This window comes from Castor canadensis, chromosome X, assembly GCF_047511655.1.
Source record: "Castor canadensis chromosome X, mCasCan1.hap1v2, whole genome shotgun sequence".
NCBI classification, from domain to species: Eukaryota; Metazoa; Chordata; class Mammalia; order Rodentia; family Castoridae; genus Castor; species Castor canadensis.
In genome coordinates this window covers 31,146,619-31,422,216 of record NC_133405.1, presented here as the reverse complement: position 1 = coordinate 31,422,216, position 275,598 = coordinate 31,146,619, and the positions used below count along the sequence as shown (strand labels likewise).

Below are 275,598 nucleotides of genomic sequence, written 5' to 3'. Positions count from 1 at the left end.
TCTGCAAACAGGGATATTATGACAGTTTCTTTACCTATTTGTATTCCTTTTATTCCTTCTTCTTGCCTAATTGCCCTGGCTAGGAATTCCAGCACTATGTTGAATAGGAGTGGAGATAGTGGTCATCCTTGTCTGGTTCCTGATTTTAGAGGGAATGGTTTCAGTTTTTCTCCGTTAAGTATAATGCTGGCTGTAGGTTTGTCATATATAGCTTTTATAATGTTGAGGTACTTTCCTTCTATTCCTAGTTTTCTTAGAGCTTTTCTCATGAAATGGTGTTGTATCTTATCAATGACTTTTTCTGCATCAATTGAGATGATCAGGTGGTTTTTGTCTTTGCTTCTGTTAATGTGGTTTATTACGTTTATTGATTTTCGTATGTTGAACCACCCCTGCATCCCTGGGATGAAGCCTACTTGGTCGTGGTGAATGACCTTTTTGATGTGTTGTTGAATTCTGTTTGCCATTATTTTGTTGAGGATTCTTGTGTCAATGTTCAATAATGAGATTGGCCAATAGTTCTCCTTTTTGGAGGTGTCTTTGCCTGGTTTTGGGATAAGTGTAATACTGGCTTCATAAAATGTGTTTGGCAGTTTTCCTTCCCTTTCTATTTCATGGAACAGTTTAAGGAGGGTTGGTATCAGTTCTTCTTTAAAGATCTGATAGAATTCAGCAGAGAATCCATCAGGTCCTGGACTTTTCTTTTTGGGGAGATTCTTGATTGCTGCTTCAATTTCATTTTTTGTTATACATCTATTCAGGTGATTAATTTCCTCTTGGTTCAGTTTTGGATGATCATATGTATCTAGAAATCTGTCCATTTCTTTAAGATTTTCAAATTTATTTGAATATAGCTTCTCAAAGTAGTCTCTGATGATTTCCTGGACTTCCACGGTGTTTGTTGTTATCTCCCCTTTTGCATTCCTGATTCTACTAATTTGGGTTTTTTCTCTCCTCATTTTAGTCAGATTTGCCAAGGGTCTATTGATCTTGTTTATTTTTTCAAAGAACCAACTTTTTGTTTCATTAATTCTTTGTATGGTTTTTTTGGTTTCTAGTTCGTTGATTTCAGCTCTTATTTTTATTATTTCTCTCCTTCTATTTGTTTTTGGATTTGCTTGTTCTTGTTTTTCTAGGAGTTTGAGATGCATCATTAGGTTATTGACTTGGGATCTTTCAGTCTTTTTAATATATGCACTCATGGCTATAAACTTTCCTCTCAGGACTGCCTTAGCTGTGTCTCATAGGTTCCAGTAGGTTGTGTTTTCATTTTCATTGACTTCCAGGAACTTCTTAATTTCCTATTTTATTTCATCAATGATCCATTCTTCATTAAGTAATGAATTATTTAGTTTCCAGTTGTTTGAATGTTTTTTGTCTTTACTTTTGTTGTTGAGTTCTACTTTTACTGCATTGTGATCAGATAGTATGCATGGTATAATTTCAATTTTCTTATATTTGCTGAGGCTTGCTTTGTGCCCTAGGATATGATCTATTTTGGAGAAGGTTCCATGGGCTGCTGAGAAGAATGTATATTGTGTAGAAGTTGGATGAAATGTTCTGTAGACATCAACTAGGTCCATTTGATCTATTGCATATTTTAGATCTTGGATTTCTTTATTGATTTTTTGTTTGGATGACCTATCTATTGATGATAATGGGGTGTTAAAATCTCCCACAACCACTGTGTTGGCGTTAATATATGCTTTTAGGTCTTTCAGGGTATGTTTGATGAAATTGGGTGCGTTGACATTGGGTGCCTACAGGTTGATGATTATTATTTCCTTTTGGTCTATTTCCACTTTTATTAATATGGAATGTTCTTCTTTATCTCGTTTGATCAATGTAGGTTTGAAGTCTACTTTGTCAGAGATAAGTATTGCTACTCCTGCCTGTTTTCGGGGGCTATTGGCTTGGTAAATCTTCTTCCAGCCTTTCATTCTAAGCCTATACTTATTTCTGTCAGTGAGATGGGTCTCCTGTAAGCAACAAATTGTTGGATCTTCCTTTTTAATCCATTTTGTCAAGCGGTGCCTTTTGATGGGTGAATTAAGTCCGTTAACATTAAGTGTTAGTACTGATAGGTATGTGGTGATTCCTGTCATTTAGTTGTCTTAGTTGTTTGAAGGTTGATTGTGTGTGCCTATGTTGAAGTTACTCTCTATTGTCTTGCTTTTTTTTTTCCTGTAGTTTGGTGGTGCCTGTCTTTTCATGGTTAAGTTGGGTTTCACTTTCTGTGTGCAGAATCCCTTGAAGAATCTTTTGTAGTGGTGGCTTTGTGGTCACATATTGTTTTAGTTTCTGCTTATCATGGGAGACTTTTATTGCTCTGTCTATTTTGAATGATAGTTTTGCTGGGTAGAGTATCCTGGGGTTGAAGTTATTTTCATTCAGAGCCTGGAAGATCTCATCCCATGCTCTTCTTGCTTTTAATGTTTCTGTTGAGAAGTCTGCTGTGATTTTGGTGGGTTTACCTTTGTATGTTATTTGTTTTTTCTCTCTTACAGCCTTCAATATTCTTTCCTTAGTTTCTGAACTTGTTGTTTTAATGATGATATGTCGTGGGGTAGTTCTATTTTGATCTGGTCTGTTTGGTGTCCTGGAGGCCTCTTGCATCTGTACAGGAATATCTTTCTCTACATTTGGGAAATTTTCCATTATTATTTTGTTGAATATATTACGCATTCTCTTCGCTTGCACCTCTTCTCCTTCTTCGATGCCCATTATTCTCAAATTTGGTCTTTTGGTGGAGTCGGTGAGTTCTTGCACTTTCTTTTCACAGGTCTTGAGTTGTTTAATTAATAGTTCTTCAGTTTTTCCTTTAATTGCCATTTCATCTTCAGGTTCTGAGATTCTGTCTTCTGTTTGTTCTATTCTGCTGGATTGGCCTTCTGTTTTGTTTTGCAGTTCTGTTTCATTCTTTTTTCTGAGGTTTTCCATATCCTGGGTGGTTTCCTCTTTAATGTTGTCTATTTTTGTCCTGAGTACATTTATCTGTTTATTCTTGTGTTCTCTGTTTCACTTTGGTGTTTATACAGTGCTTCTGTGGTTTCCTTTATTTCTTCTTTTGCTTTTTCAAATTCTCTATTTTTGTTGTCTTGGTATTTCTTGAGTGTCTCCTGTACATTTTGGTTGACCCTGTCCAGTATCAGCTCTATAAAATTCTCATTGAGTACCTGTAGTATGTCTTCTTTTAAATTATTCTTGTGGGCTTCATTGGGTCCTTTGGCATGGTTTATCTTCATTTTGTTGGAGTCTGGATCTGAGTTTCTGTTTTTTTCATTCCCCTCTTGTTCGTGTACTAATTTTTTGCTGTGGGGAAACTGGTTTCCCTGTTTTTTCTGTCTTCCCGTCATTGTCTTTGGTGTTGTTACTGTCCCTGTACTGTGTGCAATTAAGTATTTTCTAGCTTGTAATAATAACAATGGTAATATTTAGAATGGAAGGGTGAGCTGAGATGGAAAGCAAGAAGTTAAAGAAAAGGGAAAAGCAAATACACAGACAAGAAGGAGAAAACAGAACAAGGTATCAGACAAGAAGGTTTCAAAGGTATAAACAGGGAGCATTAGTGTACTAATCGACAGTAAGCTGAACAGACATTAGAGAGACAGAGAGAGGATTGAAAATCAAAAATAAAAAAATAAAGATAAGGATAAAAATAAAAAATAAGTAAATGAAAGAAATATCTATATATAAAAATGAATTAAAATAAAATAAAATATAGAAAATTTTTAAAAAAAACAAAAAACCAAAAACCCTCCAAGTTCAAATGCAATGAAGTTTCAGTCTTAATAATTTGAGTGTCTGTCTCAGTCTCCAATCCTGGAGATGGTGCCTCAGATGTTGTTCTGTAGTTGGCTAATCAAAGGAGACGCATAAAGTAGAACAAAACTACACAAAACCCCACCAAGTGTCCCAAGTTCAAATGCAATACAGTTTCATTAAGTTTTTCAGCATGCAGGTGTAATTCGGTTGTTCTCTCATCAAAGGTAGGGAGAAAAAGAAAAAAAAGAGTCTGGAGACAGTTCTGAGAATGGTATCTGCAGCTGTGGCTTGCCTGCCCACTGCTGTCAGCCTGCTGTTGCTGGAGGCGTTATTTATGCGGATCTCTGGGGTGAGCTTAGCACTCACCTGGCCCCGCAGGCTTTGTTTGCTCAGAGTTCTCCTGTGCGGGAGCCTCTGCTACAAGCTTTCCCCTTTCCAAGCACACTGGGAAAGGTGACACTGCACCCGCGTTGTCAGGCCTGCATGTTTATTTACAGTTCATGTGGGAGGTGGGTCTTCTTCCCTCTCCTGTGGAGTTTTCCTCCCACAGCCACTTTCACAAACTTTCCTGCTCCTGATTACTGGGTGATGCTGCTGCTCCTGCCAGCTGCCATGTTTGTTTACAGTTCACGTGAGAAGTGGGTCTTCCCTCCTCTCCTGTGGAGTTTTCCTCCCTCCACCACTCTCACAAGCTTTCCCGCTCCTGGTTGCTGGGCATGTGCCCCCGCTCCCACCAGAGCTTCTCCGGCCTGCCTGGCTTGTTTATTTACAGTCCCGGGAAGGATTCCCTTCCCCCAATCTTTGGCACTCAGTGCGCCCCACCCTCTTTCCTACGTGTCTTTATTGTTCTTATTGCTTATTAGTCAGTTTCTCTTTTTTCCCCGGGTGGAGGTCAGTCTGTCCAGAGGGGTATGCTGCTCTGGTCCAGGCTTGTCTGTGGGAATACCGTGATACCGTGAAGCTCACCTGGTCCACGTCTTCCCAAGCCATCTGGGTGCGGGCAACTGGCAGCCTGGGGGCCCTCCTGGTTTCTCTGTTTAACGTGAAGTGGAGATTCTCTGCACTGGCGGGAGGTGTGGAGGGGTCAAAGTTATGCCTCTTCTCAGTGATTATGCCTGCAAAGTGTTTCTCCAGTGTCTCTCCAAGATTTCACTACAGAAGGCTCGCTTTCTGCTTCCTCCCTCTAGCTGCCAGGTTCACTAATGTCTGCTCCCTCCTTAAGTGCCCTAACAATGTTCTCAAACTCCAGGGTATATCACAGGCTCTACAATGAAAAAAGAAACCAAAAAGCAGGTATGGAACAGTTTTCCAAAAGCTGTAAGTAGGGTTCCAAAATGTTAATCATGTAAAATGTAGGGTCACAGGATTGCAAAGTAAACAATATGATCTTTTCAAGTTGATTCCTACTATCTCAAAAAGCACAAAAATAAGGATCCATTATACTTACTGTACCCCGGATGCTGTAGTTTAGATCTGGAGAGTCCTCCAGAGGTTCATGTGTTTAGGGCTTGGTCCTCAAGGTGGTGCTACTGGGAGGTAGTGGAATCTTTAGGAGATGGGGCCTAGTGGGAGGTCCTTAAGTCATTGGGGTTGTACTTTCCAAGGGGATCATGGGACTCTAATCTCTTCCTCGCCCTTTCTTTGTTTCCTGGCTGATGAGGTAAGCAATTTGCTCTGCTGTGTGCTCCTGCCATGATATTGTTGCCTTACCAGAAGCTTAAAACAGTGGAACAACTTGATCATGAGCCAAAATAAACCTTTTTTCTTTTTTTACATTTTTATTAGCATATATTCATTGTATATACTAATACACATATACAATGTAAGGGGGTTCTTTTTGACAATTCCAAATAGCCTTACATTGTACATTAAACCTTTTTTCTTAATGTTAATTGTTTCAGGTGTTTCATTATAGTTATGGAATGCTGACTAATACACAGGTAGTCTTACACTGAACTGATAAATTCCCTGATGATCATGAGATCGTCATTCCTAATCCCATCTCTTCCCTACCCACCTCACCTCTGAAGAAAATAAAGGGCCTTAGCCTTCCCCTATTTGAGAACCAAAGATGGGTAAATAACAGGCACTAAATGAAAATGTGTGTTGTCAGAATTAGCATCATCATGAGGTTTTATTGTAATTTCAAATTTAGATGGTACCTGGTGGCAGGCCCAGTACAAGGGGAATCTTGAGAGACTTCACCTAAAAATATGTAAAGGTAATGCCTTAGTCAGTTTGGGCTGCTCTAACAAAACATCATAGACTGAGTGGCTTAAACAACAGTCTAAGAACTGAACAGTCCAAAATCAAGGCACAGGCAGATTTTGTCTGTTGAGGGCCCGCCTTCTGCTTTACAAATAGCTATCTTCTAATTATATCTTTACATGGTAGAAAGAGAGTTAGGTGGTTCTCTGGCTTCTTCTTTAAGGGCACTTATCCTATTTGTGAGAGCTCCACCCCATGACCTAACAACGTTCCAAAGACCCCACCTCAAAATACCATCACATTAGAATTAGTTTCAATAAATGAATCTAGGGGACACAAACAGGGAATTAATGGATTGGTCCACTAATCTTTTCTTATTTCCTTCTGGTATGTATTCTGTGCTGTAAACACTGGAACACTGAAAAGTAGCTTTTCAGATTCTTTTATAGCTAGAATTCTGGGTGTAAAAAACTTCCGCCAATTAAAGTGTGACTTGAAAGGCAGAAACAAAGCCAAGACCACCTTCCTTAAATTTGGGGGCTCTTTTACTCTGGCATTTGAGATCATGCAGATGTGAGAATGTTCTGCCTTGGTGTACTGGCGTCTACTCTCCAGTTTCCTGTGTCTAGTGGCAGTAACATTTTCTGATTCCAATTCTGTGCCTTAGGCTGGTGGTATGGCTCAAGAGGTAGAGTGTCTGTCTAGCAAGTGCAAGACCCTGAGTTCAAACTCCTGTAACACCAAAAAAGCTTAACATCAATTTCTGTGCCTTGGGCCAAAATCATGGTGTTATGTTCAAGAACTCAAGCATACCAGTTAACAGTTAGTAGCTATCTGATACATCAGTTTCAGAAGATTCTAGGAGCCATTCTTTCAGGCCCAGTCTTCCAATCTTGCCAAGGATCATTTTTTAAATTCATTAATAATTTCCCTTATTAAATCTCTTTGTACTTAAAATATATAAGATGATTTCTGCTTCCCATACTGAATATTGATAGATACAGATAGCCTAGAGTCAGGTTTAGAATCTTTTATTAATTCCCTGGAAGACCTAAATCTGGAACACTATGGATTACAGACAGGAGTACTTCCAGTAACAGCTGGATAATAAGCAGGAAAAAAAATCACTGGTCTGAGTCACAGATACTGGCATCCTGCCCTTGGTTGAGACCAACACTAATGTATATACTTAAGTGGTAGAAAAAGTAGAGAAGAAAAAAGCCAAGAAGGTACTATCCTACACACTTGTACATGTTCTCATTTATGTTTTTGTCTTTTCATTTTTTTTTGAGACAAGTTCTCACTAATATTGCCCAGGCTGGTTCAGAATTTGCTACATAGTTCAGGATGACCTCAAAGTGACAATCCTCTTGCCTCAGTCTCCCAAGTGCTAAGATTACAGGAGTAAATTACCACTCCCCACCTCATTTAATTCTTATAACAGCTCTGGAAAGTAAGTACATGTTTCCCCCAATTAACCCAACTCTGCATATGCACATCTATAGATATAATGTGTCCATTTCACTTGGGCTTAGGTCACTATTAAAATAAAGCACCTTATCTAGCATGGGTATCCAGACAGTGAATGGGTCTAGATATTAAGCCATACTAAGGACCTCAGTTGGGGCAATACCTAAGTGACCTTCTGTCAAATGATTTGTGACAAATGTGACTTGACTCCAGTCTCTGGGTCTATTTCTGTAGTACTACCAATTGACAAATTCCCTTTCTGTCAAGAATCAAACTTTCTGAGGAAATAATCTGTCCCTGTTCACTTTAAGGCTTGGTCAGGAATCAGTTGCTAGCCAGTGATGCCACAGGAAGCATCACTCGAAGACTGTCTATCCATGGTCCAATCAGCTCTGATGGACAGGAAGGGTCCTAGGTCCTGGTACTTAATCAGCAGAAGGATGAAGAGGGAAGACCAGATTTGGGCATCACTTGAAAAATCATAATACTTGGAAGCTGGCACCAGTGGCTCACATCTGTAATTCCAGTGACTTGGGAGACTGAGATCGGGAGAACCAAAGTTCCAGGCCAACACAGGCAAATAGTTCAAGAGACCCCCATCTCCAAAATAATCAGAGCAAAATGGACTGGAGGTGTGGCTCAAGTGTTAGAGCATCTGCTTTGCAAGTGTGAAGCCCTGAGTTCAAACCCCAGTCCCACCAAAAAAAAAGAAAGAAAAATCGGAATACTTAGAAACATTGAGTCTATACTTCAACATGAAACAGGGGAAAGTAACACCTTTTGATTGCACTTTGCTGCTTTTCACTTATTTATGTTAATTGCCTGGTCTTTTTAAACATTTGAGTTTGAGAACTCCTAAGTTCTTTCCAGCTCTAACAATCTTTAATTTTAAGATTCTATATTCTTCTGGATTCCCTTACACTGAAAACATTGCACATTGGCATGGGCCTCATTGGAGAGATAATTTGGAAACAAGCTGGGAATGCATTTCATTTAGCCACCAATTTGATTTCCTAAATAGAGACTCTACATTTCCACACTATAAAACCATTACTCTCCTCTACTGGAATTGTGGTAATTCTCAATGGGCCATGTACTATTATCATCCTGTCAAAATGAAACTCTTACAGAGAGCCTGCAAAGGCCTTACCAAATCAAGTGGAAGTGATTAAGGACAGTAAAAAAAATTTGAACAATTATACATACAGTATTAAATAATGCAAAGGACAGGGATCCAACTAATCTTCAGATTTACAGAAGTAAGTTTTGCAATTTGGTATTTTGTTGACTCAATAGCAAATTATCAATTCATTAAATGATTAAACCATTTATCAAAACTGTGAATGACAAAGCAATCAGAGTCTGCGATAATCAGACTTTGAGTCTGTTTTATGAAATTCAAATGCACCCAGCACAATACAATTTTGTACTTAATGTCATTCATCTAATCAACATATTTTTGCTTCAATATGAGATCTTTGTTTAAACGTGAGATGCAACTGATATGGAAGCCACAAAAACCTCATTTTTATAATCATAGCAAGTATGTTATCATGGTTGTCAAAATTAATTAAACTTAATTCGTTCTATTTTCTAAACTTAAAGTGACACAAAACATTTTTGTGCATTGACAAAAATACTAAAGAATTACATAAATAGGTATAGAAGTGAATTTTTTAATGTTTGCATTTTGTTTAGGCTAGAAAGCTAACTAACATTGAGTATAACAAGCTAGAGTCCATCCTCCCCCAAAAAAAGTTTTAAAAGATCAGTTGAATGTGAACATTCACTGTTTGAAAGTCTTGACCTTTGGCTTATTTTAAGTAATAATGAGTTTCACTGGCACAATAACAATAAAAGAAAATTTTGAAAACCTCTTAACAATATCTTCTCTGGAAGGCATTCTATCCTGGGGCAGATTACACTGTCATCTCAATCATCTTCCAGTTATAACCAGGGTTCTGCCTATACCACTGAAACTTCAGTGAGTATCAAAACAGCCTATTAAACATGCAGAGTTAGAGGCCTCTCCATGATATTGATTATGAAAGATCTCAAAGAGGCCACAAGACTCCGTATATGTTACAAGTACAATAGGAGGTTTTACTGTAGGTGTTCCAAGGACCACACCTTGAGAAACACTGCCCTATGCAATGTTTTCTTTCTTCCATTGCATTATGTTGTTTTGAATCCTTACATTATGAATCTTCCTAGTCTCTCCTGGAGCGCTTTCTGAATGCCCTAATTAACCTCCACTAATATTTCCTGGTCTTACCCCATCTCATTAGCCTGAAGTGGAAAAGGTTACAACCACTGCATTTTCTTTCTCTAAATTTATATCTCTCTGATCCTCACAAGTGCATCTTCATTTGAAAGTGCCAAATAGCAGCACCCTTCCAGATAGCTTCCAGTCTTCCTTAAGCCAATCATATTCCCAAGTATTTGGGCTCAAACTGGTCCATTTAACGTCTTATTCGCAGCTAAAAGAACAAAAGATGTTAGTGAAGAGCTAGAATTGTCTTTTCCTAAAAATTCACAATTACCTGCTTGTGTGAATTATCCAAGTTATCACTATTAAATTGCACCACATAATCCTGGATTCATCCACCTCTTTCTTCAGTCTCAGCAACCTTCTACTTTTGATGGCTATTTCTCATACACCAGATTTCCCTGAAATAGTAAACTATCACCTGGGAACTCATTTGAGAGAATTTCCTGTTGACCTGCCTGGGCCCAGCCCTAGACCAGAGTTTCCCAGCAGTATTATAATTCTTTTTGCATAATTCTTTTTTCATAAGAAGCTATCCTGTGTGATTTGAATATTTAGAACCATAACTAGGTTCTACTCACCATGTATCAGTATCCAAACTTCCCTTCTCAGTTAGTACAACCAGAAATGTCTCTAGACATTGTCAAATATCCCCCAAGAGAAGGAAAGCAAAACTTGCACGCAGTTGAGGGCTATGATTCTAAACCAATTAAATCAGAACTTCTATGAGTAGAGTTTAACTGATAATTAAACAGACTCCCCCAGATAATTACAATGTATAGCCAGAGTTGAAAGCCACTACTCTATGTAGATGTCCAAAGCTTAGTTTCCTCAGCTGTAAAATGGGGATGATAAGAATATTTGCTTCATAAAATTGTTCTAAATGTCAAATGAGATAATATGTCTGAAAATGTTTTATGCATTGCTAAATAAATGTAATGTGATACTTCACCCATCTATTTTTGAGACCCTAACACAGAGTCTGTCAAACTGCAGCATACAGGCCAAATTCAGCTCATTACTGTTTTTCTATGACCTGTGAACTCAGAGTAGTTTGTACATTTAAAAAAGGTTGAGCAAAAAACAAAAAAAATTGACTCATAAAAATTATATGAAATTCAAATTTTGGTATCTACATGCAACAGTTTGGATATAGCTTGAGTGTGTCTCCCAAGCATTCATGTGTCGGGGTGTGAGGACAGTGGCTATGTGAGGAAAGCCCCACAGGAGAGGGGAGAAGGGACACTTCCCACATGAACTGTAAATAAACATGCCGGCTGGAGAAGGCGGGTGTAGTGCCACCTCCTCCAGTGTGCAAGGAGAGGGGAAAACTTGTAGCAGTGGCGATCATGCCCAGGAGAAAACTAAATAAACAAAGCCTGCAGGGCTAGGTGAGTGTTAAGCTCACTCCTGAAATCTGCAATCAATAAAGCCTCCAGCAATAGCTGGCTGACAGTAGTGGGCAGGTGAGCTGCAGCCTCAGATAGACATTCACAGAACTGTCCCCAGACCCCTTTTTTTTTTCACTTCCTTTGATGAGACAATGACTGAACTACAACCTCATGCTGAAGACTTACTGAAACTATACTGCATTTGAACTTGGGATATTCTGTTGTGTTTTATTTTTTTGGTTTTTTTCCCCTTTGAGGAGACAATGACAGAACTACCTGGGAATTTTTTTTAATCCTCTCCCTGTCTCTCTAATGCCTGTTTAGCTTACTGTTGATTAGTACACTATTTATCCCTGTTTATTTATTTGACATTTGTTTTTTGTTGTTGTTTGTTTTGTTTTTTACTTGTTTTCCATTTTTCTTTAACTTCTTTGCTTTCTCTCTCCTTTCACCCTTCCATTCTAGATATCACCATTGTTATTATTACAAGCTAGAAAATACTTAATTGCACACAGTACAGGGACATAACAATACCAAGGGCAAAAATGGGAAAACAGAAAAAAACAGGGAAACCAGTTTCCCCACAGCAAAAAATTAGTACAGGAACCAGAATGAAATGAAGAAAACAGATACTCAGATCCAGACTCCAACAAAATGAAGATAAACCATGCCAAACTACCCAATGAAGCCCACAAGAACAATCTAAAAGAAGAAATCCTACAGGTAATCAATGAGAATTTTATAGAGATGATACTGGATATGGTCAAACAAAATGAACAAGAGACACTCAAGAAATTCCAAGACAACAAAAATAGAGAGTTTGAGAAAGCACAAGAACAAATAAAAGAAACAATAGAAGCACTGTATAAACACCAAAGTGAAACAAAGAACATGATTAATAAAGAGATAAATGAACTCAGGATGAAAACAGACAATATTAAAGAGGAAGGGACTAAAGATATGGAAAACCTTAGAAAAAAGAATGAAACAGAAATGCAAAACAGAATGGAAGGCCAATCCAGCAGAACAGAACAAACAGAAGACAGAATCTCAGAACTCAAGGTGAAATGGTAATTAAAGGAACAACTGAAGAACTATTAAACAACTCAAGACCTGTGAAAAGAAAATGCAAGAACTCACCAACTACATCAAAAGACCAAGAAGAAGGAGAAGAGGTGCGAGCAAAGGGAATGCGCAATATATTCAATGAAATAATTACAGAAAATTTCCCAAATCTAGAGAAATCTATGCCCATACATGTGCACAAGTCCTCCAGAACACCAAACAGACCTGACCAAAATAGAACTACCTCGTGACATATTATCATTAAAACAAGTACAGAGACTCGAGAAAGAATAATTGAAGGCTGTAAGAGAGAAAAAAAAATAACATACAAAAGTAAACCCATCAAAATCACAGCAGACTTCTCAACAGAAACATTAAAAGCAAGAAGAGCATGGGGTGAGATCTTCTGGACAATGAATGAAAATAACTTCAACCCCAGGATACTCTACCCAGCAAAACTATCATGCAAAATAGATGGAGCAATAAAAGTCTTCCATAATAAGCAGAAACGAAAACAATTTGTGACCACAAAGCCACCACTACAAAAGATTCTTCAAGGGATTCTGCATGCAGAAAGTGAAACCCAACTTAACCATGAAAGGGCAGGCAACACCAAACTATAGGAAAAGAAAAAGCAAGAAAGTAGAGAGTAACCTCAACTTAGGTACACACAATCAAACCTTCAAACAACTAACACAACTAAATGACAGGAATCACCACATACCTATCAGTACTAACACTTAATGTAACGGACTTAATTCACCCATCAAAAGGCACCGCTTGACGAAATGGATTAAAAAGGAAGATCCAACAATTTGTTGGTTACAGGAGACACATCTCACCGACAGAAATAAGCATAGGCTTAGGATGAAAGGTTGAAAGAAGATTTACCAAGTCAATGGCCCCTGAAAACAGGCAGGAGTAGCAATACTTATCTCTGACAAAGTAGACTTCAAACCTACATTGACCAAACGAGATAAAGAAGGACATTCCATACTAATAAAAGGGGAAATAGACTAAAAGGAAATAACAATTATCAACCTATATGCACCCAATGTCAACGCACTCAATTTCATCAAACATACCCTGAAAGACCTAAAAGCATATATAAATGCCAACACAGTGGTTGTGGGAGACTTTAACACCCCATTATCATCAATAGATAGGTCATCCAAACAAAAAATCAATAAAGAAATCCTAGATCTAAAATACACCATAGATCGAATGGACCTAGTTGATGTCTACAGGACATTTCATCCAACTTCTACACAATATACATTCTTCTCAGCAGCCCATGGAACCTTCTCCAAAATAGATCATATCCTAGGGCACAAAGCAAGACTCAGCAAATATAAGATAATAGAAATTATACCATACATTCTATCTAATCACAATACAATAAAACAATAACTAAACAACAAAAATAAAGACAAAAACCATGCAAACAGTGGGAAACTGAATAACTCAATGCTTAATGAACAATGGGTCATTGATGAAATAAAAGAGGAAATTAAAAAGTTCTTGGAAGTTAATGAAAATGAAAACACAACTTACTGAAACCTATGGGACACAGCAAAGGCAGTCCCGAGAGGAAAGTTTATAGCCTTTCCTCTCAGGAAAGTGCGTATATTAAAAAGACTGAAAGATGTCAAATCAATGACCTGATGATACATCTCAAACTCCTAGACAAACAAGAACAAACAAATCCCAAAACAAATAGAAGGAGAGAAATAATAAGACTAAGAGCTGAAAACAATGAAATAGAAACCAAAAAAACCATACAAAGAATTAATGAAACAAAAAGCTGGCTCTTTCAAAAAATGAACAAGATCAACAGACCCCTGGCAAACTTGTCTAAAATGAGAAGAGAAAAAACCCAAATTAGTAGAATCAGGAATTCAAAAGGGGAGATAACAACAAACACCGTGGAAGTCCAGGAAATCATTAGAGATGACTTTGAGAACATATATTCAAATAAATTCAAACATCTTAAAGAAATGGACAGATTTCTAGATACTTATGATCATCCAAAACTGAACCAAGAGGACATTAATCACCTGAGTAGATTTATAACACAAAATGAAATTGAACCAGCAATAAAGAGTCTCCCAAACAGAAAAGCCCAGGACCTGATGGATTCTCTGCTGAATTCTATCAGACCTTTAAAGAAGAACTAACACCAACCCTCCTTAAACTGTTCCACGAAATAGAAAGGGAAGGAAAACTGCCAAACACATTTTATGAAGCCAGTATTACACTTATCCCAAAACCAGGCAAAGACACCTCCAAAAAGGAGAACTATAGGCCAATCTCCTTAATGAACATTGATGAAAAATCCTCAACAAAATAATGGCAAACCGAATTCAACAACACATCAAAAAGATCATTCACCACGATCAAGTAGGCTTCATCCCAGGAATGCAGAGATGGTTCAACATACACAAGTAAATAAATGTAATACAGCACATTAATAGAAGCAAAGACAAAAATCACTTGATCATCTCAATAGATGCAGAAAAAGTCATTGATAAGATACAACACCATTTCATGAGAAAAGCTCTAAGAAAACTAGGAATAGAAGGAAAGTACCTCAACATTATAAAAACTATATATGACAAACCTACAGCCAACTTTATACTTAACAGAGAAAAACTGAAACCATTCCCTCTAAAATCAGGAACCAGACAAGGATGACCACTATCTCCACTCCTATTCAACATAGTACTGGAATTCCTAGCCAGAGCAATTAGGCAAGAAGAAGGAATAAAAGGAATACAAATAGGTAAAGAAACTGTCAAAATATCCCTATTTGCAGATGACATGATCCTATACCTTAAAGACCCAAAAAACTCTACTCAGAAGCTTCTAGACATCATCAATAGCTACAGCAAGGTAGCAGGATATAAAATCAATATAGAAAAATCATTAGCATTTCTATACACTAACAATGAGCAAACTGAAAAAGAATGTATGAAAACAATTCCATTTACAATAGCCTCAAAAAAAATCAAATACCTAGGTGTAAACCTAACAAAAGATGTGAAAGACCTCTACAAGGAAAACTATACACTTCTGAAGAGAGATTGAGGAAGACTATAGAAAGTGAAGAGATCTCCCATGCTCATGGATTGGTAGAATCAACATAGTAAAAATGTCGATACTCCCAAAAGTAATCTACATGTTTAATGCAATTCCCATCAAAATTCCAATGACATTCATTAAAGAGATTGAAAAATCTACTGTTAAATTTATATGGAAACACAAGAGGCCACGAATAGCCAAGGCAATACTCAGTCAAAAGAACAATGCAGGAGGTATCACAATACCTGACTTCAAACTATATTACAAAGCAATAACAATAAAAACAGCATGGTACTGGCACAAAAACAGACATGAAGACCAGTGGAACAGAATAGAGGACCCAGATATGAAGCCAAACAGCTATAACCAACTTGTCTTTGACAAAGGAGCTAAAAATATACGATGGAGAAATAGCAGCCTCTTCAACAAAAACTGCTGGGAAAACTGGTTAGCAGTCTGCAAAAAACTGAAACTAGATCCATGTATATCACCCTATACCAATATTAACTCAAAATGGATCAAGGATCTTAATATCAGACCCCAAACTCTTAAGTTGATACAAGAAAGAGTAGGAAATACTCTGGAGTTAGTAGGTATAGGTAAGAGCTTTCTCAATGAAACCCCAGCAGCACAGCAACTAAGAGATAGCATAGATAAATGGGACCTCATAAAACTAAAAAGCTTCTGTTCATCAAAAGAAATGGTCTCTAAACTGAAGAGAACACCCACAGAGTGGGAGAAAATATTTGCCAACTATACATCAGACAAAGGACTGATAACCAGAATACACAGGGAACTTAAAAAACTAACTTCTCCCAAAACTAATGAACCAATAAAGAAATGGGCAAGTGAACTAAACAGAACTTTCTCAAAAGAAGAAATTCAAATGGCCAAAAAGCACATGAAAAAATGCTTACCATCTCTAGCAATAAAGGAAATGCAAATTAAAACCACGCTAAGATTCCACCTCACCCCTGTTAGAATAGCCATCATCAGCAACACGACCAACAACAGGTGTTGGCGAGGATGCGGGGAAAAAGGAACCCTCTTACACTGTTGGTGGGAATGTAGACTAGTACAACCACTCTGGAAAAAAATTTGGAGGCTACTTAAAAAGCTGGACATTGATCTACCATTTGATCCAGCAGTACCACTCTTGGGGATATACCCAAAAGACTGTTACTCCAGAGGCACCTGCACATCCATGTTTATTGCGGCACTATTCACAATAGCCAAGTTAGGGAAACAGCCAAGATGCCCCAGCACTGACGAATGGATTAAGAAAATGTGGTATCTATACACAATGGAATTTTATGCAGCCATGTAGAAGAACGAAATGTTATCAATCGCTGGTAAATGGATGGAATTGGAGAACATCATTCTGAGTGAGGTTAGCCTGGCCCAAAAGACCAAAAATCGTATGTTCTCCCTCATATGTGGACATTAGATCAAGGGCAAACACAACAAGGGGATTGGACTATGAGCACATGATAAAAGCGAGAGCACACAAGGAAGGGGTGAGGATAGGTAAGACACCTAAAAAACTAGCTAGCATTTGTTGCCCTTAACGCAGAGAAACTAAAGCAGATACCTTAAAGCAACTGAGGCCAATAGGAAAAGGGGAACAGGTACTAGAGAAAAGGTTAGATCAAAAAGAATTAACCTAGAAGGTAACACCCACGCACAGGAAATCAATGTGAGTCAATGCCCTGTATAGCTATCCTTATCTCAACCAGCAAAAACCCTTGTTCCTTCCTATTATTGCTTATACTCTCTCTACAACAAAATTAGAAATAAGGGCAAAATAGTTTCTGCTGGGTATTGAGGGGGTGAGGGGAGAGGGAGGGGCGGAGTGGGTGGTAAGGGAGGGGGTGGGGGTAGGGGGGAGAAATGAACCAAGCCTTGTATGCACATATGAATAATAAAAGAAAAATGAAAAAAAAAAAGATCCAACACCATTTCATGATAAAAGCTCTAAGAAAACTAGGAATAGAAGGAAAGTACCTCAACATTATAAAAGCTATATATGACAAACCTACAGCCAACTTTATACTTAACAGAGAAAAACTGAAACCATTCCCTCTAAAATCAGGAACCAGACAAGGATGTTCACTATCTCCACTCCTATTCAACATAGTACTGGAATTCCTAACCAGAGCAATTAGGCAAGAAGGAGGAATAAAAGGAATACAAATAGGTAAAGAAACTGTCAAAATATCCCTATTTCCAGACGATATGATCCTATACCTTAAAGACCCAAAAAACTCTACTCAGAAGCTTCTAGACATCATCAATAGCTATACAAGGTAGCAGGATATAAAATCAACATAGAAAAATCATTAGCATTTCTATACACTAATAATGAACAAACTGAGAAAAAATATATGAAAACAATTCCATTTACAATGGCCTCAAAAAAAAGTCAAATACCTAGGTGTAAACTTAACAAAGGATGTGAAAAACCTCTACAAGGAAAACTATAAACTTCTGAAGAAAGAGATTGAGGATGAGTATAGAAAGTGGAGAGATCTCCCATGCTCATGGATTGGTAGAATCAACATAGTAAAAATGTCTATGCTCCCAAAAGTAATCTACATGTTTAGTGCAATTCCCATCAAAATCCCTATGACATTTATCACAGACATTGAAAAAAATCTACCTTAAAGTTCATTTGGAAATATAAGAGGCCACGAATAGCCAAGGCAATATTCAGGAAAAAGAACAACTTGGAGGTATCACAATACCCAACTTCAAACTACATTACAAAGCAATAATGATAAAAACAGCATGGTACTGGCACAAAAACAGACATGAAGACCAGTGGAACAGAACAGAGGACCCAGATATGAAGCCACACAACTATAACCAACTTATCTTTGACAAAGGTGCTAAAAATATATGATGGAGAAAAGACAGCCTCTTCAACAAAAACTGCTGGGAAAATTGGTTAGCAGTCTGCAAAAACCTGAAACTAGATCAATGTTTATCACGCTTCACCAATATTAACTCAAAATGGATCAAAGACCTAAATATCAGACCACAAACTCTAAGTTGGTACAGGAAAAAGTAGGAAATACCTCTGAATTAATATGTAATGGCAAGAACTTTCCCAATGGAACCCCAGCAGCTCAGCAACTAAGAGAGAGCATAGATAAATGGGACTTCATAACGCTAAAAAGCTTCTGCCCAACAAAAGAAATGGTCTCTAAACTGAAGAGAACACCCACAGAGTGGGAGAAAATATTTGACAGCTACTCATCAGACAAAGGACTGATAACCACAATATATAGGGAACTTAAAAAACTAAATTCTCCCAAAACTAATGAACCAATAAAGAAATGGGCAAGTGAACTAAACAGAACTTTCTCAAAAGAAAAAATTCAAGTGGCCAAAAAACACATGAAAAAATGCTCACCATCCCTAGCAATAAACCACACTAAGATTCCACCTCACCACTGTTAGAATAGCCATCATTAGCAACACCACTAACAACAGGTGTTGGCGAGGATGCTGGGAAAAAGGAACCCTCTTACACTGTTGGTGGGAATGTAAACTAGTACAACCACTCTGGAAAAAATTTGGAGGCTTCTTAAAAATCTAAACATTGATCTACCATTTGATCCAGCAATACCACTCTTGGGGATATACCAAAAGACTGTGACACAGGTTACTCCAGAGGCACCTGACCACCCATATTTATTGCAGCACTATTCACAATAGCCAAGTTATGGAAACAGCCAATATGCCCTACCACTGATGAATGGATTAAGAAAATGTGGAATTTATACAAAATGGAGTTTTATGCAGCCATGAAAAAGAATGAAATGTTATCATTCGCAGATAAATGGATGGAACTTGAGAACATCATTCTGAGTGAGGTTAGGCTGGCCCAAAAGACCAAAAATTGTATGTTCTCCCTCATATGTGGACATTAGATCAAGGGCAAACACAACAAGGGGATTGGACTTTGATCACATGATAAAGTGACAGCACACTAGGGAGGTATGAGGATAGGTAAGACACCCAAAAAACTAGATAGCATTTGTTGCCCTCAACATGTAGAAACTAAAGCAGATACTTTAAAGCAACTGAGGCCAATAGGGCAAGGGCACCAGAAACTAGACAAAAGGTTAGTTTGAGAAGAATTAACTTAGAAAGTAACACACATGTACAGGAAAGCAATGCGAGTCAACTCCTTGTATAGCTATCCTTATCTCAACTAGCAAAGACCCTTGTTCCTTCCTATTATTGCTTATACTCTCTCTTCAACAAAATTAGAGATAAGGGCAAAATAGTTTCTGCTGGGTAGCAAGGGGTAAAGGGGGGGGTAAGGGAGGGAGTGGGGGAGGAAGGGAGGAGGGGAAGAGGGGAGAAATGACCCAAACATTGTATGCACATATGAATAAAATAAAAATTAAAAAAATTACTGGATTACACTATGGAAACACAGGCACAGCTTTATTTGTTTGCAGATTGGATGTTTTTGCATAATAAGTTCAGTAGTTGGGATAGGTATCTTTTGGCCCACAAAGCCCAAAATATTTACTATGTAGCCCTTTTACACTAAAAGTTTGATGACTTCCTGGAGTGGATGAATTCACCAACTGAATGAGAAAGTATGTTTTGTGTTTTTAGGGAGCATGGAGGAAGGGGGGAAAGACAATAGTGAGACCATGAACTTCTATTCTTTGCTTTAAATCATTTAAATAATATTGAGATAGCACACGCATCATAATCCACTGAAAGACACAATACAATTTCTTCCTCTGAATTCAACTCTGTTTTGGAAAAATATTCTATGTCCATTCCATTGGCAACTCCCTATTGACACTTGTCATTGAAACTAAAATGCTTCATGTTTGTTCAAGTTTACAGGAATTCTGTTTTCCCAGAAATCATCAAATGCTCTAAAGTTTGATTCTTCTATCTTAGCTACTACAGAGCCATCTTTTAGAAATAAAAGGCTTATTAGTAGCTGATATTCCTAAAGCTATCCCAATTTTCCTAATGTGGAAGATTGTGCCTACTGCATGGAAACAGAGGCTAGGAATCAGTGTCATTCATTAGGTTATGTGGGGCCAATCAGGACAACTGCTTCTATATACTGAAATAGTTGCACATGAAATAATATGATGTCTTGGAGTTGCTACATAGTATGGAGAATTGTAGGCAGTGATGTAAATGAAGCAAGAATGACTATGTTCTAATAGTTAAAGATGAACATCCATTACATTACATGTGTGTTCATTACATTATTCCCCCTTGTTATTAATCTGAGAATTTCAACCATAAATGGTTTTTAAATTAAGAAGAAAAAAAATTGCTTCAAGTGCCAGATGATGCCACAAACACTTCCAAAGTCAAAAATAAAAGATTCCCAATTTTCTTCTGAAACAGCATTTACAATGATTTGATTTGTTGGAAGCTGGGCCAAGAGGAGACAGCTCTCCCAAACTCTTTAATTCTTTACCAAAATGCCTGACATGATATAGGTACATAATGAATATTTATTGAATGTCTGAACAAACTTAAGATCTTTTATGCTGCAAAATATTCCAGAAGAATAATAATAGCCATGATAGCAGCAACAGCTAACATTTATTGAAGATTTACCAGGTACTATACTGGAAATTCATCATTATTTCATTTGATCCTCTCTAAACATTGTGAATATAAACTCCATGTGGCATGTATTTTAACTGTTTTAATCACTAATATGGCTCCCGTGCTTAAAATATAACTGGCTCAATAAACATTTATTTGTTGAATGAATGAATTTAAAGTAGGTACCTCTATTATCCTCTTATACAAGTAAGGAATCTTAGCCTCAAAATGGTTAAGTGATTTTCCCAGTTAGTAAATGACAAAGTTAGATTCAAATCATTGTAAATCAGAAGCCTCTCTTTAATCAATAATTCATGCTTTAAAGTCATTGTAAGCCAATAACCTCTTAGGAAACTAAAATATAATATGTGATAGAGATATTTTGGTAGAGAGTGTATTGGAACTAAATGTACCTAAACTATGGGGGACATCTGGGAGCAGGAATAGAACAGAACTTTAAAAAATGACAAAGGATTCCCAAATATCTATACTTAAGATCATTGTGAAATTTTAGAAGCATTTCTATTAAAGTTAGAAAGAATAACCTTGCCAAAAATACCTTTTTTACCACCATTTATTATTATATTGAAAGTAATAAATAAAGCAATAAGACAGGAAAGTAGCATCTGTTAGAATTGGAAAAAGGAGAGCTAATATCATTAATTTTCAGAAAAACTAATGACCTATTATAAAATCTACATAAAGCTAAAAAGTATTAAAATTAAGAGAGTTAGGAGAAGGGGAAGGTAAAAGAAGGAGTTTAAAAAGATGAATATCATTGATGTACTTCCTATACAAAAATGAATATAGAATTTTTAAACCTGTTGAAATCATCAAAAGAAGGGGACTAAAGTGGAAAGGGGAAAAATAGAGGGTATGAACCAATTTGGAATATAATGCATATACTCATGGAAATGCCACAATGAGTGGAAGGGGGAGAATATAAGAAAAGGGCGTGGAAGGGTGAATATAGTGGAAATTTTATGTACATATGTATGAAAATGAAAAAATGATACCTGCTGAAACTATACCAAGAATGGAGGGAGGGCAGTAAAGGAGAATGATGCAGGGGGTGAATTCAACTATGATATATTGTAAAAACTTTTGTAAATATCACAATGTACCCCAGTACAACAATAATAAAATTTTATTAAAGTAGCATTACTGGTAGATCAAATAAATCATTTTCAGATAAAATATGAAGTGGCTGGGGAGGTGAAAAATACATTTAATTGCACTAAATAGTTTAAAAAGCATTCCACTGCGAGTAAACTCCCTGTATAGCTATCCTTAACTAGCAAAAACCCTAGGTCCTTAATATTATTACTTATACTCTCTCTTCAACAAAATTAGAGATAAGGGCAAAATAGTTTCTGCCTGGTAGAGAGGGGATGGGGGGAGAGGGAGGGGGAGGGGGAAAGGGAGGGGGTGGGGGTAAGTGAGGAGAAATGACCCAAACATTGTATGCACATATGAACAAAAGAAATTTTTAAAAAGCATTCCATGTGTAATAAGCTTAACAATGATACTTTTACTGTAGTGTGGTAGTAAAAGGAAAAATACGTATTAGTTTGTGAGTTCTATTTTACTTTCACTTTCAGAAAACTTGTCTAATCTAAAATTCACTTCATTCACCCAAAATTGATGCAAACTTATGAAAATTAATTTGATGCCTAACTCTAAATAAGACAGTCAGGCAAGATTGTTGGATACAATATAGCGCTCTTATACATTAGTAAAAAACAACTAGAAAATGAAAATTTATTTTTAAAATTTGAAGTCATTTACCATAATTTTCAAAAGCCTATGGTATCTCTATAAATATATGAAATAGAATAATAAAACCTTTTGCAACCGTTTTAACCAGGGAGAGGATGGTGAGGGAGAGAGATGGTTGGAGTGAACCTATGTACAATGTAAGCAAGTGCAAGGCCCTAGTCAGGTGCCAGTAATCCTAGCTACTCAGGAGGCAGAGATCAGGATTGTAGTTCAAAGCCAGCCCCAGGCAAATAGTTCGTAAGACCCTATCTCAAAAAACCCAACACAAAAAAGGGATAGTGGAGTGACAAGGTGTAGACCCTGAGTTCAAGTCCCAGTACCTCAAAAAAAAAAAAAAGGAAAGGAATTCTCCCTGTACAACTAATGTATGCTAATAAAAATGCTTTGAGAAGAATAAATAAATAAATATGAAAAGATATGTTAGGAATTTATGAAGCAAATGATAAATCACTATTGAAAGATACAAAAAAGACTAGATAAATGGATAAACATTGTCATAGATAGAAATTATAATGCAAGTTAATGCTGTTTTGGTTGATTTTCTAATTCATGATAGTTCCTCCTGTCCTCTTTTTTTTTTCAGAACTGGGGTTTGAACTCAGGCACTCTACCACATGAGCCACTCTGCCAGCCCACATTATAGTTCCAATCAAAATTCTGACTGCAGGGCTAGGGGTTTAGCACAGTAGATCATTAGCCTAGCATGTGTGAGGCCATGGGTTTGGTTCCCAGCACTACAAATAACTGGACTACAGCACTACAGCACTACACTAACTAGAATAAATTATTTTGGACACAAACAAGAAATCTTGTCCTACCATATTTTAAGATTTATAAGAAAGAGTATTTTTCAAATGTTGTGTTGTTATAGCAATATACAAGCAGACAAATTAACATATTTAAAAAACCAAGAAACAATGTCATGTATACAAAAAATTTGATATATGACAGAGATGAAATTGCAATTCAGGGGTTTAAAAGTCTTATTATTCAAAACGTTATTTGAGGACAAATATCTTTCCAGATTGAAATGAGAAAATTGGAAGACTGTACTTCACATTATATATGCAAAATAAATTCTAGATGTCTTAAAAATCTGAATATAGAGTGTGGGACTCTAAAACTTTTGGGAAAATATAAGTGACATGGAAGAGGATTTATTAAACTCAACATTAAAAGCACAAACCAAATCATAGAGAGAAAAATTAATGTTTGACTAAAATTTAAAGTTTCCAAATGACAAATACCACTATTAAAAAGTTACAAATAGGAGCCAAAAATAGGAGAAAACATTTGTATCATAATGTGTATTTATTGTATTCATATATTAGGAGTTAGGATATATAAAGAGTTCATTGAAACACCAAGTAAACAATAACAAGTGCACCTGCTTAGCAAGCGTGTGGCCCTGAGTTCAAACCCCAGTACCACAAAAAAAAGAAACAAGAAAAGGATACAAAAACAGAAAAAGAGGCAGAGAATATGTGAGGCAATTTATAAAAAAACCAAACTGATAAAAAAAAAACATGAAAAGATGTGGGTAATATCACTTGAAATCAGAAAAATATAAAGTAAAATAAGATTTGTGTTATATCCATCATGTGGGAAAAAAGCAAAATACAGTAATGCCAGGTGTTAGTGAGAAAATGATAAAACAGAAATTTGGATACCTTGAGGATAGGAAAGTGAATTGTTATAACCATTAAGGAGAACAATAAGCAATATCAAGTTGAAGATATATATGACAGCAATTCAGCAATTCACTTCCTCCTACATATCCTTGACCTGCAGTTTTCAAAGTACAGCCTTGGACCCATGATGGTCCATGAGCCCTTTTTAAGGTATCCATTACACTCATTTTCATAATACATTATTTATCTTTTTCATTATGTTGAGATTTACACTAATGTTGCAAAATCAGTGATGGGGTGAATTTGATAAAGTACATTATATGCATGTATGTAACTATCAGAATGAAATCCCTTTGTAAAATTAATATAAACTAATTTTAAAAAGAGGGAAAAAAGTGAAGCATTAAAAAAAAAATCAGTAGTGGGTTAAGGTAGGCTGAACAATGGCTGTCAAAGGCATCCAGGTCCTAATCACTTAGAACCTTTTCAATGTTATATGGAAAAAAGAGCTTTGCTGGTGTGATTAAATTATAAGTATTGAGATGAAAAGATTATCCTGGATCATTTACATGGTACTTACAAGCATCTTTATAAGAGGGAAGCTATAAGAAGGTTGACATAATTTTCTGATGGCATTTTCTAAAGCTGAGGGCCTTTTCACCTTCCACCCATGATTCATGCAAAGTGATAAGAAATTCTAGGTGCTCCCTCCTTTGGCACTGGTGGGAGATTCAAACTAGCTAAGCCCCTGCCTATGCCTGGGAACTCTCACACTGGCCCCCACCTCCTAATCATTTAAAAAAAAAACACAAGCTAGTCTCCTTTCCCAACTCTCAAGTTATTTTCAGACCTCTTTGGAAGGCTGACTGTACTCTCTCCAGAAAAGCCCCAATTATGTAGGCAACAAGTCCTTTCATACCCTATTCATCAGTATGGGCATCCAAAAACATTTTCAAAAGGTTATCTGTTCTGCTTCTTCAGCATGATCACCACAAAGAGAGGGAGAATTGAACAGAAGAAGGCAACAACAAACATTATGGGTAAAGTAAGTTGCTATGCTGCTGGCTTTGAAGGGTGGAAGAAGCAACCATAAGCCAAGTGCAGTTCCAGAAACTGGAAAAGGCAAAGCTGCAGATTCTGTCCTAAAAAACCTCTGAAGCAAGAATGGCTCTGTTTACACCTTGGTTCTGGTGCAGTGAAACTTATTTCAGACTTCTGACCTCCAAAAAATAAAAGAATACTGACTACTTGTAGTCAGTATTCCATACACCAAATGCACTTTTATTAAAAATGCCAGTTGTCATGGAACTTTCTCTAAAATAGATCATATCTTAGGGCACAAAGCAAGTCTCAGTAAATATAAGAAAATCAAAATAACCCCCTTCATTCTATCTGAACACAATGTATTAACACTATAACTCAAAACAAAAACAACAGAAGAAAACATGCAAATTGGTGGCTGAATAACATATTGCTCAATGATCAGTGGTTCATACTAGAAATAAGAGAGGAAATCAAAAGTTTCCTGGAAGCTAACAAAAATCAAAACACAGCCTACAAGAACTTATGGGACACAGCAAAGGCAGTCCTAAGAGGAAAGTTTATAGCCATGAGCACATATATTAAAAGTACAGAAAGATCTCAAATAAATGACCTAATGCTACATCTCAAACTCCTGGAAAAATCAGAACAAGCAAAGCCCAAAACAAGCAGGAGAGAAGTAATAAAAATAAGAGCTGAAATTAATGAAATAGAGACCCTCCCAAAAAATAAAAACAATCAATGAAACAAATAGTTGCTTGTTTGAAAAAATAAACAAGATTGACAATCCCCACCCCTGGCAAATCTGACTAAAATGAGGAAGAAAAGATCCAAATTAGTAAAATCAGAAATGAAAGAGGGGTGATAACAACAAACACTATGGAAATCCAGGAAATCATCAGAGACTACTTGGAGAACCTACATTCCAATAAATAAGAAAATCTTGAAGAAATAAACAAATTTCTAAATACTTGTGACAATCCAAAACTAAACCAAGTGGATATTAACCACCTAAACAGATCTGTAACATGTAATTAAATTGAAGCAGCAACAGTCTCCCAAAAAAGAAAAGTCCAGGTCCTGACAGATTCTCAGGTGAATTCTGACCTTCAAAGAAGAAATAATACCTACACTCAAACTTTTCCATGAAATAGAAAGGGAAGGAACACTGCCAAACTCATTCTATGAAGCCACTATTACACTCCTCCCAAAACCAGACAAGGACACCTCCAAAAAGGAGAACTACAGGCCAATCTCCTTAATGAACATCGATACACAAAACCTCAACAAAATAATGGCAAACCAAATCCAACAACATATCAGAAAGATCATTCACCATGACAAAGTTGGCTTCATCCCAGGAACACAAGGATGGTTCAACATATGCAAGTCAATAAGTGTAATACAGCACATTAACAGAAGCAAAGACAAAAACCACATAATCATCTCAGTAGATGCAGAAAAAGCCTTTGATAAGATTCAAGACCAATTCTTCTTCCAACAAGCAGAACACAGAGCATCAATCAGAATCAAACCCTGAGACATCCTGGACCCCTAGCCCATGGAAAGCCTCTCTATGCCACATGGAATGCCATTCTCCCTGACAGCTGGTTCCAAACCTGCCTGTGTGAAACTGCAGAAGATACAGGTGAGCATCATGCACCACACACGGCTCCCCGACCCATGCCCCCACCCCAGGAAAATAATCCAGCACAGGCCCTGGGCATACTGAACCACCCCACCCCCAACAAAACTGAAAGCCATAAACAGTGAACTGTAACATAACACAGACATAGGGGAGAGGGACACTGAACCCACCCTAGAAATGGGGGGAGGGGCAAAGAGCCGAACTCTCACTGCTGAACTGTCAGGGGTGTGGCAAGGAACTGAGTTCCAGCATTAAACTCTCAATGATGTGCCATAAAGCAGCAAAGGCTGAGAGCCAAGGCAGGCTGACAAACCAACCACCTAGGGGAGCAGCTGGCACCCAGCAGAGACCAGGAGAGGCATAAAGGCTAAGAGAGGGAGTGATGCAACAAACTAACATCCCAAAGTGGGGCAGGAGGTGGATGCCAGTGCCAAACTCCAGGACAGAGGGCAGCATTCAAAACTGAATTGTCCCACCTTGCTGGGGGAGGAGGTGACCAAACAGAGCTGCAGCTAAAGAACAGCACAGCTGTCACCTGCTCAAAACAGCTCTGATCACCCTACATGAGCTGGCAATCTTACCTCACCTCACAACTCCAACTAACCTTGTGGACAGAAGGTTCAAATACCACTCACAAGCCAGTCACCTGGTGAGACCACATCAGAGGTTCTCCTTGAACACCAATAACAGGATTGGACACCTAAGGAATAACTACAGAACTTGTATTAATAGACTGAACTACTGAACCAAGTTCCTGAACCTGGTGGTTTTCTTTTTATAATTGTATTTCTGTTTTCTATTCTTTCTTTCTTTTTTCTTTTATTCCTGTATTATTAACTCCATCATCACTATTCTCTTATACCTATTCTCATCCTCTTCATTCTCTCTCCATCTCCTATACTGCAACCCATTGTTCTCCCTCCCAATTACTCTTTCTGCCCCTTCTCTTCCATTCTTTCTCCTGTTTTCACCTCCCCCTCCCAACCTCCACCAACTTGTCACCACTACCCTTCCCTCTTACACAGTCACCACCTGCTGACTAGCCTACTCTACCAACTGCACACAACCCCAGCCCCCTGTAATCCCTGACACAAACACCCTCCACTACAACAACAGAAATACACCCAAACACACACAAGGACCACAAAATTAAGCAACCCCCATAACTCTTAACCCATTCACCCACTCCTTTTCCCATCCCCCTTCTTTTTAGTGCCACCTTTACCAATTCCCCATAATCTATAACTAGCCTAATAACTATTACCCACCCCCAACACCAACTGTTTATAGATATTACCATCCAGGGGCTTTCTATAGAATATGTTAACAACTGGTCTGGCATTGAACCTGTGAATTTGTTAATGCTAAATTACACCCCTAGACCATGGTCAGATAGAGCACATAAACCTAGCTAACACCCAAGTCAGCCAGAACACACAAATTAAATCAGGGAAAGAAATCAGGCAATCAAATCCACCAACTAGCCTAGCAAAAATATAGTGGCACAGCACCAAGTGGAGCAATGGGAAAAAGAAAAAGGGATGGAAACCACTCTCTTCAAAAAAAATTCAATACAGGATTCAGTGGGAAATGAGGAAAGTGGATACCCAGTTCCTGACCTCAACAAAACAAAGACAAATGTAACTAAGGAACTCAGCAATGCCCACAAAAAAAAAAAACCCTCAAAGAAGAAATCTGGGAAGTACTCTCTGAGAAATTCTTGGAGAAGATATTAGACATGGTCAACCAGAATGTACAAGATGAACTCAAGAAATTTTAAAATACTAAAAACAAAGAACTTGAGATGACACAGAAACAAATAAAGGAACTCAGGGAGGGCCTTAACAAACACCAAAATGAAACAAAAGATACTATAAAAAAAGAGATACATGAATTGAAGAGGACAACAAAAATTATAAAAGAGTTGAACAACAATTTGGAAAACCTCAGAAGGAAGAATCAAACAAATCTTGGAAATAAAAAGTCCCTATAGTCTAACAAAAAAACACAGTGGAAAGCCACTCCAGCAGACTAGATCAAATGGAAGACAGAATTTCAGAGCTCAAAGATAAAATAGAAATTAAAGAAAAAAATCTTAGTCAAACAACTCAAGAGCTGTGAAAGGAATATGCAAGAACTCAGCAACTCATCAAAAAACCAAACCAGAGACTCATGGGCATTGAAGAAGGAGAAGAGGTATAGACCAAAGAGATACATAACATAGTCAATAAAATAATAACAGAAAATTTCCCAAATCTCAAGAAAGTTTTGCCCATTCACATACAGGAAGCCTCCAGGACATCAAATAAACTTGACCAAAATAGAACCTCCCAACAGCATATTATCATCAAAACAATAAAGCACAGAGAACAGAGAAAGAATATTGAAGTCTGTAAGACAGAAAGAACAAATAACATATAAAGGAAAGCCCATCAGAATAACAGCAGATTTTTCAATGGAAACCTTAAAAGCAAGAAGGGCATGACATGAGGTACTTCAGGCACTGAATGAAAATAACTTCAATGCCAGGATACTCTACCCAGCAAAACTATCATTCAAAATTGATGGAGCAATAAAAGTCTTCCATGATAAGCAAAAACTAAAACAATATGTGACCACAAAGCCACCACTACAAAAGATTCTACAAGGAATTCTGTACACAGAAGATGAAAACAAACAAAACCAGGAGAGGATGGGAAGTATCAAACCACAGGAGAAGAAAAGACAAGCAATCAGAGAGTAGCATCCATTCAACTGCACACTATCAATCAAACGCTTAAACAACAAAAACAACTAAATGACAGGAATCACCACAGACCTCTGAATATTAACACTGAATGTCAATGGACTCAACTCATCAAAAGATACCATTTGGCAAAATGGATTACAAAGGAAGATCTGACAATCTGTTGTTTCTAAGAGGCCCATCTTATTGACAAAAGAAAACACTGGCTTAGGGTGAAAGGCTGGAAGAAGATTTACCAAGCCAATGGCCGCTGAAAACAAGCAGGAGTAGCAATACTTATATCAGACAAAGTAGACTTCAAAGTTTCATTGGTCAAATGAGATAAATAAGGACACTTCGTACTAATAGAAGGTACAATACATCAAAAGGAAATAACAATTATCAACTTATATGCACCCAATTATATCAAACATACACTAAAGGACTTAAAAGCACATATAGACTACAAAACAGTGGTAGTGGGAGAGTTTAATACCCCTCTATCACCAACAGACAGGTCATCCAAACAAAAAGTAAATAAAGAAATCTGAGAACTAAATGACACCATAAAACAAATGGACCTAATTGATGTCTACAGAATATTTCATCCAACATCTGCACAATATACAATCTTCTCAGCAGCCCATGGAACTTTCCCCAAAATAGATGATATCTTAGGACACAAAGCAAGCCTCAGCAAATATAAGAAAATAGAAATAACCTCCTGCATTCTATTTGATCACAATGCATGCATATAATTGGAGGCTGAATAATACATTGCTCAATGATCAGTGGGTCATAGCAAAAATAAGAGCAGAAGTCAAAAGTTTCCTGGAAGCTAATAAAAATCAAAACACAACCTACCAGAGCCTATTAGACACAGCAAAGGCAGTCCTAAGAGGAAAGTTTATAGCCACAAGTCCATGTATAAAAAGGATAGAAAGAACTTAAATAAATAACCTAATGCTATATCTCAAACTTCTAGAAAAGCAAGAGCAAGCAAAACCCAAAACAAGCAGAAGGAGAGAAAAAATAAAAATAAGGGCCGAAATCAACGAAACAGAGACCAAAAAAAGAAAAAAAAAAAACACACAAAGAGTCAACGAAACAAAGAGCCAGTTCTATAAAAAAAAAACAAAGAATATTGACAAACCCCTGGAAATCTGACTAAAATGAGGAGGGAAAAGACCCAAATTAGCAAAATGAGAAATGAAAAAGGAGAGATAACAACAAACACCGTGGAAATCCAAGGAATCATCAGAGACTACTTTGAGAACCTATATTCCTATAAATTGGGAAATCTTGAAGAAATGGACAAATTTCTAAATACTTATGACCATCCAAAACTGAAACAAGAGGGTATTAACCACCTAAACAGATCTATAACATGTAATTAAATTGAAGCAGGAATAAAGAGTCTCCCAAAAAAGAAAAGTCCAGAACCTGACAGATTCTCAGGTGAATTCTGACCTTCAAAGAAGAATTAATACCTACACTCCTTAAACTTTTCCACCAAACAGAAAGGGAAGGAGCACTTCCCAACTCATTCTATGACACCAGTATTACACTCCTCCCAAAACCAGACAAGGACACCTCCAAAAAAGGAGAAGTACAGGTCAATCTCCTTAATGAACATCAATGCAAAAAACCTCAATAAAATAATGGCAAACCAACTCCAACAACATATCAGAAAGATCATTCACCATGACCAAGTCAGCTTCATCACAGGGATGCAGGGGTGGTTCAACATAGGCAAATCTATAAATGTAATACAGCACATTAATAGAAGCAAAGATAAAACCGATCATCTCAATAGATGCAGCAAAAACCCTTTGATAAGATTCAACACCACTTCGTGATAAAAGCACTAAGAAAACTAGGAAAACTAGGAGTAGAAGGAATGTACCTCAACATTACAAAGGCTATATATGACAAACCTATAGCCAACATCATACTTAATGGGGAAAAACTGAAACAACTCCTCCTAAACTCAGGAATGAGACAAGGGTGCCCACTATCCTCACTCCTATTCAACATAGTCCTGGAATTCTTAGCCAGAGCAATAAGGTAAGAAGAAATAAAAAGAATACAAATAGGTAAAGAAACTGTCAAAATATCCCTATTTGCAAATGACATCATCCTATATCTCAAAGACCCAAAAAACTCCACCCAAAAATTTCTAGACACCATAAATAGCAATGTAGCAGGATACAAAATCAACTTACAAAAATAAGTATCCTTTATATACGCCAACAATGAACAAATTGAGACAGAATGCAGGAAACTAATTCCATTTAAAATAGCCTCAAATAAAACATCAAATACCTAGGAGTAAACTTAACCAAGGATGTAAATGACATCTACAAGGAGAACTACAAACCCCTGAAGAAAGAGATCAAGAAAGACTATACAAGGTGGAAAGATCTCCCATGCTCATGGATTGGCAGACTCAACATAGTAAAAATGGCTATACTACCAAAAGCAATCTACATGTTTAATGCAATTCCCATCAAAATCCCAATGACATTCATCACAGAGATTGAAAAATCTACCCTAAAGTTCATTTGGAAACACAAAAGACCACAAATAGCCAAGGCAATACTGGACAAAAAGAGCAATGCTGGAGGTATCACGATACCTGGCTTCAAACTATATTACAAAGCAATAGCAATAAAAACAGCATGGTACTGTCACAAAAACAGACCTGAAGACCAGTGGAACAGAATAGAGGACCTGGATATGAAGCCACACAACTATGCCCACCTTATTTTTGACAAAGGTGCCAAAAGCATACTATGAAGAAATGACAACAAATGGTGTGGGAAAAGTGTCTATCTGCCTGCAGAAAACTGAAACTAGATCCATGCTTGCCACCCTATACTCGTATCAACTCAAAGTGGATTAAGGACCTTAATATCAGACCAGAAACCTTGCAGCTAGTACACGAAAGAGCAGGAAATACCCTGGAGACAATAGTACTAGGCAAGAACTTCCTCAGTAGAACTCCAGCAGTCCAGCAACTAAGAGAAAGGTGGACAAATGGGACTACAAGAAATTAAAAATCTTCTCCACAACAAAAGAAATGGTTTGTAAATTGAAGAGCCCACCTACAGAGTGGGAGAAAATATTTGGTAGCTAAACTTCAACAAAGGACTGATAACAAGAATATACAGGGAGCTGAAAAAACTAAACTCCCCCAAAATCAATGAACCAATAAAGAAGTGGGCAACTGAAGTAAACAGAACTGTTTACTTTCTTACTTTCTAAGGAAGAAATCCAAATGGCCAAGAAAAACACATGAAAAAAATGCTCACCATCCCTCAGCATAAAGGAAATGCAAATCAAAACCACACTAAGATTCCACCTCACTCCTGTTAGAAAAGCTATCAAGAACACCAACAACAACGAATGCTGGTGAGGATGTGGGGGGAAAGGAACCTTCAGACACTGCTGGTGGGAATGTAAGCTAGTACAAACACTTTGGAAAACATTATGGAGGCTACTTAAAAAACTAAACATAGATCTGCCATGTGATCCAGCAATCCCACTCCTAGGGGTATACCCAAAGGAATACGACACAGGTTACTCCAGAGGCACCTGCACACCCATGTTTATTACAGAGGTATTCACAATAGCCAAGTTATGGAAACAACCAAGATGCCCCACTACTGATGAATGGATTAAGAAAATGTGGTATTTATACACAATGGAATTTTATTCAGCCACAAAGAAGAATGAAATTTTGTCATTCACAAGTAGATGGATGGAACTGGAGAACATCATCTTAAGTTAGCCAGGTTCAGAAGGCCAAAAATTGCATGTTCTTCCCTTGTATGCAGATTATAGACCTAAAACAAATGCAGTAATATTATTGGACATGGGTCACACACTAAGAGGAGAATGCACACAAGAGGAATAGGGAAAGGGAAGGAAACCTAAAACTTGAATGTGCTTGATGTGTTCACTGTAGAGGAGTGAATATAGTAATTTTAAACTGACAGAGGCCACTATAGGAAGGAGACTGTGAAGAGGTCTGGTAGAGATGAACCAATGTGGGTTGTAATATACATGTGCATGGAAGCAATGCTAGGAATCTCTCTGTATAGCTATCCTATCTCAACTAGCAAAAACCTCTATGTCTTTCTTATTATCGCCTATGTTTTCTCTTCAACAAAATCAGAGAAGAGGCCGGAACAGGCTCTGCCTGGAAGGTAGGGAGGAGGTGGCACAAACAATGTATTCACATGTAAGTAAATGTAAAAATGATAAAATAAAAGAAAAAATTTAAAATGCCAGTTGTACTGAAGAATGGCTTAGAAGAAGTGAAATTATTAATGTTATAAATATTGACCCTTGAGAACATGATTTTTTAATATTTTGTATAAAATGAGTAGTATACATAAGCACTTCTGCTGCATCCTGGGGTGTAATAATTGCCTCAGAGATAAATATTTGCACAATTTAAAAGAAATATTTTCATGAAACATAATTTTTGTTAAAAGAATTGACATGCTGGGCATGGTGATGCATGCTTGTAATCCCAGCACATGGGAGGCTGAAAAAGGAAGATTGTGAATTTGAGACCAGTGTGGGCTACATAGTGAGACTCTGTCTCAAAAAAAAATACTGGCCGACAAACTTTGGTTATTCAAATTTGGATTTTTGACTGACATTTCTCTAAAATTAACAAAATGAGCTTGTTACTTCAGAGAAAAATAGCTAACATGTTTAACCAATTGTAAATTTCAAGTAAAAATAGAATTTTTGGAAATTTGTATCTGCCACCATGAATGTGACAGCTTTCCTGGTAAAATCAATAATGATATTAATAAGTGTGGTTTTTATATTGTATCATGAAATATGTCAATATTTGGAAGAGCTACCTAATCAAGCCTGAATAAAAACTCCATTCCAGGGGGATGAAGGAGAATGCTGGGAGGGTGAATTCAAGTATGATATATTTGATACATTCTAAGAACTTTTGTAAATGCCACAATGGACTCCCACCCAGAACAACAATAAAAAAAATTTTAAACTCCATTCCAAGTAAGGATAAACTAAAGGATTTTTCATGTGTGAGAACACATTAAGTTCATTGATAACGTCTCCATTTCCATATTGGAACTATCTGCTCAGAAATTTCCACTTGTCTAACTTTGGTATATTATGAAAAAATGTCCACAAATACCTGAAAAGACTGATGAAATTCTGCATTTTCCAACTATATATATGTGTGAGAAAGGATTTTTCACCATATTTCAAGCAAAACAATATGTAGCAGAATGAATATAAAAGTACATTAAGAGCATAGCTCTTTTCTATTTAACTAAACATGAAAGAGCCTTGGAAAGACATAAATCAATGTAATTTCACTAAACATTTCTTTTGTTTTGAATAATAGTTATTTTCATAAAATAAATAATTTGTGCTAACCTGTACTTGAATTCTCTTGAAGTGAATGCATAATTGAATACTTTTAAATTTCTCAGGTTTAATTTCTAATACAATAAGTTCAACTCACATAAAGCTCTTTGGAGTCCTCAATAACTTTTTAAGAGTAAAATCAAAATGTTTGAGAGCTGCTACTATAGAGAAATTCACACATATGCTCAGAAAACATGTTTATTGCAGCTTTGTTTGAAAGAGTGAAAATATGGACAAAAATGAAGCATTCAAAAATCAGTGAATAAGTAAATTGTATGTATTCATACAATGTAATAATATATAAATGTTAAATTAAGGAAAAGCTAAAGTATTAGCACATGGGAGTATCTAAAACATAATATAGCATAGGAAAGTTATAAAATTCTGTGTACAGGATGATAGATTTATGTATATTTTAAAACATTTACATAAAATTAAAAGCACTTATAATGCCACAAGATTTTTTCCAATGTATATACATATGTAGTAAAGTTATATATATGAAAGTTTATATATATGTATATATGAAAAGTTCATATGCAAATGAATGAGATAAATGCCTACTAACTTTAGGATATGGTTTCTCTGGGAATGAAGAAAATGATTAGGAAAAATTACAAATGGATTTGAACTATATCTATAATATTTTATTTCTTTAATAAAATAAAAAAATCCAAAGAGAGTATGACAAACTGTTAGCATATGCAAATTTGAGGTAGTAGACATATGGATCACTCTGTTATTAAATTCTTTTCCATGTCCATTTTCACAGTGCTGCCCTGTCTTAGTTCGTATATCATAGTCATGAAGCCTCAGAGAGATGAGCATTTTTCCCCAGGCAGAGTGGTTCTTAATGGCATCCCTGCCTCTTCATTCTCTTTCATAAGGTTGCAATGAATTGTTGTTCACCTTTGTGAGTCATGAGGAGAATTTCAAATTATATGATATAGTTTTAAATAAGCCAGTCTTTAAAACCTGGATTAGTGACTTGAAAAAATTCTTGCAAAGAAACTAATTCAAAACAATTTTGCAAATTCAAATAACTTCAAATTGAAAATAATTTTAACAATGATACAAGCACAGGTCAATAACAAGAAAATGGAGGGCTAATACCTAGGACAAGGTCTTCACAATCACAATGAACAATCTAGTTGGATCAGATGATGTCAGCTCCAAATTGAAGTAATCAAGAAAAATATTTAAAAATTTGTGAGTCTACACACCACATTATTAATGATGAATATGTCCTCAAATCTTTTATTTTCTTAAAATATAACTCATGATCTTATGAATCAACAAGATACTTTTAAGCATTGTTTATTTCATCTTTATCTCATTCTCTTTATATTTTCTGCATGCTTACATAATATACATATTAGTATAATATTGAATGCAATACAATTCACAAATGAATTAGCCACACACAAAAGCAATTTTGTTTTTTACTGATGGGGTATGCAGTCAGAAAACTTTCAATCTACTGATCTATACTGGTGCTGGATCCAGGCTTTAATTAAAGGAGCCTGAAGCTCAACATTTAAGTGGCCCTCTTTATGAAAAATAAGTAATAAAAAACCCACACAAAGTTAAATGCAAAATTAGACAAGAAGTGAGTATTTAGAATGAGGAAATAAATGGCAACAAATTTTAAATTTTTTAAAGGCTTACAAGTACTACTAGCATCACAAAATCCAGCAAAACAATATAATATTTTTTCATTAACTTCCTGACACTACTACAGAGTCCCAGAATTCTACAGGCAGGAAAAAGCTTAATAAAACTTCTCAGGTGCAAATACATGCTATTCATCATGAAAAAGGAAGGATGGTTCCAAGGGTTGAGCCTTAGACCCAGAGGATTATTCCCAGGTCTTGAGACCTCCTATTGCTTGCCCAGCCAGATTTCAAAGTTGCTCAAATTGGTGACTCCCTTTTCCTCCTATTCTCCCTTCTTTTAAACAAGAAAATCTAATTGGTACCGTATGTCCATCCCACCATTGTATTTTCAGTGAAGATAACTTAATTTCTATTTTTACAGGTTTACAAATGGAAACTTTTGCCCTTAGAAGGATCATACTCAGAAGCTCATATTTACCTAATTTAGATGATTGATAGGACTCTTGGCAGTTTCAAACAAATGAGACTTTACACATACGTTGATGTTGTTAATGGAGTGAGATGTTGTTGATCCTTGGGATGTGATGAATGCATTATACATGTGGAATGTACATTAATCTTTAGGATCAGAAGGCAGACTGTGGTAGTAAATAGTGATCCACCCAAGATGTCCACATCCTAATCCTGGAGCCTATGAATATGTTGTTTCCATGGCAAAATAAACTTTGTAAATATGGTTCAAGATTGATTATCTTGTATTATCTGGGTCATACAAATATAATCACAAGGATCCTTATTGAGAGAGGTAGGAGGGTAAGAGTCAGAAGAAAAAGATGTGATGACAGAAAGTGGGATTGGAGAGAGAGAGATTTGGCAATGCAATGCTGCTGGCTTTGAAGATGGAAGTAGGAGTGATGAGCTAAGGAAAGCAGATGGCCCCTAGAAGCTGAAAAGGCAAGGAAGGAATTCTCCCCTAGACCATCCAGAAGCCTGCCAATACCTTGAATTTAGCTCATGACACTGATTTCAAACATGATCTACAGACCCATAAGATTGTTTGTGTTGTTTTATGCCATGAATTTTGTCATCATTTGTTGTAACAGCAGCAGGAAACTACTAAATACCTAAAAAATACATTTTTATCAGGGTTCACAAAGTTCTCAGTTATTTTACTAAGATATTCCAAAATATCATTCCAAATGGCAGCAAAATGGAATTGTGCTTTATCAACTTTTGTCTTGCTCATACTTCAGTTTCCTTGCAAGTCTTCACAAATATATTAGAGTCCTTAAAAATGCCATTATATTCATGTTGCAAGATTTGAAAGAGCCTTACATTGGACAGATTACCTTATTACACATAGACTCTTAAAAGAAGTACCCAAGTTGACATGTGTATTTGAACTATTACATCTATGAGATAAGCCAGAAAAGAAGACATGTAATTATGACAATATAACAAAGTGTTAAAAAAAAAAAACTTCATGTGTTGCAGAGGCAGCTATTTCTTCAAGTATTAAGAGAACGAGCTGTGCATTTTGCATTCCTCTTAATGGATTTAAAGAGTGCTTGCAAACCTTTGTTGTGACCATTCTTAATAGCTGCATTGTCCTACTAAACGCAAATGTTCTTCAGTGGCAGCTTAAAGCCATCCTAGGCTTTGTTTCAGTGTGTTGAATAAAGTTACTGACAGATGGTTTTCACTTGGTAAAACTGTTAAAATAATAGTAGTGCCCAATAATCACATACAATGTAAAATCTTTAATAATAAGATGGTATTTGGTATCTAGCTAACTAATATAATCCTCATTTTATTTTTAACTGATTCATTAATTCTTTGTAAAACAAGTTGGATAAATAAGTCACACTTGTTTATTAATTCTAATGTCTTATATCATAATAAAATTCAGCAATTTGTATAATGATTCCTATGAAATTTCTGTTTTTTAAAAAATGCCACTTTTGATTGCAACCTCTGAAGGGAAAACCCCTTTCACTTAAAAATTTAATAACTGTTCTTTTTAAAAATCCAAAATAATATTGAATGTCTTCTTATCTTTTCTTCAAGACATTGATTTAGTACATCTTTATTTGTTCCTCGGGTATTCCAAGAAAAACATAGCTTTCTGGTGCTTAGTAGAGTCTTCATGTCTTAATATATTCATCCAGTTTATTTTGTTGAAAATAGTTTATATGCAAAACAATAACCTTGAGTCTTGGGATAAACTAATGAGAATCTTACAATAGCTTAACTGTTCATTATATATGTTCTATATTCTGTTTGATTCTTTACTAGGATACTATTGGGATAAAGATTTGGGGGAAAATCTTTCATTAAACAACATTAGTGGTGGCTCATGCCTGTAATCCTGACTACTCAGGAGGCAGAGATTAGGAGAATCAAGGTTCAAAGCCAGTCCAGGCAAATAATTCATAAGACCCTATCTCAAAAATACCTAACACAAAAAAAAGGGCTGGTGGAGTGCCTCAAGGTGTAGGCCATGAATTCAAGCCCCAGTACCAAAAAAAAATATTATTGAAATTACTGTACATAATAATCATAATTAATTATCACAGTTCTTACTGAAGTTAATGAATTATAATCTTCATTTACAGTTTGTTGACCCTATAAATTATATTTTACTTTATTATTACCTTCATCCTCTGCCTTTTCATTTCCTTTTAAGGTATGCTTGATGCTTATAATCTTTTCTCCTTTCATTGCCTATATTTTCTTAGCTATAATAGTTCTTTTCCCTAATATCATTATTTTTGATCTTCAAGGTGTTTCGTTTCAATTATGTGATAATAAGAATATTTTTAACATGTTGAAGTTTCTGCTGGCCTTTCTTTCCATTTTTGTTTTGGTTTCTATTGAGATACTTTCTTCCTGTCATATTCAAAACCCTATTGGTCATGGTCATTATTTCTGAATAAAAACACACAATTAAAACGCAAATTTAAAATTTTAACATTTCATTTTTCTTTAGGGCTGAGTAATAGTCCATGTGAGATATATATATATATAATTTTCCTTATTCATTTGCTCAGATTCTTGTTAGCCCCTTATTGACACCCCTTTTCTTAACTGATATCACCAGCTCAGGCAACTGTGATATTAAATAATTGTCATTTATTGTTTTCAACAAATGTCCTCAGGATAGGAATGCTTATCGCATTTCAAGCTCTGAGACAGATCAATAACATAAAACATTGAGAAAAGAACTTCCCAGAAAGCATCTGGGCATGGCAAGTACTGATACCTGTCTGAAAATGAATCTATTGTGGGAGCTTCAAGCCCCTTCTTTCTCTGCCATTGGCTTCTAAATTTGATGAACTTTATAGTGATTATAATTTCAAAGGCACAGTGTGTGGGGGGTGATACAAGTGGAAGGGGGGAGTGTGAAAGAGAATTAAGGTGATAGTATATGGTTGATAGACTTCAACTATACATGAAACAGAACTAAAAAACCTCTTACACTTGCTTCAAGTGTGGTGGGGAGGGGGATGAGGGGGAAAGACAATGGGGGCAATGTAAATAATGTACACTGTAAGTCTAATCAGAATTGTCACTATGAATCCCCCCATGTAATGAATATATACTAATAAAAATTTATAATAATAAAAAAGACTTGGTTTTCAAGGGTATCACAGAGATGGGACAAATAGAATAAAATTAGGGCATGTTAAAATGGTATGAAGATCACTGTTCTTACTGGGATTCAGCTGTTTGTCTTGAAAAATTATCTTCAGATTGTTTTAAGCTGTTATGAATATGCAGAGTTCTGAAAAGGTTGATATTGACAATGTTTGCAACTGTAGAGCAAATTTTGAGAGGTTCTTACTTCACCATTTGGGAAATACCTCCCCTAGCATTTGATTTTTGACACTATATTGACCTACCTTTGGTTAAAATATATTTTTAAAGTCTAAGAAATTTTTGTTTATCAAAAGAGAGACAGGATATGAATTTTAACAGACATGACTTTTAACAATCTAGGCACTGAGGGTTTCTAGACGTCTGTGGTGTCTCTAAAAGAATGGATTATTTTTTTCAGTTCATGAATCTGGTGACTCCTCGGGAAATATGACAAATAACTTTTCACAGCATTTTTAATAATCCCTAGGCTTTCTTCCAATGAAAATGTTCTGCTATTCAAAACCAAAATCAAAGAAAATTTCTTTCTTCATTGCTGGTTTCCTACAGCATTTTTCTTAACCAGTTCAAAGTGAAGTTCAGGTCTCCTATCTAATGTCTTGAATTGAAATGTGAAAACTCTGCTTAGCCTTTGTTAGGAAGCTACTGTCTAATGTAACTTATAACTAAATTTTAGCTACTAAGCATCTCATGTTGTGTTTATAAGGCAAGAAGTTCTAACTCTTTTCAAGCCATTTCTCAAGTGATTAATCTTTCTCTAAACTTAAAAGGAATTTCATAAAACTATTTTCTGATTTTGTCTTTGTCATGTTCTCTAAAAGCAAAATAATAATAAATAGCATTAATGTGTGCTTGCTACAACTCAGGCATTGCACTAGGTTCTTTATATACATTGCTACATCTAATGCTTGTAACCATCTGAAGACACAGCCATATAATTTTCTGTTGAAACAAAGACAGAAAATAGATTTTGAATAGAAAAAGAGTGCAAGCAAAAATTACACTTAAGATGGGTACTGGTCGTTCATACCTATAATCCTAAATAGCTAGAGTAGGAGGATCATCATACGATGCCAGCCCAGGCAAAAAGTTAGCAAGACCCCCATCTCAACCAAAAGCTGGGCATGGTGGTGTGCACCTGTCATCCCAAGGATGGCAGAAGGCCCAAAATAGTAGGATCACAGTCCAGACCTGCCTGGGTAAAGAAAAGCAAGAATTTATCTCCAAAATAACCAGAACAAAAAGGGCTTGAGTTGTGGCTCAAGCTATATAGCACCAACACTAAGCCCTAAGTTCAAATCCCAGTACCACAAAAAATAATAATATGCCTGGATAAAAGAGAAACCCTGAACTTTCCTAGGCAACCTGGGTCACAGGGTAACCCTACTTATGAGACAGGTAACATTATCCTTCTCTTTTTTTTCAGTTCTGGAGATTGAACCCAGGGTTTCACATATGCTAGGCAACTGCTCTGCCATTGCACTACATCCCCAGCCCTATGCTTCCCATTTTACAGAAAAGGACACAGAAGCTCATAAATATGACTTCCTAGGATAACATAGCACAGTAGTTGAACTCTGATTCAAGCCCAGATCTGTGTGTTTCCAAAGTTTTGCTCTTTTTGCCTCCATATGCTATAAACATCTGAAGACAATAGGTTCAATAACTAGATATATATAATTCTTGATGCTCCATTGTAGGTCTCTAGTAGGTTCCAGAAAATCTGAAAAGGTGCATAGACAACATTCTGTGATTGTCTTATTGTATTGGCACTGAGTTCAACCCTCAATATTGCCAAAACTACTCAACTGATTTTTTTTCTTTTTGGTACAACTGGGATTTGAACTCAGGGCCTCACACTTGCTAGGCAGGCACTCTTACTACTTGAGCCACTCTGCCAGCCCTACTTGACTGATTTTAAAGGCAGAAAAATGGTCTTTATGTTTCTCTTTTGATCTCGAGCATGAAGATATAAAATGCTGTTATATGTCTTCTTTATTTTCTACCCAAATGGCAAAATTTGTAGGCTTTGTTGTTATTATTGTTGCTGTTGTTAATTTTTTCTCACCCTATCCCAATACAGCCTCTCAAAAAACCCTGTTAACTTCCTTGGTTTTGTGCTGATTTTGCAAACTTTAAAACTTTAAACAAGCTAGGATGTGGTTCAGTGTCAGATCAGGTGCTTAGCATATGCAAGACACTGATTTAAATACCTAACACTGTAAAAAAAAACTGTGGACAATTATAATTAAACAAATAGAATAACACAGGCTTTGAAAGTTATAAAGTAGCCAAAATTATTAATCTTTATGTTACTTTTAGTTATTACAAAGTATCATTTTCCTGATCAGTAACACAGATTATGACCATTTTGTTTCAGTGTGTGTGTGTTTGTGTGTGTGTGTGTGTGTATGTGTGTGTGTTATGTGTACTATTCACTGGAAATTCTTCTTTGACATTCTCTTCTATGAAATGGAGCACAAACTTGAAGATTCAAAGTAGTAACTTCACTGAGAGTTTTTTTTTAATACCTACGTTATTGTTGGCACTTTCTAGAAAGCCACTTGTTTTTACCAAAGACCTGCTCCTTCACTCTGTAACCAATTACAAAGCAGACATGCAAAAAATAATTAGGTATGTTTTTACAAAATTTTAAGGCATTATGCATTCAAATATTTTTCCTGCCCTTATTTTCCTTTCTGGGATATCTGTTACATGTATCAGTTATATGTTGGTCAAGTTGATCTTCTACCAACTATCTCTCAGGTTCTCTTCATTTTTCTTCTTTTTTCTCTATTATTCAAATTTGGTAATATATATATAAGACCAGTTCTACTGATTCTTTTTCTGCCAGCTCCAATCTATTGTTGAACCAATCTAGCAAATATTTCAATTATTTCATTTCTCATCTCTAAGATTTGTATTTCTTACAGTTTCTTTATCTCTGTTGAGATGCTCTGATTCATTGATACATTTTCATTTAATTTTTTGAGTGGATTTATAGTAGATGATTTTATTTCTTTGTCTGCTAAATCTTATATTTGGTCCCACTAGGAATCAGTTCCTATTGATTGTCTTTCCCTCTTTGCCTAGGTCTCACTTTTCTGTTTCATCAAATGTGTAGTAATGTTGGGTTGAAAATGGGACATTATAGACAACATGTCATAACAATCCATTTCTGATGCATTCTTATGGGCTGCCCCTGTTACCATTCTAGCCTAGCTCATCTTCATGGGAAACACATGTGGAGTCTCCCATGTGTCTTTTAATTTGACAGCTAAGAATTTGGGCAAAGATGAGGCTCAGCTTCTCTGTGGTTTCTTTTCTTCTAAGGTTACATTTTTAATTACTAGCTATCCTGCTGGATTTGGGCTCCGTCCTCTGACACTTTGAGCCCATAGGCTTCAACTTTCATCTACTCCATTTAAACATAGATTGGAATGCACTGGTTTTTAAAAATCATTTTATAGTACATACCAAAGTAATTTAAACCAGTTGCTCCAGTACATACATGCACACTCATGTTCACAGTAGCACTATGCACAATCACCAAAAGGTGGCAGTGACCCAAATGTCCTTCAATAGATGATGAACAAATTTTGGTGTGTACATACAATGGAATATCATTTAGATGACAAAAAAGGAATGAAATATTGATAGTTGCTGTAGCCTGGATGAGCTTTCAAAATTTATTCTAAGTGAAAGAAGCCAGACAAAAAAAGTCACATAATATATGTAGCCATTTATATGAAATATATGAAAATGATAAACCTACAGATACAGAATACATGCTGATGATGGCCAGAGACTGGGGAGTAGAGGGTAATGAGGAGAAACTTCTTAATAGATACTTTGCTTAATAGATATTTTGTAAGGTACTTAATAGGGACTTTGAAGTAATGGAAATTATTTGGAACTAGATGGTGGTATCTCAACAATGTGAATGTACTAAATGCTACTTGTTTTTCAGCTTTTTAAAAAATTATTTTATTAGCTCATAGTAGTTGTACAGGGGATATATTGTGATATTTACATATGTACTTACAGTATAACTTGTTAGATTTATCCCCCCTTCATCTTTCTTCCTCTTCCCCCCTCCCTTCTTCTTAGAACAATTTCAACAGATTTCATTCTTCTATTTTCACATATGGATACAAAATAAATCTACCATATTCACCCTCATTCCCTATTTCCTTGTGCCCACCCACCTCCCACTAGTACCCATCCCCCAAAAGACCAATTTTTCCCTCCTGCGCTTCATTTTTTTAAGCATATATAATTTGTTCAAGGGTGTTTCACCTTGCTACTTCAGGCCTGTATGCATCATACTTTGAGCAAATCCACTTCCCCTGTTACTCTTTCCCTATTACCATGCTCCCTAATATTCAACGGCATATAGTACAGTGCATATATTATGTTCACATATAGATGGGTTGTTTCAATATTTTCCATTCTCTAACATTTTCTTTACCTCTCCCACCTCTGGTAGTCCTCTCATACAGCCTCATTAATACAATTTTGTTCTCTCTCTCTCTCTCTCTCTACATATATACATATATATATACACACACACAATCAGATCTAGCTTCCACATATGAGGGAAAACATGAGATCTTTGACTTTTGAGCCTGGCTTACTTCACTTAACATGAAATTCTTCAGTTCCATTCATTCACCAGCAAACAATATAATTTCATTTTTCATTATGGCTGAATAAAACTCCATTGTGTATATAAATATCCATTTCTTAATCCCTTCATCAGTAGTGGGGCATCTTGGCTGTTTCCAAAGCTTGGCTATTGTAAATAGTGCTGCAATAAACATGGGTGTGCAAATGGCTCTATTGTATCCTGGAGCATATTTCTTCAGATATATGCTGAGGAGTGGTATTGCTTGGTCATATGGTAGTTCTGTTTTTAGTTTTTGCTTTCCATAGTGGTTGCACTAACTGACATTCTCACCAACAGTGTATAAGTGTTCTTTTTTCCCCCACATACTCACCAGAATTTGTTGTTGTTTGTGTTATTGATGATAGTCATTCTGACTGGAGTGAGATGGAATCTCATAGCTAAGTGATAGAATGCTTGCCAAGAATATGCAAGGTCTTGGGTTTGATCCCCAGTACCACAAAAAAAAAATCAAAAAATAAAAAATTTTATGTTGTGCCAATTTTATGTCAATGAGTTATTTTTAAACTTATTTTTTGAAGTTAAACCAAATAACAAAAAGAGAAAATGAACAGAACTTACTCCATGTAGCTTCATATTTCAAGTGTAAATTTCTCTTTGGTTTTTACATGCTTTGTATATTAGTTACTTTTTTGTTGCAGTATCAAAATACATGCCAGAAACAATCTAAGGGAGGAAGGACTTACTTTGGCTCATGATTTCAGATATTTCGTTACATAAGCCTTAGCTTCATTGATCCTTGGCCCATAGTAACACAGATCATCATGGTGGTGGGAGAAAGTAAGGGCAGAGGATGTTCACCTCATGGAAGACAGGAAGCAGATAGAGAGAGAGGGAAAGGGACATGGAACCGGAAATAACCTTCAAAGGCATGATCTCAGTCACCTACTTCTTGTAGCTAGGTCCCACCTCCTAGAGTTTCCAGAACAACTCAAAATAGCATCACAAGCCTGGGACTAAACATTGAACACAAGAGCCTTTGGGGGATATTTCATCTTCAAACCAGGCCTCATGAATCCTCTCTTGCACATTCATAACTTAGCTGTCAAAGGGATTCAAACAATTTATATTTAGAATTTGAGTCCCATTCTTTCTACAGTTCTCTTGCTATAAATATTTCTCCTTTACAAGTTGGTAACAGTAGGAGGGGGAAGGACATAAAGAAAGGTTGATTGAGGGTGAATATGGTGGAAATATTATATACTCATATGAAAATGAAGAAATGAGACCTGTTGAAATTATTCCAGGAATGCAGGGATGGGGAATAAAGGAGAATGATGGAGGAAGTGAATTCAACTATGATATATTGTAAGAACTTTTATAAATGTCACAATGTACCCCCAGTACAACTATATGGTAATAAATTAAAATTAAAAAAAGAATTTCTCCTCATTAAATGTTCAATTGATCTTCTAGCCCTAAAAAATACTTATACCTTGAGCCAGTAAGGCTATGTTTTACTACTGCTGTTTCTTTCAGCCATAACCCTGGTGGTCAGGAAATGTCTTCAGACCAGAAAGCCACAAGCTCACAACTTTTACTTCTTTCAGCAGTTATTTTCTTTCTTTTGTTCTCTTTTTGATCAGTATAGTCCCTTTAGCAACTTTAAAAAGTCAAGTTTAAAGCTGGTGAAGTGGCTCAAGCAGTAAGAGTGCCTGCCTAGCAAGCATGAGGCTCTGAGTTCAAACCCCAGTGCCATCAAAAAATAAAATAAAAATAAAAGTTTCATAATTGTTACCTGAAAGATGGTTCTTATGACCACATCATTTTCCCACAATTAACAGAATCTTTGGTATTGTTTAAAAATTATATCATTATTATAAGGGCTCCCTCTCCACCAAATCTACAATGTGAGAAAAGTTTTCAAATGAAAAAGAGAAGCCCTAACTGTTTCAGGTATTTTTTTAATACATCAACTATTCTTAATAGGAATATCTCAACTTACATTTTTCCTAAGGATAGGTAAAATCATAAACAGTATCATTTGTGCTGTCAGAAAACTGACTATATTATTCAAAATCATATATTTAAAATGTATAGTTTTATGATTTTAGTACATTCACAGCATTTTTCTATTACTATAATTATAATATTGTAGAACATTTCAGTGCTAAAATTTCTTACAATAAGAACTTGTATTTCTTTTCATTTTTCTCTTTTTTCTTTTTATATTAGCATATATTAACTGTACAAGAATGATTTTCATTATTAAATTTTCAAACTTGCATTATAACACACTTTGATCATACACTCCCAAATATCCTCCCTTACCCAACTCCTCCCTCTCCTTGATCCCTCCCTTCCACATTCCTAGAAGGCTCCCTTCTAAATCTTTAAGAGCATATATTAATTGTACAAAGGGATTTCTTTTTTATAGTAAAAGTGATAACATTTATTGGGGAAGAAATACACTTCTTTTTTGTGGTACTGTGGTTTGAACTCAGGGCTTTGTGATTTCAAAGCAGGCATACTACTCATACTACTGCTTTAGTGTTCCCTCCAGTCCTTTTTTTGTTGTTGTTTAAGAAATACACTTTCAATTGTCACTATAAATCCCCCTTGTATAATGAATATCCTAGTAAAAGAAAAAATTTTTAATGTATTAAAAAAATAGAAGAAATATACTTCTGCTGGGCACTGGTGGCTCACTCCTGTAATCCTAGCTACTCAGAAGGCAGAGATCAGGAGGATTGCAGTTTGAAGCCAGCCCTGGCAAATAGCTCAGGAGACCCTATCTCAAAAATATATATATAAAAAAGGGCTGGTGGAGTGGGTCAAAGTATAAGGCCCTGAGTTCAAACCCCAGTAGTGAAAAAGAAAGAAAGAAATGCACTCTCAGTAGACTGAAAGCAGTCATCTGTAGAGTGAGAATGAGAAAAACCATACAAGGGATTTCATTGTGATATTTCCATGCATGTATATAGTTTACACTTCTTTGTGTCTGATTAATACTCCTTATGTTTATATATAGTACATTTTCTTCATTTATTACCTTGGGGTAGGGCTAGCAACTATAGCCCCTCCCGATTGGGCTTGCCCTAAAAGGATGTTGCTAATCTTCTGGTTGAAGGTGTCTTGGTATTATGGGGATGGCTCAACCTCACCCAGGCTTGGGGCATCTTAATTCTGCTGATCAAAGCAATTGTTGGGTGTGTCCTAAGACCCTGTATGTGGAGGAGATTAGTCCCCTTCTTAGCCTTACCTCTATTAATAGAAACGTTCCACTTTGAAGTCTTTCAGGAGGAGGCAGAAGATGTCCGCCACATAGACCCACTGGCATTAGGTCTAGTTTCTTACCTAAAAGGACACAGTGCCCTCTGCTTTATTAAACCAAACCACACAAGACAAAAGCCTTAACAGCTCTTGATCCTCATTGACAAGTTTGAAAGTCTCTCCTCAGTTTTCCACACTCCTTGCCAATAGAGTGCGGAGGACATGCCACACACAACCATATCCCTGAACACCCAGGAAGGGGAGTGGTCTGTACCGAGGGTTTTTCTGGGTCATGAGTATTCCTCAAATGGGAAACTCAATACTCGGACTGATTCTATCTTTTGACCTTTGCCTCCTTGATCTGCTTATCCATTTTGTCACCTCCCACCTACAGTCTTTAAACTACAGATGATAATTGGAAGTAAGACCACCTTAGTACCACTGGATGGTCCTCTGGATGGCCCTCTCAAGGCCAGTCCTAATGCTCCGGGGCCCCCTTATCATCAACTCTTCTCAGCAGAAGTAGCTGAGAGAGAGACATCGCCCTGCTCCCTAAAGGCAGTTAGGGCAGCCTCTGAGAAGGGCAGATATGAAAGGGAGATGGGTGGGAGTGCAGCGCTCCAATTGGCAGCTGTGGGAGCTTTACCTCAGGAAACCATAGAAAAGGCAACTGTGGAGCACTGAGCAGGCTGCGCCCCATCCTGTGGCCCGGCTCTGGGGTGGGAAACTGACCAAGGAGCTGGAAATTTTCCCGCCAGGTAACTCTGCTTCCTGGACCTTCATGCATCCAGGAGCAGGGCCAGCAGCTGGGGTGCAGAGTTGGAGGACAGAGTCCTGGTGAAAGCAGAACTGCCAGAGTGGCCGGAGGAGTTGTATTCTTCCAGAAGACACTGAAAGAATGGCAGAGGACACAGGTACTACTCCTCTTGGACCTCTTCAACTCTTCCTTGCTCATGGTTGACACGTGAAATCGATCAACAGGAGCACCTCTTTGTGCTCCTAAAAGGGGGGGGGAGCAATCCAGAGACTACATGACCCACGTGAATGAAACAGGATCTAATCTGAAAGGAAGAGGGAAATAAAAAGGAAATCTCTCAGCACTTCAGTGAACTACAGGTTTCTGGGTCTCCTTCTTGCTTGGCAAAGTCTGTACTTTTGCTTTCAGTCTGTATTTTTGCTTTCAATAAACCCTGTGCTATGGAGTATCTCTCTCTTTGCTTCCTGTCTTTTAATTCTTTAATTGGTGGCAAAAAAGAACCCTCCTCAGTTTTCAGACGGTATCATCTTTGATGAGCATTTAGGCTGACTCCATACTTTGGCTATTGTGGATACTACTGCTATCAACATGGTTGTAGAGGTTATCTCTGTTTGTAGGCTGACTTACATTCCTTTGAATATCCACCCAGCAACGATATAGCAGGATCATATGGTAGTACTATTTTTAGTTTTTGATTAATCTCCATATTGCTTTCAGTTTATTCACACCAAGAGTGTATAATGGTTCCTTTTTCCTCCCACCCTTGCCATCATTTGCTTTTGTTTGTTTCTGTTTAATGATAGCCATCTGACTGGGGTAAGATGGAATCTCAACATAGATTTAATTTGCAGGGCTGGAGGAGTGGCTCAAGTGGTAGAGTTCCTGCCTAGCAAGCAGGAGTCCCTGAGTTCAAACACCAGTACCACCAGTTAAAGATTTAATTTGCATTTGGCTAAGGATGTTGAACACTTCTTGATGTATTTATTGGTCATTTGAATTTCTTTTGAGAACTGTCTGCTCAAGTAATCTGTCCATTCATTGATTGTGTTATTTGTTCTCTCAGTGCTTAACTTTTGGAGCTCTTTATATATTCTGGATATTAATCCTTTGTCACATGAATAGCTGATTTTCCTCCATTATGTAGGATGCCTCTCGATTCGGTAAATTGTTTCCTTTTATGTGAAAAACTTTATGATGTAATCTTATTCATCAGTTCTTAGTCTTATTTCCTGAGCTATTTATTAGAGTCCTATTCAGAAAGTCATTGTTTATGCCTATACCTTCCTATGTTTTCCCATAGTAGTTTCAAAGTTTCAGGTCTTACACTAATGCATTTGATCAATTTGAATTGATTTTTTTGTGTGTACAGAGTGAGAGACAGGGATTTAGTTTTAGTCTACATGTGAATGTTCGGGTTTTCCAACACCATTTGTTGAAGAGGCTGTCTTTTATCCAACTTATGTTTTTGGCACCTTTGCTGAAGATCAGATGACTGTAGTTGTGTGGTTATATTTCTGGATCTTCTATACTATTCCATTGATCTCCATGTCTGTTTTTGTTGCAGTAACATGCTATTTTTATTACATGGCTCTTGATTTGAAATCCGGTATTTTGTTCATCGAAAATTGCTCTTTCTGTTCAGTGTTGCTCTGACTACTTGGGACCTTTTGTGTTTCCCTATGAATTTTAGGATCGGTTTTATTGTTTCTGTGAAGAATGTCATTGACATTTTGAGGATTGCAATGAATCTGCAGATTGCTTTTGGTAATAAAGCCATTTTAACAATACTAATTCTATTAACCCATGAAAATAGAATGTCTTTCCATCTTCTAGTGTCTTCTTTAATTTCTTTCTTCAGCATTATGATTTTCATTGTAGAGATCTTTCACCTCCTTGGTTAGGTTTACTCCTAGATTTTTAAGGCTCTTGCAAATGAGATTATTTTCCTGATTTCTCTCTCAGCATGTTCATTATTATATAGAAATCTACTGATTTTTGTAGGTTGATTTTGTACCCTACTACTGTGCTAAAAGTTTTTAAAATCAGATCTAACAGTCTTCTTGTGGAGTCTTTAGGGCCTTGTAAGTATAGAATCATACCATCTACAATAGGGATGATTTGACTTCTTCCTTCCTGTTTGCTTCCCTTATATTTCTTTCCCTTGCTTCATTGCTCTGGGTAAGATTTGAATCATTATACTGAAGAGGAGTGGATACAGTGGAAACATTTGTCTCATTCCTGATTTTTGAGGCAATGCTTTCTGGCTTTTTCTATTTAGTATAATGTTAGCTATAGGTTTGTCATATATAGCTTTTAATATGCTGAGGTATTCTTTCTATTCCCAGCTTCTATGGACCTTTTATCACAAAGGAATGTTGAATTTTGTCAAAGGTGTTTTCTGTAACTATTTATATGATCATGTAATTTTTGTCCTTTATTCTGTTTATGTGTTGTATGAAGTTTATTGTTTGGCATATGTTGAACCATCCTTGTACCCTTGGAATGAAACCAACTTGATCATGGTGCATGATCTTATTTATTTACTTTTTTTTTATTTTGCAGTACTGGGGTTAGAACTCAGGGCCTCATGCTTGGTAGGCAGGCGCTCTACCACTTGAACCACTCCACCAACCTTATTTTGTGTTCAGTATTTTTGAGATATGGTCTTTCAAACTGTTTGCCTGAGCTGGCTTTGAACCACAGTCCTCCTGATCTCTGCCTCCTGAGTAGCTAGGATTACAGGTGTGAGCCACCAGCACCCCACATTCATGATCTTCTTAATATATTGTTCAATTCAGGTTGCAAGTATTTCATTGAGGAGTTTCGCATTTACATTCATCAAGGAAATTGGTCTAACAATTTCTTTTTGTTGTGTCTTTATCTGGTGCTTTGGTGTCAGGGCAATACTGACTTCATAAAATGAGTCTGGTAGCATTCCTTCCCTTTCTATTTTATGGAATAGTTTGGAAAGCATTGGTATTAGTTCTTCTTTCAAGGGCTGAGAGAATTCAGCAGTAAAATCTGCCTGGTCCTGGGTTTGTCTTTGTTGAGAGACTCTTTATGATACTTTAATCTCAATACTCCATATAGATATTCTTCAAGTTGCTTATATCTGCTTCATTCTATTTTGGTAGGACATATGTGTCTATAAATTTATCCATTCCCTCCAGATTTTCCAGCTTATCGGCATATCAGTTTTCAAAATATTCCCTAATGATCCTCTGAATTTAATTGGTATTTGTTATGATATTCCCTTTTTCATCTCTATTTTTATTAATTTTTTTCTTCTCTTTCTTTTGGTTAGTTTTAATGAGAGTTTGTCAGTCTTGTTTTTTATCTTGTTTATTATTTCTGTTTCATTGTTTGCTTATATTATTTCCTAGTTTCCATTTCATTAATTTCAGTTCCAATATTTATTATTTCTTTCCATCTGCTAATTTGGGGTTTGGTTTACTCCTGTTTTTCTAAGACCTTGAGGTCCATCTTTAGTTTATTTGTGAGCTCTCTGAAATTTTAATGTAGCACATAGCTGTAAACGTACCTCTTTGCACTGCCTTTCTGTGTCCCAAAGGTTGTATTATGTGGTGTTTTCATTTTTATTTGTTCTAAGAATTTTTAAAATTTATTCCCTGATTTGGTCCATTGTAGTTGTTTCAAAAAATAATAAAATAAAATTTCCTCCCTGATTTCTTCAATGACCCACTGATAATTCAAAAGTGTGTGGTTCACCTCGTACACTGCTGGTGGGAATGCAAACTAGTGCAACCACTCTGGAAAAAAATTTGGAAGCTTTTTAAAAATCTAAACATAGATCTGCCATATGATCCAGCAATCCCACTCCTGTGGATATACCCAAAGGAATGTGACACAGGTTACTCCAGAGGCACTTGCACACCCATATTTATTGCAGCACTATTCACAATAGCCAAGTTATGGAAACAGCCAAGATGCCCCACTACTGATGAATGGATTAAGAAAATATGGTATTTATACACAATGGAATTCTACTCAGCCATGAAGAAGAATGAAATCTTATCATTCGCAAGTAAATAGATAGAACTGGAGAACATCATTCTGAGTGAGGTTAGCCAGGCTCAGAAGACCAAAAATTGTATGTTCTCCCTCATATGCAGACTTTAGATCTAGGGCAAATACAGCAATGTGACTGGACTTTGGTCACATGATAAGGCAAGAGCACACATGGGAGGTATGGGGATAGGTAAGAAACCCAAAAAACATGATAGTACTTGATGTCCTCAATGCAGAGGAACTAATGCAGAAACTTTAAAGCAACAGAGGTCAATAGGAGAAGGGTATCAGGAACTAGAGAAAAAGTCAGCTGGAGAAGAATCAATTTAGAATGTAACACATTTGTACATGGAAGCAATGTTAGGAATCTCCCTGTATAGCTATCCTTATCTCAACTAGCAAAAATGCTTTGTCTTTCTTATTATTGTTTATACTCTTTCTTCAACAAAATTGGAGATAAGGGCAGAACAGTTTCTGCCTGGAAGCAAGGGGGTAGAGGGGGAGAGGGAGGAGGCAGGGGGTAGAGGGGAGAGAAATGGCCCTAACATTGTATGCACATATGAATAAACAGGAAAAAGTGTGTGGTTCAATTTCCATATGTTTTATAGCTTCTCTTGTTATAATTCTAATTTTAGTCCATTATGATGTACTAATTATCTTGATTTGCCTGTATGTGTAAACACCTGTTTTATTGCCTAAAATGTGTTGTACTTTTTAGAAAGCTCTGTATGCTGCTGAGAAGAATGTGTATTCTGCTGCTGCTGGATAGAATACTCTACAGATGTCTGTTAAGTCCATTTGGTCTATAGTGTAGTCTATCTCTGAGGCATCTTTGTTGATTTTTGTCTATTGATAAGAGCAGGGTGTTGAAATCGTGCCTCAATCTATTGTTCCTTCATATCCAGTAGTGTTTGTTTTATGAAATTGATTATACCAGCATTTGATGGATATTATATATATAGTCATTGTATTTTCTTGATTGATTGTGCCTTTGCTAGTATGTAGTGGCCTTCTTTATATTTTGGCTTGTAGTATACTTTGCAAGATATAAATGTAGCTACTCCTGCTTGCATTTGCCTTCTGCTTCTTGGTATACCATTTTCCATCCTTTTCATTTTAGTCTGTATTCATCTTTGCCTGTGAGCTGTTTTTTGGAGACAACAAAAAGTTGGATCTTATTTTTTAATCCAATCATACAGTCTATATCTTTTGATTAAATAATTAACACAATTTACATTTAGAGATATTAAGAGCATTTCCTGATATCTGTAATTTTTTTCAGGTTGAGTACTGTTTGTTCTTTTCTTTTGCCCTTATTTTTCTTAGGATTTTGTTACTTTGCTGAACTGAGCATGTTTGATTTTCCTAATTCTCATATGTTGGTCTATTCATCTCTTGACATTTATTCTTCCTGAGTTTTCACATTTGTGACTTTATTCCTCCTCTATGTATAGTATTCCACTAGGTAACTTCTGCCATGCTGGCTCAGATCATGAAATGCTTTACATTATGTTTATCTTGGAAGGTTTTTGTTTCCTCATCAATTTTGGAGGATAACTTTGATGGATATAGTAATCTTTGTTGGTAGTTATTTTCCTTCAGAGCAAGCAATATATCATTCCACACTTTCCTGACTTTTAGGGTTTCTTCGGAGAGGTCTGAGGTAATTCTGATGTGCTTGCCTTTCCAAGTAATTTAGAATTATTCTCTTACAGCTGTGAATATCTTTTCTTTGCTCTCTAGTCTTGATATTTTAACTATAACATAGCTTGGAGAGGTTCTTTTCTGATCATGTCTACTTGGAGTTCTAAATACCTCCTACATGTGAATGTCCACATCTTTCCCCAGATTTGGGAAAGTGTCTGCTATTATTTTACTAAATAGGCTTTTTGTGCCTTCAGTTTGTATCTCAGCAACTTCTTCTACCCCACGGATTCTTAGGTTTGGTTTTCTTTTCTTTTTTATTTCTTTTATTCATATGTGCATACAATGTTTGGGTCATTTTTCCCCCTTTCCCCCCACCCCCCTCCCTTTCCCCTGCCCCCTCCCTCTCCCCCCCACCCCCTCGCTACCAGGCAGAAACTATTTTGCCCTTATGTCTAATTTTGTTGAAGAGAGAGTATAAGCAACAATAGGAAGGACCAAGGGTTTTTGCTAGTTGAGATAAGGATAGCTATACGGGGAGTTGACTCGCAATGCTTTCCTGTACATATGTGTTACATTCTAAATTAATTCTTCTCGAACTAACCTTTTCTCTAGTTCCTGGTCCCCTTCTCCTATTGGCCTCTGTTGCTTTAAAGTTTCTGCATTAGTTCCTTTGCATTGAGGACATCAAATGCTATCTTGTTTTTTTTGAGGGGGGGAGTTCTTGCCTATCCTCATACCTCCCTTCTGTACTCTTGCTTCATCATGTGATCAAAGTCCAATCCCCTTGTTGTGTCTGCCCTTGATCTAATGTCCACATATGAGGGAGAACATATGATTTTTGGTCTTCTGGGCCTGGCTAACCTCGCTCAGGATGATGTTCTCCAAGGTTTGGTTTTCTGATCATGCTCCAGAGTTCTTGAATGTTGTGGTCATGCTTGTTTATATTTTGGTAGGGTTTTGTTGTTGTCTAAGTGTGATATTTCCTTGATCTTATCTTCAATCCCTGATATTCTTCCTTCTGTTTCATCTAGTCTATTTTTGATGCTTTATACTTGTTTTTATTTGATTTATTGGGCATTTCTAACATTTCATTTGATTCTTTTTTATCAGAATCTTAAGTTCCTTGCAGAATTTCTCATCCATGTTCCTGACTTTCTCATCCAGTTCTTAAGTTGATTTCCTTACTCCATTTATCTATTTATCTGAATCCTTTTTGAGGTCATTGATTTTTCAAAGTAAACTTTTGAATTCTTTGGCATTTCAGCTATTTCAGTAATTTTAGATTTGGTTATTTAGCTGCTAGGAACTTTGGGAGGCGCAAATTGCATTGCTTTTTCATATTACTTTTGAGTCCATTTTGCAATTTCTGCATCAATTAAACTGGATATCCTTTTCACTACCATTCAAGTTGAGAAAGGAGACAGCAATAATGAAATCAACAATTCAAAAAGAAATCATATATTTAAATGCAGTAAAAACAACTGCAAACACCAACTACTCTCCCAATAAGGTTATAAAGGCAATGAATTAAGATATTTATAGGATAAACTATGAGTTTAAAATGTTTAACACTATAGTATTAAGTAATAAAAATACAAGAGATGAGAAAAGGAAAAGTGATGAAGTAAGATAGGAAAAAGGGGAGATGTATAAGATAGGAGGAAGGGGAAATGTATATGATATAAAGATATTAGAAATAAAAGTGAGAAAGAATACTGTAAAAAATTTACACAGAAAGACAAAACAGTAAGAAAAGAAGATAAAAACAAACAAAAAATACCAGCTACAAAAACATATGAAGTAAAACCCACACACAAAATCCCCCATAAATCAATCTTTTTTCCTTGTTGAGGAGGAGGGTGAGTTCCCCAGTACCCCAGAGCACTTTTCTTTCTTTAAATCTAAACAGGTGAGATCAGAAAGCATTCTCTGTTTGGGGGGGTGTGGCTCAGGGGCAGATCACCCACCCAGCACTTGCAAGGTCCTGAGTCAAATCCCCTCACAACAAGTACACAGAAAATGTGTTTTGCAATTTGGAAACAATTCCCATCCTAGCTCCCAGTGGGCAGCAGCTCCCTATCTCCCAATTCAATCAAGCTCACTCCTTATTTGTGTCGACTCCACGCTTGCTGCCCACTCAATCATGGAAATTCTCACATAGCTCAGTCTCACATTGACTCTTAGTTTGTTCTCCACTTAACTTGCACATTTCTCACACCACTGAAGTGCATGCTGATTCCCAACTTGCTCCTCACTCAACTTACACCAGATTGTACTCTAGGCTCACAGTAGTGCCACTCTGACAGTCTCTCCCAAAGCATCACCTCTGCCTTGCGACTTGCCCTCTCTACCCAAATACTTCTGGTTCTGTGAATTTGATTCCCATTCCAAACTTGTTTCATGGGTCTACATGGATTCTCAGAGTGCTTTTCTTAGCCAATAGTGGGAAGAGCCCTTAAAAGTTTGGAGATAAAAAACTTCAGGGCCTTCTGCCCTGTCTGGCTGAGGAATCTGTCTTTAAGACTCTTCTTGAAATGAGTGAGTGAGTTGAGACATGTTGAGGGCCCCTTCACTGGCAACTGCTTGTTGCACAGAATGCGGACTTCCCATATTAAAGTTTTTTTTTTCCAGAGTGCCAAGTGTTTGTATCCAGTTTGTGTGCCTGTGGTGTCTCCTAAGGAGGGTTTCCTTTTCTTTCTTTGCCTGCAGCCCCATTCAGTGAATTCTCCCTGTTTGCCATCATTTTGTGTAGCACTTTATGTTAGGGGTCATTTGCTTGTTTTATAAAGTTCAATATTTCTATTTCCTCTGTTCTCTGCTATTTATTATTACCTTCCCTTGCCTTTCCATGCACCAGCCTCTCCCTAAAGCCACATACTTGAGGTTGTGTTTCAGATTTGTGGAGATGCAAGAACTAGGTGTTTCTAATCCAGCATCTTACCCATTTTTCCCTATTTTCCCTTTTCTTTCATATTTGTTTTGGTTTTCCTCTAGATATCACAAACGTGATGCTTATCTTTTTTAGTTTCCACCAGTTTCATCCTGCAAATGACATAATTTCATTTTTTTTTGATTCGGACAGGGTTTGAACTCAGGGCTTTACACTTGCAAAGTAGGTGCTCTACTGCTTGAGTCAAACCTCCAGTCAATTTCATTCTTCTCAATGGATGTGCATTGATTGGTTAATGGACACCTAGGCCAATTCCATAATTTGGTTATTGTGAATAGTGTTGCCATAAACATGAATAGTACTGCCATAAACGTCAGTATACAGATACCTCTATTGAATGCTGACTTTGAGTCCTTCAGGTATAAAACCAGGAATAGTATAAGCCAGGTCATATGAAAGTTCTATTTTTAGGTTTTTAAGCAAAGTCCATATTCATTTCCATAAGGGCTGGACTAATTTACCTTTCCATTAACCATGTATATGTGTTCCTTTTTTAAACCTGCATTCTAACTATCTTTTGTTGTTCATTTTCTTGATGATAGCCATTCTGACTGAGGTGAGATGGAATGTCAGTGTAGCTTTGATTTGCATTTCTGGATGGCTAAAGCAATGGAACATTATTCATGTATTTATTGGCCACTTGTACTTCTTTAGAAAAATGTCTGTGCAATTCATTTGTCCATTAAATTGTTTTGATTATTTGCACTTTATTTTTTATTTCTCTATATATTCTGGATACTAATACTTTATCAGTTGAATAGCTAGCAAAGATTTTTCTCTCATTCTGGAAGCTGTCTCTTCCTTCTTTTGTTTCCTATGATGTCCAGAAGCTCTTTCTTTCCTTTTTTCTTTCCTTTCTTTACCTTCTTTCTATCAAAGTCCTTAATGTAAGACCCAAAACCTTGAAATTACTGATGTTTTCATTTTTCTTCAGCATAATATAATTTTCATTATAGAGGTCTTTCACCTCTTTGGTTGTTTTTATACTTAGGTATTTTTTTTGTATGTGTGGCTGTTGTATATTTGATTGTTTTCCTGATTTCTTTCTCAGCAACTTTCTTACTGGTGTACAGAAAAACTTCTGATTTTTTTTGCATATTGATTATGTATCCTGCTACTTTGATGAAAGTGTTTATAAAATCTCAGAGTCTTCTGGTAGAGTCTTTAGCATCTTTTAAGTAAAGGATCGTATCATCTGCAAATAGGCATGATTTAGTTGCTTCCTTTCCTATTTGCATCCTTTTAATTTTTTAATATTGCCTTATTGTTTTGAATAAGGTTTGAAGCACTATACCAAACAACAATGATAATAGTTGACATCCATAACTGATTCCGGATTTTAAAGGAAGTGCTCTCACTTTTTCCAAATTCAGTATTATGTCAGCTATAGGCTCATTATAAATATCCTTTATTATGTTGAGGTATGAAACTTCTATTTCTTCAGGGCTTTTATCATGAATGGATGTTGAATTTTGTCAAAGGCTTTTCTGCATGTATTGAGAAATTATGTAATTATTGGTTTTGGTTCTATTTATGTGCCTTGCATATCTTGAGCCAACCTTGTATTCCTGTAGTGAAACCAAACTGACCATGGTTGGTTTCTTCCTAATGTATTATTGAGATTGGTTTTCAAATATCATATTGAGGATTTTGCATCTATGTTCATCAACATAATTGATCTGCAGTTTTCTTTTTTGTTGTTCTTGTATCCTTATCTGATTTTGGTATCAAAGTAATACAGGCTTCATATAATCAGTTTGTAAGCATTCCTTCCCTTTCTATTTTCTTAAACAGTTTGAGGAGCATTCGTGTTAGTTCCTCTTTAATGGTCTAATAGGATTAAACAGTGAATTTGTCTGGTCCTGGGATTTTCTTTTTGAGAGACTTTTATTACTGCCTCAATCTTATTGCTTGTTATTCATCCATTTAATTTATTCATTTCTTCTTGATACAAACTTATTAGGTCATATATGCCTAGAAGTTTATCCCTTTCTCCTAAATTTTCCAATTCATTGAAATATACTTTTTAAGAAATATTCCCTAAATAATCATCTGGATCAGTGTTAAAATATGCCCCATTTCTTTTCTTTTTCTTTTTTGTGGTAATGGGGTTTGAAATCAGGGCTTTGTGTCTGCTAAGGCAAGCACTCTACTGCTTGAGCCACACCTCCAGCCCAAATATACCCTTTTTCATCTCTAATTTTATCTATTTATGTCTTCTCTTTCTTTTAGTTTGGCTAAAGGTTTGTCCATCTTATTTGTCCTTTCAAAGAATTAACTGTTTTGTTCATTGACCCTTTATATTGTTCATTTGGTTTCTATTTCATTAACTTAACTCTGATCGTTATTATTTCTTTCTTCTACTAATTTTGGGATTGGCTTGTTCTTATTTTTCTAAAACCTTGAGGTAATTAGATTGAGATCTGATTTTTAATGTAAGCATATATTGTTATAAGCTTCCCTCATAGAACTTCCTTCACTGTATACAATAGGTTCTGGTAAATTGTGGGTTTTTTCATTTTCATTAGATCCTAGGAATTTTTTAATTTCCTCCTGCTTTCATCATTAACCTAATGTTCATTCAAAAGTTTTTTGTTCAATCTCCATGTATTTGTATATTTTCTTAAGTTTCTCTTGCTATTGATTTCTACTTTAATTCTATTATGATCTGACAAGACACAATAAATTATTTTTATGATCCAATAAGATACAAGAAATTATTATTTTTACTTGCTAGAACTTTTTTTGCCATTGAAACTCAGCATTGCCATTTATTAGCTGGGTGACACCTAACATCTCTTTAGCTTTCTTTTTTTTTCTCTATTCATTTATGCATACATTGTTGGGCCATTTCTTCCCCCACCTGCCACCTGCCCCTCCCTCTCCACCTCCCTCACTTCCAGCCAGAACCTATTCAGCCCTTTTCTCCAATTTTGTTGAAGAGTAGACATAAGCAATAAGAAGAAAGACAAAGTGTTTTTGCTAGTTGAGATAAGGATAGCTATACAGAGAGATTCCTAGCATTGCTTCCATGCGCAACCCGAATTGATTCATCTCTACCTGACCTCTTCACTACTTCCTGGTCACCTTCCCACTGCATTTTAAAATACTGTATTAGCTCCTCTGCAGTGGGGACATCAAACACTTTCAAGTTTGGGGTTTCTTACCTATCCCCCTTCCTCCTGTATGTGCGCTCCTCTTAGCATGTGACCCAAGTCCAACAACATTGCTGCCTTTGCCCTAGATCTGAAGTCCACATATGAGGGAGAACATATAATTTTTGGTCTTCTGAGCCTGGCTAACCTTGTTCAAGATGATGTTCTCCAATTCCATCCATTTACTTATGAATGATGACATTTCGTTCTTCATGGCTGAGTAAAATTCCATTGTGTATAAATACCACATTTTCTTTTTTTTAATTCATATGTGCATACAATGTTTGGGTCATTTCTCCCCCCCTGCCCCCACCCCCTACCTCACCCCCACCCTGCCCCCTCCTTCTCCCCCCCACCCCCTTGCTACCTGGCAGAAACTATTTTGCCCTTATCTCTAATTTTGTTGAAGAGAGAGTATAAGCAATAATAGGAAGGACCAAGGGTTTTTGCTAGTTGATATAAGGATAGCTATACAGGGAGTTGACTCACATTGATTTCCTGTGCATGTGTATTACCTTCTAGGTTAATTCTTCTTGATCTAACCTTTTCTCTACTTCCTGGTCCCCTTCTCCTATTGGCCTCAGTTGCTTTAAAGTATCTGCTTTAGTTTCTCTGCATTGAGGGCAAACAAATGCCATCTGGTTATTTTAGGTGTCTTACCTATCCTCATACCTCCCTGTGTGCTCTCGCTTTTATCATGTGCTCAAAGTCCAATCCCCTTTTTGTGTTTTCCCTTGATCTAATGTCTGCATATGAGGGAGAACATAGGATTTTTGGTCTTTTGGGCCAGGCTAACCTCACTCAGAATGATTTTTTCCAATTCCATCCATTTACCAGCGAATGATAACATTTCGTTCTTCTTCATGGCTGCATAAAATTCCATTGTGTATAAATACCACATTTTCTTAATCCATTCGTCAGTAGTGGGGCATCTTGGCTGTTTCCATAACTTGGCTGTTGTGAATAGCGCTGCAATAAACAGGGGTGTGCAGTTGCCTCCGGAGTAACCTGAGTCGCATTCCTTTGGGTATATCCCTAGGAGTGGAATTGCTGGATCATATGGCAGATCTATATTTACCAGAGTGGTTACACAGCTTGCATTCCACCAGTAGCATCCTCGCCAACATCTGTTGTTGGTGGTGTTTTTGATGATAGCTATTCTAACAGGTAAGGTGGAATCTTAGTGTGGTTTTGATTTGCATTTCCTTTATGGCCAGAGATGGTGAGCATTTTTTCATGTGTTTTTTGGCCATTTGAATTTCTTCTTTTGAGAAAGTTCTGCTTAGTTCAGTTGCCCATTTCTTAATTGGTTCATTGATTTTAGGAGAGTTTAGTTTCTTAAGTTCCCTGTATATTCTGGTTATCAGTCCCTTGCCTGATGTATAGCTGGCAAATATTTTCTCCCACTCTGTGGGTGGTCTCTTCAGTTTGGAGACCATTTCTTTTGTTGTGTAGAAGCTTTTTAATTTCGTGTAGTCCCATTTGTCCATGCTTTCTCTTAGTTGCTGGGCTGCTGGGGTTCTATTGAGGAAGTCCTTGCCTATACTTATTGCTTCCAGAGTATCCCCTGCTCTTTCCTGTACTAACTTCAAGTTTCGGGTCTGATATTAAGGTCCTTGATCCATTTTATGTTGGTACTGGTACAGTGTGATAAACATGGATCTAGTTTCATTTTTTTGCAGGCAGATAACCACTTTTCCCAGCAACATTTGTTGACGAGGCTGTCTTTTCTCCATCATATGTCTTTGACGCCTTTGTTAAAAATAAGGTGGGCACAGCTGTGTGGATTCATATCTGGGTCCTCTATTCTGTTCCACTGGTCTTCATGTCTGTTCTTGTGCTAGTACCATGCTGTTTTTATTGCTATTGCTTTGTAATATAGTTTGAAGTTCGGTATTGTGATACCTCCAGCATTGCTCTTTTTGCTGAGTGTTACCTTGGCTCTTTGTGGTCTCTTGGGTTTCCAAATGAACTTTAAGGTAGATTTTTTTCAATCTCTGTGATAAATGTCATTGGGATTTTGATGGGAATTGCATTAAACATGTAGATTGCTTTTGGTAATATAGACATTTTTACTATGTTGATTGTACCAATCCATGAGAACCATGAGAATGGGAGATCTTTCCACCTTCTTTAGTCTTCCTCAATCTCTTTCTTCAGGGGTTTGTAGTTCTCCTTGTAGGGGTCATTCACATCCTTTGGTAAGTTTTCTCCTAGGTATATTTGATTTTTTTGAGGCTATTATAAATGGAATTGTTTCCGTATATTCTTTCTCAATTGTTCGTTGTTGGTGTATAGAAAAGCTAATGATTTTTATAAGTTGATTTTTCTATCCTGCCACCTTGCTGTAGCTGTTTATGGTGTCTAGGAGTTTTTGGGTAGAGTTTTTGGGGTCTTTTAGATATAGGATGATGTTTTCTGCAAATAGGGATATTCTGACAGTTTCTTTACGTATTTGTATTCCTTTTATTTCTTCTTCTTGTCTAATTGCTCTGGCTAGGAATTCCAGGACTATGTTGAATAGGAGTAGGGATAGTGGGCACCCTTGTCTTGTTCCTGAGTTTAGGGGGAGTTGTTTCAGTTTTTCCCCATTAAGTATGACGTTGGCTATAGGTTTGTCATATATAGCCTTTACAATGTTGAGATACATTCCTTCTATTCTTCCTATCCTAAATCATGATCTATTTTAGAGAAACTCTCATGAGCTGGTGAAAAGAATGTGTATTCTACAACTGTTGGAATACTCTGTAGACATCTGGTATGTCCATCTGATCTATAGTGTAGTTTAACTCTGATATTTCTCTCTTGGTTTTTTGTGTGGATGAACCATCTAGTGGTAAGTGTGTGGCATTAAAATCACCCACAATTTATTGAGTACTAGTCCTTTTTGTTCAGTAATGTTTGTTGTATGAAATTGGTACGCCAGTGTTGGGTCCATATGTATTTACAATTGCTATAGCCTCTTGTTAGACTGTTCACATTATCAACATGAAGTGACTTCATTATATTATTGTTCTACTGGGGATACATTGTGACATTTACAAAAGTTCTTATAATATATCACAGTTGAATTCACCCCTTCCATAATTCTCCTTTATTCCTCCTCCCCTCATTCCTGGAATAGTTTCAACAGGTCTCATTTTTCCATTTACATACATTAGTACATAATATTTCCACTCCATTCTGCCTCCTTCACCCTTTTCTTATATTCTCTCCCCTCTCATTGGTACCAACCCCAAGACAGGACCTGTTTTACCTTCCTGTTCTCCATTTTTGAAAAAAGACTTTTTTTTAACATAGCTCTACAGAAGTTTACTTGTGACATTTCCATGTATATAGGTATTATAACTCAAATTGGTTCATGCCTTCTATTTTTCTCCTTTCTATCTTTGTCCCCTTCTTATGGTGATTTCAACGGGTTTTAAAATTCTATATTCATTCTTGAGTAGAAAGTACATCACCTGAATTCAACTTAACTTCCTTCTTTTACTCTCCCTCTCCCGTTAGTGACTTCCTCTTAGCGTAACCTGTTTTTCATAATATTGCTTGTATTTGTATGAGAGAAAACATGCATCCTTTGTCTTTCTGAGCTTGGCTTATGAAATGATATTCTTTATCTCTTCTGATTAATTTTGGCTTGACATTGGCTTTGTTGGAAATAAGGATAGTTATTCTTGCTTGCTTTTCACTTCTACTTGCTTGGAATATCTTTTTTCCATCATTTCACTTTCAGTCTGCATTTGACTCTGGTATTGAGGTGTGTTTCTTGCAAGTAGCAAAGAGTCAGATGTATTTTTTTAACACAATCAACCAGTCTCTGTCTTTTAAATGGAGAATTAAGATCACTTACATTGAGTTATTATTGAAAATTATGTATTTATTCCTAGCATTTTGTTTTTTAAATATTTGATTTTTTCTTAATTCTCATTTGCTTATTTACCTTTCCAGTGAAATTTATTCTTTCCTTTATTCTTAGAGTTATGTTTATCTTTCTCTTTTGTATGTGATTCCTTTAAGTATTTTTTGAATTGCTGGCTTAATGGTCATGAATTCCTTTATGGGCTAGGAGAACTCAATGCTAGAGCACTTGCTTAGTATGCACAAGGCCCTAAGTTTGATCCTTAACACGACATAGAAGTCAATTCCTTTAGTTTTTATGCATTTTGGAAGGTCTTTATTACTTGTTATTCTGGAGGATAAATTTATTGAATATAATAATCAAAGCTGGCAGTTTTTATTTCAGGACTTGAAGTACATCATTTCATACCTGCCTAGATTTTATAACTTCTGCTAAAAAATTTCTATTTTTCTGCATGGTACTTGCACAAAAGACTCATAGATCAAATGAATAGAAGATCCAGAAATAAGCCCACAGAATTACAGCCATCTGATTTTTGACAAAGGTGCAAAAAATACACATTGGAGAAAAAACTTCTTCAACAGTGTTGGAAAAACTGGATATCTGCATGTAGAAGACTAAAACCAGATTCCTATCTCTCACCCTGTGCAAAAAACAATTCAAAATTGATCAAAGATCTTACTGTAAGACCTGAAACTTTGAAAATACTGCAAGAAAACTTAGGAAAAATACTGTAAAATATAGGAATACACAATGTCTTTGTGAATAGGACTCTAATAGCTCCAGAAATAAGAGCAAGAATAACAAAAGTACTTCAAATTAAAAAGCCTCTGCACAGGAATCAAGAGACAACCTACAGAATGGGAGAAAATCTTTCTAGTACAAATAGCAAATAAAACACATAAAGAAATATTCAACATCCTTGGCCATAAAGGAAATGCAAATGAAAACAACAGGGATTCCATCTAATGCTAGTCAGAATGACTATCATTAAGAAAACAATGGAAGCCAGGCACCAGTGGTTCACACCTGCAATATTAGCTATTTGGGAGGCTGAGATCAGGAAGATGGTAGTTCCAACTTGGGCAAAAATTTTGTGAGACTCCATCTCAACAGAAAAAGCTGTCACCCCAGTTATTGTGAAAAGCATTAAATAGGAGGATCACAGTCCTTTCTGCCAGAAGAAGCAAAAAGCAAGACACTGTCTCTAAAGTAGCCAGAGCAAAATAGGCTAGAGGCATGGGTTAAGTGGTAGAGCACCAAAAAATAATAGTGCAGAAGAAGAAAGGAGAAAACAAAGAAAGAAGGTTGGGAGGATTGCAGTTCAAAATGAGCCTGGGAAAAAAGTTAGTTGAGATTCCCATCTCAAGCAGTAAGATGGGTGTGGTGGTACGCATTTATAATCTGAGCTACACAGAAGCCATAAATAAGATGACTATAGTCCAGGCCAGCCTGTGGGAGAATGTGAGGCTCTATTTAAAACATAACTAAAGGAAAAAGGATGGGAGGCATTGCTCAAGTCGTGGGGTGCCTGCCTAACAAGCACAAGGCCCTGAGTTCAAACCTAAGTACTGAAAAAAGAAAGAAAACAAACAAAAACTGCTGGCAAGGATGCAAGAAAATGGGATTCTTATATCCTTTTGGTGGGAATGTAAATTAGTGCAGCATGTATGAAAATCACTATGAAGGTTTCTCAAAAAAAAACTACCATATAATCCTTTATTGTGTTGCTGAATGTAATTCATCATACAGTAAAGATACCTGCACACCCATGTTTATAGTAGCAATATTCAAAGGTGCCCATCAATAGATGAATGGGCAGAGAAACACACACACACACATACACACACACACAGAGTGGAGTAGTATTAAGCCATAAATAAAAAAGAAATCAAACTGGAGACCACCATGTAAAGTCAGATAATACACACTTAGAAAGATAAATATCTCCCATTCTCTCATATATGGAATCTGGACCTTAAAAATAACATGAATTGTTTGGGAAGCAATGAGTGATGGGGGAGGGTGAAAGGAGAGGGTGATGAGTATGTTAATATGATAGAAGTACTCTATATACATACATAAAATAGAATAAATCCACTAAACTATAAAACAAAAAAGGGGGGAGGCATAAGAAAGTAACAGAAGGTATGAATTTGATCAAGGTATATGCACATATGGAAATATCACAATGAACTCCCTTTGTAAAATTCATATATGCTAATAAAAATAGTAACCTTCTGTTTTCCTGATGGGTTTGCCTTTATAGGTGACTTGATATTTCTCAATTGCAACTTTCAATATTCTTTCTTTGTCTCTATACACTTGACATTTTAACTATAATATGACATAATGATCTTTTTTCATCATGTGCATTTGCTGTCCTAAAAGCCTCCTATACCTGAATATCCATCTCTTACCCAAGATTTGGGAAGTTTTGTACTATTACTTTATTGAATATTCTTTCAATGCCTTTAGTCTCTTCTCCTTTAGGATGGGACAATTTAAGGGTGTCTCAGAGATCCATTATCTTCTGTTCATTCTTTTTTATTATCTGAATGTTCTCATTTGTTACCTTGTCTTCAAGCCCTGACAGTTTGTCTTCCACCTGATCCAGTCTACTCGTGGGGCCTTGAACTAAGTGTTTTATTTGACTTATTGAGCTTTTCATTTCCAAGATTTCTATTTGATTTTTTCAGAATTTCTATCTCTATTGAATTTCTGTTTCATGTTACACTCTCTTCCTTATTTCATTCATCTGTTTATTCATATCCACATTGAGTTCACTGATCATACTTATAATCATTCTTTTGATTCTTTTTCTGAAATTTTATCAACTCCACTATCATTGCAATCACTGTGGAATTGTTAACTTTTGGAGGCATCATGTTGCCTTGTTTTTTTCATATTTCTTGTATTTCCACATTGAGATTTACATGACTGAGGCTGAGCCTTTATGTGCAAGTTTTAATCTCCCATAATCTTTCAGTTGAAGTATTCACCAAAGTTTAGGCAGAACTAGCTCATGTCAGGAAAGCTTTTCTCAACTGGTCTGGGAGGTGCAACTCAGTAGCTAAATACCCACCCAATGTGCTGGGTCTGATTCCCAACAGCAGTCAGATAGAATAACATTAACTGCAGCAACAACCAAAGCATATATACAAACCACCTGTAGAAATGCAATAATAACCAACTAAAAACACAACTGCCACCACAATTACTGAAGAAGAAAGAAGCAAAGATAATATTGAACTAAAAAGATATTCATTAATAAAATAGGAATAAAAATAATAGGAAAATTATAGCAAAGAACAATACTAAACAAGGTAAAATAATAGAGAAGAGGAAAAAATAGAAGTGGAAATAAGAATCAGAATGAAGATCCAATTAAAATTTAAAATAACAAAAAAAATGAAAAAACTTTAAAGAGGGGAGAGATATGAAAGAGAGAAATTGATCTAATAAAAGAAAAAAGGGGAAAATAAAAGGAAAGGAAGAACAGATTTAAAAAATTTTAAAACCATGGCATGGTGGCTCTTACCTGCAATCCCTGCACTTGGGAAGCTGAAACAGGAAGACTATGCACCTGAGCCAGCTTGGGCCCCATAGTAAGAACTTATTTCACAAAAAAATTGAAAGAAAAGAAATAAATTACATATTAGAAAGAGAATAAATGAGAGGGAAAGATAAATAGATAAAAATAACTATAAAAAAATAAAATTAAAAATTTGTATGTGAATATTCAAACCAATCATATATGGCCAAAAAAGTCTCAATAGAAAGACAAAGAAAAAAAAAAGACCAGAAGGGTAAAAAAGGACAAGTTTCTTATTCTCCAACAAGGTCAATTTTGCAGGAAGAACTAAAAAAATCTCAATCTATGTGAAATAGATCTTTCTGTGACCAGTTTGGCTATGTGCCATTTGGAAAAAGCAGAGATTTTTCTTCCTTTGTGTGTGTGTGTGTGTGTGTGTGTGTGTGTGTGTGTGTGTGTGTGTGTGTTGTGTTGTGTGTGTGTGTGTGTGTGTGTGTGTGTGTTGCTTGCCTCACAAGCAGAGGGCACAGCTTATAAACAGAGCAGGCTATAATTACTCTGGGCTGCCCTTCTCTTCAGAACAGGGTGGGTACAAAATGCAAGATTTCCACTGGCTAACCTGGGCTCTTCCTGTGTCTGTTCATGAGGCAGGGAGTTTCTGTAGGGTTGAAGGGTGGGCAGGACAAAACACCTGTGTGTTCCACTCTCCAGGACTCTTGTTTTCCATAACTTAGCTCCCCACATAATCACTTGAAATTGCCCCATTTCTGCCTCCTGAAGCTCCTGCAGCTAGTTTCCCAAATTGACAGCCCCAATTAGAAGGGACTTATGCTTCTTTTTATGTCCCAGATTTGCTTCCTATTGCATGAAGTTCTCAGCAGCTCTAATTCAATCTTTTCTTTATAGCTATACTAGCTCTCTAAGACAACATTCACCGGATCAGTATTTGACCTCCACTATGGTTTCCTATGGAGATGGGAAAATGCAGAAATCTTGGCCTCCCAAAACTACAAGCTCAAATATGACCCACTCAAAATGGCTCCACACCACTGCACTGCAACCAAATGTGAGGAAGAAGAGAAAACTTTCCATGTTTGATGTCCCCACTGCACAGGAGTTAATACAGTAACCTTAAGGTGACAAAGGTCAATATGGGAAGGTGACCAGGAAGTAGTAAAGAGGTCAGGTAGACTGACTTCAAACTATATTACAAAGCAATAACAATAAAAACAGCATGGTACTGGCACAAAAACAGACATGAAGACCAGTGGAACAGAATAGAGGATCCAGATATGAAGCCACACAACTATAAGCAACTTATCTTTGACAAAGGAGCTAAAAATATACAATGCAGAAATAGCAGCCTCTTCAACAAAAACTGCTGGGAAAACTGGTTAGCAGTCTGCAAAAAACTGAAACTTGATCCATGTATATCACCCTATACCAAGATTAACTCAAAATGGATCAAGGATCTTAATATCAGACCCCAAACTCTTAAGTTGATACAAGAAAGAGTAGGAAATACTCTGGAGTTAGTAGGTATAGGTAAGAACTTTCTCAATGAAACCCCAGCAGCACAGCAACTAAGAGATAGCATAGATAAATGGGACCTCATAAAACTAAAAAGCTTCTGTTCATCAAAAGAAATGGTCTCTAAACTGAAGAGAACACCCACAGAGTGGGAGAAAATATTTGCCAACTATACATCAGACAAAGGACTGATAACCAGAATATACAGGGAACTTAAAAAACTAAATTCTCCCAAAACTAATGAACCAATAAAGAAATGGGCATGTGAACTAAACAGAACTTTCTCAAAAGAAGAAATTCAAATGGCCAGAAAACACATGAAAAAATGCTCACCATCTCTAGCAATAAAGGAAATGCAAATTAAAACCACGCTAAGATTCCACCTCACCCCTGTTAGAATAGCCATCATCAGCAACACCACCAACAACAGGTGTTGGTGAGGATGTGGGGAAAAAGGAACCCTCTTACACTGTTGGTGGGAATGTAGACTAGTACAACCACTCTGGAAAAAAATTTGGAGGCTACTTAAAAAGCTGGACATCGATCTACCATTTGATCCAGCAATACCACTCTTGGGGATATACCCAAAAGTCTGTTACTCCAGAGGCACCTGCACACCCATGTTTATTGTGGCACTATTCACAATAGCCAAGTTATGGAAACAACCAAGATGCCCCACCACTGATGAATGGATTAAGAAAATGTGGTATCTATACACAATGGAATTTTATGCAGCCATGAAGAAGAACGAAATGTTATTATTCGCTGGTAAATGGATGGAATTGGAGAACATCATTCTGAGTGAGGTTAGCCTGGCTCAAAAGACCAAAAATCGTATGTTCTCCCTCATATGTGGACATTAGATCAAGGGCAAACACAACAAGGGGATTGGACTATGAGCACATGATAAAAGCGAGAGCACACAAGGGAGGGCTGAGGATAGGTAAGACACCTAAAAAACTAGCTAGCATTTGTTGCCCTTAACGCAGAGAAACTAAAGCAGATACCTTAAAGCAACTGAGGCCAATAGGAAAAGGGGAACAGGTACTAGAGAAAAGGTTAGATCAAAAAGAATTAACCTAGAAGGTAACACACATGCACAGGAAATCAATGTGAGTCCAATGCCCTGTATAGCTATCCTTATCTCAACCAGCAAAAACCCTTGTTCCTTCCTATTATTGCTTATACTCTCTCTACAACAAAATTAGAAATAAGGGCAAAATAGTTTCTGCCGGGTATTGGGGGGGGAGAGGGAGGGGGCGGAGTGGGTGGTAAGGGAGGGGGTGGGGGCAGGGGGGAGAAATGAACCAAGCCTTGTATGCACATATGAATAATAAAAGAAAAATGAAAAAAAAAAGAGGTCAGGTAGAGATGAATCAATTCGGGTTGTGATACACTTGTGCATGGAAGCAATGCTAGGACTCTCTCCATATAGCTATCCTTATCTCAACTAGTGAAAACACTTTGTCTTTCTTATTATTGCTTATGTCTACTCTTCAACAAAATTGGAGAAAAGAGCAGAACAGGTTCTGCCTAGAAGAGAGAGGGGAGGAGAGAGAGGGGTAGGGGAGCAGGGGAGAGAAATGACCCAAACAATGTATGCACATATGAATATATGAATAAAGAAAAAAAATAAAAAAGAGAAAACTATCCCAGTGCCAGTATCCTATGTATGGTTAGCCTGCACTTCTGCATAGTGCTAACACCCATGTTTGGTTGACATCTAGTCTTTCTCCCCCAAAAGTAAATCACATCTAAAGGGTTTTCTGCAAATAAGCCTAGTCAAAATTACAAACCTTGAGACAGGCTGGTGACTGACTTATTAGAAAATGTGCTGCCATAATATTTAACAAATCATATAATCATTTTTCCTTACTTTCAAGTTTTGGTACATTGCCCTATAATATAGTCTTCTCTGTAACCTTGGACAATTCCTAAAGAGGTGTCTTAGTCACAAAAAAATGTCAGTCAAATTTTGTGTGGATATTAAAATAATTGAATTTGTTGCTAATAATTTTTCTATAGTTTTTTATGGGACTGGGATTTGAACTTGGGGCTTCACACTCATAGAGCAGGCACTGTCAAAGCAGGTGCTCTACCATTTGAGCCACATCTCCTTTCTCTAATTGTTAGAGGTAGTATAAATTGGACTTACTAGGGTTGATGATATTGTTCTCAGCTACTTAATTCCCACCTTTCCTTTAAGAGGTCTATATAGACCTCATAATGGTACATGCCTTAATCTCAGTACCTGAGAAGTGGAGGCAGAGGGATTGTGACTTACAAGGTCATCCTGGGCTTCATCATGAGCCCCTAATTCAAAAATAAACCAAAAAAAAAGGACGGTTATCTATCTCTGCCTATTGCCAGATGACTTGCTATGTCTTGTTAGGAACAGAGACCCCTTCCTCATTGATTTTTATTTTTTGGTTTCCTGGATATAGGAAAGTTCGGGGATCTTGTCCTCCAAAAGCCACAAGCTCAGACACTACCCATTCAAGATTGTTCCCCACCACTGGACTGCAACAAAATGCTGGGAAAAGAGAGAACTTACTCAGTGCTAGTATCCTATGTTAACTCGGTCCCCTGTCTGGTTAGATTGTGGACACCATAAGACATATGACATATCCAAGTAGAGATTTAAGGTGATTATGTGGTTTAACTAGGCCTCTTGGTTTTTACATTTTTTTCACTTTATTATTTATTACCATTTATTAATTATATAAAACATTGTTTCATAGTTGCATATAGTATATTTGGTTTTAATTTTATTTTTTGACGTTATGGAGGATTGAACTCAGGGCCTTGTGGTTCCTAGGCAAGTGCTCTACTATTTGAGCCATGCCCACACCTATTTTTTTCTTTTTAGTTTGTTTTTCAGATAGGGTCTTGTCTTCTTACCTGATCCAGCCTTGACAGAGATCTTGCCTTACTTTATTGTGGATCCCCTGGGTCAAGTGCAATGCCTGTCACATTGCAGATTGTCAATGTTTGTAGAATGAATGATCGGTAATTGCTGCAAGGTGATGACAAATAAGTGAATCGAAAAAACTTAGTATATGGAATGCAGGAATACTTAGCACAATAGCCATAATAGTTATGACTATTATGGAAAGCCAACAAATGAATTCAAATTTAGAACACAAGAATGTACATTCATTTTCCTAAAGCTTGTTTTCATGAAATAATTTAGTTGAGTGATCTGAAACAACAGCCTCTCTTCTGTTTAAGCAGCTCTAATTAACTACCAAAGTTAGTATTAGAAAATTTGACAAAGATCAGAAATAAAAGTGTGAGACAATGAGAAAACTATTTGATTTGTGTGTGTGCACTCACACGTGAGCATATGTACATGCACATACATTCCAGAGAACTTCTGAGAAACATATTTCTTTCTTTTGCATAAAGTGAACCAGGAGTGCTCAGGATAATGATGAAATTTTGTTTATTCTTGTAAATTGTCCCTGATCTCTAAATGGCTTGGATAATAAGAGGGGGAGAATGACTGCTGTCCTTATAGTTCATTTTAGCACCTAGAAGAATGCTTGTCATCTTACTTCCCTTTCATACTGTCCAGGCAACCTTCTCCCTCCTTAAAAAAAAAAACTGTTCTATACTTCTCAAGAGAAGACATATTCTTTTTTTTTTATTCATATGTGCATACAAGGCTTGGGTCATTTCTCCCACCTGCCCCCACCCCCTCCCTTACCACCCACACCACCTCCTTCCTCTCCTCCCTACCACCTCAATACCCAGCAGAAACTATTTTGCCCTTATCTCTAATTTTGTTGAAGAGAGAATATAAGCAATAATAGGAAGGAACAAGGGTTTTTGCTGGTTGAGATAAGGATAGCCAAACAGGGGGTTGACTCATATTAATTTCCTGTGCGTGTGTGTTAACTTCTAGGATAATTCTTTTTGATCTAACCTTTTCTCTAGTTCCTGGTCCCCTTTTCCTATTGGCCTCAGTTGCTTTTAAGGTATCTGCTTTAGTTTCTCTGCATTAAGGGCAAAAATACTACCTAATTTTTTGGGTGTCTGACCTATCCTCATACCTCCCTTGTGTGCTCTCGCTTTTATCATGTGCTCAAAGTCCAATCCCCTTGTTGTGTTTGCCCTTGATCTAATGTCCACATATGAGGGAGAACATACGATTTTTGGTCTTTTGGGCCAGGCTAACTTCACTCAGAATGATGTTCTCCAATTCCATCCATTTACCAGCGAATGATAACATTTCGTTCTTCTTCATGGCTGCATAAAATTCCATTGTGTATAGATACCACATTTTCTTAATCCATTCATCGGTGGTGGGGCATCTTGGCTGTTTCCATAACTTGGCTATTGTGAATAGTGCCGCAATAAACATGGGTGTGCAGGTGCCTCTGGAGTAACCTGTGTCACAGTCTTTTGGGTATATCCCCAAGAGTGGTATTGCTGGATCAAATGGTAGATCAATGTCTAGCTTTTTAAGTAGCCTCCAAATTTTTTTCCAGAGTGGTTGTACTAGTTTACATTCCCACCAACAGTGTAAGAGGGTTCCTGTTGGTGGTGGTGTTGCTGATGATGGCTATTCTAACAGTGGGGAGGTGGAATCTTAGTGTGGTTTTAATTTGCATTTCCTTTATTGCTAGAGATGGTGAGCATTTTTTCATGTGTGTTTTGGCCATTTGAATTTCTTCTTTTGAGAAAGTTCTGTTTAGTTCACATGCCCATTTCTTTATTGGTTCATTAGTTTTGGGAGAATTTAGATTTTTAAGTTCCCTATATATTCTGGTTATCAGTCCTTTGTCTGATGTATAGCTGGCAAATATATTCTCCCACTCTGTGGGTGATCTCTTCAGTGTAGAGACCATTTCTTTTGATGAACAGAAGCTTTTTAGTTTTATGAGGTCCCATTTATCTATGCTATCTCTTAGTTGCTGTGCTGCTGGGGTTTCATTGAGAAAGTTCTTACCTATACCTACTAACTCCAGAGTAGTTCCTACTCTTTCCTGTATCAACTTTAGAGTTTGTGGTCTGATATTAAGATCCTTGATCCATTTTGAGTTAATCTTGGTATAGGGTGATATACATGGATCAAGTTTCAGTTTTTTGCAGACTGCTAACCAGTTTTCCCAGCAGTTTTTGTTGAAGAGGCTGCTATTTCTGCATCGTATATTTTTAGCTACTTTGTCAAAGACAAGTTGGTTATAGTTGTGTGGCTTCATATCTGGGTCCTCTATTCTGTTCCACTGGTCTTCAAGGACATATTCTTAATGTTAACTTTTATCTAAGCTACATGAATCAGAATTTTCATGGAACATTGTTTATGACTTTAATTTCAGCATGTGTCTCACTTAAGCCACTGTGTTCTCCAAATAGAGCAGATAAATGGAGGTTGCATTAACTGAACAATGCTCATAAAATCTTAAGCTTTCCAACCAAATATAAAAGAAATGATGTATTTCCTACTTCAGCAACTTTCATATCCCACAAAGGTAAAGAATGCATGTTGAGAGATACAAGATGGCTACTAGGGCACAGGAGCAGACAGTGTGAGCTGTGTGCCTCCAAAACCTCACTGAGATGCTGGAGCCACACCTCGTGGAAATAAATAAGCAAGGAGGATCAAAACTTTGACACCCTGAACCCCTAGCCCATGGACAGCTTTTCTACGCCATGTTACACTGAGAAAACAGGAGGGCTCCCAAGCCAGCAGATGCTGGCTCCAAACCTACTTGGAAGATATTCGCTGGACCACTAGGATTCAAAGTGAAATGAGGAAAATGGATACCCAGTTCTGGACTCCAACAGAACAAAGATAAACAACACCAAGGAACCCAGCAATGCTCACAAGAATGTCATAAAAGAAGAAATCCTGCAAGTAATCACTGAGAATTTCATGGAGATGTTACTAGACATGGTTAACCAAAATGTACAAGAGGCACTCAAGAAATTTCAACACACCAAAAATAAAGACACAGATATAAATAAATGAGCTCAGAGGAGCCCTAAATAAACACCAAAGTGAAACAGAGATCACTATAAATAGAGAGATGAATGAATTAATGATGAAAGTAGACAATAGTAAAGAGGAAGTGATGCATGATATGGAAAACCTCAGAAAAAAGAATGAAACAGAAATACAAAACACAATGAAAGGCCACTCCAGCAGAATAGAACAAGCAGAACACAGAATCTCAGAACTTGAAGATAAAATGGAAATTAAAGGAAAAACTGAAGAGCTATTAGTCAAACAACTCAAGACCTGCAAAAAGAAAACGCAAGAACACACCAACTCCATCAAAAGACCAAACCTGAGAATCATGGGCATTGGAGAAGGAAAAGAGGTGCAAGCAAAAGGGATTTGTAATATACTCAACAAAATGATAACAAAAAATTTTCCAAATCTAGAGAAAGCTAAACCCATTCAGGTACGGGAAGCCTCCAGGGCACCAAAAAGACTTGACCAAAATAGAATTACCCCACTAAATATTATCATTAAAACAACAAACACAGAGAATAAAGAATGTTGAAGGCTGTAAGAGAGAAAAAACAAATAACATACAAAGGTAAACCCATCAAAATCACAGATTTCTCAACGGAAACCTTGAAAGCAAGAAGGGCATGGAGTGAGGTATTCCAGGCCCTGAAAGAAAACTTCAACCCTAGGATACTCTACATAGCAAAACTAGCATTCAAAATAGATGGAGCAATAAAAGTCTTCCATGATAAACAGAAACTAAAACAATATATAACCACCAAGCCACCACTACAAAAGATTCTTCAAGGAATTCTGCACACAAAAAATGAAAGCAAACAAAAACCATGAGAGGACAGGCAACATCAAACCACAGTAGATGAAAAGACAAGGAATCAGAGAGTAACATTAATTCACTTACACAAAATCAAACCCTTAAACAACAAAAACAACCAAATTGCAAGAATCACCACATATCTATCAATACTAACACTAAATGTTAATGGACTTAACTCCCCCATGAAAAGACATCTTTTGGCAAACGGGATTAAAAAGGAAGAGCCAACAATCTGTTGTTTACAGGAGACCCATGTCATTGACAGAAACAAGCACTGGCTTAGGGTGAAAGGCTGGAAGAAGATTTACCAAGCCAATAGCCCCTGAAAACAGGCAGGAGTAGCAATACTTATCACAGACAAAGTAGACTTCAAACTTACATTGATCAAATGAGATAAAGAAGGACACTCCATACTAACACAATGGGAAATCCATCAAAAGGAAATAACAATGAACAACCTACATGCACCCAAGGTCAGTGCACCCAATTTCATCAAACTCTGAAGGACCTAAAAGCATATATAGACTCCAACACAGTGGTAGTGGGAGACTTTAATACCTCCCATCACCAATAGATAGGTCATCCAAACAAAAAATCAATAAAAAAATTCTATAACTAAATCACACAATAGATCAAATGGAACTAGCTGATGTCTACAGAATATTTCTTCCAACTTCCACACAATATACATTCTTCTCAGCAGCCCATGGAACTTTCTCCAAAATTGATAATATCTTAGGGCACAAAGCAAGCCTCAGCAAACATAAGAAAATAGAAATAATCCCATGCATTCTATCTGACCACAAAGCATTAATACTAGAACTCAACAACAAAAACAACAGTAGAAAACATGCAAACAATTGGAAGCTGAATAACACATTGCTCAATGATCAGTGGGTTATTGATGAAATAAAAGAGGAAATTAAAAGGTTCCTGGAAGTTAATGAAAATGAAAACACAACCTACCAGAACCTATGGGACACAGCAAAGCCAGTCCTAAGAGGAAAGTTTATAGCCATGAGTGCATATATTGAAAGGACAAAAAGATCTCAAATCAATGACCTAATACTACAGGTCAAATTCCTAGAAAAACAAGAACAAACAAACCCAAAACAAGCAAAAGGAGAGAAATAATAAAAATAAGGGCCAAAATTAATGAAATAGAAACAAACAAAAAAAAATACAAAGAATCAACAAAACAAAAAGCTCGTTTTTTGAAAAAAAAAAAAAAAAAGATTGACAGAACCCTGGCAAACCTGACTAAAATGAGGAGAGAAAAACCCCAAATTGGTAAAATCAGAAATGCAAAACAAACACCATGGAAATCCAGCAATTCATCAGAGACTACTTTGAAAACCTATATTCCAATAAATTGGAAAATCTTGAAGAAATGAACAAATTTTTAAATACTTATGACCATCTAAAACTGAACCAAGAGGGTATTAACCACCTAAACAGAATCTATAACATGTAATTAAATTGAAGCAGCAATAAAGAGTCTCCCAAAAAAGAAAAGTCCAGGACCTGACAGATTCTCAGGTGAATTCTGACCTTCAAAGAAGAATTAATACCTACACTCCTTAAACTTTTCCATGAAATAAAAAGGGAAGGAACACTGCCCAGTCATTCTATGAAGCCATAATTACACTCCTCCCAAAACCAGACAAGGACACATCCAAAAAGGAGAAGTACAGGTCAATCTCCTTAATGAACATCAATGCAAAATACCTCAATAAAATAAAGGCAAACCAACTCCAACAACATATCAGAAAGATCATTCACCACGACCAAATCACTTCATCCCAGGGATGCAGAGATGGTTCAACATATGCAAGTAAATAAATGTAATACAGCACATTAATAGAAGCAAAGACAAAAACCACTTGATTATCTCAATAGATGCAGGAAAAGCCTTTGATAAGATTCAACACCACTTCATGATAAAAGCTATAAGAAAACCAGGAATAGAAGGAATGTACCTCAACATTTTAAAGGCTATATATGACAAACCTATAGCCAACATCATACTTAATGGGGAAAAACTGAAACAACTCCCCCTAAACTCAGGAATGAGACAAGGGTGCCCACTATCCCCATTCCTATTCAACATAGTCCTGGAATTCCTAGCTAGAGCAATTAGACAAGAAGAAGAAATAAAAGGAATACAAATAGGTAAAGAAACTGTCAAAATATCCCTATTTGTAGACATCATCCTATATCTTAGAAATCCAAAAAACTCTACCCCAAAACTCCTAGACACCATAAACAGCTATGGCAAGGTGGCAGGATAGAAAAATCAACTTATAAAAATCATTAGCTTTTCTATACACCAACAACGAACAATTGAGAAAGAATATATGGAAACAATTCCATTTATAATAGCCTCAAAAAAAATCAAATATACCTAGGAGAAAACTTACCAAAGGATGTGAATGACCTCTACAAGGAGAACTACAAACCCCTGAAGAAAGAGATTGAGGAAGACTACAGAAGGTGGAAAGATCGCCCATTCTCATGGATCGGTACAATCAACATAGTAAAAATGTCTATATTACCAAAAGCAATCTACATGTTTAATGCAATTCCCATCAAAATCCCAATGACATTTATCACAAAGATTGAAAAAAATCTACATTAAAGTTCATTTGGAAACCCAAGAGACCACAAAGAGCCAAGGTAACACTCAGCAAAAAGAGCAATGCTGGAGGTATCACAATACTGAACTTCAAACTATATTACAAAGCAATAGCAATAAAAACAGCATGGTACTGGCACAAAAACAGACATGAAGACCAGTGGAACAGAATAGAGGACCCGGATATGAATCCACCCAGCTGTGCCCACCTTATTTTTAACAAAGGCGTCAAAGACATATGATGGAGAAAAGACAGCCTCTTCAACAAATGTTACTGGGAAAGTGGTTATCTGCCTGCAAAAAAATGAAACTAGATCCATGTTTATCACACTGTACCAGTACCAACTCAAAATGGATCAAGGACCTTACTATCAGACCTGAAACTTGAAGTTAGTACAGGAAAGAGCAGGGGATACTCTGGAAGCAATAGGTATAGGCAAGGACTTCCTCAATAGAACCCCAGCAGCCCAGCAACTAAGAGAAAGGATGGACAAATGGAACTTCATAAAATTAAAAAGCTTCTGCACAACAAAAGAAATGGTCTCCAAACTGAAGAGACCACCCACAGAGTGGGAGACAATATTTGCCAACTATACATCAGACAAGGGACTGATAACCAGAATATACAGGGAGCTCAAAAAACTAAACTGTCCCATAATCAATGAACCAATAAAGAAATGGGCAACTAAATCTAAACAAAACTTTTTTCAAAAGAAGAAATTCAAATGGCCAAAAAACACATGAAAAAATGCTCATCATCTCTGGCCATAAAGAAAATGCAAATCAAAACCAAGCTAAGATTCCACCTTACCCGTTAGAATAGCTATCATCAAAAACACCACCACCAACATGTGTTGGTGGGGATGTGGAGAAAAAGAAACCCTCGTACACTGCTGGTGGAATGCAAGCTTGTGTAACCACTCTGGAAAATATGGAGGCTTCTTAAAAATCTAAACATAGATCTGCCATATGATCCAGCAATCCCACTCCTATACCCAAAGGAATGTGACACAGGTTACTCCAGAGGCACCTGCACACCCATCTTTATTGCAGCACTGTTCACAATAGCCAAGTTATGGAAACAGCCAAGATGCCCCATTACTGACCAATGGATTAAGAAAATCTGGTGTTTATACACAATGGAAATTTACTCAGTCATGAAGAAGAACAAAATGTCATCATTCATAAGTAAATGGATGGAACTGGAGAACATCATCTTGAGCGAGGTTAGCCAGGCTCAGAAGACCAACAGTCCTATGTTCTCTCTCATATGCAGACTTTAGACTTAGCGCAAAGGCAGCAATGTTGTTGGACTTGGGTCACACGATAAAAGGAGAACACATATGGGAGGAATGGGGATAGGTAAGAAACCCAAAACAGGAAAGTGTTTGCTGTCCCCACTGCACAGGAGCTAATACAGAAACCTTAAAGCGACAGAAGTCAATATGGGAAGGTGATCTGGAACTAGTGAAAAAGGTCTGGTAGAGATGAATCAACTTGGGTTCTAACACACTTGTGCATGGAAGCAATGCACAAGTATAGCTATCCTTATAGCTATCCTTATCTGTATAGCTATCCTTATCTCAACTAGCAAAAACGCTTTTTCTCATTATTGCTTATGGCTTCTCTTCAACAAAATTGGAGAAAAGGGCAGAACAGGTTCTGCCTGGAAGTGAGGCGGGTGGCGGGGAGTAGGAGGGGGCGGAGTACAGGGGGAAGAAATGACCCAAACAATGTATGCACCTATGAATTTATGAATGAAGAGGAAAAAAATCCTGAAAGAGCTAAAAGAAAAAAAGTTTCTTCAGTATATCAATCTGATCAGCACGGGAGTTTTGACCTGCTCCGTTTCCGACCTGGGCCGGTTCACCCCTCCTTAGGCAACCTGGTGGTCCCCCGCTCCCGGGAGGTCACCATATTGATGCCGAACTTAGTGCAGACACCCAATTGGCATAGCGCACTGCAGCCCAGAACGCCTGACTCAAGTGATCCTCCTGCCTCAGCATCCCGAGTAGCTAGGACTACAGGAGCGCACCACCGCGCCCGGCTTCAATATATCAATCTGTGTGCACTGGAATTTTTAATAAACAGAGCCTTGCTGTGTAAGAAAAAAAAAGAATGTATGTTGAACATTTATCTATTACTTTAAAAAAATTAGACTTCATTTGGACCAGCAAGCAGTAAGAATTTGCCTAGACACATCTCACGGAGGCTAGTGAGATGTGGCCTTTCAAATATTCCTAACACGCTACCTCTAAAACAATTGGAAGAATGACTACACGAAAGGTCCACCTGGTTGATGTCTTTTATTACCCCAAAACATTCTTTCTTCAAATGCTCACATATTCCTGTTTCTAGGACTTAGACATCTATACTTTATATCTGCCAACAGAATCAAACAACTAGACCCTGAATTTGTCATGTAAACTTCCTCAATGTGTGTCATTTTAATTACGAAGTGAAAAGCTTCTTTGAAAAATACTTTTTTCAAATTACTCTAAATAAACATTCTTCCCAATATGATCCCAACTACCATCAAAAGAAATGAGAATTTTCTCATCGTCTTGTCAATAGTAATTATATCAATGTTGAGAAAGTAAAGCTTTCAGTATATTTGACCAGAGTTATAGAAAAGGAGTGATATCCATTATGATACAGAGACCACGCAGGAAATCCATTTATTCAGGCTCCATTTTACACACTCCAGCCCCTGGGACAGGTTTGGACCTAGTGTCTAAGCTTAGGGTTCAATTTTGAGTCTAATGCTCCAAAAAGAATAACTAAAGGACTATAAGACTGGGGAGTAAAACAGGTGGTAATAATTTGTTAAGAGTGAATTTAAGCATATTTTAAGCACTTTTGTAAATGTCACAATGTACCCCCCATAGATTATAATAAATATTTAAATAAAAAGGTCCTGATTCACTTAAAGGAAAAAAATACAGATCATTTAGGTTTATTGAATACCTAAAACATAACATGTACTGTGTTAAGTGCCAACATTGAACAGTCCCTGCTCTCATAGAGCTTATATCCTAGTTCTGTGTAGAAGAGTTCAGGAAGACCAAACAAAACCTCGGTGCAGGGCCAGAAGCGGGAAAAGCACAACTGCTCCCAACCCACTATCACTTAGACTTCAAAATCAGCCACCTCATGTTTTGGAGGCAAGTAAATTGTAAAGCATGACCAAATCAACTATTCAAGAGTCAAACAGATAAATATCAATTGTGACACATTCCTCCTACAATGAAACTAGAGGAAACTAGCAAATACAAAGCCTGGAAATTTAATAAACCAGTCTTTTCACTTTCAAAACATTATCTCTTTACCCACTGTGGCTCCCTCCCAGGATCAGACTGTCTTTTTTCTCACTTTTGTTTAGGTATACTTACCTGCCCAGCCTTTCACTGCTTTCCCAGGAAGTATCAGAGCATGATGATGTATCATTGGAAATCGTTTTTCTCAGAGGTAGTGAGAGAAGTGATTACCCCCTATCATAATACCTTAAGTTAATGGATATGCACATTCCTAGAAGTCCCTATAAAGTACTTAATTGTGACAAGTTCACATACCACAACTAGCTAATACATATTTTCTAACCATAGTCTTTCAGTGCCCACTCAAACCACAATGCTGGAAACTACCTATCCAATCTATGTGCATATTTAACTAGGTCTACAACTCAAACCACTGAACAGTTGATATCTCACCCTCTGACTACAAAATATATTTATGGAGCTCTACATAATTATGTACCAGGCTTCATTCTAAGCATTTTGTATGAATAATGTCACTTAGTCCTTAGGACATCCTTATGAAATGGTTATGAGCCTCATTTTACAAATAAGAAAACTGAGATACAACCCTTCTCAAAGAAGGCAGGAAAAGAAAAAAGAGAAGATGGGACAAACAGAAATAGCAAGATGTCAGATGTTATACCCAACTCTATCAATAATTACATTAAATATATGGTCTAAACACCCCAAGGACAGATCGTAAATTGGATTAAAAAGAACAAATTTTCAATATTAGGCAAAAACACAGAAAACAACATGAAAAGGAAACCCCATGTAGTCATCTTCAATAAAAAAAAATTTTTTTTTCATTTAAAAAATTGGAGAACAGGAGGGCAGAACAGGTCCTGCCTGGGGCAGGGTTGGTACCAATCGGGGGGGATATGGGGAAAAGGTGTGGGAGGGTGAATGTGATATAAATACTATGTACACATGTATGTAAATGGAAAAATGGTATCTGTTGAAACTGTTTCAGGAATGGGGAGAGGGGGAAATAAAGGAGAATGATGGAGGAGGTGAATTCAAGTATGATATATTTGATACACTGTTAAGAACTTTTGTAAATGCCACAATGTACTCCCACCCAGCACAGTAATATTTTAAAAAGCAAGAAACAAAATTTCAATGTTAGGGAAAAAGAAAACAACATGCAAATACAATAAAAAAAGAAAATTGGGTCAGGCATGGTGGCTCCCCACCTCACTCAGGAGGGAGAAATCAGGAGGACGTAGGTTACAGGCTAGCCTGGGCAAAAAGTTAGAGACCCTCTTTCAATCAGTAAGACTGGTGTGATGGTTTGTGCCTGTGGTCCCAACTATGCAGGAGGCTATAGGTAGGAGTAACACCTGAGGCTGGCCTCCTACAAAAACTTGAGACTACCTAAAAAGATCTAAAGCAAAAAAGGGCTGGGGGGGTGTGGCTTAAGTAGCAAGCACAAGGCTCTGAGTTCAAACCCCAGTACTGCCAAAAAAGGAAAGAAAGAGGGGAGGGAGGGAGGGAGGAAAGAAGGAAGTTAGTTGGGCCAGGACACCTGTGGCTGACACCTGTAATCCTAGCTCTTGGAAGGCTGAATTTCGGGAGGATCTAAGTTTGAGGCCAGCCCAGGCAAATATTTTATGAGACCCTATCTCCAATATAACCAAAGCAAAATGGACTTGGAGGTATGGCTAAGCAGTAGAGCACTTGCATTGGAAGCTCAAAGCCCTGAGTTCAAACCTTGGTCCCATTTTTAAAAGAAAAAGAAAATTTTGTGGGAACTAAGGAATTAGTAGCAATTTATCAGTCAACTCCAAGGACATCTTCCTGTCATCTGACAAAAAGAAGATACAGACTAAGCTAGAGGATAAGTACCAAGTCATTTCCTAGCTCCTAGCCCTGAAATGAAGGCTATTTCTGATTTGCAATTGTGGACTCAAGTTTACATGTGCCATGCCCAATCAAAATCTTCTTTCCCTCTCCTTCCTATATTTAGCAATACATTAAAGGAATTATGACTTTTAAATCTGACCTATGTAGAACTGACCACTACACTTTTTAAAAGTATCTAAGAATCAGGAACAAAAATAAAAAATTACTCTTACACTAAGGTGTACCTTTTCAAGTTGTCACACTTTCTGTAGTCACTACTTCCAAAATCTCTTGATCTTAATCATTGTCTACTTGTGTATGTAAATACAAAATCTGTATTCAATTAGCATGAATTAGCATCTTCTAAGCAGTTCCTCTTTTTATACTCTAGACCCAATAAAATCTCATTGGCCCCGACAAAATGTGTCTCTATCCAATACCAACAAAAAAGTGTCTTTAGAAATATTACTTTTAATTTAAAAACTTTAAACCATGTTTTTGATAAAGTGATGAAACAGAATATTAAACAACTGTATTATTATAAGCTTTAGTCTACCTAAGAGGCAGCACTAGGGATAAATATCCATAAAGACAATGATCACATGAGTTCCAGGATCTCTTGAAACATGCTTATAAAAAGTAGGGTTATCATGAATCCCAGTCCACATATCCTATCCCAAATACTCAAAAATGTTTTCTTGGACCAAATTATCAAAAAACTGTATGTCTGTACTATGTTTTACTGTCATAGAAATACCTTTACTAGCATAAATTAAGGTGTCAGCCATCAGCTCAGCTAATGTTCAAGACCATTGTAAGATACTTCATTGTTTATTCACTGAAAAGACGTGATCTTTTTGCTTTATTTTTTAATTATTCATTTATTCACATGTGCATTTATTGTTTGGGTCATATCTTCCCCCCTCCCCTCCCTCACTTCCAGGCAGAACCTGTCTGCCCTTATCTCTAATTTTGTTGAAGAAAAGACATAAGCATAATAAGGAAGACAAAGCGTTTTTGCTAGTTAAGGATAGCTATACAGAAATATTCCTAGAATCACTATCATATACAAATCAACTCAAGTTGATTCATCTCTAACTGATCTTTACACTGGTTCCTGATCCCCTTCTCATGATAACCTCTGTTGCTTTAAGGTTTCTGTATTAGTTCCTCTGGAGTGGGGACATCAAATGCTTTCATGTTTTGGGTTTTCTACCTATTCCTGTATCTCCCGTGTGTGCTCTCCCCTTGTCATGTGATCCATGTCCAACTACATTGCTGCATTTGCCCTAGATCTAAAGTCCGCATATGAGGGAGAACATACGATTTTTGGTCTTCTGAGCCTGGCTAACCTGGCTCAGAATGATGTTCTCCAGTTCCATCCATTTACCTGCAAATGATAAGATTTCATTCTTCTTCATGGGTGAGTAAAATTGACGTGATCTTTTTGTGAATGCAAGCAAGTTTCTTTAAGGCTCCAATGCCAGGAAACACTCTATCGCAACTGGTTTCTTATTTCATGGATACTGTACTTTCTACACTAACCACATTACCTTCTATATGTGGTCTGCCAGTTTCTCAGAGCCAATATAACTTCATTTTGGATTAGTTTCACCCAAAAATCAAATCTTCTCATTTACTTTTAAAATACTGCACTATATTTTGTCATAAATCATTGCTGGAATATACAGGGATAGAAATAAAACAGTTACATAATCATTGAAAATATGAGGCTAGTAGGATTATCACTCATACTTGGTTAAAGTGCTTCCTTGAAATGACCCTAGTTCCATCAACCAGTTAACTTCTCAATAATAAATTGCAATCATTTGTTAAGGCAAGGAAAACTGCTCTATCATTTAACCCAAAGCAGATAGACAAGCAACTGTCTTCCAACTTTTAACCAGTTTCAGACTGATTGAGGGTTAGTTATAAAGTTAAGACTTCTTTGGGGCAAGACCCAGGGGGAAAATAAAAAGAAAAAACCAACTTGCCACCTTCATTCTACCCTGAGAATCAAGTGAAAGCTATGAACCCAGAAAAGTGTACATTGTAACAAATTTATTCATTTGGGGAGGCATAAATATCCCCATGACCATTAACAAGCCTAAGATTAAGAACTTCTTTCTAGAAAATGACAAACCTGTATGCCACTCACTAGAACTTGAGTTCTGCATATTACTTGATTTTCATGTAAAGGTTTCAAAGATGGGTTGGGGATCATGGGTATCTCTTGCTCACATTACTTGGCAATGAGATGTTCATATTGTGATAGCTACCATAAAATGTCCTGTTTTGTTCATCTTTCCTCCATAACTACTCTGTATGTAAAGCAGTAAGCCTTGTCTCACCCAGCCTCTATACCCAGATTTATTTTTCCTCAGAGCATCTCCCTCCACCCAACATTATATACTTGTTTTCTCCCTCCACTCACTTGATGAGGGCAGGAACTTGTTTTGCTCATGGTTGTACCTCTAGCGCATAAGAGACACTTTTTTTAAAATGAATTTTCTAACGCAGACTCTATTGTCTATAGTAGGAGTTGGCAGGCCAAATCCAGGTTTCCACCTCTTTTTGAAAGAAAGATTCTCTGGAACTCAGTCATTAACATTATGATTGTTTTCATGCTACAATTGCAGAGCTGAGAAGCTGCAAGGCTGTGTGAGCCCATGGCCCACAAACTCTCAAATATTTAATATCTGGCATTTTATAGAAAACATTTGATGGCATTCATTTGGCCCTTATTTTCCAAGCTGGATTGGAAACACCCTCGACAGAGGAGCTGGTTCTTACACTCTTTTGTACTTGGAGCATAAGAGATGTACAGAAATAGCTATCACTACACAAAAATACATATGTCCTAATCCCAACATAAATTATTTTTGCATAGTTCAAGCCAAAGCTACTTTTTTCCATTATCAATGTTTTTCATACAAGGCCACCAAAGAATATATGGAATAACTAGGAAACAAGAAGAGATAGCCAGGTATGGTGCTGCATGCTTATGATCCCAGCAGTAAGGAAGCTGAAGCAGGAAGATTGCAAGTTCAAGGCCACCCTGGACTACATGGTGAGACCTGTCTCAAAAAAAAAAAAGGAGATATTGATGTCAGTTACTATCACCGACTTCCTAATTCAAAGTCACAATTGCATAGTCTTTAAAATGTGAATGAAACATAACTTGAAAGCTCTTCCCTAACATTTCAAACAAATGATTTTGAGGTAAACTGTAGTTATCTTCTCAAAGTCAAAAATAACTTTAGCGAAATCTTTCTTTTTATGCCAGGTACATGTGAGTGGTTAACAGTCAATAAAGAGACCACTCTCCTACAAACAATTATTCTGCTCATTATCTGTAAAATACAATTACCTAAAAAGGGCATCAAGATTTATACCCTTTTGTCCTTTCTAAGATAAGCTCAGCATTTCTTAACCTGTTAAAAATTATATCCTTTTTGACAATGAAAATGTTGGTTTGCATAGGTATCACTGTTTACAAGAAATCAAGGACTAAATGGGTAATTCTACACATTTTCAGCTCCCTGCTTACTCCAAGTGCAGAAGTAAACAAGATGTTTTCCATATTTTTGGATGATATATTATTTGACAACAATGTAACCCATGGAGAAGAAAGGGCTAAAAAGCTTATGGAGTTATCTTTGCCAAGCTATTCTAAATAAGCAACAATATACACAATGCTATATAGTCATTTGAGAAAATTACTGTTTATTTAGAAAAAAGGTTACATGGGTAGAATTCAGATTAAAAAATTCTTTTAAAAATGTCACTGTGAAACTTTTCCAGACTTTAAGTTCAGCAATACAAAGCTCCTATAATTGTAGAATTCAAACACAATTAACTTTTTATTTTCCCCCCCCTCCCCCAAGATTTATCTATTTACAAGAAAAAATGGCAAGGGACATGTGGGTGCTGGTATCTTTTCCTTTTTTTAAACAGTTTTTAATGTTGTATGTGTACTATATTAAATGATTCTTAGGCATTGCATCAGAAACTGACCCCATTTTATTTTTAGTGACTCATTAAAAACAGGCTAAATAAGAAATTAAAACTGAGTTCTAAAATGATTCAAAATGGTTCAATAATTGTTTATTTTCAGTTTCAAACAGTAAAAAGGAAGCATTTTAAATTGGTGGGGAAAGGGGTAGGGGGCTAAAGCCAGGGACTATTTAACCAAAAGTGGACTTCTGTACATATGTAACCTTATTTGCTTTTTGGGAAGTGTATGCAGCACATTGTGCTAAAAATATGGAACAATTAACATTTCAGCCATTACTGAAAATAAACATGTAGAAATTAAGGAACAAGTTAAAATACAGTAATGCACAAATCAACAATTTTAAGTTTTCCACATAGAACAAGAAAGCAGATAACTGAATAATTTAAGAAGGTGTAAATGGGCTCTCTTCATTCATGATTCTCCGCAATCTAATCAGGAAAACAAATTTCTTGTTACAGCTGAGTAATTCCATTCCAATCTCACCTGAAAGAAACAAAGTGATTATGTAGACAGATAAGGGAGGGAGGGAGGGAGGGAGATGGGGTTAATGGAGGGAAAGAAGGGAGAAAGAGGACAGAAAGGAAATAAGGAAAATGGAAGGAGGAGAAAGGGAAAGAGGAGAGGGAAGAAAGGAGGAAGGAAACAAATGATAGTTAAGAAAGAAAAGTTAGTGGGTTTCACTGACAGCAAAGGCTTTAGTTAAGTTCCCAGGAAATGATGAAATATTTGTATATTTTTTCATTGTCCATTCTTAGAAACCATTAAGACAGGCACACTATGACTTAAAAAAAAAAAAAAAACACTGAACGAGACGGGGTGTAGGGAAAAAAAAAGTGAAACCACAGCAAGTGAAACATTCCACAGGGACAAGCAATAGCTTATCAAAAATAAGCAGAACATGTACCAAGGAAACTTAACCTATTTTACATGATCAACAACAACAAAAAAAAGAAAAATGACATCACATATTTTCACAAGGACACAATTTTAATAGTGACATATTAAGATGCAATGTCTGCTAAATTATAAAAATTGCTTTAAAAATATATCGACTCAATTATACTCATTTCCTTTCATTATGTATTGACATTTTTCAAATACTGCATAATGAAATAAATTCAAAACATGATCATTACATGTGGCAAATCATTTCACATCTGCCTAACATTATTCCCAAATTTTAATCTAATGCTTAATGCATTAAATTTTATTGATGAAAATACTACATTCACATATTTCATAAAAACAGAGCAAGGGGCCTTAGAAAATAATCACACTTGCATGAAATGCTGACAAATAATTTATGTATCATTTCTACAGAGCATTCTGTTCACACCGTGTATATTCGACATTACCAATTATAATTGCAGATACACTGATGTTGAACTTACAATTTTAATACTTAAAAATCATTGTTCCTGTCCATCGACTAATGAATGGATAAACAAAATATAATACACATTCATACAATGAAATATTATTTAGCCATAAAAAGGAATGGAGTATTGATACATGTTACAACATGGATGAATCTTGAAAACATGATACTAAATGAAAGAATCCAGAAACAAAAGGCCACAATATTGCATGATTCCACATACAAAATGTCCAAAATAGGCAAATCTATAGACAGAAATTATAATAGTAGTTTCCAGGAGCTGAGAGAAGTGACTGCTAATACACCTGGGGCTTCTTTTCAGGAAGAGAGAAATGTTCTGAAATTAGACAGTCGTGATGATTGCACAACTTAACGAATATACTAAAGACCACTGAATTGTACAGCTTAAAACAGTAAATGTATCTTGACTTTTTAAACTGAAAAAAAAGTAATGTTCCAATAAAGACCATCATGGTATCGATATGACCATAACTAATAGAATAAGAAATAGGTTCTCAATCATGAGGATGTCACATTAGGAGAATTACTGGCCAAAGACAATTCTGATGACATATTTAAGGGCACATGAGAGGATAAAATTGCTGTTGCTATTAAAATATGTAAAGTAGATCTTTCCAGGGAACCAAAATTAAAATTTTTACACGAAGCCAAAATCCTCAACATAATTATCCCAATGTATATTATCAAACTTATAGGAGTTCACACACAAAGACAGTCTATCTACATCATTAAAGAACTGGTTCCAGGAGGTGATTTCCTCTCCTTTCTGAGAAAGAAGGATGAACTAAAACTCAGTGAAATTTTCATTAGATCCTGCTTCTGGATGGCATATCTCGAGTAAAAATTGTATGCAGAGGGACCTTGCTGCAAGAAACTGCCTGTAGGTGAAAATAATGTTCTGAAAATCAGTGACTTTGGAATGTCTCATCAAGAGGATGGTGGTGTATATTCATCTTCTGACTTAAAGCAGATTCCCATTAAATGGACAGCACCAGAGGCTCTTAATTACAGGAGATATCATTCTGAGAGCGACGCATGGAGTTTTGGCATCCTCCTCTGGGAGACCTTCAGCTTAGGGGTCTGTCCATACCCTGGAATGACAAATCAGCAAGTACAAGAGCAAGTAGAAAGAGGATACTAGAAGTCAGTCTCTTAACAGTATTCAGACAGTATACAAAATAATGCTGAAGTGTTGGGATTACAAACTTGAAAATGCCCCCAAGTTCAATGAACTTCAAGAAGAGCTAGTTTCTATCGAGAACAAAGTCATATAACGATGAAACAGTGCCAAACTCAGCCTTCTGGACTCTTATCTTCAAGAGAATAATAGTTTTGTTCTCATTAACAGTGAGCATATACCACATTACCTGCAACTTTCTTCAAAATTTACTTTTTAATTAGCTTATTTTAAAATATGTGCCACTTTAACTATGGGAAAGAAGAATGCACAGCTTCTAAATGTAATGTGTCACAGAGATTTATCTTTTTTTACACCTAGAATTGCTGATACAGCCTCAGTTCACTCTGCTGGCCCCCATCTCACTCACACACACACACACACACACCCCTACCTACAGGCGCTATGAACTGTACACATACACATACACACACACCTACCTACTGGTGCTATGAACTGTACTGTTAATACCACATCTGTAGGACACATTCAAACAAAAGGTAGCCTTCCATTCTGTTGAGATAACTACATTTATAAATATCATTTTATATTGGTAATTATCTGGACCTCTTTGGTTTTTCTTTTTGCCTGAAATACGTTCCGTATTAATCAGTGAGGGGTATCATTTCCTTGTTTTCCATAATACCCTCCTCTTTATCAGGGCATCAGAACACCATGCATGAAATGCCCTCAAAGAGCTCTCTAGCAGAGTTGGGGGTGGCTGATTTTAAGTGATATTCTAGACAGTGTAACATCAAGAGGCAAGTTTGAATAGTAAGGTGATCTGAATAAAAGAGCAGCTAGAGTGGTGACCAAAATAGAGAAAAAAAGACAAACATAAAATCAACCTTCTTATTAGAAGTATGCCTTTATAAATATACATACACTTTTAAATTTTATGGTCAAATTCACCAGAGAGGTCTGAACTTATGTTTCAGTAATTCATAGATTTCTTATAAAATAGCCCTTTTGGTGGCAACAAAAAATTTTAAGAGGAACTATAAAATACAAGCCCCCCAAAATAATAACTAACTCATGGGTAAGTGCCTTTCACTGTAAGGAGGCATCCCAAAAATGTGTTCCTTACATTTTACCAACATCTGAATTTGTCAGGATTTCACGATCCTAGTGTTTGGTTCACTTTTTCTCTCTCCAACTGCCCCCCCACCCATACACACCAAGTAGAAGGGCATATAAAGACGAAGTTGATGCTTAAAAAGTCAAATAAATATTTATAAGGAAGAAAGAAGTTATTAGGAAAAAGACACAGGGATGGCCAACCTAATTTTTGCTTTACACCTTCATGTGCCCTTAAACTGCAATCTAGTTAATTCTTATAACGAACATAGTCCCTAAGATGTTCCATGTGGATAAAATGCCAACTATGGTAAGATGAATCTTAACTGTATCCAAGTATGCTTTTCAGAATAAAGTTGTGTATAGGGTATACAAGTGTGGCATGGGAGCCTTTCATAATGGCTCATGTCTACATCCAGATTTTAAACAAAGTAAAACAGAACCTTAGTGAAGAATATTGGGTCTACCTTAAGAGGAAGAGGAAGGAAACAAAATTCCTCCTGCTCTCAATTATTAGGTGCCAAAGTGTATCAGGGCATAGGACTCACACCCAGTACTTTCAAAGAGTACTAAAAGATAATGAAGACAAAAATGGTTTGTATATATCATTTTAATCTCCTAACACAAACTTCCTGTATGTTAAGTAATTACTATGTAAGAACAAAATGAAAGCATAGTAAAAACTGCTCCTTAAAAATATCCTGCAGCATATAAAACTTTCTTAATCAGTATGGTTTCCCTTCCATCAAATAGTGTAAGTAAACTGAACCTTCTTCTGATAGTGGAAAAAAGTCACTGTTGCACTTCAGCAATGTTCAAATTGATCCCCCGAAATACTACCTCTGTGGGAACCAATGACTAGGACAAGCAATGACTATCTAATGAGGAAGAAACTTAATCAAACACTCTCTCCCTAATACCTATCACTACTATTCAGAATATACCTCAAAATGGCAATGCATTCCTAAAATTAGAAATCTGTGAGACCTTAGGTCATTTTCCAAATATAGTCTGAATGGGGGGGGGAGGGGAGGATGCTTAGAGCAGGAATTAAAAACTTAATTATCTACAGGGGTTAGGGATATAATAGAAACAAATGAAGTAAATTTTGTGTAAGGCCAAGAACGTACACCTAAGAACTCACATTTTGCCCCAGGACTGAGAATTTGCAACCTTGGGTTTAGAGGATAAGAATATGAGACTGGAGGTAAGAAATGAACCTACCAAATATATTGGGCCTTGTTGGAAGGAATGAAAGGTTAGAATAGGAATACAGTGAACTAAAAATACAGATGGACAGGATATGAGTTAAGGACCACACATACCAAATTAAAACTGAGAACCCAAAGGATGGTTTATAGTAGAGGAAAAGGTTAAATAAAGGCAAAGAATTAAAAAATGTTCGAGACTAAATCAAAGAGAAGTTAATATGAATTTGGATAAAGGCTTTACAGGTAACAAGATGCAGAAAATAAGCAGAAATAGTTTTAAAACTAAAAACAGGAGAAAGAACAAGAAAATAGACTTTGGAGGGAATTTAATCTAGGTCGCATTTACCAGAATTTTCTTACTTCTATTGTGATCATATTAATGTTGCTAAAATCAGGGTGATAAGTACAAATTAATGTCATTTCTCTACACACTCCCCTAAAAAAAAAACCCTCAAGGGCTAGTGGTATAGCTCAAGTGGTAGAGGACCTGCCTAGCAAGGCCCTGAGGTCAAAACATCCAACAAAAAAAAAAAAGAAAACCAACCAACCTTGAAACCTTAAAATTAGTGACATCTTTGAATCATGGCAATATGACATATGTTAGCAGCTGTCCTTTCTGTAGAATAGAAAATAACTTAAAAGGGTGGCAGAGGCAGCAGATTTAGAAGCAGACTATAGGAAAATGGTACCAATCAGAAAGGATCAGGTTTCTGAAGGAAAAGGAACAAAAATAGAAAGACTTAACCAACCCCAGAATGAATCCAAATAGAAAGAGGCAGCCAGAAAATGTTTTTGAACCTACTCCAAAAAAAGTACAGTACATAGTTGTTGTCAAGACTGAACTTAGGGTAATCATGAAGCTAAATATATCTTCAAAAGGATATTTGAGCTGAGAGCATGATTCAAGCAGTAGAGTTCTTGCCTAGCAAGCCTAAAAGCCTAAGGCCTCAAGTTCAAACCTTAGTACTTGCCCCCACCAAAAAAAGAATATCTGGACAATAAAAAAAATATTGAATCTAGAACCTTTGTTGTAAGACCAACAGCCAAACACATGATAGTCCTGGCCAGTTTTTCATACCTTTGTTCCTGAGGGATTATATAGAGAAATAAAATACAAACTCAAGGCCAGTGTAAGAAAAACTCAAAATCCATAGCAAAACCTTCACATACAAAAGAACAAACTTAGGTACTAAAAAGACAGGAATATAAGTCACAGTGAAAGTTTTCAGTGATGATGGCTGGTCCATTCCTAATGAAAATTTAAGAGGGAGGCTTTTTGTCTCCTCAATTTATCAGATGTGGAAGCAAAATGCCAAATTAAAAGAAAAGATGAAGAATAAAACAAAAAGCATAATAAAGATTAACAGGCTATAGTTCACCAGAGAAGACAGGGGGGTAGGGCAGCTAGAAATCAAGAATCTTCCTAATTAAAAAAAGTTAAACTTTAAATGCTCTTTCATAATTCCTGCTTATCCTACTCTACTACTTAGATAATAGTACAGAATAACAAAGCAGAAAAAGCACATCCTTCACCAGGAGGCCATTTATCTGGCAACCTCAAATCCCTGCTCTGCAGCCAAAATAAGTATGACAAAAACTATACCCTGAAGCCTCTTTAATGAACTGGCTTGCAGACATTTATCGCTCTTTAACAACTGTAAATAGCCTTAATTATCTATCGAGTTTCATAAAAGATTAGAAGCAGTCAATAATATTAGGGGCAATGAATAGACAGCAGGCATATGCTTAATATCACTAAGAAGTGACAGTTAAAATGGAAGCAAGAAAAAATGAAAAATGAAAGCTATAAAAAAGCAGTCAACAACTTCAAATATGTCTACCTAGAACCATTAAACACAGGGGAAAATCATCCTACATTCAGTAATCCTAAAGCATCATCGAAGTAACTATTCAGAAGTTAATTATAAGTGTGCAAAAAAAATATTTGGATCTGAACATTCTGTCCACTAAGATTGACATATAAATTATTTAAGATGGTTAGAATATGTTTTATATTTCACATAAAGTATAATACAGATATTCTTTTGAAAATAAACATGCATATTTAAATTCTAGTACTAAAATCGCAGGCCTAATTTTCTGGCTTTGCAAAACATGGGCAAACAGAGGTATGAAAGCTTAATCTTTGCATAACGTATCTGCATGAGCAGGCAAAAAGAACAGAGAAGACTAAAGAATAAGACTTAGGTTTGAGTATTGGCTCTACTATCTAATATAGTTTCAGTTTCTTTACCACCAATTACAGACCTACAGGTACTTTTTAAAAAGGTAATTAATTATTCAGAAAAGATAAGAATGAGTGGTGAAGAGAAACGCAGAGGTTTTTAAATACATCTTGATGCTTTAAAAAAAAGTGTAGCTAATCAGAAGCTTTGGTCATTGCATTTAGGTAGAAAAATCAAGTAGCTGCATCTTGCAAAATGGATCTAGTTTCTTCAACATCATCAAGCCTCATTTCATATCCTTAAATGAAAAAGAGGTGAGAGGACACTCACCTTGATTGAAAGTCTTCATTATCTGTGCTTATCCGAGGACTTATGAGTAGATGACAAATTAAGGGAAAACAACTTTGAAGCAAGAAAGTATGGTGTCCCACCTTTTAGTATAATCCCTCAACGTGCAGACATAATTGGCTCTGACCAGCTCAGTAGCCTCAAACTCTACCAGCTTTGCTGGTCTGTCAAATCATTTTGTCCTTCTATTCACCATTATCCCAGCCCAATGGACTCACTATTCCTTTTCTTCCTCTTGGTGACAATATAGCCAGAGATTATAAATCCCTTAGTGGCATAAAACATCTCAGTTACCACAGATGTTTTAAAAAAATAAATCAAGATATCTTCCATTTTCATATTTCATACATTTGAGAGGGTTAACTGGAAAGACCATTTTAAAGCTAAAAATCTCTTAAGTATTTAGACTACATACTACAAAGGTGTAATTTTAAACACGAACAGTATAAAAACTTTCCATCATTATGCTGATTGATATTAATATTAAAATGAAAAGGATATTGTTTCTTCTCTTCCTTTCCTCCTGAACTGTCCCGTTTCTCTTTCTTTTCTATCTTTTCTTTATCATGCCTGGACTCCTACAAGTAATGGTGGATTAGTTGGGAAAGGGAAAACCGAATTTTAAAAAAATCAGCTCAAAATCCCCTTTCATACATATCAGACACAATTTTTCTTCAAAAACTTAATTATTAGTAACTTATTAAGAAAAAAACAACTTATTTAATATGACATCAAAAGCACACACAGTGAAAGAAAAAAATAGATACATTAGGCTACACCAAAAATAAAAACTTGCATCTAAGTAAACTATCAAGAAAGTGAAGGGGGCTGCATACAGGTTGGGAGAAAATATTTGCAAATCATGTATAGGAGTCTACTAACCAGAATACATAAAGAACTCTTACAACTGAACAACAAATAGACAAGTCGATTTTAAAATGGTGAAAGCATCTGATACGGGAGTACACAGAAAGATGTTTGACATCATTAATCATTAAGAGAATGCAAATCAAAACCACAATGAGCTACCAGTTCACACCTGCTAGGATGCCTGATTTAAAAAAAGAAACTAACTAGTATTGACAAGGATGTAGAGAAATTTGCACCCTAATACATTACTGGTAGAAATGTAAACTGTATAGCACTGTGAAAAACAGTGGCAGTTCCAGAAAAAGTTGAACATAAAAATATTATATAACCCAGAAATTCTATTCCTGGGTATATATCCAACAGAATCAAAGACACATATGCAAACAACTATTTCATAGCAGCACACAAATGTTCAGAAGAACTAATCACAATAGCCAAAAAGTAGAAACAACCTAAAAATCTATTAACTGAAATGGATAAACAAATAAGGTATATTCACATGACAGATTAGTCATAAAAAGAAATATAATAATGGTAGATACTGTAACATGGAAGAACCTCAAAAACACTCTTCTAGGTGAAGGAAAACAGACACAAAAGGCCTTATTATTGTATAAATCCATTTATAGGAAAGATTAAAAATAGGTAACTATACAGAGAAATAAAGCAGATTTGTAGTTGCCAAGGACTAGGAGAAAGGAATGTGGGGAATGACTGCCTCATGAGTTTAAGGTAGGGTTCCCTTTGGAACAATTAAAATGCTTTGGAACTAGATAGAGATGGCTACATAGTGTTATAAAAATATACTAATTTTTATTAATTAATTGTACGGTTTAGTTAATTTCATGTTATATAAATTTTACCTCAAGTAAAGAATACTGAAAAGAAGCAGCCTATCTTTGAAAGCATATAGAATCAAACCACTCACCTTTCTGCTGAAACCACTTTTATAAACTACAAATATACTGCATATATTTTTAACATATACAATAATACTTTGTAAATACTTTAGACTTTAGTAGTGGCTTATTACTTTATGTAACATGCATGAGACTTAACTTGAGTATCATCTAAAAAGCACCTTATTCTTAATTTTAATGTCAAATACAAGTTTCAAACGAATGAGCATGTTAGAATAAAATATTTCAAAAAGGTTTCAAAATGCATTTCATTAAGATTTTATGACAGTTTGATAGGGTGACTAAATGTTATGATATTTTGATGTCAAAAATAAAGAGAAACTAAAAACAAAGAATTCTGGGTGGAGAAAAAAGAAAATACAAAGAAAAACTAAAACACAAAGAAATAAAATAGGTTGGGGGCGAGGGGGGTGGAGTAGCTCAAGTGGTAGAGTGCATAACTAGCAAGTGTGAGGCCCTGAGTTCAAGACCCAGTACTGCCAGAAAAAAAAAGGTAGATTAAAATAAGTGGGAGTAAAATTGAGAGGAAAGGAACATCAGAGTATACTAACTCTAACCTCCCAGTGATTTAGGATTAATCTGGTTCAAATTCCCCAGATAACCTACCCTCCCCAAATGTCTCCTCTTCGTACTCGCAAATAATTAATAAAATACTTGATTAGAAAAAAATTAAATGTGCTAAATTTTCAAAAGATTAATTTTGTTTTCTTTTAGAAAAGATACATTGTTCCTTCATGCTCCTAATTTACCTTTTTGCCACCGGAGGAGATTTTATCCATCTTCTCAGATTTAAATGAATCACCACCCTTTTCTTTGCCTGAAGATTTTGACTTATTTTTTTCCTTGTCTTTCTCATTTGGGTAAGGAGACTCGCATGGACTTTCACTTTTGTGTCTTGAAACCCCCACTAAAATTACAAAAGAGAATCATGAAAACCTTTCAATTCACATTGATGATTGTTTCCAAGATATTAATATATCTAAATAAATCTACCTACTTGTTCCATTTTCCTCTTTCCGCCTCTTGGTTAGGTCCGGTGGCACTTCCCGGTCATTGTTTGAGTGATCCTAGAATCAAAAATTGTGAACTACATTGATCAAGGGTTTATGTTTTTACTTTAAAGAACTACTTTTATATAAGAAAGACACAGCTAACTAGCATTGGAGAATATTTGCAGTAGCTTCACATACTTGGTAAAATGCAAGAGAGACTGGTAGAAATTCCTAGGCTAAGGATTCTTATTACCGTAGAAGATGCAAAAATACTTTTGTTAAAATGTTAAAACTCCAAACAACACATTGCTAATAATTTTAAAGAAGCAACAAACACACTACTATACATGATAATGAGTTTTCCAAACTAGTTTTAAAAATTACAAACCCTTTTCCGCTCTTTCCTGTCCTTTTCATCTTTTTTCTCTCTTTCTCTGGATCTTTCCCTTGACTTGTCCAGATCTTTCTTGTCCATTTCTCTCTCCTTACTCTTGGACAGTGGTGGAGGAGTATGATTAATGTAGAGCTGTTAAATTAAGGCAATATTACTAAAGATTATTAGTTTTCCAATATTGGTATCATCTGGTTTTTTGTTTAATAAATGAAAGAAGACAGATAAGTCATTGTCAGCTCTCTGTATTATAAGAGATAAAATAAAAAGAGCATTGTACAAAAATTATACAAAGGTTTAATTTTTGGCCTTACAAATTTGCCATTTACACTCAGTCAGTTCACTACAGCCTCAACTGAGACTCCTTAGTAAATTCAGAATCTAGAGCTCTTCTATTCACTGAAATATAAAGACATGTAACCACCATTTCAAGAATCCATAATTGGAAACAGTGACTGAACTTTCTCCACTGTAAAAACAAAAAATACATTTCTATACAATCATGAAACTATTAACTCTTACCATCCACCAACAGGCAGCCAATGGTGACAGTGTGTAAAATTATACAAATAAAACCTAGCTATGACTTTAATAGTAAGTCTTTTTTGCCTTAGTGTAAACCAGGTAGTGATTACCCTAAATTATTTTTTTACAAATGTAAAATCTGCTACATATTTTCTACTTCTGAAAGCATTGCAATTCTATCAAATAATCAGAACTGATTGTAAATTCTGTCTTACTGATTCTAAGTAGCTCAGAAAACTATCATTGTCAGCTGAGGTTGATTAAAATATTCTATTCTTTCTCTGTGAAAAGATCTATATAGGCCAGAAGAAAGCCAAACATCAAGGATATTGTAAACAACTGAAAAATATCACTGTCTATGGAAATCCACTATAAAAGAAAATATTTAAGAAGTAGTCAAGAAATAATCTGATACCTAAGTTTATGGGATTTATAACTGCTACAAGTTCATGCTTAGTTTAATACATTCAAAGTATCAGGCAACAAAAACCTAACTATAATTCTTTACATAACTTCATAATTCTAGGTATACCTTAGGAATGAACAGAATCATGAGTTAAAAGTCAAATGTTTTTACATGAAGGAATCCTTTGGTATTCAAAGGAATACAAGAAAAAAGACCATGAGTTTGAGAATTAAACACTTATTTTTTAACACCAAATATTTTCAATTCAGTTGGTTCAGAAATATTGCCATAGCAATGCAGAAGCAGATTCTTTAAAATTTCAGTTTAAAAGTTGATGATCAACTGAAATAGACAAAATGTTTATTAATAACAAAGAGCAAGAGAATGATAAACAATCATAAAAGTACTTGTCTAAAAGATACTCTTGCTGAGTTTGCCTTAAGTGACACTTCAAGATTTTTGTAATTATGATGTTTATTCACATATTCAGATGTTATTTATGAAACTGATAAGACAAAGTCAATAATATATTACTGCAATACTCAAAGATTTCACTAAAGTAAGTATTGCTTCATTTGTCCCATTAAAATAAAAAAAAATGTTGGGGTGCATGCACATGTGAAGAGCGCACACACCCACAAGAATGACATTTTAATCTGTGACTACATGAATTCTGTACTGCAGGTAATTAACTTTTCTAGGACTTACTTCTGATATTAATATTCAAATACTTCATTCTTGACATAAAGTCAAATAACTGATACATAATCAGAAACTGATTTAGAAATGTACCCAATTCAATTCCTCCTTTCTGCCTTTCCAAGAATAGTTATGATCACATGTTTTTCCACAAAACAGTTTCTCATTGTCCACTGAATAAAATGCACACTGCTTAGCTTAGGCATTCCAAACTCTCCACAATCATTTCACAGTTATATCCTACCACAGCAACCCAATGAGTTGTATGCTGTGGGCATCACTTCTTAATTCTCATTCTTTCCAGGAGTTCTTTACTAGCTTTTAATCTCTTAAAAGCTTCCTTATTCTTCAAAGGCAGTTCAACAGACATTAACACTTAAAATCATCCTTCAACTTTGCAATTCAGTTTTCTGAACTCTTTTTAGTGACATGTATTCCCTATTAATTTCATGCCATTTATTTTTGACCAAAACAATTTCCAGTACAGAAGGAGAATCAGAATGACTTTTCTGTTTCTATATACTTCCCAGAGCATCAGACATACACTGATTATGTAAAACATGGTTGCCAAATAAAGTTAATGATTTGTTAAAATGATCTGTATGCAGCATTGTTAGATTTTGTTCTTGATTTGCTTTTATTCTTGACACTGGGATCATTAACGTCCAAAAAAAAAAATTCTGACTAATTTTCAAACTCTAGGCTTGGTCATGCTTAAAAATTGTTTTTTCATCACATATAGCTGCTAGGATTGCTAGATCAAAACACAACTGATGAAAAGTAGAAATATGCCAGTTGGAAATGAGGATGGAGGATGAGCTGAGAAAGATTTGGATACTAAATTAGATTTTTCTCCTTTTAATCTCATTTGAAATGACAAACCCACTTATATAACTTTTACTATGAATTAGAAATGGAAAATAGCAAATAATATAAAAGAGAACCCCAAAGGCAAAACATAGCTAAAAAGTCAAACTAAAGCAGGGAAATAATTCTATGTGTACAAGTGACAAGATAAACATGAAAAACAGACACATGTGCCCAAACCCTCTGTAACGTAAAAGCTACCCCCAGAAACACTGAAATGAAACATTATCAATTTTAAAGATCCAAGTCCAGGAAAAACCTAAGACATTCAATATTAGTAAACTTTCTAGACACGTAAAAAACCAACATCAGTTACTTTACAAACCAGTACGCTGGATGGTTTGCCAAAGTTCATTTCATATACTTATTGACTGAACACCGAACCTTATTGCCAGGCATTATGTGAAGCACTAAAGATTTGAAAAGTGGTATGAGTCACGTAACTTTTAGAAGCACATTTATATGCCATTTTCAAATTTTTCTGGTTGCATGTGGAACAAGTCTACTGAATTTTAAATGCCCAGAAAGTCATCATTTAAAAAAAAATTAAAAGGTTGGGATTGACTTCAATCATTGTATTTTAAAATACAAGATAAACCCACTAAAACAACTAGAAACCCTTTCAACTATTGCTGAAATAGGTGCAAAGACTTGAAGAACCCTTAAGTTTAGTTCATATTTTGGAACTAACAGGTTGTATGCCACCAGGGAAGGCTTAAGAATTTTTTGTCTCTTATTTGTCAAAAAGACACTACCATCTGCACCTACTTAACCTAACAGCACTATTATGAGCACGAAATAAGACAAATATACATTATCCCACAGTGTTTTAGTTTCAAAAGGCTTTCACAAATGTGAGGAACCATAAACTTCATCACTGATGAGAAAATTCAGTTAATTTTAGCAGCAGGTTTTAAACTGCCTCAAAATATGTTTCAGTAAATAAATACTCACATATTAAGACTACTAACACATGAATATAAAATAGCCTGGCACAAGCCATTGATGGTTAAGGCTGACAATTACAATCCCAAACAGGATTTAGCCAATAAAATTGTTTTACTTTAGAACAAAGTACTCATAGTATAGCTGGTACTCTTTTAATTAATACAGCATAGTCAAAAAAAAACCAATGCCACATTTTTAGGGCACAGGTACATTGCCTAATTTAAACTGTTAAAAATTAGTGCATATTTGCCCTGAATCCACGGACATTTCATCAAAAAGCTATAGATCTTAAAGCAGTTAATAATGTCAAGTGGCTATTTCAACGTTCCATTTGGTCAATCAGTAAATAATCATACTAAGCAGATAAAAGAGGAGACAAAGTAGAGAGTCAAAGTAAAAAGAAGAGTACAAATATTTAATAATAAAACCAAAATGACATGAACAATAGACAATTCAACTATAATACTAAAATGAACTCTGCAATAAGATACACAAACTGCACAGTAATTTTAGTAGCAGAATACCCAGGAAAGTAGAGTAATAGGTAAGAATTAATACTGACATGTTAGCACAACCACCAATTTGAGTACGTTTTTCCAAGAGAATAATAATTTTACATTTGCTATATCTCCTGATATTATGCTACAACTACCAGAAAGATATCTCAGCAGAGGGAGATATAAAGAATTGTACGGATTGAGATGGACTCAGTTTTTAAAACCGTTATGTGAATGCACAAATTACTGTTTTGGTCTTCTGGGTTGCCTAAAAACACAGTCAGAAAGCACTCCTTATTTAATTTCAAAAAACAGGTTTAATTAAATTAAATAAGCCTATTGCCCCAAAACAAAGCATTAACTCTCCCTCCCCCAAACCTTAAGTTTAGTTCATTTTGAAACATAAAAGGAGAATGCCTAACACAGAAACCAAAGACAGATTATAGAAATGTTGCCACATCACACGCATTTTATAACGATCTCTCTAAAAGGGACCACTGTCATCTGTTCTTTTACTTTGTGATAAAGGATACTCTAAAAAATCAGAATACTTCTTCCCACCGATCCTAGCTTACTGAATTTACTAGGGCAAAGGCATCTACTAAATAAAAGAAGTAAAGATTTTTCTTTGGTTTACTTAGGCATGATGATTTTAAAAGACTCAAACCTTTGCTGAAGACTCCTTGAGATCGATGAGACTGTCCTGTAGAAAATGAATGGAGATGACAGGTGAGCTGGCATAGTTCTCAGAACCCAGAGGAACTTTGGGAAGTATGGCTGTAACCTGGAAATAAACCAGCTACTTCTTGTGAGGATAAATTCCGTGATATCATTATCAATATGAGTATCAACAATAAAAATAAAAACAAAACCATATAATGGAATTGTAATGTTAAAAAAACTAAATTAATTGTACTCAATGTAAGAAACAAAAATTATCTTCTTTCTGATCGAAAGTTAAAAATAAATGTCAATGCCACATTTTCCACATCTCTGTACTTAAGCTGTAAGTAATTTAAGAGGCTTAAGAAAGCAAAACATTTTTCTCCACAAAAAGTTTAGAACAGTGGAAGTCATTGTGGAAGAACAACATTGACTCAGGTTTTCATAGTTTTTCTTTAATTGAACATTTTAATTTTTACTTATAACTCTAATATAAACGCACACATTTTTGTTCTCATTGGAAAACTATGGCACTATATTACAAGAAAAAATATATATATTCTATGAGAGTAATCTCTTTTTTTGCAAAATGCCTATGGTGAATTTCATACCTCAAACAAGAAAAAAAAAAGCACAAAAAAGGAAAGAAAGAAAAAAGAAAAAGAAATCAATTAAGGTATTCCACCACAGTGCTCTTGATGAAGAATTAATAACTTACAGTTTTAAAAGTTCAACGTACTGCAAATTCAAAGATTCCATGAAATTAGATGACTTTAGAATTAAAATTAAATATGGAGCAAGGAATGGCTACCCTGAGTCTTCAAGAAGGCTACACCCACGATTTTGTGCTGCAGTTGAATGCCTGGGATTTCTCTTTGCTGGGTGGTAGGATTGGATGCCACATCCGCTTTTATCGTAACGGAAGGTTCAACTTGTTGGGAACCCAATGGGTATAAACAAACCTCCAAGGGAAGATACAACAGAAGCTGCATGCTCACTGAATATACACAACTACAGGAGAACTGATCACCAAGGAGACTTTAAAATGGAACGCCTTTCAAGACTCCTTCTTAGAAGGCACATCAGGTATGATGCTCATCAAGAAGCTTGATGAATTCAGAGGTATCTTGTTTAATCCTGTATCATCCAGGAAGTCTTCAGTACTATATATTCTTCAATATTTATTCCGAAAAATAGCTTCATTCTGCTGAAAATATTCTTTTGCTTGTAGCTACCATTGCACTCCAAAAAAAGACTGCTTAAAGCAGTGAGGCACTTCTGGGTAAAATTTCTCTTGTACTTTGAAACATTATAAAATTAGTGCTAGGTCCTTGAAGTTTTAACATTTTTTATAATAAAAATACTCAATAGGAAAAATATCAGTCCACCAATACAGAAAAAATTCATTTTCTAATGCAATATAAAACCTCCAGTGGCTTCAGTGAATACTTGGCACAAGACTTGAAGGAAGTCAGGACACTGGTATTCCAAACAGGTGAGCCTAATATAGACGCTGCCTTCCTCAGGCTATACTAACCTTTACTGCGGAGGAATGTGATGGAGAAGGATGGGTATCAATTTTGCGGCGCTTCTGTTCTGTTCGGACAAAAGGAAATAAGTCAGAATACCAGTCTTTCCAAACACTTTAAAACGAACATCTTTTAAGATCAAGTATTCAGTGAGCATTTTTAAAGATCAAGAACACTTGATCTTAAAAAACCTAAAAATCTCTAGAAAACTTACCAAAACAAGGAGACAACAAACAACTATACATTAAAACAACAAAAAGTAAACAAATATAAAGAAAAGTACACTTGCCCCTTTCAGGCTCTGCAATATCTGATCGGGGAACAGGTGACTTCAAGGACCCAGAAACTGGTGGTTTTTCTCCTCCTTTAACATTTTCCTTTGATTTCATTTCCTTTGCTATATCTCTTTCTCTGGATGGCTCCTTCTCTCTTTCCCTTTCTTGAGTTGATTTTGATTCTATGTTGGGAACAGTGGTCTTGAATTTCTCATCTTTAGCTTTTTCTTCCTTCTTGAATTTTTCTTTCTCTTTGTCAGACTTAGGTGTTCTTTCCTTGGTCTCTCTTGCTTTTTCATCTTTATTTGGCCGCTCTTCCTTTGGTTTTTCTTTACTATCTTTACCAAGTACCCTGGCCTCTGGAGTAGTAGCTGGAGTCTTTTCTTTTTTCTCTTTTTCTTTCTCTTTCCCTTTTTCTTTGTCATTTTCTTTAACAGCTTTGCTGCTTAAGAATAAAAGCATCGGATTTTAAGACAAATAATCACAAAATATATTCCATATTTAAATCATAAATGGCTTCTTACTAACTTTCAAAAACTCTAAAGCTTATGGGAGCTCTCTGAAAGCTAAAGGTCAACTTTAAGACAAGTAAAATGGAAATATTTCTTTATACAATATATGATAAATTTATAAATAGATGAAAAGAATGATTTTTTTTGTAAACCTTCATAAACTTTCAAGATAACAAGATAATGGTAACAACCAAACCTCTATCCCACAAACCAACTAAGAGTGGTACTACCAGGAAATGGGTTGCTGAGCTGGATGGACCACTACTCTAAATTAGTATAAGCTTTTTTTTTTTAATGTTAACTAGCCTTATTCAGATTGCCCATAGCAATCACTCAAACCTAAAATGTTTTCTTAACTTTACCACCTACATTCCCCTGAATTTACCAGCAGGGAACACAAGGCTATTAAACAAAACATAATTATATAATTATGTAATTATATAAAACATAATTAGGATGGTAGTAAAAGAACACTATCAAAATAGGGTATATATGAAATTTCAAAGTCCAACATAAATGACATCCTTACTGCTGAACTACCATCCCCCTTCCATTCATGGCTAATGAGACCCATTATATAAAAATTAAAAACACATATGACACAATGTTCCTAACCTGTTAGAGCTACTATTTCCATTGCTTGAATTCCCTTTAGGTGTGGTACTAGACGCTTTATTAACAGCTTTCACACCACACTGAGATCTCTCTCTTGATTTATCTGAAACAAAAGTAAGGTTTTTTTTAAACAAGCTCCTAAACACAAATAAACTACAAATTCATAGCAAAATGATTAAAGGATAATTGGAAAGAATCCTCAGGTTGATTACTTTAGTTACATACTCCTACCCAGGGAATAAAAAAGTAATACAAGGCCAGGATTGTACTTGTGTGATACAAAACATTTCAATGTATTATTTATAAATGTATACAAATAAGCATACCAGTCTCCTCAGTACTGCTTTCATCCGATTTAGATGCACTTCCAGTGGATGATGAAGAAGGCCCACCACCAGGCCCATTTTGTACACTGGCAACAGCATTCCTTGGAGGCGGGTCTTTGTGATGAAATTCATTTTCAGGTATCATGTATGACTTTCTACTTTTCAACTGCCCAGAGTAGCTGAAAGTCGCACAAAGTGTTTAAATATACAAAAACAAACCAAAAAGCACAAACATGGGATTTACAAGAATAAAATTAGCAAGTCATTTACTCTCTACTTTGCTTCACAGAATAAGAAATATTAATTTCCAGTAACTTCCTAAAGGTCTTTACAGACAGCACCAGATACTTCCTTAAAAATAAAATTTGCAAACTAAACTAATTCTTCAACATAGTTTTTGTCTTTTTTTTTCTCTTGGAGAGACCTAAAAACTCAACTATAATGATAAAATTACATGCCCTAACATTCAAAACATATTCTACGTGGCTTTTAAAACTATCATCCAGTATAGACCGGAAGTTGATCATCAGAAGCCGACAACTCTCACCAGCCTGTGGGAACATGATCGCATTATCTCCCATAATCTCCTCAAGTAAGGCAGAAGATAAACTTCAACACTGTAAAACATTTTAAAGTCTTCAGAATCCTTCTGTAATCTAGTGTCATAAATTACATTAAAGTATAATTTTGTTACCCCATAGCCAATGCATAAAGATCTGGCCTCTTCTCTTTTTCTTCTTGGCAGATTTTATGTACTCTTCTTTCCAAAGCCTGACCCAGATTCAAAACTTTTGGGTACCAAGGAAGTATTTTTGTTAGCACAATCAAGATATTCCTGATGTGAGTATATTCGCCTGTTTCAAGGCAATGTACAGATGCCTAAAATAAACATTTTAAGATCCATTATTATAAATAAAAAAAGGAGGAGAAAAAAATTACCTTTGAAAATTCTATTTTGTTTACCTTGGTTAGTTTGTAATGCCACTTATGTACAACATGTCGGAAATTTTCATAATCTAACTGATCAGCTTTATTTCCACCATCAAATCCAGTTGCTCGTAATATGGTAAGGAATCCTGGATAGTTTCCACATTCCTAAGAAAAAAGCATTTGTCACTTTTAAAGATCGATTTATGTCCTACAAAATAGCAGAAGCTGAAACTTAAGGAGACTAGATTGATGATTCCAAGTAAAAACATGTGTATGTATTTGGATTCAGAATGGTAACTTTCTCTTTTTTATTTGGGGCTGAGATCGAACCCCGGGCCTCGTGCATGCCAGGCAAGCACTCTACCACTGAGCTACATCCCAGCCCCTCAGAACGGTAACTTTCACAGAATGGTTCAGCTTATTCAATGATACTAGTTTGGAATGTCACACAGAAATAGAATTAAAAGTACACTACTTCTAAATAATGCATTAATTCTACTTTTAAATACCATTTTACAACTGATACTTAGCTTCTCTTTTAAAACTGATTTAGAGATTTCTAGATATGGTCATTATATACATGGATAAAAATTAAGGGTATTTATTACACATACCTTTTCATATGTGGCTCTATCACTATGCCACCTGGTTACAGTCTCTAACATGCAGCAAAGGAATCTTCCATATCGACTAGCTTCATTTTCAGTACAACTTGCAACTGTATAAATTATGTCAGAGAAAACCTAGAGGAAAAAAGAAGTTTGGAAAAAAAAAAAACCAAGGTCAAAACCAGTTGAAAATATCAAAAGGCTGTATTATAGAAAATCATAATAAGCAGGTAAGTTTAGTGAAAACATTTTTTCTCATTTTATATTCACACTTGCAGAGACTTGGAGATTCTGGCTTTTGTAGAGAAATAACACATTCATAAAGCAACTAAAATAGAACTTTTATAAAGAAAGCTAACTTATAATGACAGAAGAAAAAAACTATTATTATTACCAAATAATATCTTCTTAAAGACTTAGTCATACATGACTGGGATTGAGGGGACAATAAGCAAAGGCAAAGCTGATAGAAATTAGAAATAGGCAGCTGACATGCTACGACATACATTACATTTCTAAACCAGAAAATATAGTAATTTAAGAAAAAAGCCAGATGCAAAATCAGTGAATATGACCACACTGAAAAGCTTCCCTGCTTTTATGTATGTGCAAAGATGTAAAGTTTTCGTTGTGTGTGTGTGTTTTTTTGGGGGGTGGTGGGGGGAGGTCTGTTTTAAGGGATGAAGTTTGAAGAAGAGTACTACCTATGGTGACATAACATGTGAACTCAAATGCTGTGTTAATAGCTTAACCTTGAGTGTTTATTGTATTATCAGGCACTATTCAAATATTTTTATGCCTGGTGACTCATTTAATCCTCACAACAATCTCACAAAGCAGGTCCCATTTTGCAGGTAAGAAAACTGAGGCACAGAGAAGTTAAATAACTTGCCAAAGATCATAGCTAGAAAGCAGTAGAGCTAAGATTCAAGTTCAGGCACTTGGCTCTTGAGTTCATGCTTTCAACCACACACACAATACCTCTATAGATTAGAAGTCTACCTATCTTTGTGTGAGACTTTTTGTTAAAGGTTGCAATAAAAAGAACTTACTCGATCATAGCAAAGAAGTGTGGAAAAATTTGGAGTTTTCTGTTGATGTACCAATTCAACAAAACGAGCACAGTAAACAGCATCAATTGCTGAAAAAATACATCGAGGAAATATACACAGCTGTAGAAATTTTGTGATGGTCTCATTTTTGGTAGATTCTAAAAATAAGGGAAGAATATATTAAGTGGTAAACTTCTTCCTCAAGTGCCTCAAGGCCACTAAACATGACAACATATTAACTGTAGTGTAGAGAATGCTGTAAAACCACAAACTATTTATAGTTTGCAACCAAAAGGTCAGGCCTGGGATAAGACTATCAATTTTACTCTGTGGGCATTTTCCTATCTACAATTTCCCCCAGAAATATGATTTTATACAGAAAAACTGAATGATAAGCTGCCACTATTATAGTTAGAACTTAATTAATTTTGTCAGCAAACTACATCATCACTTCCTTCAGTGAACATGTGAAGTTGATTCTGCATTAATGAATAACCAAGAGTGGGATAGTGAACAGAGTTGAAATACAAACACAGTATACTTCAACAACTCCAAAGTTACAAAGGTTTTGCTTTTGCAATTTAGCAGCAGGAATGTAACAATTCCAACAACTTACTTGCTAAAAGCCAGTTGTCCTTTTCCAATTTCAGTCTCTGTAGAACCCTCTGTACATGTTCCATCTGCTTCTTTTCTTCTTCAAGAAGCTTGTCTTGAAGGGCAGTACAACGCTCCTTCTCTTTTTTCTTTTTATTTGGAGGCTACAAAGTAGAAATTACTTTTCTAACTATATGCACATTAACTCACTTCTTATAATTAAATTTTTAGAAAGATAAATACTGGTACTTTAATTATTTCAACATGGATATATAGTAGGTCCACCAGGATGTGCTGCTTTTGCCTCCATGCTACACATCCAAAGTAGTGTCATAGTGCCTTCATATACCATCTTCCTAACCATGGTACTATCTATCTGAGCCATGCATGAAGTCATATTTGATTGGTCCTTCTCCTTCATTCATCCCACTTGTTTACAAGTCTTATGTATTCCTACTGTCTCTACCACAATCTATGCTCTCAGTACCTCACAGGAAATTACCCAACAAAGCCACCTAGCTTATCTCTAGCATAATGTTAGTCTCTTCCCTTATCAAAAGCATCCTTTGTATCGATCTTACTCTAGAGATGACCCACTTTCAGTCTGTTGAAAGTGTACTCCTTTCCTAGTAAACTTTTCCATCACTTTTACTTAAAAAAATCTCTCGTACTAATATTATAAACAACCTTTTTAAAGTATCACTTTTTTACCATTATTAATTCCCTGGATGCTATCTAAATGAGCTCTCAATGTTATCAAATCTACTTTTCTACTGGATTTTCAGTGCCCTACACAATCTGGTACTATCCTAACTATTCAATTTATCTCTAAGCCCAGTAAAAGTGGTCTTCTTAAACTCCATACTAGGCCTTGACTTCTCTGGAACTCTAAAGTAGCTTCCTTATTGCCTCCATATTTTCACACCTCATCTACTTCAAGGCCTGCCCAGCTCTAGCCTCAACTCTTCAAGAACATTTTCTAAAGGGGTCCCCTTTTGGGAACTCCTACTGTCCTAATAATTGTAGTCACACAGAACAATTTAAGCTACCAGCATAGTCTTCAGTAGAAAAGTAAATTCAGATGTTTTTGCTTAGTCATAATTTCCATCTGTTCACCAAGTCCCTGCCCAACCCATTAAGGAGTTACCATTAAACTCACTTAAAATATTATACAGCAACAAAATCAAAGATCAAGGATCTTAAGCTAAAATAATTACAAAGAATGGACACACTGAATTAATAATTACTTGAGCTGCTAGAAAAACCTACCATTTCCTGATTGTCATCAATTGCTTTCATCTGAACTTTAAGTTTATTGACTTCTCGTTCATAGCTGGTATGTGGAACTGCAAGGTCATACATTGTCAATGACCAGAATGTGGCATAGAATTGAGGACTGATGTCATCCCAGACTTTGGAAACGTGTATGGAGACCACTGCTTCATGGACAGGAGCCATCACCATCTCACATGATGTAATGTACTTATGAACTTTATGCTGCTGTTTACTTCCCTTCTCTGATTTTTTAAGTTCATCATACTTTGACTGGAGAGTAAAAAAAAGTACAAATGCATATATACTTATATACATACATATACAACCCAATTTATAGCTTTAATTTTCATGCTATAAAACCTATATTCCCAGCCAGGTGTGCTCTTTCACATCTGTAATCCCAGCTACTCAGGAGGAGCAGGCAGAAGAATCTCGAGTTTTGAGGTCAGCTTGGGCAAATTTTACCAAGGCCCTATTTCAAAATAAAGTTAAAAAAAAAATGGGCTGGGGACACAGCGTAAGTGGCCCTTGGTTCAATTCCGAGTACATTCCCTCTAAAAGAAAGGACTTTTCTGTGGGGGATGTGGTACTGGAATTTAAACTCAGGACTTCACGCTTGCTCTGCCACTTGAGCCACTTCACCAGCCCCAGTATATTTCCTTTGAAAGAATCAAGACAACCATCTCAAAAACCGTCATGGGAATTCCAGTTTCTTACCAAACATTTAAGATAAATCACCAAACATTTAAGATAAATCACCTCTAACTCTCCCAATCTTTAGTTTCATGTCCTGACTAGTTTTTCAGATTATTATCCAATCTGATGCATTAAGTATGAATGAATAGAGCATGTAGGCCCCGTCCATTCTCCCGATTCTACTCCCTCTTATTGCTGTATTAAGAAAGTGAACATGTAGAACTTCAGTTCTGCTTTTGAGATATTCAACAGAACCAAGCAGAGAGCCTTAACATTATTAATGATGTGGCATGGAGATAGCAATTGCTAACCAGGACAGAAGTACATGTAGTACCTACCAGGTGTTATAATTTGTCAATTAATAAGCAGGATCATCCATCACTAAGAAAGGTTATAAGAAAGTTACTGTGAAACTCCTGAGTCAGTGACCAAATGTCCAGGTTTGCGCAAGATTTAGAATTTTTCCAGGATCCAAGACTAGTGCTAAAACTGAAAAAGTCCTGGGGAAACTGGGACTGGCCGGTTAGTCTTCTGCTAATCCAAATAAATTTTTCTGTAAGTACCCTGTGGTACACTGAAATTTAAAGTGGGTGAGAATTGATGCTACAAGCTTCTTTCTCCTAACTTGGGAGAAAGTCAGAGGAAGGTCACACCTCTTAATTATATGAGAAAAAACTCTGTTTAGTACAATGAGATCGACTGCATATTAATTCATAGTCATGTGCCAAATATAGAAAAGAAAATTAATACAATATAGAACTACTGCTACTATCTCATGTCCTTCAGTCTCTTTAGGATAAAAGAATTCTCAGCAAGAAAATTTTGCTTAGGTTAGTCATCATCCTGAAAGCAAATATAAGAGAAGTCCTTAACTAGATGCTACTTTATGTTAGAAAATTACTTAAATCATTCAATTTGTGTTAAACATTAACCTAAAAGCAGATGGTCAGAGGTCAAAGGTGTTGCCCCAGTTCTGCACTGACATACAAGAATCTATGCTCTTTACAGTCCAGCTCCCTTCCTTCTTGACTGCTGCATTTCTCCCAAGCTCATTGTTTGTTACAGATGGTATCTTAAGCAAGACCCAGTAGTGTTACAATTATTCTAGAAGTAGAAGATTTATTTCCGTTATTCCCAAGTTAGAGAATATGCTAATAACTACTGAGACTATAAAAGTGACAAAGCAACAAACCATTAGTTATGAGAGAGTAAGTCCCAATTACATCCAAGAACCCTGGAAGACTAGCAAATGGAGTAACATTGTTTGCTGATTTATGAAGTACATCTTGCTGAAGGTAACTAATATGAATATAAGTGAGCAAAAGGACATCTGCTAAGAATCTAACAATACACGTGAAAAAACAGAGCCGAAACTACCTGTATCTGACAGCCTACCTATCTAATTAGAGAAATATCTAGAATATGAGCTGCAGGAGATAAAGCCTCTCTTTCAGACTGATGTCTCAAAATGGGTCAAAATTAAGTTATAAATATGAGAAGATTATATGATAGCTCCTATCTCCCAAGTTCTCTGGTTCTGAATCTATGGCATTTACTGCTAAGCATCCTCCTGATCTCTAGTTAGAAAAACAAGTTTGATCAGAAAAGATGGTTATACTTCATATTTACCAAAATGCCTAGCTCTCTAACATTAGTTCATTAACACTTCCAAGTTCATACCTTCAGTCAAATGGAGACTCATAAACAGTTTTCTACATTTCAAGTTACATGGGGAGCTAGATATTTTAAATAGAACTGACAGCAAGTTATTGTTCTGCTTCTAATTGTTGTTCAAAAGCTCTTGTTGGCCCAAGAATCTGAGCAGGGTTTGGTGCCTAAGGGGATCTAGGAGTCCATTAATACTCATACACTTCCCCTCTCTAATAAAAGGCCCTTCAAGAGAGGATTTCACCTAAGAAGCAAAAGCCAAGTAACCCCAGTGCAGCTTGGATGCCTATCCAGTACACCCCAGGCTGCTTAAAGAACTACCTTTCCAGAGGAGAATGTAGCCTATATATAACATATTTATCCATGACTGGGCTACAAAGGCACCTCCATACACTTCTCTGCTTGCTTCCTCAACCCTGAGAACAGAATGCCATTTCTTGCACGAAGTTTTGTGTATCTTAAAACACAAAGAAACAATATTTTACACAGGCTAGAAAAAAGTGGTTATAGGTATGAATGACCTACACTATTTTCTTACTGGGAATAGTTCAGTCAACCAAGTGTTCCCATTTGCTAGGGTTCATTGCTACTGACTCCTATATTCACTTCTCAGTATAATACAGGGCAAGCAGGACTTAGTGAGATGAAGCAATTCTTCCACGTCAGTCTTTCAAGAAATCAGGTCCCCTGATGGATTCTCTGCTGAATTCTATCAGACCTTTAAAGAAGAACTGATATCAACCCTCCTTAAACTGTTCCACGAAATCGAAAGGGAAGGAAAACTGCCAAACACATTTTATGAAGCCAGTATTACACTTATCCCAAAACCAGGCAAAGACACCTCCAAAAAGGAGAACTATAGGCCAATCTCCTTATTGAACATTGACGCAAAAATCCTCAACAAAATAATGGCAAACAGAATTCAACAACACATCAAAAAGATTATTCACCACGACCAAGTAGGCTTCATCCCAGGGATGCAGGGGTGGTACAACATATGAAAATCAATAAACGTAATAAACCACATTAACAGAAGCAAAGACAAAAACCACTTGATCATCTCAATAGATGTAGACAAAGCCTTTGATAAGATCCAACATCATTTCATGATAAAAGCTCTAAGAAAACTAGGAATAGAAGGAAAGTACCTCAACATTATAAAAGCTATATATGACAAACCTACAGCCAGCATTATACTTAATGGAGAAAAACTGAAATCATTCCCTCTAAAATCAGGAACCAGACAAGGATGCCCACTATCTCCACTCCTATTCAACATAGTACTGGAATTCCTAGCCAGAGCAATTAGGCAAGAAGAAGGAATAAAGGAATACAAATAGGTAAAGAAACTGCCAAAATATCCCTATTTGCAGACGACATGATCCTATACCTTAAAGACCCAAAAAACTCTACTCAGAAGCTTCTAGACATCACCAATAGCTATAGCAAGGTAGCAGGATATAAAATCAACATAGAAAAATCATTAGCATTTCTATACACTAACAATGAGCAAACGGAAAAAGAATGTATGAAAACAATTCCATTTACAATAGCCTCAAAAAAATCAAATACCTAGGTGTAAACCTAACAAAAGATGTGAAAGACCTCTATAAGGAAAACTATACACTTCTGAAGAAAGAGATTGAGGAAGACTATAGAAAGTGGAGAGATCTCCCATGCTCATGGATTGGTAGAATCAACATAGTAAAAATGTCGATACTCCCAAAAGTAATCTACATGTTTAATGCAATTCCCATCAAAATTCCAATGACATTCATTAAAGAGATTGAAAAATCTACTGTTAAATTTATATGGAAACACAAGAGGCCACGAATAGCCAAGGCAATACTCAGTCAAAAGAACAATGCAGGAGGTATCACAATACCTGACTTCAAACTATATTACAAAGCAATAACAATAAAAACAGCATGGTACTGGCACAAAAACAGACATAAGACCAGTGGAACAGAATAGAGGACCCAGATATGAAGCCACACAACTATAACCAACTTGTCTTTGACAAAGGAGCTAAAAATATACAATGGAGAAATAGCAGCCTCTTCAACAAAAACTGCTGGGAAAACTGGTTAGCAGTCTGCAAAAAACTGAAACTAGATCCATGTATGTCACCCTATACCAATATTAACTCAAAATGGATCAAGGATCTTAATATCAGACCACAAACTCTAAAGTTGATACAGGAAAGAGTAGGAACTACTCTGGAGTTAGTAGGTATAGGTAAGAACTTTCTCAATGAAACCCCAGCAGCACAGCAGCTAAGAGATAGCATAGATAAATGAGATCTCATAAAGCTAAAAAGCTTCTGTTCATCAAAAGAAATGGTCTCTAAACTGAAGAGAACACCCACAGAGTGGGAGAAAATATTTGCCAACTATACATCAGACAAAGGACTGATAACCAGAATATATAGGGAACTTAAAAAACTAAATTCTCCCAAAACTAATGAACCAATAAAGAAATGGGCACGTGAACTAAACAGAACTTTCTCAAAAGAAGAAATTCAAATGGCCAAAAAACACATGAAAAAATGCTCACCATCTCTAGCAATAAAGGAAATGCAAATCAAAACCACACTAAGATTCCACCTCACCCCTGTTAGAATAGCCATCATCAGCAACACCACCACCAACAGGAACCCTCTTACAGTGTTGGTGGGAATGTAAACTAGTACAACCACTCTGGAAAAAAATTTGGAGGCTACTTAAAAAGCTAAACATTGATCTACCATTTGATCCAGCAATACCACTCTTGGGCATATACCCAAAAGACTGTGACACAGGTTACTCCAGAGGCACCTGCACACCCATGTTTATTGCGGCACTATTCACAATAGCCAAGTTATGGAAACAGCCAAGACGCCCCACCACTGACGAATGGATTAAGAAAATGTGGTATCTATACACAATGGAATTTTATGCAGCCATGAAGAAGAACGAAATGTTATCATTCGCTGGTAAATGGATGGAATTGGAGAACATCATTCTGAGTGAGGTTAGCCTGGCCCAAAAGACCAAAAATCGTATGTTCTCCCTCATATGTGGACATTAGATCAAGGGCAAACACAACAAGGGGATTGGACTTTGAGCACATGATAAAAGCTTTAGCACACAAGGGAGGGGTAAGGATAGGTAAGACACCTAAAAAATTAGCTAGCATTTGTTGCCCTTAACGCAGAGAAACTAAAGCAGATACCTTAAAAGCAACTGAGGCCAATAGGAAAAGGGGACCAGGAACTAGAGAAAAGGTTAGATCAAAAAGAATTAACCTAGAAGGTAACACCCACGCACAGGAAATCAATGTGAGTCAATGCCCTGTATAGCTATCCTTATCTCAACCAGCAAAAACCCTTGTTCCTTCCTATTATTGCTTATACTCTCTCTACAACAAAATTAGAAATAAGGGCAAAATAGTTTCTGCTGGGTATTGAGGGGGTGGGGGGAAGAGGGAGGGGGCGGAATGGGTGGCAAGGGAGGGGGTGAGGGCAGGGGGAGAAATGACCCAAGCGTTGTATGCACATATGAATAATAAAAGAAAAAAAAAAGAAATCAGGTCCCTTGTTTCTATAGCTGAGACTGATTTATCATGGAGTAGGGCAACAACACAAGACATAAATATACAAAGACAGCATGTAACCTCTGGACTGCAACATTCTACAAGGGGAAAAGAAGCCTAATTTCTTATCCCTTATCTGTACTTCCCCTAAGAGTATATAAGACAGGAACTGCTACAAATAGTTAATGAAGTGGTAATTAAATCAAGTATCAGTTAGCTGTTAGAGGGATGTGGGAAACTATAGCAGGTAATACATGAACAGTGGATAGTTGATTATATGATTAACTGCAACTCAAATTTCCCAGTACCTTTTTTGTATGCCTTTACTACATAGCTCTGTTTGCCTATCTGGAACAAAGAAAGGATCTTAGTGTAAGAGAAAATATGAAGACCTTTCCCAAAACCTAAAGTAGAAGCCCTGTATAACACCAACTTATAAGTAACAAATAAACCTAACATCCAGCATCCTAAGAAAAAGGAATATATACTGGGCTCCAGGAGTTGCCCATGGCCCTGAAGAGAAAGACAAAGTAAGTTTCCATTAGAGGTCATTGCTTTGCAGGAAACAATTCAGGTGGCAGACGAGGAAGTGCTATCTCCTCTCCTCCTACTTGAATTTCAATACAATCACTACTGGTATGCTATGCTTGGGAAGTTTCCAGTTTACTTTTGAGCAGACTGTTTGTAATGGTTTCATTTAGGTAGAGATAAAACAAGAACCATAAATACATCCTTCCTAAAAGTTACATAACAGAGAAAACAAGAATTTTTAGGGGTTTGCAGGGTTATTAACTCTGTATTTCTAAACACTGTTACTAATAACAGACAACCAGGACTCTCTATAGCCAACAGGTTTGTTCCACTGAGTACCATACCTTAATTCACAAGCACCAGAATCACCTAGTGCTTGTTAACAAACACAAATAGAAACAAAACAAAAAAGCCTTACTGAGTTCAAACCCCAGTACCACAAAAAAAAAAAAAAAAAAAAAAGCCAAGAAATTCCCAGGCACTCTTTATGTTTCTGAAAGAGAATGCCGAGCCAGAGGATTCTGAGTTTTTAAGATGCCTCCTTGGTAGGTATGAGGATAGGTAAGACACCCAAAAAACTAGATAACATTTGTTGCCCTCAATGCAGAGAAACTGATGCAGATACTTTAAAGCGACAGAGGCCAATAGGAGAAGGGAACCAGGAACTACAGAAAAGGTTAGTTCGAGAAGAATTAATTTAGAAGGTAACACACATGCACAGGAAAGCAATGCAAGTCAACTCCCTGTATAGCTATCCTTATCTCAATTAGCAAAAACCCTTGGTCCTTCCTATTATTGCTTATACTCTCTCTTCAACAAAATTAGAGATAAGGGTAAAACAGTTTCTGCCTGGTAGCTATCCTTATCTCAATTAGCAAAAACCCTTGGTCCTTCCTATTGTTGCTTATACTCTCTCTTCAACAAAATTAGAGATAAGGGTAAAACAGTTTCTGCCTGGTAGCGAGGGGGTGGGGGGGAGAGGAAGGGGGCGGGGGGGGGAGGGGGAAGGTGAAGAGGGGAGAAATGACCCAAACATTGTATGCATATATGAATAAAATAAAAAATAATAAAAAAATTAAAATAAATTAAAAAAAAAATGCCTCCTTGGTGATTCACATCCACACCAACGTTTGAGAACTACAGTTCTTGAAGATACATAATAAGACATCGACCAAGACAACTGATAGGGCAGTAACAGTAAAACTATATAACTCGCAAGATCTAATTTTAAAAGGGACATCTTCATTGTATATTCCTCAGAGATGAATAATGAACAAAAGAGTAACTCTCCAAAAGACATAATTAATTTCTATGTCAAACTAAGATGCATTTAGAAATAAAACAACCGAGAAATAATTTGGAATCATTCTTGAATGGCAACAAAGACAGTTGTACTTACTGAAATATGGTGTGCATACATTGGCCTAGACAGAAAAAATGCTGCATCATGGGGTGTATGAAACTCATTACAGAGTACATCAATTGAAGGCACTCGCTTTATATAATCTTCTGTGCTTAAATTTGATGCTAAAAATCCACCAAACTGTACCAGGGTATCATGACACTAAATTTTTAAAATAAGACAAAAATACAGATATGTTACCATTTTACAAAACCAATATAAGCAACATTAGCAAAATAAGTAACTTCAACAATATTATGACTAACAATTAAGAATCCAAATTTTATTGTGGTAACAAGAATGGAACTGGAGGACATTATACTCTGTGAGATGAGCCAGGAACAGAAAAACAATTACCACATATTCCCACTTCTATATAGAAGCTTAAAAAAAAAAAAACTTAACTTCACAGAAGTAGAGGGAGGTTGAATCATGAGGACCAAAACGCAGTTACTCAGCAGGAAAGAGTTTTAGTATTGTACAGCACACAGTAGGTGACCAAAGATTACAATGTGTTATATATTATACAAAAAACTAGAAGAGTTTAAAGTTTCCTAAGACAAAGAAATAATAAATGCTTCAGAAAATGGAAATTACCAATTTGATCACTACACATTGCACACATGTAGTAAATTATCACAATGTACCCCACAAATATATACAATTATTAGATATCAGTTTTAAAATTTAAAAACTTAAATCTGATGCTTTATAATAGCCAAATATATATTTTACTACCAGAGAGAGAGAGAAAGGCACAAAGTGGGCATGGTGGCAAATGCCTATAATTCTAGAGGCTGAGGCAGGAGAATCACAAGTTCAAGGCCAGTCTAGGCTACACAGTGATATTTTGCCTCAAAAAAAAAGAAAAAGTAAAGGAATCAAAATGTAACAACTAGAAAGGAGATTAGACACTAACTACAAACTTAACTGTATAATCATATTAAAGCAAAAGCCCTGATAGGCTGACTAATCCAGTGCATTATTAGCAAATTAGTTCTCTTTAGTTCCAAAATATTTACCTAAAATTACATCATATGTATAGGAAAAGACAAGTCAACTCCTTTGCCATTTAAAGATGAAGCCTTATATATATAGAATAAAATCATAAATATTAAGCATTAATACCTACAATTAGTCATTAAATGTGTTTAAATATCACCGACCATATTACAAAGAAAAAAAGAGATAGCATCTACTCTGTTGTGATTGAAATACAGATTTCCAGAGATCAGGAAAGACAAGATAGCAAAAAACAACTTGAAGTTGAAGGGATTTAAAAATGGAATGTCTAACAGAAAACCTTATACATAACATCTCCTAAAGCAGTCTCTTAAATACCATAATTGCACAGAAATAGAGGCCCTATTTCCAGAATGTCTATTTGACGTTAGAGCTGTTTCACATTCATATGGTATGCAAAAATGACATTTTTCAAATTATATCACATTCTCTACTTTCCTTGATCAGGATTAAAAACTACATCAACAGAAAAGCCACTTTAACTTACTTGGTCATACAGCTTTCCCACAAGTTTCAAATGTTTCTCCCCACCTTCCTGAAAAACTACCCCATTCCTCTGCTGTGCCATAAGCAAACAGAGAGGAAGAGCAAGGTCATGATCCAATAGTGCATCCTTTAGTCTCTGAGAGGATTTTTTTGTGTTTCTGATCTGGCCAAAATAGCCACCCTGCAAAGAGAAGACACAAATTTACTGGTATACAGTATGCAGCCCATGCCATCTAATTTGAAAACGACACAGAAGTTAAGCTGTGATTTTTAAAATAAAACATTCCTATATCCCTTCTTCACAACTTCATTTTAACAACATTATTATTAATAATACTCTTGCTTAAAGATAACTGTCAATTGTGCTTAAATGTCTGCATATTTTCCATTTATCCTGCTGTAGGCCCTTACAAAGGATTATTCTTTATTCAATGTAGAAGAGGTTTAATAGCATAACTATGTTAAGGTTTACACTAGGAAGGATAAAAGGACCACAGAAGATTTAGTATTTCTTTTCGGTATAGATATATGACTTACTGTCTTTTGTTCCTTCAGATTCTTTTTCAAAGGGCACAATAATAGGGAGTAGCTCAAGTGGTAAAAGAACCTGCCTAGCCTGAGACCCTGAGTTCAAACCTAAGTGCCACCGAAAATTTTAAAAAGGGTGTAATAACTAGTATATTTCAATTTTTAAAAAGGGAAGTGTCTTATGAATTTAACATTTGGCTTTATATACTTATATACTGTTTGGATTCTTTATTATGACTGTTCATAAATAAGCCCTCTAACCCCTTATCTGCAGCAGATATGTTCTAAGATCCACAGCAGATACTTGAAACTACTGAAAGTACCAAACTCTATACATACTATACTTTTTCTAGACATACATAACTATGATAAAATTTAATATATAAATTAGGTACAGTAAGAGATTAACAGCAACTTATAAAATAGAACAATTATAATAAAAGTTATATGAATGTGGTCATTCTCTCTTGAAATACCTTACTGCACTACACTCACCTTTCTTATGATGATCTGAGATAATACAACATCTATGTGATGACATGAAGGGCACAGGCATTGTAAGGTAGCATTAGGCTACTTAAGTAAGGGTTACTTGAACACAAGTATATTACAGTACAATTGATTTGACAACCAAGACTCCTAAGCCAGATTAGCCAATATGACAACCAAATGGCTACTTAAATGACAAATGGGAGGGTAGCTTACATAGTATGGATCTGCTAGCCAAAGAGATGATTACTGTCCCAAGCCATGTTACACAAAATAGACTTCAAATTAAAACTTATGAATGACTTCTGAATTTTCCCTTTAATGATTTCAAAACATAGTTCACTATGGGTAAGTGAAATCCTATAAAATGGAAAAACAGTACACATTTTAAATTTAAAAATTCAATAAACAAAAATAGCAATTCTTACCTCAGCTTTTAGCTGCTCCCCGCCAGTCATAGCCTCTAGTTGCTCCATTGTCATTTCCTCTGTAATTTCTATTCCTGCCATTTTTTGTACGACTTCTTTCAAAATAAGCAGGTCAAAACTATTTCAAAACAATAAATAAAAAAGAAACTGTAGTTAAAACTTCAAATATAAAAGAATACATTGTAATTAATATACTAACAATCCCTAATTATTTGTACATAAATACCAGGGAAGGGGTTAATAGGATTTTTAAGAAACTGCATTCCTAGGGCTACCCTGAAAAATATTTCATGTTTGTTTATTTCCATTTTAACTTGGAAATAATTTCAAGTTTATAGACAGGATACAAAAATATAGTACAAAGCACACCTCATATACACTAAACCCCAACTTCACGTATTTTTAAGTTTTACTCGTCTGCCTTATCATTCCCATTTTTCTCCCCCTCCCCGCTCACTGTTAATGGTTTGAATAGGAGATGGCCCCCACAGGCTCATCTGTTGAGGGCTTAGTCCCCATCTGGTAGTGCTATTTTTTAAGTTATGGAAACTTAAAAGAGGTGGTGCCTAGCTAGAAGAACTGGGTGACTGGGAAAATCTTGGGAGCTGTATCTTTTCCCTGACCCGTTCCTTCCCCTCTCCCTGCTTCCTGGCTGCCATGAGGTAAGCAGCTCTGCTCAACTATCCCTTCTGCCATGATTTTGCTGTCTCATCACAGACCTAGAAACAATGTAGTCAGAAAACCAAGGGCTAAAACTGAAACCCTAAGTCAAAATATATCTTCCCTCTTTTTAAATTGTTAAAAAAACAAGTACTTTTTAAATTATTTGTCACAGGAACAAGACACAGACCAACATACAAACCGTTAATTTTTAAGCATTTGAGGATAAATTATTTAAAACACAGCCAATTATCCTCCAAAATGCATAAGAATGTATTCCCTTAGATCTATTCTCTTACACAACCATAGCATAATTATCAATTTAATCAATTTAAATTACTCTAATACTTCATCTACCATTCATACTTCATTCTTATCAGCTAACCCCTGATAGCTGATATGTCTTTCTCCTCCTCCAATTCAAAATGGCCAATATCACTTGAGCCACTCTGCCAGTGGCTCAAGTGATAGAGCGCCTGCCTAGCAAGCATGAAGACCTGAGTTCAAATCCCAGTACAGCCAAACACACAAAAAAAAGACTTTTGAAATGACCAACATATGTTTGATGGTAGAGAGTCATCTCTCTAAGCTAAAAATGAATACATCTGTAGAATGGTCACACCCACTTAGAAAACAGAGAGGGTAGGAAGGAAAAATGCAAGGGAAGTGAAGTTCCAAGTTGTGATATTTGAGTTCAAGATATTGTTTGGCCACCCCTAAGCACATTTTAGGAATACATCAACAGACTTGAACTTTTTTTTTAAGAAACAGTCTTGTTATGTAGGCTAGCTAGACCTCACACTCATGATACTCCAACTACAGCCTCCCAGATGTTGGGATTATAGGTGTGCCCCACACTTGATTATGAATTTCAATGGAAATAAGACCTTGTGATCTCTAAAATAAGTTTTCCAAGGATAAAAGCAGACATGTCCAAGATACAAGCAACAGACAAAGAAATAGTTTTCTAATACCTCATCAAATGCTTATTTTCTCAACTTGCCTTGTTTTCCTTTTATACATTTTCCAAATAGGACAGCCCTTATGCAAATTAGTATACTAGACGGTCACAAATATCAAAAAACTGAGTTACAGATTAAAAACTAGCATGTGCCATCCTGGCCTGTAGACAAAAAAGAATAAAATGTACAGGAATAGCTGAGAGATATGATTAGGAACGATATGCTAACAAAATCCTTTGTCTATACATTCTTGAAAACCTTTCATGAACTCAAGTAAGAATCTGTTAAAAATTACTTTAATTGGGGGAGGGGGGAGCAGAAGGGGGGAAAGACGGCCTAAACAATGTATGCACATATGAATAAATGAACAAATAAACCAAAAACTAAAATAAAATTTAAGAAGAATTACTTTAATGCTTTAATTGCTTTTAATGCTTGTTTAGAACACCACATTGTTTTTAAGTTGTGCTTGTTTGCTTTCTGAAAGCTTCTGAAAACAATTTCCAGTTCTCTGACTCTAGTCACTCTGCTGGTGATGAGGTTTAATATACATATTAATTCAAACTCTAAGCCCTGATACTGGCCCACAAGAAAATAAACTTCGGTACTTATAAAGAAGAGCATACTCCAAAAAGTATGTAAGCCTTAAATATCTCTAAAGTTCAAATTCAAAAATTAGTTATGCTTTAAAGATACTATATACCCCCTTAAAATAAACATGTTCCCAAAAGATGCTCAGTGTACAAAAGATCAATTACTATCCAGCAGCATATAATCAACACGGCATATGTTTTGTCATAAGGACATAGAATACAACCCTATATTAATCATTTACACAAAAGTCTAATAGGTGGTAAGAATTAAGTAGAAGTATCTTTTTAATGAGTTACATACATAGTCAAATATTACATTTATCTCTGGAAAAAGTATCTTTTTATGTATTATAATTTCTCTTAATGAGAGAATTCATATATATACAGGTATATACTGTAATCCAGCACTTGGAATGTTGATGGCATTAGGATAATAAGTTTGAGACCAGTCTGCGCTACAATAGTGAGATCTGATCTTAAAAAAAAATTCTATATTCTTTAAGTTAAACTTTTCAGGTTTATTAATATTGTTCCTTGATATTTTGATAATAAAATATAATGTTTTCTTTCTTACTATATTATTGTTATACTGGGGGTACACTGTGATATTTACAAAAGTTCTTATAATATATCATAGTTGAATTTACCCCCTCCCATTGTCTTTCAGGTAATAGCAATCTCAATATTCTAAAATACCAGAAGTACTCTATACTTATCAAATTTCATTTACATATAATTTGTTATGATTACCTTTTGCCTGCCTTGAGTTGATTAGCCACATACTGAAGAAGACCAGCAAGATCAATTGGATATTTACGGAAAACTGCACCACAGAAACTAGCCAGACCTATATGAAGTAAAAACGAGTAAGAATAAAAACAGTTCATAAAACAAAAAACTCACTGTCATTTCTTCAACTAACTCAATTTCTAAAACAAAATTAAGGCAGGAATAATTACATTGCTGATGCCCCCGAGTTTTATAATAGTAATAGCTTGTATTTATTGGGCATACATATGCCAAACACTGTATTATATATTTTACACTGAATTAGCTCATTAATCCTTACATCATCTTAGTTTTCTATAAACCTATTGATGAGGCAAATTCAAAATAGGTATGTCTTGTAACTTGCTCGTGGTCACATAATACAAAAAGTAGAGCAGTGATTCAAACCTATACATGCAAATTAATTAGGACACAACAAAATCTTGCAGACCACTGAGCAAACTCAAGTATTTGACAACAAAAAAAAAATGCCTATCCCCCAAAGGTTTAAATCAAGCCAGCATGGTGTTGTATGCCTGTATCTCAGCACTCAGAAGGCTGCAGCAGGGAGATCATGAGTTCGAGGCTAGCCTGAACTACATAATGTGATCCTGTCTCAAAAGAGAAACAGAGTTTGAGTCAAAAAAGATTTCCCTAGCCACACAGTACTAGGTGTAGAGGCCCAAGGGAATAGGTAAAGTATTACTAGATGAAGAAGCAGATAAAAAATCAATTTTAAAAGTCCTTCTCAGGAGTGGAGAGGAAACCCAAGTCAAGACATAATGAGATTCCAGTAATCTGTACCTCATTCAACAATTATTTGCTAAGCACCTAAGTGATATAAGACAAATCACAGGTCCTGCCCTTACGAAGCTTACAGTCTACTGAGGAATAAAGAAATGTAAACTGAAACAAATACAAAGGTTCCATGGCTGTGCAAACCTTTCCAAAGAAAATGACTCCTAAGTTGATATCTAATGAACAAACAAAAGATGGACTGGGGGTGGCCATGGAAGAAAGATTATGCAAGTAGAGGGAATAACATGTGCAAGTGATCATGAAAACTGCAAAAAGGTCACTATTAATGAAATCTAAAATACTGGGGAGTAGAAAAGATGAGACAAAAATAGTAAGGACCTGATTCCAAAATAACTTAACTTGCATGATTGATTTACAGACAATGGGGAGCCACTGAAAGATTTAAACCTGACTCAGCAGGTTTAAAGAAAAAAAAAATTGTTACTAGAAACCAAAGTTACAACAACTAAAAAGAAACATGCCTAGATTTTTTTGGTTAACAGTCAAGCTTTTGTTCTTTTATGATGATGAAAACCTCAGGACTTAGGGGGAGGAAGAGTGACTAATTCTTTTAATATCATCTCCTCTCAAATAACAATAACTAAAAAGGGGAGTCAAGGGTGTTGGCACAGGCCTGTAATCCCTATACTTGGGAAGTGGAGGAAGGAGACTGTAAGTTCAAGGCCAGCCTAGGCTATATAGCAAGACCTACCTCACAAATGAAAAAAAGATGATGGTGAAAAATGTAAAGGAAGAGGACGGGGGGGGGTGTGAGGAGATGAGACTGGGGTTTAAACTCAAACCTTTGCACTTGCAGGTGCTCTACAGCTTGAGCAACACCTTCAATCCATTTTGCTCTGGTCATTTTGGAGATGAGGTCTCAAAACACATTTGCTCAGGCTGGCCTCAAACCACAATCCTCCCGATCCCAGCCTCCCAAGTAGCTAGGATTGCAGGCATGAGCCACCAGCACCCAGCAAGGAAAGGGATTTTCATCTCCCCAGTAATGCTTCCTCAAATTCTGTCATCGTCAATAATAGCTTCTTGAATAAGGAAAGTGAGTACTATATAAATCTTAAAGAGCCAAGGACTTGGACACTTTGTAGAACAAGATATTCTGACAACCTCTTGACAAAGAAGCTCCTAAAAAACTCCAAGCATAGGTAACAATACAAAGGATAGTAGCTATTACCAACAGTAATTTCATCCTTGGGAAAATAAAAATACTTACTCTGAAGCCAGCTTGAGATGGTTGTGTCATCATGTTTCATTCTCTCCTTTTCTGGATTAGCCAAAGCTTCAATGATACAATCTTTCATACATTAAGAAAAAAATTATCACTACATCTCCAACATTTAAAACAAGCAAAAAACTCCATATTTTAGGAAAATATAAAATGGTTTTCATTAAATAATTACAAAGTATTGACAAATACACTTATTGTAGTATCAACAACTTCTTCTTTAGCCTCTTTGCCATCTTTCAGCAAGCAAGATAGATTTCACCTATATCAGGATGTTTGGTAAACCTAATGTTTATCCCTTTACACAAAACAAAGGCACTCATGTATCTGCTCACACACTCAATCTTTCTCCCATTTTTGACTGGCCAGATTTCAGATCAGATACTTCAATCAACCTGAGAGGGTTACTAAAGGGACTGAGAATGAAAATAAATCGTTCACCATTAAGATCTATGAAATGTGAAATCAATGCATTGCTTCACATGAAAGGATACAGGCCAAGACGTCATAATTCAATGAAGTGAGGTATTTCAATGAATCTACTACAGGTGTTATTAGGTTATCATACTTCTGTATTTGTGACAAGATCTAGAAGACAACAACAAAGAATATATAGCATTAGCAAAACAGAAGAGGACTTCTACTATGCTATACTTTTTCAAAGGAAAAAGTATAAAAAAGTAATTTAATGGCTTCTTATTGTTTCTTATTTATGTAAAACATTATTTTATCACTGCCTTAGAGAATATTTTCTTAGGCTACATTTTCCAACTAGGAAATAATTCCAGGGGGTCTAAACTTGGGTTTTTGAATGATAGAGGCTAGAATCTTACTAAAATGAACTAGTGTTACAATTGAATCACAATGAAATGCTATTCCATGTTGTTAAAAACTAAGGTTTAAAAAGGAAAATTCTTCTAGAATGAAATTATGTCATTTTAAGAAAAACGAATGGAACTAAAGATCATCATGTTCGGCAAAGTAAGCCAGACGGCGAAACACAAATATGAAATGTTTTCTCTCATGTGCAAAATCTAGCCCTTAAAAACGAAAGACAGAAATATGAAATAAGTCCAGTTTGGGGGTGGGTGAGTACTTTCAAGAGGGAGGAGAGCAAAAAGAGCTGGTGAAGGGGGCATGAATATGCGCTAAGTATTTTATACACATGTATGAGTATAAAACAAAACAATGAAACATGTTGAAATTGTTTTAAGAACGTGGGAAGGAAGGACGAGGGGAGGGATGGGGGTGAATTTGATCCAGATATATTATAGGCATGTATGGAAATATCAATTAAAATATGCTGGTAAGTGTAAAAAATGCTGCTAGAAATCAAAACTTGTTCAAGAAAACATTAAACTGTTTAATAATATTAGCACTATTACAGACTAGAAAAAGAGGTCAATGTGTTAAATATATCCTGCAATAAGTTGTTTTTAGCATAACCTGGCATTTACATTTCCTAAATTTTTTTTCCTAAAACTATCAAGCATTTTAAAAACTACATCATTCTATTTCCACTTGTTGCTGATTTAAAGACAACCAAAAGAAAAATCCCTTAAAATGATATTAATCTCAAAACATACATAATCAAACAAAATGGTTGGATTGCTGTGGCTCAACTTCCCAATTTGTCTTCCTGAAGGCTTCACATTTTCCTTGGTTAGACGCCTACAAAGGGAGAAAAAGGTGGCAGGGATCATCTTAAGTAATATTACTCAGAATGCTGATACCTTTTACTACATCATAGTGGGGGGAGTGGAATTCTTTCCCAAATAAACATAATGGATCCATGTAAACAACTGCATTTACCATATACTCTACTGCAAAAGCTGGAGCAATTTGGTTAGGGATTCTACCAGAGGGTATTGAGAGGTTATATTAAATACTTAACATTTTAATAAAATGTTACCATTTTATACTAATAATCTAGTAAGCATTAAAACTCTTAACATTCTCTCAAGCACATAAAATTCTTTTAGAAAAGAGTCACAATTGTTTTAGATTTAGAAGCACTCATTAATCAGTTTAGGGACTAAAATATCAAATTTGGCGTAATGCAACGAAATGCCTCATGCTATCTAGCTCAGTGACCCTAATAGAGTAAGTAATAGGTAATACTGCATTCCTCGATATCAAAAGTTCTCTGATTTTCATATCCAAGGTAAACAATTTTTAATACCAAATTTATATGTCTTTCTTTCCTCTTTATTTGTTCTTCTAAGTACTCTTGAAAAAAGTTCTAAAAATTTATATCGAAGAAATTCTTACAGCAGAAACCAATGATTATACAGAATCTGAAACTTTTCTGAGATTACTGCATAAAAAATTTAGAAGCTTGAAGCATAAAAAGTCTACAAGTTAAAGGTAAGAAGCTTTCTAAAATGAAAATGTAATGAAATAAATTATGAGTTCAGTTTATAATTCAAAGAACGTGAACATTCTCAAAGTAAAATTTGATATAATTATCTTAAGAAGCTTCTTGCAAGGGGGATAATAATAATAGAAGGGTGAATATGATCAAAGTATGTTGTATGCATGCATGGAAATAGCATAATGAACCCCCTTTGTACAATTAGTATATGCTAATAAAAAAAGCTTCTTGTAAAAAAAAATAGATCCATTAATTAAAATTTCATCATTAGCTGCTTTCTTCCCCATTTTTCACACTCAAGTTTCTCCCTCCTTCCTCCCCACTCTGATGGAGAAAAGAGACCATTAGTTTTAAACTTTGGCTATATTCTGTTCAATCTTCAAACTTACCACCACCACCTGTCCCTCATTCTAATATGATTTCAGGTGGTCCTCCTACTTGGTAAGGCTTTAACCTCCAGCCCCCCTGCTTTTTATTCCATTCTCTTGCTCCACCACCTTTGGGTGGGAAAACAAACAAAAATTAAAGTAATACTTTCTGGATGATGTCTTATTCTCAAGCTACAATGATGTTTGATGTATAAAACACAATCAATGAGCATTTGTAGAATAAATGATTCAATGCCCTTTAGCAAGCTCATGTCTCTGACTTTAGGGTTTTTCTAATTTGTTTTGTTTTTTTTTTTTTTTGGTGGTACTGGAGTTTGAACTCAGTGTTTCATCCTTGCTAGACAAGTCCTCTAACACTTAAGCCACACCTCAAGCCCTCAAGCACATGTTTTAAGCAGCTTAAAAACCTTGTGAAATTATGCATTAATACATTCCAAGTTCAAGCAGCAGCAAGCTCATAGTGTTCAAGCCTGGTGAAATAGTTGCAGCTTATAAATGTAACAAAACTCCAAGTATATTAAAAATTCCACACATATTGCTGTGGTAAATTATACTGTATTCATTTATGCACTCAGTCATATTAATGCCTATTATGACAAAGTGCTAAGCATCAGGAATACAAGGATGAATAACAGTCCCTGTTCTCAAGCTTGGTCTAGCCAGGGAGACAGCTTTAAAGCCAATTTTAAAATTTTTATATTGTTTTGTTTTGCTTCATTATGTTTCATTGAGACAGAGTTTCACTATGTAGACCAGGCTAGTCTCCAACTTTTGATCCTCCTCCCTCAGCCTCCCAAGACCTGGGATTAACTGGGATTACAGGCGTGTACCACCACACTGGGAAAGTTTGTTTCTTTCTTTTCTTACTGTCTTACTCAATTACTCTCTTTCTCTCTCCCTCCCTCCCTCCCTCCCTTCTCCCTCTCTCTCTTTCTTTATTTTGGTAGGACTGGGGTTTGAACTCAGGGTTTCATGCTTATAAAGTGGGTGCTCTGCCATTTAAAACATACCTCCAGCCCTAAATGTTATCAAGGTTTTTTTTGTTTTGTTTTGTTTTGTTTTGTTTTGGTAGTACAAGGGTTTGAACTCGGGGCTTCATACTTGCTAGGCAAGCACTCTACCACTTGAGCCATTCCTCCAGCCCTCTATATTGTTTTCTTTTTTAAAATTTTCAGTATCTATGTTATCAATAATATAAAAAGTGGCAATAATGTATTCGTATTGTTTTCTATATAACTGGAAGGATAAATAAGAATCTAAGTAATGGTTTACCTTTTTTTTCCTTTGAAAGTGAACTGAGTGGATAGAAGACAGGATGAGAGACATTTTAGCTTTTTAAAAATTATTGCAGTTTTGGGACACAATGTGATAATTTCCAGGGGGGTTTTATTTATTTTGGGTTTTTGAGACAGAACCTTGATATATAGTCCAGGTTGGCCTTGAACTTATGCTCTTCCTGCCTCCACCTCCCAAATGTTGGGATTACAGTAGGGCACCACCATGCAATGCATGTTTTGGTCTATGTAGGCACTGCAAAAATTCAAACTGAAACTTTGCACCCATTAAGCAACATTGGTCCTTTCCCCACATCTCCCTCTCCCCTCTAGCCTCCAATAACTACCTTTCAACTATATACAAACTTTAAAAAGAAGAAAATTCTGAGCTGAAGACAGTAGTCAAGGGGTAGAGCTCTGTGTAACCAGTGCAAGGCCATCAATTCAAACCCCAAGTGGTTCAAATGGTAGAGCATCTGCCAATAAGTATGAAGCCATGAGTTTAGCACCCATACTTCTGGAAAAAAAATTCAAGAAATTTTAAAAACAAATCCCAGTATTGACAAAAAAAGTGAAGGAAATTCTGTCATTTGCAACACAGATGAAAGTACAGGACATTATGCTAAGTGAACTAAGCCAGGCACAGAAAAACAAATACTGTAAATCATTTGTATGTGAAGTCTGTATATCTCTTTATATTTACTGAAATGAAACCATGTGACCATATAGGGATTTCAAAAGTTAATTACAGAAAGAAAAGCCATCATAATAAATCAATGTACCTAAGTAGTATGCTAACATGATTTGCCTGTATGATACTGGTGGCACAAATAAAGGACAAGCAATTATGTTTGGCAGTATGTGCTACAGATGGCTGATTCTCCAAGGATGAATTGCCAGATGAAAAAGGGAAAGGGAGGTAAGGTAAAACCCGTACAAATAAAAAAACAAAAAATTTATGCAAAGGAAGTGAAGCTAAGGAATCCATGGTACATTTAGGGAAACAGAAGTAGGTTCAGTACAGCTGGAAGTCGAATTGGCAAGGAATGAGACAGGAGGTAGGGAAGGAAAAGTCAAGGTGTTTCTCTTACATCACCATTCCATAAAACCTGACATACAACCCACCAGCGATGGTCAAGTCACCAAAGGATTTTGAAGTGAGAATAAAATGAGGCATTATAATATTCCAGATAAAACAACTAAGGTTGTGATGTTAGACAGAGTGAATGAGAAGGATTTAACAAATTTAGTAATACTTAATATTATTAAATAATCTAGTAAAGCATTTAACTCAGTACCTAGCACACATGGTAATGGCTCTATAAATATTGGCTATTATTGTTAAGCTAGAAACTGTACCTGGAGAATTCTTAAGATCAGAACTCTTTCAGGAGGACTAGACCAAACATCCTCCCCTGCAATAACTTCTTCCTGCAGTAACTAATTAGGGAAATAATTCATTCTCTTATCTATATCCCCATAGCACTTTATAATGAATAACAGCAACTACTACCAGACTGTGACTGAACACATGCCTATTTTCCTGGCAAACTGTGACCAGAGATTGTATCATTGGACAAAGACAATATCATTGCATACTAGAGTTTACCAATATCATTGTTAAACTAGAGAATGCATGACTTTTCAATAGAATGATGACCACACCACTACATGAATTTATAAAAATGACAAATCACAATAGCTTTCTTGAAAACACATGCAAAACAACAAGTGTATTTAGTATCTAAACTGATACAAATCTGAAGTATACAATTTTTACAATTAAACTTAAAATAGTCTACCAGGAAGTAGAACTGACATCACTCTTATATTTTAATGATGTAGTTATAAAAACATGAAAAAAGTAGAAATTTCTCAACTTCCCTATGGAGACAGTTCTCCATAATTTCATTAGCTTTTCCTAGAAGATGAAACATCTTTATTATGATAATTTTCAGGGGAGGAAATTTCTAAATCTTTGACTACCTTTCACAAATATTAACAAATATTATACAAATTAAAGAAATGACCATGACAAGCTTCCTTTTGAAACACTCAATTTATAATATGATGAATTAAAGAAGATGTGTATTAGCTTTTAAACCTAGCAAACTATGAAAATGTTAACTTGGTAATTAAGATGAGCTAAAATCACAAAAATTGACACTCTCTCTGCAGTATATAACCAAGTATACCTTTAGAAAATATTCATAAGCTTTCTCAAAATTATGAAGCAAATTAAATCCAGATATAATTTTGATTAATAAAAGAAAAATAAATTAAAACTTACTTCATGATATATTTGGCTCTGTCTATTGTTTGAGCTTTCACTTTTACTAAAAGTGGATGACTGTTATAAGTTTCATTCTTCCACTGGCCATATAGTCGGTATCTTAAAAAATGATGAGATGAAAAATTAGGAAAAGCCAAACCCTTGAGAGTTTAATACAGTACAATTACTAGTAGTAAAAATATGAAAGTAACATATTTACCTATGTTGATAGGGAAATGTTTTAAACATTCCCCACAGTTCCTCAGACATACAAGCATTGCAGTCCATCAAAGAAAGAGATGGAAGTAATACCTGGTCAGTAATGCTAAGCAAACAGCTAAGGATAACTTCCTAAGAAGAAGAGAAGAAAAATCATTTCAGTAAGAGGTCCACATTAATCTAGCCTCGAAATAAAGTCTGTGATAGCCTTGGGAAAAATACTATTTCTTCATGTCATAACACCTTACCATTGTTCTTTCTCTGTGCTAAATAGTAAATGGGGTGAGGGAAGGAAAGGGAGTAACAAACATATCTTTCTTCCTTTCTCAGCATGTTAATAATTCAAAAAAGGATGTTAATCTTAAAAGATAACTTGGTATGAGCTGCTGAAAGTAGTACTCAGCATCTCAAGTATAAAATAATTACACAAATGATTAAAGCTTGCTCACAGTAAAATTTGCAGTATGTTGTATAAACATTGGAAACATTCGATTTTTTTAGTCTCTTACCGTTTTCTCTTTATCTTCTTGTTTGCTTCCATCAGACTGAAACTGAAATTTTAAAAAATTAATAAAATGTAAAAAGTTGAGATTATGCTGTCAATTTAGTTTCTAATTTGAAACAATTAACTTTCACAGGATAGTTGTCTTTAGTTTTTATACACGTGTGGATTTTAAAAACAGCTTTTTTACCAATTAACAGTTTTAAATTTCCTCTACATTTCTAACCTCTAAGTCATTCTTGACATCCATGAATCTTAAGTATCACTTTTATATGCCAATTCTTTTCTCAACCTCATTATCCTAAACCAAAGCATCCTAAAACTGATCTAAGTACTTATTATCAAACTATTATGAAATTGTAGCCAGTATAATCATTTAGTTATAATGTATTTACATTTTCCATCCAATTTCCTCTACAGAACTAGTAAAATCAAGAAAGATTGCTTTTTCCTTTACTTAGTTTCACATTCTTCCTTTGTTCGAAAACTTAGACTGACAACTAGCTTTGACAATCACAGTCTGTTTTATTTTCCTGAGGGGAATAACTTATAATGCTGTTTAGTTTTGTACTACTGGTGTGTTGGTGAATTTTTAAACTGTGCGCTAACTGCAATAAATTATATGAACTGAGAAAAAAAAAAGAAAGAACTAAAGCAATAACAAAAATAATGATCAAAGAAATTTAAATCTCTTTTAATTCACTATTACCAAAATACTCACTGAAAAATAAGCCCAAACTATTAACAACATTGCTGACAAAGACAAAACCATTGCCTAACTTGGACTGGCTAAATAAAAAAAAATAATCTTAGGCATATATTATAACAATGATTACAGATGGGCCCTTGAAATGCTTTATATGATAATGTCTACATTTGAAATGAAATAGTAAGCAATACCTGTATGTGCACATGTAGGTAGTGAGTTGGGAGAATATACGGAGGCCAAAAGGACAATTGAAGCACTAATATTTAAGAACCTATATAATTGGGAAGATGTAGTTCAATATTAAATGAAGAAAGAGCAAAAGCTAATATGAAGCTAAGAAATATCTTATTTTCTTGATAGATAAGGGTATTTTATGCATGTATATGTTTTCACGCTTGAGTAGTTTAACAGGTGTTACCACAGGGAAGTCTAATTTCTTTACTAAATAAATTTCTTTATTTTTCATGGAAAAATATATACAAATACATTTTCTTTTTGCATTAGGCAATTTAAAAGAAGGCACGGTTTTCCTTTCACAGAAACAATTAGTCAACATACATCCTGTCAGCAAATAAGGAACTAGATTACAGAGGAATGGCCTGACAAAAACAAAGCTAAATAGGTTTTATTTTTTTCTCATTTGGAGTGGGGGATTTATGAATCCAGTGGCATATTGGGTATACATTAGAAGGCACAAATGAAAAAGTGCCATAATTGGAAAAATTAGGTTTTTACAGATTATGTTAGAGTTTAAGACACTTATGCTACCCCCTTCCTGATATTCTATGAGTCACACAAACCTAAAAAAGCTAGTTTTTCCCAAAGAAATAAAACATTTTCTTAGTTACCAAGCTAGTCTAATTCCCTTATTAGGTATTCATATGAGGTTCTAATGTCCTTGTGCCAATTGTCTAGATTTCATAAGCAGGAAAATTTGAAAAAGAAATATGGAAAACAAAATAAAGCCATCCAGGAGAGCAGTCAGAAACCTTCCTATCAAAGGTTCATAAGAGCAATAATAAACAAAAATAAATCAAGAGGTACATGGAAATAAAAGCAATTTTCTTTTGTTTAGTAAGAAGATACATTCCACTCCTTTTCCTTTTAGCTTGTTTTTTAATTCAGAGTAGTACAAGACAGCATTTAAACAATACTGAAAGCTTTATTGAATTCCAGGCTGAAATAGGAGGGAGACAGAAGTGGAAGAAGAGAAAATATATATGTGTGTTTATATATGTATACATATATATATATATAATTTATTTACTCAGCAGCATGCATTGAAAACTTGAAGATGAAAAGGACAGAGTTCCTATTCTCACAACTTTCGAAGATCAAAATGGTAATTGCCAATGTACTGTCAGCAATTGAATTTTTTAACGATTGAATTTTTAAGTTTGAATAAAACAGACCACTCACAATTATGTTTAGAGAAGTCATCTGTTCAATGACCCAAAATAGGTTCCAATATCATCCTATAAAGACAAAGCAGCTGATGGGGCAAGATAACCATACTAGGTACACACACACAAAAAAAAAAATGTATGTCATCCATCAGCAGGGAAACTTTGAGAGAGTTAAGAAATAAAGAGAAAAGTTATAAATAATTTATTTTTTATTATTAATGATGTCTAACCCATTAACATTTCAAATGCCACTTAAGACTATATGTTATCTCAGAAGAGGAAAAACTCCCAAAATACTCAAAATTTGTAACTAGATTGGAACCTGAAGTCACATCTATATAAATTAGAAACTATTTTCACTATCTTTATTTTTTTCATTCTTATTAACCATCATTTCTTGAATACCTAACTAGGTGCCATATACTAGATTAAAAACTTCACAATGATGTTTTTTAAAACTACTCTGAAGAAAACTATTTACTAAAAGGATCCAAAAAAAACCCATGAAAATAACTTAGAGCCAGGCACAGTGGTGCACACCTGTGTAATCCCAGCACTTAGAAGGCAGAGAAAGGAAGATGTCAATTTCAAGGCCCAACCTGGCCACATAGTGAGACCCTATTTCAAAAGAAAAAAAAAGCAAAAAAACAATAATAATTTAGAGTTCAGAAATTAATTATTAACACCTCCCCCCTAAAAAGTTATGGGAACATGAGGTAAACAAACCTGGATTAACAGGTTTTTCGTTGGTGGTAGTTGGATTGTTTTGATTTTTGTTTTGTAATGCTGGCGTTAGAACCCAGGGCCTTTGCAGATGCTATGCAAGTACATGGATAAGAGATGCCAAGGCAAAACCCTCTTGGACTATCAATATACACTTTATTCAAAAATTCAAAGACAGGAGGGTAGAACAGGTCTTTTCCATGGGTGGTTATCAGTGGGAAGGGTTAGGAAGGTGAATATGGTGGATGTATTTTATATTCATATATGAAAATGGAAGAATGAAACCTGCTGAAATTGTTCTAAGAAAGGGGGAGAGAGGAGAAGAGAGAACGATAGAGGGGTAAATCTAACTAAGTTATATTGTCAGCACTTATATAAATATCACAATGTATTAAATGAGTCCACTCTCAATGTTTTTGTTCAAAGTCTTTTTTATCTTTAAGTCAAAAATTCTTAAGACTTTCTAAAATACTTAGAAATATCCAACAATGTTGATACCACATCATTTATGTAAAGGCAAAGATGCTAAAATGAAAAATACTATTTTTCCACCATGCTTCAATTTTGCTCAATACAAATTAATAACAAGATGTTAAAGAATAATATGGTCATCTACACATAGGATAACCATTATGTGCTGGCTCTTACTTTTTTATTTCAGTATAATTTTAATAATATAACCATTTAATATCAAAAGTTCTAGTGTAGACAACAAATTACATAGTCTCCCTGCCTACCAGACAGGTAGCATTCAAATTACAGTAATCAACTTTTAAGAGTAGCTTAAATATTAAAATATACCCCCTAAAATTCTTCTATACTGTTATACTCAATTTCACAAAATTTACTACCCAGAAGTAACTCTTGATTACAACACGGGTTAGGCTAAACAAGTTTGCTTTATTTTACACAAGCATGGTTCTTAGAAGCTGTGAGTAAAAATGAACATTTTCAATACCCTTAATGAGTATGAATATGGGCTGTATTTAAAGGATTCTCTTTATAAAACAAACAAAATCACCCTGTAAATCTAACTTTTGGGCAAATTAAAGGTTCAATATTGAATTTATTTAAAGTAACATGCCTTTATGTTTTAGGTTGGATTCCCCCAGAAGAAGACCTTATTCAAGTGCAGGCACAGTTTATTTGGGAAGTAATCCTAGGAACCACCAGAAGGAAATTAGCCCTGTGGGTAAATGCAGTTCAGTCTCTCTGGGGATTCTGAGAATCTGTGTAGAAATGCATCGCAAGATTACCTCTTGAGGGCAAAGTAGTTATACACCCACTCTTGTCTTTCATTAGTTGAAAGCTGGGGAAAGGAAGTGAAGTGAGTATTAGTTCTCTGGCAATGCAATGCTGGCCTGCATAGGTAAGTGCAGGCTACCAGGGCCAGTATGAAGACAAAGAAATACAAATATCAGCAATTGAAAATCAGACTGGCAGACACTGAAATGCTAAGGACCTGAGATAGAGGCCAAAGGAATACAGGTGGTATCTATACAGCATCTACTTTACCCTGCATAAACAAATGACCAAACCTTCAACAAGTGAGCATTCTGACATGTTTTCAAATGGTAACCCTCCTCTTTATACTTTGGATTTTTTTCCTGAAATTAATTTTGAGGTTCATTTTCAGAAAACAAAGTATTTGAAAGTAAGGGCAGGGACTGAACAAAGTGTTTTCAGAGTGTATCTGGTCCACAGTAAAGTCTACTTTTCTCTCCTGCATAAAAATGTACATTAAAAATTACATTATTTGTTGCCGGTCACTGGTGGCTCACACCTGTAATCCTAGCTACTCGTATCTGCATAACCAAGTATGTTTATATACAACTCTCAGCTAGAAAGCATAGCTAATGAGAAAAATCAGACTAAAGTCTGATCTGTAATTTATTAAATATGATAGAACATCTTAGCACACAAAGATATGTAGGAAAGTAAGGTAAGCTTAGTTCAAACCAATTATTACAGGTGAAAGTACAAGTACTATAAACATCCTAACAGTTCTTCCCTGATCACGCTCATTAAATTGCAAGAGTGTCTTAGACTAAACTTGGTCTCCAACTCCAGAGTTCTTCATGTGTTCTGTACAATATGAAGCAAAAGTACACTGGGAAACTTAATGAATGGTGCCAATAACGGGAGTGTCTACCACTATTTGGAAAATAAGAACTATAGTGAAAAGCTTCATTGTTTGTAAAATATTCCTTAAAATTTTGTTTCTACTTAAAATGGAGAGACACACCCATAACTCACTTAACTAATTCACTCACAAAATCCAAACAAAATTTGTCTTTACAAAAATTTTATTTGACTTTTGTTACCTGATTTATAACATAAACAATGGGGGAACCATCTGATTATTACTAAAAAGTAAACAAAGACAGGGCACCAGTGGCTCACACCTATAACCTTAACTACTCAGAAGACAGAACTCAGGAGGATCATTGTTAGAAGCCAGCCCAGGCAAATAGTTCTCAAGACCCTATCTCAAAAAAAAAAAACAAAAAAAAAAAACCCATCACAAAAAAGGTCTGGTAGACTGTCAAGGTGTAGGCCCTAAATTCAAACCCTAGTACTGAAAATAAATAAATAAATAAACAAAGGAATTCCCGATATAAAGACAACAAATTTCCTCTTGAGGAAAATGATGCTGCTACTTAAAGTACCATGCAATATTTAAAGACAGAAATAGGCTAGGGATGTAGTTCAATGACAGAATACTTGTCTAAGATGTACAACAAAGCCCTGGGCTCAATTCTTGGCACCACAAAAAAGAAAGAAAAAGAACTAGCTAAAGAGAAATTCAAGTATATTAATACTATAAAAGCATCATCAAAGCTGGATGCTGGTGTCTCATACTTGTAATCCTAGCTACTTGGGAGGCTGAGATTAGGAGGATCAATCTGAGGCCAGCCCAGACAAATAGTTCATGGGATCCCCATAACCAAAATAACCAGACCAAAATGGACTGAAGGTATAGCTCAAGCAGTAGAGTGCCTGCTTTGTAAGCACAAAATCCTGAATTCAAACCCTAGTCCCACAAAAAAAAAAAATCAAAAGCTAGTAATAACTGACAAAGGTAAAAACTCATTATGATCTTAAGAATTCACCCCTACTCATTTTCAGTCTATGAAATAGTATATATAACTAATGTGAGTAATTAATCTTTTAAACTTATTTCATTTGATTCTCACAGCAACCCTGGGAACTAGATTAAGGCAAAGATTAACAACAATCTGTATCTCAGAAAAGTGACCAACTTAAAATCACATTAATTAGCAATAGGTAGTTGCTTACCCTGATGAAACCCATTAATGTAGTTATTAATTTTAATCCTTCCATTACATTGGAAGCATTAAATGAAGATGTTTTGTGGGAAAGCACACCAATCTTACTCCTGGGCATACACACCAAGTATTTTGATGGTAAAGTCTGGCTACATTCATACAAATCAAACAGAGATACGTTGTTAATTCCACTGTACTTGAACTCCATAGCTCTTTCCAAAAAGAGTACTAGTTTTGGGCTCTAACCTCACAACCAAGGTAGATCTTCAATGTTGAAAAGAAGTAGAATAAAGCATAATCATAGTCTTTCCCTTCTCTAACGGCTGATGAAAAACAAAAAGTAGTATCAGCAGTCCCCTACTATTTCCTAATATCATAAAAACACCCTGCCTAAGGTATATTTAGACTACCTGATTTCAGGTTCTTCTAAGTTTTATCTCTGAATCAATTAGAGCATTTTAGCTTTTTCCAAGGGCCAATATAAACTGTCACATAAAAGAGTCTATCAAGACAAATGAATTAAGATGGTAAAGCAAAGCATGAACACAGAATCTCTCTCCCTGATTCTAATACAATGGTCAAAGTGTTTGTTTGCTTGGTATTTTTTGGTTTTTGTTGTTACTGTACTTATCTCCAGTTCAGGAACAGTGGAACTACACCATACCTATGTCTGATTTGTTTGAATGTACTAGACTTTACCATCAAAACACTCAGGGTCTTCCTAAGAGTACTGGGGTTACAAGCATGTGCCTCAAATTTACCACCAGAAACCAAGAAAGAAAAGAGAAATCTATGCTAATAACTTGAGGGGAAATCAAGATTCTACAACTACAAATTGTGTAGTATGGCTCCTGCTCTTAACCCAATCTCGAGAAATATTATTGAGCAAGGAAGGTGAATAAATAAAATCCTTTGAGTAACATGGCCTGCAAGGAAAAACTTTTGTGAATCAAAGTCCAGCAGAGTTCTGGCACACAGAGAACCAGCTACTAAGGCTTAGTATCTTTCAAAGGCACTGTGAAGGAGTCAAAGCCCAAGGAGCTGGGTACTCACTTGGCTGGGTATGCACAAGGAGAGACACAAGGATCTCTGAGGAGAAAGTAGAACTTAATTCCACTATATGAGGACTATACTCAGCCTCAATCGAGCTCAATCATTCCCCTATCCTAGACTACACTAAGGTTGAAAACAAAACTCAGCACTCAAACTGTAAGCTTAGGGGTAAAGGAGAACTGATCATAAATAAGATGGGAAGGGTATGAAGATTCACTCACACTTTATTAGAAAGAGTAGATGGTCTGAACAGAGTTGCCCACATTAGGAGGAAAAGAAATGCTGTAGCAATGATGGAACAGGAAGGAAGGAGGGAGGGAGGGAGAAAAGGAGGAATAGAGGACAAATGAACTTAGCCTAGAAGAAAGTACAACACAAAAGACCAGTCTTTTGTAGATTCTCTACAAGTATCTATGTATAGTCACAAAAATGGTATTAACCAGATTGCACAGACAGTATCTTACAGAACTGTGATTTCAATCTATGCATTCTGGCTTCAGATCTGGCCAAGGTCAAAATTACTGCGTTGTTCTATTGCCTATAAAAATGTATTGTGTCTGAAATTGAATATATAATAGGTCTTCCAAATTTTGCAATTCTAGAAATACCCTGATATTTTAAATTGTACATATATCAGTGCTTTATTATTTTGTTTATGCAATTTCCTCTTTTCTCTATTAATTTCATTTCCAAGATTTTCTTCTTCTATTGAATTCTTAATACCTTTTTTGTGACTACATATTGAAACTACCCAACATAACACAGGGCTAGCAAAGTGATTCAAGTGGTAGAGCACCTGCCTAGCAAGCATGAGGCCCTGAGTTCAAACCCCAGTGCCAGCAAAAAAAAAAAATTAAAAGCATAAGAGACACCACAACAAACTCCCTAAAATGACTAAAATTTAAGAGGGTTACAGTATCAAGTATTGGTAAGCATACTGACCAATTTGAAGTCCCCGAGACTCAGTCTCAGGAATGAAAAATGACAGACACTTTGGAACATTCTGGCAATTTCTTACAGCTAAATATATCTGGCCCAGCAATCCCACTGCTAGGAATCCAAAAACATATGCCACCCAAAGACTTGTGCAAGATATTCAAAGCAGCTTTATTTATAATAGCCCCAAATAGAAATAACCTAGTGCCCATTAAGTGGCAGTGAATGGATAAACTCTGATGTGCCTACATAATGAAATATTAAGCAAAGCAATCTACTGACAGCTCCAACAACTTGGATGAATCTCAAAAGCATTAAGTGGAAGAAATCAGAGTACATATAATTCTATTTATATGAAATTCTAGAAAAGTGAAAGAAACTCTATCAGAGGTTGCCAGTAACTGGCAATATAGAGAGGAAAGTGACTGCAAGGGGGCAAAAGGGAAGGTTCTGTGTGATAAAAATAGTCTATTGATTGCCAGTGATGATTGTGGTGGTGGGCATAAACTATATTTTTTGTCAAAACTCATCAAATTATATAATTAAGATTGGAGAAGTTTAATGTATGCAAATTATACCTCAATGCTTACTTTAAAAACAAACAAAAACAGCATGTGGTTATGCTTGGGGTGATGATTTGAAGGGAGTACAAAGGAGACTTTGAGTCGCTGCTACTATTCTATTTCTTGATTGGGTAGTAGATACATGATGTTTACTTTCAGAATGGTCACTGAGCTATACAATTATGATTTATATATTTCTCTACATATGTTTTATTTCAATGAAAAGTTTACTTATGAAGAAAATAACAGGCTGGGCAATGATGGCTCATGCCTGTAATCCTAGCTACTCAGGAGGCAGTGATCAGGAGGATCATGGTTCAAAACCAGACCAGGCAAATAGTTCATATAACTATTTTTTTCCCTTAGGAAAAAAAAATGACAAAAAAAGGACAGGCAGAGTGACTATACTAGTAAGAGCACCTGCCCTGAGTTCAAACCCCAGTGCCACCCAAACAACAACAACAAAAAAAAAACAAAAAGAAGAAAATTAACAGGCTGGTAGTGTGGCTCAGAGGTAGAGCACATATTTAGCATGCATGAAACCCAAGTTCAATACTTAACACCCAAAAACTAAAACACTGGGTCTTCAACAGTCTGAGATTGAAAACTGTTAAATAAATAACAGTAACACTTCAAAACTGCAGCCACAAAAATGAGTAGCAGATAAGCTGTGGAAAATAATACAAAGTAATCCCTCTTCATAAGGGAATTCAAAAGGCAGTCACTTGACCAAAGATTTTCCTGTGGCTGGAATGTGAATAGTAATCTATGTACACTTGTGATTTAAAGTACAAATACAGGGCTGAGGGGAGGGTCATCTGCCTAGCAAGTGCAAAGTACTGAGTTCAAAACCCAGTACCACCAGAAAACAATTTTTAACTAAGATACAAAGCTATTGTTAAGACACAATGGACTTCCCACAAACCTTACTGAATGTAACCTATCTTGAATTAGATTGACTTTATTTTTTTGTTCTTCAAAAATGTTCATAAGTACAAATATACTCAGAACATTTTCAGTTCAAAATCTAGTTTTTGACTAGGAAGAAAAATTTTACTAACCTCTTTCATAAATGACTTGCCTATTCGCACCACTTTTGCAAATAAAATGGGATCATGGGAAAGGTGAGGACCAAGGTAACAGAACATATTAAATACATCTCTCCTCAAGTCTTCAAAGCTCTCTGCTTGCTTTGGTGCTCTCTTGTTTTGCAAAGCATTAACAGGTGAGCCTTTAGCACCTTTAGGAACGCCAACTCTACAAAAAGAGGTAAAAATTATAAATATACACACAAATGCAACAAAATACCTACCATTTTAAGTTAACATAATCATCTTAATCAGTAAGTGAATATTTTCTTGTTCATATTTCCTTTCTATATTTTAATCATGCCTACTTTTATTATATCAAGTGATTTTCAACTGATGGAAAAACAAAAACAATATTCAATAGGAATAAAATCAGAGCTCAGAGGAAACTGTTTTTGAATCAAGCAAGGAAAACTAGAGAAATGCAGATCTTAACTAACATTTAACATACATCATATGAATATAAGTTAAACTTGGCCTGTATCAAGAATTTGGATATGGGAATGTGGAACAAGGGATGGACCTCAGATATACTGGAAGATGATTCAAGTCAATAAAACATTTTTCAGTATGGATTTTGCTGTCATCACTAATAAACAGAAAATCCAGATTCTTATATCCCACATGGATGCATCCAGGCAGAATATAGAGATGTAGCAAGGGTGATAATAAAAGTTTATCAAAAGTTAGGTGGGAAAATGTTTAAAAGGCCATGTTGGGGCCAGGTAGAAGCTGGAAGCAGAAGGAGCATCTTCCTATTTCCATGTGTTTTTAAAACCTATGCTAACCTATGGGAAGGAAAGAACCTGTTGATTTCCAATCACCAAAAATCAATGAGTGGAGAGAGGCATAGGTGGTCCCTAGCCTGAGGCCCAAGGGTGGTTTGAGTTGTCTCAGTGCCAGGGTATGAATAACCTACACACATATGAAAGAGAACAATGTTCAATCTCAAATACAACATTAAGTCATATATGTTTTAAGAGTCCCGAACTCTATCTTAGCCTGCCTCACACTGAGTACGTGGGAAATGTTAGTAATAAGGAAGGTGAACCACATCATACTAAAAAGGAGAGCACGTCCAGAGTTCTCACATGCTGATCAGGTATCCTGCTATGGAATCACAAGGGTTATTCTCTGTGAAGAAGCCTTCACAGTTCATAGCACAAGTGGCACTGAAGGCAGCAGCCAGTAGCTATGCATAAGTCACAAGGCTGATACTTTAGAAGCAGGCTCTCATCTGTGTGGCTGAAGCTATAGCTGCTACAAATTCTGCTAAGTACCCAGCAGGTAGGCTGAGAGCTAGAGGACTACCCCTCACAGTATGGATGATGAGAGAGGCTATACTAGTAACTTCTTGAATAGCAGTCTATATGCCAAGAAATAAGGCAAGCAGAGTACCAATCTCCTCATGAAGAGTCACTTAACACAAGGTAGAGGAAACATTCACCAGACAAAATCCTAAGGAATTCTCTGCCTCCCAAGAGAAGAGGAAAAATCAAAAACAGAAGAATAGGGAGGATCGAAGATGGCAAATAGGGTACAGAAGCAGACAACATGAGCCCCGTGAATGAAAAATCATGCTGTGATGCTGGAGCCACACTTGGCAAAAATAAAGCACCAAGGACAATTAAAACTTCGACACCCTGAACCCCTAGCCAGTAGAAAGCTTCTCCACACCACCTTACACTGAGAAAACAGGAGCACTCCCACCACCACCAGAACACTGGCTACAAACCTGCTTGGGAGACATTCGGCAGACCAACAGGTGAGCACCAAGCGTCATGCAATTTTTGCCCAGCCACCCTTGGGATGAACCAGCACAGCCCCCTGGGCAGACTGACCCCGCACCACAAAAAAAAAAAAAACTGAATAAACAACGAACTGAAAACTAGCACACAGCAGAGAGGGCAGGACACCGAAAGCACACCAAAGAAGGGGGAAAGGGCAAGGAGCTGATCTCCACCCAAACTTTCAGTAAACAATGGCTGGAAAGGCAGAAGGGCTCACAGCAGACTAGTGATAAGCCGCTGCCTGAAATAAGGCAGGTAGCAGTCCACAAAACTCATCTCCTGAGCCAGTGAGCAATATCCAAAGCCAAACAACACAGCAAAATTGAAAAACAATCGGCAAGCCATCACAACATGCTGATAGCAGGGGGCCAGCTGGCAGAAAACTGACCTTGCCCCAGAGACAGGGGGCAAGGCAAAGAAACAAGGGCCCAGTAAACCTGCAAAGTGAAAACCCAATTCCAAAGCAGGACACTTGGTGAGCTACACAGCTGATCTCTAGAAACGGAGGAAAACATACAAACTTAAACTGCCACAGATCACTGAGGGAGGAGCTGACTAAGCAGCTACCACTGAAAGAAGAGGAAAAAAAACACTACCCACAAACCAACCATCTGGCAAGATTATGACAGAGCTTCTGCTTAAATACCAACACAAGGATTGGATGCTGGAGGAGTAACAACAGAAATTAAACTAAGACTGAAATTCTATTGTTCCTGAATTTGGAGTTTTTATGTGTGTGTTTGTATGTTTATTGTGTTTCTTGTTTGTTTGTTCATTTCTCCCTATTTATTTCTTTGGGTTTCTTTTTCTTTTTTTTTTGTTTTGTATTGTTTTGTTAGTTTTACTATTGTGAATTAGTTAATACTAAATTACACCTAGACCAGGGACAGAAATAGCACACACACACTAAGCTAAAAACCCAATACAGACACAAAACAAAATTAAACCAAGGAAAAGAAAACAAGTGACTGATACCACCAACTAGCCTATCACGAATATAGTTACATGGTACCAAGTGGAGCGAAGGGAAGACGAAAAAGGGATGGAAACTATTTTCCTCCAAAGAACAATTTAATACAGGATTCAGAGGGAAATGAAGAAAACGGATAACCAGTTCTGGAATCCAACAAAACAAAGATAAATGACACCAAGGAAACCAACGATGCCCACAAGGACTTCCTCAAAGAAGAAATCCCGCAAGCAATCACTAAGAATTCCACAGAGATGTTACTAGACATGGTTAACCAAAACGTACAAGAGGCACTCAAGAAATTTCAACACACCAAAAACAAAGAATACAAGAAGACACAGAAACAAATAAATGAACTGTTAGGAACCCTAAATAAACACCAAAGTGAAACAGAGAATATAATAATTAGAAACATAAATGAATTAAAGACAAAAACAGACAATAGGTAAAGAGGAATTGAGCCATGATATGGAAAACCTCAGAAAAAAGAATGAAAAAGAAACACAAAATACAATGGAAGACCACTACAGCAGGCTTGAACAAGCAGAAGACAGAATTTCAGAACTTGAAGATAAAATGGAAATTAAAGGAAAAACTGAAGAGCTATTAGTCAAACAACTCTAGACCTGCAAAAGGAATATGCAAGAACTCACCAACTCAATCAAAAGACCAATCCTGAGAATCATGGCCATTGAAGAAGAACAGGTACAAGCAAAAGGGATTCGTAATATATCCAACAAAATAATGACAGAAAATTTCCCAAATCTACAAATCTATAAAAAGCTAGGCCAATTAAGTTACAGGACACCAAACAGACTTGACCAAAACAGAACTACTCCATGACACATTATCATTGAAACAAAAAGCACAGAGAACAGAGAAAGAATATTGAACGCTGTAAGAGAGAAAAAACAAATTACATACAAAGGTAAAACCATCAAAATCACAGCAGATTTCTCAATGGAAACCTTCAAAGCAAAAAGGGCATGGAATGAGGTATTCCAGGCCCTGAAAGAAAACAACTTCAACCCTAGGGTACTTTACCCAGCAAAACTAGCATTCAAAATAGATGGAACAATAAAAGTCTTCCACAATAAACAAAAACTAAAACAGTATATGACCACCAAGCCACCACTACAAAAGATTCTTCAAGGAATTCTGCACACAGAAAATGAAAGCAAACAAAACCATGAGAAGACAGGCACACCAAACCAGAGTAGATGAAAAGACAAGGAATCAGACAGTAACATTAATTCACCTACACACAATCAAACCTTCAAACAACTAAGATAACTAAATGACAGGAATCACCACATACCTATCAGTACTAACACTAAAAGTTAACAGACTTAACTCCCCCATCAAAAGGCACCTTTTCAGGCTAATGGAGTGGCTCAGGTCCTAGAGTGCCTGCCTAGCAAGCATGAGGACCTAAGTTCAAACCCCAGTGCCAAAAAAAAATTCAGAGAAACACATCTTTTGGCAAACTGGATTAAAAAGGAAGATCCAACAATCTGTTGTTCACAGGAGACATCTCATTGGCAGAAACAAGCACTGGCTTAGGGTGAAAGGCTGGAAGATTTACCAAGCCAATGGCCCCTGAAAACAGGCAAGAGTAGCAATACTCATCTCGCACAAAGTAGACTTCAAACTTACATAGAACAAACAAGATAAAGAAGGACATTCCATACTAATACAACAGGAAATCCACCAAAAGGAAATAACAATGAACAACCTATATGCACCCAAAGTCAGCACAACCAATTTCATCAAACATACTTTAAAGGAATTAAAAGCACATATAGACTCCAACACAGGGCTAGTGGGAGACTTTAATACCCGGTATCAATAGATAGTTGATCCAAACAAAAAAATCAATAAAGAAATCCTAGAAGTAAAACACACCATAGATCAAATGGACCTAGCTGATGTCTACAGAACATTTCATCCCACTTCTGCACAATATACATTCTTCTCAGCAGCCCATGGAACTTACTCCAAAATTGATAATATCTTAGGGCACAAAGCAAGCCTCAGCAAATATAAGAAAACAGAAATAATTCCATGCATTGTATCTGACCACAATGCATTAAAACTAGAACTCAACAACAAAAACACCATTAGAAAACATGCAAACAATAGGAAGCTGAACAACTCATTGCTGAATGATCAGTGTTACTGATGACATAAAAGAGGAAATTAAAAGGTGCCTGGAAGTGAATGAAAATGAAAACATGACCTACCAGAACCTATGGGACACAGCAAAGGCAGTCCTAAGAGGAAAGTTTATAACCATGAATGCATATATTAAAGGGACAGAAAGATCTCAAACCAATGACCTAATGCTACATCTCAAACTCCTAGAAAAACAAAAACAAGCAAAACCCAAAAGAAGCAGGAGAGAAATAATAAAAATAAGGGCCAATATTAATGAAATAGAAAAAAACAAAAAAAAAAAACCATACAAAGAATCAACGAAACAAAAAGCTGCTTCTTTGAAAAAAATAGACAAGATTGAGAGACCCCTGGCAAACCTGACTAAAATGAGGAGAGAAAAAACCCAAATCAGTAAAATCAAAATTCAAAAGGGGAAATAACAACAAACACCACAGAAATCCAGGAAATCATCAGAGACTACTTTGAGAACCTATATTCTAATAAATTTGAAAATTTTGAAGAAATGGACAGATTTCTAGACCATCCAAAATCAAACCAAGAGAATATTAATCAGCTGAATAGATCTATAACATAAAATGAAATTGAAGCAATAAAGAGTCTCTCAAAAAAGAAAAGTCCAGGACCTGATGGATTCTCTGCTGAATTCTATCAGACCTGTAATGAACTCACTCTCCTTAAATTTTTCCATGAAATAGAAAGGGAAGGACCACTGCCTAACTCATTTTATGAAGCCAGTATTACACTCATCCCAAAACCAGACAAAGACACCTCCACAAAGGAGAACTATAGGCCAATCTCCTTAATGAACATTGTAAAGGCTATATATGGCAAACCTATAGCCAACATTATACTTAATGGAGAAAAACTGAAAACATTTCGCCTAGAATCAGGAACAAGGTAAGGGAGGGGGTGGGGGCAGGGGGGGAGAAATGAACCAAGCCTTGTATGCACATATGAATAATAAAAGAAAAATGAAAAAAAAATAAAATAAAATAAAAGAAAAAAAAGAAAAAAATAATAAAATAAAATAAAATCAGGAACAAGACAAGGGTGCCCACTATCTCCATTCTTATTCAACCTAGTACTGTAATTCCTAGCCAGAACAATTAGACAAGAAGAAGAAATAAAAGGAATACAAATAGGTAAAGAAACTGTCAAAATATCCCTATTTGCAGATGACATCATCCTATATCTTAAGGACCCAAAAAACTCTACCCCAAAACTCCTAGACACCATAAACAGCTACTACAAGGAGGCAGGATACAAAATCAACTTAGAAAAATCATTATCTTTTCTACACAACAACAATGAGCAAATTGAGAAAGAATATATGGAAACAATTCCATTTATAATAGCCTCAAAAAAAAAATCAAATACCTGGGAGAAAACTTAAGAAAGGATGTGAATGACCTCTACAAGGAGAACTATAAACCCCTGAAGAAAGAGAGCGAGGAAGACTACAGAAGGTGGAAAGATCTCCCGTGCTCATGAATTGGTAGAATCAACATAATAAAAATGGCTATACTACCAAAAGCAATCTACATGTTTAATGCAAATCCCATCAAAATCCCAATGACACTGATCAGAGACTGAAAAATCTACCCTAAAGTTTACTTGAAAACACAAGAGACCGCAAGGAGCCAAAGCCATACTCAGCAAAAAGAACAACACTGGCGGTATCACAATACTCCTGACTTCAAATTATATTACAAAGCAATAGCAATAAAAACAGACATGAAGACCAGTGGAACAGAATAGAGGACTCAGATATGAATCCACACAGCTATGCCCACCTTATTTTTGACAAAGGTGCCAAAAACATATAATGGAGAAAAGACAGCCTCTTCAACAAATGTTGCTGGGAAAAGTGGTTATCTACCTGTAATGAACTGAAACTAGATCCATACTTATCACACTGTACCAGTACCAACTCAAAATGGATCAAGGACCTTAATATCAGACCCGAAACTTGAAGTTAGTACAGGAAAGAACAGGGGATACTCTGGAAGCAATAGGTATAGGCAAGGACTTCCTCAATAGAACCCCAGCAGCTCAGCAACTAAGAGAAAGGATGGACAAATGGGACTACATAAAATTAAAAAGGTTCTGCACAACAAAATAAATGGTCTCTAAACTGAAGAGAACCCACAGAGTGGGAGAAAATATTAGCCAGCTATACATCAGACAAAGGACTGATAACCAGAATATACAGGGAACTCAAAAAACTAAACTTCCCAAAATCAATGAACCAATAAAGAAATGGGCAACTGAACTAAACAGAACTTTCTCAAAAGAAGAAATTCAAATGGTAAAAAAAACACATGAAAAAATGCTCACCATCTCTGGCCATAAAAGAAATGCAAATCAAAACCATGCTAAGATTCCACCTCACTCCTGTTAGAATAGCTATCATTGAAAACACCACCACCAACAGGTGTTGGTGAGGATGTGGGGAAAAAGGAACCCTTGTATGCTGCTGGTGGGAATGCAAGCTAGTGCAACCACTCTGGAAAACAATATCGAGGCTTCTCAAAAATTTAAACATAGATCTGCCATATGATCCAGAAATCCCACTCCTGGGGATATACCCAAAGAATGCAACACAGGTTACTCCAGAAGCACCTGCACACCCATGTTTATTGCAGCGCTATTCACAATAGCCAAGTTATGGAAACAAGCAAGATGCCCCACTACTAATGAATGGATCAAGAAAATGTGGTATTTATACACATGGAATTTTACTCAGCCATGAAGAAGAATGAAATCTTATCATTCATTAGTAAATGGACAGAACTGGAGAACATCATCCTGAGTGAGGTTAGCCAGGCTCAGAAGACTAAAAATCGTATGTTCTCTCTCATATGTGGACTTTAGCTCTAGGGCAAATGCAGTAATGTTGTTGGACTTGGGTCACCAGGCTAAGGGGAGAGCACATACAGGAGGAATGGGGATAGGTAGGAAACCCAAACCATGAAAGTGTTTGATGTCCCCACTGCAGAGGAATTAATACAGAAACCTTAAAGCGACAGAGGTCAATATGAGAAGGTGACTGGGAAGTAGTGAAGAGGTCAGGTAGAGATGAATCAATTTGGGTTATAACACATTTGTACATGGAAGCAATGCTAGGAATCTCTCTGTGTAGCTATCCTTATCTCAACTAGCAAAAATGCTATGTTTTCTTCTTATTTTCATGTCTTCTCTTCAATAAAATTGGAGAAAAGGGTGGAACAGGTTCTTCCTCGAAGAGGGGTGGGTGGGGGGGTAGGGAGGGGGTGGGGAACTGGGGAGAGAAATTGCCCCAACAATGTATGCACATATGAATAAATGAATAAAAAAAACCAGAAGAATACAGTTTTTACACTCAGTAAAGCAAGCTGCACCTAGAAGTCTAGCCTATAGTTCTCGTGCTAACTGCAGCACACATTTTAGAACACCTCGACAATAGAAGAGAAGTCCTGAGACAGACCCTGAGAATAGTTCTTATCTTTTGAGGAAATGTACTAAGTACATGCTTGGTTTAAGGAGACAAAATAAATATAGACTTTATTAGTCCTTATGTATTTCCATCTCAATGATTAATAAAGTATACAGTAACATACCTTCGGTAGAGAGGCTCAATAGTTATGTGAATTAGCTTGCAAATAGCAAGGGCTATTAGTTTATGTGAAGCTGCATAGTATGGAGGCATCTGATCCATAATGTTCTGTGCATGCTGCCAATCACCAATCTTTAATAACGCTTCCAACAAACCAAGTTTTTGGTTGTCAGGTGGCTAAAAATGAACAGATACAACAAACATACTTAGGATATAAACATCCAGAAACATGCTTTTTCTCTTAAAAAAAACTGAGCAAAACACCACAGCATCCATCAAGAACAGTTGCCATTCCCATGAAACCGAACAGTATTTTCCTCAATTTTTAGCTATCAAAAACAAGATCTGTTTTCATTTAGCATATATAGGCATTAAACTTGGAATTAGGTCATACTTAATGTTATATTCTGCCAAAAGGAACTAAAATTCATTCAAATTTATTTAAGAATCCCATTAGGATTTGAGGGATAATTCAGTGTTTGAGCAAAAGCACAATCAATACATTTTTTGACTTTTCTTACAATACACAGCGAAAAAAATATGGCAGTCTCTATCAGGAAGGTGTTAGATTAAAAACAAACCCCTTTTGCAAAATGAGTATTCCAAAATCAGGTTTTACCACAATCAAAATTAAGAAATTATGCTTCCATAAAATGATTAGCTTTTAGCAGAATTTCATAATTATAAACAACATTAATTTTACTACCATGAATAATGTACCTTTTCTACTTTCTCATCTTCTTTGTCCTTTTCTTTCTCTCTCTCATCCAGTTTTTCAGAAGACAATACAACCATGGTAAGTTTTCTAACAATTTGCTTAGCTTCCACAATTTCTCTTTTGTGTTCATCCATAATGCAATTATCAGCTGGAAGAAGCTAAAAATGGTTCATTAAAATTTCATGAAACAGCTAATATAAATTACTTGCCCACACAAAAAGCAAACACTAAGTAGTCTAGCATATTTGTGACTATGATTTTTCTTCTCAAATAGTTTTCACTCAGCTATTGTCTTGTAATTTAAGAGATTTAGCTACCTGAACTTTGTACACATTTTAAAATTAGATAGTGGTACCAAGTTTAATGTCTTCTATATGTTTTAAATTAATACAATAATGATGTTTACCACTGAATTTATTAGTTTACCCAAGAAAATATGCACGTTTCATTGAAAATACTGAGTAGGAATGTAGCTCAGTGGTAGAGCATGCACAGGGTCTTGTATTCCATTCCCAGCACCAAAAAAAAAACAGCCAAGCCATATACTTTATCCTTTAAAGGCTAAATTCCAAATTAAATAAGTACTGTATATAGATCAAATTTGGAGGAGGTGAACTACTGAATTACATAAATTAGTAGATTTGAACCCTCTAAATGAGACATCTCAAGTAGAAAGATTACCAATAACTTGACATCTAACCTTTCATTGTATAGGTACCTATTTGACTTAAGTTACAATTAGTTTCCAGTTCACTCCAGAAGAGAAAGCAATATGTGTATAGCAAACCCTCCATTACAATGAGGAATCCATTATAAAGTATCTCAAGTACAGCCACCTTGTGTGAATGGAAGATGGTTAATGTAAACACTTCATATAATAATGCTAACTCAAAGAAAAACTTAGCCAATAAATCAATACTTATAAACTTCTGTGAGGCACTATGGTGAGCTACAAAAGAAGTGCTCCTAGCCCAGTAGAAATGGGATAATCTTAATATAAGAACTTTTGTAAATGCCACAACATACCCTGAGCACAACAAAAATAAATAAAAATAAAAATGTTGAAATAAAATAGTTACTAATAGGAAAAAAACAAATGGATAATCTTTTTCAGTAAATAATAAAAGATGAAATAATATTGCAGACTTTATCCCATTAGTCAAAAAGAAAGAGAAAATCAGTATGGACTGTTGCAAGGAGGTAAGCAAGACTTGTTCTTGTTCTATATAGCAAACACATTTTTACTGCTTTACTTATATACCTGGCATAGTCCTCATCTTTTATCTGAACTACTGTAACAGCTTCTAAGGTAAGATCTGTATGCTTCTTACTCTTATCTCAATCTCCATTTTTATGTATTTCAAGAATATGTTACTGGGTGCATATAAAGTTAGAACTATTTTGTCTTCCCAGTGAACACAATTTTATTACTATGAAATGACCATGTCTATCATTTTGTCCCCAAAAAGATCTCTTTTGTCTAACAGTAATTTCTCTGGCAGATTTCCCTCACACTTTTACTTTTCAACATTTCTGTATTTTGGGTTTAGCTATATCTCATATAAACATTAAACTGGTATTTAAATTTCATCTGACAACCTTTGTCATTTTAACAGGAGCACTTGCATATCAGTACTTCACTACATCATCATTTTAAATCTTCTACTTGTTATAGCAAACTATCTATGTGTACAAATATGCTCCCTTTTCTGACCAATTTTCCACATTTTCAATTTTTATGTCACTTTTCTTTAAATCCTGAGAATGTCCTGCTCCTCCCAAGAGTAAAATCCAGAATCTTCACTATGTGCACGTAACAGCCCTTCCAACAGTTTAATCCCAACCTACTTCAAGATTCGGTTCCTTCTACACACCACCCTAGGCTCCAACCACTCTGAGCTTCCAGGTGTTCCCCTATAGGGATAATGAAGCCCTTGCAAACCTACTGCGTTTTGTTTGTTTACTTTGGTTTTCTGAGACAATGTCTCACTATAGTCCATGCTAGCTTGGGACTCACTATGTTGCCCAGGCTGACCTCAAGCTTGAAATCTTTGTGCTTCGGTCTCCCAGGTGCTGGGATTACAGGTGTGCACCACCATGCCTGGCACTTTTTACCTGTTTTGTTTTGGGGGTGGAGGATAACTGGGGTTTGAACTCAGGGCTTTATGCTTGCTAGGTTGGCACTCTAGAGCTTGAGCCATGCCTCCAGCCCTTTTTACTCTGGTTATTTTGGAGATAGGGTCTTGCTTTTTGCACAGACCAGCATGGACCAAGATCATTCTATTCTACACTCTCTGTTATCACCAGGATGACAGGCACATACCATCATGCCCATCTTTTTAAATTATTGTTTATTGAGATAAAGTCTCAAGAAATTTTCTGCCTGGGCTGGTTTGGAACTGTGATCCTCCCAATCTCATTCTCCCACATAGTTGGAACTGTAAGTGCATGCCACTGTGCCCAGCTAATGGTTGAGACTGGGTCTCCTGAGCTTTTTGCTGAGGCTGGCCTCAAACAGTGATCCTCCCAATCTCAACCTCCTAAGTAGGTAGGTTTACAGGCAAAAGGCATTGGTGCCAGCTTCCGCTTGTCTTTATACTCACTCTGGTAATTCTACCTACAAAGCTTTCCACCATTTAAGCCTGGATAACACCTACTCAAGATCTCAGTTCAGCATCACTAGTCTTCCAACTTCAAAACCCCCAGACACATATGATCACCATCTACTCTACTCTGAGCTCCCAAACCACTGCATAGAGTACTTTTTACACAAGACACTCTTTTGTTTTGTTTTTAATCTCTCACTTGCTAGACTATGACAACTTCCAAGGTGAAGACCAAGTTTTTTTACTCAGCTCTCTAGCTACAGTATAAAAAACAGGCAAGGAAGTTATAAAGTGATTTCAAAGGCAGCAAAGATGGTATCAACCTTGGAAATGTTTAAGTCTACAGATATGCAAAACCTAATAAAACAAGAATTTCTTGGTGCTTTCAACCTGACAGCTGTATTGTTGTTGAACTACAAGTTTTCTATCACAATCACAAACTCTTCTAGATCCTATGCTTGGCAACAGAAGAACAATAGGAGTCATTTATTGCACAGTAAAAACAAAAGAAACATTTTTTGTTTTTGTTTTTGGTGATACTGGAGTTTGCACTTGCTAGGCAGGCACTCTACCACTTGAGCCACCTTCCCAGTAAGAAAAGTATTTTTAACATTAAAAATAAAAATATACTAACAGAGTTACCTAGAAATATCTATGAAATCCCTATTTTCCGTAACTCATAGAGAAAAAAAAGAAGGCTAAAACCACAATGCTTAGAACTCGGCCTTTCTGCCCATGTATATCCCTAATGATGATTGAAACAACTTGAATTTTATATCCAATCTTGAATTCTGCAAAGGTAACTAAAAGGTATTTGATACCCATACTTGGTCAAAGAAAAGAATTAACTTCATTCACTTTATAAAGTAAACACAAAGCAGTAATGTAATATGGCTTCAAAAAGTAAAACTTTAGAGCCTAGAACCAACCTTAGAGTGCTACATGACTGCCTACTCCTCTTCCCACCCCTGGGATGGACAACCAAATATTCTTAACATCCCACTTGACTTACATGTACGTAAAGATCATCTAAATCAATAAGATTAAATTGCAGAAGGACTGCTGCAACTCTGTATAAAGATGATGGAGTCTCACCATTTGGTTCCTTGAAAAACAAAAGAACAATTTCTACTTAGGGTAAAAAATACAACAATTTAAATCATGCCCTTATAAGAACGATTAGATCAAATAACTCAAGAGTACACTTAATTGCTCTTCCTATCATATTAAATATCTGAATTCAGGACAAAAATTATTATGTCAGAATCCCTTTTTACACTGGAACATCTTATCATGAGCACAAAGAAACCAGTTTTTAAAATAGACACCTTTTCTAAAGCATGTTAATACCAGAAATAAAAGTTGACAATTGAATAGAATGTGAGATTTAAACTGCATACTATTTTGTCTGCATTTGTTTACATGTGTGTTGTTCTTAACTTGATTTTTCAAGTAGTTCTCAGTGAACAAGCAGATAGACAAGAATGGTAAATGTGGAAGTGCAAAACTGTGTTTGCTTTATACTTTCTTATATCTTTATTTCTTGGGTTTTTATGCTAAGTACACTGACTTCCCTTTCCAAACAGGTGTCTATACATATCACAGATTAATAAATGAACATTTTAAAATTCCAAATGGCAAAGTGAATGCCAGGCCAGCACAAAAAATGAAAAAAAAACATGCTTTTCCAATCTTTGCATTTTTGTTAGGCCATTTACAACTATGCTTTAGTCTTCACTTACTACTTGTTCAGAACCTGCACACCAACCAGAGGAGAAAGTTTAGGGACTCCTCAGGCCTTTTTTGGGCATACAGCCAGCTCCAGACATGCTCATGACCTTATCACAAATTTTCTGGTATATTTGAGAGTTTTATAAAAGCATTTTCTCCCATCTATCTCCTTTTCTAACTTATCTTTCAGGCTTTTCAGTCTCACTATTGCTTGTCTCAACTTGCTCTAGAATGATACATCCAATTGTTATATCTTTAAATTCTTTCAGTATGGTAAAAGCTACACCAATCCTGGGAACTGCTCTCAGGAGAAACAAAAGGCAGGCCATCATGATTCTCTTTAAGGAAGCAGCTAGACAAATTGAAACCCACAAGCACGATTCTTTTTTTTTAATTGTTTATACATTTATTCATATGTGTATACATTGTTTGGTCCATCTCTGACTCCCCTTCTCCAATTTTGTTGAAGAGAAAACATGAGACATAATAAGAAACACATAGCATTTTTGCTAGCTTGAGATAAAGATAGCTGTACAGAAACACAATTCTTTGACAACAATTCTTTGCTGCCTCTGGCATTAGCAACCTTCAACAGGAGTGGAAGATTCTATCATCACAGTCACCTTGATCTGGATGTTGGGGGTAGCAAACAATTTAAAATATCACAGCATTCTTCTGTCCCAAAGCAACAGTTTTATTCTTCAAAAGGGCTGTCCCTGGCTCTGCACAGTTGACTGACAGTTTTTTTGTATCAGTTCACTGACTGTTTTATGAGGCAAGAGCACTCTAGAGGTTCCCTCCTACTCTATTTTCAGTGATATCCTATTGCTGCTGTCATTTCTGACTTGCATTTCGCTTCAGACTCATCATTATCACTCCACTTCTTTCTTCCTTTTCTTTCCTTTCCTTTTTATTTGGAACAGGGTCTTGGTATGTTGCCCGGGCTAGTCTTGAACTCCTAGGCTCAACTAATCCTCCTACCTCAGACTCCTGAGTAACTGGGGTTATAGGTGCATACCGCTATGCCTAGCTTTTCTTAACATTTATTTATGTTCATTTACATGTATGTGTTCCTTTCACCACATTGGCCTCAGTTCCTTGAACTCTTCTCTTTCAAAGATCTTCTTTACCCTACCTATTCACTCACTCTATATTCTAAGCCACCTTAGTATCATGAAAAACTACTCCATAATTTCAATATCACATATCCAACCTCAAGTGCTCTGTAAATGTTACTGGCCAACTACACTCTATTTGCCTCATCCATTCACTCAACTACTTCCCATCTTATTCTCTACCCTCTAATACCTCCTCCTCCTCTCTCAGATGATGACTTTGCTTTCTATTTCAGTAAGAAAATTAGAAGCGAGGATGCGGGGAAAAAGGAACCCTCTTACACTGTTGGTGGGAATGTAGACTAGTACAACCACTCTGGAAAAAAATTTGGAGGCTACTTAAAAAGCTGGACATCGATCTACCATTTGATCCAGCAATACCACTCTTGGGGATATACCCAAAAGACTGTTACTCCAGAGGCACCTGCACATCCATGTTTATTGCGGCACTATTCACAATAGCCAAGTTATGGAAACAGCCAAGATGCCCCAGCACTGACGAATGGATTAAGAAAATGTGGTATCTATACACAATGGAATTTTATGCAGCCATGAAGAAGAACGAAATGTTATCATTCGCTGGTAAATGGATGGAAGTGGAGAACATCATTCTGAGTGAGGTTAGCCTGGCTCAAAAGACCAAAAATCGTATGTTCTCCCTCATATGTGGACATTAGATCAAGGGCAAACACAACAAGGGGATTGGACTATGAGCACATGATAAAAGCGAGAGCACACAAGGGAGGGGTGAGGATAGGTAAGACACCTAAAAAACTAGCTAGCATTTGTTGCCCTTAATGCAGAGAAACTAAAGCAGATACCTTAAAGCAACTGAGGCCAATAGGAAAAGGGGACCAGGAACTAGAGAAAAGGTTAGATCAAAAAGAATTAACCTAGAAGGTAACACCCACGCACAGGAAATCAATGTGAGTCAATGCCCTGTATAGCTATCCTTATCTCAACCAGCAAAACCCCTTGTTCCTTCCTATTATTGCTTATACTCTCTCTACAACAAAATTAGAGATAAGGGCAAAATAGTTTCTGCTGGGTATTGAGGGGGGGGAGCAGGAGGGGGTGGAGTGGGTGGTAAGGGAGGGGGTGGGGCAGGGGGGAGAAATGAACCAAGCCTTGTATGCACATATGAATAATAAAAGAAAAATGAAAAAAAAAAATTAGAACAGCTGGGCTTCTACAAACTTCCATAATCACACTTATCCACTTACCAACAACTATATGTACATATGCTGCATTCCCACCAATTACAGGTGAACTCTCTCTGCTCCTATTTAAAGTCATCCATCTACCGAAGCTCTACACTCCATACTTTCTATCCTCTAATTTTTCCTTTCTCTCCCTATATCATCAATTTTCCCCTTTCTGCCATCTACCACCCCATCTGTTTGCAAACCTCTGTAATAACTTATTCTATCTGCAATTCCACTCTTCAGACTCTCCAAAATATAAACCCAACTCTACAAAAATAGCTTTTTTTTTGGGGGGGGGGGAGGCTTGTGCTTGCTAGCACTCAATCACTTGAGTCACACCCCCCAGCCCCAAAATAGCTAGTTTTGATCTCCCTGATGATAAATCCAATAGTAAAATTTCAGTCCTGAAGTGACCTGTCAGAAACATTTGACAAAGTTTATCTTTTCTTCCTCCATTTAATTTCCAAAATAACACATTCTGTTTGTTTTCCTCTTAGTGTACATGTTGATCATTCTCCACTTTTGTTTGTTTGTTTGTTTGTTTTTGAGACAGGGTCTTGCTACATAGTCCAGGCTTGTCTCAAACCCATGATCCTCCTACTGAAGCCTCCCAAGTGCTAGGATGATGGACATGTCCACCATATCCAGCTCTTCACTTCCTTCTTGGCTGGTTCCTCCTTTTCTGCCACACTCCTTTAATACTATAGTGTCCCAGAATTCAGTCCTTGGTTCTCTTATCTCCCTATTACCAAATCCTTGATGATCTCACCCAGTATCACAACTTTTAATACCATCTATATGTTTATACCACATTTCTATTTCTAGCCTAGTCCTTTCTCCTTAGAGTACCAGATCCATATATCCAGTTATTTACTTAGATCCAGTTACTTATCAGTTATTTACACTATCATACCTAACAGATAGGTCAGTCTTAACACATCTACAACTGAATTCTAGATTCCTGCCTCCAACACTCAGAAACCATTCCACCTGGAATTTTACACCATCTTTTTAGCCGCTCAGTCCAAAATCTTCATAATAGTCCTTAATTCCATTTTCGCACATTTTGCATCCAATCCATCAGCAAATACTATTGGGACTATCTTAAAAGAATCTCAATATATACTGCTACCATAATCAATGAATCCTCTTTAAAAAAAAAGAGAGAGTCAACACAAACGTGCACAAACACTCATACAACATGTGCATGCAAACTCATATTCATTCTCTCTCTCACCACTCACATCATCACTGGAGGTTGCTACTGAAGGATCACTTTACACTGATAGCTAGTATTTAACAATGAAAAATTAAAGCACTTGTCCTAACTTTCTAGTAGGAACAGCTTTTCAAGGAAACCAAGCAGCCTCAGTTGATAAGGGACAATTCTTTGTTGAAGAAAGATGGCTAATAAATGTCAAGAACATGATAAAATTGGTAAATCTACAATTTAGAACCCTTAAGGAAAGAAATGGCTCAAGCAAGGATTATTCAAGATTCTAAATTATTTAATGTAAGGTTAATGAGGAAATGGATATTCACATAGTATCAAAATATCAACCTACAAATAACTTGCTATTTATGGAGAAGGGGCATTATAATCAGAGTGTCACCAACTTACTGAACCATTTAAAGACAAGCATTAGATTAGATGTTATACAATATAAAACATATATCATAATCTATAAAGCATTTTTGCCATTAAATCTTCTATGTGAATATAACCAAGCCTTTAGACCTGATTCCAAGTATATAAGAAATACAGGGACAAAGAACTAATTAAACTAACTATGAAAAAGTAATTAGGTAAATCCCCAAAAGATGGATTCTTCTAGGGAATGGTCTCATCAACAATTTAATGCCATTAACAGGTAGGAGACTGTTCTAAATTAAGAGACTAAAACAACTTGACAATCAAATGCCATGTGTGGTTCTGAGATCACTCGAACAAGGTAGTTGTAAAACCCATTTTGGGGACAATTTGGGAAATCTGAATATGGTCTGACTTTATTATGCAATAGTAACATAGTTTGGTATGAAATTGGCACCAGTTATATAGAAAAAAGTTCTTAAAGAATACAAGCTTCAATATTTAGGAGGAAACTTTCATGACATATGTAATATAAATTAATATTTTAAGAAGCATGGTAATGTATTAATAAACTTAATTCTAGGTGATAGGGTTATGAACAAACTATATCATTCTTTTTGCTTGAAAATGTTCATGATAAAATGAAAAAGTAAACGAGAAACAAAATGAAAAAACTAAGATTGCATCATTCCCTACTTAAAATTCTCCCAATGGAGAGCTTTACACAACATCAAAGTTAAAGACATCTATGTGATCTAGCCCTGCTCATCTCTGAGCTCATCTCCTGTCATCTGACTCAATCGCTCTGATCTAGCCGTACTGGACTCCATACCACTCTTGGGCATACTCACATTTTAGGAGCATTGTATTGATGGTTTCTTTTACCTAGAAACTCTTCAGGAGATAGCTGCAATTTACATCCTCACATCCTTCATATCTCTACTTAAATCTTACCTTTCAAATGATGTCTACTCTGATTATTCTATTTAAAACTGAGACCTACAATGTCAGCACTCCTGAACTTCCCTTATCTTGCTCTGTATTTTTCCCATCATTTTACCAGTTTGTAATGCAATATATAATTTATTTAGAATGTAAGCATCAAGAAGGCAAGGATTTCTGTTTACAGGTATAGCCCCAGCACCTAGAATAAAAAGGTGCTCAATCAATATTTCTTAAATAAATGAACTTGGGGTGTATATAATAGGATCTTACCACTATACACAATTACTGCTATAATTGTGTTTTGAATCCAGAAATCAAGGGCCTATGACATAAGTAAGAATTATCATCTCATCCCTCTTACTCATGGCAAGACAATGCCAGCCGACTTTAGCCTTTGGTAGCCTCAAACTTTCTATTACTTTCCCTTCCTCCTCTATCCGCTGTACCTCATGATGCCCTCATGCTATCCCTAAACTCCACTTTGAGATTGGAGCAATCTCAAAATGGTCATGTGCTTTAAAACTGCTTACGTTCCCCATCACCCTTCAAATCAAAACATTCAGTATAGCTGATCACAAAAGTAACATTAGAACAAAAATCACTCTTGTCAACAACTTAGAATAATTAGCTCTGCCTAAAAGTGCTACCATTAAGTGAGAAAAAAAGAAAAGAAGCAGTCATTAATCCAAACAATTCCCAATTGATGAAAATGCGAGTTAGGGGAAAAGTAAGTAAACATTTTCAAGTACTGATGAGAAGGGGGGGTGGAATTAAGCAAGAGATACATACATGCCTGGGAACCTACACCCAAGGTTACATCCCCTATATAGTTCATGATTATCCTATCTTTCCGTACTTTCCCTCCAAGGTCACAAATTACCTAAAATCTCTGAAAATTATTCCCCTACTCTTAGAAATCCTAAGACCACAGATTCTCAAAACAACTGTATCTGGCAAGAGAAAGAAGGAAATATTGTCACACAGCAAAATAAGAGTTAATTCTCCCAAAGGCAGGTTATTTCTAAATCAAGATTGGGTTTTTTGTTTGGTTTTGTTTTGTTTTTCTTTTTTGGTGTTTGATCTCAAGCACTCTACCACCTGTACCATGCCCCAGACCTTTTTTTTTTTTTTTGCTTTATGTTTTAGATAGCGTCTAACACTGTTGCCCAGAGCCGGCCTCAAACCTCATTCCTCCTACCTATGCTTCCCATATTGCTGAGATTACAGACACTCACCACCACACTCAGCCATAAATCAAGTATTTTTGACAAGAAAATGTCCGTTATCTACAAAAAAAGGATTACTCAAATATTGCTAAACACCCCCCCATACATCAATTCAGCTAAAAAAAGAAGTTACATTATGAAGAATATTTTCACATAAAAAGATTTTTAATTCTAAAAATAGCACTCAACTAACCTGAATTCACACAGGTCATAATTCACTATGATATGGTCTGAAATAAACAGTCTCTAACACCGTTAACTTATTTTGCAAATAATCATGTAGCAAGTTAAATTTTGACTACCATTTGACTTTAGCAGTTGGCTTCATGTTCTCAAACTCCAAGCAATCATGATGCCTCTTAAAATACAATGGAAGTTGGAGGTGTGGCTCAAGTGGCAGAGCACCAGCCTGCCAAGTACAAGGCCCTAAGTTCAAACCCAGTACCATCAAAAAGAAAGTTAATAAAAAAGACTAGAATCAGGCTCAAGTGGTAGAGTGCCTGCCTGGCAAGCACAAGGACCTTAGTTCAAACTCAAGTACCAAACAAAAAAAATCTGGTGGAACACTTGAATCTCTGCTTCCCTATATTAAGAGTTGACTTGCAGGCTGCTTGTAGGAAAAGAAACAGCTGCCATGGCTTAATTTTTTAGTAACGACACAGTACTCTTGCCCCAAACCCCTGCACTGTGTTCTGTTTGGGCTCAATATCTATACACTCTGATCTCCTTTCTCTTATCTTCTGGAACATTCCAAGAATGCAAAAATAAAACATAAGCAGAGGCAGTAGGTGCTATATCACTTGAGAATCCAAAAAGAAAGCCTCTTATCCTGAACTCACCAAGAGTAGAGATATAAACACTCCCATTCTCTAGAATAACGTCAGTGCCTAGCAAAGTGACAGAATATCATAAACATTCAATGAATGAGTATATCTTGGCTAGCTGATTATCCCAGGCAAGGGAGACAAATTAGCAAAGCTATACCAAAAGGACAATAGAGGTCTTATTACAGTGAAACTCCCATGTTATTAAGAAATAACTATCTTTCTAAAACATAAAACACTTACTATATGCTAATCAGTAAACCAATCCACAAAAATTAGTAAAATAAAGAATCTGCTCTATTTGGCTCACAATCTAGCAAAAAAAGTTGGCCATGGCTTATTTTATACAACCTGGCCAAGTGTTTAAAAAAAGTGTCAAATTTTATGGAATTCTAGATTAGGTAACTAATTCTGCAAGTGAGGTGTCAGCTAAGATATTACAGAGCAAGTCACACTTGATCTTAAATAAAGAGGGCACTAGCTAAGCACAGTGGTCCATTCCTGTAATCCCAGCTACTCAGGAGGCAGAAATCAAGAAGATCACTGTTGGAGGCTAGCCCAGGCAAAAAGTTAGCAAGATTTCATTTCAACAAATAAACTGGACTTAAAAGTGTGCACCTGTCTTCTCAGCTACATGGGAAGCCACATGTAGGAGGATCACAGTCCAAGGGCAGCCCTAGGACAAAATGCAAGAATCTACATGAAAAATAACCTGAAAAAGTGAAACAGACTGGGCTTGTGACTCAAGTAGTAAGGCACATGAGAGTTCACACCTCAATACCACAAAAGAAAGAAAGGGAGGGGGAGAAGGGAAAGAAAAGAGGAGTGAGAGAATTGGGTAATACTAGTTTTCTAGTTATAAGGAACTGTGTTAACAAAGATTCGTAACAATCAATACTTAAGTTCAGGAAATGACTAGTCATTTGATATGACTAGAATAGATTTAAGAAAAAAATAACTATACATAGGACGGGGGAAAAAAGAACAGTGAAGGACTTTTTCTGCCACTTGCAGAAGTTCGATTTTTACCCTACAAGAAAAGATTTTGGCATACTTGACTTTAGTTAAATCTCTTTTACACAGTAACTGCAGCAATAACATGAAAGATGGATTGAAAGAGAAATAATTAGAAGCATGGATTAGCTTGAAAGTTTTGAGTTTAGTGGAAAATGATGCAAAATATGATTCAAGTATTTATTCACATCCATTAAGAATTCCAATAGCCACTGCCTATGCAATAAAATCCTCACTCTTGACAAAGTATTCACAGGCCTATGACAAAGAGCTCCTACCTTTCCAAAGTTATTCTCTGCCCTTTCTTTTCCCATTTTAAAACCCAGTCCCACTAGACTACGGACCATTCTTCCAATCAATTATGTATATCCACACCAACACATTTTTTACTCTCACACTGATTGTTAGTCCTGCACATAAAATTCAACAAACTCTTATTCAACCTTTGATATACAGGTTTTCTTTTGTTGTTTTGTTTTGTTTTGTTTTTTTTAAAAAAAAAGGGTTACATTTATAAAGTCTTCCCTGACCCCATCTCTCCTGAGACAAAACTTAATTTTGCTTTCCTCTAGGCTTTCACATTACATTATTAACACTACTAGTATAGTACTTATCACAACACATTGCTAGCTCTCTATTTATCTATTATCCTCTGCTAGAATGAACTGAAACCAATCATTTATAAATAAAACTCAAATTAAATTGCACACATGGAATTATGATATACATATATAGAGATATACTTTTACCTGGTAAAATTTGAATTTGAACCCAAGAATATGACACAGTGTTTGCGGTTCACACATACTCATGTAAGATTCTAATAAAGATATAAAGAAGTCATCGTGTTCTGGTCTGCATTCAAACACTTCTAAAATGACATCCAATACTCTATTGGGATCCAGATTAAAGCATCCTGTAACAGATGAGATATACACAAGTTCAAAAGTGATTATGTATCATTTATAGTAAATAAACTATAAGGGACAACTTACATAGCCTGATACAAATGTTTTTAAAAATAATTTCTTTTAAAAGTTTTAATTCCTCTTTTCAAAGGAAAATTTTCATAATTGTCAAGATAATTTACAAAAACACCTACACATTTTACAGATGAAACTGTGACTTGCCCAAGATCAGAAACTGGGTTAATGACAGGCCTGAAGCTAAAGTCCAGAACCTGTGACACCAGTCAAGTAAATATTCTATGCTACACTGTCTCATCAATTCTTTACTTCTCAGACGAATAGAAGAGATCAAAATTGTTAATTCTTAGCAAAATACAAAAATCAAGCAATAAATTTTACATTTTAGGCAACCAAAAGGCTTTTTAAAAACGTTTTAAGCAAAAGTATTTGGACTGCAAATAAACAAAAGTTTAGGTTCAAGAAATTGAACTATCATTTTTAGGATCACTTTTATCTTACATATACAACAGAGCTACAGAACACAATTATACCACTAATTTACATTTATACTTTTGGGTAGCATTATAAAGGGAAAAGTGGTAAAATAATAATATTAAAGATATCAGAGAGTATCAAGGGAGCTGGGAGTATGACAAAAGCGCATAGATGACATAGCAGAGAAGGAAGAAAAAAAAAAAAACCTAGGTAAAACAGGAAAAGGAAGAGAAAGAAACACTAAGTGTTCATGGTCAGTTATCCATGCTAATCTCCTAGGATGAACTAAAAAGGGCCAATTTGGCCGGATGTGGTAAACATTCCTACTAGGTCACCCTACTCTTAATACATTATTAACTCTACATGCATTTGGATTCAGCTATTACCATGATGATACTATAGTGCAGTAAGCTCTTATGTACATTTCAGTTATCGGAACTCAACTATTTTGCACAGAATTTTAAAAAAGGATAGAGACAAATAATTTAAATGATAGAGGCAATTCTACACACTATTCCTCTCAATAAAACATATTCTTATGACCCAGAGTGAACATGAGATAACAATCTGCTATTCCTTCAAGTTTATGTCAGTTCCCAAATGACATATGTCAGTTCCTCGCATAAAACTTCTGAATAGGATGCTAATATTTTATTTATTTTGTTTTTTATTTTTTGGCAACACTGGGGTTTAAACTCAGGGCTTGATGCTTGTTAGGCAGGTAAATCTACCACTTGAGCCACTCCACCAGCCCTTTTTTGTGATGGGTGTTTTCAAGATAGGGTCTCGCAAACTATTTGCCCAGGGCTGGTTTCAAACAGCAATCCTCCAGATCTCTGCCTCCCTAAATAGCTAGGATTACAGGTATGAGCCACCGGCACCTGGCTAGTACTTTAAATTATATATTTTTCACTAGACCTGATCCCTAAATGCAAGCTAACCACTTCACTGACAGCAAATAAACAATGACTTCTAATACTAGAGAATAAAGAACAACTGTGTTCAACTTAAGGACATATGAAGCCTAAATATTTGTACCTTATGTTTGGCTTAGGGGATTTTTCTCATAAAAAATTCATAACCTGGTAACCTATACCTATCCTAACTCTTCTGTAAGAGATCTTCAGAGTTACTTCTATTAACTTCCCACTTATTTACATTAAATGTCAAAAAACTATCTCATTCTTAGTATCATAGCAATCACTTAAAAAACCAAGTACTCCAAATACAAGTATTTTCCCTCTTTTTATGTGACCCCAATTTAGTAATACATTTTCTTCCATTTCATACTAATGAAAAGAACAAAATCAGTGATCATCTTACCAAAATGAGCTCCAAATTTTCATAAATTCTCCAAAAAAGGTATTTTCCTAAAGTTCTGGGGAAAAACAACTTCAAAATATTTTGCCTCCTGCTGTACCTACAAACATAAAAATGACTCCAAAACAGCAACTGGAATCCTTAAATGCTACTAGTGGAAACGTAAAATGGTACAACTACCTGGTAAACTGTAAATTTCTTTAAAAGTTAAATTTGCAACTACTATAAGATGCAGCCATCCATTCCTAGGTATTGACCCAAGATAAATAAATCAGTGAGTGAATATATAAATAAATAAATATCTGTTAATGCAAAAGACTTGTACACAAATGTTCACAGAGGCTTTTTTTGTAATAGGAACTACATAAATAGATAAACTGTAGTATAGTGTAAGTATAGCAATGCAGTGGAATAACGTTCAGCAATAAAAAGAACTGCTGACAAAGGCAACAACATGGAAGAATCACAAACTAATTAAAATAAAATAATAATGCTAACTGAAATAAGCCAAGTAAAGAGTCAATACCATGTGATTACATTTACAGAAGAATCACAGAAAAAGCAAACTAATCTATAGTGAAAGAAAGCAGATCAGTGGTGGCCTGGGGAGAAGGAAACGGGGAGTGAGGAGGAATAATGCAAAGGGAAAGAAAAATTTTGAAGGGGATTGATGAGAACATGCATGATCTTGTTTGTGAGGATGTTTGCACAGGTGCATGTGTGTGCATGTGTGTGCATGTGTATGCAGCTTAGAATACATAAATTATGCCTCAATAAAGCTGAAATATATAATCACAATGTTGTTAACACTGACAATAATAGATTACAAAAGATCCAGAAAATTTTTCCAGTCTTATAACTTCTACATTTAATATAAAAATAAAACACCAAGTAAAAATGAACAACATTATCACAGAGGACAAAAGACACACTGTACATAATTTTGAAAATCTGGCTAGTTTATAATTAATTACCAATTACACTACATATACAAATATTAAGGACTGGAAAAGCAACAGGTTAGATAGAAATCTTTTAAGTATTTCACATTACTTTGGTACTCACGTTTTCAATATGCTGAAATGTGAGTCACTGACATGCTTAACAGCATTCTTAATCAAGGCAATTCTACCAGTAATCTGTAATTTCCTTCTAGGTTCAATTTAAGGCAGTAATGTGGATGAAGAGATATGCCTTTTATTTATAACAGATATCAACCTTTGTATCTTTCACAAAAGAAAAGCAGGCTTATTCAGTTTTCTACTACTAAGTATCTCAGATGCCATAAATTACTTCAATCAATTCCATCTATAACACAGAAACTAAGTAGCCAAACAGCAAAGCTTAGAAACTTTTTTTTAAAACCCCTAAATGCAAGTAAACACTGATTTTAGAGTAATGGTTAAGCTATTTCATACACAGTGAGACTCTAGTTACAGTCAGAAAGCTTGAGTACCTAAAAAAAAAAACTTCTAATGGCAGCTGTAGTAGAACATAGGCACGCTTGTGTCCGCTATCTTAGAAAGGCTTTTGTCCACCCAAAGCATCAACAGACATGTGATCTTGAGAGATGATCATAAGCCTACCTCCCTACCTCTACCAGCTGTTATATTAATACATACACACAAATAATACCTTTTATGCCTTTGGATGAACAGAGAAACATACTGGAAGGAGACAAGTGGAAAAATAATTAACAGACCCATAGCACGAAAATCTTCATTCCTACATTTAAATATATACTACATAGTATCAGGTATGTGCCAGATGCTTGTGATGCAGAGATTAATAAAATGCCTCCTCCTCCTCTATCCTTAAGGACAGTTCACACCTTTTAGATAATGATCTTTTGAAGAAATGCACAGAAAAATAACTGGAGTTTACCCAGGGATGATCAGATGGTCAGTATATTATAGTGATTGCAAATAGAGGCAAAAAAATATGATAAAACTGACAACTGCTGTTGTAGCAATAAGGCCAAACTGAAATTTGTAAGAGGAAAATAAAAGACTATGGTAATACTACAAATACTGCTGAGACATATGTCCAGCCTATAGATTTCAAACATGAAAACACAATTAGGCACTCAATAATCATATTCCTGACAGAATCGACCTGTTTTTTAACAAAAAGAATCCATTTGGCATCTACAAAGAATTCCTTTAGAAACAGGTTAAACATAGGGTTGAGGATGTAGCTCTAGGGTAGAGTGCTTAATTAGCATCTACAAGGCCTTGGGTCAAAGCACCACAAAAATAAGGAAGGAGAAAGAAGGGAGGAAGGGAGGGAAGGGGAGAAGGAAGAGAAATAGGTTAATAAAAATCTATGCTATACTATTCCTCTTTTTACGCTACACTATTCCTGAGAAATAGTATTTTTTGGGGGGGGGGGGGGACCTGCACATATCAAGGCAAGAATCAATGGATCAAGATGTGGAAACATGCACCTAACAAAGGCATGATTGCTTAAAAATACTGTGCTTGAAAGCACCAACTGCTTCATTTTCATAGTAGGGGCTAAAAACATATTTCTAACAAATATAACGAAGAAACTTCAATAAAGAAAAAATTTATGTGAAGTAGGCAGCCAATTGTCTCCGTTTCAAAGGGACAGGAAAAAGGTGACACAATGGCCAGATGTATCTGGGAGCATTGGACCTTATATTCAAATTGATCCAAAGATATGTATTTTGGGAGCATTGGACCTTATATTCAAATTGATCCAAAGATAATTAAAATACTAAATTCTCTCAAATAATATAGTCAAAAGTCAGGCACTGGTGGCCCATACCTGCAATCCTAGCTACTCAGGAGGCAGAGATCAGGAGGACTACTGTTCGAAGCCAGCCTACACAAATAGTTGGCAAGACCCTATCTCGAAAACACCCATCACAAAAAAGGAGGAGCTGGTACAGTGTCTCAAAGTATAGGCCCTGAGTTCAAATCCTGGTACCGCAAAAAAAAAAAAAGCAAAATGGACTGGAGGTGCAGCTCAAGCAGTAAAGCACTTGCTTAGCAAGCAAAAGTCCTGAGTTCAAACCCAGGTCCCACAAAAAAAAAAAATTAAAGAGACTTGTGCAATACAATGTGGTATACTTTCAAGAAAAATACTTCTTAGAAATATTCCCAAAATAACAAAGGAATAAAAAAATATAAATTAAAAGAACAAAAAAAGAAAAAAACTACATAAACATAAACAAAGATAAAGTAAAAGCAAATGACTGAGGACCTTACATACCACAAGATTTTTATGCGGGGAATACTATCTTAAGTAAGTACTTGACAGGGCACATGGAAAGACAAAACTATAGCAAAGCAGTTCTGACAAATTTCTCAAGCTACACTTAAAAAAAAACAAAAAAAAAAAAACACCAGGAAAACGTAGAGCCTTCCTGGAATTAGTAGAAAGAAACTCCCCAACAGGAAGATTTTTAAAAATGGGTCACTGCCACAGAGGTAAGCAAGAGTACAGCAGTCCTAGAGGCTCACTCATCTGAATGTTAAATCAACATAGAACGGACATGGCAAAGAAAGATCAGCTGCCAAAATTAGACTTATTTCAAAGAAAAGGGTAAATGTAAATTAAAAGTTAGCTTACCTTCTATACTTGTGGTCAGCAAAAGCCAAACCAAAAAATGAGAAAGATTGTAACATTTTAGTTTTCTCTGGGTGTCAATGCAGAGCATTGACAGAAGGGGGTAAGATTAGGCCACCTGCTCTTTCTTAGTCATATATATATATATATAATATATATATATATATATATTCCAAAGACAAAGAGAAAGAACCAAGAAGCTAAGCATAAGTAACTCCAAAGATGTAACCAATAAAGCAGGAAATAAAATTTCTCTTACAGGTCTCAAAATTTAAGATACCACTGTATTAAAAAATCTTTCCTATGATAGCACAACAATACCAGAATTGCTTTCTACTCTTGGAAAAATCCAGTTGTAAACATAAAATGTGTATCAAAGTCCCTCTTAAAGATATTTTTAAATCAAGTTCAAAAGAACTATATACATCACCATATTTCAAGAATTCATTGAATATTTATTAGTCTTCTCATTTGTTTATTTTCTGCCCTCTATAAAATGATTGAGAAACATTTAATAATTAAAGATGGAAATATTAGAGAGAATGGGAACTAATATAAATACACAGGTTAACAGTGACAAAAACATTTTTTGTAAGTATTGTGTTAATTTTACCACTACTGATAAAACACTAAAAGTACTCTTATTTCTTAATTGAAAAATACTTATGCGCAATATATTCATTTTCTCTTTATGGATGTTCTCCAACAGTGTAAAAAAAGCTTAGTATGTTAACACATATTTTGTAGATATATGAATGTCTTACCTATTAGAGACTTGATATTTTCTAAGATTAAATCACTAGTAATATTTCCAGATAAATCTTGCCCCAATTCAGCAATCAGCTTGGCATACCCTTCATTTTCTTCTCTTAGCAAATTGAATTTTTGCTGTTTATAACTGAAATAAAATAAATATCATTAAGGGGATTAAATTAATTTCAACTAACAAACTTACACAGAGTAGTGTATTTTTCTCCCTGAATACCTCTAACTTAAAATGATCATAAGAATGGCTATTAGAAGTTTACCTCTTTTTGTATCTTTTAGTATAGCAAACAAGAGTAATACACGGGTGAAAACAAATAACGGGAGGAAATTCCAAGGAATAATGACAGGTCACAACTTTCATCATTAATTATGAATATATACTGAGTGTAATCATAGTTGCAAATTATTTTATTGCTAATAAAAGCACTGAATATTATTTTAGATTCAAATGTGGACAAAATTAACGGTGGTTTCACAGAGGTAAAAGCTCACTGTTGACTCAATAATCTTAGGCTACTTTTAGAAGGCAAAAAACAAGACCCATACGAACCGGAATCAAAAAATAATCTTCAAAGTGTTTTAGAAACTGCTAGTATTCAAAATAATAAACATTCAGTTACTTGATCTGCAACATAAGATACATGTACTTACAAGAGTTTTGTCTTGATTTTAACTGACTTTTGATTGAACTGCTGTGATTGTTTGATAAGCCCTAATGATTCCAATGTTTCTGGATCCAGACGTTCCTTCAGAACTGTGTCTGAAACTAAATACTGTATTAAAAATATTAAAGGCCATTTACTGTTTAGCATTCCGATACTCATCCACAATCTTAAGTATACTAAAAACAATTTTCGCAAACAATACAAAAATCACATCACACACTTCTTGTGCACATACAGTTTATAATTTAGAAAGGCTTAAACTTCAATTTAACAAAAATGATGACTCTAAATACCGAAATATATAATATAGAGCTTTCAAAAACTCATTTGAATTATATGCATGGTATACACAGCCAATAAACAAACTACAGATGAAATTCTCATTAAAGTAAATATGTGTTAACTGAATTTTCACAAAATATAGCCCTTCAATATTGTATAATTTCTAGAATAAGTCAAACTAAAGACAGGGACAAAATTAAAAAGTAAATAAATAAAATAAAGACAAGGACATTCTTCCAGGTCTCAGTAGTGGTATTTCTCCTTGGTTCTAAATTTATAAACATAAAATTGTCACTAGGCAATGATTATGACAACTTGTAGAATTTTATCATTTTTAAAATAACTCCATTTTTAATAAAGTTTAATAAAATTTTTCAGTTTAAGTCACTTCTACTTACTTCAGAGAAGCATACCTTTTTCTTTTCTTCCAGAAGGCACTGTTTCCAAAACCTTTTTCTTTATTAGGAACTTACAAGGTCAGGAATACCAGTGAAGGATTTATATGTATAGTTTAAGTAATTTGATAGTATGTTTATTTCACAGCAACACCAAGTCTAATTTCACAAAATATTCCATTTCAAAACCCAAATCTCACCTTATAATGAAGTCAAATGAAGGTTAATATCATCCTCCATTAACATGATTAACTGTGATTACAACTGTTCAATGAAAAATTTAGAAAAGGAAAGGTATGTTTTAAAACTTACCAAACAGGATAATACCAATTGTGTAAAATAGTCTCTCTTGCTTTTTTCTTCTAAACAATTTGTCTCAATATCTACAAAAATGAAGAACAAGAAATAAAATGATTGATTTTTCTAGACTCCCTAACACTAACTTTAGGGATGAGGGAGGGGGTGGGGGGCAGGGGGGAGAAATGGCCCAGTGTATGCACATATGAATAAATTAAACAACAAAAAAAACCTAGCCAATTTTACAGCTGGGAAGCATGGCTCAAGTGGTAGAATACCTGCCTAGCAAGCACTAGTCCCTGAACTCAAACCTCAGTGCCCCCCCCAAAATGTCCCCCCCCCCACACACACACACAAAAAAAACCCTAATTTTAAATGCCTCATTCTAAATCTGGAAAATTTTTCAACTGTAGTAACATGGGATGTCTTTCACATATATATAAACACTTTAATTTCTCCTGATACTGGAGACTGACTCTTTCACCTATGACATATCCATAAAATGGTAAGCTGATAACACAGGAGCTACATGCTGTGGCACCAGAAGCAACAAAGCTTCAAAAAATATGGTTCTCAAAAAGAAAATATTTTAACAAAGTTTAAATGACCACTTGTTACAGATGATAAGAAGAAATTTATTCCTTAGTGGCAAAGGTGAACTAGATAACAACAAAATCTCTCCTTTTTTGGGTTTGTTTGTTTTGTTTTGTTTTGGGGGGGCAATACTGGGGTTGAACTCAGGGCCTCATGATTGCCAGGCAGGCACTCTACTGCTTCAGCCAATCTACCAGCTCAACAAAATCTCTTTATCTCTTCTAACTCAGGGAGACTAAGGCAGGAAGATCACAAGTTCAAGGTCAGCCTGGGATACATAGCAAAACCCTGTCTCAAAACAAACAAAAACTCTCTTCTGATTCTAAAGATGCTATTACTCATGAAGATAAACCTCTCACCTTCACCACCTTAGTCAAGCTACCTGGCGACCAACTCTATGCAAAGACAATATTAAAAGTTATGTTTAGGGCTGGAACCAAGGCTCAAGCAGTATCACCTGCCTAGCAAGCTCAAGGCCCTGAGTTCACTCATACCACCACCCCCCCCAAAAAAAAAGTATGTTTAACATCCTATTTTGAATGACAATTCTAGGCATTAAATACAAACTTATTCAATGTTTTTATTTTCTTCCTCTTGAAATACTGAAAACTGAGACCTCCTTGAATTTCAGTTAATTATTCAAAATTTTTTTCAAGCAATTTTTAGATCTGAAGTGTGGAATAAATAAAACAATTAGTGCTAAATGCTAAGCATCAAAAATTTCACACAACATTAGCAGGATTACACACAAGACTGACTTCAAGATTATTGTTTTAACTGATTATACACTATTAACCTATTTTTAGGTTCATTGATAATTTAGAATGTGCTATAAAAAGGCACCAATTTTAGTGAAGCAATAAAAATTGGCCTCTAATGTGACCTTCCACAATAACAGATGTCCTACTACAGCTTTGCTTCAGTTTACTTCTACTGTCAACACTAAGAATCAAAAGAGAAGGGGATTTATCATCAAACAGTTTTCTGGCCCGTCTTTGCTTTTCCTTCTTAGACAGTTGCCATTTCCCCCGTATTTAGACACTGTAGCAAAGCACAAGGTCAGTACAAGTATATATAAGGAAATTTGAGGGCCTGGTGATGTGGCTGAGTGGCCCCAAACTGAAAAAGGGTGGCAGGGAGGGATTTTACAGTACAATTTATGCAATGTAAATTGTAGTACAATCTCAATTTCTCATTAAGACTTTTAATCTACGTGTATCTCATCAATTCTTTTAAGGAACCCACAGTTGTCGTGTAATTATCTGGTCTTCTGGTCCCTCCTTGGCCTAGATCTTTACAGATACTGGCCTTCAGGGGTTAAAGCTAAACTGGGCTTATTCTTTTAACGAATACCCTCTTACCCACCAGGGCCCTAAAATTCCTATGATCCACCCCCAAGATCCCTAAGATCAGAGAATCTGGTAGCTCTCTTCCTAGCTACCTGACCTGATTAAGATACCATTTTCTTGGCTTTTGACCATGCGAGCAAATGCTTAGTAGGATCTCAATAAATTTCTTAGCTGTGCTGTCTGAACAATCAATGTAAGTACTCTGTTATCCCAAACATACTTCCCTGTTTTCTTTATTCTTTGTTCTAAATCATAACACCATTCAAATAAGTTCACTTATTATCCCTAACTCCTTTACCCTAAATCAGTGCTAATAAGTACTATTAAATTTCCCCTATCATTTTACTGAAAAGCCCTCAAGGTTTTCCAATTTCTATTAAAATACCTACCCCAGCTCAAAGGTCCCATCACAAGTTACTTCAGGGTTTCCCTTCCAAGTTAACAGAACTCTCATGCTCCCTTGCCCTCACATAATTCTTTTTCTTTTAAGTTATCTTAACTTGGAAAGAAGTGTAGCACAGATTTCTCTTTTAACTTGCTTTTTTGGTGGTACTGGGGTTTGAACTCAGGGCCTCATGCTTACTAGGCAGGTATTCTGCCACTTGAGCCATTCCACTAGCCCTCTTTTAACATTTAACTTATTAGAAAGACAACATGCTGTAGTAAAAACATCATGGGCACTACAACCAAAAGGACCCAGGCTCAAATGCTGCCTTACTGGTTGCAAGGCCATGAAAAATGGCCTCATTTTCTGAACCTCATTTTCCTAATGTGCACATCTACATTACAGAAGTTTCTATGAGAATTAAAATAAAATTAAATGCCTAATACAATGCCTAAATCATGGACGGTGCTCCAACAATAGCACCAACATTATTATTAATACTATTATTATCATCATTATTAGAAATAGTACACATTCTAACTCCTATTCCTCTACTTGACCTAGGATCATGTTCGAATCATTTTTTTTCTGCCAAGGATGGGGTGCATGAGTGAGAGGACAGGTGAGGGAAATTTTTTTTCCAAGTACACCATTCTAATTTTGCTTGTAAACACGGACTGGATAGACTAAAAGAAATTTCCCAAGAGCAACCAAACAGAGTCTTCATGAATTCATGTTACTAGTAAAAACCAATGACTTGTAGCAATAATTCATGAGTAAATAACTATGAAGGTAAACGCTACCCTAACAAAATAAGTCAATAAAGAAATTATTAGAACAAGTCGGCTAAAAATTGATGACTGCTCAAAGAAAGACATAAAATACACTCCTGAAACTATTAAGGAACAACAACTTTCACAAAATTTTATCCAAAAATCAGTCTTTCAGTCTTACAAATTTACTGTACAATTTCTTCAATTGAAACTTGCTTCACTGTATTTCTTTGTAAACCAACAAAACCTTTACTGCTGGTTTCAAAAATTAAGCTTAAGGCCTAGAGATGTGGCTCAAGCAGTAGAGCTCCTGCCTGGCAAGTGTGAAAGCCTTGAGTCCAAACCCAGTACCATCAAAAGAAATTAACCTTAAAAGACATATTGTTTGGTATAAATAAATGAATCTAATAGATGCATGAACATGTATTTTATCATCCAACTCCAGACAGTTGAGAGTGAAAGAGGACACTATTAATCATTATGCCATGGAATTAAAAACAAAAACTAGCACATATGGTCACCTTACCAACACTTTACTCTTTTAATTTATCACTCACAAACTCACAATCCACAAATATTTTGACCTGTTCCCAACATTACCACTATTATGAAATCTAAAACATCATGAAAGATCACAATAAGCATTTATATTTGTTGAAATCGTACTTTAGATTCTCAATACAATCTCTAAATAATTTATCTAATTCTAGGAATTAAGATTAATGACCTAAAATAATTCATTCCAGCTTGACAAACGTTCACAGGCTAAGTCTTATTTTAAAGTGAGAATTATAAGATCTAGCAATGTTTTCTATTATATTAAAAGTTATAAAAAGCACAAGACTGTTGGGGAAACTGTGCTCACGGTTCTTTTAATCTGTATCTAAGGGCTGCAGGTATGGCTCAAGTGGTGGAGTGCCTGTCTAGCAAGTGCAAGGCCCTGAGTTCAAATCCCAGTACTGTCAAAAATAAATAAATAAAATACATTTTAAAAAATTGGGATTTCTAGGTCTTAGAAATTTGGCTGGCTTTCTAGCTCCCTTTTCTGCCCAACAGCAATAGACGCCCAATCCTCCTTAGATAAGAGCCTGTATCATATCCTAATACAAAAAAATCAGTTAATCCATACCTAAAAGTAAAGAAATAAAACTCAAAGAAATTTTTTTTATGTTGCATGAATTCTTACTTAGTCTGAACAAACAGGTAAATTGCAATTTCCAAAGCTGGTTTCTCATCCTCAAAACAAAAGTACTTTTGATTACTTTGGTTCTTCTTGCTCTTTCTAAAATGAAGGATTTAAAAAGTACAACAGCAAAGTAACTATCTTTTTCTTAGTAGCACTGGGGTTTGAACTCAAGGCCTCATGCTTGCAAGGCAAGTGCTCTACCACTTGATAGCCACTCCACCAGTCCCTAAGTAACTATCAAGATTCTGACATCATTTATTGGAAACCTACACTGAATGACATTATTTGATTACTAAAATCTCAGTAAGTCAGAAAAACAATGTCAGAGAATATAGGTTTTTTTATTCCAAATGAATTAATTTAGCTTAAACTTATAAAAATATATATTATGCAATACTCAAAAATTTGAATTTTACTCTAAAGCTACTTTATAAAGAGATTACATTGACATTTGATTTATAATACTAAATTCTCTCTAAAGTAAAAAATTGCTTCTACATTTCCAGAAACAATTGCACATTTGCAAAATCTTTATTTTGGAAAAAAACATTCAACGTTATTTTATCAAGTAGCACATGTTACAGGTGAAATAAAAACTTAATACCTACCTAATATGCAGAATACATCAGCAAGGATGGATGGCATATCCTCACGAAATTCCTAATTTTAGAAATATATTTACAATGAATACCAGAATAGCACAGGGCAAGTATTATGATTTCAGGATAACACTCTTCAGTGAAATGTGCAAGCTAACAAAACCCAACATGCTTACGTTAAAAGTCTTAGAATTAAGTTAAATAAATATGAGAAAACAGAGAGAGATAATGGTCAGAAGAAAAGGTTTAGAAAGTATTTGGGGCTGGCAGAGCAGCTCAAGTGGTAAAACACTTGAATACCAAGTGCAAGGCCTCCCCCGCAAAGGGAAAAAGTATTTAAATGTCTACCATAAAAAACAGAAACCTAAACAAGCACCTCAGGAAATCACTGGAATTTAGAATACCTCACACCTACCTAAATCAAAACTGTAAAAAATGGTACACTTTTCATCCAAAACTTTAAATGTTGTGCCCAAATCTGAGTCAACACTTGATCTATGCAAAAATCATAGTGGTATCAGAAGATGAAAAATCTAAAAAATACAAAACTAGTTAAAAGCTACTGTCTATTATAACTCAAGATTCTGTGAAAATGAAAATAATTACCAAAATCTATCTTTATTTTCCTTATCACTCTTGTTTATAGGTTTTGAAGAAGGTAACCTCAAATCCTCTGTTTCTGGATGAGAACATCAGCATTATTGCACATTTGTCTCCTGACTTCCCACTCCCATGCTAAATTTTAGAGCCATTTTCCATTAGTAAGAATCATAGTTCAATTATTGCAGTTAGTAGTTTGCTGGCACTACAGCAACCTAAAAATTAGCCTATTTTCAGAGACTGTAAGAAAGAAATTCTGAAGAAAAACTTTCAACTGCAAGGAGACATACAAAATATAATTCTGTGGCTAAGATATTAGACATTGTATATATTACCATGAGAAAGCCTTGACAAGACAATCTGCTGCAGAAATATAAAGATATCAATCACTATGTGATCAAAAGAAAGAAGCTAAGAACTAAGCACACAAACAAAGTTCATTTGGACTATTTATTTTCAGTAAAGGGAAAAATGATTGTCAGATCCAAAAACAAACTACAACTTAAACAGATGTCCAATTTACAGAATGAAATCACCTTAGTAATCAATCAGATTTTAATCTCAAGTTTCTCAAGGACTATGAACTCCACCTGTATCTACTTAAAATGCAAGTACTCAGGCTACTTACTTGAAGACTAGAAATAGAGCAATGCAAGAGTTTTCAAACATGAAATATTACTTGTTTAAGAAACAGACCACTTCACCATGAACTAATACTGCTTTTATCAACTAGAGACAGCTTAGGGATAAAAAAGAAACTCATATTAAACCCCTACTGCTCAAATGTACTGGGGGGGGGGAGTCAACAACAGCCAAACTTAGAATTTCCTTAAGACTATCCTAGGAAAGTATAAAAATCATGCAAAGGCAACTATCCCCCCCCAAAAAATTCTACAGAAACTTACAGAAACACAAGAGAAATTCATATTGAGACCAAGAAGCTCCATCCAACCAAAATAATACTTAATATAAAACTGTTCTGAACTGAACAAATAACTTTACACAAGTCTAAAATCCAGCTGAATAATATCAAAACAGCATTATTTCTTATAAAACCTCATGCTTAACTTCTGGTTTACAATAAACACCCTTACAATATTGACAGCTCATCTTCCAATTCAAATACCAAACCACAATGAAAAGTATCTGGTCTGAATCTAACTCAAATTCTTCAATTAAAAAAAATGAGGCAGAATTAGCTGCTTACAGGTTTAAAAAAAATCTAGTTAATATTTTCTAAAACAAAGAGCAAGCAGATAAAAATTGGAAACAAAGGAATGTTAAGCTACATGATCACAATTTAAAATAATTTAGTCCTCGATTTAAAATCCTCAATTTTAGACATAATTAAGTAAAAATGACTCATTATGCTCTATTGCCAGAAAAATATTTTAGCCAACTCATTTTTTAAAAGCAGCATTTTAAAATAAGAATAGCTTCATTACAGTGCAATTTCTTGCTCTCCCCAGCTTACCTAATCATTTCTACTTTATTCACAACCAAACAGAAAGATTAAAATAACTATTCCTGTGTAGCAAAACATGGCTTACCAATATTACCTCAAAATTTCTACTACTGTAATTTTGAATAAAACGAAATTTAAGTTTTAAGGGTTTTTGTATCAAAAACTAAAAGATATGCAAAAATTGTTTTAAATATATATATATATACTTACACTAATATCAGTAAGAACAGTAGATGCCTGTTCATGCTTTAAATTTCCTTTAATGACATGATATGACAATTCATACAGAGCTTGCTGAAAATCTGTTGAACATAAAATACACAGTATAAGGACACAGTCTTTTGAACAAGAAAGGCAGACTCTTGGGCAAAAATCTATTTATTTCCTACTTCTCAGAATTATTATAAACACCAATAATGAATATATATACTTCTAATGCTTTCTCTAGCAATTAACCATTTTATTTTTGTAAAATCACAACATTAATAATTTAGGGAAAAGTTAACCATTCCTGTTCAACTATAATGTAACTAGTAGTTGAGCATTACCATCTATTCTTTTTGTCTACAGATTTCACATATTCACATTCATTGTGTACAACCTTTAGTATTTTGATTTCTCCATAGCAATTTTTTTTTTGGTACTGGGTATTCAACCCAGGGCCTCCTACAAGTTAGGAAAGGTCTCTACCACTGAGAAGCCTTTCCATTTGCAGACAGGGTCTACTAAGTTGCCAAGGCTGGCTTCTAACTTGAAATCCTCCTGCCTCAGCTTCCCAGGTAGATGAGATTACAGGTGTGTACCACCACATCCATCCCACAACACTTTAAAAAACATTTTATCATGCTACTAAAGTCTCCATAATTATTTTCAATGACCACATAGAATTCCAACAAGTGGATATAAACTAACCATTCGCCTCACCAACTTCATAGATTTTTTTCTATATATATTCAGATTATACTCATTTGAATCTCAGAGCTATAGTGACAAGAAATAAACATAATACTGAGTTTTATCCATACTCTACTACCAGAGAAACCTCACCCCATATCTGAATCTTTTTGTCTTCAATTTCTTTCAAAATTCAAATGAAAAACATACTCATGTAGTCATATACTATGAGAACTGTCAACCACAAGTAGCCCCATTCATACAAATTCTTTTTTTTTTTTTTTGGTAGTACTGGGGTTTGAACTCAGGGCTCATGCTTGCTAGCAGGCACTCTACCACTTGAGCCTCTCTGCCAGCCCAAACCCCCATTCATTACTGTCATACCCTCATTTCTTGAAAAAAAAAAATCTTGTTTTTGGAGTGCGGAATTAGGGGTTGAGTGAACACCTTCTTTTGGATATCTTTTTCTTTAGTTCCATACACTAAGAACTTTATCCCTTCCAACCATTAAAACTAGGAAAAACGATGCCTTATAATCCCAGCTACACAGGAGGTGGAGATTGAGAGAATAGCAGTTTGAGGCCAACCTGGGCAAAAAAGTTATTGTGACTCCAATCCCAACCCAACAAGCCATGAATTGTGTTTCATGCCGGTGACCCAAGCAATGTGGGAGGCACAGGTAGGAGGATCACAAAACAAGACAAAAAGTGAGGCCCTCCCCAAAAAATAACTAAAGCAAAAAAGTGATGGGGATATGGTTGAAGTGGTACAGCATCTACCTACAAGCACATGGCTGAGTTCAAACACCAGTACCAATAAAAAAGGAAAACAAGCAACTCTAAAATCACTAACATAAAGTCTATAATTCCCTTTGTAGGGAAACCAAAAATTTTTCAAGACAAAATGGCAGGTAAAAAATGAAGTATTTAGCACTGGGGGTATAGCTCAAGTGGTAGAGCATCTGCCTGGCATGCTGGAGGCTCTGGGTTCAATCACCACTTCCTAGAGGAAAAAAAAAGAAATGTTTAAAAATCTTCTCCTCTGGTATGACTACTAGTCACAAAACAGAAACATAATAGAAATCAAAATGTGTGTCAATCCCCTTCACCAATGAAAATACTATTTTGCAATAAAATAAATTTTTCATTAAATCATTTTGTAATATAATCTGATTATTCCAATTCTTTATACACAAACACACACACACTCTGCCCTTTTCACAACTATGCCTTCAGCATGCTTATATATAAACTATATAAAAACAAAGGGAAATGTCTATTTATTGTGACAGGAATAGTAAATCAATTTTATGCTTTCCATTTCCATTAACAAAATGCCTTAAAATAGGCAATACTAATTATTTAAAATTATCCAGACAACTAATATTTTTAACACCATCACTTAAAAGGACAAAATAGTCGGTTATCATAAAAGTTCCCATAAGAGTATTCCTCTAGCACATACTCACTGGAGTTCAGGGAATTCTAATCTTAATCACAGAAGATTAAAATAGAGAACAAGTGGCCTGAGTCATTTTGCTGACACTAATGTAATATAAAAATACACTGTAATCCACAAAGTAGCAAAAAAGCACCCCAGTTCACAAGTTTTCTAAATGACTATTTAAGAGAGATTTGTGGGCTGTTAGAGTGGCTCAAGTGATAGAGCACCTGCCTACCACATGTGAGGCCCTGAGTTCAAACTCTAGTACCACCAAAAAAAAAAAAAAAAACACAAAGTGGTTTATAACTCCCATTGTATTTTATCCATAGAAACATTAAGTGGTGCTTTAAGACTATGAGCAAGAAAGAAGGGACTTTCAGAGATTTCTAAAAGTACTTTGTGGGGTTTGAATAATGAACATACCAATTCATAGAATGTCTGATATCACTAGTACTACTCATGTTTATCAGTTATTGTCACAATGTTGTTTCATTGGTGGGGGCAAGGACAACTTATAAAAGTAACAAATATTGTAGGCAAGGGAAATTGCCTACTTGAGATGAAATTAATTCCAAGGAAGGGCAGAAAGTAAAAGGTGAGAGAGAACACTACCCAGTAAATCCCCTAACAACAGAACAAAGTTGATTCTGAAGAAATAGCATCCAGTCAGCTTCCTGCATCAACTACCAAACTGAGTGCTCAGACCAAAGCCCTACTGGCGGACATCAAGCAAAGGGTGTGTATGTGTTCAAGAAGCAATCAAGAAGAGAATAATGGCAATTCAGCCAATGAGGCCACACTCACAACTATTTTGGGTTTCATATGTAAACCAAAACAACCATTCAAATTAACAATAATCCTGCTGGTAGAGTGGCTCAAGTGGTAGAGTGCCTGCCTAGCAAGCATGAAGCCCTAAGTTCAAACCCCAGTACTGACAAAAAAAATAAATATAAATTAACAATAATCCAATACTTAGTAAAGATCCAGAGAGTCCCATTTAAGTGAAAGAGCAGTATCATTGTGTTATAAGAAATTTATAGGTTTCTTTTAGAGGTCTCTTACACCTTGAACTAAGGTTTCAAACAAGATCTCTCTTTTTTTTTTTTTTTTTTTTTTTTGGTGGCACTGGAGTTTGAACTCGAGGCTTCATGCATGCTAGGTATGAGCTGTACCTGTTGAGCCACTTGGAAAACCCTCAAACAAGATCAAAATTAACTGAGAAGTTTGAAACTGATTTGAAGCATGGGGAAAAAATAATTAAGTATCTGGGTAGTTTTTGTTTTTTTGAGAAAAGGTCTCATTATGTAGTTCAGGCTGGCCTCAAATACTCAATCCTCTTGCTTCTACCTTCCCAATGCTAGGATTACAGGCATGTACTACCACATCAGCTTCCAAGTGTTTTTATGAAGGAATATTTTTGTATTTTCTTACATTTCTGGCAGTTGACTGACTTACACAAATAAGAACACATTATTTAAATCTTAAAAGTGATTATGAGCGATTGTACAAGTTTTTTTTTTTGTTCGAAGTGCTAGGGATTGAATCCAGGGCCTCATGGTTGCTACACAAGTGCTCTACCACTGAGCAACCTCCCCAGCCCAATTTTATAATGTTACAAGCAGAATAAACAAGCTAATAATTTGTGGGGTAGCATATTAGAGATGTTAAGTCTTAAAAGAAATTGCTCAAAAAAGAGAAAACCAAAATGGACCTTCATTGGTTTTAAAAAAAAGATACTTGCCACTCAAACATCCAAATGTCCTCTTAAGTTTTACTTAATGTCTTATAAACCAAAAGTAACCTTTTCTATAGAAAAACATTCTGTTCTTATCTGCTATCAAAAAAGCATAACTGAAATAACTATAACAAATTTCCCAAATTGATTCTTAGGTTAATCCAAAATATTAATTATAAAAATGTTTTTCAGCTGAGCACAGGTGGCCCAAGCCTGTAATCCTAGCCACTTTGGGAGGCTGAAAATCAGGAGAATCTTGATTCCAAGCCAGCCTGGGCAAAAAAGTCTGGAAGATCCCATCTCAACGGAAAAAAGTTGGTCATGGTGCTGCATGCCTGCCATCCCAGTGACAGCAGGAAGCTTAAAATAGGAGGATCATAGTCCAGGCCAGCCTGGGCAAAAAGTGAGACCCTAAAATATCCAGAACAAAAAGGGCTGGAAGTGTGGCTCAAGTGATAGAGCACCTGCCTCACAAACACAAAGACCTGAGTTCAAATCCTAATACCCTCAACGAAAGATACATATGAAAATACTTCAAACTGAACAGATACAATTGCTTTATTTTGCCCCTCCTTTGCCGTGACTAAATGTAAACTAAAATTTACATTTCATTATATAACATTTTACTTAATAAATCCTATCCGTGACATGCAGTAAATAACTCCTTTGCTTTTAATGTTTTCCATGACAACTGCCTTTAACAAGATCCCTAAATACCACATGAACATAACCAGCTTTAGTAAAAACACTGAACTCAGTTTGTGGAAATTTTCTGATGGAAACAAGATCAAATTGTTTTCCTTTCCACGCTAGTTTTATCTCACATTTAGAACTGGTACAGCTAACTGCTGAAATTTAACTAAATGTGCAAACTCCCAATTTTAAAAGTCAGGCAACATACATACATACATACATACATACATAAATAAATAAGTCAGGCAATAGCATTTGACTATAATGCAGGTCAAATAACATCAGTATACAAGACGTATAATCTTACTCTAACTTTAATCTTGATTGTATTCATATAAATGCTTTCTATAATGTGAACCTTTGGTTTTCATGCAAAAAAATGGAAAATTATTAATTCTAATCAATTAAAAATGCTAAGTATGATACTTTTAAAATCGTATCTCTGGGGTTGGAGGCACAGCTCAAGTGGTAGAGTGCCTGCCTAGCAACTACAAAGCCCTGAGTTCAAACCCCAAAACCACCAAAAAAAAACAAAACAAACAAAAAAAAAAACATACCTCTGTAAGTCGAACTGTCATGGCTTTTATTTTCACTGAGAATCCGACATAAATGCAAGCTAAAATAAAACAGAAAAACTGTATCAATTTCCAATCCTAAAAATAGATGATCTAATAGAGCAAGTTATGTGTGTTAAAAATATACATGGAAATGTACCAGATACATTTAAGTACAATAGTTCACAATGACAACAAACTCCAAAACCCTAGCTGGTCAGAAATGGAGGATGCTAAAATCAATTCACTATTCTAAAAATTACCAAGTAATTTTTCTAAATCAAGCATTTACTCTTCCAAACTATGCAACTGGCTAGCTCAATAGTAAATAAGAAATACCTGTTTTTGAAATATTTTAGCCAATAAAAAAGGGAATGATAAATGCAGAATCTACACTTTTAAAAAGATGTGAAAGTAGAGAACTATTTGGGAGAGGGGAAACAAGCAAGAGAGGAGGAGTACACTGGAGGATGATAGGAGTGTGTGATCAAAGTACATTGTATACGTGTATGAAAATATAATGAATCCCATTATTTTGTTCAATTAATATATGATAACAAAAAGAGGGAATGACAGAATTAAAACATCACCATTTTAAGATCCCTAATAAAGAATCTAGCCATCTGTCAGCTGCTCACATCATAAAAAACAGACTACCAATATTATGTGGCTCCTGATCTTAAGGAACGACTACACTACAGAACTAAAATCAGTATGTCAAAGAGACACTGCACTTTCTCAAATCAGTATGTCAAAGAGACACTGCACTTTCTCATCTTCATTGCAGCACTACTCACAAAACGCAAGATAAAAATCAACCTATGTGAACATCAATGGAGGAATAGATAAAGAAAATGCAGGAGAGACTGGAGGCTTAACTCAGGGTTAAAAAAAAAACTTACCCAGAGACAATGGGTTTGATCCCCAGCACCGTAAAAACAAACTGAAAAAGGAAACAAGACGTATATACCCAGTGGAATATTATTCAGCCATAAAAAATGAGATTCTGTCATTGACAACAACATGGATGGAACTGGAGGACACTGTGTGGCATTTGTGAGATTAGTCAAGCCCAGAAAGAATCATACCCCATCTTCTTACTTGCATGGAAAAGCTAAACACCTGATCTCATAGAATTAGAATAAAATAATGGTTACCAGAGCCTGGGAAGAGTATGTGGGAGGGTGTTGGAGTGAGGATGACTAAGAGGTACAGGGGTGCATTGCATGGGAAGCATAACTTCTAATGTCCTATAGTACTGTAGGATAACCATGGTGGACAACAATTAATTGTGCATTTCAAAATAGCTAGTAGAGAGGATGTTGGGTGTTACCGACACAAAGAAATGATAAATATTTGAGGTTATGGATAAGATATGACAACTACCCTGATCAGATCACTACACATTTTATGTATGTATCAAAATGTCACACTCTACTGCATGAATATATTCAATTATTGTGTCAAGTTAAAAATAAAAAATGTATTTAGTAAAAGAACATACCACCCACCTACAAAGTTATCTTAAAAGAAACCCAAAAGTCATGAACCAAAATCTGATCAAATTTTCTAGATCCAACTATCAATTTACAGTAAATAATAAAGACAGAGAAACATACTAAGTGATATTATTGGGATACAATCACCAAAATTCTGACTATGGAAAATTGTACTAGACAATAACCACCTCCCTTCAACAAATAAATTGCAAAGAAAAATAAATGATAGTGGGGGATTCTCTGATTAAGAGAGACTCAAGAAACTTCTCAATTACAACCGTGCAGATCCTTACTTGAATAATTTTGAACTATTTTAAAAATTAGTATTCATTAACAGAAATATTAAAGGGCCTTTTATCATTAAAAGGGCCTCATGTATTAAACTAACACTCCCAGTTCTAAGAGCATTCTTTAGGAAGGAAAACGATTCCAGTTAGAACCTTAAGAGTTGCAGCAAGAAAATGACGAAGAGCTACTCAGGAGGCAGAGATCAGGAAGACTGTTGTTCGAAGCCAGCCCGGGAAAATAGTTTGCGAGACCCTATCTCAAAAAAAACCCATCACAAAAAAAGGGCTGGTGGAGTGGCTCAAGGTGTAGGCCCTGAGTTCAAAACCCAGTACTGCAAAAAAAAAAAAAATGAAAAACAGGATGAACAATCCTAAATGAATGTTAAATCAGTATTAGTAACAATCATGTGGCATTTAAACATATAAACAGTTTAAACATATAAATAGTATAATAGAAAAATAATATTGAAATATATCAAAATTAAAGTAGATTTACACAAAAGGTTCTTTCAAATTTACCATATTCTTTGGACAACTATACACAAAAGTCAACTCGAAATGAATTAAAGACAAAAGCACAGTCAGGAGTGGTTGGGCACAACTGTAATCTCAGCACTTGGATAGTTAAAGCAGGAGGATCAAGTCTGAGACTAGTCTGGGCTACATAACAAGACCTCATTTCCAAAAAGAAAACAAAGACAAACATAGGAACATGGGGCTGGACATAGTAGCTCATGCATGTAGTCCCAATTGCCTCAGGAGGCAGATATTGGAAGAATTTAGGTCCATGTCAACAAACAAGCTGGGGGTGACATGCACACCTGTAATACCAGCTACTTGGGAGGTATAGGTAGGAGGATCATGATATGAGGCCAGCCCCAGGCAAAAAATGCAATACCCTACCTGAAAAATAACAAGATGAGATCTTGTTATGTAGCCCAAACTAGTCTGAGGGCATCTCTTAAAGCACTTGCCTAGCAAGAGTGAAGGCCTGAGTTCAAACTCTAGTACCACCAAAATAAATAAATAAGACATGAAAAGGGAGGGAGGTAGGGAGGAAGAGAGAGAAGGAAAGAAAAAAGGAAGAAAGGAGAAAGAGAAAACAGAAGGGAAAGCTTCACGATAATGGTCTGGACAATATGATTTTTTAGATATGACACCAAAAGGGCAGGCGACAAAAGCAGAAACAGGCCAGATGCCAGTGGCTCATGCTCAGGAGGCAGAGATCAGTTCGAAGCCAGCCTGGGCAAACAGTTCGTGAGACCCTATCTCGAAAAAAACATCACAAAAAAGGGGTGGTGGTATGGCCCAAGGTGTAGACTCCAAGTTCAAACCCCAGTACCACAAAAAAAAAAAAAAGTCAAGTGTAACTACATCAAACTAGCAAACTTCGGTATAGCAGAAGAAAGTCGAAAGAGTGAAAGGGCAACAAACAGAACAGAAAAAAATATATGAACTCCATATAGATACAGGTTAAGTACACTGAAATACTTGGGACAAAATCTGTTTCAAATTTTGGGTTTTTTTTGTTTAGACCTAAGTCTAAACAAAAACTTCATTTGTTTCATATATACACACATAGCCCAAAGGTAATTTATATTTTTTTAACTTCATGCATGAAACAAAGTTTACTGTGTAATGAACATCACAGGTACATTTTATTAGTCTTTATAGGCATGCTTACATGGAGGAATCTGGACTTGAGGGGATTTGGCATGTGTAGAAGACATTACTGCAGCAGAAGGGGTATAAGAGAGTCTTTTTTCCCCTTATAAATTGTGTTGTGCACCTGTGTTTTGACTTCAACCTGTCACCAAGTCAGGTGTGGAATTTTTCACTTTTGGCATCATGTCAATGCTCAAAAAGCTTCAGATTTTGGATCATTTTGAATCTTTGATTAGGGATGCTCAACATGTATCTGATAAGGATAAGTAAATATCCAGAACATATAAGGAACTCCCACAACTCAATAGGAAAAAAAACTTGATTAAAAATGGGAAGGGGGGGGTTGGTGGAGTGACTCAAGTGGTAGAATGCCTGCCTAGCAAGCATCAGGCCCTGAGTTCAAACCCCAGTACTGCCCAAAAAATTTTTTTAATGGGCAAAGGGAGAGGACACCGAGCTGTTAGGTCTGCAGGCACATTTCCAGGAGCAAGAGCTGACTTATTCCCTCCTCTCTTCCATTTAGTGTTACAACCAACAAAGGCCATTTGTACCACAAAAAACAACGACAAAAAAATGGGCAAATGAGTTTAAGTAGACATTTCTCTAAAGATACATATACACACATCCAACAAGTATATGAAAAGGTGTTTCAACATCACCAATCATGGGAAATACAAATCACCCATCAGAATGACCATTATTTTTACAAAAGAAAAAAAATGTTGGGAAGGATAAACTGGAACTCTTGTGCACCACTGGTGGGAATGTAAAATGGTGCAGCCACTGTGAAAAACATTATGAAAGTTCCTCAAAAAATTAAAAAAAGGAACTAGCAGAGTGGCTCAAGTGGTAAAGCACCTGCCTAGCAAGCGTGAGGCCCTGAGTTCAAGCTCCAGTACCACAAAAAAATTTAAAAAGAACTACCTTATGATCCAGTAATCCCATTTCTGGGTATTTATGCAAAAGGATTGAAATCAGGATATCAAAAAAGACATCTGTACTTCCATATTCACTGCACCACTAATCACAATAACCAAGTGCAAACAGACCACAGAGAAGAGTGAATAAAGAAAATGTGGTGTATATACATGCAATGAATTATGATTTAGACATAAAAAAGGAAATCCTGTCATGGTCTACCACATGGATGAACCCTGAAGACAGTATTCGAAGTGAAAAAAGCTGGTTACAGAAGGACAAACGCTGCATGATTCCATATTAAGTATCCATTGTCAAACTCAAAGAAGTAAAGTAGAATGGTAGTTAACATGTGCTGGGTAGATGGGGAAACAAGAGTTGCTGCTTAATGGGTATAAAGTTTCAGTCATGAAAGACAAAAATCTAGAGATTTACCATATAACATTATGCTTATACTTAAACTGTACTGTTCACTGAAAAGTTAAGAAGACAAACTCATGTGGTTTGGGCTGGGGACGTAGCTCAGTGTTACATTATGTGCTTAGCACGCATAAGGCCCTGGGTTCAAACCCCAAAATAAGGCATGGGGCAAGTGTGGACTGAGTGTGGGGTGGGTCACTCCCCCTTCTCTCCCACCCCCCGCCCTTCTTACCCAAGGACATCACTACCCCATACTTGCTTGCTTGCTCTTTGTGTCTGTCTCTCTCTCTCATACACATACACACACACACACACACACACACACACCCTCTAGGTGATCTAATCCACTTCTAAGGCATTAATTCTTAAATGTCTCTGCTTCTGATTTTTTATTTTATTTTTTTGCAGCACTGGGGTTTGAACTCAGGGCCTCACACTTGCTAGGCAGATGCTCTTACTACTTGAGCCACTCTGCCAGCCCTTTTTTGTGATGGGTTTTTTTGAGATAGGGTCTCAAGAACTATTTGCCTAGGGCTGATTTCAAACCTCAATCCTCCAGAGGTGCTATGATTACAGGTGTGACCAGTACATTGCTTTGCCTCTGATTTTATCTCCATGTAAATCCTACTTACAACTGCTAGTGGATTTGCTGGCTTGGATTTCTGGTAGACTTACAGATGAAAAACCACCCAATCCTAAAATCTTGGTCATCTTCTCCCTAGACATGGCTATGATCCAGGCTTTCTGTCTAAACAATAGTATCACAGCTCAAAAATAAAATCTGCAGTACCATGTGACACCGTGCCCTGGCTTTTTTTTTTTTTTTGAGACAAGGTCTTTCTACATAGCTCAGGCTGGCCTTGATCTCACAATTCTCCTGCCTTAGCTTCCCAAGTGCTAGGATTACACACATGAGCCACAATGCCCAGCTTTGTTGTTTTGTTTTGTTTCTTAAGAACATGCCTTAGAGCCAGATGCTGGTGGCTCACACCTGTAATCCTAGCTACTCAGGAGGCAGAGATCAGGAGGATGGAGGCTCAGCCCAGGCAAAAAGTTCACGAGACACTATCTCAAAAAACCCTTCACAAAAAACGGCTGGTAGAATAGCTCAAGGTGTAGGCCCTGAGTTCAAACCCAGTACCAAAAAACAAAACAAGGGAAAAAATGCCTTTTTTAACAGTCTATGTGAATAAATGAGAAGTTTATATAAGAATTACTGCCACACATCAAAACACTATGGCTGTCCACAGGAAAGCAATTGTGAAATTGTAAACTGAACAATCTTGTTATATGGAACACCATTTTTTTACTTGAAAAATGACTGACAAACTATGATTATTCAGACTTGGATCTTTGAGAGGCCACTTTCTCAAAAAAATGAACCAGTGAGTCTGTCATTTCAAGGAAAACAACAGCATATTTGTTGCCAATGATAAAATCTAAGCTTTCAAACAAAAATTAGAATTTTGGAAAACTTATTTCTGCCACCATGAGAGTAACTTCAATTCATGAACACTTTCCTGATCAGTTCAATAACAATACTAAAAAAATGTGTTTTTCTATATAATATACAATGCAGTATGCCAATATTTGGAAGAGCTATGTAATTCAGTCAAACAATATTTTCCACTTGACTGATGCAGATTGTTGCAAAAATGCACAGATAAAAGATGCACTCCAAGTGAAAGAGAAATGATTTTAACTTACAAAGCACAAAAAGTTCACTAATGTGGTTTCAAATTCAATGTTGCAACAAACTGCAAAGAAACTGCTGGGGGGGGGTGAGGACGGAAATCACTTGAACCCAAGAGTTTGAATCCTGAACAGAGAGACTCTGCAGCAAAAAAAAAAAAAAAAACCCTACCACTTGACAGAATTTTGACATGACATCAAGGAAGAATATGCAACAACTATCCACACTAATACATAAGACTTAAAAATGAAAAGAAAAATAAGATTCCAGAAGAATATAGAAAAATAACTTTATTAATCATGAAGTCAAGAAAAACTGCTTAAATACAAAAAAGTACTAATCACAGTGGGCACCAGGGGCTCACGCCTGTAATACTAGTGACTCAGGAGGCTGAGACAGAGATGATCACAAAGAGTTCCTGAGATTTCAGCTCAACCAATAGTTGGGTGTGGTAGCACATGTCTGTCATCCCAGCTACACAGGAGGCTTAACTAGGAGGATCTTGGTAAAGGCCGGCCTCTGTTTACAGAGCAAAAAGGCTAAAGGTGTGGCTCAAGGAGTAGAGTGCCTATCTAACAAGTGCAAAGCCCTGAGTTCAAGCCCAAATTTTACAAAACAAGTATTAGCGGAGTGCTGGTGGCTTACTGCTGTAACCCTAGCTACTCAGGAGGTAGAAATCAGGAGGACCTTATCCCAAAAAAACCCATCACAAAAAAAGGGCTGGTGGAATGGCTCAAAGTATAGGCCAAGTTCAAACCCCAGTACCACAAAAATAAATAAAATATTAATCATAAAGCAAATGATGGATAAATCTGTACATTAAAAAGAATAACTTGGGGCTGGTGGAGTGGCTCAAGGGGTAAGAGCACCTGCCTAGCAAGCATGAGGCCCTGAGTTCAAACCCAAGTGCCACTAAAAAAATAAAACAAAATGAAAAATTTCCATTCATCAAAAGTCACCATTAAGGTCAGGTAATCATGGGGGACACTGACCACGAGTTTGAGGCCAGCTTGGGTTACATAGTGAAACCCCATTCAAACAACAACCAAAAAAGGTCACCATTATATGAGTACATATGCAAGCAAAAATATGCTCATATATTTGCAACAAATGCAAAAAGCTCAGATACCAACTATATAAAGAACCACTACAGATAAATGAAAGAAATGAAAATAACTTAATAGAAATATAGGCAGAACATATAAAGAAGCCCTTCACAAGAAATCAGAACTCAACCAATAACATATAAGATGCTCAATGAAAATATAAGCCACAATAAAATACCATTGCAAACATATCATACTGACAAAAATTTTAAAGTTTGGCCATATCAAATGTTAGTGAGGATATGAAACATAGTCAACTCTCACACTGCTGACAGTGTTACATACAGAAAATGTTTGGCAATCCCTAATAAAGCTGAAATTAAGTGTAATCTATAGCCCAGCAAATTGATACTTGAGTATATACCCTATCAAATACATGTTTGTGTACACCAAAACAATTAATAAGAATGTTTCGTATTGGCACTATTTGTAGTAACTTAAAACTAGAAACAAGAAAAGTGTTCACCAACAGCCTAAAAATTAAACAAGTTGTGGTTTAAATGGAATATTTTGCAGCTATGAAAATAAATGAAGAGCAAACAGACAACATGGATGGATCCTAAAGACATTAATTGTTGAGCAAAAGCAGCCAAATACAATAGAATACTCTATGATTTCATTTACAAAGAAGTTCAAAAACAAACTTACTAGATAGCAAAACGCAAGGAAGAGAAAAACCATAAATGTCAAGGTAATAGTTACCACAAGGGAGGTGGAAGGGTTTGATCAGGAAGGGAGGTTATGTTGCCTTGCCCTAAGTGTGAGTTAGGCGTGTGTGCCTTTTTTTTTTTTAAACAGGGTGTCCCTATATAGCCCAGGCTGGCCTCAAACTCACAATCCTCCCGCCTCAACCTCCTGAGTGCTGGGATTATAGAAGTGCACCACCATGCCAGCTAGTATGTGCATTTTACAGTGATTGTTTAAACTCTACATTTAGGTCTTATGAGCTTTTCTGCATTTTTGTTAAATTTCAGTTTAGAAAAAGAAATATTCTTCTTACAAGTTGTACTAGGCCTTAAGGAAAATGAAGACAGCCAATAAAAGCATGTTACAAGAATTTCTTACTCTTTTTATATCTAGCAATTCTTTTTCTAGTCAATGAAACAAATCATTTTGTTAAGCCTAAATATGATACCACATTTCCATCATTCACAGAGAGATTATCTACTTTACAGAATACCCACACCCTTGCAACTCAGCTGTCTTTTTATTATTTTAATACTTCATCATCAAAATGAGCAGGGTGAGGCTATTAAAAGCCAACAGAGTAAACTTCTACTGGAAATAATTCACTTGTAGGTCTCACAAAATTATTTTTAAAACCAAGGAACAACACAGGCCCTGAGTTCAAACCCCAGTACCTCCAAGAAATAAATAAAAACCAAAGAAAAAAAGGCCAAGAGAAAGCAATTACTAAATTAAATCTGCATAAATTCGATAATCTCATTTAGTTGTGTTTTTAACTACTTCTCATTAAAAAAATCTTCAACAGCTAGTAGAGAGAATTTTGAATGTTCTCAGCACAATGAAATGATAAATGTCAATGATACATTTTATACATATACTGGTATATATGTACCCCCTTAATATATACAATTACTATGTCACAATTAAAAATAAAAATATGTATTTAAAAAAAAAAAACATTTCTTCAGAGAGCACCTTACAAGCAGTAAGATAAACTGATTTAAGTATGATCCTAAGTACCTTAAACCACTTCCTTGGAGAACTACCCAAATCTTCCAAGAGGTTGAGAACACTAGTTATACTTCTAATTTCACAAAATGTTAAACCTACTATAAGTTTATGTAGAATATAAAACAAAAATCAATCTTCTACCCAACAGTCATCATAGAAATAACATCTGCTTCAGACTAGCATCAGAAAATATAACCTAAAAATGTCTGCCATCTAGTCCTTTGGTTGAGAGTAAATATTTAAGAAAATCAAATTGCATCAATATTTACTATGAAATAAACAATTTGCCATGATAGTTCTCATTTCCCCTACAGTTTCAATTCCTTTTAGAACGTAATAGCTGGGGAGAGGGGGAAAACACACGTTGGGCCATGGCTCAAGTGGTTGAGTGCTTGAGCAGGCCCTGGGTTGAATCCCCAGTACCACAAAAAAAAATTTCTAGAACAGTGGTAACTGCTATGTCTAAGTAGTTAATAGAATCAAATAACTCATTTTTCCCTTTGTACTAGACTACTAAAATGCAAGGGCAAATAATCCTTCTCATAGAAATAGATTTTTTTTCAATTTTTAATTCTCTCTTATGGCAAATGCATTGATTCCTCACATTTTCTTTTTTTTTTTTTTGTTGGTTTTTTTGTTGTTGTTTTTGTGGTACTGGGGCTTGAACTCAGGGTTTCCACCTTAAGCCACTCCACCAGCCCTTTTGTGATGGATTTTTTTCCGAGATAGGGTCTTGTGAACTATGTGCCAGGGCTGGCCTCCAATCCTGATCCTCCTATCTCTGAATAGCTAGGATTACAAGCATAAGCCACCAGCGCCCAGCTGCTTCCTCATATTTTCAATAGCTTCATCTACTTCTTTTAACAATCTTAATGCACTTACCTTTTTCAATAAGCCTTACAAATGACTGGAGGAAAGGGCTACATCAGTGTTCCAAACTCCTACCTAATGGTACAGTCATTGTTACATAACATTAAGAAATAATTGAAATATAATTCTATAGGCCACAAACATATTCATTAGGATGCAGATGATGATGTTATAATGAACTATTAATTAGCATCTCAAAGATTCGTTCAAATTGTGTATGGAATCATTAATGGGTTATTACATTCAGGCAATTTTACTTGCATAACAGATACTTAAACTTCCCTAGTATAAAACAGGTATTCATTATACAGAAGGTAATGAAAAAACACTCACTAAGAATTTCCCCCCTCTAAGAATTTGTAGATTTATCTATGATCTCTTCTCCCTACGTAATCCACTAATAGAAAAGCAGCAAACAGCCTTAAGATTTTTTTTGAATGTTGCATTTGTCTTAGCACATATCTGTCAAACTTTTAGTAACCTAACATAAATTAAGGGAGGACAGGAAACAAAATGACCTCCAACAATTGCCCATTTTAATATGCCTTAAAAATAATCTAATTTTGTCTCAGTCCAAATTCAAATTATTATTTTAGTCCTTTAATAATCTCCAAATATTTGAGGTTACCATTTTTTCCACTTTTGTTAAGTTTTTGTCGATACTGGAGTTTGGACTTGGCCTCACACATGCTAGGAAGGCACTCTACCACTTGAGCCATTCCATTCCACAATCACAACAGCACAAAACTTTGTGCTACTGTGGAAATGCTGTGTCAAGTCCCTGAGAACAAGGACAGAAATCTACTTTCTCTCAAGCTGTAAAAATTGAATAAATTTCCTACATTCTTCCAAGGACTTCAGAAGTATTTTGTGAATACTTAACATGAATATTTACCTTTTCACCATACCTGCTCCCTATTTTCCAGCAAAAAAGAAATACACAAGCCTCAGCTACTTGATTCTGTGCACATCTCAAAGTTGGCTTCACATATAAAAGACTGACATTCATCTGTGCACCACTGAATTTTTTCTTCTTTTTTTTTGTTTTGGCAGTACTGATGTTTGAACTCAGGGCTTCATGGTTTGCTAGGCAAGAGCTCTACTGCTTGAGCCACAAGTCCAGCCCTCCCCCCACAACACTAAATTCTTAAAAGCAAGACAACAAAAATGTTTAAATTTGGTTAAACTAAGAGCTTACCTCTATTAACAGTGTTGTAACACAGATATAACCCAAAAACTGAATATTGAGACAAAATACTTTTTTCTGGAAACATGCATTTATGAAGGAAACAGGAAATGTTATAAAAGACAAATTAACAGCAGTCCCTGCCCTTACAGTAGGAAAAAGCACAAATGTATTTATAGCACTAATATTTAAACATTATAAATTTTTAAAGAAAGAAAGCAGTAACTTAAACAAATCTCTTAATATTGCTTCTACATTTTCTGAAGAATGCATTTCTCTTTCCAGAAAAACAGACCAAGACTTATACTTAACTCATGAACACAGGTTGAAATGAGAAATTAAATGCCAAGTGAAAATTAAGACATCAAGAAAAGGTTGCAGATAAAGCTTCAGCTGTATTTAGTGCAAATCTGAAGGGGAAAAAAAGACTAAAAAACCAAAGCTAAAATTTCTTAGAATGATCTTATCCTCCTTCCTTCCCTCATTCCAAGAAATTCAGCATTTAGTGAATATCCAAAAGTACTTACATAAATTCTGAAATGTCTGAGATCATTTAGTAGCAAAAGAAAAAAAATGGCATCCCAAGCATTTGGCAATTAAATTTTAAAACTTATTTGTACCAACCAATAATCAATAAGACCTAACAAAAATTTCTTATTGGATATGCAAATCTGTTTTTAAAAAATTCTTCAAATAAATGATACTCAACAAATCAAAATATTTCAAAACTAGACCACATATTGACATGAAGCTAGCATCTTCAGATTAAGAGCTACAAATATAGTGGCCCATTAAGTTGCTTTGTGACAAAGAAATGCTGAGCTCACTGTGTTAATAATTTCTACTAAAAACAGAATTCTCCACTGGATCTATCAGTACATGCAAGTGTATTAGCATAATCATGGGCAAGTCCTATGCTAACATGAAATCATTAAGAAACTAAAATTAAAATGATTAAATCCATGTCTTACATATATGCAGAATTTGAAGACTTTGAATTTAGATGTGAAACTTTAACACCAGTTCTAACAATTACTGCAAAGAACAATGATTACCTTTGGGAGTCCTCCTTTGCCCTTCTGATGCCTTTCAGAAAAGATTTAATTTAAGAGTTCTATAACTTGTTATTAAAAGCATAACTGCCAGGCGCTGGTGGCTCATGCATGTAATCCTAGCTACTCAGGAGGCAGAGATTAGGAGGATGGCAGTTCAAGGCCAGCCCAGGAAAATAGTTCACAAGACCCATCACAAAAAGGACCAGAGTGGCTTAAGGTACAGGCCCTGAGTTCAAACCCCAGTCCACAAAAAAAAAAAAAAAAAAGGAAATAAAAACACAACTGATAATAGGTATGTGGTGGATGAACCATCTGACAGGCAAAACAGTTTTGCTCTTCTGCTTAATTACCTAATAAAACTTGTTCTTCAGGCTGGGCTAGGGGCATGGCTGAAATGGTAGAGTCAAGCTCCAGGCCCTGAGTTCAAACCCCTGTACTGCAAAAAAAAAAAAAAAAACCACCTTATTCTTCAAAGCCAAGACCTTCTATCTAATAGTTGCCTTTCATGGGGCACAATTAATTTGTCTTCTTCTCATGTTGCTTTTATTATGTGTGTGTGTGTGTGTGTGTGTGTGTGTGTGTGTTGCTTAGGATGGAAGTCGAGGCCTCATACGTGCTAGACAAGTACTCTATCACTAAGCTATATCCCTAGCCTCATGTTACTATTAACACTAAGACACTGAAGTTGACTACAAGTCTCAGAATGAACTTATTCTGGTAAGAAGCAATAGACAAGAAATTAACAATCTCATGAAATACATCATACATTTTTAAAGACAGTTTTCAATCAAGTTAAAGCTTATCTGGTAACTTATCTCATTAAAAAGGAAAAATCAGTCCTGCATACTGGAGAGGGTGAGACAGCAGGATGGCAAATTCAAGGGCAGCCTTAGATACATAGCAAGATGCTGTGTCAAAAATGAAATAAATAGGGCTGGTGGAGTGGCTCAAGCAGTAGGAGTGCCTGCCTAGCAAGCATGAGGCCCTGAATTCAAACCCCCCAAAAAGTCCACACAATACACAATTCTAAATATTGGTTATATTCCAAAGCCAAATCTATAAATGGATTCACTAGTAATTTGGGTGACACTCTACTTTCATTTTTAACATTTCCAGTTGCTGTTTTATACCTTCATTTCTAGTTGCTGTTTTATATTTAAGAGGCTCTGTTTCAAAAAAAAATACTTTTTTGTAATATATTTAAAATGCCTTTTGTTCTAAGAAAATGAAAATGCTAACATCTATCTTTAGCAAAATACAAGAACTCCAAAGTTAAGCTATATGCTACAATGTTTTCATAGATGGAATAGAGGTCAAATAAAAGCTAAGTACTGGATAGTGATGTGTTTATTTAAAATATTTCATTATGTCATATATAACTTTAAAGTCACCTAGGTATGGTGGTACACAACTGTAATCCCAAGCCAGGCCCAGGTAGCTCATGCCTATAATCCTAGCTACTCAGGAGGCAGAGATCAGGAAGACCAAGGTTCGAAACCAGCCCAGGGAAATAGTTTCAAGACCCTATCTCGAAAATACCCAACACAAAAAAGGGCTGTGGAGTGGCTCAAGTGGTAGAGTGCCTGCCTAGCAAGTGTGAGGCCCTGAAGTTCAAACCCCAGTACCACACAAAAAGAAAAAAAAAACTGTACTCTCACCATTTGGGAAGCAGAGCAAGAGGACTGGAAGTTTGTGAACAGCCTGTTCTGTTCCCAAAAAAAAAAACTTTAAATTCTCTTTATATAACAGAATATAATCACTGTACTGTGATTTGTATCTACTATAATTCAAATCACATTCCACAAGCCATGCAACAATAACAGTTTTTAAGTAGCTCTTTTAACACAGGAACTGTGACAGGTAGCATGGATCATGTAAATGTACATAAAGTGAACTCAAAATTCTTTTAGCTAGGTATTTGGACCTCATACATCACTTAGTTTTTCTCTACTGCCATTCAGAAGCCAAGTAGAATTTCACCTCCTATCCCTAATACCAGTCATTCTAAGGTGGGAAGCAATAACAGTAAAACTGTCAAAAACAGCAGCTGAGGGCTGGGGGTATAGCTCACTGATAAGAGTCTGTGCCCAGTACTGCCAAAGAATAAAAGTTAAAAAAAAAAAAAAACCACAGCTGGAAGGAGAAAACTGAGCAATCTACAAAGATGAAAGCCCCTAAATAAATAAGGTTTTAAAAGTAAACAACAATGAACTGGTTTATCCATTTTGGGGGGATTACCCTAAGACATCTGAAGATGATGGTTTGCTTGGGTTACTTCCCTTCCCTACACACAAAGGACCTGATACCTATTTGTTAACTAGCACATACAAGGATTTGGAAAATGTTCTAACAAGTAAATGTTTATCACACAGACTTATCTGAAAGTTAATAAACCAATAAGCACTATAAGCATATGCTGGAAAGGAAATATGAGACATAGTCCCTTTCCTTCAAGTGCCTCTCAATTCATTACAGTACAAGAGTATATACATAAAGGGGTCAGAAACCAATTAATTCCTAACCTGAGTGGTACAGACTTTAAGTGCAAGAACTGTCCTGAGAAGTTTAAATATCTAAATAAAGGCCGCAATAATATTATTTTTAATAGCTATCACTTGTGCACTTACTGTAAGCCAAGTGCTTTACAGGCATTATTTAGTCTTCACAACAAACCTTTGAGTACTTGTTATTCCCAATTTACTCAAGGGGAAACAGTAGTCAAAGTGGTTAAGGAACTTACCCAAGGTCACTCAACTAGTTAAGTGGCTAAGACAGCCGCTTATTCAGGCAATCCAATTCTTGAGCTCACACTGTTAAGTTTCATAAAACCGTGAGGGAGTGAGGGAGTGCGGGGATGGGGGGAGAGTGCGGGGGAGAGTAAACCATATAGTTTGGCAATATTACAAGAGCAAGATCAGGCAACGCGTTCCCGGTGCTTTGCTCCAAGTAACAAAGTTCTAAAGATTCGTATCTTCCCACCAGCAACTGTAAACTAGGTACAGGAGGGGGTGAAGGGAGACGACCCAAATAGCTAACGAGTTAATCTCATACAGGATTGAGCTTTAAACTTCTAAAGCGATTCAGAGACGAAAATCAGAACTAAATTATTTATTTTTAAATTTGTGGTTAAGTTTGCTGCTTAAACGATTTCCTCACCACCCTCACCACCTCCCTTCAGGTGGAGCGCTATTTTGGGTAAGGAAACCGCAAGTATGGCAAATTACTGTTTTCTGTATTACCGGAAAAAAAGTCAGTTTTATGACTAAAGGAAACAAGCTATCCTAGGTACTCAAGAAGCTTGGAGAGTAGCCAGAATTACAGTCCCAGGGCAAATTGGGGCTAAAGAAACATTTAACGATGAAAGTTGAATACAACCCGACATCGCTCTAATGTGAAAAGATGGAGCAAAAGAAATGCCAGTGGGTCTTAGGGGAGGATGGCAATCCCCGCCACACTTTCCCACCGTCCGCGGCGATGCCCAAGGCCAGGACAGTCCAGGATTGCGCTCCCTAGGAGAACTAGAGGTGCCAAGCCTGGCTGCTCGCAACACCTCGGGATTCCCGGCTGCGGGCGGAGAGGGGTGGAGAGTGTCCAGGACAGTTCGCCCTCCTCGGACTTCGGGCAAAGGAGGCGCCAGGCTCCAAACTGCAAAGTCGAATGGGTGCAGAGTGAAGAAACGGGACAGAGAGAAATGGAGAGTCCGAATCGCTCCGGCGTAGACCCATAAAGAAAAAAGGAGCCAAGTGAGCCCAAGGGAAGAGGGGGACAAAAAGAGACTGAACAGAAGCGCCGAGACTCGCAGGGGCGAAAAGGGAGTACTGCTACGAGACTAAAAGGAAACGTGCAATACCGATTTCGGAGAGACCAGAGAAGGAAGGAGGTTGGTAGCAGTTATCTGCACCGCTCCTCCTCTGAGTTCGAAACTCACAGCCAAGCATCCACAACCGCCGCCCGAATGGGGGAGGGGGCACATCTCCCCCTCCCCCCCGACCTCCCAGCACACTTCAGAGTGCTGCCAACGCCCAGGCCCGACCGGGCCGAGAGCCCGCCTCCGGCCGGAACACTCACAATTCGCCTCTCCCTGATTTCTCCCAGTTCTTTATCCACTCTGCGGGAACCACCACCGTTGCGGCCGCCATCTTCGCCTCACTAGTAACAGAAGCCCGGATGTGTAGCACGCGAGCGAAGGGTCAAAGGGGAGCACCGCCCACGAGGAATGCCGGGAGCTGCTAGTTCAGTTTTTCGATTTCCCGCCCCATTTTTCTGCGGAAAACCTAGGCCCGGCCGCCTACGAGGTTGCGTGGCGGAGATCCTTCCGTGGTCGGTTTAGCACTGGGACTGCGCTGGCCGCGCCCTCCACCCTCCTGGCCCTTGCTTCCCTTTAGGAAACACGCCAGCCCCACACTGATTGGTAGCCCTTATCTCTTCCTTAGTGCTACCCCTAGACCACTAATTCAAGCACGTATTTTTTCATTGTGCGCCAGTATGTGCTAGATACTGGGGCTAACGAAAACTGTTTGGCTATTACGCCTACCCTCAATGAGCTCACCGTCAGTGGGAAAGAGAAATACAAGAAAAAAAGAAATAGCTTAGAGAAATCAATCGGGGTGCAGTGCAACGATTTATTATTTATGTCAAGCAATGAGCTAACAAGGGATACCATCTAGCCCCGGGAAACACGTGATCCCTGAGTTCTAACAGGATACTGTGTCTGCCAGACTAGAGGGCGCAAGTATGGTGAGAAACAATGTTTACAATACAGTCTCAGCTAGATACTTATAAAAGGTAAAGTAAAAAACTTTTACAGTAAGAAAACATGGCAGATATCATCCTAACTATCTGATGAAAATAAATTTCACCAGGGTTGGGGATGTAGCTTAGTGGTTGAGCACTTACTAGTGTGCAAGAAGTTGAGTTTGATCCTCAGTGATAGGTAGCAGACATAAGGGGTGGCCATAAGAGGAGACATACCAATCATATTTTAATAAATATTTAGAGGGTCAGACTCTGACATTGGAACAAGGAGAGCCAAAACAGCTAGCCCCCTCCCATTTTTTAGATGATAAAGTTACAGGAACAGGAAGACAAAGAAGAGCTAACTGCTTCGCTTTCCTCTTTGAGATGTTAAGAAGCTGCAAGGATCCTTGGATGGGTGGAGAAATAATCATGTCTAGGAAAGGGAAGTTCTAAAACACACCTATTGTCTCTGTGACTTGGGTGGGTTGTGGGTGTGACTGCGTGTGATTTGGGAGGGCGACCCCTCCCTGTTTTGTCAGTCATCTCAGCCACCCAGACCCATTATCTTTGACCAGGTGTATTTCCTCCAGCTCTCCAATATAAAACTAGGAGTTGGGGGCCACCATTTTGAGTCTTTGCTCCCATTTCCTGCATGGGGAACAGGAAATGTTTCTCTCTCTTTTCTCCACACTGTTCCTCTCCTAATAAACTTTACTGTTACTTTTACAAAGTCTTTGCGTCTTGCTTGAGTTTCTCTCCTGCTGGACGCAAGAACCAGGTAATTTTCATGATCATTTTTCCAATAACACTCACCACCGCCAAAAATAAATAAATACAGGACCATTAGGGCTGGCAGAGTGCCTCAAGTGGTAAGAGTGCATCCCTAACAAGCGTTAAGTCTGAATTCAAACCCCAGTTCCACCAAAAGGTTAAAAAGACCACTACACATCATGTAACTCCTGATGAGGTGCTATGAAAAACACTAATCAAGTTTGTAGTGTTAATCAGCCAAAATTTGCAAAACCTGAATTCAATCATGAAGGAACCTTAGACAAACTCATACTGAGGGACAGTCTACAAAATTACTAGCTTGCTTTTCCAGAGGGCTTGCAGTGCAGTGTCAGCCATGCCTATGGGGTAGCAGAGCTGATGGACTGGTCTCAGGGCTCAAAGAGCATGTAAGTAGCTGTCCCAGGTCCATTACCTGTGTGGTGTTTCAAAATACTCATTGTCTCAAGTGTGACATGCAATATTTTGGAAAGAAAAATGAAGAATTGGTCAAGAAAAAAAATGAACAGAAGTAAATAATAGCAATATTTTACTTGATGTTAATAAACTCACAATAAACTATATACAATTTTTTTTAAATTACTAGCTTGCATTCTTTAAAATTGTCAAGATAGTGGAAGATAGACGAGAATTCTCCCAGATAGATAGAAACATAAAATATTAATTGATTCCCCAACCAGGGAACGTTTTTCTCTTTTGAGCACTATTGGGACACTTGACTAAACTTGAATATCTGTAGATAAAGTAGTAATACCATGTCAATGTTGATTTATTGATTAAAATATTTGTACTGTAGTTATGTGAGAGAAAAATCCTTTTTTTAAGAAACAAGCCTCGCTGGTGGAATGACTCAAGTGGTAGAGCACCTGCCTATCAAGCATGAAGCCTAGAGTTCAAATCCCCTTACCACGCGCGCACACACATACACACACACACACACACACACACATACAGACGCAAAAAAAAAAAGAAGAAGCCTCAGCCTGTAATTCCAACACTTGGGAGGCAGATCTCGAGTTCAAGTCCAGCTAGGACTACATAACAAGACTGTCTCAAAAAACAAAGGGAGGAAGGGAAACTTACTGAGATAATGGGATATTATTTTGCAACTTTTTTTTTATAGTACTAGGGTTTGAACTCGGGGCCTGCACCTTGAGTCACTCCACCAACCCTTTTTTATGATGGTTTTTTTCTTTTCTTTCTTTCTTTTTTTTTTTTTTGGTGGGACTGGGATTTGAATTCAGGGCTTCTCTTTTTCTGCAAAGCAGACCTTCTACAGCTTGAACCACACCTCCACCCCTTGTGATGGTTTTTTTCAAGATAGGGTCTGGCAAACTATTTGCCCAGGGCTGGCTTCGAACCGTGATCCTCCTGATCAGCTAGGAGTACAGGTGTGAGCCACCAGTGACTTGCTTTATTTTGTAACTTACTCTAAAAAGTTTCAAAAAAAAAAAAAAAAAACCCCTAAGATGAGCAAGCAAATGTGAACTGTTAATGCTTTAGGAATGTGAATTTCAGGAAATGCAGGGTTAGTATGCTGGTTACTTCAAATAGAGAAGACTTACAAATGCAGAGAGGGGTTTTCTCTGAATTTTCCTTATCTGCCTAAAAGATTGTCATGAATCCCCTCCAGGGAAGACTCATCAACCAGGTAAGATTAAATTCTGTGCTAAAGTCTTATTCTACAGTCTTGGGTTCAACCCCAGCTCTTAAAAAAACTCTTATCACAAGAGAGAAGACTGGAAGTCAATACCACACCCAGACATATTTCTCCTCTCCCCTCTCCCCTTTAAAAGGGTATATAGGCTTCTAGAGCTCACTAGATTTGGGTGTGATTTTCTTTTATGTGATACTCCTGTACACATAATATATTTGTATACATTTTCTCCAGTGATCCATGATCCGTTTTGTTGTAAATTCAACTATGAAACACTCAGAGAGGCACTGGTGGCTCATGCCTGTAATCCTGGCTCCTTGGGAAACTGAGAGGAGAAGGAGCCAAGCTTGAGGTCAGCCTAGGCAAATAGTTTGCAAGATCCCATCTCCAAAATAACCAGAGCAAAATGGACTGGAGGTATAGCTCAAATCGTAGAGCCCTTCTTTGCAAGTGTGAAGCCCTGAGTTCAAGTCCCAGTCCCACCAAACAAAAAAAGTCTTTGGAAGAAAAAGAAAAAAAGAGAAAACACTCAGAGAGTAGAGGGAAAGTTTGTCTTCCCATTCAGGATGAAGGACATACAGGGATTCTCTATTCTATTTGTGCAACTTTTCAAAATGCAAAGTTTTTTTTTAGAAATACGTATGTGTCAGAAAACTTACTGATACATCTATTAATATACAAACTTCAGAATTAGAATTGATAAAGGAGTTAGGCGGGGAGTTAGGAAACCTGATGGTTTGAACATAGATAAGGAATCACATCCTGAACTGCTGATGTTGGGTCTGGGGGATCAGAAGACAAAAATGAACCCCATGACAGCTCTGTGAGCCCTACATCCTATAAAGGGACATGCAGTTTCACAATTTATGGCACCCTGGGGATGCCTCAAAATGCCACAAGGTCGATAAACAGCAGGCTTTCGCAAGACTGTGTATATGTTCCTGCAGAGATATGTTAAAAGACCACTCCCCCCACCCCAACTCCTGAATCCCCTCCCCAACAGAGTGTGTTCTTACAGAGATATGTCAAAAGACCACTCCACCCCTGACTCTTGACTCCCCTCCCCAACAAAAAGAACCAAATTAAAAAAAAACCCTATGTAAACACAGGGAGCTACCGATTTTCCAGGCTCCCTGTCCGTCTCTAGGGGCAGCTTTTCCTTTCTAATAAATCCTACTTTGTGTGCTGACCTTTTTGTCTCACGAGTCAATCTGCTGACTCACGAGCCAATTCTTTGGCCCGTGAAGGCAAGAACCCTCGACACTGACCAGCAACACTGACATTAACAGAATGACTGCTGACATAAAATAGGGTCTTGCTGACCCATGACCCCCCAATGACAGCCCTGGTCTGTCCATTTAAGGTCAAGAACTCCTTTGTCCAAAATGCAGGAGGAGTTGATGATTCAGAGACTGTGTAGTCTCTGAAAGTTGGGACTCTCAGTACAGCCCTCCTTCTTGAGCCTGCCCACTCTTCCATCTGGAGGGTGCACTTTTGTTCTGCTTTCACTTTGATTTGCGTTATTAAACCTGCTCATGCTTAATTTTCTTCTGTGTCCATCCTTGAATTCTTTCTTCAAGGAAACTGATCTTTCTGGCCCCTAGAACCAGTGACCCAAATCTGGTAACAGTACCTTCTAAATTTCACAGATGTTGTCAAATGAATCAGGTTAATTTGCATAGAAATACTGTTCAGGGGATAGGCTATGTTCAGAATAGGTTCAAGTAGAAAATAAACGATTGTTTATTACTGTTTCTTTTTATAAAACAATGGATTTTAATAGGATATAATGTGAAATATAGAAGACTATGATCTAGTTTTAGATTTCACATATAACTAATCTCTTGCTATCTTCTCTGACTTTGAAGCTCTAAAGCTACCACTAGAAAAATATATGTCATTGAGTTTAAATAACTTATTCTCTTACAAATTTTGTGCCATTTCAACAAAGATCAAAGATGTCCTCTGATCTTTTCATGTTTCAGGTTTTTTTTGTTGTTGTTGGGTTTTTTTTTGGTTTTTTTTTTTTTTGCAGTACTGGAGTTTGAACTCAGAGTCTACACCTTGAACCACTCCACCAGCCCTTTTCTGTGATGGGTTTTTTTGAGATAGGGTCTCTCGAACCATTTGCCTGTGCTGGCTTTGAACTGTGATACCCCGATCTCTGCCTCCTGAATAGCTAGGATTACAGGTGTGAATCAGAGGCGCTCAGCTCATATATGTATTTATGTATACATTTCTGTTAGGTCTAGCTTCCACATGTGAGGGAAAACGTGACCTCTGTCCTTCTGAGCCTGGCTTCGCTTAACATGATGATGTTCTGTTTTATCCACCTACCTGCAAACAACATAATTTCATTTTTTATGCTGAATAACATATATCACATTTTCTTAACTCATTCATCAGTTGTGAGGCTCTGGGCTGTTTCCAAAGCTTGGCTATTGTGAATATCATGAAATAAATGTGGATGTGAAAGTGGCTGTATTGTACCCTGGCTTACATTGCTTCAGGTATATGCCCAGGATTTGTATCACAGGATCCTATGGTAGGTCTACATTTAGTTTTTTGAAGAACCTCCATACTGCTTTTCATAGTGGTTACACTAATTTATATTCCCACCAGTTGTAGATAAAGCTTCCTTTTTCTCTGCATCCTCACCAGCACTTGTTGTTTATCTTATTGATGATAGCCACTCTGACTGGAGTGAGGCAAAGTCTCAATGTAGTTTTGACTTGCATTTCCTTTATGAGCAAAGATGTTGAGCATTTCTTCATGTATTTATTGGTCATTTGTACTTCTTTTGAGAATTGTCTGTTCAGTTCATTTGCACATTTATTCAGTGGGTTACTGATCCTTTGTGGGGTTAGTTTTTTGAGTTCCCTGTATATTCTGGTTATTAATCCTTTGTCAGATGTATAGCTGACAAAATTTTCTCCCATTCTGTAGGCAGTCTCTTCAGCCTAGTGACTGTTTCCTTTGCTGTGCAGAAACTTTTTCTAACTTGTTGTTTTTGTATGCTTCTCTGTATAACTATGCCAGGGAACCCTGAACCTTGGACTCTACTTACATTTTAGGTGAGACATTTTTTTTAAAAAAAAGTTTTTCAAGGTAGGGAGAAGTGTGTGTGGGGGGGAACATTTTCTTTTCCCCATGCAAGAAATGGGAGTAGGGTCTCCTAGGTGAGACAATATTTTGTGTATATGTTTGGGGGGGGTCTTCTGCATTGTGGGATGTTTAGCAACATCCTTATCCTCAACCCATCTGATATCAGTAGCAACCCCCATGCACACACACACATACAGCAGTTGTTAGAACCAACAATGTTTCCAGATATCTGGGAGGAGACGTTAGCTCCATGTTGAAAGGCATTGAGTTACTCTATTCTGCTGTCACTGCAGCTTACCTTGTCAAGCAGCACAGTGATACCAACTTCCAAACACTGAACTCAATAAGCCACAATGTGATATGACCTGAGTGCAATGATGCCCTTTGAGGCCTGGGTTTTCCCTTCTCACAGAGCCTATAGAACTATTTTTACATGATATGATGACTCCTTTAGGAATTACTCAGAGCTAATTGGCTTTTTGCTTTATAAGATTGCAAAGCAATCATATCTTTTGCATCTTTGTTTTTGGCTTGCCTATTCTTTCCCATCAGTGTCTGGTATTGTCACAGTAGCTAGGAGTATCATTCCCTGGTGATTTTACTGCCTCATGGGTACCAATGTGCTCGTTAGAGACTGAGGTCTGTGTGTAGGCTGGGATTTCATAGTTTCAATGGTGACAGTCTGGTGCATTGGGTAAATAAGTTGATTTTAGGTCATTGTAAGGTCAAACAGTCTTGGCACCATTTTAGTGAAAACAGATGATGGGATCAAAAAGGAAACATGTAAACTGGGCACTGGTGACTCACGTTTGTAATCCTAGCTACTTGGGAGGCTGAGCTCACAAGGATGGCAGTTGAGGGCCAACCCAGGCAAATAGTTTGCAAAACCCCATCTCCAAAAAAAAAAAAAAAAAGAGCAAAACAGACTGGAGGTGAGGCTCAAGTGGTAGTGCTCCTGTTTTGCAAGTATGAAGCACTGATCTCAAATTCCAGTTCCACAAAAAAAAGGAAACTCATCAACTCAAATCAAAACAAGACAAAAGTCGGGCACCAATGGCTCACACCTGTAATCCTAGCTAACTCAGGAGGCAGAAATCAGGAGAATCGAAGCCAGCCCAGGCAAATAGTGCGCAAGACCCTATCTCAAAAATACCCATCACAAAAAGTGGCTCAAGGTGAAGGCTGAGTTCAAGCCCCAGTACTGCAAAAAAAAAAAAGACAAAATATGGCTGGAGGCTAAGTGGTAGAACTCAAGGCTACCTGGCAACTTCTGTATTTTAGGCTAAATATATTTATGCCAAGTCAGTCTACTTAGATCTATGCTATCCAAACTGTCTCTTTAGTGAGAAAAAGTAATTTTCATTATCTATGTCAGGTAGTAGATTTACTTCTTCAGTATAGAACTGGAATCCCACAGAGGAGGCAGCATGGAAAGAGAACGCAACAGAGAGGTTTATCTAGACCACTAAGAAGGAGATTTGTCATAGCCACAGGGCCAAAATGACCAGAGTGTGGTAACTGGGATGTGTTAACACTACCTATCGGCCAGGTATTATCAGGGCCCAGATTATAAAGACTCAATGTCTCCTCTCAATTTTTCATTGTGAATGCATGTTTTTTTCTTTTTTGTGGGAGTTTGCAGTACTGGGGCTTGAACTCAGGGCTTTGTTCTTGCTAGGCAGGTGCTTTACCACTTGAGCCACTTCATCAGCTCCATTTTTCACTTCGATTTCTCTTTCCTCATCTCTCCCAACTCAACCCAGGTAATCAGGCTCCAGAGCTCCCATCTTCTTAACTCTGCACTACTGGGGTTTGTTTATTTGGGGACTTTTTTCCTATGGTGCTGAGGATGGAACCCAAAGCTTTGCACCAGTTAGTAAAGTACTATACCATTGAGCTACATTCCCTACCCCCCCTGCTTGAGTTTGAACTTAAGATTTACTACTTAGCTGTCTAACGTTTGTCAAATTAATTAACTTTTTTGTACTTCTGTTTCTTCCTTTATCAAATGAGGCTAACAGTATCTGTTAAGATTGGAGGGAGCCAAATGACTCATACTCTCCTTCCTTATCCAAGTTCTGAAACATTAAAAAAAAAAGAAGGAGCTGGAGACATGGCTCAAGCATTGGAGCACCTGCCTAACAAGCATGAAGCCCTGAGTTCAAACCCCAGTATTGTCAAAAAAAAAAGAGCAAATGATGAAGTGGCTAGGAGATTGTGATTAAATCGGTAAGCCATGTGGTCTCCTAATACTAAACTCCAGAAGTAGACTGATCTACCCAGTGACATATAGCCCTGGACCAGAGTGGAACATCCACTACCTTCCCAACTTAAAGTAGAGAGGTAAAGGCTGAGCTACACATGCCCAGTTTTTTCTTCTAAAAGAACCCATAAAGTAAGTCAAACCTCTTGAAAGAAAGGAGTTAGAGGAAGGGTGAAGAAATTTATGAGGCAGAGAAAAAGGGAGGGAGATGAGTAGTAGTATTCTTATGAGTAGGACCTCTCTCTCTCACAAAAAGGATACACCAGGATTGAGGAATTATATTTTCCCCTTAGTTGTACATGATGTGTAGGGCTGTTGTGAGGATAAAATGAGATAATATGTAGTAATGTATTCCTAGAACATTATATATATAAACTCAATAAATATAAACTATTACTATTATTACTTATATGGCCCCTATTCATAATGACATCCAGTAGGATGTTGAGCAGTAGTACAAATATGAATCATAATCAAACATGGACTGTTGGGAACCAAAAGCCACAATCTGACAAGGTCACTGTGGCTTAGCAGCATTCTGACAAGGTTGGAATCTGCAGGTGCACCATGTCTCTATCACAGTGGGAAGGAACACTAAATGGTTTCCCTTAACTGAAAAGAAGTTTATACTTAGTCAAGGACACTGGCAGTAAGAATGCAGGGTGGTAAAAACAGAAAGGTTGTTGCTAGGTCAGAGTGTTTTTGATATTTAACTCTCTTCCTCTTTTATATAAAGCTTGCTGAGAAAAATAAAATTTTGCCAGTTGGTCATTAGCCTTTTGGCCCTCTCAATATGTATCTTGTCTGTTCATTCCTTCCCTGAGCCCTTTTGGGTCAAGGACCTTTGCAATCCCAGCAATGGACTTTGTCTACATGTGCTGTACAGAGACTATAGGTTAGGTCCTCTACTTAGGCCTATGCTTTGGTAGAAGTTGTCTTATGGTAAACTGAACTTTATTGTATGCATATGCTTAGTCTTAGCTCAGGTTTCATGGATGCAGACCCTAAGATGATTTGAGCACAACTGGTTTGTTAAGTGAGTGTTCCCAGGAGGAACATGGGAGTGAGGAAAACAGGACAAAGGAGGGGATGAGGACAACCAGAGTGAAAAATGAAGTACAAGCCTTTGCCTGATTCCATAGTGTGATAGAAAACATAGGTTATTCTGTCAGGTATGGTGCTAATTGCCTATAATCCCAGCTATTCAGGAGGCTGATACAAGAAGGTCATGAGTTCAAGGCCGGCCTGGTCAAGATAACGAATTTATTTATTTATTTATTTTTTGCCAGCACTGGGATTTGGTCTCATACTTTGCTAGGTAGATGCTCTACCACTTGAGCCATGCCCCAGGCCTTGTGTAAGATAAAGAAACTCTGTCTCCAAAAAAATAGGAATGGAAATACAGATCACTGGTAGAGCACTTGCTTAGCATGTGTGATGCACTGTGTAAAATCTTCAGCATGACTGAAAATAAAATAGGTTATTAAGAATATGTCCAGGAGCCAGGCGCTGGTGTCTCACGCCTGCAATCCTGCTGCTACTGAAGAGGCAGAGATCAGGAGGATTACAGTTAGAAGCCAGTCCAGGCAAATAGTTCTTGATACCCTATCTTGAAAAAAAACCCTTCACAAAAAAGGACTGACAGAGTGGCTCAAGGTGTAGGCCCTGAGTTCAAGCCCCAGTATCAAAAAAAAAAAAGAAAAGAACATGGCTAGGTTAAGGTAAAGAAGCTGTTCATTCATACTTCCACATGAGTCAATCAATGGCCACGCAGGTACAGACATAAACTCCTAGGCACTTCCAGTTCTCCACACATTTATGGCAAGAAGTAGCTGTAGTAGTCCAATGGAAGTCTGCTGAAGAAAGTTGGGGTGTGAGACACTTGTTTTAAATCACACAAGCTAGGAAATGGGCTCACAAAACTGGGAAGAGAGATTCAAGGGATCTGGACATAGCCCTGTGGATAAGCAAAGTGTTGTCTATTAAGGGCTCTGTGGTAGTGTGGATATGTCCTCTAGTCTGGTTAGGACCTGTCTCATGAGGTATGCTGAGTGTTGCTATAAACTGTAGTCTGTGTGTGACCTTTCTCCTAGAATGCTGGGTATTAGTAATGTATTTTCATTAATTAGAGCCTTAGTTATATTAAAGATTCTTATGAAAACTTCTAGGATAACCACTACAAACATAAAAGTAGTGGGAAGACTACTAACTTGTAGGAGGGGGGATTGAAAGAGTTAAAAGAAAACATGATCCCTCAATCCAGAGAAGGCAATAAAGGGGAAAAAATTTTGAGAAACTGGGACAAATAGAATAAAGAAATATATCAGTAATTGCAAGCAATGTAAATGAATTTGATGCTTCAGTTAAAAAGCAAAGATTATTAATCCGAATTTTTAATAGTCTACCCTGGAGTTTGAACTCAGGGCCTCATTCTTGCTAGCAAGCACTCTACCACTTGAGCTACTCCATCAGCCCTAAGTCTAGGGTTTTTGTTTTGTTTTGTTTGTGGACTGGGGTTTGAATTCAGGACCTACACTTTAAACCACTCCACCAGCCCTTTTTTTTGTAATGGGTTTTTCAAGATAGGGTTTTGTGAACTATTTTCCTGGGCTGGTCTTGAACCGTGATCCTCCTGATCTCTGCCTCCTGAATAGCTAGGATTACAGGCATGAGCCACTGGCACCCGGTAAGTCTAGCTATACTTAAGGGCCAAAACACAAAGACAGAAAAGTAAAATAAAACAGTGGGGAAATACATCAGGCAAATACTAAGATCAACAAACATTAAGCTCTGTTAGCTAGATTAATATCAGATAAAAAAAGACTAAGGACTAGTGGTAAAGTGCTTGCCTAACATGCGTGACACCCCAGATTCAATTTCCAGCACCACAAAAGAGTAGAATTTTAGGGAAAATAATTACAAGGTTTAAAGAGGGTTACTATATTTTCACAAAATTTTCAACCAGAAAAATAAATAATCCTAATCTTATTAAGTACTCAATTATATCTTTGAAATATATGTAAGGCAAAAATTAACAGAACTATAAGGAGAAATAGATAAATCTACCATCACAGTGAGTCTTTAATTCTTCTCTCTCAGAAATTGATAGATAAAGCAGACAAAATAACCAGTGATGACATAGGAAATTTGAAAAACATGTGAACAAGCTTGATCTGGCACATATGCATATAACACTAGACCTAGCAACTGAAAATTAAGCATCCTTTGCAAAAACACATGAGCAAGGTCACAGGTGTTCACTTATCAAAGGCATCTTATCAAGGAGACAAGTGGGGGGTACAATCTGTCCCATGCTCTACTTGTCCAACCATGTGTAAAATGTGGTACTACATCTATCTGGAAGATAGGGCACATTTTTCTAACTTAAAGAAGAGATTAGTAGAATCTCCATTCAAGTCCACCACAGGCAAAAAGTTGGCAGGACTCTTTTTTATTTTTTGCTGTACTGGGCTTGAACTCAGGGCCTACACCTTGAGCCACTCCACCAGCCCTTTTGTGTGAAGGGTTTTTTCGAGATAGGGTCTCTCCAACTATTTGCCTCGAACTGCCATGACCCTCCTGATCTCTGCCCTCCTGAGTAACCAGGATTACAAGCATGAGTCACAGCACCCAGCCAAATGACTTCCTTTGTTGGCCACTATGTTGGGCAGGATACAATGATAATGAATAAAATGTTCTGTGAGTTTACAGGATGGTGCTGGCAGAATATTTATCTGTTCCTGTGAAGATACTCAATGCCTACTCCATGATAGAAGGGGTCTAGTGTAACCCTTTTTCACCAGATCCCCCTGAGAAATGGTGCCATACTGGTATCTTGGTGTTTGGTCTCTCCTGATGAGCAGTCAACAGTGGTGGTAAATGGATCAGCTTCAGTGAGGGGAAGTACCCCACTGTTGAGTACATTAAGTAAATTCCATCTCAGCTGTCATGGTCATTTTATTTATTGCCATACTGGGCTTTGAACTCAGGGCCTACACCTTGAGCCACTCCACCAGCCCTTTTTTGTGAAGGGTTTTTTCAAGATAGGGTCTCATGAACTATTTGCCTAGGTTGGCTTCAAATCATGATCCTCCTGATCTCTGCCTCCTGAGTAGCTAGGATTACAGAAGTAAGTCACTGGAGCCCAGCTGTCATGGCCACTTTATACATGTGCCTCCTGCACAAAGACTAAGGTAGCTGAGAAAACAGGTTGACTAACATCTTCAGAACAAGTCATCTTACCTCCCTTATTACTGAGAGCCTCCTCTATAGCACATACCCTTTAGGGACAATTATGTGGAACACTAATATCTTCTAAGAGGCCCATGCATATATTTCTCTCCTAGGTCTGCTTTTTCTTTTGCAGTACTGGACTTGGACTCAGGGCCTACACCTTGAGGAGCCACTCCACCATCGCTTTTTTGTGATGGGTTTTACAAGATAGGGTCTCTCGAACTATTTGCCCAGGGTTGGCTTCAAACCATGATCCTCCTGATCTCTGCCTCCTGAGTAGTTAGGATTATAGGTGTGAGCCACTAGCTAGGCCTTCTTATCACCAAGTTCCTATCTTGTTCTTTCCACACTCTTCACTGGTCAGCCAACTTGCTCGCCTCTGCTCATGGATCAGTATACAATCAGTTTTACAACTTGGGAGGGTTTTCTATACCTCTGTCTTTTTGTTTTTATCAGTGTATATATACAAAATAATGGGTTTCATTATTGAGGCAGGATAAATCAGGGAATTGAGGCATGGGAAATAGCAGTCAGGAATTCTGGGATAATGTATTAATAAGTAGCTTGATAAAAAGCACAAAGGCACCATTTTCTTTGCTTAAAGCCTTACACTCCCTCTAACAAGCTGCAACATTTACTAAAAAGAGGGGAAAAAGGAGAGAAAAGTGCTTTCTCCCCATGACCGTGCCCACTTGTCCAAAAATAATTAGTATGCTCTGAAAACTGAGCAAGGTTTCTAAAGAAAGACATTTATCTCTTGCAAAATGACTCCTCTGGGCGCAAAAAGTATCTACAAAGAAAAGTACTTATCATAAGGGTGGACACCTGTCTTGAAGGGAGCATCTGGCAGGACCCATCCTTTGTTTAAAGGGGTGTTCAAGCATCTATGTCATAGTGACTCAAATTTAATGAGAGGGCCAACCTTGAAATCTTTAGACTCAATTGATCAGACAATGTAACAGCAAAAATAATTATACCAGGTATCTAAACAAGGGGGAGCACTTTTCCTAAGGCCAAACCCAACCCACTTTTTCACCATAAATATCTCTGATGTTTTATCTGGTAACTCATTACACCTGTTATCAGACATGCCCGTACTTATGTCTGGGCTGCATACTGTTTCTATCTTTCCTTTGCTTTATTAATAAATTTTTTTGGTCTCTATCTCTATGTGTCCTAAAATTCTTTTTTGAGACAACATCACGAACTCAATGTCCAAGGGCCAGGCGGAGGCCTCCTCCCTTTTGGAGACCTTCTCCTTGGAGCATAGCCGGTTCCAGGAACAATTATGATATTTTCATATGGATGTAATATGCTTTGATCATATTCACCCCCATTAGCCTCTTTTTTTTGGCAGTACTGGGGTTTGAACTCAGAGCCTCACGCTTACTTGGCAGGCACTCTACCACTTGAGCCATTTTTTTGGCAGTACTGGGGTTTGAACTCAGAGCCTCATGCTTGCTTGGCAGGCACTCTACCACTTGAGCCATTCTGTCAGTCCTCCTATTACCCTCTTGTCCCCCCTCCCACTGGTCACCTTCTCTTCCCAAATTGTCTCTCTTCTACTTTCATGTCTTTTTTAAATCTAGATACCACATATGAGAAAAAAACGTGATATTTGTCTTTCTGCATCTGGCTTATTTCACTTAACATGATGTTCTCCAATTCCATTCACTTTCCTGCAAATGATATGATTTCATTTTTCTTTATGGCTAAATAATACTCTATTACATATCTATAACCACATTAATTCTTTACCCATTCATCTCCTGATGGGCACTTATACTGATTCCATAACTTGGCTATTGTGAATAGTGCCATGATAAACATGGGTATCCAGGTATCTCTATTGTATGCTGATTTGGTTCCTTTGTGTATATACCCAGGTGTGTATACCTCCACCTTTAGAGACCATACCTGAATGAGGCTGTCAGACAAGTACCACCTACTTCTACCAGCTGACAGGCAACTATTCAGAACCATTCATAAACTCATAGGTTTGCATTTCCTTCCTATAATAAATGGTTACAGACTGTCTTGGTATCCACCAGTTAGAAATTCAGTCATTATGTGAAAATAAAAGGAAAATTACTTAGATTAGGAATGTAGTTCAGTGGTACAGCACTTATCGAACATGTGTGAGGTCCTAAGTTTGATCCTTGGTACTAGGGGAAGAAAGGAAAATTACAATGAAACATTTTTTTTACAATGAAACATTAAAAGACCTTCTCAAAATGGAGTTGGGAGGCCATTTATGGAAACAACATTTGGGCACTTGCATGATTTCAGCTACTGCCTGGAATGTGAAATTTGGTCACCTCCACACAGGCATCTGAAATGACTTAAAAGATTGGACAATTTTATTGCTCCCAGAAGCTTGAGATGTCTATTAAGAGGTTATTGGTTTTATGGATGTTTCCATTCTGTTTACACATTCTTTTTTATTCTACTAGTCACATAGCTCCTGTTCCTTCTCAACACTTTTCTTCCCTTCCTAAAAACATTGACTCAGAGCTATCTGAACCTGTGTCTCCTGAATTGCAATTCCTAAGACCCCAAATAAAGTCTTTTTACTTTTGCAATTTCTGAATATTGAATTGATCAGCAACTATCAATGCCTAGCAGCAAACTAGGTGCTACCTTCCAAATGGAGACTAACTGTCAAGCAAGAAAAGCCTGGCTTTCCCCACTAAGGGCCTGTGCTGTGAGTCTTTTGATGGGACTCAAAGAACAATGGCTCTGCCACATCCTCTTCCAAAATGAGTTTGCTAAGTCATAAGGCTCAAGTAACAGGGTAGAATGCACTGCAGTTCAGATTTGCTCCCTAGCCATTTCTCCAGATCCCACTCAAAACTGGCAGCTTTACAGGTTACTCAGTAAATGGGTCACAGCAGCCTGCACACATATGGTATATATTGCTTTATAAATCCTAAGAGGCTCACTGAAGATGGGTTTCTTTGTGGTGAATGATGCAAAGAAAAACAATTTAGCTTTTGTTTTAGAGGATATTCTGACATGCTCCAGACCATGGATCATTAGAGATTTCATCCATGTAACAGGCACCTGAGTTTTCATAAGGTTCATCTCTTACCTTTGGCTATAATGCATCTAAGATGCTTTATTTTTCATGCTCATTGGCATCATTAGAATAATGTCATCAATGTAATGGCCCAAAATTGTGTCTATGGGATTAAAAACAACCAATTTCTTTCTGGAATAGATTATGACAGAAAACAGCAGAGTTTTAAGATAGCCCTGAAGTAAGAGAGTAAGGGCAGTTTTTGGTGCTGGCAATTTAACTCAGGGCCCCACACATACTAAGCACATGCTCTATGGCAGAGCAGACATCACTAGAAGAAGAAATTCTGATTATCTTTTCTGATAACATTTGCTAAAGCAATAGGTGCCACAGATTGTGTGAATTTGTTCCAATAATGATACCACCTTAGAAACCACAGTTCAAATTAGTTCATTTCCATTTTTTAAGTTCTCAGTTTTGGCTCTAGTCTCTCTCTCTCTCTCTCTCTCTCTCTCTCTCTGGCAATACTCAGGGTCTCACGCTTGCTAGGCAGGCAATCTACTGTTTGAGCTACTTCCCCAGTCCTCTAGTCTCTTTAATTGGCCCACAGATTCAGTACTGCTTCAGTAGCCTGGATGAGAGGAGAGGGAGGTACAGTTTACAGGAGTTATTTCTTCTATAAGACTCCTCCCTCCGTGGATCAATGGGTCAGAAAAATGTGTGGTGATTCTGCCAAGGTAGAAGCAGGTTTCCAATAAGATGGATTCACACCAAGACTTCATTTATAAACTGACTAGTTAGGTCCCTATTTTGCTGATAAATAACAGTGGCATGTGGGGTCTCAAAGAATTAACATCAGTTCAGAGCCAGGATCTGATAACTCTCAGAAGATTGTAAGTTTTTCTTTTCCCTTGGTCATAGTACCCTAGTAAATGGGCTCAGGCCCCATTCTGAGGAAGACTTGGAAGATGTGTAGTATACATCTGTGAAAGAATTGCAGCAGCATCCTTTCTCAAGGAGATCCAGCCTCCCTCTTAATGGAGAGACTCCAAATCTGTAAACTGGCTTAGGAGGTCTGGGAACAGAGCAAGAGTCCAGGAGTCTGCTGAGTTTCTGCTCACCAAACCTAGAATTTTTCTATTTCTATGTCACATCTATTTCATTTCTAGGGATTCCGCAAATCACCCACTGCAACAGATGAAGGTGAAGGTACTGTGATCCCCATTCTACCCAGGTGCTTCATTATGTTAATTATACCCACCTTAGTTCTGATAGTTAAATGCTATCACCTAGACTGTACAGTTTCGAACCCTATTGTTCCCACTGAAACCAGGGGACCCAATTCAACTTTAGGAACTCCCACCATCTTCTCTGGCCTACAAATGATATTTCACAATGCCTTTAAATAATATTGAGTGAGTTGGGCATGGTGGTTCATGCCTGTGATCCCACCTACTTGGGAGGTGGAGATAGGAGGATTGTGGTTGGAAACCAGCCAGGGTAAAATATTCAGCAAGACCCTATCTCAACAAACAAGCATGGTAAGGTCATATGATTCCCTAATCCCAGCTATGTGGGAGGCTGAGGTAGGAGGATCTCAGTCCCAGGCAGCTCCATCAAAGAGCTTGAGACCCTGTGTGAAAAATAACTAAAGCAAAAGGGGCTGGTGGTGTGGCTTAAGTGGTACAGCACTTGCCTACCAAGCATGAGGCCCTGAGTTTAAGCCCTCGTACCACACAAAAAAAATATTGATACTACTCTTGTCAATGTGGGTTTTTTTGTTTTGCTTTGTTTTTGCGGTACTTGGGATTGAACACAGGTCTTGAGTATGCTGGGCAAGTGCTCCACCACTGAGCTATATCCCAAGCCCTTAATCAATGTATTGCTTCAATTGGCAAGGGGGATTTGGAGACTAATTGTTTCTAAGCCTCATCTGTCTATGCCAAAATATTTCCGCTCAATGTGTTAGGTCCTAGCATTTCCCCTAGAGTACCCTTAACTTGGCCTAAGAGTCCTGGCAAGGCTGTTCCTTTAATTGATGCTGCACCTCTGCAACATTTATAATCAGTCCCTGAGCGTGATCTTTGGGCATATCTGTTCTGCAGCTCCAGGAGAATAAAGACTGCTTTAATGCTGGACTTGATGCTCTTCGATTTTCCACTATGATCTGAGTTGTACATTCAAGGCTTTCAATTTCTCTTTTCTTTGTAAACTTTCTGGGATCATCAGAAAGTTATCCATAACCACATCCTTTGCAGTCATCATTGTTGCCACAGGGACTAAGTGCTCCATCCACCTGATTTCCCAAAGCTTTGCCTTTCAGTTGCATCCCATTTCAAGCCACCATGGGTAATAATTTGAGTAATCACCATTCAGTGCATGCTACATTGTAAGTGTCCCAGTTCCCCCTAGTAAAGAGGTTGTTGGAGATTGCATCCTTTAAGAAGCAGAAGCTGAAACTGAGTCAGGCATGCAGAGGGCTTACTGGAGAGTGAGACTGTGAAGGAAGACAGGAAGTAGTAGGATTAGACAGAGGTGGTACAGGCAGGAAGGCCAACTCAGATCAGAAGTACTTACTGATTCCATTCTGGACAACTCACTACTCACTATCCTCTCCAAGGCAGAAATGGGTCAATGCAATTAAGTTGGTACAAGGTGACCTGGCTAGTGTCTTCTCAGTCACTGATACTTTATCAAGGACTCAGCATTGATTTCTGCTTCTCTGCTGTTGATTTAGGCAGCCCCTAAATCAGCCATGGAAAAGTGAAGCCCATGCTGCTGGGCTCATGTATGGTCTGCATTCCTGCACAGGAAGTGGGATTCCAAGAAGAAAGTTTGGCTTCCATCCTCAAGATAGCCCATCTGATCTACCTGGTTGTTGAAAGTCTCCTTTGCAATGAATGGTCTCTGGCAGGTAGTAATCAGAGACCTAAAGATCTGCCCACTCCCAAGAATTCATCTATGTATTTTCTCCAGATTTTTTTTTTTTTGGTGTGAGTGGGGTTTGAACTCAGGGCCTTGCACTTGTAAAGCAGGCACTCTACCACTTGAGCCACACCTCCAGTACATTTTTGCTCTGGTTATTTTGAAGATGGAGTCTCGAGAACTGTTTGCCCAGGCTGACCTCAAACTGGGATCCTCCTGATTTCAGCTAGGATCAGAGAAATGGAAAATAACCTCTTGTTATACATATATCTTGCCAACCAGATTGCCAACAATTCAAGATTCAGTGTCTGTAGGTAAGAGGCTGGCTCCACAGAAAAACACAAACTCCTACCTGAAAAATGATTAAAAAGCAAAAAAGGACTAGGGGCATGGCTCAAGTGGTAGAATGCCTGATTAGCAAGAGCAAGGCTCTGAGTTCAAATCCAAGTATAGCAGGTAAAGGTGGGGGGAAAGAAAAGAAAGTTAAAGTCAGCGGTTCTCAAACTTGAGTGTACATCAGAATTCCCTGGAGGTCTTGTTAAAACACAGACTCCTGGGCCCTACTCCCAGAGTTTCTGATTCAGTAGGTTTGGGTTGGGGCTTGATAATTTGCACTTCTAACAGGTTCACAGCTGATGCTGTTGGTATGGAGACCATATATTGAGAACTGCTGCCCAAAATGTTAGAAGTGATTCCTAAACTGAAGTACTTCAGCAGCCCAGATCAGAATCACCTACATCCACAGTCTCATGGGATGCGACTTATATTTAAGAAAAGAGATAAATAAATAAACAAATAGTCATAAAAGGTCATAAGAGTGAAATAGAACAAGGGGATGGAAGAATGATAAGAGTATGTGATTATTTAGATAGAGTGCCCAAGTAACAGAAACCTTAAGGAACAGAGAGCACAGCTACCAATTATGGTAATTCACACTGATATTTTAATATGCGAGGGAAGAGTATTATAGGCAGAAAGAAAAATTAGTACAAACACCCTGAAATAAGAATGTGCTTGGTATGTGTTCCTGGAACAATTCAAAACCAATAATTGGATTCTTTGTGCTCTTCCTTCCCTAGGGCAATAAGCTTTAGTTTGTTTCTCTACCACATAAGTAGAGTCATACCATATACTGTTCTGCAACCCGTATTTTCCCTTACTGATAAATCATGAATAGTCTTTCATGACACTACATTTAATATCTGCTTCATTACTCATAAGGTTGCATATTATTTCATTGTATAAATGTACTAGAAATTTATTCAGGAAAAAAAATCTATTAACTAGTTTCCTATAGATGAACAGCTAGATTGTTCCTATTGTTAGCTATGACCCCAAAAATTTTATAGTGAATGAGCACATGTGTGTGCATGTGTACATGTTTATGCACTTCTTTATGCACTAAAAATGTACTGAGCAGCTACTATGTGTTAGGTACTATGTAATATGCTGAAAATACAATGGTTAACAAAATAGACATGATTTCTTTTCTCATGGAATATATGGTCTAGTAGGGGAGACAATCATACAAAAAATATTAAGCTACAAACTATGAGAAGTGCTATCAAGGTATGACAGACACCTCAGTTGACACAACTCTCACTCCTAATCCTATTTTCCCCAACCCACTTCCAGCTAGAATTTTGGTCAATGTGACATTCATGGGTTGTGGTAGGCAATATAATCCACACTCCCAAGTCAATGTCCTGATCCTCAGAGCCTGTGAATGCATTAGGTTATATAGCAAAGGGGAACTAAAGTTGCCAATAGAATTCAGGTTGTCAGTCAGCTGGTTTTAAAATAGGGAAATTATCCTAAATTATTCAAGTGAGCCCAAAATAATTTCAAGGGTCCTTAAACTCAGAAAATGGAGGGCAGGGGACTAGGAGAGGAGATGTGGTCACAGAAATAGAAGTCGGGGCTGTGGATGCAGCTCAGTGGTAGAGCACTTGCCTAGCATGCATGAATGAAGGTCTGGGTTCAAACCCCAGACCACCAAAAAAGAAAGAAAAAACAGAAAAGAAAGAGAAGTCTGAGTGATATGACTGTTTGCTGTAAAGATGAAAAGTCACAACCAATCAAGGAATTCGGACACCCTCTAGAAGCTGTAAAGAGAAAGAAAACTGATACTCCCCTAGAACCTCCAGAAGGAACAAAGTACTACACACACTGCGATTTTAGCCCAGTGAGACCCATTTCGGACTTCTTCTTTTATTTTATTTTATTTATTTATTTATTTATTTAAATTGTTTTGTTATTCATATGTGCATACAAGACTTGGGTCATTTCTTCCCCCTGCCGCCACCCCCTCCCTTACCACCCACTCCGCCCCCTCCCTCTCCCCCCCCTCAATACCCAGCATAAACTATTTTGCCCTTATCTCTAATTTTGTTGAAGAGAGAGTATAAACAATAATAGGAAGGAACAAGTGTTCCTGGTTGAGATAAGGATAGCTATACAGGGAGTTGGCTCACATTAATTTCCTGTACGTGTGTGTTGCCTTCTAGGTTAATTCTTTTTGATATAACCTTTTCTCTAGTTCCTGGTCCCCTTTTCCTATTGGCCTCAGTTGCTTTTAAGGTATCTGCTTTAGTTTCTCTGCGTTAAGGGCAAAAATGCTAGCTAATTTTTTAGGTGTTTTATCTATCCTCACCCCTCCCTTGTGTGCTCTTGCTTTTATCATGTGCTCAAAGTCCAATCCCCTTGTTGTGTTTGCCCTTGATCTAATGTCCACATATGAGAGAGAACATATGATTTTTGGTCTTTTGGGCCAGGCTAACCTCACTCAGAATGATGTTCTCCACTTCCACCCATTTACCGGTGAATGATAACATTTCATTCTTCTTCATGGCCGCATAAAATTCCATTGTGTATAGATACCACGTTTTATTAATCCATTCGTCAGTGGTGGGGCATCTTGGCTGTTTCCATAACTTGGCTATTGTGAATAGTGCCGCAATAAACATGGGTGTGCAGGTGCCTCTGGAGTAACCTGTATCACAGTCTTTTGGGTATATCCCCAAGAGTGGTATTGCTGGATCAAATGGTAGATCAATGTTTAGTGTTTTAAGTAGCCTCCAAATTTTTTTCCAGAGTGGTTGTACTAGTTTACATTCCCACCAACAGTGTAAGAGGGTTCCTTTTTCCCCACATCCTCGCCAACACCTGTTGTTGGTGGTGTAGCTAATGATGGCTATTCTAACAGGGATGAGGTGGAATCTTAGTGTGGTTTTAATTTGCATTTCCTTTATTGCTAGAGATGGTGAGCATTTTTTCATGTGTTTTTTGGTCATCTGAATTTCTTCTTTTCAGAACGTTCTGTTTAGTTCACTTGCCCATTTCTTTATTGGTTCATTAGTTTTGGGAGAATTTAGTTTTTTAAGTTCCCTATATATTCTGGTTATCAGTCCTTTGTCTGATGTGTAGCTGGCAAATATTTTCTCCCACTCTGTTGGTGTTCTCTTCAGTTTAGACACCACTTCTTTTGATGAACAGAAGCTTTTTAGTTTTATGAGGTCCCATTTATCTATGCTATCTCTTAGTTGCTGTGCTGCTGGGGTTTCATTGAGAAAGTTCTTGCCTATACCTACTAACTCCAGAGTAGTTCCTACTCTTTCCTGTATCAACTTTAGAGTTTGTGGTCTGATATTAAGATCTTTGATCCATTTTGAGTTAATATTGGTATAGGGTGACATACATGGATCTAGTTTCAGTTTTTTGCAGACTGCTAACCAGTTTTCCCAGCAGTTTTTGTTGAAGAGGCTATTTCTCCATTGTATATTTTTAGCTCCTTTGTCAAAGACAAGTTGGTTATAGTTGTGTGGCTTCACATCTGGGTCCTCTATTCTGTTCCACTGATCTTCATGTCTGTTTTTGTGCTAGTACCATGCTGTTTTTATCATTATTGCTTTGTAATATAGTCTGAAGTCAGGTATTGTGATACCTCCAGCATTGTTCTTTTGACTGAGTATTGCCTTGGCTATTCGTGGCCTCTTGTGTTTCCATATAAATTTCACGGTAGATTTTTCAATCTCTTTAATGAATGTCATTGGAATTTTGATGGGAATTGCATTAAACATGTAGATTACTTTGGGGAGTATCGACATTTTTGCCATGTTGATTCTACCAATCCATGAGCATGGGAGATCTCTCCACTTTCTATAGTCTTCCTCAATCTCTTTCTTCAGAAGTTTATAGTTTTCTTTGTAGAGGTCATTCACATCTTTTGTTAGGTTTACACCTAGGTATTTGATTTTTTTTTGAGGCTATTGTAAATGGAATTGTTTTCATACATTCTTTTTCAGTTTGCTCATTGTTAGTGTATAGAAATGCTAATGATTTTCTATGTTGATTTTATATCCTGCTACCTTGCTGTAGCTATTGATGATGTCTAGGAGCTTCTGAGTTGAGTTTTTTGGGTCTTTAAAGTTATAGGATCATGTTGTCTGCAAATAGGGATATTTTGACAGTTTCTTTACCTATTTGTATTCCTTTTATTCCTTCTTCTTGCCTAATTGCTCTGGCTAGGAATTCCAGTACTATGTTGAATAGGAGTGGAGATAGTGGGCATCCTTGTCTGATTCCTGATTTTAGAGGGAATGGTTTCAGTTTTTCTCCATTAAGTATAATGCTGGCTGTAGGTTTGTCATATACAGCTTTTATAATGTTGAGGTACTTTCCTTCTATTCCTAGTTTTCTTAGAGCTTTTATCATGACTATTTCGGACTTCTGATGTCCAGAACTATAGGGATATTACGTTTGTGTTCTCCGGAGCCAATAAGTTTATGGTAATTTAATATAGCAGTAATAAGAAATTAATGCATAGACTCTTTGGGGAAACTTTAACCTTGCACAGGTACTGTCTCATCTAGTACTGTCTTTTCTGATCTTCCTTATTCTTGCATTAAATGTGGAGCTGTGTAAGTCACCTGGTGACATTGAGAGAAAGTCCAGGAGAGCTGCAAGGCCATCATCCTTGACCATGTTTAGCTGCTGAAGAAATTCCAGCAGACCCTGAGCTCTAGCCTTCTCGTTCTGTGAGAAAACGAACTTATAAACCCATATTTTTAAGCCATTATAGATATTCTATTACTTACAAAGTATCTCTGTGATAAGACTGTAAAAATACAATAGGCAATGATACAATATTACAGAAATTTGACCTAGCCATGAAATCTTCCTCTTCCTTCTCCTCTTCCCCCTAACTTCCTTCTCCTCTTCTCTCCTCTCTCTCTCTCTCTCTCTCTCTCTCTCTCTCTCTCTCTCTCTCTCTATCTCTGTCTCTCTCTTCTCCCAACATATAATCCCTATTTGGGGGAAGATTCCTCCACATTAATAGCTTTTGCACATGCACTACCAAACATCCTACTTCGAAATCTAAAGGAGAGAATCTTCCATTTCCTTGGTCCTTGGCATACAGTACACAGGCACATGCTTACCTCAACTCGAAAAAGGATATAAGGATATAGAATGAAAAAGTTAACTCTCTCTCACTTCCTGTAGCCAACTCTGTTGATGCTCTTTTCATTATCCCCTAGGCATTCATTGATTTTGTATAAGCCAGTGGCTTTCTACAGGCCTAAGGATTTTCCAGGAACTTGTGTGTGCTTAGCCAATGTACAAGGCAGGCTAGAAGTGCCAGTGAGTTAAGGGCCATAGGGGCAATTCTCAATCAATGATGGATGTGTGCGTTAGTCAGATTTTTCATTATTGACCGAACAACTTAAAAGGAGGAAAGACACACTTTGGCTCACAGTTTCAGTCCATGATTGGCTGGCTCTGTTTTTACCAGGCTATGGTGAGGCAGAGCATCATGGCAGGGAGGATAGGAAGGAGCAAAATTGGTGGCCAGGAAGCCGATGGAAAAAGAAGAAGGGGCCAGGGACAAGATACAGCCTCCAAGAAAATGCCCCCAGTGACCCTCTTACTCCAGCTAGACCCTACCTTCTAAAGTTTCCAGAAACTCAAAATAATGCCACCAGCTGGGGATCAAGCATTCAAACAATGAGCCTGTGGAGGTCATTTCAGATTCAAATGATAACAATATGAATGGAAGGAAAATACTACAGGTTTCTTGTTCCTTGAGTGGAAAACTCTAAGGCATGTTCTATTTAGTCTTCCTGAGATCCCCAAGGAATTGAGTTTCCATTGCCCATAACACTAACCTGCTCACTAACAAACTTTGTATCGTTTTCCATTTCTTCCCTGCCTTGCTTCCCTCCATTGCTTCCTGGAATTGCCTTCCAGATAAAACACTCGCTCTGAAATACTTATCTCAGGGTCCATTTTATTCAGAGTAAGACAGTTGATATCAGAAGTGGTCCTTTAAAGTAGACCCTCAAGATAGATTTCTGGAATTGGATCACTTGTAGAACATGTAAAAACAAGAACTTCATTACTAATGGTAAGCAGGGAGGTGGTAATCCCTGCGACATTGTCGAATCACAATGGCTGAGAATGGGATGGAGTACAAGGGTCAGGAACAGCATATGCAATAGCTACAGCACTTGAAAATGAAAAAAAAAATGGCAGTACTGGGGTTTTAACTTGGTAGGCAGGAACTATGCCACTTGATCCATGCCCCCAGCCCTGAAAATGAAAATTTTAAGAATCATGGAGTTAGTTTCCTGTTATTAATGGTCATAGAAACCCTAAAGGAATAAAATGATGTTTGTCAGCCAACTATTGACTCCAGGAACGGTGTGAAAGCAAAGGGCCTTCATGAGAACTTTTATCTGCTTTTATTTCTTCTAGAAAAGGATAGTCTGCTAAATACTGGACACTAGATTTGATTGTGAGGGTAGCCAATTTACACAGGATGATTACCCCCACCTCAGCCCATTTCTTCTATAAGAAATAACAAGCAACAATTCTTCATTTGGCCCAGTGTGTTAGTCAGACTTTCTGCCAGTGTGACGAATACCCAAGAGAAACAACTAACAGGGAGGAAAGATTTGTTTTAAGGTTTCAAAGGTTTTGGTCTATGGTTACTTGGGTCCATATATTAGGGCCTGTATTACGAGAGTACATCAAAGTTTACTCACCTCATGGTGGTGGTAAGAGAGCGGAGAGTGAAGAAGGAGCACAGGACAGGATACATCTACCCAGGACATGTCCCCAGTGACCTACTTCCTCCAACTAGGCCCTACCTCTTACCTTCCAACACCTCCCAATAATGCCAGCATTTTATAGATTAATTTGTTGATTAGGGCAGAGCCCTCAGGATCCAAATACTACCCAAAAGCCCATCAGCTGGCAAATAAGCCCCCAATACAGGAGTCTGTAAGTAGACATTTCAGATTCATACCATAATGTCTGTCCCTGGCCCCCAAAGACACATGTCCATCTCATAATGCAATTTGCATTTAGTCCATCTCTAATAGTTCCCCCATAGTCTTAACAATTCCAGAGCTGCTCAAAAGTCCAAGTTCAAAGTCTCTTCTGAGAATCAAGGCAAACTCTTTTTACTTCTCATTATGATTTTTCACGTTTATTTAGGATTTATTTTCCTAGATTCACATATTTTTAAACATTTGCAAGCATGATACATAAACAGTTTTCTACTTTGTATTTTTAATTTGGCAAATGGGTAAATTTATCTGTTATTTATTTATTCAGTACTGGGGTTTGAATGCAGGGCCTCATGCTTGCTAGGCAGGCACTCTTACTACTTGAGCCATGCCCCTAACCCCAAGGAATGAAAGAACTGTATGACACGGAAACATTTTTTGGTGGTACTGGGGACCACCAAAAACAATTTTTGAACTCAGGGACTCATGTTTGCTAGATAGGGACTCTACCACTTTAGCCATGTCCCCCAGCCCTCAAGGAAAACTCTTAGCTATGAGTCCTCAAGAATCAAACACAAGTTATATACTGTTAAGAGACACAGATAAATACTCCCATACCAAAAGGGAGGAATGGAGTATAAAAAGGAGGGATGGGACCAAAAAAAGACTGAAACCCAGCAGGACAAACATTAAATTCTGTAGCTCCATGTCCAGCATCTGGGACACATGGTGGCAGGATGTGAGCTCCTGAGATAGGGACTGAGCAGGGAGCAGGAAGGGCTCAAATGGAAGACAAATAAGATGTAAAAGAAAACAGGCACTTAGAACCTATAACCATACAGTATCTAGACATGGGATCCATAACCTTCAAATTGGACTTTTTGTTGCAAGGTAAACAACTAAATGGAAGACATCATTATAACCTTCTAAACTACATCCTGGCATGATAGATAAATGAAATATTCTGTGTCAAATCATCCTAGTCAACAAAAACCTATGGCACCTTGTACAACACCTTCCAGATTTAGTACAAAGCCCAGCAAGAAAAACCTATAAAGTGTGACTATCTCTTGAGAAGCCCACACTCACCCCTTGAGTGTGTACTTTTACTCTATAATTTCCTCGAATTCCTTACTTTGTCTCAGCTATAATTCTGGTTTTTTTTTTTTTTTTTGGTGAGACTGAGTGTGGGGAGAGGGTTGAACTCAGGGCTTCGTCTTTGTAAAGAAGGCACTCTACTGCTTGAGTCACATGTCCACCCCATTTTGCTCTGGTTATTTTGGAGATAGCATCTTGAGAACTATTTGCCCAGGCTGGTCTCGAACTGCAGTTCTCCCAATCTCTGCCTCCAGGATTAGAAATGTGAGTCACCACACCCAGAATCATCTATAAATTCTTTCTCTGACAGTGACAAGAACCTGGAAATAGGGTTAGGCATGGTGGCTCATGCCTGGAATCCCAGCTTCTCAGGAAGTGGTGATCAGGAGGATCATGGTCCAAGGCTGGCCCCAGCCAAAAATAGGAGACCGTATCCAAAAACTAACTAAAGTTAGTTAGCTGGGAGCATGGCTCAACTGGTAGAGCACCTGCCTAGCAAGTGTGAGGCCTTGAGTTTCAACCCCAGTACCTCCAAACCCAAAAAGAAAGAGAGAGAGAGAGAGAGAGAGAGAGAGAGAGAGAAAAGAAAAGAAAAGAAAAGAACCCCCTTCAGGGATTCTGGCTTTCCTCTGGGAGGAAGTCTCTGTGACCCTATAACTTTTGTATTCTGCATGTCTGCAAAAAACACCATCACATGGATAACGCCAAGATCTACCACCAGCTCAAGCAGTAGCATGCCCTCCTTCAATCAAGGCTGTAGTGGTCTCTGAGTGCTTGTATGGCTGATCCTGAGGAAACACTTCCCTAGGCAGCCCAGCATGAGCAGGGAGAGCTCTGGTGCCAGGCTAATTCTGGAGGCACCCTCACAGCATCTTTACTCTTGTCCCAATGCAAGGTGTTGGCTTCTTTTTAATAACCCTAATCTCTTCATCATCAGTCACACTTCCTTGTCCCCAACTATTCTTCAGTTCTGCAAGTTATTCAAACAATTCCACTCTGATTTTTTTCTTCCAATTCTCCTTATAAATCTGGCTAAAAGCAGCCAGAAAAAAAAAACCCATACCATAAAGCTGGCATGCCTTAAAATTTTCTCCACCTGATTAATTAGTTCGTTACCTTTAAACTCAGCCTCCCACAAAGTCTCAGGGCATGGACAAAGTATAGACAAGCTCTTTGTCAACATATAACATGAATGGCTTTTAGCCCAATTCCCAATAGAATCCTCATTTTTATTTGAAACCTCATGAGCACAGTCTTCAGTGTCTACATGTCTATTGCTATTCTGGTCTTCTGAGTTCCCACCAGAATCTTCCACTAAGCTCCACTTACAGAATTCTTTTTTTTTATTGGCAGTGCTGGGGTTTGAACTTAGGGCTGCACACTTACTAGACAGGCACTCTATCACTTGAGCCATTTCACCAGCCCCACTTACAGCATTCTAAGCCATTTCTAGCCCACATCTCCAAACTCCTCCTGAAAACCAGTTCTAAAGGCTGAAGGATCCACATGATCAGGTTTAGTAACAGTAACAACCACAATTCTCTGGTACAATTTTCTGTGTTAGTCAGACTTTTCATTTTTGTAACAAATGCCTTAGAGAAAACATTTAAAGGGGGAGAGATTTATTTTAGTTCACAGATTTTTTTCTTTTTCTTCTTTTTTTGGTGGGACTGGGGTTTGCACTCAGGGCTTCACACTTGCAAAGCAGGCATGCTACAGCTTAAGCCACACCTCCAGTACATTTCGCTATGGTTATTTTGGAGATGGGTTCTCTCCAACTATTTGCCCAGGCTGCCCTTAAAATTCAATCCTCCACTTTCAGCCTCCCAAGTAGCTAGGATTACAGGCATGAGCCACCAGTGACCAGCTAGCTTGCAGTTCTAGAGGTTTCAGTCCATTATAGCAGGAAGTGTAAGGTGGAGCACAGCAACTCATACCAAGGCAGCCAGGAAACAGAGAAAGAATACCCGTGTTAGCTGGCTTTCTTGTTTTTCCTCTTTTTATTCCATCTGGGCCTCCAGTCTGTGTGACAGTGTCACCCACATTCAGAACAGGTCTTCCCACCTTAGTCAATCCTCTCTGGAAGCACCTTCACAGACACACCCAGAAGTATGCTTTACAATATACTCTCCTAGGCACTTCTCAAGTTGACAATCAAGATTAACCAAAATGCCCAAATGGGAAACAAAATTTCTACTATAAGAGAAAAGAGACTATTCTCTAGTTGCACGACTTGGTGAATCTGTATTTGCAGGAATCAGGAGAGTAAACAGAGAATGATCTTTAGGAGCCAGACCAGGGAGGAATGTAAAGCTGGATATGGGAGTGTTCATAAGATAATGGAACACTCCCCTATGACTCAGGATTTAACACCCTGGCAAGGACACCTGGAGTCAGGCCTACCCTACTGCTAGAATGGCTCATTGAAACTTAAAAACAACAATCCCTATATAGTAGATGAAGTGAATTTTTAGGAACTGCCTTGATTGATAAAAGTCTAAAGGCTCTGAGGGGTCATAAAATTAGAATGGCTTGCTTACGTAAAAAGCAGAAAGCACACCAGTTGATGATGTCCCTTGAAAGGGTTCAGAGAACACTTCTTTTATTAAGACAATTAAGGATAGATTAAAACTTTTCATGGTAGCTGTCACTTTGGGTGAGGGTTTATGATAGGGGATATTGCTATGTAATTAGACTCCTTGGTGTTAATGTGGGTGATAGAATTTTAAAATAGCAGAAGACAGATAGCATTAGTCAGAGTCAAGGCAAGTGTACTAACTATAATGGGCAGAAAGTTTGGAATGGCAAAGATGGAACTTTGACCTGCAGGAGTCTGCAGAGATGGTTAATAAACAATGACATTCCTAGGGACATAATAAATGAGAAGTTGTACTAATTTACTAGGCTGTCATAACAAAATACTACAGACAGGTAACAAACAATAGAAATTATTATCCCACAGTTCTGGGGCAAGAAGTACCAGGTGAAGATATCAGCAGAGTTAGTTTCTCCTGATGCTCTTCCGTTGACTTGCAGATAGCCTCCTTCTGTGTCCTCACACAATTGCCCCTTCATCTGTGTGTTGTCTGTGCCCTAGTCTCTTCTTATATGGACACCAGTCATATTGGATTAGGACCCACCTATTTGAACTCACTATACCCTTACCTCTTTAAAAGCTCTACCTGTAAATGTCACATTGTGATGTACTGGGGCTTAAACTTCAGCATATGAATTGGAGTGGGGAGATACAACAAAACAAAATAAAAACAGGCCAAAACAAAAAAACAAGGATATTTCTTATAAAACTGAAAAAAATCTAGGCTGGAGGTGGAGTTCAGTGGTAGAATGCATGCTACCTATCACATGTGAGGTCCTGGTTTCAATCCTCAGCACCACACTCCACTAAAAAAAAAAAGCATGAAAGAAAAAACAAGAATAGGTAAGCTGTATACTGATGTCAGTTACCATAATGGACAAGTCTCTCACTCAGTTTCCATTGCTGAACAAGTTCTTTTTTTAGTGTTGTATTTTAGAGATACTGGGGTTTCAACTCAGGGCTTCATGCTTCCTAGGCAGGTGCTTTACCATTTGAGCCACTCCACCAGCCCACTGAGCAAGTTCTTAGACCCACAACTGATCAAGTGAAGAAAAAGCCAGGTCCCCTTGAGGACAGATCCTGCAATGTACAGCAATATATGCATTTGTGATCTCAGCAACTTTTCCCAGAGAGAACTAAGGCTACTTATCAGTGTGACTATATTGGGGGTGGGTAAGGAGTATCTATCTTTGGGTGGGGGGGCTGATACAAGGAAACCCAAAACGTCATCACAGGCTCTTGTTGGAATCAGATGTATTGAGGCCTGGTGACCCCAACTGATCAACTAATCTATTCTGTGGCCATTTCTCTGGTCCCTGAGTGTATTTTTTCAGTACTTGGGGCTTCACCCTTGCTAGGCAGGCACTCTACTACTTGAGCAAGGCCTCCAGCCCAATGCATGCAATTGATAATTCTGGGCAGTTGGAAAAACTCTCAAATTGTTCTTTCACCTAAGGAATAAAAGTCATCATGGTAGAAGTGGCTAAGTGTAATCCTCTGAAATGCCCTCACTCCGCCAAAATAATAAGCAACATCACATTCTGACTGAGACAGCAAAGTAATACCAGATTCATTACCTCCAGAGCATTAAGACCACTTTGATTTTTTTTTTTTTGGCAGTACTGTGGTTTGACCTCAGGGCCTCATGCTTGCTAGGCAGGTGCTCTACCACTTGAGCCACTCCACCAGCCCTGACTGAGACAACTTTGAGATGTGTTCCACAGCTGCCTAGAGATCCCAAGTAGGGCTGTGCTTGAGTTTCCCATACCCATAACCTATGCACTTAAGTATTTTGTACTGGCTTCCTTTTCTCTCTGTCTCATTTTCCTATTTCCTTACCAATGCTTCCTATGATCACCTTCCAGGTAGACTATGTATACTCAAATGTTCACCTCAATGTCTAATTCTGAAAAAACTCAATCTAATACATATTTTTCTCTGGCCATTTTTCATGTTAAAAAATAAACATAGTTTTTGTTGTCATCATTGTTGTTGATTGTTACCAAAAGAAGGATCATACCATACACATTATTCCTCAATGAACTTTTTTTATTTTATGATGCTTAATGTAATTTCTTGTCAATAAAGTATATACCCAACTAATATTTTCACAAGTGTGTCATATTACATAGTATGGAATATCATTCCCTTATTGCTAAACATTCAGTAGTTTCCAGTTTGCCTCCACAAACAATTCTACCATAAGCATTCTCACCCTTATGAACCAGTATTTCTATTTAAGTAGGATAGACTCCAAGATGGATTGTTAGTTTAAAAAGTATGTGTATACTTTCTTTTTAAAAAGTCTACTTTCAGGACTGGTGGAGTGGCTCAAGTGGTAGAGTGGCTGCCTAGCAAGTGTGAGACCTTAAGTTCAAACCCCAGTATCACCAAAAAAAATCTACTTTCATATTTCTCTCTCAAAGACAACAACTCAGTTTTCTCCAGCAAACTTTAGAGTACACTTTCCCCAAGTCCTTGATGGCATACAATGTTGTTAATCTATTAACTTTCAAATCATATGGATGGGGGTTGGGGGTGGAGTTAAGCAGTAGAGTGCATGCTTAGCATACTCGAGGCTCTGGATTCAATCTCCAGCACTGGATAATAATTATTTATTAACAATTAATAAATCATATAGATGGAGGAATTTTCACATAGTTCCTTTATTCTCAGCACCTCTAAAAAGGTTGACTATCTTTTCATTTATTCACTGGCAATTTAAATATCCTCTTTGGAACTGTTCATTCTCTTTTTTTGTTGTTAGTACTGGGATTTGAACTCAGGGCCTTGTGCTTGCTGGCACTCTACCACTTGAGTCACACCTCCAGTATATGAATTGTTCATTATTATTTCTGGCTTACATTTCAGTTAGGTTTTATTTTACAGAAACTCTGGGTATTAGAAATATTATTCTAGAATAATACTAGATATAATAATAATTCTAGAATAATAATAATACAATAGAAATATTGCATATATGTTGAAAATACTTTAAGTTTGTAACACGTCATTTTAGCTCATTTCAGATATTTGGATATTTGGATGCTTGGATATTTAAAACTTTCCAACAATTATGTCATCAACTATGTCTATCTTTTTTTTAAAGCCTTCTGGATTTTGTCTCATTTCAAAAGGTCTCCCAGACCCCAATAAATATTCTCATAAATATTCTTAAATTTTTTACACATTTTTACAGGAAAATTATTCATACAGCATTACAGATAACCAAGGTTGGGGGAGGCTAGAATGATCCATATAGTAATGGAGTAGAGTTGAAGACATCAGTATGAAGTCATGTTAAGCTTAATATATAGATACATAAAAAATATTTATAAAGACATGTATAGACTCTGACTAGAATAACCACACATATCTCCTTGCTGTGTCAGCTGAAAAGTTCTAGAAGTAATGACACCCTTACAGCAATGAGCACACCTAATGCCCAGATCTTGGGCTTCTGATACCATTCTCCAATAAAAAGAATCAGGACTAATTGGAGAAATGGGTGATTCTAGAAACTGGAGCAGAAAATATCCAAGACGAACCCGGAGCATCTTGTAGTGCCCGAAAGTAAAAAGTAAAAAAGTGCTCCAAAAATTTAAAAGCACAATAATTAAGGTATGTCAAAGGGTTTGTAGAAGCCACCTAGTAGAATTCTCAATGGGCAAAGCTGGAACATATTAAGAAAAGAAAGTAGTATTAGATTATAAGGCATGGTGACTCACACCCAGCTACTTGGGAGGTAGAGAATGGGAGGATCATGGTTTGAGGCCAGCCCAGGCAAAAAATTACACCTCATTTCAACCAACAAAAAGCTAGACATGGTGGTATGTGCCTATCATCCTAGCTATGCAGAAGTGTAAATAGAGGATCTTGTTACAGGCTGGCAAGATTCTATCTCAAATATAATCAAAGCACAAAGGGTTAAGGGCATGGTTCAGGTGATAGAAGGCCTGACTAGCAAGTTTGAGGCCCCAAGTTCAAACACCAATACCATCAAAAAAAAATCTCGATTCCACATGTGACACAAAAAGTGATATTTGTTCAAATAAGAAAACTTCTGGGGCTCAAGTGGTAGAGCACTTGCCTAGCAGCACGAGGCCCTGAATTCAACTCTTAGTCCTGCCTCCCCCCCACACACCCAAAATTGCTGTAAAGGTTTCCAAAACCTCCAGTTTCTGTATTTACCTCATCACGGGTGGTAAACTAACAGTTTAGGGACTTGCACCTGTCCTCAGACCAGAGAAAAAGATAAAAAGATCCCACATTTATTTGATGATAGTCATGACAAATGCATTCTCCAGTCTAATGCTTCCCCAAATGACCTACCTCAGATGCCTACACAAATGCACTCACTATGTTAACACAAGGTGTTAATAAAGGAAACAGTGCGAGATGGCCTGGCTTTGTTTTCTTTCATGACGGGTAACTAATTATGACAACATCTATTTATTAAACCATTTAGTTGAAGTGCTGCTTTTGTTGTGTATTAATTTTTTAACCATATTTAGACTTTGTTTTAGGATAATTTTATTACACTGATCTATTGTTTGTTCTTGTTGTTTTGTTTGGCAGTACTGGGGATTGAACTCTGGGCCTCCCGCTTGCCAGGTAGGAACTCTACCACTTGAGTCATACCTCCCGCACCTATTGTTTGTTCTTGTGCATATGCCATGTTGTCTTGATTGCAGTGATTTTATAGTACTTTTAATACCTGGTAAAATACACTTGCAGCTAATATCACAAAGGACAAAATTTCCCATAATGTATGAAGAATTATAATCAATAAGAAAATGAGAAACAATATAGTAGAATAATGGGCAAAGGATATGAACATACAGTTCACAAAACTGTAAATATGAATGGCCTTTAAACCTATGAAAACATACAAAAACTCCCTCCTTATTAGAAAAACGCAAAATAAGACCACCCTAAAATGCCCTTTTCACCTTGCATAGAACTAAAATTCAACAAGACACCTTTTGAATCTTTTTTTTATATTGCTTTATGCTTGCTAGGCAGGCCCTTTACCATTTGAGTCACGCCTCCGGCCCCCTTTTGAGTCTTACTGTGCAGGAGAAACAGGGACTTTTATACTTGGTGGGTGTATAAACTGTTACAACTCTTAAGGAGAACAATTTGGTAAAATGTATCAAAATTTAAAATGTGTATACCATTTGATCCAGAAATCCTTAGTCTAAAAACTTTTCCTACATATATATTTAGGAATATACAAAATGTATGTACAGTGTTCTTTAGTGAACATTATTTGAAACAAGATTTTGCTCATCAACAGGGGACTGGTTAAACAAATAATGTGACAATCTGGTAAATTCACAAAACAAAATACTATGTGGATATAAAAAGAACAAGAAGTAAGCTCTTGCTAAAAAAAATTATTTATGTTGCCAATAACCAGCTAGAAGTAGTAATGGAAAAATATTTCATCCACAGCACTGACAAAAATTTTAAATGTCCAAGAATGAATGGAACAGAAGATGTACAGGATTTATATGAACACTATAACTTTTATGTTGGAAAACATAAAACAAAATGGTAACAAATTAAAAGACATAAAATACTAATTTTTCCTTAAATAACAAATATAACGAAATTCAAACAGAAATCTGTAAAAAATCTAATTGGCCGACAAAATAATTTTGTTATAATTATAAAAACTAAAATATTTATACTTTTGAATGAATATAATCCTATTGCTCAAGCTCAACTACCAAACAGCATGGAGTGACAAACTCTCTTTGACCCCTCCCCCCAGCCCTCAGTTATCTTCCACATAGGTTACCAGTTTCTCCAGTATACTTTCAGAAATACTGGATCATGGGCTGGCAGAGTGGCTCAAGTGGTAGAGTGCCTGCTTAGCAAGAGCGAGATCTTCAATTCAAACCCAGTACCATCGAAAAAAAAAAAGTGCTAGTATAATGTGCACTTTTTTTTGCATACTGCTTTATTTGACAATACAATTTATTTATTTATTTATTTGTTTATTTATTTATTTATTATTTTTTATTCTGGCTGTGCTGGGGTTTGAACTAAGGGCCTCACACTTGCTAGGCAGGTGCTCTACCACTTGAGCCACACCTCCTGCCCTTTTTTGCTTTAGTTATTTTTCAGGCAGGGTCTCACTTTGCCCAGGTCTGACCTCAGTCTACAATCTTCCTACCTGGCTTGTTTGGTTGACGTGGGGTCTCACTAACTTTTTGTGTGGGCTGGCCTTGAACCTCAATTCTCCAAGACTCTGTCTCTGGATTATAGGCATGCACCATTATGTCCAGCCCAACAATATAATGTTGAGATGTACAGAAAAAGCTTACTTTTTTTGGCAGTAATGGGATTTGAACTCAGGCCCTCATGCTTGCCAGTCATTCCACCAGTCCTTTTTTGTGTTGGGTTTTTTTGCAATAACATCTCAAAAAGTACTTGCCCAAACTGGTTTCAAACTGCAAGTCTCCTGATCTGTGCCTCCCAAGTAGCTAGGATTACAGGCGTGATCCAGTAGCATCTGACCTGTATCAGTTTTTAATGTGTTTTGAGGTGGGTTTTGCTATGTAGCTCAGGCTGGCCTGGAACTTGCAATCCTCCCAGCTCAGCTTCCTAAGTGCTGGGATTACAGATGTGTACTACTGCAGTCAGATGTGTAGTACTGCAGTAGTACAGATGTGTACTACAGCAGTTAGGTTTTTCTTAGGGGAGAGGGGCAGTACTGGGGTTTGAACTCAGGGCCTACACCTTGAACTAGGGCCCTTTTTGATGATGGATTTTTTTTGAGATAGGGTCTTGCGAACTATTTGCCTCAGCTGGCTTCAAACCTCCGCCTGATCTCTGCCTACTGAGTAGCTAGGATTACAGGAGTGAGCCACTGGCTCCCAGCATGTCTTAGTTTTAGTAAAAGCTAAACACTAGACAGAAGAAGCATAAATAGGATTAAAGAGTATTTTTTCCTTACATAGTCATCTGTCCAGACCAGACTAGTTGTATGCCCTTGCTTCAATGACCCATATTCTTTTCATCTTATTGTCCTGCCATTTACTTGGGTGTCATACCCACCTGCAGGTTGAAGCTGTGGTACAATTGGGCCTATGTTCCAGCCAGTGAGGAGCAGGATGGGGAAAGGGTCTAGGACAAGTAGTATCATTTTAATCCATTGAGGGGAACTCTGAATTTATCAATTCTGGGCATAGTACACTGGTATCAACAAAGTCACATGGATGCACTTAGCTTCAAGAGAAGCCTGGACATGTAATCTTTCAGCTGAGTTAAAGCTGTCTTTCTAAGGAAGAGGGGGAGAGCAGTTTGGGGAAATAAGTAACAGTCTGCTACATACATATACTTCATTTTCTTGTCTCACTGGATTAATTAGAACAACCAAAACAATGTTGAATGACAGTTTTGACAGCATCCTTTCCTCATTCTTGATTTTAATGAAAATCACGTTTTCATGATTTAGTATCACATTTGTTGTTGAGTTTTGTTAAGGAATTTTATCATATTTCATAGTTTATTTTTAATGTTTTACTTTGAAGGTGTGGAGAATGGCTGCTGAAGTTTTAAATAACTTCCCAGTTTTTATTGACATAATAATATAGAGATCTCCTTTAATTGCTTCATATTGTAAATTATATTGATAGATTTCCTTATGTTGAATCATTTTTGCATTTCCAAAATAAACTCTACTTGGTCAGGACAGGTACTAGTCCCTAAACTGTTATTTACCAGCCATGAAGAGGTAAATACAGAAACAGAGATCTTGGAAACATTTATAGCAATTTTGGATGAGGGGGTCACGAATGGGGTTTGAATTCAGGGCCTCCTGCTGCTAGGCAGGTGCTCTACCATTTCAGTCACTCCGTCAACCCCCTTTACAGCAATTTCACATGATAATTACATTCAAACAGTAATCAGTGGACTTATTAATAAACTGTGTTCATTTGTAATTACTCTCTTTATATGTTAAATTTGTTCTTACTATATTTAATGAAATTTAATTTTATTTCTGATGATTCTAAATTTTAAAATTTGGAAAAAATAGACAAAAATTGAAAGAAAATTGGACTTACCCCGCTCTAGCACTGACTAAATGACATTGAAATGATTTGTTCTTAAAAAGCTAGCTTGAACTTATTTACACAATCAGCTGAACCTGGTGATTTTCCATTCCCTCCTGTGGTTATTGCTCTCTTCAGGTTTTCTACTTCTTGGGTCAGTTTTGGTACTTTAGAGTTAGCTAGGAAATAATTTTTCTGTATGCTTATTCCCATTTGTTACACACGATGTTCTCTTAAAAGTCTTTAAATACATCTTTTATGTAATCTAATCTACTAATATTTTCTCTCCTTTCTCCCTCCCTTCCTCCCTTTCGTAACCCCCTACCTTAGTCGGCCCGCCGGGAGTTTAATTTAGTCTTTTCAAAAACACCAGTTTGGCAGGGCGTGGTGGTGCACGTTGTAAACCCAGCACGGGAGTTGGAAAGATTTCAGGGATCAGCCTGGGCTACACAGTTTTTTGGGCTACTTTGTAGCCTGGGCTACAAAGTTTTTTATCTGAAAAACAAAACCCACCAGTTGAGGGGGGTAGGGGGGCTCAGGGGAACCCAGCCTGGGCGGGAGCTGAGCTGGCACCAAGTCCCGGCTTTGGGGTCACTCAGAGCTGAAGGAACCCGGCAGCGCGGGAGCCGGTGAACTCAGCCAGGGGAAGTAGAAGTCCGGGGACCGGAAGTACGGTTTTCAGGCTGCAGCGACCCTGTCTTCCGGCGTCATCTATCCAGTTGTCATCGCCTCCTTTGTCGCCGCGTCCTTCTCCTCCATCTCCTCCGCCTTCCTTACCCCCTCTTTTCCTACCCACCCCGCCGCGATCATGCGGCACAAAGTGGTACTCAGCCTCGGAATCGCAGCTGAAGGGTGGCGTTCACAAGATCGGTTAAGAAAAAGACTCGCTAGAGCCATTATCACACCCCATACAGCATGTGCTTACAGTAGGGTTTGTTAACTGATGTTTATAGCTTTCCCATTATGTACCGTTATTTCCTACTGGTTGGAACGCTGAAAGAGTCAAAGAACAGTAAACATCTAGTACAGCACCATCGAATATGAGCCGGGCGCCGGTGGTTCATGCCTGTAATCCTAGCTACTCAGGAGGTGGAAATCAGGAGGATCGCGGTTCCAAGCCAGCCCAGGCAAATAGTTCGTGAGACCCTATCTCGAAAAACCCTTCACAGAAAAGGGCTGACGGAGTGGCTCAAGGTGAAGGCCCTGAGTTCAAACCCCAGTACCAAAAAAAAAAAAAGAAAAGAAATACAATGTGAGTCACAAATAGAAGCTATATGCATAATTTTTTTTGTCAGTACCTGCGACTTGAACTCAGGGTCTCACACTTGCTAGGCAAGCACTTACCAAGAGTCACTCTGTCATCCCTGCTCTATGATGTAACTTTTTGCCCCAGCTAGCTTCAAACCGCGACCCTCCTGATCTCTGTCTCCCTAGTAGCTAGGATTACAGACGTGAGTCTCTGGCACCCAGATATATGTATAATTTTAAATGCTCTAGTAGCTACATTAAAAAAAGTTAAACAGGCTATAGGTGTAGCTCAATGATAGTGTGTGCTTAAATAGGTGATAAGGGCCTGGGTTCTATCTCCAGAACCAAATATATATTGGAATATATATACATATATATTCGTGGGTTTTTTTCATTCTAAATCTTTTGTGTATTTACACTTCCATCACATTTCCTATCAGATCAGCTGCATTTCAGGTGCTCAATAATGTCCACTATATTTCGCAGTACAAGTTCTTCTCTTCTTGCCATTGAGGTCAAAGGTTCTGAACAATTACTCTGCTGAATATCCAGGAGAGATTTATAAATCTATTGGCTATCTAGAATCTAATCTAGATAAAGCATGTAAGAGTACTACAGAACAAATACCCATGTCTCAATGGGTATTATTAAATGCAGTTATGGAACTCCAGAACAGTTAGGAGCTTTTCCTGTGTGATTAATACCCAGTCAAGCCAGTATTGAAACTGGCAGGAAGGCCCAGTGAGTTGGGCAGCTGCAACACTCTTAGGCTACTGAAGTTTTGAATCCTCAGAAATGCCACTATGTATCCTCATACTACGTCCATGGGCCCACCCTGCCTGCCCCTTCCAAAATACTGTTTCTGATATGGGGGGACACAGTAACCTCAAACTAATAAAATGTTCTCTTATTTTCTAGAGGTCAGTGCTCCTTTTAAAATTTCAGTTCATTAAAATGTCTACCTTGTTTAGGGCAGTAGAAAGAAACCCTTGACAAGTTTCTATTTTAGTCCCTCAAGCTTTACCTTTCACTGATCCCTGTTTATATTTTCTTTTGGAGATTACACAGTTTGCATGTTTTAATTTTTCCTTTTTTAGTGGTAAAAGCACTTAACTGGAGTGCGGGGGGGAGGTGTCCCAAACAATGTATACACGTGTGACTAAATGTAAAAATGATAAAATAAAAAAATATTTTTAAAAAAGCATTTAACTACAGTGGGTTATTACAAAGTGCTGGAGTTGAATGCTATCAGGGAGGTTCTGTATTCTACAACTCTCCATAGGCCATGACTCCTCCAATTTTTACATCCGTATCACTTACATGGGTCCTAGATACATTTGTGATTCCTGTTTTAAAGCTGTGTGTTTTCTTCTAAAGAGAACCCATAAGTTAGCTCATAGGTTTGGACATAACATACCCACCTTTTTGTTACTTCCTGAAAATTTATAATATCTGCTTTGATTTTTCTCTTCGGTATAAGACTATTTAGGAAAATGTTTCTTAGTTTCCAAGTAACAGAGATATTTAGTTACTTAGGTTTAAATACAAATAGACATATATATGGTTATACATTAAACTTGTTGGTTATAGTATTCACATCATCCATTCTCTAGTTTATGTTTGTCTAATTGATCACTTACATTCTGAAAGAGGTGTATTGTAATCTCCCATTAGGGTAGTGAGGTTTTTTTTTTTGTCAAAATCTTCTTGTATTTCTAAGAGGTTTTGTTTTAAATATTAAGCTGCTCTAATAATTTCGTACAGTACATAAAGGTTTATGAGTCATCTCTTCACCAAGGATTTAACCATTTATGCCCCCTTTTATCTTGCATAATGATTTTGATTTTGAATTCCACTTTTTTCTAATTAAAAGTGGTTTAAGCAACACACATTTTTGATCTCACAGTTTCAGTGTTTCAGGAATCTGGGCATAGCCTAACTTTGTCTGTTACTTCAGAATCTCTCATAAGATTTCAACCAAGGTGTGCACTTGGGGGCTTTCACCAGTTGTAATTAAGGTCTCACTTAAGGCTCATCCGGGACAGGATGCACTTCCAACCTCACATGGTTGTTGGCAGGATTTGGTTCCTTGCCAGGTGATACTCTATAACAGAGTAATCACACAGAAAAAGCCAGGGAGAGAATGTGAGCACAACACAGAAGCCAGTCTTTTGTAACATAACTATGCAAGTGACATCCCCTCACTTTTGGCATAGTCCATTTGCTTTAACAAATGGACTATGCCAACACACATACACAGCACACATACACAAGCGGAGGGATTTACACAAGGGAGTGAACATCAGAAGGTGGGGAGTCATTGGGAGCCCCTGTAGAAGCAGCCTACACAGCTGAGTATAGGATTTTTAGCTAACAATTCTTTTCTCCCAACATTCTGTAGTTGGTATTCCACTATTTTACAGCTTTTGTGCTCTGGATGAGAAATCTAATCTTAATTTGCTTTCCTTTATATGTGTATCAGCCAGACTCCAATCAGAAAAATATAAACTACTCTTGAGCATTTAAAATAGAATAGGCTGAGTATGGTGGTACACGACTGTAATCCCAGCCATTGGGAGGTGGAGGCAGGAGGATCAAGTTCAAAGCCAGTCTGAGTTACATAGTAAATCCCAGTCCAACCTGATCTATATAGTGAGACTTTGTCTCAAAAAAATAAAAAATAAGGGGGAGGTGATATAAAGGAGAATGATGGAGGGGGTGAATTCAAGTATGATATATTTGATATATTGTAACAACTTTTGTGGATGCCACAATGTACCCCAACCCAGCACAACAATAAAAAAAGAAAAAACCCAAAAAGAAATATGTAAATAAATACTAAAAATAAAATAACATAGAGAGAGTACAATAATTCAGGGAACAGATTAAAGAAATAATGGAAGAATCAATAAGCCAAACAGGGGACAGTGAGGGGCATCCTAGGCAGTTAGCAATATCTGGAAGTTACTACTAACCCCTAGGCTGGAAGGTCAAAAAAAGAAAATGGTGCTACTGGAGTCCAAAAGTCAAGGTTATCCAGTGGAAGCCTATCTGGCAGGATTTGGGGTTACAGAGGAGCTGCAACCACTACCCAGAGACATTTAGGCAGAGAGAAAGGTGAAAAATACCTTGCCTTCTCCCTGTCCCCTGCTGCCAACCTTCCACCAGGGCCTCCTATTGACCAAAACCAGCTGGAAGCCAAATGTTCCAGAATAGAATGTGTTCTTTCTGTTTGGAAGCTTTTAAGAACTTCTCTTTATCCTTGCAATTCAAAGATTTTTACAAGGATAGGGTTTGATGTATGTCTTTTTGCATTATCTATCATTCATGAGACTCAGTGAACACTTTTTTGGAGTAGTGGGGGTTGCTTCAGGACACTTGAGTCACCACACCCCAAGTCCCTTGTTTTTAGTTTGTTTCTCAGATGGAGTTTCACACTAACTTTGCCAGGGTAGGCTTGAGCCCCGATCTCCCTACCCCCACCTCCCAAGCAGCTGGTATTACAGGCATGAGCCACTACACCTGGTTATCAGTGAACACATTCAATTTGCAAACCCAGGTCCTTTCTCAACTCAGGGAAAATTTCTTCTATTATTTGTATATTTCTTCCCTTCCTTATGTTCTGGACTCCATTATTTTCATGACAAACTTCCTGGATATGCTCTCTGAGTCTCTTAATCCTCATTATCTCTCTTTATATTTTGAAAGATATTTGTTTCTACTTGATCTTCTGAACTATTGACTTGATTCTGAACATTATTAAGACAGCCTCTTTTACAGCTTATGTATTGTATTGAATTTTTAAATTCTAAACTTATGTTTTCTAGTTCTACAATGTCTTTTTGTGCTCTAATAGCACATCTTTGAAAGCTCTCTTTATTTTTGATAGACATGTATATGACACATGATATGCAGCATGCTCTGTTCTAAACATTTTGCAAGTAGTAACTTGTTCAATTATTTAATAATTCTCTCTGACTCATACCATAGTTCTACATCAATGGAAGCCACCTTTCATGTTGTGTGAGTTAGTTTTTTTTTTCTAGTTAATAAATTTTCATGAGTCATTTCCTTTTATCTGCTCATGATTTTAACTTCTCAGCAGGTAGGTCAGATTTTTAGGGTCTCCTGAGCAGTGATAAACCAGAGTATGTGGAAAACTAAGCAAGTTTTGCTCTTATGGGCCAAAAGTAAACTAAACTACATGAAGAGCCATTATACTTTTGCTGAAACACAGGGAGGAAGTCTCTTTGCCCTAAGTTTCCCAGAATATAAGTGGCAATCTCTTCCAACCATAGTGGCTGAAAGCAACTCAGGCCAGCAATACAGTTTTTCTTGATGAACCTGAGTAGTAGTCCTAATAGTCATGTGAATCAGACAGGCCCCCTAGGACCTCAGGAAATCTGCAGGGAGGTCCAAGCGCTACAGAACATGCTTTATAAAGCAGAACATCCTCCAAGAACCACAGAAACACCATCTTTGCCCCAGGTTTTAAGACATATGCCTTGTGCTCTACTATTGTCCCTTGGCCCTCCTCTGGCACTAGCAATCATATATATAGTCTTGGATAACTCAATGCAGAAGTTCAGAGCAAAGATTGCCTATTCAAAGTGTCTTATACTGGACAGGAATTGTCATGTGCTGGCATCATTGCCATGCACAGTCATTGGCCAGACATTACTTGGCTCTGCATTCCATTCCCAGTAGACGATCCTAAAAGAAATGTGGCCTTAGATGCAACTTCCAAGCTCCATTGCCTTACCTACCCTGGCTGTGTTACTTTCAAGCAGGATTCAGGAAAAAGAGTGTGTCAGTGACATTTGCTCAAGTTACAATCTTCTGTAAATTTAAAGATAAAATATCCTTTTCTTCTTACTTTCTATATTACAGAAGCACTGCATCAGTGCTAATTTCAAAGAGAAGAATGAAGGAAAATAGGAACAGCATTACATTAGTAGTTTTCTGACATTGGAAATGATATCATTTTAATGGTAGGCAGAATTCCTTGAAGCAACAGTGGCAAAATAAAAGCTTAGGACCAAGCAGGTAAGTACATGAAGAAACAGCCAGGAGTAAGTGTATAAGCATTCATGGAGTGAGGGCTGAGGATTGAGGTGAACTCCGGGAGGCAGGCTATTCAGCTGCAGCATACATTGCAATGGAGAAATGCAGTCTGAACCAGAGCCTACATCTTAACCACAACGCTGTGCAACTAATGTTTAGAGTTGGATCTCTACCAGTACCACCATTCATCATATAGTAAAAAAGCTACAGTAAGACATGGGATGATACCACCACTTTCTTGACTACTCCAGAAAACCCTGCTGAGATCCCTACTCATAGCAGCAGAATAGGCCCATAACAACTTTCACCATATCAAGCAAAAGCAACTGTTTAAACCAAGGTCATCATCAAGGAGCGAATCTCTGATATAATTATGACCTATATTCATATCAACATTTAACACTCCAGGAGAAAGAATTAGCTAGGGCTAGGGGCATGGCACAAGTGGTAGAGTGCCTGTCTGCCTATCAAGTGTAAAATCCTGAATTCAAACCCCAATACCACCAAGAGAGAAGGAGGGAAAGAAAAAGAGAGAGAGCGAGAGAGAGAGAGAGAGAGAGAGGAAAATTAGCTGAGAAGAAGGTCTGAAGACCCATAATACCAAATGAAAACTGTGGCCATAATTCTTCCCAGGAAGCTACACACTATAGCCTCTCCCCAAAGCAGGACCTTTATAGATACTACCAGTCAGCCTCAATGATCCTAAAGCCCATGTCCATAACACTACTAAGCATGTCATGAGACAGCCTTTGCTCAGATGAGAGCCCATATGTGTCACATAGTTCAGTACACCAGCAAGCAGACAGCCCTAGATCATATAAGGTTTAACTTACACAAAAATTCAAGTGCATGAGAAGTTAGCCCAGGTATTGTTAGAACTGACTGACATCCCTTACCATCACTGAACAGTCACCAACACTGAGAAATCCAGTGTCCAGAAGTGGACCTGTACCCATATCACCTCTCAGCCCTTAATCAGACAAATGTCTTCATCCATTCCATTTACTTAGAGACCCAAGAGGCAGACTTTACCCAGAACAGGGTCTAAGTATGCTCCATTCCTTGCCACACAGGCCTCACACCATAGTCATCCTACCATGAAGCATGTCACCATTTCACACACCAGGGGGCAGGACCTGATCAAGGTATGACCTATTCAGCATATCACTAAATAGCCCTTTCCAGGAGAGCTCACAGAATACATTAAAACAAATTAGTAGAAATTAAAATATTGGTTCAAAGGATGGTTTGATTGACAAAGAGTAATTTCAGACACTTGTATTCAATCTGGCAAGCATGGAGGAGTACTGTTAGGATCTCCTGTTAAGAAAGAATTTTCCAGCCAAGTATGGTAATGCTTGTAAACTCAGCACTCAGGAGATTGCGGCAGGAAGATCTTGAGTTTGAGGACATCCTGGTCCTCAGAATAAAGTCCTGTCTCAAAGAGAGAGAAAAAGAGATGGAGTGAGAGAGGGAGAGGGAGAGATTTGTCATTTCACTGTAAATAATGAAGGTAGCTGACAGCCTCAAGTTGCAGTGTCTTCAGGATCTGCAGTATTTTATTTTATTTGTATTTTTTGTTTTGGTAGTACTGGGGTTTGAACACCCAGGACTTCATGCTTGCTAGGAAGGCACTCTACCACTTGAGCCACTCAGCCAGCCCATACTGCAGCATTTTAACTGGGCATCCTCCAGCCAATGACCAAGCATGACAGAGGTATTAGAATCTTTCCTTTTTTTTTGCCCAAAATGTAACTCCCCTAACAGTCAACCTTTGCTTTGGAACTCACCATTAGGTTGGCTAAAACATTGCTAGATATGTATTGTATTTTAGGCAATCTCTGCACAATTTTACTGTCTATCCCCTTGTTTTCACATTGCCCTCATCCCTATTCCTGTTTCTTAGGCCTTCAGACTTAGAGTGAATTACGCTATTGGCCTCCCTGGGCCTCCTGCTTGCAGACAGCAGATCATGGTACTTCTCAGCCTCCATAGTCACATGAGATAATTCCCATAATAAATAAATCCCCTCTTGTCTATCTATTAATATATATATAATATTTATGTATGTATAAAGCACTATCCTATGGAACTGGATACCCATTTTTTGCTTTGATTTGTTGGTGGTGGGTTTGTCTGTTTTTGAGACAAGTTCTCACTATGCAGTCCAGGCTGGCCTCAAACTTTAGATTCTCCTGCCTCAACCTCCAGACTGCTGAGGTTACAGCTGTGCACTATCCATGTCTGGCTCTGAATATCTATCATGAAATATTGCTACGGGATAGATTCACCAAAGTGTAATTGCTAAGTCAAAAAGTTTGCACTTTTAAAATGTTTATAGGTATTGACAAAATGCCTTCAAACTATTAACAGTGTTAAAAGAGAATCTTTGCCAACTCTGAAAACTGTCAATATTTTAAGTGTTTACCAATCTCATAAGTCAAAGGAAATATTTTGATTCGCATTTCTTTGGCTATTAATAAGGTTGATTGCTTTTCATATGCTTATTAACCATCTATATATTTGAATATCCTTTGTCTATCTTTCTAATGTGTAAAATGTTGGTCATTGATTTGTAAGAATTAGCTTTTGGAATTAAGTAAAATAAGTTTTTGTATCATATGTAGTGCAAATATTTATGTCCAATTTAGCTTTTTATTTGTTATTTATTTATTTATTTTTGGTAATGGGGTTTGAACTCAGGGCCTACACCCTGAGCCACTCCACCAGCCCTTTTTTGTGATGGTTTTTTCAAGATAGGGTCTCATGAACTATTTGCCTTGGGCTGGCTTTGAACCACAATCCTCCTCATCTCTGCCTCCTGAGTAGCTAGGATTACAGATATGGCCACTAGCACTGGCTAGTTTTCTTATTTTTATTTGTTGTATTTAACATTGTGTTGGATTCATTTTTTATTTTTATGTAACTGAATCACCTCATACTGGCTGGGAAGTGAAAAACAGGAAAAGGAAGAGATAGGAGTCCTAATATTTGCTTTATCCTTAATCACTAGCAGAACCCCCAGTAAGTCCCATCTCTTAAAATTTCTACCACTTCCCAATAGCACTGAGATGGGACTAAGCCTTTAACATATGGGCTTTGGTGAGGGGGATTCCAAATGGGTCTTAAACTTCTGTGACAGATTTTTGGCCATGTTGTTTCCATTAAAAAGTATTGATTTTTAAAACTGGTAAGTTAAAACTGCCTTACCAAAAAAATCTAAACGATCCACAAAACATTCTCCTCTCCTTCTGGAGGTTTTATGTTGCATTATTATTATTAACCAGTTTTTTATTGTTACACTTGGAGACCATTCTTTCACCACTGATTATGACCAGAGTGGCAAATATTAGAAATAATATTCACTTATTTTCTGAGCTTCCTGGGCAGTGTTGGTGACCTTGAAAGCTCCAGAAGCCCTCTTGTCTGCTGTTTTTGGTGATATCCTCATATGAGGAACAGCAAATGACCCAGAGAATGTTAGCCAAAGAAGCTGTCAGCATACATGGACATGCCTAAACCATTTCAATGATGTTAGCCTAACCAGATTTCAAGAATTTGGGGCAAAACCAAGTGTGGTGGTACAAGCCTGTAATCACAGCACCCCAGGAGGCTAAAGCCAGAGAAGCCCTTAAGCTCAGGAGTTTGGGGTCAGCCTGGAAAAAATAGCCAATTCTTTTTCAAAACAAGGAAGAAGAAGAAAAAAAAAAAGAATTTAGGGCCATCTTCCAGCTTCTTACCAGAATGCCAATCTTTTCTTTCAGCTCAACGAACTTACAAGCAATGTGAGCCATGTGAAATTCCAGTATAAAGACACAACCAGCACTGATTTGGCCTGGATGGTTCACAAAAATCACCTGATAAATGAAGCCAGCTATTTCCATTGGTGGGTCATTTTTGTTGTCACAAGCAATGCTGCCATAATGAATATCTTTGATGGACGAAGTCCACATGGTCTACAGGAAGAGCTGCACTCAAACTTCATGATGCTCTTCAATAGCCTTTATTTCAGTTGTGATATTGACTGGAGCAAAGGTGACTGCCATGCTGGGTTTAAGAACACCTGTCTCCAAGCCAGGCATGGTCATGCATAACTGTAATCCCAGCACTTGGGTGGCTGAGGCAAGATGATTGTAAGTTCAAGATCAGCCTTGAACATAGGGCTACATAGTGAGACCCTATCTCAAAAAAGCAAACAAACAAAATAAAACAAAAAAAACCCATCAGTCTCCATTTGGCCCACAAAGACAGTACCAATAGCAACAGTTTTGTAGATATCCTGGAAGGATGGGTGCAAGGGCCTGGCAGTTGGGTGAATTGGTGGTATGATACAACCCAGAGCTTCAAACAGAGTGATTCCACTGGCATCGCCATCTTTACAGGTGACTTTCCATTTCTTGAGTCAAGGCATGTTAGCACTTGGCTGTAGCATGTTGTTCCCATTCCAATCAGAAACTGGCATAAATACTACTGTGTCATGGTTGTAGCCAATTTTCTTAATATAGGTGCTGACTTCCTTAACTATTTTCTCATATCTTCTGGCTATTGGATTTCTTAGTGGTATCCACTTTGTTAACACCAACAATTAGTTGTTTCACACTCAGTGTAAAGGCCAGATAGGCACACTTTCATGTTTGCCCATTCTGATCGATCTTGGAGATACCAGCTTAAAATTCATCAATACCAGCAGCAACATCAGGACAGCACAGTCAGCCCAGATGTGTCTATAATTAGGTTTCTGATAAAGTTTCTGTCTGGGGATCGATGTTAGTCGCATGATACTTGCTGGTCTCCAGTTTCCACAGGGAGATGTCAATGGTGACCCCACTCACACTGGGCTTTCCATTGATCCAAGACCCACACATACCTGAAAGAGCCTTTTTCCCATCATAGCAGCGTCTGTCTCAAAATTTTTCAATCGTTCTTTTGCCAATCCTACCACATTTGTAGATCACATGGTCAGTAGTGGTAAACTTACCTGATCTACATGCTCAATGGCAGATATTAATATGAATCTTTTCCTCTCCCATTTTGGTTTTGATTCAGCTATGATTTTCGTGACACTTGTGTTCTGGTGGCAAGCCCATTGCAAAAAAGCAACAATTTCTTCATTAATAATAGTATTTGTGAGGCACTTATAATGTGTAAGGTACTGTTTAAAATGCTGAACATACAATAATAAATAAAGTCTTTGTTTTCATGGAGCTTACAATCTAGCAAAGGAATTGGACAATGTTTTTTTTAAAAAAAAAAACATAAGACTGTGATATAGTTCAGTGGCAGAGCGCTTGCCTTGCCCTGGCCCTGCCCTGGTTTTGGTCCCCAACACTACAAAAATAATAAAGATATGACAATTGGTGACAAGTACTACAAAGAAAATAAAGCTGGGTAATGTGTGAAGAGTAAAAAGCTAAGAATACTACTTAATATAAGATGTCAGGGAAGACTCTTCTGATAGGTGAAACTTAAGCAAAAACTTAAAAGGAAGTAAATGAACTGGACATGCAAATATCAGGGTAAAGAGTATTATAGGCAGTAAGTAGAAAGCCCCAAGGCTTTTGCAAGTTTGGACCATTTGAGGAATAGCAAGGAACATAGTGTGACTGAAGTATATATGATAAGATCTGAGTGGTAACCAGGGACCAGGTTATGTAAGTCTTTGTTGGTCATGTGAAAGATTTTGAATTTTATTCTGAGTTGGTTTAAAAGCTACTGGGAGGTTTTAAACAAAGAAGTGGTATGTGGCCTGGTGCCTGTGGCTTATACCTATAATCCTAGCCACCCAGGAGGATCGTGGTTCAAAGCCAGCCTTAGGCAAATACTTAGCAAGACCCTCTCTCAAAAAAACCCATCACAAAAAGGGCTGGTGGAGTGGCTCAAGGTGTAGGCCCTGAGTTCAAATCTCACTACCACAAAAAATAGATAAAAATAAAGTAAACAAAAAAACAAAGAGGTGGCATGTCTGATTTAAAAATTTTTTTGAAATATCACTGTCTCTTCTCTGAGGAGAACAGGTGTGGTTAGAACACAAAGATGTGAGCCACAGCTTCTTCTATACAAATGTGTTTGCCAAAATACAGACATTCTTCAGTTAGAGGGACAGATATCTAAATGAATTAATGACCTGAAGTCACCAAGAAAGTAAACCCTAGTCTGTCTCTGCTTCTGTTTCTCTCTCTCTCTCTTTCTCTCTCCTCTCTTTCTTACACACATGGATTCTACTGTAGCTGTGGTCCAGGGATCATTTACCAAGCCCAGGAAACAACTGAAAGGAAAACAGTGGGTGGACACTGGGAGCTGATGAGAACAGTTGGGGCTGAGTATCAGCCAAAAGGGGGTCTCCTAGTATAACATACACCCTTTTCTGGAGAGGAAATTCAGAAAACTTCACTCTGGAAGGTAGGAAACAAAAACTGCTGAAGTTTTTGCTTCCAGACCTTCAGCTGAGCCTTGACTGAGGTGAGCTTTGGGAGAGCCAAGAAATCCAGAGTTATTGGAATAGCATGCTTTTATCCTAAGGGCCATTTGAGCATTCCACAGCAGCATCAAAGAAGCTAAACTACTCATTTAGTAGTGACAATTTAAACTATTCCTTGCTTTGGGCTCGAAAACTAGATGGCTACAACATAGATATAAGGATAAGCTAGAAGCAAATCAGCCTTCATGAACTCTATAGCTCAGATTTGTCACTTGGATGGCCCTGAAAATATCAACATCCAAACTTGGATTAAGGTAAACGCATATGGCAGTGCCCACAGGCACCTGTAGAGGAGTAAATAAATTCTTTCTAGGGAGAGATATTACTCTAGTCCACAAATATTTTTTTTCTGGTGCTGAATATCAAACCCAGAGCCTCATGCATGCTAGGCAAGCACTCTACCACTTGAGCCTCCCCCCTCAGCCCACAGGCCTCAAGTTACTTCCATAAATTATTCTTTAAATATGATGTCCAATACATAGTTGAAAACAACCAGACACAGTGAGGACAACACAGAATAAGCAAAACCCAACAGAAATGACAAACAATATGAACAAATTCATTAGGATACCAAGCACTGATAAAAGTCCTATTTATACATTCCTCAACAGGGTTGGTAGCACTCACCTGAGGTCCCAGCTACTCAGGAAGATTGAGGCAGGAGGATGACTTGAGCCCAGGAGTTTGAGTGCAGCCTGGACAACATGGTGAGAGTCCATCTTAAAAAAATTATATATATATAAAATCAGAAGGAACTAGGAAAAATACAGTAGTACAAGAGATTTGAAAGAAACCAACCAACTATAAATTATAGGAGCAAAACATATAAACAAAATTAATATCTTAGTAGATGGGTTTCATAGTAGATTAGACACAGCTGAAAACAGAATCAATTAATCTGAAGAGAAACCAAAAAGGAAACTGTTCAAATGAATCTGATTTCTCAACTGCAAACCAAAAAGCCAGAAAATAATAGAAGATCTTTAAGTTATGAAAAGAAAGTTAACTGTGAACTTAGTTATGCCAATTCTATATGGGTAAAAATATCTTTCAAAATTGAAGTAACATGTGTGAAACAGAAAAAACAATGAGGCAGCTTTATTCATAATTGCCAAACTTTGAAGGAAATATATTAAAAAAAAACTTGGGCTGGGAGTATGGTTTAAGTGGTAGAGCGCCTACTTAGCAAGTGGGAGGCCCTGAGTTCAAACTGCAGTGTCGCCAAAAAAAAATTGGACACAACTATAAGGCGAAATAGAAAAATCAATCAACCAATCATACTGGATAATTTTAACATACCCTCTCAGTAACAGATTAAACAAACAGATGAAGAATTTAGTAAGCATATAAAGTATGTGAACAACACAGTTAACAATCTATTGGCCATATTTATTTATAACACTGTACCAAACAACTTCAGAATACATATTCTTTTTTTTTTCCAGTACTGGGGATTGAACCCAGAGCCTCATGCTATCCAATCTACCACTTGAGTAATGTCCTTTTTTTAAATTTTGTTTTCACCCTGACTACCCTCAAACTTGTGGTACTTCTGTCTCCACCTCCTGAGTAGCTGGGATTACAGGTATGAATCACCATGCCCAGCTAGACTATATATCCTCTTCTAGTATTCATGGAACATTTATAAATCTCATAAACAAACCTCAACAAATTTCAAAGCACTGAAATCATGCAGATTACACTCTACAGATCATGTTCTCAGATCTCAGGGAAATTGTGCTAGAAATCAGTAACAAAAACATTAGTAGGAAATGCTCATAAATTTTGAATTAAAACATATTTCTATGTAACTACATTAAACTGCTAATATAATGGAAATTAGAAAATATATCAAACTGATATCAAAAGCACTAATGAGTACCCTGTAGGCTGAGACAAGAAGATCCCAAGTTTGAGGCCACCCTGGGCTATGTAGTGAGACCCTGCTTCAAAAAATAAATCAATCAACACAAAGCCCAGAGTGGTGGCATGCACCTGTAGTCCCAGTTACTCAGGATGCTGAGGCAGGAGGATCCCTAGACACCAGGAGTTTGAGGCCATCCTGGACAACATAGCAAGACTGTGTCTCTCTCAAGAGAGGGAGGAAGAAAGGAAGGAAGGAAGAAAGGAAGGGAAGAAGGAAGGAAGGAAGGAAGGAAGAAATACAGTAAATTATTATGATTAGAGAGTTTAGCAAGGTTGTTAGATATAAAATTAGCATTCCAAAATAAATTATAAAAATATAGGGGTAAATCTTTGCGACCTTGGTTTAGGCAATAGTTTCTTAGATGTAGCATCAAAAGCACCAGTGAGGGCCAGTCATGGTGGTTTATGGCTGTAATCCCAAGTACTTGGGAGACAAAGATCAGGAGGATATCGGTTCTAGGTCAGCCTGGGAAAAAAGTTCATGAGACTCTGCCAACAAACAAATCAGGTATGGTGGTTCATACCTGCAATCCCATCTATAAGGGAGGCCCATATAGGATGATTGAAGTCCAAGGCCAGTCCAAGCAAAAAGCACAAGACCCTATTTGAAAAATAATGAAAGCAAAAAGGACTGGAGATGTGGCTCAAGGGGTAGAAGGCATATCTAGCCAGTTCGAGGCACTAAATTCAAACCCCCCAGTATTGACAAATAAAAATGAAAAGAAACAGCACAAGTGTCAAATAAAAAATAAATCCGGCTTCATAAATGTCTAAAATTTAGTGAGACATAATTCACCATTAAGAAAGTGGAAACAGGATGTGAGGGCGATCTGGCTGCGACATCTGTCACCCCATTGATCGCCAGGGTTGATTCGGCTGATCTGGCTGGCTAGGCGGGTGTCCCCTTCCTCCCTCACCGCTCCATGTGCGTCCCTCCCGAAGCTGCGCGCTCGGTCGAAGAGGAGGACCATCCCCGATAGAGGAGGACCGTTCTTTGGTCAAGGGTATACGAGTAGCTGCGCTCCCCTGCTAGAACCTCCAAACAAGCTCTCAAGAAAGTGGAAACAGACTGGAGGTGTGACTTAAGTCATAGAGTGCCTGCTTTCCAAGTGAAGAGCCCTGAGTTCAAATCCCAGTCCTACCCAAAAAAAAGAGTGATATTTTTGCTGGCAGAGTGGCTCAGGTGGTAGAGTACCTGCCTAGCAAGCATGAGGCCCTGAGTTCAAACCCCAGTGTTGCCAAAAAAAAAGAAAGAAAGTGGAAACACAGTCAACTTGTGATTCCAGCACTTGGGAAACTGAGGCAGGAGGGTAAAGAGTTCAGGGTCAGCATGGGCCACATAGTAAGACCTTAGCAAAGGAGATATACAAAATGGTCAATAAGGACGTGAAAAGATGTTTAACTATCACTAATCATTAAGGAAATGAAAAATAAAAACCACAGTAAGATACCACTTCACACCTACTAGGATGGCAATAACAATAAAAAACAAACAAGTGTTGAAGATGTGAAGACATGGGTGTTCTTGTATACTCATGGTAGGGATGTAAAATGGCAGAACTACTTTGAAAAATATTTTAGCTATTCATCAAAATGCTAAACATCAAGTTCCAATAAAACTCAGCAATTCCACTCCTAGGTATATACCAAAGAGAAATGAAAATGTATGTTTACACAAGAACCTGTAACCAAATCTTTTTGTTTGTTTTTCCTTTTTTGGTATGGGGGATCAAATCAGGGGCTCATGCATGCTACACAAATGTTCTACCACTGAGCTACATTCCAGGCTTGTACTCAAATCTTGACAGCAGCATTATTCATAATTCCAATATGGGGCCCTGTGTTCAGTCTCCAATGCCAAAAGCCCAATTGATAGACAAAAAGTGGACAGAACCCACATGTCCATTAACTGATGAAACAATAAGGAAAATGTGATATATTCATATAATGGAATATTATTTGGCTGTAAAAATGAATAAAACATTTGATACATACTACAACATGGATAAACCATGGAAAAATTATACTAAGTGAAAGAAACCATTCACAAAAGATTACGAAAAGACCACACACACGATTCCATTTATATAAAATGTCAGGCAGGAACTGTGAGGAAGAGAAGGGACTTCTGCAGGGTATTGGCAGTAATAAAACATGCTAACACCATGTAGACTTCACATTTGAAAGAAGAAAGTCCCACCCTTACCAAGTAAATACTAAGACTATGTTTTAGACCTACTTGATTAGAGCACTGCCAGCATCAAAATGAAGGGAACTAAAAATTACAGAGGACAAGAAGCATCAATCTTGTGAAGTCAAGAAGAGAGGGAGAAGTATCCAAAGAAGGAAATGCATCACAGAGTCAGAAGATCTAATGACCCCTCCCTCACCAAAGCACCATTTTGTTAAAAATTGCACTTTATTATATCAACAGAAGAGGGTGCCCTTGAACCAATAAAACCAAATAAGGCATCCTAATCCCTTTCTTCCCACAGCATCAGATGTTACAGCTGAACCAGGAAAATATAGGATACTTTATAATGATTAGAAAAGGGAACCGGAAACAGGGCTGGGACAGAAGTGGTAGAGCACCTGCCTAGCAAGTGTGAAGCCCTGAGTTCAAACCCCAGTACTGCCAAAAAAAAAAAAAGAAGAAGAGGAAGCAGCCAGGCATAGGTTGTACACACCTGTAATCCCAGCTACTTGAGAGGTTAAGGTGGAATGCTTGCAAGTTTGAGGCCAGCCTGAACTACATAGTGAGACTCTGCTCAAAATGAAATTTTTGAAAGGTTGGGATGTAGCTCAGAGGTGCATCTACTTGCTTAGCATCTCAAGGCTCTGAGTTCAATCCCCAGCACTGAAAAAAAATAGTAAAAGATAGAAAGAATGGGGCTGGAGGTGTGGCTCAAATGGTACAACACCTGCCTTGCAAGCATAGAGCCCTGAGTTTGAACCCTAGTACTGCCAGAAAAAAAGTAAAGATAGAAAGAATGGGAAAGAAAAAGAGCTAAGAGAATTAAAACGAAAGCAGGAATAAGGAAGAAAAGAAGGGTATAGCATATCTGAAGTCTCTTAAGAAAAAGAAAAGGCAAGTGATGGAACAGAACTAATATTTAAAGTTACAATTGAAACAAAATATTCTGGAAATAAAAGAACACATAATTTTACATATTTGAAGATCCCATGATGTACTTGAAAACACTTGTAACCAAGAAAAATGTAAATAAACCTTCTAGTTTCACTTGCTTTCAGTAGACTCTAAAGGTTGCTAATTTTGAGGCGCCATTCATTAAAAGTAGAGATGTGTATGTGGCTGGCTATTAAAGAAGGGGTGATGGCCCCCAAGCAAGAATGCTGCAGACTAGGTACAAGCAAGGACTTCCTCTGTAGAACTGCAGCAGCCCAACAGCTAAGAAAAAGGGTGGACAAATGGGACTATATGAAATTAAAAAGTTTCTGCACAACAAAAGAAATGGTCTCTAAACTGAAGAGACCACCCACAGGGTAGGAGAAAACATTTGCCAGCTATACATCAGACAAAGGACTGAATATACAAGGAATATACAGAGAACTCAAAAAACTAAACTCTCCCAATAAAGAAATGGGCAACTAAATCTAAATAGAACTTTTTCAAAAGAAGAAATTCAAATGGCAAAAAATACACATAAAAATGCTTACCATCCCTGGCCATAAAGAAAATGCAAATCAAAACCACACTAAGATTCTACCTTACCCCTGTTAGAATAGCCATCATCAAAAACAACACCACCACCAGGCGTTGGTGAGGATGTGGGGGAAAAGGAACCCTCGTATACTGCTGGTGGAAATGCAAGCTGGTGCAATCACTTTGGAAAACAATATGGAGGCTTCTTAAAAATCTAAACATAGACCTGCCATATGATCCAGCAATCCCACTCCTGGGGATATACCCAAAGGAATGTGACACAGGTTACTCCAAGGGCACCTGCACAACCATGTTTATTGCAGCACTATTCACAATAGCCAAGTTATGGAAACAGCCAATATGCCCCACTACCAATGAATGGATTAAGAAAATGTGGTATTTATATACAATAGAATTTTATTCAGCCACAAAGAAGAATGAAATTTTGTCATTCGCAAGTAAATGGATGGAACTGGAGAACAACATCTTAAGCAAAGTTAGCCAGGCTCAGAAGACCAAAAATCACATGTTCTCCTTCATATGTGGATTATAGAACTAAAACAAATGCAGTAATATTATTGGACATGTGTCACACACTAAGGGGAGAATGCACACAGGAGGACTAGGGAAAGGGAAGGAAACCTAAAACTTGAATGTGGTTGATGTGCTCACTGCAGAGGAATGAATGAAGTAATCTTAAACTGGCAGAGGCCACTACAGGAAGGGAAGTAGGAAGTAGTGAAGAGGTCGGTAGAGATGAACCAATGTGGGTTGTAATACACATGTGCATGGAAGCAATGCTAGAAATCTCTCTGTATAGCTATCTTTATCTCAAACTAGCAAAAATACTGTGTCTTTCTTATTATCGCTTATGTTTTCTCTTTAACAAAATTGGAGAACAAGAGGCCGGAACATGTTCTGCTCAGAAGTGGAGGGGGGGGGGGCGGCAAGGTGGCCCAAACTATGTATACACATGTGAATAAATGTCAAAATGATAAAATAAAAAAAGAAATATTAGATACCTTGAAAAAAAAAGAATGCTGCAGATGCACATTGACTGTGTTCCTAGCACTAGGCTGACATCACTTGGTTCATGCTGCTTCACTTGATGTGAATACAGTGAATCTTAATCTTTGTGGTGTGGCCAAATGTGGATCATCTCAAATCCTTGAGCACTCAGTCACTGTGTACAATAGAGAACTGGTTGAATTAAATTTGTGCTATTACACATTATTAATAAGTTTCAATATTTTTCAAAATAAAAGAGTCTCTACTTTTGGAGGTCGCACAACTGAGCAATATATTATTTTTCCCATTAGTTTTACTGTAGATAATACCTCTGATGCATGGGTTATCATGATAACATAATGGTTGCCTAGGTTACTTTTTAGCGACTTCAAGGCCACTTTGAGAGCACCTTGTCTTCACTCTGTCCGGCAGATTTCTGATATATGACTAAAACAATAAAAAAGCTGAGCATCTCTGCCTTTGCTATCTTAACCTTTGGCTCAAACTATTTCTGCTCAGCTCTGTATGTAGACATGTTAGCCATTTTAAAAATGTTTCAAAGCCAGGTGCCAGTAGCTCACACCTGTAATCCTAGCTACTCAGGAGGCAGAGATCAGGAGGATTGTAGTTCGAAGCCAGCCTGGGCAAATAGTTTTTGAGACCCGATCTGGAAAAAACCTCCACAACAAAAGGGCTGGTGGAATGGCTCAAAGTGTAGGCCTTGAGTTCAAACCCCAGTACCACAAAAAAAATGTTTCATACACAACAATATTACAAGGTTGATTTGACATAAACTTACTGAATGCCTCTTCTTCCCTTCAAGGCTGAAGATACCAAGATAAGAATAATTAAGACAACATCCCATTCCAGGCCATTGGAGCTGCACCTGGAGGTCTCTAGTTATTAATTCTTTCCTGTCCATTGTCTCCATGCTCCTCCTTTCCCACCCTATAAAGTCCTTTCACATACCCAAGTTCATTAAGATGAGCTTTGTTGGTGACAGCCTCCCCTCTTTTTGATTTGCTTGCTTTCCAAATAAATCATTTTCCTTTCCCCCAAAAACTTGTCCTTGGGGCATTGGGCCTTTTTGAGTAGTGACTAACAAATGTAACAAACTTGGACTCAGTAACACATTGGCAGTCAACCCTTGAGACAAAGCCTTAGTCAAACAGACATTGATGATAAAATCCCAGCTACTTGGGAAGCTGAGGCAGGAGGATCACAAGTTCAAGACCAGTCTAACTTGTTTCACAAAGTGAAACTCCCATCTCAAAAAAGAGAAGAAAAAAATTTACATCTACAGACAAAAGAGAAAAAAAGATGGTATCAAATTACTTGTTAGAACTATAGAAAGTAAGATAACATTGGAGAAACATTTAAAAGAAACTCAAAGAAAAAAAGTGAGCCCAAAATTTCCATTTTATACTTTCAATCTTAAGAAATTTTGTGCTTAATAGCTCTTTCTGAAGATTCTGCTAGGAATGAATTTTCATCCAACTAGGAGATGATTGGAAACCTGGCAAAACAATGGATATTGAGAATTGAATACATTTCATTGGAAGTCTAAGACTAAATAAAACAAATGTAATTTAAGAGTTGAAGAATGTAGAGAACATAGACACTAAATACAGTTGGAGATGGGAGCAAAGAAATGTAGAATAAACTCAATGATTGCTGCATAGATCAAAGATGGGAGTCAAAAGATATCTTTTAAAGCAGCAAATCACAGATCTAGGAAGATATCTCAGTGGTATAGTGCATGTGTGGGGCCCTTGGTTTGGTCTCCAGCACCATAAAAAAGCCCATCCCCCAAACCAAAAAACTAGCCAACCAAATAGTAGAAACCTAGGTAAGGAAAGTATGGACTAAGAGCAAAGACTCTTAACTATTCTAGTGTACCTCAAGCCCCCTTGTGTTCTAATATGAAATGTTAAATTAATAAAATGTTAATTAAATGTTCTAATATTAAATATTTCATGTATCATATAGAATCCATGTTAGACCTCCCCCAATCTCTCTCCCTCCCTCCCTCCCCACCACCCCCTCCCCCTCACAAACACACCGCCATCAGTACAGGTCATTCATTACATAATACCTCTTGATTCTATGTTTTGTAATCTGATGTCAACACTCTCATATTCTCAGCCCACACAAAAATACTTTACCTTCCTGCTGGGCCAGCTGCCCCACTTCTAGCCACGGAATCCTGTTCCTCTTCAGCTTGCTAAAGGGCTTCCAAGGCAGCTTTATTTACCCAGATTACACAATGTCTTTGTCTGCAGGGGCAGCATCCCTGCCTTCAGTCAGAGACAGACATTGAAAGATTTCTCTCTGCTCCAGTAGATTGTTGAATTTTAATGATTTTTAAAATTCTAAATCATAACAGTTTGCTTTAGTGTTTTATTCAGTTGCTTGCTGTTCAAGCCATATGACAGCACACAGGAGGTAGTTCAGAAAATACAGTATAAAAGATGATGCTGACTTTTGTGTGAGATGTATTTATTCTTATCATGTTAAGGCAATGTCTGTCCCTGTTTTTTTGTTGCTGGTGTTGTTTTTGTGTGGGACTGGGGCTTGAACTAAGGGCTTCACACTTGCAAAGCAGGCACTCCTCCACTTGAGACACACCTCCAGTTTATTTTGCTCTGCTTATTTTGGAGATGGGGGTCTCCAAAACTATTTGCCCAGGCTGGCCTCAAACTGCAATTCTCCCAATCTCAGCCTCCTAAGTAGCTAGGATTACAGGTGTGAGCCACCGGCTCCCAGCTATCTGTCCCTGTTTTACTAAGGTTTTAAAAAGTAGTATCATAAATAAACATTGAATTCTTTCAGATGCCTTTTTGCCTAAATATTACGATGACCATATGGTTTTCTACCATTTATCTATTAATTCAATAAATATTATAGGGGTGGAGTGTAGCTCAGTGGGAGAGCACATGCTTAGCATGCAAGAGGCTCTGGGTTTGATCCCTAGCACCAAAAAAAAAATTACATGAATATATTTCATCATACTGCACCACCATTCACATTTATCCAATTAATTCTCTATGGTTAATAAATTATTGCATTCTCTTTGTTAAGTATCTTTTTAGAGTTTTTTTAGCAATATTTTGAGGTCATATTCCATTAAATTTGTTTTAAATAGTCCTTTTTTCTTCTTTTTCACTTTCTTATTAGTACATATTAATTGTACAAAGGGGTTTCATTGTGGTATTTCCATACACAAATATAATGAACTTTGACCAAATTCACCTCCTCAGTTACTCTTTCTTATTCCCCTCTCCCTTTTAAAACAATTTTAATGGGTTTCATTATTCTATTTTCATAAATGTGTATGAAGTACTTTGATCATATTCACCCACCATTACCCTCTCATTTCACCCTCCCCTCTCCTGCTGATTCCCATCCCCCAAACAACCCCTAAGTGTAAACTTAGGTCTAGATTCTGCATGTGAGAGGGAACGTGTGATATTTGTCTTTCTCAGTCTGGCTTATTTCACTCAACATGATGATTTCTAACTCCATCCATTTTCCTGCCAACGACATAAATTCACCCTTCTTTATGGCTGAATAATACCGTAACATTATATTTATTTTTCCTTTTCCACTCATCAGTTGATGGACAACTAGCTGATCCCATATCTTGGCTATTGCAGATAGTGTTGCTATAACATGGGTGTGCAGGTGCATCTCTTGTATGTTGACTTACATTTCTTTGGATATATGTCCAGGAGTGGCACAGTAGGATAATAAGGTAGTTATATGTTTAGGTTTTCGAGGAACATACTGATTTCCATAGTGGCTTCATGCATTTACATTCCCACCAACCATGTATAAGAGTTCCTCTTCCCCTGCATCCTTGCTAACATTTATTGTTGTCTGTTTTCTTGATGATTGTCATTATGAGTGGGGTGAGATGGAATCTCAGTGAAGTTTTGATTTGCATTTTCTTTACAGCTAAGGATGTTGAACATTTCTTCATGTATTTATTGGTTGTTTGTACTTCTTTTGAGAACTGTTCGATTCATTTGCCCATTTATCATTTGGATTGTTTGTTCTTTTGGTGTTTAATTTTTGGAGCTCTTTATATATTCTGGATATTAATCCCTTATTAAATTAATAGCTGGCAAAATTTTTCTCCCATTCTGTAGGGTGTCTTCATTCTTGTAATTTTTCCTTTGCAGTGCAGAACCCTCTTAATTTGATGTAATCCCATTTGATAGTTCTTGCTTTTATTTCCTGAGCAATTAGAGCCCTAGTCAGAAACACATTACTTATGTCCATATATTCAAGAGTTTTTCTTATGGTTTCCTTGAGTACTTACAAAGTTGTAAGCCTTACATTTAGATCTTTGATCCATTTTTAATTAATTTTTGTATAGGGCTAGAGATAGGTGTCTAGCTTCACTGTTCTTTTTTTTAAAATGTTTTCATTACTACATAATAATTGCAGAGAGGGTTTCATTATGATATTTCCATATATATGTACAGTGTACCCCCATTTGGTTCATTCCCTGTTGGCAATAATGACGCTGATAGGTTTCAGTTCTTACTGCACCCTTAAGCTTCTGTTTTCCAGGGTCATGGTCCTGCCTCAAGTCTAGCTTGAATTCTTCTTCTGCCTCAACCTCCAATCAACATGAACCATAAGATCCTAACCAATCAGATCATGCCGAGTCTCACTGAGGGGTATTTAAGCCCCTGCCCCCTCTCTCTCTCTCTCTCTCTGTTGGCTCTCTCCCTCTCCCACCCGGCAATAAAGAATCTCTTGGCCAGATCACTCCTCTCCATGTGGTTACTTTTGGGGCCTACATTTCCAACATTTTGGTGCCATAACTTGGATGGGGGCTCCCCACTAATCCTGGTGGGACCCCCATTCCAACTCACCCCACGACCACCCTGAGGATGTGACTGGCCAGGACTCATCCTCCCAATCACCCTGCTTACATCCAACACCAGACATTCTTTGGTGAGTCCACATACCCTTCTCAGGCTTCCTTTGTGGTCTCTCCCTTCAGTGTCTCTGGGGTTTTCAACACTCAACACTTCCCCTGTTTGGCTATCTCTGGGCGGCTCAGGCAGCAGAGGGATTCCCTTCCTTGTTGGGCTTGGATCCACTTTGTCATGGGTCTCAGAGACCCCTCATCAAAAAGCCTGAGTCCAGGTGACCCATAGCCCTCAGCCCATCGGCGGCCTTGCAAACCACCTGAACTCAGTGACAACTAATTCTTGTGTGTTTTGCGTTCTCTCGGATATTTGTGCTGCGCAGGAACACTCCACAGTACATAATATCCTCCTCTCCCATTCTGGGACCGGGTCCCTCATAATGGGTGCCTCTACATCTTCTCTGCCATCTGACTCCCCATTGAGATATCTCCTCAATAATTTAGACACCTTGGGTTTGACCCCAGACATAAAACCAAAAAATTTAATCCGCTTTTGCACTAAAATCTGACCCACTTATCCTTTAGACAACCAAAATCATTGGCCCCTTTTCAGGTCTTTAAATCCTAACTTTTTACAGTACATATAACTACTGTGAGCGATTGGGACGATGGGGAGAGATTCCATTATGTCCAAGCCTTTTCATACCTCCGTCTAAATCCGGCTCTCTGACTTCAAACCCTCCCTCTGTACTTTCTGTTCCCCTGCGCAGATTCTATCAGCCTGTAAACCAGTTTCTAAATCAGCCAATTCCTCTCCCAAACCTCCTCCTTCCCTATGTAAGCAGACTTCTGGCACTGCTTACTATACCTATCTCCTCCTATTTTCCTGAAAAACTTTCCCTGTCATGGAGTTAAGCAAGCCACTCCTTGCCAATTCTGGCCTCAAGGCGGTTCCAGCTCTGGAGAGCTCATGCTCCCTTCCTGTGGGTGAGACTGAGCCCCGGATTTACTTGGCAACCAGAGAGTGGAGGTTTCATTTTGCTGAAAGCATGCCAGTACCAATCAATGGGAGCAACCTAGAGACACAAGTGATGGCTAATCCCATAAGCGTGTGTCATGCCTCCAGGCTTTGCCTTCCCCTCCCTTACCTAAGATGTCAGCTCACCTTTCTGCCTCCTCCATGATCTCACCACGTGTCCTTTGTCTCTGTCTGCCTTCCCCTCCCTGGGCTTACTGGGACCCTGCCTCCCATGAAAAACCTGTAGCATGGTACCTTATGACTTAAGTTGTTCCAACTAGTTTGCCAGGCCTCTCAGTCTAAAGTAACTCTAAATCAGCTGCTTTACAAAAATGCTTACAAAAACCTGCAGCTGCCATGCTTATGCTCGAACTCCACCCCCACAATGGGAGGAGGGAAGCAAACAGGCGCAACTGTGCACAGGATGCCGGCTTCTGGACACAGCAAAAAAGCCTGCCATAGCTAAGAAAATCCATAGAGAGGACCCAGTACATCCTGGGCCACCAGCCACACGTGGTGATGGCTGTGGCCTGCCACCACTTCCCCTAGAATAAACGCATGCAGAGTACACAGGAAGGGGGGAGGGGCAACAGGCCGCAGGATCAAGCCTAGGCAGTCAGGGTCATTTGTCCCAGGTGTGTGTGGAGGGAGTGGTGCCTTGCACAAGTCCTGCTCCTGGCCCCACCTCAGACATCAGGGCATCAGACCCAGCCCTTGTAAGCCAATTATTAGCTCAAGGTTATAGTTCCAGAAATAACAAAATGGACATTACTGTGGTCTCTAAACTTTCATTTAGAAGTTTCCATACCTTTGGCCTCAGCATAAATTTTCCCTCCAAATATTAACACTAGTTGTCCGTATGGCACTGTTATTGGCCTGAAATGCCCTCTGAATGCCCTTCTCTAACTTTACAAATGATTTCTTTGTTAAAAAGGTAGGCTTTATTAAACAGACTGACTGCTGTTAGCTAAAAGACAGGATCCTAACGTTTTGTTCTTTCTACATGGAACCTGCATCTTCCAGTCTTCTGGCTGGTAGATGTTGGAAGCTTTGTACTGAGGCCTGGCCTCAGTATGCCTTGGGTGACCAAGAGAAGTGGCCTCCACAGGGTTCCTTAAATTACAATACCATACTCCACTTAGACCTTTTCTATAAAAGAAAAAAAAGTAAGCTGAGGTCCCCTATACAAATTTCTACCTTCTAAGCCACTCCATATTCAGAACCTCTTAACGAGTGCTTCCCTCTTCAACAGGCAATGGTAGGAAGAGGGTAAGTCATATGTCCCCTTCCAGTTATCAGATCTAAGGGAAATTTAAAAAACATCTAAACAGCTGTACTGATGCCCAAATACATCCAAGCCTTTATCTCTGTGATCCAAACCTTTCAAATGACATGAAAGAATATTATGCTTCTACTAGACCAGACTCCTATCTCCTTAAGGAAGCAATGGGTTCTGGCTCAGGCCACTCAGGTTGGAAATGATTATATGGCTCAAGCAGTAGAGTGCCACTTTACAAGCATAAAGTCCTGAGTTCAAGCCCAGTACAGCCAAAATTAAAAATAATAATAATAATAATAATAATAATATTTGGGGCTGAGGAAATAGCTCAATGGGAGAATGTCTGCCCAGCATGTGCAAAGCCCTTGGTTCATTTCCCCAGCATTACTAAAAAAATTAAAAATGGTAAAGAAGATAAGTGGCATTAATGTCGCTTCAGCCATCTCATAGTGGAAAAACATAGTTTAACCTAGACCAGATCCCTCATTCTTCAAGTGAGGAAACTGAGGCCCAGAACAGTTCAGAGACTTGCTCTCCAGAGTGTCAGGTGTCAATGTAAAATAACAACTTTACTTTACAGCAACAACTTAAAAAAATCCTCTTACCTTTCTACAGCATCTTAAGGATGCTATCAGAAAGCATACCACGATGGACACAGAGTCACAGGTGAGAGAGGTTCTCCTTAAAGATAAATTTCTAACAGTCAGCCCCAGATATTCGTAAAAAACTCGGACTGTGGCTGAAGGGAAAAGTCATTGAGCCAAGTAATACAGCTAGCCATGTCTGTATGTCCGGGACCTTACTAACAGAAGAGAAAAAGATAAGAGACATCATGGCCTCATTGCTGCTCTCAGAGAGGGTCCCACCTGACTGGGGCCTGAATCCTGAACTTGATACCATGGTGGGCAGGAGGGGCACTTCTGCAGAGAATGCTTAAAGGGGGACAGCCTGGGAGACAGCCCTGTCCCCAACCAGGACCCTGCCCTCTGCAAGGGTAACCACTGGAGGTCTAAGTGCCCCCATCACCAGATGGAAGGCGAGGTGCCTCCTCCTATGGATTGATGGGTCCAAGCCTCCTGTCCACACTTCACTTCTTGGCATCAATGTTGAGGAGCCATAATGGCAGAAAAACAAAAGGCCATTTTCCTCCTAGACATGGAGTCAGTTTCTCTGTTTTACCTTTTTCTCCTGGTCCCTGGTCCAATGACAAAAGTTATCGTTCGGGGCAAATCTGGTTAGCCCCTAGAGCGCTAGTTTACCTGGCCTCTGGCCTGCTCTTCGGGAGACTTCCTCTTCTGTCACTCTTTCCTCATATTTCCTAAAACTCCTGTGTCCCTGATGGGACAGGATTTACTATCTCAATTAAAAGCTCAAATTCTCCCCCCAGGCAGCTACCTCTGCTGCCCCCTCCTTCAGGAACAGAGATTCCACAGTGTGGACTGATGAGATGAGTGTAGTGTGAGCCAGGATGGCCCTCCCTATTCAAATAAAACTCAAAAATCCCTCACAGTTTCCACACCTAAAACAATATCTCCTCAAGCCTGAGGGACATGAGGCATAATGCTTATTCCTAAAAACAATAAGGGCTACTAATTTAAAATTCTTATAAAAGTTAATTTTAAAATACAAGTTACAAAGTAAACAACTGGAAAGGATATAGATAGGTAATAAATGTATTTTTTGAGAAATTAAAGGAAAAAGGAATGGTTTTTTGGATGAGAAGGGATTTTGGAAAGAAGGGTTTGTCCTAAAGATTGTTTCAAATAGGAAGGATAAGAACAAACCATGAAAGGGTTTAGTATGTTGTATGAGGGTCTGAGTAAGTTTGAAAAGTGTATAATAAAAGCTTTGGTGTGTGATAAAGTTAAAGTTGAATATAATGTAAGAGTTGCCTAAAAGATTTTTAGGGTCATGTCAAACTAAAATCAAATCCTCTATGTCTATAAAATAACAAGGTTATGTTAATATTGTTCTGCTCTGAGTAACATCTACAAAAAACCATTACAGAGAAAGATTTTATCAAAGAAATTGTGTTTTCTGCTGATCTTGTCAAGCTTTTAAGTACTACTAAATCAGAGTTCATTTACATATTTGCTTATGTGTCTTAAATGACCACCTTGTAACAGTGTTATTTTATACTTTATCTGAATATGGTACAAACATTTAAAAGGTTAAAAGTGTCAATTTGTATAAAATAATGAGCTAAAGCTTTCTTTTATCCAAGAGTGTTACATTTAAATCCTGACAGCCCCTGCCTCCCACAGGTCACCTACCTAGGTGTGGCCTTAAAGGGACAGACTCACTCCCTGAGTCATAAATGCATCAACCCAATCTTCCATTTCCCAACCCCCATATCATAAGACAGCTTACAGCTTTCCTGGCAGTTATAGGATTTTGCAGAATTTAGATTCCTAGGTATGTAGTCCCTGAACAGACACCTTTTTATGCTCCTCGTAATATTCCTATTTGGGTCTTAGATAATGTATGGCCACTCATTTCTCTCTCTGTAGTTGGAGGACTCTTGAAATTGTCTAGGGAACAACATTTCACAGTGGTTCTCCTGGCCAATGCCCATCCTAACGCCTATGTTCTTGCTCTCCTATTCTTAAGCTTCCTCCCTTGTATCACATTGCATGTCTGCGACTGCTAATCAAAAATTTAACCAGTTGTACCTCCAGGGATACCAACCTCTCCAAAACGTGAGGATAGTTGGCTGATACCCACCATGCGGAGGTCGGAGGATTGGCTCGAGACTCTTTACGACCTATGGCTACAAGGGACCTTCATCAACTTCAGGGAAGAGGAAATCTTCATTTTTGGAGCCTGGGTATATGCCATCATGAGGCTCAGCACCCCAACATTGTTTGCCAACTGACCCTTCCTTCCCCTACACCACCCCTTGCCAGCTCGAAGAAGCCAGAGCGAACACAACGCCCCCCTTCCTTAACAAACAAAAAAGGGAGGGATGTTGGCAATAATGGTGCTGATAGGTTTCGGTTCTTACTGCACCCTTAAGCTTCTGTTTTCCAGGGTCAAGGTCCTGCCTCAAGTCTAGCTTGAATTCTCCTTCTGCCCCAACCTCCAATCAGCATGAACCATAAGATCCTAACCAATCAGATCATGCCGAGTCTCACTGAGGGGTATTTAAGCCCCTGCCTCTCTCTCTCTCTCTCTCTCTCTCTCTCTCTCTCTCTCTCTCTCTCTCTCTCTCGGCTTTCTCTCTCGGCTCTCTCGGCTCTCTCCCTCTCCCACCTTGCAATAAAGAATCTCTTGGCCAGATCACTCCTCTCCACATGGTCACTTTTGGGGCCTACATTTCCAACATTCCCCCCATTTATCTCTGTCTTAAAATGACTTTGACAGGTTTCAGTGTTCCATATTCATACATGTATAGAAATTACATCAACCACATTCACCCTCCTTTAACCTCTTCATTTACCCTTCCCTCCCACTAGTACACCTTCCCTTAATATGACCTGTTTTACATTCCTGTCCTTCATTGTCTAGGTGTCTGCTCATTGTTCAGAAGGGTTTTGCCTTGGTATTTTACCTGTAAATACATTGTACTTTATTATTATTAATATTATTATTATTTGCAGTACTGGGGTTTGAACTCAGGGCCTATCCCTTAAGCCACTCCACAAGTCCTTTTTTGTGATGGTTTCTTTTTGAGATACGATCTCTCGAATTATTTGCCTGGGCTGGCTTCAAATTGCAATCCCCCTGATCTCTGCCTTCTAAGTAGCTAGGATTATAGGTGTGAGACACCGGCACCCAGCTATATTGTGCTTTAATTAGACTAATCCCAGCTATAGTCTTCTACATGTAGAAATTCAGTTTTCCAACACCATTTGTTGAAGAAGCTATCTTTTCTCTAACTTGGGTTTTTGACTACTTAGTCAAAAATCAGATGTCTATAGCTCAACAGGTTTATTTGAGGATCTTCTAGTCTCTTCCATTGGTCTATGTGTTTTGTGCCAATAGCACATTGGTTTTTTTGTTTGTTTTTCAGTACTGGGGCTTGAACTCAAGGCCTTCACCTTGAGGCACTCCACCAGCCCTATTTTTGTGAAGGGATTTTTGAGATAACTATTTGCCTGGGCTGGCTTTGAACCAGAATCCTCCTGATCTCTGCCTCCTGAGTAGCAAGGATTACAGACATGAGCCACCAGTGCCCAGCTCAATAACACACTGTTTTTGTCACGATGGCCTTGTAGTATAATTTGAAGTCAGGTATTGTAATACCTCCAGCATTGCTCCTTTTGCTCAGGATTGAACAATCCTTTTTACTTGACTTATTTTTTCTACTAAATAATCTCTATCAAGGACAGAACTCATATAAATACCATGGATCAGCATACCATGTATACTCCCTGCCCAGTCCAGAAATCCTTTACATACCGTGTCAGGGCCCAACACAGAAGAGCCTTGACATGGCCTGTTGCCCTTAAACATAGTAACCAGTAAACTGGGAGATGTCCCCTTCCTAGTTCAGGACCTTTATCCAGACCTCTGCTCCCTAAATCACTAAGCAGAACAATCTTCCTTGCAGGCAATACTAAATCAGTTAAGGTCCAGAGCTTTAACACAGTTCAGTACACAGGGAGATAGGTCCCACTAAGTCTAGATCAGAAATAACAAAGTGGCATCTTTCAGGTCAAATCTACCTTGCACACTTTTTGTCCACATGCAATATTTTCTCTCTCTCTACTTCCTTCTCTCCTTCCTTCCTTTCTCCCTTCTTCTCTCTCTCTCTCTCCCTTCTTTTTTTCCTTTTTCTTCTCCATTCCACCCATTCTTTTTCAATTGAGACAAGCCTTGAAATTTGAAATATTACACTTTTAAAAACACAACCCAGGTCATTATTTTTTGGTGGGACTGAAATTTGAGCTCAGTACTTCGCTCTTGCAAAACAGGTACTCTACCACTTGTGCCACAGCTCCAGTTCATTTTGCTCTGCTTATTTTGGAGATGGGGTCTCAAGAACTATTTTCCAGAGTTGGCTTGGAACTGCGATCCTCCCAATCTCACTCTCCCAAGTAGCTGGATTAGAGGCATGAGCCAACAGTGTCTAACGCAATCTGGGTTTTTAACGTATCTTTTAAGAATTGGAAAATATGGGGTTGGGGGTATGGTTCAAGTGACAGAATATTGCCTAGTAAGCACAAGGCCCCAACTTTAAAGCTCAGTGCTGCCAAGAAAAAGGAAAATATGGCAACACTAGACTGCTTTGCTATACAGTTAGATCAGAGTTGCAGCTGCCTTTGCTCCCTTCTATTCCCAATAAAACTCTGGGATTGGCTACTATTATAATTTTACTATTTATTTTTCTATTATATTTGAAAACATTTTCTGAACCCATGCTTCCATTAGTGGTGGCTCAAGAAAAATGAGAGCTGATTTCTTTATAAAAATTATTGATATTCTTTTACAGTTAAATATGCAAATACCCAACCTATATATTCATTCATTTACCTGGAGGAATCTGAGTTAGTGATCCTAGAATTAGATACCTACAATTGTTCAAAACAAAAACAATGACCCCACAAATGGTGGTCACATGTGACCACATGTGTCTTCATAGACCATGTACTATGGTTTAGATATAGTTTGAGTTGTCCCATAAAGGTTCATATGATAGAATTTGGAATTTTGGTCCCCAGTGTGGCTATATATATATATTCTGAGGGTGGTTTTTAAAACCACCCTCAGAAATGATTAATGCTGGCATAGTGAAGTGCATTAGTGCTGCTCATTGGATGGATTGTTATGAAGTGAGTTAGGCTTCATCAGCTGTCTCTGTCTTCCTGTCTCATGATGCAATCTCTCCCTCTTTCCTGCATTCACACCATAATGCCATCTGCCATGCTGTGATGTAGCCAGAAAGCCCTCACCAGAGCTGAGTAGATGCTAGTGCCATGCTTTTGTACTTCCAAAACTCCTTCCTGTACAAAGTTACCAGCTTTAAGCATTTTATTATAGCAATACAAAAAGGTCTAAGATACTATGACACTATTTGGCAAATCAGAAGACAGAACCAAAAAACAAAACTTATGTTTGCCATGCCATTCATGGCACATGACACAATCTGCATTGGACAAGCTCATTTTCAGTTTGTGAAACTAGGCCCTTCATAATTCAATAAATAAACACAGAATCGTATCTTGCAACGGTTTACTAAACTATGGCATGGATACAGATATTGGATTTATTAATAGCTATTTCTCACTAAACTAAGTGGCAATATGAGAATGGGCTATAGCCTAAATCCATCAGCTTATCTTTAAGTGGGCTAAGTGGTGTTCTGCACATGCATCTTGTCTCAGACATTTGCTTTGTGCACAATAGTTTGCAACTAGTTCCTGGTCTCCTATGATACTGCCTTCGGACATGGACTATTGTATGGTGAAACCTGGTACATTAAGAAAACAAGGTTGGGCATGCTGATTTTTTTTTAAATCTCAGTGACTTAAAACACCAAAGGTTTATTTTTCACTCATATTTTATGTCCAGTGCAGTCCAGCAAAAGGGACTATGCTCATCACAATCATTCAGCAAACTTTGACTAGAAAAAGGTCCATATAGCATGAAACAGCTCTTCTCAGACCAGGATCACAAGTAAACTCAAGTCTTAGTGGACATTTTCCAGAGTAAGGTCTGTATCTATACTCCTATTAAGCAAAGGATAGTCCCTGTTCCTTTGAGGCTTATAAGCCTCATTTATAGGCCTGTCCTTGATCAGAAAGTCTAAGCACATTTTATGATCCTTAATAGACCACAGCAATCCTAAAACTGTAGTTAAGTATACTCAAGTCTAAACTAAACCATGACATACATTGTGACCATCCCACCACTTGTCAAACCATGGCCTTTCCCACTGTTTATCAAACCAAGAGAGGAGAGAATGTGTACCAAGAACAAGGCTTATATAAATATACCATGCTTCACTCAACTTTTCATTCATTAAATCAATATTTGTTGAAGACCGATCAGATAGGAGGCACTGTGCTAGAGTAACACTCCTGCCAGCACTCTTGAGAGACAGCTCCTAACCACATTGGCAATTGTATCTAGCAAGCCAAAAGTCAGCCCCAGACTTAGACCACAGAACCTGTAAACATATTATAAGGACCCAAACAAGAACTACACAGATTTTTGCTTATATCTACGTTTTATTTCTTTTCACTAATATCCAATATTCCACTGGGTGAATGTTTCATGATCTATTTAACTACTATACTTTTTTTTTAAGATAGTCTCACTATGTAGCCAAAGCTGGCCTCAAGCTCGTAATCCTCCCCCTTAAGCTTCACAAGTGCTGGGATTATAGATGTGTACCACACATCAGGCTTAAGTATTCTACTCTTAAGGGAAAGCTTCTGTAGACATACTTATATGTATGTCCTGGAATATAATGTATTTTTGTTGGCTGTATACGTAAATGTGGAACTGCTCAATTATGAAATATATATTATATATATCTTCAAGTTTAGTATTTAATACCAAACAATTTTCTAAATGGGTTACAACAATTTATAGTCCCTGTACAGTCACTATTGTACCATGTTGTTGTCAGCCATTGTTAGTATCAGATTAAATTGGTTTTTGAGACACTATCTCCAGTACCAGGCTGGACTTGATCTCCCTATACTCTGCCTCTACCTCCATAGTGCTGGGATCACAGGTGTGCACCACCACTCCCAGCCAAGACTTAAATGTTCACTGTTTAAGTTCATTGTGTTTTTAATTTGCATTTTCTTGAATACTAATGAGATTAAGCAATTTTTCATGTTGTTGCCTATTTTTACTTACGGTTTTGAGGAGTAGCTGTTCAAGTCTCTTGCCTATTTTCCCCCTTTTTTTGTGTGGTGCTGGGGTTTGAACTCAGTGCCTACACCTTGACCCACTCTACCAGCCCTTTTATGTGATGGGTTTTTTCAAAATAGGGTCTCACTGTTTGCCTGGGCTGGTTTTGATACTCTGGCTGTGATCCTCCTAATCTTTGCCTCCTGAGTAGCTAGGATTACAGGTGTGAGCCACTGGTGTCTGGCTCCATTTTGTTATCTATCTTTTTCTTACTGGTTTGTAGGTGCTCTTTATGCATTTTGGAGAATAACATTTTTTCTTCTAGATGTTTTGCAAATATCTCCTTTCCCTCTGTCAACTTCTTTTCACTTTATGGTATTTTCTGGTAAAGAGGATCACTTAATTTTAATGCACTCAAATTCTTTAATCCTTTCTTTTATTGTTAATTTTCTGTGTTTCTTTTTAAAGAACTCTTTATTTGGCGTTAAGTACTGGGGTTTGAACTCAGGGCCTTACACTTGCTGAGCAGGTGCTCTACCATTTGAGCCATTCCATGAGCCCCTCATTCATAAATTTTTAAAGAATAGCTTCCAAGTATATAAAATAAAGAAGTTAAAAATTGAGATTGTAATCCCACTTCTGAAAGTGACCAATTATACAACATTGACAAGTTATACAATG

At 37.1% G+C, this 275,598-nt stretch overlaps 1 protein-coding gene, 1 non-coding gene and 2 pseudogenes across 10 annotated transcripts; 2 read left to right on the top strand and 2 right to left on the bottom strand.

Moving 5' to 3' along the window:
* Positions 1-48,682: 48,682 nt before the first annotated feature.
* LOC109689540 (tyrosine-protein kinase Fer-like) lies at positions 48,683-90,867 on the top strand (annotated as a pseudogene).
* Positions 88,016-203,090, bottom strand: Thoc2 (THO complex subunit 2). Of its 9 annotated transcripts, none has more exons than XM_074062910.1 (39): positions 202,833-203,090; positions 186,371-186,429; positions 181,259-181,350; positions 178,993-179,044; positions 174,113-174,183; positions 173,110-173,231; positions 172,455-172,588; positions 166,123-166,289; positions 156,735-156,827; positions 153,119-153,274; positions 152,403-152,575; positions 143,839-144,034; positions 134,105-134,146; positions 133,597-133,727; positions 133,395-133,496; positions 128,654-128,738; positions 127,562-127,655; positions 127,056-127,136; positions 125,009-125,105; positions 122,044-122,161; positions 120,600-120,779; positions 119,087-119,251; positions 111,214-111,489; positions 109,967-110,108; positions 109,351-109,508; positions 108,305-108,433; positions 107,724-107,855; positions 107,455-107,639; positions 106,761-106,939; positions 106,435-106,537; positions 105,322-105,752; positions 105,041-105,099; positions 103,508-103,639; positions 98,896-99,033; positions 98,513-98,582; positions 98,265-98,422; positions 96,227-96,303; positions 95,708-95,753; positions 88,016-88,810 (listed from the first exon to the last, which is right to left on the bottom strand). In XM_074062910.1, the coding sequence occupies exons 1-38, from the start codon at positions 202,901-202,903 to the stop codon at positions 95,726-95,728; spliced, it is 4,878 nt and encodes a 1,625-aa protein (XP_073919011.1). In that variant the 5' UTR covers positions 202,904-203,090; the 3' UTR covers positions 88,016-88,810; positions 95,708-95,725. The 9 variants fall into 9 exon arrangements, with proteins under 9 accessions (XP_073919011.1, XP_073919014.1, XP_073919013.1 ...); XM_074062913.1 differs by having other exon boundaries at positions 95,708-95,748; positions 96,228-96,303; XM_074062912.1 differs by lacking the exon at positions 88,016-88,810 and adding an exon at positions 89,296-90,817 and having other exon boundaries at positions 95,708-95,748; positions 96,228-96,303.
* Positions 203,091-250,368: 47,278 nt separating this feature from the next.
* Positions 250,369-251,883, bottom strand: LOC109701251 (putative elongation factor 1-alpha-like 3; annotated as a pseudogene).
* Positions 251,884-256,425: 4,542 nt separating this feature from the next.
* Positions 256,426-256,498, top strand: Trnaa-agc (transfer RNA alanine (anticodon AGC)). Its single transcript has one exon. It is a non-coding gene; the product is annotated as a tRNA-Ala (tRNA).
* The last annotated feature ends 19,100 nt before the right edge of the window (positions 256,499-275,598 follow it).

Coding starts and splice junctions, on each gene's coding strand:
- Thoc2 (XM_074062910.1), bottom strand. CDS start 202,903: ATGGCGGCCGCAACGGTGGTGGTTCCCGCAGAGTGGATAAAGAACTGG. Junction 119,252..120,599: donor TGGGAAAGCTGTATGACCAA/GTAAGTTAAAGT, acceptor TTAAAAATTTAG/TGTCATGATACCCTGGTACA. Junction 105,753..106,434: donor GGAAATAGTAGCTCTAACAG/GTTAGGAACATT, acceptor TTTATTCTTAAG/CAGCAAAGCTGTTAAAGAAA.